Source organism: Diadema setosum, chromosome 14 (assembly GCF_964275005.1).
Source record: "Diadema setosum chromosome 14, eeDiaSeto1, whole genome shotgun sequence".
Taxonomy (NCBI): Eukaryota; Metazoa; Echinodermata; class Echinoidea; order Diadematoida; family Diadematidae; genus Diadema; species Diadema setosum.
In genome coordinates, this window is record NC_092698.1 from 24,026,200 (window position 1) to 24,277,432 (window position 251,233).

Consider the following 251,233-nt stretch of genomic DNA (forward strand, 5'->3'; position numbering starts at 1 on the left):
ATCGAAGAAATATTCGCTAGACCAAGATTGGCAATTATGAGAAAGAAATTAGGTTCTCATTTTAGCGAAGAGTGTGTGAAAGATTTTTAAGTAATGAAAGGGGGTCTTTAAGACATTGGTACCTTATGGCACTATTCCCCGAAGTAAGTGTTCTAGACAAACTGCTAAAATGCAATGTCCAAACAGTTTGAATTTGTTGATATTTTATTTGATTAGTTTGATTTTTTTTTTATTATTCCCAAATTTTTAATAATGTAAAAGAAGAATTTATTGCTCTCTCAGAAAAGATGAAAAATTCAAGATTGACTACGTTGATCCCTCTTCACCTATTTTGAGTCGTCAGGGCGTGCGGCTTTTTGTTGGTTTTGTGATGCATGGTCACATTTTTGTATTTTTCTTTTCTTGTTTGCCTACTCCAGTACTGCTAACGCCTATGATTTATGACCGCATTTATTAGTATAGGGCAGGAATATACAATGGAAATTTATGATTAAATGATCAATGAATTTTGACTAAAATGGGCCTGTAGGTTCTTTGAAAAGTTATGAATTATTAAAGTTGTGGTGCCGCATTTCATCGCTGTATGAGAAGACCAAATATTTTGTGACGTTGCATAGATACAAAGAAACCTTGCCTCCCTATTCATCCTTATCCTTCACAGGTTGCCCCCATGGTCCGTGGGATCATCACTGACCCTCCCCTGCCTTTTGTCTGTCCACCCTCCTGCTTTAATCCCCCTCTCTTTACCTGTTGGGCTCCTTGCCCATGACCTCCAACCCTCCCATTTATTTTATTTGTTCTGTGTCCCTAGCCCTCCCCCGACTGTTCTTATTGCATGTAGTCCTTAATAACATGTGATTGCTTTCCCTGCCTGTTTGTCATTTTGCCTCTGACAAAAATTCTGCTAGGACCGAAAGCTCAGGTCCCTTTTGACTCCACGATACAAAGAAAATACAAAGAGAATTTCACGACATTCAATTTACTTTAATGAAAAGTACACATTCCCTCGACTTGTAACTGATATGTTAAGGTAATGTTATCCCCTTGTTTTCTGAAAGAGGTATATCAAGTGCTTATTTATTATGTTAGAAAATTGAAATGAGAATGAGAAGGCCGTTCAATTGTCTCGAACACTATCGGTTTAGTGGCAACTTAAAGCCCCTATCATTCTCACCCGACGATATATGTTAAATTTTCTTTTTATAGTTTTCAATATTTTACATCACAAAAAACTGTAATCTTCTTATCCAGCAATAACTATTGTGACACGAACACTTTATTAAAGATTTGTAACTTTTCATTTTCGATGATTCTCTTGGGAATTTTGGGGTCATTGGATCAAAAGTCAAGGGCCAAAGGTCCGGTTAAAATGCTAAAATTCTATACTATTCAGTGCTGAAATTACACTATTTTCTCCATGCCTTCGTAATGACACAATACACTTAAACTAGGCACATGATACATGTGATACATGTGATACTGCACAATAGGGAAAGATTTGGGTCATGGGGTCAAAGGTCAAGTGAAAATACAGTATTAATCTTAGCATCGCTCGTATATTTTCCCATACTTTGAAAATAGCTGAAAGTATTGCCAGTTGTGATTATTTGAAGAAAGTTGTGGAAAGTTGTGGACATGGGGTGAAAGGGCAAGGGTCTAATGTGTAGATATGAACATGCTCTAATTCTCAAATACTTGCTCTCTGAAACAACTTTGCCATGCAAATGAAACCTTGTTCAAGGAATATTATTATGCTCTTAAACACTCAGCACATGTGGGGTTGTGCTGTCAAACTTTCAAACAAGTCATTTCAATTTTGTTTTTTGTTTTTATTTAATTTTTTTTTGCCAGCCATGTGAAATGGACATGTTATCTTACATTGTCATAATCTAGGGCCTACTACAGACCTTGCAACTGATTGACAAATTGCCCTACATCGACGTAAATAAGCACTGAATTGATCAGTGTTTTAGTAGTAGCCATGATAAAAAATCATGGGCGTACATACTCGAGCAGGATTCGAACCTACGACCTCCTGATGATGTTTTCATTGCAACAATCAGTTGCAATGAAAACATCTCGACGGAAGAATTTCATAAATTTGAATACTACAGACCTATTGGGAAATTAATGTGAGATGGTGGAGCCATAGCGACATTTGTATTTGTGTTTTTTGCAAGCACATTACATTGATTTTTCTATTCAAAGTAGTGACTTTGACAAACTGAACTTGTTTGATTTGATGCAACCAATATTTTCTGATCACGCTAATTTCCAGTCACTTCCACAAAATAAACATGAATAATATAACACACTGAGAAAAAGAGGATTTCATCCTTGTGATCATTTATTTACATTTCCAGTTTGTGTTCAACTCTCATGTATACATTTACAATACTCTACTAATCCTATCTGCCTATAGTCATGCTGCTTTGTTTCCTTTCTATACGAGCTAAAACAAAACATAATATGCTGTTGGTTTACTGTTTACTAACAAAAGTGGCATTATGAAATTAAAGATATGAAAGATGAACAATCAAAGATTACAACAGATCTATGCAAAGGATCAAGTCTAATCCCATGTTGTTCTACCATCACCACCAAAAACATACCTATCAAAACAACAAATGAACGAAAGAATAAGATGAAAACAGTACTGGGAAGATATTTCATGTGAATGGTGCTAATAATCATATCGCTTCGTAGTACCTTAATTGCACACTGATTTTGCGTCAACTAGAGCTCTTAATCAAGTTTATTGTTATCTTCATCACTTCTCTCCCTTATCCCCATGATTTTCGAACTTTCTCCTTACCCCCCGTCCCCCGTTCCTTTCTGGTTCATCTTTCTCCTCCTATGGACTTCCAACTCCTTTTAACTGATTCTCACTCTATTCTTCCTCACAATGAACTGTCCCTGTCTCCTATCCTTTCGCCTCCCTTGAAGCAACCTCGACTTCCAGCTCATCGCTGCCCTTTGACAGTCACTATTTGCCTTCCTAACACTCTCCTCTTTCAGAAGTCTTCTTTTCACCCCTGAACAAGTCCTTTCAAGGACGACATATGCATGGTGTTGATACTGCAAACCTCTCTTCCTCAGGTTTACTGTTGTGGTTATACTCTAAATGATATTCAACATCTAAACTCTGTTTCCTGTCTCACATAAGCAAGCACTTTAGGGGAGGTGCAACAGATGCTGCAGTTACAAGAAGATGTGAAGGGCTTTGTAAAAATGGGCTGATATCAGCATTTGCCTTGAGCCCCACTCTGGAATGGAAGGGGAATGCCGTCCAAATCATGAATACACAACCCTCTAGCACAAAATGTTAGGGAGAATGGTTAGATGTGGCAGCTTGCAGTACAGTTACGTACGTTCAAACTGTTCTTTACTGGGAAAGGTAAGTCAGTATACGGTCAATGTGTGAACCTGAAGAATAGATGGTCCCCCCCCCCCCCCTGCCAAATACTGGTTAGTGATAAGGTTAGAGTAAAGATTAGAGTTAGGTTTAGGATTAGAATCAGGATTAGGGTTAGGGTCAGGGGAAGGGTCTTGGGTAACTGCCCAGGGAGTAATTGTCCTAGACACCTTGGCAGCTTGAATTATATCATACCCACATTCTTGGCTTTCTCTTCAGTACAGATGCATAGGAAGCAGCAGAAATATTTACTTCTCATACCTGAGCAGTCCTCTGTTTAGCTGTTTCAATAAGAGGGAAAATCATTTAAAAAAAGTGAAAATAAAACAAGACAAACTGATAAGCAATTTGTGAATTCAGTTAATTAACTCATGGTCTCTGATTGCATTTTGCAAGGTCATTTGTATCACATATTTCTGTAGTATAAAGAAAAGAAGAAGAAGAAGAAATGGTGGCTGTATGGAAGAAAGGAAGCTGGCTATTGAAACATTTGAAGTGTAGCTGTACCTGGCAAAACTATCTAAACTCATTAAAGTATTAACTCAAACATTACCGTATTACATACAGTACTCTTTACGTGCCAAGCTTGGCTGATTGAGTCATCTGACAATGTGGCAGACTGACATACGCGTAACAATAATTCTCTGCCCAAGTTTGCATAACCTTGTCCAAACCAACATGCACACACAATGGTCCTTAAAACCATTAAATCGTTGGAACAAAGAGGACATAGTGTATATGCTGTATAAGTGTGATGCAAGGCCAATCATATCACAATATATATGAATGTGCAGTTGCAATTGATAGTGAAAAGAAATACAGTATGGCGGCTACCTTTCATTTACATGAGGAATAGGTACATGGTGACAGTTACATGAGAAGGCAACATTCCACAATAAGAAAAAAAAATGAATACTACATGTACGAAAAAAAAGAGCAAGAGAGCTTGTTTTTCACTTCCTTTTTGAGAAGATATATTGTTTTGTTCTTTACAGAGATCTCCTCTAATGACATTCAAAAGCTATTGATTGAATTTAATAAGTAAAATAAAAGGTAAACATAAGCATGGCTAGAAAGTGAGCTGCTGGATATAAACGTGACATACATTGTACAACATTGTAACTGATCTGATAACCTTTATTGAATATTCCTTCATAATTCATATGTTTTACTGACAACTACACACAAGCTGCCAACAAGTGCAATAAGCCTAGTACACTGTTGTGGGGTAGCTCAGCAAAATTCCTATGACATTTATGCATGTATGCCAATGGCAATGCTTTGCCATTGAAGGGATCCACACACAATGCACCTCCACATTGATATATTCTCAATCATAAACATGAAGACTTTATGAAAGAAGTATGAATTTTGGATGAAGCAGATCATCAATTATATAAAATTGCAACTCATTCAATCTGTGATGCAAAAACAAACGCCAAGAAATGAAAATATTTCTGAAGTTGAAAAAAAAAATAAAAGAGATGGATTCTATGATATTCATAAACCCTGTCTTTCTGACTGGTTGCTTTAAACTGTGACCTTGCTACTGACCATTCTGTTTTCTCAGATGATGTTACAGTCTCCTTTCTGAATTCAAACATGCAGTATTTGGGGTTAGACCCCACATGAAATACACACAATGGGACACACAGTAGAGCAGCACTGTGATGAAAATTTTTTCAAAGGCAGTGGAAATCACATCCAGCTCAGCCTTCTACAGTAGGCCTGTGCATGATGAAAATACAATTAAAATAAATCAAAAGAAAACTGACAACGACGAAGCAATTGGTAAAAGAAAATTTAGCTTCATTTCCCGGGCATTTGAATCAAAGATAATAATTAACCGACAATTAATCACTGCTGCATCTTGAACCCATCATATTGGTCAGTCAATATTGCATGTGATGTCAAAGTGACAGGCCCTTGTTACCGAATTCCCTTCACCTTGATTCCTGTGTGAAGTGAACAGCAAAATATGATCTCATCTAGACTGTTTTCACTTCATCCAAGAAACGGATGCCTTGCGATGATAAGATCTTGTCCACTTGTGTATGTTTGCATGTACAGTAGGCCTAATGATATCGCGAGGGGAGTCCTCAACCATCACTGAATACAGGCAAACATACAGAAATACAGACAAACCAAAATGCAAAGACAGGAATCAACATACGCCCCCACCCCCCTAAAAAAAATACATGTATCTATTCATTTATTTTTTCCATTTATTTATTCATGTATTTATTTATCTATTGATTAATTTATTTATTCATTCATTTATTTACCTATTTAATTATTCATTTATTCATCTATTCATTCATTCATTTATTTATAGCCAAAGTATTCTTTTTGTTGCAGGACAGGTTCGACCACGATGCACATTTAAAAATACAGACCTTCCTGTCCACAAAAAAAGTATTCCCTAATGAATTAAATACTTTGATCAGCATACATGACAAAATGCCTGTCCTAATGAATCACATGGTTTGACAAGCTACATCCAATGATATTCTATAAAGTATTACAAGAAAAAAAACCAGCAAATGATAATATCTGCAGAGTTTGAGTTTTGTAAGGTTATTAACCTGTTGAGGACGAGTCCCAAGTATACTTGGGAGCCAGGTCTTGAGAGACAGGTCATGGTTATAGGTTGAAGTACTGAGGGACATTGATCTCTCCAGTTGGGATGGCAGCCCACTTCTTCCATGCTCTCAAGATAATCTTTGGAGCAGACTGTTACAGCGCCATCTACTGGCCAATTCTTTATTTTCCATCGGCTGCATGGCACTACTCTCTGTTAACGTTGCACTTTTTTTTACACTAATGCTGCATTTACACCATGTTCCCAGCAACCACCGGCACCCACGTTTCAGTCCACCGTGGACGAAACAGGATGGACGTAAAACAATGCAGTGAGATGGGATAGGCAAATGTGACAGGCCATGATTGCCCTGAATGCTGCGTCAGATTTTTAAACTGTCAAAAAACTTGCCACGGCAGTCCTCGTGCTAATGACGGAACATAATAGGCCGTAACAAAACTTGGAGGCAGTCCGTAGTGGGACTCGACGGAAAATGTTGATGGTCTAGCCTGACCAGATGCTGTGAGAACAGCATCTGATAGCTATAATAATGTTCACCGCAGCATGGACTGGAACAAACAATGCCGGAATGCAAAGTGGAGAAAACAGCAAAATGTTTCATCTGCCTATGGCACACTCCGTTTTGGACAAATGGGGCTGTCGTGGCCGCCGGGAACATAGTGTAAACGCAGCTTTTAATAACAAAGGCAAAGTACTACACGTGTTGGAAACCTATCATTCGATCCGAAAGTGACCACACAAAGAAAAAAAAAAACTAGAAAAGCACTCTGAGAGCGCAGACCTCCGCCAAGCATGCAGCTCATTTCCACCACTGATCTTGTTCTTCCCTAGAGATATCAGTGATTTCCATCCATACGTACTTATAGCATTGCGTGCTGAAAAGTCGCCCAATTTCCCAATATAGAAGCCTTTGTTACGTCATAAACCTTCAGCTGCACGGTGCGCCTCGCCCTAGCAGAAACTAGGGCACGCACTTTAGTGCGCGCATGCAAACCTCAAATACGCGCAGCCTGAACTCCCAAGTTCATTGACCCTACCTGTCAAAATATTGAAAATCTTTCATAAATTCCCCCAAAATTCTCAGATCACTACCAAAATCTAATCATCTGTTACTTGTATCATTCTAAACCTTTCTTGCAAGTTTCATCCAAATCAGTAAACTACTTTTTTAGTTATTTTGCACACGGACAAACTAACTAACTAACAAACAAACCAACGGTAACGAAAACATAACCTCCTCCCTTGGCGGAGGTAAAACAAGAATCAAAAGAAGCCTTCCTTTTACACTGCACACATCTACATCACACACAGTGTAGAGCAAGATTTCAGAGACACAGTGCAGCATTTCAGGACCGAGTCTCTCTTAGGACATGAAAGTAACATCTCAGTGCAATGCCCCAGACATGGGTGTATCCCGCTGCTGTGCTTTGAATGTATTATTGATGATGGCATTCAGAAAGGTATGTTATATTTCTACCTGCAATTTCCTGTCCAAAAGTGCAAAATAAAATGCTGATTTTGTATGTCTGCTATGTCGGTGTATGAAGAAAATTCAAGAGAATTCTCCATCAGGCATAAAACTGCTTCCCTCTCCCGCCCCCTCCACGCCTAATCCTTGATGATGTTTTTCGTTTTTGTTTTTTTCACTTCAACTGCACGATACAGTCCGAGCCCGGATATTCCGGTAGCGACAGTTCGAGTCTGGCGATCATGTCTGGCGGGATGAAGCGTCCGCCGAGAAAGTGGTATTTTCCCTGGAAGAATTTGGCGCACTTCTTGGGGGCTGTCAGCGAGATGAGAAACTCCGGCTTGATGCCATCTGGATTACCATTTTCAACATCCCAACCTGTCCAGTTAGAAAGAAAAAAGACAAAACAAAGAAAAGGAATGTTTTGGGAAGACCAATCACATACCTGGTAAACAATTAGACTTTAATCCATCTACTATGTCTTGGCATTTATTGTTTTTACAGGTAATTTCTTTTCTGTATTCAAAATGTCAATGTTCAGTTAATATCATCATCATTTGAAAAAAAATAGATGCAAGTTCATATCTAGACAACTCAAGGATAATATGGTTATGGCCACATATTGTCCCTGCCTATTGCTTCACATTGATCTTTTTCAAATCAAACCCTACTCTGAAATTACTATTTCTGCCTACTCTAGATACTGGGACACCCACAGCAGATTACTACAACCAGGATTAAGTTCAGTCAAGTCAAAAGAATTTCTGCCAGGAAGACATCACACGCAGATTAGTGGAGATTATTGTTTTATATTTGACTGCCTGGCTCAAAACCCACACACACACACACACACACACACACACACACACACACACACACACACACACACAAATCACAGGTTAGGATTCTCTGTCATGGATCAAAATAGTCATTTGGGTTGATCGATTCAAATTTTTAAAGTAAGTCTTACCGGGGACAGTATAATCTCTTCTCTACCTACTGTCAAAACTTGGCAGCTTAAAATCGAAATATATTTTATCGGAATCTAATCTAATCTAATCTTTATATACTCGTTTCTCCTTTTTCTATGAAACTGCACCTCCTAACTCTCTATTCTAAAGCTGAGAGATTACTCTTTCAAAGTATGTAGAGAGAGGATAATTCATTTTGGCTTATGTTTTGTGAGTTTTGAGCTAGATGGTCACATATGTTCTAATCAGACAATAATGACTTACTGCCACTCTGAATTAAGTTTTCCCTCTTAACAAAATAACACTGTTACCACAGATGAATTACAAATGAGATTTATGCTACTTTTAACTGATGTAATCTATCAAGGCAGATACCTGATGGCACGTCGATGCTGCACAGCGGGACGCTGATGCTCTTCAGGGTCTCGAGAACCTCTCCGAAGGGCGCCCTCACCTCCCCCTTGAAGCTGAAGCCGAAGAGGGCATCGACCACAAAGTTGTAGGAAGAGTTGATGAGGGAGGAGGAGGGGAGGTAGGAGAGAAAGGGGATGTCCAGGGTGGCGCACTGGGTGGTCAAGTTGTTGAAGAGCTTCTTGTCGGGGCGCTTCGGGTAGAAGATGGTCGGGAGGTAACCCTGCATTGGAGGTCAAGATGACGTGGAAAAAAGAGAGAAAGATACATAGCAGTATTACAACAGGTGAGAGAAAAAAAAAGACAGTAGGCCTTAAATGTACACATTTTGAGTTAACTGAGTTATTTGGGAGTTTTCTGTTTTTGTTTTTGTTTCTCTGGTAGTTACCATCTTTCCATCTATTCTAAGAAGGTGTGAAAGCATTGAACAAAATTTACATACCAGTAGTATTTTAAACAGTTATAGGGAAGTCAGTTTTTATCAAATTTAATTGCTTATTTTGGTTGGTTGAGAACATTCAATGTTGAAGAGTTGTTGATAAAACTTTAAGTCTAGAAATGAATCCCTTTTCTTAGAATTTGACTGTAACTTCAAAACCTCATCTGGCAACCTCTTGTTTGTTCTGTAATGCAAAGGCATAAATCATCAACTTGCAATTTTCTTATAGGTTTGATTTTCATATTTGCCAAAAATTAGCTCTAAAGCCAGTCCATTTTCATGTTCTTATTGTTCATCTGGTCATTGTTCACATCCCATGGCCAGCATTTAACCCATTGAGGACTGACTGATTTTGCTACAACATGCATTTACCATAGACACCTGCCCGGGTACACTCGGGACTCGTCCTCATCAGAAGTTGAGGAAATAGATGTGCAATATACATTGTATACCCCCTTGGCACTGTTGAAGTTAAAGGGACTGTACAGTACTGGTTGAGGTAGGGATTCATGTTTTGAACATTCGTAAGTGAGATAATGAAAAGCCTCTTATGAAATATGAAAGAGCATGTAATTTTAAGAAGGATTCAACGTTTATTTGATGAAAATTGGTTTTCAAATGGCCGAGATATCCAAAAAAGTGCTAATAATAAAAGGCGACATGCCCCAACTTTATTAGTATCTCTTTGTTTTACCTTGTTTTTGGATATCTCAGCCATTTCAAAACCGATTTTCATCGAATAAACTTTTGATACCCCTTAGAACCGCATGCTCTTTGACATCTCATAGAGTGGTTTTTGAATATCTCATAAAACGTTAAAAGCTAAATCTTCACCTCGACCAGAACTGTACACACCCTTTAAAACATGGGAAGAACTGCTGACCACTTGATGTGATGACCACTTTTGACCCTTTCTCTTCCATTCCTTCTTCAGTTTGCACATTACAATGTGATTTTCACACAGAAGTTACCAAAAGGATTTTTTTTTTTTTTTTGGTCTGGTTTCCTTATTTTTTTCTGCCTGATAAAACTCACAACCTGGTTTGATCTCTCTTCTTAGTTTTCCTCACAACAGTTTTTATGAGGACAAAAAAGAAAAAAAAATCTTAAAGAAGAGTCTCTTAAAGGGAGTGTACCGTTCTGGTCGAGGTGAGGATTTAGCTTTTGACGTTTTGCGAGATATTCAGAAACCGCTCTATGAGATGTCAAAGAGCATGCAGTTCTAAGGGGTATCAAAAGTTTATTCAATGAAAATCGGTTTTGAAATGGCTGAGATATCCAAAAACACAGGTGAAACAAAGAGATCCTAATAAAGTTGTGGCAGGTTGCCTTTTATTATTAGCACTTTTTGGGATATCTCAGCCATTTGAAAAACAAATTTCATCAAATAAACGTTGAATCCTTCTTAGAATTACATGGTCTTTCATATTTCATAAGAGGCTTTTCATTATCTCACTTAGGAATGTTCAAAACATGAATCCCCACCTCAACCAGTACTGTACAGTCCCTTTAACCCTTACTATGGTAAGTATTCAGTTGTGCTGATTGCCTCTAAAGTTGCAGGTTTAAAGTCGGGCACAGCTGGAGTTAAACAACTAGTCCACTTCATATTCGATGTAACTTTAATTCATGACTTCCACATTTTTCTGAAACAGTGGTGATGATAAATCATTAAAATGTTCTACAGATAAATGATGCTATATGAATGTTGTTCATCATCATCATCATCATCATCATCATCATCGTAATCATCGTCGTCATCATTATCATCATCATCATCATCATCATCGTAATCATCGTCATCATCATCTTCATCATCATCATCGTCATCATTATCATCATCATCATCATTATCTCATATCAAATCTGTCAGTGACCTCAATACAAATCTTTGTCAAATCCACTTCTTGTTTTGGCATACGATCAGAAAGATGAATATTCACCCACTGCACCTAACTTGCAGTGATAACTTGACAATGATGCCTTTCAGAGGGAAATGGGGGTGGCAGTTTGTTTTGTTTTGTTTATCAGAATTTCTCATCTGACAAGATGGCTAGATAGATAGCCCATATTCAACTTCATTAGCTGGTCTTCTATGAGGTCCAGTTGTGAGTCCTTGGGGTAGACAATTTCATGAGGTTGTGCACCCTGCAGTGCAGCTGTTATAGTTGCCTATATGTCACCAACCACAAACACATTTTTGTAAACAAACATTTTGACAACCACAACAACAACAACAAAATGCACTCATGGTCGTGACTAGAATCACTGAGTGTAAGAACACATCAAACTTCATCACTCCAAAGCTTTGTTGCTTTATGTCTGATTTTGATCAAACGTTAAACTATTCTATCTGTTGGAGTTTACTCTTTTCCTCTAGTTCAGCTGGGACTCAGAGTGGACCTGCACTTAAAGTGATGCTTAATGGTCCTTGAGTCATTCCTTCACGTGAACTCATGGGGATAACATATAATCGATGACTGATGCAATGAACTGGGAAGTACTTGTGCAGAAAACAGGAAGAAAACAGAATAAAAAACACGAAGAAACACACAAGTTACAATGAAGAATAAGACAGAAAAAAAAAAGGTTTAACACACAATCAAGCATCCATGTGTAAGCAGAAGTGTTAAGAAATAAAATGGTCTAGGCAGAACAGAAAGAGTGGCAAAAGGTAAAAAACAACAACAAAACAAAACAGAGAAACAGGTAAACAAAGCTCCATATCTTTTTATGTGTGTGTTTGATTTTTTCCCACATTTTCACTGCTCTATAATTATAGTTCTCTGATTTTTCTGGGTTTTTTTTTCATACAAAGCAACATATTAGGATGAAATTTCCCTTTAATGAACAGATATTAACAATGTCCTCACAGAATCCATTAAGCTCTATGTGCTTTATACATCATTATAATCTTTGAGTAATCTAATAGCATTAAGTGTGATTGCAAAAGGCACACATTTCTTTCATTTACAGCGCTTTGCTCAAGTAAATCTGTGGTGTATGAGCAACATCAGGATATCAGGCATCCTTCACATGGCCCTTGGATGGCTGGATGGCCATCACAGAATGACGCCAACATTTCTTTGCCCTATTTTTCAATAATAATGAGAGAGTTAATGATATCATGATCACAATCATCATCAAGCTTAATAGTGACACTTATAACAGAAGCAAGATAAAATCCTTCAGTATATGCCTGGTATAAGATAGGGGCAGAAAATTATACTTGCCTTGCCTTGAAATGCACTGTATGTTTCTAAATGCATGCATAAATTGTATCATGTGCAAAGTCTTGTAATCCACTTGGTAAACTGCACAGTATCTTTCATCAAACAATGTGATAATATGGTGATGTTTGCTCATCAGTACGTTCATGTACAACAAGCAGCGGTTTCCTGGAAAATGAACCTCGTATAGTGCATAAATCCTGCATTAACCTCACCCTGCCCTCCTCCCTCTCCCCCCCCCCCCCCCCCATCTGTCTCTCACTGTCGTATACCAGGGGCTTGCATCTAAGACAGCTAGTGCCTGGGACTTGTTTAACCTTTGACCCGCAGCTCTTCTCCAGGACAGCGTTCATTAAAGATGTCATCAAAAGCATACGGAAGCTCTGAGTATCGCTGAGTAAAGGAGCCTAGCCTGGAAGTCGCATAGAATCAGATGATGCGCCCGGCAAAATTACCTCTGGGCCCACCAACCCCCTCTTGAGATGGGTAAGCTGATTTGCTACATCAACATTTTGACAGCAATACAATAACCCCTTTCGTCTAGGAAGTGGTAATGCCATGGATGATACATTGTATGTGTGGGATATCATCATTTCTTGGTTTCAAGGGGGTTAACTTTGTACAGAAGGAGAAATTTCAGATATGTGTACATTCGACACACAGCTACCAAGCACATCATTTCACATGGCTCACAAAAATATACACTATGAGATTCCTGCATTTAAAGGGAATGTCACAGCAGTCATTGTATTGCATCGTGGCTAATCTCAGGAATTAATAATGTATACGCTATACATGTAGCAAGTCTATTTTTTTTTTGCGAATCAGGACTTCCCAACAATTTTTGAGTGGTTAAATTTGCGATCATGGAGTACATTAATGAATGGAGACATGTACACTGTATGCATGCACATTTCATTCATGTCAACGACAGAGTTACTGTACCATATTACCATACCGGTATTTTGTGAGTTGTTGAAATTGCGAAAAAATTTTGACACACAAAAATTGCAAAATAAAGAGCTTGTGACATATATGGTGTATACAGTTACAGTATTCATCTGGCCTTGCTCCCAGGGCAAATGCGACTTAATTTCTTCACACACATACACACAAACAAACACACACATACACACACACACACACACACAAACAAACACACACAATCATTGTATGTGTATAGTTGCTTTGCAAGGACCAGTTAATGGGCAAGATTTCCAATTACTAGGTGAGAGGACGGCCTCCTCAAAAGGTGATGCTGGATTCAAAATAGCAGTCAATCAGTGGGACCTGATGAGAATTCTCGTAGGACATAATATACCAAGAAACTACGTGTACCATGTTGTCTGCAGTGCCGGCACACATCATCTCCATCATTTCTGCCCACAACACTGTATCTCAATAGCACAAATTCTTTATCACCTGGACACTTTTCATTTCCGATTTGTATACCTTCTGAAATCTGAATTTCATATGGCACTTCACAGTCATAAAAATGTTTCCTGTCCCGAGTAGATGGGTGGGGGTGAGTGGTGGGTCTGTATGGGGGATGGGGTTGGGGCATTTCTCTTTTGCATTTAAGGGTTGTTTTTATTTTTTTAATTACTGGTAATGAGCCATATCTGCAGCAGCTCAATGACAGAAATAAACTTGTGAGTATACAGATCTTGAGGGACTGACTGAAAGAGCTAAGAATATGTACAATATTCACATAGAAGAAAAACACTTCGTCTCAAGGATTCATCAATTTTAGTGACTATGCATGTGTATGCATGTGTCAAGGATTCATCAATTTTAGTGACTATGCATGTGTATGTGTGTGTGTGTGTGTGTGTGTGTGTATGTGCATGTAACGGCAAACTGATGGGCAGAGTCAGTGACAGGGAGCAAAAGAGCAGATAATTACACATATGCAATGATAAGCCATTCCACCATTAGACAACGTTGATAATGAGAGACGCCATTGATATGACAACCTCAGTTACTGTGACAACAGCACAATGTAGGAAGGATCATCTTCAGCCGCATGATATTTCGGTAAAAATTGGCTGATGCCAGCTAGTGTTGCAAGCTCCATTACTCACATTGCTTTAGTTGCCTCACCAAATGAACTGACCAATCCATCTGGATTTGTCCTGTGTTCTCCATGAGCATCCCGCATTCGATATTGGTTCCACCCCACTTCCACGTCGACCCCATAAACTTGACCCTGCCGTATGAGCGGCACACATTTGCATTCGCCTTGCATATTGTACACGGCTCATTAATTCCTTGCATACTAGAGCTCAATCTAAATTACTCCAAGAGGAATGAGATTAGTCTGAAAAGCAGAGTTACTCTATCAAACATTGACATTTTGTGGCATGATGCAAAACAGTAAATTCTAAAAAGCAAAGCAGAGCAAAACAAAACAAAGAAATTTGTTAGATTCAAAGCTCACCAAAGTCTTGCTGTAAGAATAAACTAGCTTTACTCTGTTCATGAAAAGATAGTTTGCAAATGACACATGAAGGAATATAGGGAACTTACTGATTGTAATGATACAGCTCAGTTATGTCCATTTACGAATAGATCAATCAACTACGTATGCACTTCTCAAATACTTTTTAAATGTCTGCCAATCCTACAAAGCTTTAATGCTTCAATTACTTTGTACAACACAAATGAATTTGGAGCTTTTATGATTGCAAATTTCTAATAGCTGATACTGACAGAATAAATGATGCAAATATACACTACAGAAAGTTTTCGAGGTTGTTTGGTACGGTACCCAAAGACAATTTGATTTTACATCTCTGTCTGACTAGTGGTATACGCAGAATGTGCATATGATTTGGCAAGCTACAACCCAGTGCAACATCATACCCCAAATTATGCTGTTGTACGTACAGCCCCATCTCATGTTCTCAAATGTACAGTTACACACTGCTATCGTAAGACTGTTATTTTGTCATTTACTTTGCTGTATATATCTCGTTTGTCTACTCTCCTTCTGTTGTCTGTCTAGACTTGTATTAACCCGTTGAGGACAAGTCCCGAGTCTACTCAGGTAGGGGTCTATGGGAAGTACGTGTTGTAGCAAAATAAACCTGTCCTCAACGGATTAATTCACACTTTAGGCTGCTTTTCAGCACTGCCTTAATTCAGTTAAGTTAATGATATTCAGTTGTCACCTCCATCACCATTGCTTCAGATAACTTTCCTCTTGTTCAGTTATGTCACCTTCATTCTTTCTCTATTCAGGCGTGTTCACTCGTTCCATCCCACACCTGATTCTTTAATTAAGCCAAGACAGCTCCCATTCTAATGTGATCACCCCCTCCCACTTCTATCATCTCATGCCCTTCTTTACCCATTGGTTGATTTATTGAATTAGACTGCTCCATTTCATTGGAGTCTTCCATTCCTTTCTATTTCTATTGGTTCTTGTAGATAATTTGAATGTATGTAAACATTAGTTATGTAAATTATGTTTCTTTGGAAGTTCCACTAAGGGTGACTAGCCTCAGAATAAAATCAGAGTACTACCAGACTTCTTCCAGATCAGTCATTTTTATTTGCAACTCCTCTAAGTTTTCACTATATTAAGTTATTTTCCTTTTTGAAATACATGTACACTTCAGTTCGAAGATGGGAGTACACATTTCTTAATTTCTCAACATTAATTTTGACATCCTACACTATTATGGCAACCAAATTTTTACATTTGGTGATATCTTAATCAGAGACAAAGGAAGAAAAATGATAAATTATGGGATTTAATTTTTATATGTGGCATTTATCTTTTGTGTTAAAATCACAAATACAACAAAATGTTCTTGCAACAAAAACAAACAAAATACTAAATACTGCATCATTTTGTAGCTCTGTTTGAGTGACAGCTGCTCTGTTGCAAGAAAATACAAACAGGAGTGACATCACGGAGGCAGTGATTACTTGGGGTCATCTTCAATATCAAGCTCTGCTTTCAAACATGAAGACAGTCCCAAGCATTTGCTTTATTTTCTTGAAATCTTATTTGAAGTATTTTCTGTGCTACTGTACATTCAATACAATATTGCTTTGTCATCCTTACTTTGTTTTTCTTACGATCATATTATGTATAATGTTACATTGATGCATGCAATTCATATAATTCTGCCAAAACTTTGTATGATTTAATTATTCTGTATTGAAAAATGAAATGAAGATGTAGCGCCCGCCCGGGGAGGGGGGCGTGTCTGAATAGACAAGAGAAGATAAGACACTGTGTCAAGCTTGGATGCGTGGTACAACAGAGTGATTTTATTCTATATCTCTACTTCAACAACTAATAATCATATATCGAAATGGAAAATGTATATTTACAAATGAATATTTACATAACAAACACTATAAAATGTACTGATGAACGTCTCATCATAACTTGTAACGCTTCATGATACGAATTGTATCGATTATACCATAATAACGACAACAGTAACAATAACCACTCCTTATAACCCGAAACACTTCATTCTTTAAAACACTATTAACATATCTAACAATCCTCCGATATATCAGTCTATCATTCCTTGGAATGAACTTTTCATAATTCTTGAAACTAATCAACCAAAACTCATTCTTAACTCTCAGATTACCTTTGTAATCCTTTTGCCTTTAAAAACAAACATAACCAAATTAATATTAAATTCACAAAATACAAATGTAAAGTCTGTAGCTAATCAGCCATCATATTCATGCCTTCAAAATAACCTTGTTATCTTGCATGAGTAAACCTGACATCTAACATGTATTTCACCATGACTAAATTGTCATGAAATAATATACTAAAATATATTCTTCTTTCAATCTTTAACTCTCTTTTTACTTTCAGCAACTCAATGAATATAACTACAAGAATGTTAGCATTATCATCCCTATAATTTCTACTCAATGATTTACTATCTTTAATCTCTAAGACTGCAGGTCATTCGTGCGCACAAGACCCTTGAAATAATAATATTTCACTCTCAGTCTTCACTATTAACACATAATCATTTGCTCTGCAAATGCATTTCTTCATGTATTCTAGAAGCTATCATAACTTCGCATAACATGACTAAACGCTGAAGGTATAAGCTGTACCTTGCCATTACTTCTAACTCTCATAACTTTACATAAAATCTATATTAACCTTGCCCTTCTGAGGCCAGACGCACGCTATTCACTAGCATTTATATATACAAGCACTACCAGGTGACAATAAACTAGACATACACAATGTAACCAACTACAACACTACAGCATTCCCACACTCTGGTAGGGGCTTAATCCTAGAACTAAACAAATCACAGACTGCCCAAACTTCCTGCCTCAGCACTGAACACAGCATCTCAAACAGCTACTTTTATTCAAGGCTGGTAATACACTACATCATGCAGTCTCTTCTCTTTCAGGTGAGGAGAAGAGTGAGGAAATCTCCTCATAAAGCTCAAACTAAAACAAAGAGACCGGCTGACTGTTCAGCACCAACGTTTTCTCAATGAATGGAGTAGAGGGACAGAGAGAGAGAGAGAGAGAGAGAGAGAGAGAGACAAAGAAAAAGAGGGGAGAGAGAACTAAAGCAGGCAGTTACACTAGTCTATGTTCAGACCCTTTTTGCTGAAAATTCACTAGCCATTGGGTTCACCCTGTAATACACTATATTTACATATCTAATAATTTAAAGATGAACAGGTAACATACTGTAACTCCAAATGCATCCTCAAAGCAGTAAGTCACATCAATGTTATATCACCATACCTTTTGCACATGTAGAAATACTCCAAGTAGGTCTAGATTGTGAGACTAATCTCTTACTTGGAGAAGTTCTCATAAAGTTTCTTATCAGCATTGTTTCTCACCCCTGCAGCTTTCTGGTCAGTTCTTTGTTCTAGTGTGAATCATGGGGGTGCGTTGGCACTCTTTTCATTACACTCCTTCAATACCCTATGTACTACCCTGTGCTGGGTGTGTTCATACTCAAGGAAGGTATATACAATTCTAGTGCTGCATGCGTAACAGCACTGCTTCTGACCCAACGTGTATCCAGCTATTTTCGATCACACACTATATACATAGTACATTGCCTTTATACATTCTCAACTCATTCATCAACTCCCATGTGTCTGACATCATACAATATTATCTATCATGTCACACCTACACAACCAATAAGTAGATATTTAAGGTATATATTATAAAACATTAAGTCTCATCATAGTTTTCTTGCCAGAGGAATATTATGACATATATTCTTGGTTGAGATGGAACATTCTTGTTTTACCAAATTCTCGAAAACTTAGATAGAGAGTGACATGGAGCTTTCATTCACTCAAGTTTCTTACAAAACATATAATAATTACATTTCTGTTCACAAAAGCATCTCGTACAGGGATAGCTCTCATTGTATTTCTCAAAACATGTTTGATTCAATAATCATTCTGAGAGAATAACTATTAAAAGTATGAAAAAGGTATTTCTTACCTGAATAGACAAGAGAAGATAAGACACTGTGTCAAGCTTGGATGCGTGGTACAACAGAGTGAAGAACCAAGCCAACATCCAAGCTGGTTGGGCTTTTCTTATCTCTCTTCCAAGAAAGGGGCTGGGCCACTCTCCAAATGGGGAGGGGCAGCATCTCACTTTGAGGGACAAATATCTATTTACCTTCATGGTCAATTGCCATTAGGGTAGAGAGGTACAATACAGTAACACAAAAAATAGGGGGGGGGGGGCAATTCTGTGGGGCTCCACACCTTCCCCTCCAAAAACAAAATGTCCCCTGGACATTTTAAACGTTTCTTGTAATCATCTAAACAATTTGTGCATTCGCGAAGAGATGCGTGTGTGAACGTCATTGCACTCAGTCTGATCAACACATATTATCATCGTTCCTATCTTTATAACATATCAGCATTACACTCGACAGCATCATGATAATTGTATCATTACTGAATAACTGACGCAATATGCTGAATATCAGTGTCTTCATATTTAACTGTTCAAGAACGCTGTTTGCAAAAAAAAAAAAATTCTTTAGTTGTGCTCCTCGACACTAACTTTCAGAGGATATCATGTTATTTTCTTCCTCACAGTGTGCCAAAATTATATACACAAAGCACCATTAATTTGATCTTTGGTGCATTTTGCTGCTTTACATCAAATTCAATATCCTACCAATTTCAAACTATCATTTCTTTCATGTTGAATCTATCCCTTGAAATATAAATCTTAATGGTTTCTCCAGCCCTAAACTCAATTTGATCACGCTTGTAATGGCATGGCAGGTCCTGACATCTCCAAGGGGAAGTGACGTGACCGGAAGTTCTGCAGATCTCCTGGTCCCAGCGGTGGCAATTGGTAGTGAGGTCTGGAGTACGCCGGTAAGCCTTGCGTCCAGGGCTGGGGTACATGTGACGTCTGCCGCTGCTCATGTGGAGCCGGTGGTCGTGGCCCGGGTTGTAGCGACGGTTGAAGATGTAGTTGCGTTGGTGGTTGCGGTGGTGTTTGCAGTGACTGATGGATGGGGATTTGCGGAGGTGGGTATGGAGTGGGTGGAAATGGAGGCGGCGCTGAATGGTAGTGTTGAACCGGCGGCCGAAGTGGTGGGAAGAAGTGTTTACCGTTTGTAGGATATGAAGTATCTGACGTCATGTTCTTCTCTTGGTGACCAGTTACCATGGCTACATTCTGATTTTCTGTGTCAGGATGTATGACCGGCTGACCTAGAGTATCGTAGGTGAAGGTTGTTGGTGTTCTCCTTCGTCTTGAACTCCTTCGTCAAATCATGATACAGTTCTGTTGCTTCTTTTTCCCTGTAGTGGCTGCGAAGCAGTCGCCTCAGAACTGGTAAATCAAGATCTGGTTTGGACTCCAGGTAGGCGCGAAGAGGTAAACCAGGAACCATGGATCCTATGATTGCGTCTACAATCTCTTCTTCCCCATACCCCCGAGTCAGTCCGCGGTCTATTTGGTGGACGAGGCTGGAAAACGACAGCTTTGATCCTTCTGCCCAGCCTCACCGATCTGCCCTTTGATCTTAAACTCTCGTCGGTACTGGTCATGGATCACTGATGCTTTCTTGGTCGGGATGGTGAGCTCCACCTCAGGCAGGGTCTTGACCTTTTCCTCCTCAGGTAAGGTCTTGACCGTCTCCATCTCAGGTGGTGCTTCAGCTTTTCCTCCAGTCATCTTCCTGATGCTCATCCCGATGCTCTGGAGCAACTCCATCCCACCATCCGTCCTCCCCTCCACCTCATCACTGCAAAGAAAAGAAGTGACCACACGCAACACACCCAATTTTCCTTTCTTAGCAACTACCGTTACCTTCTCTTCTGGGATGCCGCACACGGTTGCAACTTGCTTCAGCTGCTCTTCTGTCAGTGTAGGCAGAGTGGCGAGGATTTCCGTCGAGAGTTCATCCATCCTGGGTCCAGATTCGTGTAGGTTAAGGACGACAAATTAGCATCACGAGCTCCTTTTCTGCGTTTGCCGTCCTGGCAGGGTTGCCAGATTTGTAGCGCCCGCCCGGGGAGGGGGGCGTGTCTGAATAGACAAGAGAAGATAAGACACTGTGTCAAGCTTGGATGCGTGGTACAACAGAGTGATTTTATTCTATATCTCTACTTCAACAACTAATAATCATATATCGAAATGGAAAATGTATATTTACAAATGAATATTTACATAACAAACACTATAAAATGTACTGATGAACGTCTCATCATAACTTGTAACGCTTCATGATACGAATTGTATCGATTATACCATAATAACGACAACAGTAACAATAACCACTCCTTATAACCCGAAACACTTCATTCTTTAAAACACTATTAACATATCTAACAATCCTCCGATATATCAGTCTATCATTCCTTGGAATGAACTTTTCATAATTCTTGAAACTAATCAACCAAAACTCATTCTTAACTCTCAGATTACCTTTGTAATCCTTTTGCCTTTAAAAACAAACATAACCAAATTAATATTAAATTCACAAAATACAAATGTAAAGTCTGTAGCTAATCAGCCATCATATTCATGCCTTCAAAATAACCTTGTTATCTTGCATGAGTAAACCTGACATCTAACATGTATTTCACCATGACTAAATTGTCATGAAATAATATACTAAAATATATTCTTCTTTCAATCTTTAACTCTCTTTTTACTTTCAGCAACTCAATGAATATAACTACAAGAATGTTAGCATTATCATCCCTATAATTTCTACTCAATGATTTACTATCTTTAATCTCTAAGACTGCAGGTCATTCGTGCGCACAAGACCCTTGAAATAATAATATTTCACTCTCAGTCTTCACTATTAACACATAATCATTTGCTCTGCAAATGCATTTCTTCATGTATTCTAGAAGCTATCATAACTTCGCATAACATGACTAAACGCTGAAGGTATAAGCTGTACCTTGCCATTACTTCTAACTCTCATAACTTTACATAAAATCTATATTAACCTTGCCCTTCTGAGGCCAGACGCACGCTATTCACTAGCATTTATATATACAAGCACTACCAGGTGACAATAAACTAGACATACACAATGTAACCAACTACAACACTACAGCATTCCCACACTCTGGTAGGGGCTTAATCCTAGAACTAAACAAATCACAGACTGCCCAAACTTCCTGCCTCAGCACTGAACACAGCATCTCAAACAGCTACTTTTATTCAAGGCTGGTAATACACTACATCATGCAGTCTCTTCTCTTTCAGGTGAGGAGAAGAGTGAGGAAATCTCCTCATAAAGCTCAAACTAAAACAAAGAGACCGGCTGACTGTTCAGCACCAACGTTTTCTCAATGAATGGAGTAGAGGGACAGAGAGAGAGAGAGAGAGAGAGAGAGAGAGAGAGACAAAGAAAAAGAGGGGAGAGAGAACTAAAGCAGGCAGTTACACTAGTCTATGTTCAGACCCTTTTTGCTGAAAATTCACTAGCCATTGGGTTCACCCTGTAATACACTATATTTACATATCTAATAATTTAAAGATGAACAGGTAACATACTGTAACTCCAAATGCATCCTCAAAGCAGTAAGTCACATCAATGTTATATCACCATACCTTTTGCACATGTAGAAATACTCCAAGTAGGTCTAGATTGTGAGACTAATCTCTTACTTGGAGAAGTTCTCATAAAGTTTCTTATCAGCATTGTTTCTCACCCCTGCAGCTTTCTGGTCAGTTCTTTGTTCTAGTGTGAATCATGGGGGTGCGTTGGCACTCTTTTCATTACACTCCTTCAATACCCTATGTACTACCCTGTGCTGGGTGTGTTCATACTCAAGGAAGGTATATACAATTCTAGTGCTGCATGCGTAACAGCACTGCTTCTGACCCAACGTGTATCCAGCTATTTTCGATCACACACTATATACATAGTACATTGCCTTTATACATTCTCAACTCATTCATCAACTCCCATGTGTCTGACATCATACAATATTATCTATCATGTCACACCTACACAACCAATAAGTAGATATTTAAGGTATATATTATAAAACATTAAGTCTCATCATAGTTTTCTTGCCAGAGGAATATTATGACATATATTCTTGGTTGAGATGGAACATTCTTGTTTTACCAAATTCTCGAAAACTTAGATAGAGAGTGACATGGAGCTTTCATTCACTCAAGTTTCTTACAAAACATATAATAATTACATTTCTGTTCACAAAAGCATCTCGTACAGGGATAGCTCTCATTGTATTTCTCAAAACATGTTTGATTCAATAATCATTCTGAGAGAATAACTATTAAAAGTATGAAAAAGGTATTTCTTACCTGAATAGACAAGAGAAGATAAGACACTGTGTCAAGCTTGGATGCGTGGTACAACAGAGTGAAGAACCAAGCCAACATCCAAGCTGGTTGGGCTTTTCTTATCTCTCTTCCAAGAAAGGGGCTGGGCCACTCTCCAAATGGGGAGGGGCAGCATCTCACTTTGAGGGACAAATATCTATTTACCTTCATGGTCAATTGCCATTAGGGTAGAGAGGTACAATACAGTAACACAAAAAATAGGGGGGGGGGGGGCAATTCTGTGGGGCTCCACAAAGAAATAAAACCAAACCAAACTGAACTGAACTTTTCTCTTTAAATCAATTGTAGCTTACAATTACATGCTATCTTAAAGGGAAGATAAACCCCAAGAGCAATGTGGATTGAGTGAAAGCAGCAACATTAGTAGAACACATCAGTGAAAGTTAGAAGAAAATCGGACAATCGATGCAAAAGTTATGAATTTTTAAAGTTTTGGTGTTGGAACCGCTGGACGAGGAGACTGCTAGAGGTTATGACGTATGAGTGGACAACAATACCAAGAAAATATAAAGAAAATTCTACAAAAATCCATTTTTCATGAAAATTACAAATTCTATCAACTTGATATTGACATATGTTAGGGGTAGCAATTATTCCCCCTGCTTTCTGAAAGAGGTTGGTCCATTGCTCTTTCATAATTCTAGAAAAGTGAATTTTTGTTGAATTTCCTTTATATTTTCTTTGTATTGTTGTCCACTCATACATCATATCCTCTAGTAGTCTCCTCATCCAGCGGTTTCAACACCAAAACTTTAAAAATTCATAACTTTTGCATCGATTGTCCGATTTTCCTCAAACTTTCACTGATGTGTTCTACTAATGTTGCTGCTTTCACTCAATCCACATTGCTTTTGGGGTTTACCTTCCCTTTAAAGGTAGGGGATACCTTTTACAGACCTCCCAAAATGCAGCAAAACATTAGACATGAACCTCAGGGGACTTGTTTAGGCCACTGCTGAGAAATTTGGAAGTCAACATTTATCTACAATTTGAATAATGCACAAAACTCAACTACTCAGTAGTTCTGTGTGTCAGCCACACTTCAGCCTTTTTGTTGCAGTCTTCTGTATCTTTTATCTATAAACACAAATCTAAAAGTATAAGAGCTGATATAATAACATATAGAGTGTGTGGCAAGAATGTATATAGAAATGTTTGTAAGTTTGGATGAACTTTCTTCACAAAACATACATGATGGACACACATGCAGTGCATGGGTCTGCAAAGGTAGCCTAGTAATGTACTGGAATTTACGGTGAGCCCCGAAAAAAATTCAATTCAAAATCTAACGGTCAATAAAAATGTACTAAATGTTACCTTCCACATTCAATACTTTATGGGAGTTTCTAAAATGATACTCTCTTCAACATACCACTGTATTTATACAACTCTTCATTTAAGGCATGCAAATGGGATTCCATACCTTTAAAGACATAGAAAAGAATAACAGAATATTCCTTATGTTACAATTAAAAGATACCCCATATTTTCTGAGTATTTTCTTTGTTTTTGCAGCTTTAATCACAAATATACCAACTCAAGGTAACTCATTTTGCACTCAAACTCTTCATTTGCTGGGGAGGGAGGGAGGGAGGGGAGAGAGAGAAAGGGGGAGGAAGTGGAGATACATAATGCAGGACCACCAAAAATTTTTGTAAGATTTGATTTTAAAGCTGACAAAATTTGATCAAGAAGTATGTTTCCGGGAATTTCGTCCCTGTCTTGTAATACATAATATCTGTGAGACCATTCCCAAATTATGACAGAGAGTGAGAGAGATTGTAACGTACAAGTATATATCAAGAGTTCTGTAGTATTGGTGACAGGTTTTATGAAAAGTGGGGGGGGGGGGGCAGCAGAGAGGAAGAGGTGTCAGAGAGAGGCATAATGCAGAGTCAGTGACATGTGTTAGCTGCTAGAATGACAAAATTAGATTATATGGTAAGCTCCTTTGGTAAATCTACTTATTTGACTTTTTCTGCAAGAAAAAGAGAAAGAGGGAGAGCAAGTTAGAGAGACAAAAATGAAGAGAGAGAGAGAGGGAGGGAGAGTGAACAAAAAGGTGTGACACAGCATGAATGACAGGTTTCGCCCAAGAAAAGAATGCTACAATTAGATTTACTGGCATAGCCAGTCTCTTTGGCATAGTCCATTATTCTCCTGAAATGTCTGCAATTAGGTGCATTTTTTCACGGCCGACTTGACTATATGCCCTCCCATACCCATTAAAAGAAGCTTTAGCTTCAGAAAGAGTGATACCTAATGTTGTCTTCCCATGCTTACAAAGAGAATGTGTTTCAAAATTGACACACGTTACTCAATTTATTGGAAACTACTATTAAATTGTTTTATTTTGTTGGCGTATCACTATGTGAAGATATAAATTGACATCTAACTCTGCCTCACATCACAGAGCTCATCTTCAACTTGCACAGAAATGTGTTCATGTGTTCAGCAGAGGAAAAACTATGTCATAAAGTGATTATAGGAAACAGACTTCATACATTCATGCAAAGTTGAATATAAAATCACAAGAACAAAGTGTCTATAATGCCCAACCCCAATGAGCAAACAACCTTTCTGTATTAAACATAGCTAGCCCATCATCACTCTTTGGTTCTGTCAATGAGGGCAACACACAACACAGTTCAGATTCACTTGAGTGAGGGTAAAATAAAGCTCATCCAAGGCATCCAATGAGACTGTGATCAAGGTATTCCTGGATAGCTTACATACCATCTGAACAATGACTCATAATAGGCATGCCTCACTCAAAACTTCTGAATGGTAGCTTAAATGGTACTCTCCTATTTTTTTAATTTTTTTTTTTTTAATTCCAGGGGGTTTTGTGGACATTTTGTTTCCGCATGCCTTTGAGTGTTCCCCAGATTTAACGGTGTTATACATAGCAAATGGCATTCCTCCTCCTCCTCCTCCTCATCATCATCATCATCATCATCATCATCATCATCATCATCATCATCATCATCATCATCATCATCATCAACTGCCTTAAAGGGATCATACAGTTTTTGTTGAGACCTAATTTCAGGTTTCTAACATTTTTTTTTTTTGTGAGATAATGAGAAACTTCTTATGAAATATATTGTATGAAAGAGCTTGTTATTCTATGAGGAATTCAACATTTAATTGATGAAAATTGGTTTTGAAATGGCTGAGATATCCAAAAAAGAGCGATTCTAATAAAGTGTGAGACCCACACTTTATTACGATCGCTTTGTTTTACTTTGTTTTTGGATGTTTCAGTCATTCCAAACCCGATTTTCATCAAATAAACTTTGAATTCCTCTTAAAATGGTATGCTCTGTACCATATCATAAGTGTTTTCTTGGTATCTCACAAAAAGTTAAAAGCCCAATTCTCATCTCCACCAATACTGTACCATCCCTTTAAATCTACTCAAGTCAGTGGCCTATTGACACACAGTAAGAGTGCATCAATTCAAAATCCAAAATACCCATGTTATCAGTACTATACTAAAACATTCCATTCCCGTCACATCAGAAGCAGCATCTGTGATAATCATCAACAAAATTCTAATGAATTCAAAGACTGCTTTGAACTGAAACATTCATCACATCTGAATTAGAAGATTCCATCCTAACCTATATGTTACAATCATTATGCCAGTGACCTCTATTGACCTTGCAAGGTGGCAGCAAAGTGTTGTGTGTACGTGAACACCGGGGTCGATGACCATGGTGTGGCGCTCTGGGAGATATGGCGCATCGGTGGTGGACCATTTCTCATCTAAGCAGTGTCACTTAGCTTTGGCTCCAGTGGAGGAGGACAAAAATCAATAAGAACTTGCCATCCATTTTCTTAAGTGGATGAGAGAGTGTACAAATCCCTTATCTCGGCTGGGACAAATGAGAGTATTTCCATACAGTATGATCTGCTGTGCATTTTTTGTTACTTTTCCACCTCCCCCCCCCCCTCCAAACTTGATAAGGACCAGAGGGTACATGTTAGAGATGTAGCTGTCTATTTCTTTACTCACCAAAAACTTAACTCTTTATGTGCCACGTTTGCATGCCTGACTCGATCAACGGTGTGCCAAGTTTGAATATTCTCCTCAAATGCACAAACCCATCCAAACCGATTGCTAAATCGTCAAATGCTACAGTACAATGGAAGAGTACAGCGTACAGTGTACTAGCTTACATTTTATGTGGTGATTGACTATCAAACGTTGTTCCCTACCGGGTTTGTGAGTGAATTCTAAGTTTATGTCACTGTTTTGGGTACAAAGGTCATGCCTCTACTATGATGTAGCTACTGATCATTTGAAAGAAAAACAATCAGAAATTTGTCATACAATTTATACCAAAGCAAAGCCTGGCATTTTCTCTACAACTTTGCTCACTACATGTCCATGGGAGCAGGAATCTACTAAAGTTACATAGATTTGAAAAACAGAATGTTCTCCCAAAGCAAGGACAATGTTTATCTCAAAATAATGTGGCACACAGGGGGTTTCCACCATGGCACATAAAAAGTTCATAGAAGTCTTGTGGTCTCTTGGATCAGGCACTGAGCTTTTGAATAGAAGAGCCTACAGGACTGAAGCCCTGTCATGGCATGTTTTTATTGTCCGTGAACAAGGCACGGCACCTATAAAACTTCTCTTTACCAGGGTATATAATGTGAGCGCCTGGCAGGCAGCTGAATACAAAAATGGTTATATATTTCGCATGAGTGTATACTAGAAGATGCCAGACTGGCTAGTGTGCTCTATCTGGGGAGGGAATGGATATGGGGGGGGGGGGGGGGGAGAATGAATGCACTGAATGTGCTGGTGGAATATTGCAAGCAACAGCAGTAATGATATATTTCGCTGAGTGCTCTAAGCATTAAAATCTGGAGCAAAGTTGCTGTATGCAAAACATCTTCTGTAGCTCCTCCTGCTATGGATATAAGCAGTTGGGATGATGGTGAGATCAGATTTGAGATAGCTGACAGATCATTAGGCACTTTCACATTTACAGTTAAATGCTGTGGTATTTCACATGGTCATTCCTATGTTTTAAGTGTACATACACCATGGAATACACCATGGAATACACTGCAAAATACCATGGCATTTAGGGTGGTATTTCAAACTGTGTACGATGTACGCATTATTATGTGCGAGATCTGAGCGTGAATCTGGGCATGAAATACCAGAAATCATATGGGGGTGTATTTCTTGTGTGACCTGACACACTTTCCTTGTCTCATCTCTGTAGGAGATATGCATGTGTGCAGTGCTTACCTCATGGAGGTACAAGTTGTATATTATCGGGTAAGAAATACAATGGTAATTTGTGAATGAGAATGTTACCAAGGAAATTACTGCCGTATCTTCTCCCATAGTAATCCATTATTCTTGAGAATGGTGCCAACAAGTAAATTTCCATGGTATTTTGATAATACCACAGTAATTTAAATGCCAATGCACCTAAATGTATTCACATTATATCACATCATACTGTATTAATGTAGTCTGTTAATGATACAAATATGGCAGGCACTGCCATCCACATAAATTTAAGTTATGCAAGAAATCAATATCTTGCTTACAAGCAATACATACATGTAGGCAGCCTACATATCTACAAAATTCTTAAACAACATTTGGAAAATTAGTCTTAACCCATTGAGGACGGGCTGATTTTGCTGCAAAACGCATTTCCCATAGACACGAGCCCGAGTATACTCCGGACTCTTCCTCAATGGGTTAAAGTAAACACATCCTGACTTGCAGTAACACGGAATTACATTTGTAAAACATAATGCCCCTATGAAGTACTGATGTTAAATGTTTAGTAAAGTTTATACAGAGTTAGAGAAACGCATTTGGGATACCACGGTATCTTCTTCAAGGTATGAACATTACTCTTGGAAGAAAATGGCCACTACAAAAATATCCAGGAAATGAAATATGAAATAACTTTTGAACAGATTGTCCAAGTTTCCTTAAAATTTCATTGATACGCTCCACTATTGCTGCACAAACACTCAATCCACACATACATTTTCAATTCAATTCAATTCAATTCAGTAGTTTATTTATTTCCATCAACAAAAAAATACATGATACAAAGTGGTGCATGTATCAATTTGACTTTCATCCATGCACAAATGGTGTTACAACATAAAAAAGGAACAATGCACACTTTGTCATGGTAACAAAAAGGAAGTAATCATAATCAAGGAAAAGAGAGTTTCACTAAAGAGCTAAGCTTATAGGACGTGGAACACTGAAAAGAAAACAACAGCAACACAAATATACCAATAAGATGTATTTATAAATGTTAAATTCATCTATGTACCAATGTAGATTTGGTCATTGATATATATATGCCGCTGATAATACAAGCATACTATCAACAATACTTGTTTTAGAATGCAAATAGAATATATTGTAACATAGCAACATTATATTTGGGTGAACTTGCCCCTTATCAGTCAGGACTTTCAAGTGCTAACACGTCATGCAGGACAAGACACCGCCAACATTACTTACAAAATATTTGAGGTGCCTGGCACATACGAGCCCGTCCCCACCGTTGTTACCCGGACCGCAGCAGACAAGGACCGTTGGCTCCCCACCCATGCTTCCCAGGGGGTAGGCCTTGGTCAGGGCAGTGGCGCAACTGAGACCTGCTAACTCCATCAGCTGGTCCACACTGAAGCCGTAGTCATCGAACAGTTCCTTGTCGATGTTGACGGCCTCTTCTTGACTGCAACAACATGAACAGAAATAAAAAATGACAGCATTATTTTCAATATAATCATATTTTTCAAAAACATGTAAATGTACTGTAGTACTTCTTTCTCTTGTGAAGGAAGATCATAACACTAGAATCCTCATATATTCCAACATTAACCTGTTGAGGACAATTTGATTTGCTGCTACATGCATTTCCCAAGGACACCTGCCAGAGTATACTCGGGACTAGTCTTCAACGGGTTAAGATGTGCGCTATACAATTTGAATTGGATTTTGTCGTATCAACTGTTGCATCACACGTGTAATGCCCCAGTTGAATATAAATGATGATACTGTACAGATTGAACAACAATAGAACTGACATGATAAGCACCAAAGGCAACTATAATGGCAAAAACAAACCTGACAAAATAGAAATCTTGAGCATTACCATGGGGGGGGGGGGGATCCATTTTGGAGGAAATGGGAATACACTGAAAAGTACTGTCGGCACATCGGAATCCTATACCACAAGTATTCAATAGTTATATATGGAGTGTCAATCTTCAGTGAAGATGTAGATTGTTCAGTATGGAATATTTTGTCTACAAGTGAGTTTTGATTTTACCTATATCCATTTTGAATTCTGATTTGGCATCAGATTGGCAAGTGTTAAATGGAAAGGTGAGCAAAAGTGAGATGAAGTTGATCAGAAAACTAAGAAAGTGAAGAGAACTGGGCCTCATTCCTCTTTGAAATGACGGCACAGTCAAGGCATATGTGCATCAAATTGTATGCCTTGTGTCGTATCAGTATAATTCTCTAAACATGACAGTTGCTGTCTTGTGGGAGAATCACCATATTCACTAAGAGCGTATTTCTACTGAGAGTACCTCGCATCACCTCGCACCATCTCGCATCACCGCGAATTTTGTCCCCCGCATCACCTCGTATTTTACGACCTCTCGAGCTGTTTCTACTGAGCGATAAAATGCGCGCTGATGCGAGGTGACGAGCTAAATGCGGTGAATCCGGAAGTTGCGTATTTTCAGGTCACAGATCAGGTGGCGCTGCCTCTGCCATTTTGTGGTAGGCCATTGAATTTCGTTTAGTCTTTCCATTCAAAATGCCCCTCACCAACATTTCCTGCCACTTGGTTATTAGGAATCGTTGCAGATCTAGGGTCCAGTTAATGATTTCCCGGGGCTCTGACATACTAACGTTAGTATTCCAGCAAAAACAAATTAGGGAATCTACAACTATGAGACGATACGATATTATGGGAAAATGAACGCAGTGTAAAAATCAGAGTATATAGTATACTAGTACTAGTAATAGGCCGTTGGGCACGCAAACAATAGATGATGAATGCACGCAATTCACTGTACCACCTCATGTATTTAGTAGGAGTTGGTACAAGGCATGATGTGTGTGAAATTACAGTCGCTGTGTGCGATGAACCGTTTTGAAAAGTGCGGGGCGAAAGCTCCCAATAATTCAAGACTTCCGGTACATCGCGAATTTCGCTACCCGGTGTGTTTCTACTGAAAATCATCCCTCGCATCACCACGCATTGACCACCTCAAAAGATGGACGACGGAGCACCTCGCATCACTGCGCATCGGCCACTACCTGATCTGTTTCTACTGAGTAAAAATTTGAGGTGTCACCGCGCATCGCCGCGTATCATCTCGCATCGCCTCGCATCACCTCGAATTTTCATCGCTCAGTAGAAACACGCTCTAAGAGGCATAAGAGGCATGTTATATTTCACAAGTCAAAAATAGGACATGTGTTTGACATTTGAATGGGACACAAGTCGTATGGTTGATCGGCAAGTTGGTATCTTTATGTGCTGATATCAACAGCTGCAACTCCATATGAGAGAAGTATAAGAAGCTAGATGAGTGATTAGCCCACATGGAATAACAGACTACTAATGGCAATTTTCACTTATTTCATTTATTTCCACATCTGATAAAAAGCATTTCCAAAGAAAACAAGAACTCTACATAGAACATTGGAACAATACAGCAAAAATGTACTTCTTGTATAACGTTTTAAAAAGAGAAAAACATAACATGAAAACAGTTATTTCAGTATGTGGGAGGATCAACATAGGGCTTTCTGCGGCTAATCCAAAGATTTATAGTTAAGAATGGTTACATTAATGCAATTCAAAACACTAGAAAACTATACTACCGAAAGAACAAAACCCATATATGACGGCAAGAGTCGTTAAAGCGAGGTACATATACATTAAATAAAGCTGAAAATTTATAGCATATCTTTATGAACAAGAAAGGATTTATAATTTCTTTTAGATATTGAAAGTCTACTAGTCAACTGTATTATTTTCAGCATATTCCATAATACAGGTCCCATATATTTAAATGTGTATCTTGAAATGCAGTATTTAAAAATTGGGGGTATAAAACTTATTCATCTGTCTGGTATCATAATTGCTCTTGTTTTGGATGAAGGAAATATCAAAAACTCAAATTGGCAAAATATTGTTCATAAATGTGTACATAAAAATAGCAAGAAAGAATTTGGTCATATAAAAAAAAAATAAGTGTTGTTGTCCTTTTTACATATGTGACCGTGCACCTCAAAACGAACATAAAGTCGCACACATTGATTTTGCGTGAGGACTGAACATAAGTGAAATGGGTCAACCTAGCCGAACTTGACTTTTTCATATTTTCTGAAAGAGCGGGTCTTCTTTTACATTATGCTAAAATTTGGTATCATAAAACGGGCAGGAAAGTGTCTTTTTTTAGCAGTTCATCTCGAACATTTTTGGTATAATAGTGTGATTAGGTGTGTCTTTAAAATCCCTTTTTCATTTCTAAAAAACCTTGTCCACACTCTTCACTTTCAACTCTAATAACTTTTGAAAGGATAGTGCTACTGCATTGAAAGTAGGCATTAATTATGGACAGAATGTGTTAATGAGGCATGCTTAATTTCAGTTTAATCTGATAATCCCTTCATTGTTGTTACTCTGGTGGTTTACTTCCTGTTTTTTGTCCCATTCATCGCACAGCCAGCACGGTTTGGTAAAGATTAAGCGCTTGAATAGACACTGTACTTCAGAGCCTCTTTTCTCAGTTCACACTTTTCCTGAGTTTGTGCTTTCTTTCAAATATTTGGATAGGTTAGGAGAGTCCATTTGATTTGAGTTATACATCATTTTAAAGCTTAAAGTCTGCTCTTTCAGAATATGGTCTTAACTAAAAATTCATGTCTGGCGACTTTTTGTTTGTTTTGAGGTGCAGAGTCACATATTAAGCTGTTAGAAGCATGTCTCCAAGGAGAAGAATGCTGCAGAGACATACAAAGCTGCTTGTCTTTTTTCCCTATGATGAAGAGGACTTGAGCGGAACTTGGATTACACCCCGTGCACTGAAGATGCACCCTCGCTGCTTCTGGGTAGCACGTGTTTGTACATGTCGCGACATATGCAGCATCGCGCGGGCTCGCTCAACACTCGGGGCGGTAATTGCGAACAAATACTTGACCGGCACTTAGTGGTAAAAATCTAATAAATGGACAGGAAAGGGAGGAAGGAGCTGGGAGTGGGGTGGGGTGGGGGGCTTGCCATTGGAGTAGGCCGTCGTCCATGTGTCACACATCTTCCCTTCAGTTTTACGGGCATGTCCCCGCTATGCATTCATGCGGACAGGCTGCAGCCTGGTCAAAGCGGAGTTCACGCCCAGCCCGCCTCTGGCCGCAGCGTTTAGAGGAAACGGTGAGCAAACACCAGCGACTATCGATGACGGTAATATACCGCGATAACTTTCACCTCTTGAAGTCCAATTATCGCCAGCAGTCAGTTAGCCAACGATAGGGTGACCCCATTATCGCCCCTCCAGGCTATGCGGTATTCATCTCCTTTTTTTTTTTCCTCCTCATCAGAAATTTTTGTCTCTCGCATGTATGCCCATGCAAATATATATCATGTATATTATGTACATAATTATATACAATATATCTTGCGGTTCATCATTCTGCAAATCTCACATACCGCATCTAGATCAATACTAACCGCGGAGTATGGCCAACCTCCAAGTGTGCCCAGGGGACCGAGGCAGGAAGAAGGACTAGAATAGCAAATTAATGGCCGATATATGGCCGCGAAGAATCGCCCGCACTCGATTTTCCCACTGCAACAACAGTTATTACTGTAGAACACTTCTGATGTTCACTCTCAAGTGGAATTCTAAACATTGCATTTTCATCGTACATCCTTTGGGCACAGGCATATCACATACGGTCACCAATTCTGCAAACATTGTACCCATTTACAAAATTGTGATATTTACTTTTACATTATCATTCCAGGAATGAGGACATACAACATTTTCAGGAAAAAATATGCTATATCAGAGGGCTAAGACAAAGTTATGAAAAATTATCATACAAAATTTTGAACACATAATAATCTAAAAGTCAAGGCCTTCCATGGTAGTTAGCATCTGTATTGTAATAAAGTTTCCAGTTAATAAGATTGCTATTCTCAGTTATATTCTACAGTATAAAATAAAAATATAAATGAGGCTTTTGATCATGAAAAGGCAGTTATTGGTGCAAATGCCACAACAACCTTTTAGAATACAGAATTACTTTCAATGAGCATGCCGAAATTTGGTATCAGATAGTGCCATATACAAAACACGCCATAAAAAACCCCATGCAGTTAAAATGCTGAACACTCAGTTTCCTGAGACGGATTTACTGAAGCAGGCAATCACACACTCATACCAGTGCAGTGCAAAATGAGAGGGGAAAAAAAACTCATACTAATGAGCCATAATCATAGCACTAATTAACATTAATTCAAATGCCACTGATGAGGAACTGCAGGCCTAGAATACTCTGCTGTATTCTCCTTCAAGGATGCTGTGTAAAGATAGTGCAATATCTTGGGTCAAATAGGGACAGTCCATACGGAAGTAAGAAATGCACACGGTGCATATGTGATGTAACTTGCATCATGAAACGAACAAAGAATCTCAGGAGGATTTTTCACTTTAGGTAAGATACTCACATTCTGCTTTTGAGTATCTTGTATATGAAGAGTTTGTTTGCAAAAACCGATAAGTCCATTTTTGAAGATTTTGAGTACGGTCTCTGTCAGAAAGTACAAAATAATATCTTTTAAATGATATATTGGTCACTACATATAAAGGTACATTTTTGAAGTTATGGTCAAAAGAAGCAGAAAGTTTTTCTTATTATTCTCTTTATTTTCTTGACCTTTAATCGCAAATATCTCCATTTGGCAAATATGGACTTATCGGTTTTTGCGAACAAACTCTTCATATATAAAACTCAGTATTAGATATTATATATTATGATATATAACTCAGCAAAAGTCTGATGCTTCCAAATCCCATCGAAAAAAGTGATAGAAAATCCAACTACTAGAAGATTGCAACTGTTTGTCAAATTGCACTACATCAACGTAAATAAGCACTGAATTGATCAGTGTTTTAGTAGTACACCTGTATCCATGATAAAAGAAATCATGGGCGTACGTACTTGAGCAGGATCCGAACCTACAACCTCCTGATCTCTGGACAGGCATCATCTCCATTAGACCATCAAGCTTCTGCCAGACAGGTACTGGTTCTAATCTATGTACACTGTAACATGCATCCGGTACTGCGCAATTATTCAAATTCATGAAATTCTTCTGTCGAGATGTTTTCATTGCAACTGATTGGCAAATTGCAGTTTGTCAGTCAGTTGCAATAAAAACATCTTGACAGAAGAATTTCATGAATTTGAATACTAGAAAAGTTTCTTTTGAATATCAAAAACAACTTATAGTTTCATAGGGTCTATGAAGATGCACTGACACGTAGTTTGCAGTGCACAAGACAAAAACAAAACAAAACAATTTAAGACTCTATTGCAACTACTTAAAAGGGCCTTCATGATTATTCTGGGACTTTTGGGATATTCATTAGGACATTCTATACTTATGATTTCTTTCAAAGTACAGACAGTGCTCACCATTTTGAAACAGTTCTTATATGTCTCAAGAAACACCCTTGAGCTTCTCATACATGGTTGAAAAAAAAAAACAGAGGAAACCAAAGTCGGACAAAACATATTGTTCTGCAAGAAAGTTTACACATGTCAGCTGTAGATAAAATAAAGGTTATTCTCTTGGAATGTACCCCAATCACCAAAGTATCGTGACTGATCTATTCACATATTGTTTGTTTATTTGTTTTTTCAGGTCTTCTGGAAAGCAGCCCATGATTTTTTTTAATGTGTGTAGTTGTGTGGGAGTTGTCATGCAGGGTCATTAAAATCCATGAGTCTTAGATACTAGCTGAATGCATATGGGCAAATCCCTTGCATCATCACTGTTTCCTGTGCAATCTTGTATCTCGTTTGTGTATGTGCCCCGCTTGTTTTGTCTGTTGTCACTGTTGTTGTCTTTTTAAGTGTGTGGACACTTTTCAGCACAGAAGATTAAGCTTGCCACATCAATGTATGTAGCATGCCAATCCACTTTGCATATTTGCTGAATAAAATCCTATAAAGCTTGTACTGGTACTGGATACAGGTTGAATAAAAGGAAAATAGGCAGGTATTATTCAGGAAAACAATCCTATCAATCCCAGATCTATCATTTCTTGCATTCATCCTCTTGAGGGTGAATATCATTAAACACACTGTGTGTGTATGTGCCATTATATAAGATTATTACATAACAGATATAGAAGTTGGAGGATAATAAATGCCGATGACTCATTGGGAGCAATGTCACCATAGCCATCAGGGAAATAGATCCTTCTTACAATGATGAGTGTTTCGACTTCAGAGTCTCCATAACCCGTTGAAGATTAGTCCCAAGAATACTCGGCCAGGTATCTATGGGAAATGCGTGTTAAAGCAAAATCAGTCCGTCCTCAATGGGTTAAATTATGCTATCTTCTTTTGTAGGTGATGAATTCAAACAAACATGAAATAATCAGAGCTTTTATAACTCTGTCACTGCAATCAGCAATTATACTGTGTACGGAGCTTCGGAGTAGTGGTTCCAATGGGGTCATTGTCAATAACAGAGGAATGAAACCAAAATATACACCATATGTGGACTGAGTAAATGGCAGCAATATTTATCTAGCAGAACACATTAATAGCAAAGTTTGGGGAGAATGGGACAATCCACTGAAAAGCTATAACTTAAGTTTTGGTGCCACTGTCACTGGATGAGAAGACTACTCCAGTTTGTGATGTCAATATCAAAGAAAATGAAACAAGAATAAAAAAAAATTAATGAAAATTACAGTGTTCTCATTCACTTATAGGTCCTGTTTCTACCTTTGGGAGCAGTGATTTAAAACTTTTCAAGATATTGCCTTTCATGCATATGTATAGGTCTGTTGTACCACAAAACATCCTACCATATAAAATTTTTGCAATAAAGGCTAAAATACAAGGAGATATCAGTATTTTTCTCAATAAACCTGAACTATAGACAGTTTAGTCTGGAAACATTTTTATTATAACTATTGTTCACATTTTGTACATTTAACAATACTTGACATTGGTTTTACTGATTCAAATTTTCACAACGGTTGTTCCAATCCCTAACTTACATAGCAATACTGAAACTCAGAAAATTCATAACTTTTCAATGAATTGTCAGATTTTGCTCAAACTTCCCTGATGTGTTCTACTGATATCACTGCATTCCCTCAGTCCACATATATGTATTTGGATTTCATTTTCTGTTTAAAGCGGCAGTCCATTATAGCAAGAATACATATCATTCATCATGAAATTCAAGTCTCCAATTTACAAGTAAGTGTTACTTGGTTGGAAGACTTTTCCTATGGGAAAACAAGATGACACCAGGTCCTCCGGCATTCAAAGACAATGATATGAGTTTCCAGTGATAATTTTGTTTCCTGCTTCTTAAAATGCATTGAATTTCTGCTGGTGTCCAACAGCTGATTTTTTGCTGTCTTCACAGGAATAGTTCGGTGGAATTTTGGAGGGTTTATGAATGAGTGACCAGTGTCAAAGATGAAGCAATTGCCTAATATTCTGATAGCAACATTTGCCCACAGGAGTTACTAGTTTTTGCATCGTGATGCAAAAATCAAGTTTTTTCGCCACTGTTCACACACTTTGCACGGGACAAATAATCGCAAGATATTAAAAAAAAAAAAGAATCACAGTGACCAGGACATGACAGCTGGCATACTAGTACGTGGACAAACAGTTGCATTATGGGATTAGAAAAACTTGATGAAGTTTCTGCATGCCGTTTGCACACACCATAGGTGGAAAATTATCACAAGGGTCTTTGATTAAAACAAAAGAAAAATCAAGCAGGATTGATTTACGCATCACTTTGCAGATCCGGAGAGTTTACCATTTTTTTTTTTGTGTGTGTCCACACACACAAATTATTTACGGTTTTTTGCATCGTGTTGCGAAAATCGATCTTTAAAAACAGTTAATTTTCAAAGTGCGTGAATGTGGCTAGTGTTTGTGGGTTTTAGTGTGTGTAAATGTGTTCGGCTGTATTTGCACATGATATATGTGCTTGTACATTTGTATGTGTCTGCCTGTGGGTGGGTAGGTGGATGAACGGGGGAGGGGGTGGTCGGGTTGCGGCTGACAATGTGGTCTGTGCAGCACCCAGAGAAGCAAAGCGGTGAGGTAGGATGATCCAGCTGGTTGAACTGAAACCAAAGTGAGAGCAGGCACATCGAATAAAAGTAGCACATCGAATAAAACTAGCACCTCGAGAAATTCGCCCCCACCTCTGTAGCTGTTCAGATGGTGTGGTTTCCTGTTTGTGCATGGGGAACGTTACTCCCAAGGTACAATCTCAAGGCTGCTGCTAGGGTGTATATAATTATGAGCTTGCTCTCTTTCTCTTGGCGTACCAAGAGCTACATATAAACGAACAAACAAACAAACAAACATATGCACGAAGAGACCACTGCGCTACGCAGGGCATCCCAGCTCCCACTTTCTTGTCTGGGCATGCACCGGACTGCATGCCACTGTTGTTGTGGAATAAATTGGCATTTATTCATTTATATATTATACTGATGAATTTTGCTCCCCCACCCCCTTCCTTCATCAGAATGAATGACTGAAGAAATGCAATATAAAATTCTCTCCGCAGAAGTCCAGGCAACATCAAGCGCGCATGCTTGGCCAGGAGGCTCAGGGAAAGTGGATATCTGACATGACGTATGCACGACATAAATAAACTGAGCATGCCTGAGAAAAAGACACCCGGAGAACACAACATCCTTGTCAAGTGGATTGGCACTTTTGTATATCATGCTGTATATTTCGGCAGTGTTTTTTATTTTTGCAAATTTCATGAGTCAACTAGCCTATTCACAAATTAGCTATTAACGCAAATATCACCTCCAACTGTATAGAGAAATGCACTGTTTGTCCCCAAGGTGCCAAATCACTACCGGTACGTCTTTCCCTGAAAAAGGGTTACAGTTTTTTTTTTTCTCATCACCGTGGTAAGCGATCACGGATTTGACCACAAGTGAAATTGTCTCATTTGTTCTAATTCACATAATACTGTATACACCATACATTTAGTCAGTGAGTCTAATTTTTTGACAATCGGGACTTCCCGATATTTTAGCAAGTGCATAAATTTGTGACTGTGGAGCTACAGCTGTGTGTATGTGTGCAAGTTGCATTCATGTTGGGATTGGAGTTAATATTTCTGTGTTATTGAATTTGCACATAGCACCCGACTCCCAAAATTCATGAAAATAAAAACCCTGCGAAATATATGACATACAGTCTTATATGAAAACTCTGTAGAAGCGTAGCAGATATTTGAGAGATATGGCATCAGTTTCCTACACAACAATATACATGTATTTCATACAATCTATTCTTACATCAACATCTTGAAACAATTAACTGCTGGACCACCTACTGCTTGAAAGTATTGTTGGGGTTTTTTTAAAGCTTATAAAAAAATATAATTTCTATGTTTATCGTGATAGTCAATTTGCACATTTCAGGTATCAAATACTCTCATACATCGATAACATAATCATGCATGTATGCGCAACTACACAATGCTCCCTGAGAATGACCATCACAAAGCTCACGCAAGAGTCAGTGATTGCTTATTACATCCGCCAAGGGAGGAGGTACATTTTCAGTGGCGATGGTTTGTTAATTTGTTTGTTTATTTTAATAGTTAGTTTGTTTGTTTGTTTGTTTGTTTGTCCGTGTGCAAATAACTCAAAAAGTTTTGGATTTGGATGAAACTTGCAGGAAAGGTTGAGAATGACACAAGAAAGAGACAATTAAATTTTGGTAGTGATCCGGAAATTTTTGTGGATTTTAAAGGGATTTTCAATATTTTGGCATGTAGGGTCAATGAACTTGGAATTTTTTAGGTTTTCATACACGCACTAAAGTGCGTGCTCTATAGTTTCTGCTAGGGCGAGGCGTGCGCGCAGCTGAGGGTTTATGACCTAACAAAGGCTTCTATATTGGGAAATCGGGCGATTTTTCAGCATGCATATGTATGGGTGGAAATCACTGATCTCTATGGAAGAGCAAGATCATCGGTGGAAAGTAGCTGCTTGGCGGAGGTCTGCACTCTCAGAGTGCTTTTCTAGTTTAATTGTAATTCAATCAAATTTATATGCACAGAATTGCACCCATAGCATGGATGAAACTGCATATCCCAACTCAACAGAGATTACAACTAAGTGAAAACCAAAAGAAAAGTTTAAACCTGCAATACTGTACTCTCACTATACCTTTTGCAGAATCTAATGCAAATTTAACTATTAAACAAAGGGTAATACATGCACCCCCCCCCCCCCCCCCCCCCCCCGGCAAAAAAAGGGGGAGGGGGTAAAACCAGCAGGTACTATGAGGGCTTTTGAAAAAAAAAAAAAATCTCCCTATGCATATTTGACACATTTTCTTCGATTTGTCATGTAAAATCATACATATGGTCAAATTACATTCCAATACGAAAAGAGAAGGGGACAAAATGACTGGAGGCTTCTGGGCATATTTCACATACGTATAAATTTCTGGTGGCTGGATTAAAATTGGGTGTCTGTATCAGCTCTGATGTCAAGTGGTGATCAGGAAAAAACCAGATGTGGGCTCTGCATCATGCAGGTATGTCTCTGCCAAAAGCATGCATAGCAACATGCATCATGCCTGCATCATACAAATTTCAGATTATGATTTGTGGCATGTCTGTTGTACACACCACTGATTGGAGCTCCGCCTAACCTTACCTAACTGCATCTTCACCACTGTTGATTGCTAAACCATGTTGCTCCATCCAGCATTGCCTTTCACCATTCACCATCTTTGAGGCCATCACCCTGAAAATGCCATTGACATTGTGTCGAAACAGGTTGCCACGGTGATTGATGAATTAGTAATCAGGAGTAGTGTACCTGTTGCATGTGGCAGGGTGGAAAACCTGATGGTAAAGTGGTCTCCCTTGACACATCAACTGAATACCAAGGAAGACCAGCAAGTGCTGCTGAATATGGGCTATCCAGCCATCTTCTCAGACGGAAAATTGATACAAACAAACAAGCAAACAAACACACACACAAAGAAACAAATAATTAATCAAACAAACAAACACACACACACACACACACACACACACATGCAACCTGCACACATTTGAGGCATATTCTTGATGCATCCAAGGGATCTAGTAACCCATATCACTAGCATTTTTTTTTTGTCAGCATTTTTCGCTACCTGAGTAAAATGCCTATGGGTGACTTGAGGGAAATGAAGTTTTGCAACAATAACCTCAGTCTTTCACTTTTATTTCATGTTTGCAAACTTACACCCTGGAATCCTTCTTGTGCTGGGTACATTCCACACACATCTGCAAACTTTCTACTCAGGTGCAAACTTAAAAGGAATGTGATAAAGAAACCAATTGGAGAAACATGTCAGCACCCTTTGGCTCACAACCTATCACATATCCCAAGTCTGCAAACAATATCCCAAATTATCTTCATATTGTACTGAAAACAAGTATCAACACCACACACTATTTTCATCTGAAGTTCATCACCGTAGGTTGTTGTGTTTTCCTTACGAGCTGCCTACGGACATACGTTACACTTAACAATTTCTAACTTTGGCCAACGCCCCTCGCGTCCCACTGCCCACCTTGCTCGTCGATCCACTGCAGAAGATCTAATATGGCCACCACGAGGGGCAATTTGACCACGGTTATTGCTAAATCGCTTCCTTGCCCCGCTGGCCGAGGCATTTCCGCTTTTATTCTTCCCAGAGTAAGTGAAAATCGATGTCAAATTTGCCCATTTGCGGAAAGCCTAATGGCGGAAAAATCCATGGCCGGTTGCTCACCCCGGCAGCACGAAGAGATGTGACGCAACTTCATTTTGTAGACATTTGAGAGATAAAAATGAGCCATCAAAACTCCTTGACTTTCTTTTAAATGAATTTACATTGAGTTTCTGTCTTTCTTTCTTTCATTTCTAGGTTAACCCTATATAACTGTCACTTCACGAATGCATGCTAGCGACAAAGTGCACGCAATATATGAATCACATGTATCAACAAGGGACCTCACACTTGCAAAAAACGTACTGTATATGTTGGTTTTTGTGCATTTATTTGATATTTCACTTAGTTTGACATACCCAGGGGTTAAATCAGAATGTTTGTGGCTTGAACTGGAGGACTGTTAAGGTGAAATAAAAAATCAATAGATACTTCAAATATCATCACCCCACAAAATTTCATCTTGTGTCTTGTGAAGGTACCTGTTTACTCAATCGATGTCACCAGAATTGCTTTTTGCTGTGGTGTTGTTTGTTGTTGTTGTTTGTGGGGGGGGGGTGGTAATGAGGAAAAAAGTATTAGCAAATAGAGACTTAATTGGACCTGAATGTCATATATTGGGTATTGACCTTTTTTTTTCCAGGTTTAAGATAAGTTGTCACTTTAACTTCTCAAGAAGTCACTTTGCTTGCAATATCAAACAGCACTGCAAATGAGTCTCCATATTAGGTGCAAAACTATACATACTCTTGAGTATATCAAGTTTTAGGAATATGAAATCCATTTGTAAAACTACAGTAGGATGCCTTCACCAAGGGCATAGGGTGACTAACACCATAGAATCATGAGAACATGATCTGGATCAACACCAAAAATTATTTGCCCTTTCCTTTCGATACCACAATGAAATTAAAGTCAAGACATTCTAGATCGAGCACCATGAGCACCCTTCAAAGGCGGATACCGGTGCTATATAAGAAGCCATCATCATCATCGTTATCATCACTATAGTCCCATCCTGGAAAGTTCATCAAAATCTGTTGGTAACATTTCAAGTGACAATATCAACAGACAAACAAACAAACACACGAATGCCATTCAAACACAACCTCTTTGGTTGAGGTACCAACAAATAACATTATTTCAAATGGATAGGGTTACTCACTAGATACCATGATCAGCTATAATCCAAGACAATTGTGTCTCTTGAAATGTGCTTTTAGTTTGCCTGTTGGACTATACAGCTACAGATAAACTAACGCTTAAATAGCTCTGGTAATATTTGAAAAGCTATGGTGCAGCCTAGAGCCACTGCTTCCATGCATGAATCTTTCCCCTAAAAAGCTGTTGACAGATATTAGGATGCAATGAGATGTTGGATAATGAGTTATCACCAGAATCACCAAATTTCCAAAGAATCTAAAAAAAAGGGGGGGGGAGGGAGGGGAAAATACTAGTTCCTGTAAACATTTGATTCCCTGTACAAAGCAACTATGAAATAAATGAACAATAACTGAATTTCCACCCCAAGTATAACAGGTTAGATCCAAGAAAAGGTAATTCAACACACAATCAACATTTTTCTTATGATGATCCTTGTATCTCTATAGACTTTATACAGGCTCTATGAGATTACTGTGAGCAATGGGTTAGCCACTCGCATTCTCTAAATCCTAGATTTACTCCATACTTTGCCCCAGATGTTTTCTCTGACTTAACCCGTTGAGGACGGTTTGATTTTGCTACAACACGCATTTCCCATAGACACCTGCCCGAGTATACTCGGGACTCGTCCTCAACGGGTTAACAAATACCATACAGTTATAATGGATTCGGATGAGAGTTACACCACTAAAAAGTAAAAGTCTACTCTTTTCATTTTCATTTTTTTTTTTTTGCTTTTGCTTTTGTTTTCATTATGGAACATGTCAGTATCAAAAGAAGCTAGGGTGACTTGTGACCATGTTGCTTGGGGAGTCATAAATGCTCAATCACTTCACTTCCCTGCATCTGCAGCTGGTGAATGGGGAAATTGAACAACCTTCATGGAGGAGGGGGAAAAAAGAATCCAACATAGTACAGAAAATGTTTCCGAGTCCGGTGAGGTTGTTTGGTTAATGCCATTGAGCCACTCGATGATGCAGCACAAAAGACAGCATCTTGGGCCATTATTAAAGCCATGGTCCGTATCGCATCGGTTTGATTGGCCATAATGGCATCGACGCCCACTTGTGGCATCGTCAAGGGTTCCGTCAATAATCCCCGGACACTCATTATTGGATGTTCCTCTTCACCCCGTTGCCTAGCAACCCCTGGCTCCATCAGGGGAGAAGGCAAAACAAGAAGGGGGCTTTGGAAATAATACCAGTACAATTTGTGTAATACCCACGTTTTGTTTGCTGGGCTCTCATCTGTGGCTATAAAATCATCAATTTTCACTTGCAAATATCCTGGCTCATCTATTGACATTGCAGAATTTAAGATTGTTTAGATACAAACAATGAAATCGAGATGGGGCATGAAATAACGGCCAAGCGCAATGCATTTACAACTCAATTTCGTCCTGTTAATTACTCACTGCATTGAGTGCTTGTTACCACTGCGCGCACATGGATTTATGGTCAGTAATATAAACCTGCCAAGATTGAGGGCGTGGCATATCAAGAGGAAATGACACCATGTTTGCTGTGGTAAATTGCTCCTCTCTCTATGTCGGCACATCCCTGGGTCAAATATGACACAGGTTGCTTGTACAAGAGATGTACTCTTAATTGATAGAACCAATAAAATAAGCAATTTAATCTGCATCAATATTGACATCACCTGCATCCACGCTACCCCCACCCCATGGGAAAAAAAAGAAGATAGACTAACATCAATTTGTTTTTGAGTGTTGCAAAATGAATACTTTGCCAGCTTAATAAAGACTTGCTTTATAGCCTTGATTTCTGCTATTTCACACTAAAAAGAAGAAGAAAAAAAGATGCTGCTATTAAAATTTCCATACTTTTTTTTTTTCATGAGAAGGTTTCTAGTATTCTATTGCACAGAACACACAGTTTTACAGAGATGTAGCTCATATGAGGAGAGAACTATCTTCATTTGCATTTGGTCCACAACTGGCTGGTGACCTTATATCAAACTGCAAATGTCAATGAAAAATAAAACTCTCACATCCAATCAGAGGAAACAGATGATTTCTGCATCTAATTGGTTGCCTTGAGCTTGAGATGTTCTTTGTTATTGCCAATAAAGACTCAATAAATGTTTGTGGGGGGTGGAACATTTGATCTACAACTTTAGTTACAGGTTTTATGGTCTTTAATCTGCTGGTAGTGTTGATATCTTTAAAAAATGAGAGAGAATATATCTGTCAAAACTGTCACAATATCTTTTGCAGAGTGATAGGCATTCATAAGTCCCTTGTTTACTGATGTAATCAATACACACATTTGCACAATTTCTAATCTCTACTGGAAATCAGCCCTCTCTCTTTTAGTCTCAATCTCGCTCTATTTCTCTCTCTTATTTGTGTTTTTTCCTTCTCACATTAATCATTAAACTGGCCTGTTGGTGTGCAAAAAGGCATTTCATGCAGAAACTTATTCATTAATCTCCTAGATGTGACACTAACGAGCACGCTGCTGCAAAATTACCCAGAAATCAGCTGAAAAGTTCTCTTTCCTACCATCAATACTGTTTGAGCAGCAAAGATGGAGGGAGAGGGGAAAAAAGCATAAAGCAAAAGTTAAAAGACACTGCGCTCAATAAAAACTCACAGTATGTGAAGCTGGCTTTTAAAGAATACTGGGGCAGACAGAAAGCTTGTCTATCGAGCAAGAGTTTTGACATTGGCAAGCAATATAAACTTTCGTTCTTTCTGCATCCCCCAACTGACTGATTGACTACGAATGGAGAGTAATTAGGATGTCACTCCCATTGCTGGAATAACATCATCCACTCACTCGCCAATTCCAACTGCGATAGAGAGGAGAGCTCGAGCGTTTGTCCCTCGATTTGCTGAGCATACTTTCATCACTTTTATGTATCGCATGCAGGAATCATGATTGAGACATAATAAAAGATGGCAGATGTTTGCATCCCACCTCCTGTGCACCCCTCCTCCCCTCCCCCCCCCCCCCCGAAAAAGAAATAAATACAAAAAAGAACCTCCGTCCCCTTTCTGTCAATCTCTCATGCAAATTTGTGTTTGCCGAGTTCCTCCTGATGTTACAGACAGGGCTATATCATGATGAGACTCTTGTATCCATTTGCTGCCCAAGTTCTTCCAAAAATCAGCTGCCCCTTTCCTGATCATATGCAACTATGACATGCTCCGTATGCGACATGTTGTAGACCATGAATTATTCGTCATTTTGAAATTTACCGGTGAACGCTCATACGGCAATGGAGAGAGAGGACATTTTTTTTTTCTTTATGAACTACAAACCCAAATAAAGATGCCACAGAAAAATCTGGTTTCCTACTGTAATGAATGCTCTTTAACATATATGTCGTAGTGTACAATGTGCCATATTGTGATAATTTATTTGAATTTATGGATATAATGTACTCCACTGGGCAAGATGATAAGTCAACAGATTCACCTGCTCCCAGTGCATGAGTGCATTAACATACATTCTGGAAATCCAGTTTATAGGCACTGATGGTTGCTATGTTAGGCAAGCTCTGTTTAATCTCTGTTTAGTGAGGAGATATGCATACAGTACCTCTAAAGAAATTGAGTGAAAATGTTCACTCTTAAAGGAGTGAATAACAGAAAAGAAAGAGTTTAGAGTGAAATTGGAGTGAATTTTGAGTGAAATAATGTTCATTTGACTAAGTTTGGAGTGACCTCAGGGATCACTCAGAGATTTTGGAGTGATTCCTGAGGTAACTCCAAGATGAGTGAAAATAATGCACTTCAAAAATTTGTCATCATTTTCATCATTACATTTTATTCTAACCTTTCCCTTCGCAAAAGATCACATTGACCATTCTTTTCACTCAACCGAGTTGTGGCATTGTGGTGCCCTTGTCTGATTTTACATAGAGTTGGTTTGTTTCCAGCCCCTTAGAACAAATGTACAGCTGTAATACCAAAACATTCCCATGTACAATAGAATCAGTAGATTAACCAAAGAAGAAATATGAAGTATGAAACTTGCTAAAATTTGAGCTTCTGGCATCATGCGGGTGAATAATGCAGCTATATTGTGAAGAATATTAGCTTTAAATACTGTCTTTAAAAAAAAGTCAGGTACACATTTGTAGGCCTGAGATTCAAAGCCAGTTACAACTCTGGTTTTCGTGAATGTACTTGCATAATGTCTCTGTGTAATATGAGTGAAAGTTTCACCTCCGAACTACTTGCAAAATTGTTTCCTGAAACTGGCCTCATACATGATGCTAATGATACCTTCAGGATAACGCTACATCAAATTGTAAGTCAACCCATAAGTTTAACAACTCACAACACCTGAACAGTTGCCCCTCTTCCCCCTAAATAAAAGTCACAGTGTAGAGCTTTCTTAAAAGATTTATTGCGGGAGGGGGATCTTGGCTGAGTGCAACCATATAGTTTCCTGGCAAACGCAATCAAAAACTTAGTTCCATCCCATTGCCATGGCAACAAAACATTTCATCTTTATCGCTCAGTTATTGCTGCACTCGATCTGAACCTTCATCCATCTCCGTCGCCATGGCGGCACACATCCCATCTTCATCTTTGGAGCTCGTGGAGAAGAGCACCCACTCTCTTCAACCAGTATTTGACTGCAATGTGAGGTCTAGCCAAAACTCATCTCTGTAGATTGGCACTCCATGTCACTGTACAACAAAATCTCATGGCAGGATTTCTAACTCCACAAATTACCCCTTATGGTGGGAGATGGCGGGTAAATTATCTCTGCGGGAATAAGAGATACCAATAAATCAACACAGATTTAACAGACACACATAAAATGCATCTCTGCATGGCGTGTTTTGTTAAGGTTGAACTGAAATGATGCCTGCCGTAATGAGCATCAAGCACATTTTTCCTATTCAGAAGACAAAATACAAGTTGCATTAAATGCTCACTCTTTTTTCTCTATCTATACTGACAGAAAAGTATTCAGTTGACTTCTCTATCCTAGGTCTCTAGAGGACACTCATGCAAATATGATTTCCTCTGAGCAAATGCATTACGACCATATGGAGCCACTGTTACATATTCACCCTCCTTTTATTTTTTGGGGGAGGTGGTCCTTTCTTATTTTCTCTTTTTTCCATTTTTCTTTCTCTGCATAGCCAAGGATACGGAACAGACTGGAGAGTGATATACCGTGAAGACATTAAGTGAACGAGTTCATAATTTTATCGGGATGGCGAGGGGTGGGGGGATGGGGGAGGAGGTTGGGGACAAGTGAGCCAAGAAGATATTCACTGCCGAGCCAAAGTTAAGCATTGTGAATACAAAACATGGGGGCATAAACATATCGTCTAGTTAGCCGCGGCAGCAAAGCATCCCAGCGTTCATTAGACGGGGGTCCCCTACTCGATCCACGACGGGAGACAGATGCCTGTGTCATGCCGTGCAGCCAGCGCACCCAACTCATTTGCAATTCATAGCAAATGGAGAATGGAGAAATCACTTCGGCCTCCTTGGGAGTACACTAGATCACGTATCATACACCTGCATGTAAAGCGAGCTGCACTGCCAGTGAACTTGATTACATGTCTTATGGCCTGTGGGAGGAAAATTTAATTTACTTGTGAACAAAAGAGAGAAAACAACATTTGAAAAAAAAGAAAAAAAGATAGGAGTTGAGATCAAACATCTTGCAGATGTCAGAAATATAGGGGATGGCCGGTTCACTTTTTGATGCCAGTACATTGAGATTCTTTTTCTTCTTCCTTTTTTTTTCCATAAGGACTGTATCTGAAACAGCCTGTTCTGTCAAAGTTCATGGCTTACAGCTGGATATTTAAAGGGATCATCACCAAAATGGGGCAAGATATTGCCACAGAGTGACAGACTGGTAAATGATTCTAGTATTTGAGTAGTAAAAGCTGACCAATAATGAAGCAAAAGATCTGTGACTACCTCTATGCAGTTCTAAAACGGCATCAAGTAGCAGATTGGAGAGAAGAGAGTTACATTTACAGCAGTATCGCTTCTACTGTCTTTTTTTTAAGGCACTCAAAGAATGTCTCTGAAATTACTAAATTTCCAACAAGAAACTGATTGATCTTGATTCCAATAAGCAAAAAAACAAAAAAGAAATCAAGAATATGTTTTTCAGTCACCTATTAAGAAAGCTAAAGCATATACAATCTTGATCTATTCTGAAAAAGAAACTTAAAAGTGTGTGCTAGATGGTGTCATAGCCACATCAGAGTCACATATTAATTTGGCAGCCTTAAAAGACTGCCAGACGCCAACATTTAAGATGATTTATTGACTATAACCCATTCACTTCTCAGATCTTATTCAATTGCCACATCTCGCTGAAAAGGTGAACTGATTTGTTGCATTCACTTCACCACTTCCACTCAGAAGATCGTGCAGGTATATGAGAGCACTCCCTCCTTCAAGAAGAAGAAGAAGAAGAAGAAAAAAAAAAAGAACCATGCCGAGTTCAGGGAATGGGTGTCGAATAAAGTTAGATTAAACATCTCCACTTCTGCACGTCACGGCTCATTTACGGCCGCTGTTTCTGCCTGCTGTCAGTCAAGGGTTTGTACTTTATTACATGGAACACAGAGACACACACATACTTGTGAGATGCTTTCAACATGTATACTTCATTGAACAAATGTTTCTCCTATCTGCGTGCTCTTGTTATTGTTTCTTTGTAATGGTTACAGAAATATATATTTGAGGGACTAAGAGAGAAAGATCACCTGATGAGAGAGGTAAAATTTGAGTCTCTGATGTCAGCTCCCAGGATGTTAACTCCCAGGAGTTAACTCCCATCCCCCATCTCTCATCCATACCAGCATTACCACCATCGCCAACGAGGCATCACTCACTTTGCTCCTGCATTGATCAGCATCAATCCACGGGGTATCAGTAGCTTTGCTCCTTGGGATTCCATAGGCTGACAACTAAAGGAAGATCTGATAAGACGCATCCCTCCACCCTCCTCTTCCCCCACCTCCCCCCCCCCCCTTCCATCCCCCATACCAATCAGGAAATGCGGTGAGCGCACTTTAAACGATGTGGCCCCTGTGCTGACATCCACCAACCTCTCTGCCTCACACTTCCTCCTGACACATCCAAATGATCTTTCCTTTTTTTTCTCTCTCTCTCTTTATCTCTCTTTCAATTTCTATGTCTCCATCTCTCTTTTTATCTTTCTCTCTCTATACCTCTTTCTATATTTCATCTTGTTTCTCTTTCTCCACCCCTGTTTTTTATGTCTCTCTCTCTACTCCTATCTCCCTCTCTCTCTTTTCAATCTCTCTTCTATCACAATTCCTTCTTATACTCATCCTCCCTCTCTTGCTTACTCTGTCCTCTTTCCTACTTTCTCAAACTTGTTTTCTCTCTTTTCTTTCTATGCTCTCCATCTCTCTGTCTTTGTCTCTCCCATCCCTTTTTCTATCTTTTATGTGACTCCTTCTTCCGGTTTTTAACAAAAACATTTACCATGATGCCTACCATGCCTGTAATGTCTTCATGCCTCCGCGCCTTTCCGTCAATAACTCACACACTCTTTCCCATGCCAGAGGAGGTTCGCATCAATGGACCAGAATGAAAAAAAACAACAACAACAACAACACAAATATATAAATACAAATAAAAGATACAACACATTCTCTCACACAATAAATTCCCACTGATGAACAGTGTGTTCAAAGATAACTCCTTACTAATAGCTTATCAATTATCGGACAGAGAGATAATTTCCCATTCTGAGGAAATTTACATAACAGGCTTCAAACCTTAAAGTCATTTCCTATTCTCACTTTATTTGTTGCTTTTCTCCCAATTGTTTGAACATGCACAGTGGTTCAAGATCAGTACAAAGTTAAAACAGACCAGTGCAAAGATCTATAAAAGAAAAACCACTCAAATCTTATACTAAGTTTTTGATACTTCCATCTCAGAGTAACCAACACTGAGAAATTTGTACTAGAAAATCTAGCGGACCACTTCTTCCCATATTTTTTCATTAGGCATCCAGAAACCTGATGGTATGAGATGTTTGCTTTCTCAACTGTAAAATGTACAAAGTAGCATGAATCCACTATCCTTTACTTCTATCTATCAGTAATTTGAAATTTCAACAGAAATGATATTTGTATTCTATACTTTACACCTCACAAACTCCAAAGGTGATTGCAACTGGTTGCAAATTAGCGGCTGATCGAATTCTAGATCAACTCAACATATGAAAATATCAGCAAAAAAAAAAGGGGGGGGGGAGAAAATTCTTGAAAATATACGGTGGGCCTTGCATTGCTGTGGTTTTGGCAGCTGCATCCCAGTCCTCAAAGGAATTTCCCCTATTGAGACTTGGGTTTTTTTCTTCCCATCAAGAATAGCAGGTAGCGGACGGAAAGCAAGATCCAACCTAGTCTCTGCTTCTCCTTATTCATTGTAATTGATATAAATTTGGAAAACATTCTTATTCCTTATCCCAATTACTATAAATTCAGAAACTCTGTACCTAGTATAACCAATTCATAGTTGTTCATATGTAAAAATCTGAAAAATCATCCAGTTCTCCTGTAAGGGTAATTTATTTCATCTGCCTTCTGAATGAGGCTAGTCAGCTTCAAGTGCTCTTTTATCATGTGAGAAAAATGAAAATATGTTGAATTTTCTTCATCATTTTCTTTATATCGTTGTATGCATGTGACATCACAAACTGTAGTAGTCTTATGGTGGTAACCTTCAAAACTCATAACTTTTGAATAGATTGTCCAATTTTCCTAAAACTTTCACTGATGTGTTCTATGTAGGCTCCTAATATTGCTGAGTGGCCAATTTTCCTAAAACTTTCACTGATGTGTTCTATGTAGGCTACTAATATTGCTGAGTGGCCAATTTTCCTAAAACTTTCACTGATGTGTTCTATGTAGGCTACTAATATTGCTGAATTCACTCAATCCACATGTATATCAAAAGGTGAGCTTGTCCTTTGAACTTCACCACTCCATCCCCAAAAAGAGACGAACTTAAAATAATCTTTCTTGCTATTTTTGACATGCCAGTCAGACTGTAACTCCAACAGTCATTGATTTTGTCCATTCAAGTTTGTAAAGCAATCCTTCCTCGGTCATCATTATGTTTATTCTTATCTTTCTGACATTAAATCAGTCTTTAATAAAATATGATTACAATTTGATATTTCTTCTTTCCTTTACAAACATCACTCCTCAATGTGTGCCTTTTTTTCTACATTGCCATAAATTTACCACCAAAAGTGAGGTTTATCTTCTTTAACAATAAATGCAAATCATTCCATAATTTTCTTAAGGATGAAAAGAAAAAAAAAATCTATCTCTGCTTTCCATTGATCAGCATGAACTGACACTGCATACTACATGTATAAGCATGGACATACACACACACATACATACGCACACACACACACACACACACACACACACACACACATGAAAACACCTCTTCTTTCCAACCGATTGTGTCTGATAGAAAAAAAGGAGGAACAAACCCTCAAGCGGCTTAAACAAACAAAATTCTCAAATTCCACAGAACATTAGACGTCTCCACTCCTCTTTCCTCCACAGAACACCACCAAGCATCTTTTATCTACTGCGTCAAAAGTGATGGCTGACAGAAATATTCATGATTACTAAGTTATCAGACACAAACTGAATCATATTATTGATTGGGAAGCGTGTAATCTTTTTAGTTGGTATTGATGTATAGAAGAATGCAAAGAACAAACAGGAGAAAATAATGGGGGAAGCACGTTCGAGATCCGTCCTACAAAACTACGGGACCTTGAAACAGTATTGTCACCAGAATTTAGATGTTGTTTAATACCCTCACACTGCATGGCCAGCTAAGCCTTATATACCCAGATTGTCCTCCCCCCCACTCCCTGTACTTTCTCAGTAAGTTCAAATAGAAACAAGCGGCAAGGCTCAAACTGTGTAATGCCCTGCACAGGCCAAGGGGGGGGGGGGGGGCAATATTAGCATCTCGTAAATTAAAATTCCCGCAATCTCTCTCAATTTCGGGGTGAGCGCCAACAAAATCGGCTACGCATTCTGAATGAAACAAGAGCGGTGGACTCTACTCGGGCAATCAAAGGATTTGTCTCATATATTTTGGCATCTGGGTTGCACATATGGTGATGACCACCCCTAGCTCATATGTTCAATGTGTACCTGGCTAAGGTAATTTGACAATTTTATTAAATGCTGCTCTAGAAATATACACAGTGTACATCATGTGCAATATTCAGTGCATAGGGGAAGTGTGGGAGAGTTGAGCCACTGGGAGAGTTGATCCAGGCCACCTCACATCTTCATAGTGACTGACAGCAGTCAGCTGCTGCCATTTCTTGTTCATGCCTATGATTAACTATATACCAGTGTATGAGGCAGCGACGTTGGACGAAGCATGACAAATAGTCAAAGAAAAACCATTTTTGGTCACCAAAAGTGAATGTCCACTTGTCAGATATGTGGTTTTCTCTCACACCTATGGTAGAGGATAAGTGCGAATCAGTTGGAGTAGCAGATAGTCTGTATATCATTTGTTTCTTTCAGCAAATTTCAACATGTTTGGTGTGGTCACTTTCATAGGTTTTGAGGGTTAGTTTAAATAGCGACTGTGGGGAGAGTTGTGCCAACGTGTCGAGGGAGAGTTGTGCCATGGCTAAACCCTGTATTCCAATGGCTCAGCCCTCAGGTGGCTCAACCCTCCCTTCAAGTGTTTCAATGGGTGTCATTTTTTGGTCAAAGAAACGGGTCTGCAATTGGATGAGGTGAGGAATATTGGAAAGGTATGTGGTGTTCTCGCCAGTGGTGATGCCCTACAGGCGGTTTCTTCTTCCTAACACCAACAGTTGACTTATTACGTAAATCCGATCAGGGTGCATCTAGAAATCCTGATCATGTGATCGTAGGTGGACCCCAACAACATCCACATTATCCATCTGATGACCCGTAAGTCAAACAGATGCCCCGCCCCCTCTATTACCATTACACCATCTTTCCTTAGATAGGTTTCCATAGTCATTTTCTTTTATAAGCCTGAACTTCTTAATATGATAGTAGGGCCTATAGCATAGTGGCTCAACTCTCCCAACCCCGTGGCTCAACTCTCACCACATCAAGGGAGACTTGAGCCATTTTGCAAAATATTTTTGTTGAAGTGTCACCCCCAAGTTGTTTGTGCTAGGTGTCTTATTGGGCTATCATATTATGCCTGAATAGTTGTAGTATATACCAGCGAACGAATAATCCATAAATTGTGTATAGTTATTGAACAATATCACTAAATGTAAAAAGTGGCTCAACTCTCCCACACTTCCCCTACAAATTGCTATAACGCACAAATGTTGTCAGTTCTTTCCACTTTCTAGCAACACTACACTACTTGTGATTGCATACTGTCAAATAAAGTTTTCATACTATGTATAATCTCATTTTCTACTTCATTGATTGTTTTCCATTTCAAGAAATTTTCCCTGCTTTCATGAATGGTATCACATCATATTGTGCTTGTGTTTTTCACACACAACAAGTATACCATTAATTGCCATTTTGTAATGGCTTTGGGAGCACATTATATCAAATGATTCAGAAAAACTTGATTTAGTGAACTGAATTTATTCATACTACATTTCCATTCTCACCTTTTTTGGTATCTATCATTCATCTCTCTCTCTCTTCTTCCTAAATACCCTTACAGTCGTTTTTGTTTTTTTCATGTCAAGGGGATGGTACACAGTTACCCTTTCAATGGGGCTTATGGTTTCTGATGTATTTTTTTTTTTTTTTTGATGATGACTTTGAGATAATGAGAAATTTTTATGTAATATGATGAGAGTGTATAATTTTATAGAGGAATCCAATTTATTCTATGAAAATACGTATATTTGTAACTCTGTTTATTGTACTATTTTTTTTTTTTACAATTGATAATCTCATCATGTATATCTTCTAACTTTATTATGGTATAATTCAATTTATGGAATTATCACATTTTTGGATGCTCCAGCTGTTTGAAGTAACGAACAATTGTATATATATGATGTTTATGATTTTTTTTTCTTCTTACGCGGACTCCCGCTCTCCCTTTCTTTGTCTTTCTCTCCTCTGTCTTTCTTCCCTTCCTCATATCCTCTTGAGTCCATATCCTGGTTAGATATGATGTGTTCATAATGGAAATGCTTTTTGTAATTTTATAATTCTTTTATCCGTATCGTGTATGTATCATATTTTACAGTAACATCGTGCAATTCAGTCTCTGACTGCAATGCAATTGAAATAAAACTACAATTGAACCTCTCGTATCCGGACAAGTCGGGACCGGGGCTCATACGGATAAGGGATTTGGCCGGATACGGGAGACTCAATGCTTTATACATGTACATTTACATAGGTACTGAATATGTAGCCCATTGCAGTACCACATGTAGTAATGTGTATACTGCGACCTTTTCATTGTTACACTCAGTAACAGACCCCAAAATAGAGGTTCGTGTTTGCAAGCGGAAATCATTTTCTTTTATAAATTCTTGGGATGATTTACCTAAATAATTATCAAGAAATGTATCAAGTATATGTAATTCATGTGTGTTTGTGTAGGAGTTCTCAAGGAGTTGGGAATCCCCCTTTCCTCCCGTAATTATTAAAAAAAGATAAAAAAAAATCACAGCGAGATTGCGTCCGGATAACAGAGAGATCCGGATAAAGGGAGGCCGGATAATAGAGGTTCAACTGTATTGTTGAATTTTGAATTGAACTGAATTGAGTGATTGCCATAGAGTCTGACATCTTACGCTTTTGTCCCATTCATTGCATCTACTGCTGGGTGAGATGAAGCACTTGAATAGATCTAAACTTCAAAGCTGCATTTCTCAGTAACACTTTTTCAGAGGGTGCACTTTCCTTTCTACATTTAGATGGGTTAAGAAAGTCCATTGAATCAAGCTACATGCCATTTTAAAGCTTTGAGGCTTGTCTTTCAGAATCTGCTCTTAACTAAAAATCCATGCGCTGTGATTTTGGTGGTTCTGTGATGCAGCAGTTGCATATATACTGGACCAGAAAATGTGATGAATTGCCTGACATCTTTCAAAGAGAATAAACAATAGGGCTTGTTGTACAAAACACAAAAATTATGAGTAATTTTAGGGTTAAATTGAGATATATGTCTAAAAAATTAAAGAACTTGTCACAAAGGATTTTTTATTGTAATTTTGGATAATTGCTGGTAGACCCCTAAACTCTCTTGAAAACAGCAATATCTTATTTTATAAAAACAGTATTTGGCTCGATGCAAAAGATATGATTGAAAGAATGCTAACAGTATGTATTTTCACAGCGGCCTGATTAAAATCCAAGCTTGATATTTTTTGCGATCACAAATTAGTTTACCATTTCATTTCCTATTCACATCAACCTGAAGAGAATTAGCCTGACATTTTTGAGCTAATTTAATAGCTGAGCATGCACAAACAGCGTCAGTAGAGCACACACCTTCAAAAAATTACCTGTGATTTGTACACAGGTTGCCTTGATCGATCAGTAACACAGCTAGGCATGATGGGATGCATCAATTCTCATTTCTTGAGGCAAATTCACATTTTCGAATGGTGTACCAGTTCGCAAATCATCCTGTTATTTCGGAAATTTCCCCGAGTTTGGGTCGAGAAATTTTCTCAAGCTTAGCTTTCAGAGGGAATCACATTATCAAATAGCACGCTATTTCATCATCGGGTTGTGAAAAACCAAGCTCGAGATTCTGAAAATAGCGCACTATTTCAAAACATCGCGCTGATGTGAAAATGCCTATTGAAATGCCTAACAAAAATTAGCACGCATGCTCTTCATTCATTCATTCATTCGAGAAGGATACTATCTACATGTACTTACAGCTGTAGACATTCCATTTCACTACAAATTGTACCATAAATTAACAAACTGTTTTACGGGGTAACGCATGCCAGCTCACAGATGCGCACAACAAGACTTTCAATACAGGCAGACAGACAGGCAGAAAGACAAAGACACATATTATGTACTTTCGCTAATTGCTGCAAGTTCATACAGCCCATTCGTCAACTTTGCATTGCCCCATCAAGGCAGGAAAAAGAGAAGTCATAAAAATCAGTGCCCAACTTGGAACGAACAGACTGCCAACCACTGTTGCACTTGGGTTCTGATCTGTGCCGAACAGTGTCAGATTTCAACCAAAGCCCCTACTTCCCATGTCTCTACCCCCTCCCTCTCTCCCTCCTCCTCCTCCTCCCCCTCCACTCACCTTTCAGCACAGCACATAAGAAAAAAAAAGGCAGAAGGAAACAAATACGAGGCCCCTCGAAAGGAACCTCTCTATCGATGGCTCTGCAAATATCTGGATCACGAATCTGCACTCGCCACCGCGAGGAGGGATGCTACTTTCTCGCGAAAAGGAGAACGAGAGCAAACTCGGAGATACCGGCGCAGGAGCAATTGCACAAGCACCGCGGCAATGGCCCTCGAACCCGCTCTTGATGTTTGGTCCCGAAAAAGCTGCCTCGGTCATTTCCCAACACCGAATGATTTACCCTCTCCTCTGCAGCAACACGGTGTTTACTCAACTGTGTCTCAAGTGTACCGAGAGCTGTTTTGTACTGATGCCGAGAATTTACAATCCCAAAGTACTAATGGGCCCATTTGCCGGTCTGTGGCAGTATGTTAACAGTCTTTAGCATTCATGACACCTAGGAAAAGGAAGCAATATGCTGTAATGAAGCTAAAAGAGACAGCTTTCAGGGAGTAAAAAAAATGCATTGTTCTCAAGACCAATCCAGAGCAATATCCCTAAATTCCAAAAATACCGCAGTCACGTATACCTACAGTAGCTGATCAAGAGTCAAGGCCATGTGCGTTTGAAATTATTACACAATATGCCTGTTCATTGTCACATTCAAATTGCATGCATACATGTATCTTCACAGTAACTGTTGTTCCTAGTGGTCAAAAAGCATGCCTGCAGCTTGACTGATATAACAATAAATCTTTAGCACACAATTACAAACTGGTTCAGTAGTAATGAAATGTATTTAGTAAGGAAAGGTGGTCCGGGTCCTTTGAATAAGAGGTCTGTACATTTAAATGCATCAATGTACCAGCCACTTAGCTGGATGTCTTATCTGTGAAGAGTGTAACGAAAGAGGGTTTTAACCCATTGAGGACGAGTCCCAAGTACACTCGGGCAAGCGTCTATGGGAAAAGCGCGTTGTAGCAAAATCAACCCATCCTCCATGGGTTAAGGAATGGAGTCACAACCATTTTAATATTTCCTTTGCTAGATGTTTGATGCTGCCTCTTGAAAATATCTGAAGTATGTGCCAAACTGGATCTGCCATGTCTTATTATATAATCACCAGCCACTTTCTAGGCAAGATATTTCTTTGTAATTGTAATTACTTTTCGCCACCTTACTTCAGACAGTTAATTTCACCACCATACTTAAGATAGGTGATATATAATGGTTCTAATGCGGGGATGTGCGAATAGAAATTGTGCACAAAAATGATGAAATAAAAATGAAATTACTCGTCTGGCATGCCCGGGCACTAATCTGATATATCTATCATTAAAAAATTATACGTGAAGATTATTCCATATCAGTTTTATTTGTGGGGATTAGGATGAAAAGTGAAAAAACTGGCTTTCCAGGATCATGCAGTTTTAAACACTTATATATTCAAAACAGCTCTGATTTATACTTTCGCACAAATTTCTGTATGGGATTGACTTTTGTTTCATACGCTTTATCATTAATCGAGATTTCATTTTATTCAATTAATAAGCAAGCAAAATATAGCCAACATTATGTTAACGTGCAAAATGAATCAACAGATTTTAGTGAGATGGCGGCATTGAACATTGATCATCAAAGGCACTAAATTAATGCACCAGTGGGATTCTTTTGTATATCAACAGAAAACTGACAACTGTTTGAATAATTACAGCCAGTTGGAACTCCAACTCTTCAGTGTAACCCACTCATGATGAGCACACTGACAAATGGCAATCTTTCTCTCTCCCTTTCTCTCCATCTCCCCCCCCCCCCCCCTCTTCTCTCTCCCCCTCTCATGCACGCTCTCTCACTCCCTCTCTGGCCCTTGATTTGATAAGTGTATCTTTCTCCTGTTTTTTTTTTTTCTTAATTTCTCACTTAATCCAACACCCGAAGGGGACCATCGTGGTTCTTTCAGAATTAAAACTTTACAAGCAAACAATTAAAAATGAAATTCACCTATATTCCGGCAATGAATTTGTGAAATTCATTGCGTGTTTCCTACTTCTTAAAAACACGCCAATCAGGTTTTCATTTCAAAACCATATAATGTGCTTTTTTGTGTGTGTATTTTTTTACCCCTTCCCAAACTTTGATTTATTTTCACACCCTAATAACTTCATCCCCTTTCAAGCAGCATATATCCAAAAGAAAAAGAAAGAAAAGAAAAAGAAAATGCCAACTGGCTACAGAGAAAGGACAAGTGATCCACTATAAATATGACGTCATTTCTGCCTCCCATTCTGTAAACTAACTAGCGGTATGCATCATAAGCCCGGGGCTTGTAAGGAGCAACTGCTACGTCAGCAGTGGTCAGCCCGGATGCGAGTGAAGAATTGCGTACGCACACAGCTATTAATGCCCGGAATACTTCTCGATATGACGTCAATTTCTGTTTCCCTTGAAAAAGGACACACAGATGTGGAACAATCGTATGACTTAAAAGATGAAAGGTAAAAAAGAAGGAACGAACAATAATATGTGCCTTTTCCAACTAGATATAGAAATTTAATTTCAAGCACCATCTATGCTGCAGAAAGAGCATGTTGCATTTATGAATAATCACTTTGGGTTTGCTTTGACAGTGATGCTTTCCCTTATATATTCTGGCTGGAAAAATGTTTAGAACTATCCTTTGAGGCCACCTCTGATGAAAACAAAACTTTGTATGCCGGTACACATACCTATACACAGATCTATAGAAAAACAGACTATAGTACAGTTGGCAAGATATAATAGTTTAGCAATAATATAATCACTCCAATATATGTGCAGCTATGAGAGAATTATAGGCCAGCAAGTAAATATCAAGTGACACATTCTACCCATTGCTCCTCATTTGTAACGATATATATCATTTCGTTTGTTGTTCATTTAAAATTAATACATTTCCTACATTTTCCAATCAAGGATCTCCACAGTATATGTAGACTTAGACCTTTAAGTTTGATGTTACATCTACTGTAAAACCAGAAATATTCGCAGCATGAAATTTTCACGAATTGGAACCAATGGCTTTTTTGGTGGCATGAAATTTTCATGAATTGCCACTGGCATTTAATGCATATATAGGGTAGACAAGAACTTTTGCTTGCATTTAAATCATGTGAATCGTTGCTCTCCCATAATTTGTGATTCTTGGCTCTTGTGAAATTTGCGAAATTAAAATGCATGCTAAAATTTCTGGTTTTATAGCACACATGCTAATATAAAGAGAAAAACCTCTCTGAATTATACTGAATCTGAAAATGTAACTGGATGAATAGAATATAATAAAGTCTCAAAGACAGTGCTTACTACCCTTACTTATCCTATGCGCTAAAATCAAACCAAAATTGCATAGCATTAAGGGCTGAAAAAGAAGAAATTGCTATTTACTTTTAATTGACTATTGTTAAATACATGCACACCACCGCCTCCTCCCCTCCCCCACCCCGTGGCTCAAGGTTGTGTTATAGATATAGATGATAAATGAATGATATTTGTTGTTGTAGTTGCTGTGTTTACCCTTCAAATGGTCCATCTCATCTCCCTAAGCCCAGATGAAACCTTACTCCTTATTTAGACACGTTTTCCCCACCTACGTGTACAACATACACTTCACCTGCATCCGCACTCACTAGAGCGCCTAAAATCCACACGCCCACATTCACCACTTACTCGTTGATCGTTGGTCCCATTTGACACACCCACATACACACAAACACACCCACACACACACAGACACAGACACAGACAGAGACACACACATGCAGAAAAAGAATTGAATCATTAATCTATTCGACCCAACACACACACACACAAAAAAAAAAAAGACTGATTTTGCAAAGAACAAATGGAAAAGAATGATGGCCAAAAATGAAATGCCTAAATGATCTAGGAGTCATTTTAAGAATTATTCTATATCATGTTACCTGATATTTATAATAGGAGGGAGAAGAAAGGACTTACAAATTAAAATACATAAATTATAGATTACACTTTCTCTGTTAACATAAATGCAAACATAATTTGGCTGCGTTTTAACCTTGAGACAAGCCTGAAAATTTGGTATTTAAAAATTCTGAGATGAATAGCCTCGGTGCTCTTGTGGTCATTAACTTCCACTAAAACTCACCATGCACTATGGTAGATCTAAAATGTGACCTGTCACTTGAAGGAAAAAAAAAAAAGAGAGAAAAAGAATACAAGTGCTTCTCCAAATTGCTTATCACATTGGTAATGGCAATTTAATGGCCATATATATGGCGATAACACGGTTTGACTATTGAGAAAGCGATGCGGTTCACTAGAAGGAACATATGCCCCATCCATTACCCAGCTTGGGTGGCTGAAACTCGGCAAAGCGTAGAGGTTCTTCAGCGTATCAATCATTGAGGACTACTCAACCCCCCCTTGATGGCTTAAAGCCCCACTTTACTTTTTGCAGTCAAAGGGCTGTGAAATCGCATAAAAAAAATTCATCCCAAGTGAACTGACTGATGCAGCAAACATAGCTTCCCATGGGATCTTGCAGATTTTTTATACAAATAAATACCTAAAATATTTACTCTAAGCTTAGAATGTAATATATGCTACTGAAACAGATCTAAGTACCAAGATGTGGTCCAACATATTTTTGTTTCCACTTGAAAATGACACAATAGTTTGTAGTGATCAGTAGAGTTAGTGCATACAATATTTGTCCAGGCCTGATTTCATTTAAAATGAATGTGGTGTCTGTTTTGTGCCTTAATAATCTTAAAGGAAAGCAGCAACCTACATACTTTTTTTTTTTTTTTTTTTTTTTTTTTGGGGGGGGGGGGGGGAATAGCTGGTAAGGGAAGGGTGTGGTTCCTTCCCCCCCCCCCACCCTCCAAAGAAACCAACAACCATACAACAAAATACAAACAATACTGTAAAAGTGAAAAATTTTGCAGCATTGATTTTTTTTTTTTTTTTGTGCATTTTGCACAGCCAGAAATACTTTTGCTTGCTATATGTTCCTGTAGTTCATGTCTTGATTCCACAGAATTAAAAAACATAAAACTCATCTTACTTGGCCGAGCGCATAAAATTATTCACATGAAAATATCCACTTTTACACTATGTACATGGGGCTTTAATCTTGAGTCTTATATCTACGCCAGCCAGCTTGCTATAAGGACATGCATGGTTCTTGACGAGTGAGCACAAGTCAATGTGATCCACTGTAAATATTAAGCTTTATGTTCATAGCATTGCCCTGGGTGAGGTCTTTTGATTTGGAGCTCATTACAGACATTTTTTTCCCCAACCGCACTCATTTTGGTGCTGTCTGCTTTGACATGCACTGTTGTTCTTCAGAGCCTGCACATGGAATATAGGAAGTGATTTAAGATATCAATGGGAAGTTTGTCAGTCTGATGGGTTCATGTGAGGAAAAACATTAGACATGATAAGAGCATGATGTAGATGGCAAAATGTCTTGAAATGTCAAATTTCTGTCAAAGATGTATCATCTAGTAACTTTGAAAATGTAAACACAAAATTAATAGCTGTATCAATTCTTGTACAACCATATCTACAGCACACATTGTGTACAAATATTTGTAAGAATACCTGAGCTTTCTTTCAAAAGACTGTGCAATTTAGTGCGACAAGAATATCATGAAACTTTCTCTTATCAAGATAGACAAAGAAAATTTGTTGAGTTTTTGTCACAAAGGTATATAGAGGCTATGATGAGAGTGATGTTGATGATGATAAGAATGACAACCATGAAAGCAACAATATAATGACAAAAACCTTACATTCTGCTAACTTCATTAGTTGGCACTGATGTATTATCTGTGAATAAAGAGATCAAACTGCAAAATAATGCACATTATCAATCCCTATTGTACCTTTGAGGGCCTTTGTGTGTGAGACTGCCACATTAGTTTATTTCAGTGGGTTTGCTTTACTTATGGAAGGCTTAATAGTAAAACATAGTTTCCCGAGGCCTGCAGAAACTGGTGATTTTTTCTCTAATCACATACACACATGAAATGTGTGAGATAATGCTGTAATAGCACAGTTTCACTTGGGTAATGACAAAAATGTGAAATATCAGCCAACAGGAACACCGCCAGCATGACAATCTGAGATCTTAGGATTTGATCATGGTCGCTATGTAATGTTTTATAATTGATCATTGATAATCAACAAATTTGGCTATGGCAGTATCAACTGATCTTCTATTTTAGAGTGAATCGCAAGTATAGCTTGTTGGGAAAGATAGCTGGTAGGGCACAATCGATCATCAGGTAGCATTCAGCCTAACCACTACTGTACAGGAAAGGCTCTCCAGGAAAAAAAGTTGCGTGTATATAATGTAAATTAGTATACAAATAATGAATGTTTATGAGTGCAATGGACAGAATATTTCATGAGGTGGAAGATGAAATGATCCACTTAACGAGGCATAGCCGAGTTGAATGGGTCAAACATTTAATCTTTCACCGAATGAGATATTCTGTCCATTGCACGAATGAAAAACATTTATTATTTGTTTTATATAACGCCTAAAATAGATCCTTGTCATTTGATGTTTATTAATTTAGAAACAAGAGAAAATCTGAGATTTCGAGAGTGCTCACTGAGCGCTTTACGCTAGCGCGCTGTGTGTCACATACACACATTGCAAACGCAAGAGCGTATCAGTGTGCCGGGCTCTCAGTGAGCGTGCAATGGACCAAATCGTATGGATCCAAAATTGCATGGAAAATGGAGCCACAATTACACGGATGATGACGTCATAATGAATGGGCAAAATGATCAAAGTCAAACAACCAATCAAATGACAAGGATCTCTTCAGGCATTATATAATTTGCTCTTTTGATCTAGAAATACTCCAAAACATCTCATTATCCTGGCAAATCATGTCAGCCATACAAGTTTTGCTATTTTGACCCGTTTGATGTATTGCAGGCAAATTCCAAATGGTAGGAGATGAATTTTGATCTCTTCTTCTGAAAATTATATGTTTTGTCTTCATATCCAAGGAATAAGGAATCAGAATGCTAATAAATGTAGGTTTGTTTACAGATGCCTTTAATCCTTGCTGTGCATTGTTTGCTGCTTTACACAGGATTGCTTTCTTTGCTGATTGAGACAGATGTCTAAAATCTAATTACCTCTGCCAAGGGAGGAGGTTATGTTTTCATTACCGTTTGTTTGTTTGTCCGTGTGCAAAATAACTCAACAAGTACTAAACAGATTTGGATGAAACTTACAGGGAAGGTTGAGAATGGTACAAGTACCATGAGAAGATTAAATTTTGGTAGTGATCCAGGAATTTTTGTGGATTCTATGAAGGATTTTCAATATTTTGGCAGGTAGGGTCAATGAACTTGGGAGTTCAAGCCGCAAATTTTTGAGGTTTTCATACGCGCACTAAAAGTGTGTGCTCTAGTTTCTGCTAGGGCGAGGTGCGCTGCGCAGCTGATGACGTAACAAAAGGCTTCTACATGTATATTGGGAAATCGGGCGACTTTCAGCATGCATTCATACAAGTGGAAATCATGCACTGATCTCTATGGAAAAACAGTGGTGGAAATGAGCTGCTTGGCGGAGGTCTGCACTCTCAGAGTGCTTCTCTAGTTGTCAGTGAATTTAGATTGCCTAATCTTTCTAATGACTATTGTGTGAACATGGCCTTCTTGTTGCACTGATACATATTGCTACATCTGTGTGGGCTTCCTCACTTTAAAGGGAAGATAAACCCCAAGATTAATGTGGATTGAGTGAAAGCAGCAACATTAGTAGAACACATCACTGAAAGTTTGAAGAAAATCGGACAATCGATGCAAAAGTTATGAATTTTTAAAGTTTTGGTGTTGGAACCGCTGGATGAGGAGAGTACTAGCGGTTATGACGTATGAGTGGACTACAATATCAAGACTAGACTCGGAATTTGTCAAGACTGACAAATTAGGTGATCCGATTTTTTTTTTTTTAAAATCAATGATTCGAGTCCTGATCGCAATAGGCGTGACCATATAGGTTTCATCCTTGTTTAGAGACATTGGCCATGTGATATTTGGATTCTCATTTAGAAAAGACAGTCAGGTCTGCCATCTTTGGTACCAAATTCGGTATACACTATAACGAAGATACAGAATGAAGTATATCTGACCATTGATCCAACTTTGCACAGCCAAGATGGCATCTGAGCAAAAAGTGGTTATTTTGTGAAATGATTCTTGTAACATGGTCTTTGCGTGTGCGAAATATGGGAAAGATAGGACATGTATTCACCAAGATACAGGGTGAAACATTTATGACCTTTGACCCTAATTTACCTACCCAAGATGGTGTCTGATTAAGTAGTTGTTAGTAATGTATGTGATATGAACTAAACATGTGCAAAATATGGGGATGATAGGGGCTGTTTTTTCTGAGTTATTGCAGAGAAAGTTGCAGAAAGAAAGAAATATCTCAATACATCGAAGATAAGTTTGATTTCAACCAAGTTTTTTGACGTGATGTCGGCGTCGAATGAAAAGATTGAGCGAATATTAACAATAGCCCAAAGTCTCAGCTACAACATATTAAAATCTGGGAGAAATTCACCGAAGAGTAAGTGAGCTAGTGCTCGATAAAGACCGTCATGTCAATTTTTGTTTCCAGAAAAATTCCCTCCCATAGAAATAACACGTAAACTGTTAAATTTGACAAGGTTAAATTATATCCATTTTCACGAGGTGAAGACATCATCCGATTAAATCTTTGATGAACAAAACTTAAAGAGTATTAAATTGGCTACAACATACTAAAATCTGGAAGAAATTCAAGGGTAAGTGAGCTAGTCGTCGATAAAGACAATCATGTCAATTTTCACATCTAGAAAAATTCCCTCCCATAGAGATAACACGTCATAACGAAGATACAGGAAGAAGTACATATGACCTTTGACCCCACTTTGCACAGACAAGATGGCATCTGAGCAAAAAGTTGTTATTTTGTGAAATGATCCTTGTAACATGGTCTTTACGTGTGCAAAATATGGTAAAGATAGGACATGTATTTATTAAAGATACAGGATAAAACATTTATGACCTTTGACCCTAATTTACATACCCAAGATGGTGTCTGATCAAGTAGTTGTTATTTTGTGAAATAATGTACGTGACATGAACTAAACATGTGCAAAATATGGTGGTGATAGGGTATGTTTTTCTTGAGTTATTGCAAAGAAAGTTGCAGAAACAGAGACATATTTCAATACATTGAAGATAAGCTTTAATTTCAACCAAGTTTTTGGACGTGATGCCGACTCCGTATGAAAAAACAAAGGGCACATTCACGATAGCCCAAAGTCTCAGCTACAACATACTAAAATCTGGGAGAAATTCACCGAAGCATAAGTGAGCTAGTGCTCGATAAAGATAGTCATGTCAGTTTTCATTTCCAGAAAAACTGCACTCCCATAGAGATAACACGTAAACTGGTCAAATTTGACAATGTTACTTTTAATCTCTTTTTACGAGGTGATGCCGTCATCCAATCAAAATGTTGTTACTATATGACTGAAAGACCATTTAATAAGCTACAACATATTGAAATTTGGATGAAAATCAACAAAAGAATAAGTGAGATATGCTTGAGTGAACTTAAAATTCGATGACGTCATTTTGAAAATTTACATTTTTTATTTTATTAAGAAATTTGATATCTTTTCATCATTTTTCCAGCATCGCCAACCCATGAAATGACATGTACAACTCATCAGCTTTCAGAATATGTAAAAAAAATGGGGGGTCACCGTCCATCCTGACGAGTAAAATCGGATTAAAAATTGGCGGTTTTTTTGCATTGTTGCACTGTATATCGCCATTGACGCGCGCGCGGAATTTCAACTTTGACGGGCCCGTGTGACGTCATATTGAGTCGGATTGACTTGAAACTTGGTAGAAATATTCCTTGACATTTCAGGCATCCGATAAGTGTGAAAAAATGGGAAATTTCTATTGCATAAGAGCTGTGCTAGCGTATATGTGCGCGCGCGTACGCGTCCGCCCAATTTTTTCAATTTTTCAAAAAATGCTCCGATTGGTCTGAAACGTGTGCAAAAAAAATTTGAGCTCGATTTGAGCATACAACTATTTCAACGCGCGCGTACGCGCACGTTTTTAGAGAAAATATGAATTTTGATTATATGAGTAGAATGCGCTTGACTTGAACTATATGTGACGTAAATTTCATTGAAAAATTCCATTCCATTAATGAGATAGGAGTGAAAATGTGTTTTCATATAATGACGTCATAGTGACGTCACGGTCGACTGATCACTATGATTTTATAAAATTTGTCGTCTTTGGGACATGTTACATATATGGTATGAGTTTGAAGTTGATACTCTGAGTACTTTCTGAGTAAGTAGATACACAACTTTTGTCCAGAAATAAAGAAAGAAGAAGAAGAAGAAGAACAAAGAATCCGTACAGATACAGAAGGTGATCCGAGAGGATACTCGGATCACCTAACTAGACTTGGAATTTGTCAACACTGACAAATTAGGTGATCCGATCTATTTGGAAATCAACGATTCAAATCCTGATCCCAATAGGCATGGCCATAAATGTTTCATCTGCGTTTAGGGGATATTTGCCGTGTGATGTTTGGATTCTCATTTAGAAAAGGGAGTCAGACCTGCCATCTTTGGTACCGAATTCCGTATACACTAACGAAGATACAGAATGAAGTATATTTGACCTTTGACCCCACTTTCCACAGCCAAGATGGTATCTGAGCAAAAAGTGGTGATTTTGTGAAATGATCCTTGTAACATGGTCTTTGCGTGTGCAAAATGTGGGAAAGATAGGACATGTATTCACCAAGATACAGGATGAAACATTTATGACTTTTGACCCTAATTTACATACCCAAGATGGTGTCCGATCAAGTAGTTGTTATTTTATGAAATAATGTACGTGACATGAACTAAACATGTGCAAAATATGGGGTGATAGGGGCTGTTTTTCTTGAGTTATTGCAAAGAAAGTTGCAGAAAGAAAGAAAATCTCAATACATCGAAGATAAGCTTTAATTGCAACCAAGTTTTTTTAACGTGATCCCGACATAGTATGAAAAAACAGTGTGTAAGTAATGATAGTGCAAAGTCTCAGCTACAACATATTAAAATCAGGGAGAAATTCAGTGAGCTAGTGCTCGAAAAAGATAGTCATGTCAATTTTCATTTGCAGAAAAAACTGCACTCCCATAGAGATAACACGTCATAACAAAGATAGAGAAAGAAGTACATATGACATTTGACCCCACTTTGCACAGACAAGATGGCATCTGAGCACAAAGTAGTTATTTTGTGAAATGATTCTTGTAACATGGTCTTTACGTGTGCAAAATATGGGAGAGATAGAACATGTATTCACCAAGATACAGGATGAAACATTTATGACCTTTGACCCTAATTTACATACCGAAGATGGTGTCTGATCAAGAAGTTGTTATTTTATGAAATAATGTACATGACATGAACTAAACATGTGCAAAATTTGGGGGTGATAGGGGCTGTTTTTCTTGACTTATTGGAAAGAAAGTTGCAGAAAGAAAGAAACATCTCAATACATCGAAGATAAGCTTTAATTTCAACCAAGTTTTTTAATGTGATCACGACATCGTATGAAAAAATGGAGGACACACTTGCGATAGCCCAAAGTCTCAGCTACAACATATTAAAATCTGGGAGAAATTCACCGTAGTGTAAGTGAGCTAGTGCTCGATAAAGGTAGTCATGTCAATTTTCATTCCAAGAAAAACTGCACTCCCATAGAGATAACACGTAAACTGGTGAAATTTGACAACATTACTTTCAATCCGTTTTTACGAGGTGATAACGTCATCCAGTCAAAATTTTGTAAGACACTTTTAAAAGAACATTAAATAAGCTACAACATACTGAAATCTGGGTGAAAATTAACGAAGGATAAGTGAGATACGCTCGAGTGAACTTGAAATTTGGTGACGTCATTTTGAAAATTTACTTTTTTTATTTTATTAAGAAATCTGATATCTTTTAGTCATTTTTTCAGCATCGCCAACCCATGAATTGACATGTACAACTCATCAGCTTTCAGAATATGTAAAGAAAATGGGGGGTCACCGTCCATCCTGACGAGTAAAATCGGATTTAAAATTGGCCTTTTTTTTGCATAGTTGCACTGTATATCGCCATTGACGCGCGCGCGGAATTTCAACTTTGACGGGCCCGTATGACGTCATATTGAGTCGGATCGACTTGAAACTTGGTAGAAATATTCCTTGACATTTCAGACATCCGATCAAAGTGAAAAAACGGGAAATTTCTATTGTATATGACCTGTGCGTGCGTATATGTGCGCGCGCGTACGCGTCCGTCCGATTTTTTCAATTTTTCAAAAAATGCTCCAAATGGTCTGAAACGTATGCAAAAAAAATTTGAGCGCGATTGGAGCATACAAATATTTCAACGCGCGCGTACGCGCACGTTTTAACGATGCGATGAATTTTGAAAACATGAGTAGAATTCCCTTGAATTGAAATTTACGTGACGTAAATTTCATTGAAAAATTCCATTCCATTAATGAGATATGATTGAAAATGTGTTTTCATATAATGACGTCATAGTGACGTCACGGTCGACTGATCACTACGATTTTACTTGACCCGTCGTCTTTGGGACATGATACATATATGGTATAATTTTGACATTGATAGGAAGAGGACTTTTTGAGCTAATCTCTACACAAATTTTGTCCAGAAATAAAGAAGGAAAAAGAATCCGTACAGATACAGAAGGTGATCCGAAGGATACTCGGATCACCTAAAAATATCAAGAAAATACTACAAAAATCCATTTTTCATGAAAATTACAAATTCCATCAACTTGATATTGACATATGTTAAGGGTAGCAATTATTCCCCCTGCTTTCTGAAAGCGGTTGGTCCACTGCTCTTTCATAATTCCAGAAAAGTGAATTTTTGTTGAATATCGTTTAAATTTTCTTTGTATTGTCCACTCATACGTCATATCCTCTAGTAGTCTCCTCATCCAGCGGTTCCAACACCAAAACTTTAAAAATTCATAACTTTTGCATCGATTGTCCAATTTTCTTCAAACTTTCACTGATGTGTTCTACTAATGTTGCTGCTTTCACTCAATCCACATTGCTCTTTGGGTTTACCTTCCCTTTAACCCGTTGAGGAGGGGCTGATTTTGCTACAAAACACCTGCCTGAGTATACTCGGGACTAGTCTACAATGGGTTAACAACTAGGTCAAGTTTGAAGTGATTACTGAATGAATGGTGATAAAAAAAAAAAAAAAAAAAAAAAAAAAAAACTGGGCAAGTTAAGGTGTCTGGGCGCATTAAGGTTTAAGTAAGGCAGATGTTTAAGTTTTTTGTGCTTTGAATTCATGTGAGACAGAGATACATCAATTCTGACAAGCACCAAGCAGATGGACATATATATGGGGGGTCCTTTGCACACTCTACCACTTTAACCAATAAGATGGATAGAAAACAAGCTTTGCGCAATTTGCATTTGCGTCACATTTCTCTACTTTGTAATACGATAACACCACCAAAATGCTCATTTCTGCGACTATTGCAGTTTAAGCCGCAGAGCATGTAGTGGCACCTCCCAGCGGACGATGCTTGGGGCTGCAGAATGGAGCTGGAGGAGTTAAGGCAATTCTGATGCTACAAGAAACTCCGCTAAATGAATCCTCCGGTATACAGGAGGGCCCCGGCATGCATAATGGACGATTTGATCCATGCCTGTGGAGCTGTCTTATAATATTGCTGTATACTACAGTAGGAGCCTCTCTTTCTCTCTCTCTCTATCTCTAATTTTTTTTCTTCATGACTATCATTTTTTTTCTTCTTCTTCTTTGGTGGTATATATATATATATATATATATATATATATATATATATATATATATATATATATATATATATAATGTATGTATTATATATATATATATATATATATATATATATATACAGTATATATGCATTTATATGTGTATATGTGTGTATGTGTGTGAGTCCATATCTATGCATTTATATATATTTTTCAACATATGGAAAATGACATACATACATACATACAAACATACATACTTACAGACATACAATACATACGATACATACATGTATGAAATCATTTAACCACTTGGTTAGATATTAAACCCGCACGAAATTTGGAATGGTTTTAATCTTTTTGTGCTCTGGTCCCAAATTGACACGCATGCTGGAGTGTTTTTTTTTTAATTGATTGGTACATTTGACAAGAAACTAAATTGTCAATGAATAGAGATTACTTAATCCCCGGCCTTAATCCCTATAGTGTCACCGTGGCCTTCCTGTTGGACTTGGCCACACTGCTACAATCTGAGTGGGCTTGCCAACTTTACAACTAGGTCATTTTTGGATGAGTGACTGAACACTAATGCAAAAAAAAGCTTGGCAAGTTAAGAATGCCAAAGCAAATAACAGGTTGACAATACAAGCTTGTGGTGTAAAGACAGTCATCTTCAGTAGATGTGAAATGTAGAAAATGGTTATACTCACTCTTGTTGTGTTTTCATTTTTTGTGTGTGTCATTGTCTCTTTTAGAATATTGTCAACTCATATTTGATGAGACACAATCCTCACAGAGAAAAGAACTACCACTGAAAAGCCAAAAATCTGGAGAAATTAGAAAATCATTCTTAGTTAGACTTTTGCAGTGACAAGTGAGAGTGACAAACCATTACAGTGGTAAGAGATCTATTGCTTCTGAAAAGAAAGGAATAATAATCATCGAGATGTAACTTGCTTTGCTTGTTGAAAAATTTCAGCTACCATGTGTTCAAATATTCTGTACACAGAATCAAAGTAGAAAAATAATTTCATTTCATGCACACTGCCTGGTTTTTTAAACATGAGGATACCAAATGCTGCACTTCCAGTACAATCCACTAACATGTCATGCCATGGCAAATGAAAATGTTTAATAACTTTCCTGCAAAGCTTTTCAAATATTTCAGGTATCGGAAAACCAGAAATTTAAACATGCATGAAACTTTTGTGAATTTTGTGAGGAGCCAAGATTTGCAAAAGTGAATGCACACAAAAGGATTGTATACCCTATGCATTGAATGCCAGGGGCAATAGGCAAAAGTAAAATTCACACAAAAAAATTTAATGCTACGAAAAAGGTCTTCTGTTCCAATTTGAAAAAATTTCAAGCTGCAGATGTTTCTGGTTTTACAAAAGCTTCTTTACACTTTGCCACAAATAAAAAGAATAATGTCATAGTGCTAATCATAATGCACTTATTTGTGGTTCACAGTTCTCAAAATGAGCTACATGTATAACCATTTTCACTGAGGTAAAGGACAGGGAAAAATTTATCGTAGGTGCTACACTTCCACTCACGGCTACAAAAATTTCAAATTTAAAGACATTTAAGATTGCAACCTGCAATTAAATCAATCAATTGGCTGTGCTGCTGTATAAAATGGCAAGATTTAATACTAAGCGATATTGGTGATTGGGCTGTGCATTCCAAAAAAAAATTGTATCAGGATTTGCTTTATAGTCAAATTAAACCTTTATGTGCTCAGGCATTTAGGTTGCCAAGCTTTTTCATCAGCATCTACAGTACAGTTATCACCCATACATAAACTCGTTGCAAAGTTAGCAAGCCCATTCAGGTATGTAATGCACCTTAGTCAAACACAAAGGCCACGGTCACACAATAGGAATCAGGTAGTCTCTTTTCATTGGCAATGGGATTCCAGACATCCTTGTCAATCGGCAAAAAAAAAAAGAAGAAAAAAAAAAGCGCTGCAGCATGTGCACAAATTGGCAACAAAAGCACAGTAAGGGTTTAAGATGTTTCAGAGAAATATCAGAGAGATCTGAGATCCTTGCAGCTGACGCCGCCAAGCTAACCGGAGGTCGTAGAGGCATTTGATTTCATTTCCCACATACCTTGAACCATATTACTGTGGCAAGATTGCTCTGTATTTTGTGGGAGCGTGAGCTTGCATTCATTATTATATTGGGGGGGGGGGGAGGAGGTGGGGGAGGGTTATCGCAAGAGATGAGTGGTGGGGATGCTACGGGTCTGTGTGATGGAAGTCAAGCTCTCCTACGATCTCCTCCTGCACCTCAATGGATGACACCTAGCATCCTTATCTCGGGAAACCCAAGAAACAAACTGCCAATGATGAAGTCAGGTGGAGGGTAAAAAAAAGTATGTTGTTTTATTTGATTCAGCCACATAACTTCTTGAAAATCATTTTAATTGTAACTTTCCTATTTTGTACCAATGAGAAACTGAAAGTGTGGATGACAGTGCTATGTTCTGAAAGAGGAGAGTTCTGTACTCCCAAGCAATACTCTGAGAATTTTGTACAAGATTCTAGCACGTGCCTTACTCAAGTAGTCGAGTGTACCTTGCATATCTTTTTTTTTCTTCATTCTTCTTCTTCTTTTCTTTTTTTATGGGTTCTGAAGAGCTTGGCGTTAGCATTCCAGTCACGGAGGGAGAAACGACGAAGAGTTTAAATGTGAAAACACTGTCTCAGCTTTGCGCGCTGCGCGTCACAGCGGCGGCAGCAGCCACGAGGAAATGCTGAGCAGTGGTTATCGCAGACTGCAGGAAGGAGAGGATGGTTGCACAGCTATCAAGTGACAACCACTCGAAGCACATTCTTTTTTTTCTTCTTCTTTTTTTTTTTTTGCCACAGTATGCGGAGTACCCCGCCGCACAGTTGGGTGTGGGAGCAAATAAAACACATAATATTGTTAGGGAGAGTTTGCCCGGGGTCCAGTAGCACTTAAAACGGCGGGCTAAGCCATGACTCAATCGATTCCCAAACTCAATATGATACCTAACACTGTGAAAGTCTGTCTAACATGACTATACTGCTCTGAATCACATGGAGACGCCACCCAGTGGGGAGGATGGGGGGGGGGGGGAGGGGAATAAGGAGGCCCTTTTCTGAAAGTTGTAAAAGTGTAGTCCTCCAAGGACTATACAGAAATTTACATCATAAGTACAAGTAATGACATTGATTAGAATGACAATGACACTTAGAATCTCTATAATTCATGCATTTCCATTACTTCGAAAATGTACAGATAATGATATGAAATAATTCTACAGTCACAATAGCTAAAATGGAATATAATCAAATTATTTTGATCATAAGATGTAACTGCAGTGAAAACATCACGATGAGAAATTCATACTGAGCTTTCATCATTAATGAATTTTATTATGATAATGATATGAAATAATTATAGAGTCACTATAGTTACAAGGACAGTTAATCAAATCATTTGATCATGAGATGTACTGCAGTGAAAACATGATGACTAGAAATTCGTACTGAACTTTCATCATTAAGGAATTTCATTTGTGGGTGACATCAATACCACCAGTTGTCTCCATGAGAAACTGATCTAATAAAAGCAGCACATAATATACAGAAACAAAAAAGAAAAACAGAAAAAAAAGAAATAGCAATTCACTATTGTGCAGCCCACTTTAATGCTTCCAACTTGATAACACACCATCTCTCCCAGTGAAATGAACATGGCCCCACATTTCAACTTTTATGATGTTCATCAATATCTGACCTGTCACATCTATAATTTCATTTACAAAGAAAAAATATATATACTGTCTATTCATTTCTACTCTTCCTAACAAATGCTTCTACCACAGCACATTCCCGGATGAAATTAAAGGCTGCTGAAAATAAGATCTGTAGCCAAAGTTCACCGACCTCAGACCTTTGACCTTGAAGGATTTTGTATTGGAACTATGAGTTCACAATTAGAAAACATGAGAAAACAAACAAACAAACAAACAAACAAACAATTCTGTAGGTTTTTGTTATTGTTTTTCGCAAGAAAATGATCTGGAGCACTTGAAGAGGTAATCAATTGGAAACACGCACTATTCTACCCTGGCAATCATATCCACCACCACAGCCACTACTACTATGTGTACTAGTAGCAACAACAATAACAACAACAACAATGAAAATCAAAACCACACAGCTCTCTCACATCTTATGCACCTTGGCTTTCAAGCGCTGCATGCAGCAATACGACAAAATTCATGGAGAATTCCTCCATTCCAACAATCTAATGGAGAGGGAGAGAGATGGAGAGAGATGGAGAGAGAGGGAGAGAGAATCAGTCCCACATGACGAAGTCCCACTGCAAGAATGCTGGCTTTCAGAGTGCACATAAACAAGATGGCAACTGGCCATGGGAAAAGGGGGGAAGAAAGAGATAGATAGAGACAGACAGACAGACAGAGAGGGAGAGAGAGAAAGAAAGAGAAGAGAGTGAGAGAGAAAGAGCAGAGAGTGAGAGGGAAAGAGAAAAGGGGAGAGAGAGACAGAGACAGAGGAAGACAGAGAGAGAAAAACAAAACAGTAACAGTCACATGACATTTACAGATCCCCGAGATGACATTTCCTGTGTTTTATGGATCAGCGCATCCCTGCTCTTCTCCGTGGGGTTTGCGGCCAATATATATACGGTTAGCGGACCCTTAGAAAGCCCCCCAAAATGCGGAGGCATATATTGGAAGGGTACAGCCAGCACAACGCTCATTTTCCCCGGCTACTCGTTTTCCATACTGAATCCGACGAACCAAAATTGATTGCTTTTTGGCCTAAATCAAAGCTGTGTGACTCAGTGTAATTTACAAAATGTTTGTGAGTGAATAAGTCTTCTTCCTTACTTTTTCCCAAAAATGATATATATCTATTAATTTATGAAGCTGTTATTCATTTCTGCCATTTGCACAGGGTACCCTGTTTACTGAAATAAAGGTTTTCTCACCTGGCCAAAAAAAAGAAAAAAAATACTCACACAAAAATATCCACTAATACAGTATTAAAGGTAGGGGATACCTTTTACAGAACTCCCAAAATGCAGCAAAACATTGAATATGAACCTCGGGGGACTTGTTTAGGCCACTGCTTAGAAATTTGGAAGTCAATAGTTATCTACAATTGAATGATGCACAAAACTCAACTACTCAGTAGTTCTGTGTGTCAGCCACACTTAAGCCTTTTTGTTGCAGTCTTCTGTATTTTTATCTATAAACACAAATCTAAAAGTATAAGAGCTGATGTAATAACACATAGAGTGTGTGGCAAGAATGTATATAGAAATGTTTGTAAGTTTTGATGAACTTTATTCACAAAGTATATATGATGGACACACATGCAGTGCATGGGTCTGCAAAGGTAGCCTAGTAATGTACTGGAATTTACGGTGAGCCCCGAAAAGAATTCAATTCAAAATCTAACGGTCAATAAAAATGTACTAAATGTTACCTTCTACTTTCAATACTTTATGGGAGTTTCTAAAATGATACTCTCTTCAACATACCACTGTGTTTATACAACTCTTCATTTAAGACATGCAAATGGGATTCCCTACCTTTAAAAAATATATATATTACTGCAGGAAATATATCAATATGTAGAGTAAAAGGCTCCCATATATACTGGACAAGTATCATACAAATGTAAAAGATAGTATATAGACTACTGATGATAAGGAGGAGATTTACAAGACGAAAATTATATGAGTAGTTCTCATTGTATATTTAATAATATCCTGTGCATATATATATAAAGTACCTGTTACACTCAGTCTAAAATTTTGATATACGCAGGATAAAAAAAAAAAAAAACAACAACTTTATGATTATCACTGTCATATTTTGATATCTTGTGTTGGGTTGTGAATATCACTTGGGTGAGCTAACCAAACTGATATGCAGACCAGCAATACAATCACTTCCCAACACTACCCATGCATGAACACATATATTACTAATCAGTTTTAGTAAAGAAAGTCAAGAATGAAATTGTAGTCAATAATACTGTAGCAGTCTGTAGCACAGGAAAGAAAGCATACTAAAGTTACAGATTCCCTCCATTCACGATGGAAACAGAGTACATCAGTGAAACCTTTCAAAACCAAAAACTTTGCACAATCGAGCCGCTCCTCACTAATGATATGGTTTCATCCCATATCCCTGCATGAGAAAGAAAGTGCTAAACCATCTCTATGTCAATAAATCAAATGTGCACAAATTTCACACACAAACCTATCGAGAGGCAATTGATGTAGCATGCACAAGGTTAAAGAAAGATCCCTAAAGAGTAATCTATTCATTGTGTAATATACAAAATGTTGCACTGCTGGTTTATATACCCCTCATTATATGCCACTCTTGTTTGCTGCAAGTCTTTTCAAATCCCCCTCCCCCCCCCCCCCCCGAAAAAAAAGAAAAAAAAAAGGTGAACAGAAAATAATGCCCATTCCACCTCGCTAAGTAGTATGCATTAGCAATCTCTTTCCTCATTCTCTTTAATTTTCTCAATGCCCTTCGATTAAAAGAGTATATTCCCTTTACAGTGTACAATAATTCCAGGGGGGTCATTTTTTTTTTTCAACTCTTCCAGGAAATTCAGTCAGCAGCGGGACTAAAATTCAAACCTTAAACGTTCAATGCAAATTAGTCCCATTAATCTCCTCATCTCACAAACGATGAAACATACAAAATAGTAACGCTCTACTCGGCAATGTTCCATTAACTCATCTACACCCCTAATGGGGCACAATTTACTTGTCTGCCGTGGCAATTATCTCGCCACCAAATATGCACATGCATGCAAGCGCCATGTCACCAAATCACTGAAATTTACACCCATCCTTTCACACACTTTGCTCAGTTTCACAATCCATGAAATTAACTGTTTTATCTCTTCTCTTGACTCCATTAAATTGCTGATTCATCGTGCCGGGAATATTATGTCGTAAAGTCCTTCCTGTCTGCAGTTGCCGTGAAAAGAAATATTCACGTGTAATGGATATTCATGATTTATGTGGCTAGTCGCCACAAAACCCTACTTAGTTGTTGTCATTGTTTTTAATTTTTGGTAAAATAGAATCTTTCAAACTTCCATCATAGAAGATTTGTCTCACATTATTTGGGAAAAACGAACAATGGCAAAATAGTATTAAAACAAACATTTTTTTTTAGAGCCTGTGGAGTTGCTGTAAAAAGAAATATTAACCTGTAATAGATATTCATCATATATTTGGCCAGTCACCACAAAAGCTTAATGAGTTGTTGTTTTTTATTTGGTATATTACAATTTTCTTACAATTTCATCATAAATAATTCGCCTTACATTATCTAAAAAAAACCCAACAAATTATTGCAAAATAGTAGATAAACACACTTTTGAGAGATGTCAGCTTTGAATGTTAAGTATAGAACATATAAGAATAGGTATTTTAATAAATGCAGTAGGTCCATTCCAAATACCACAGTAACCAGCTTAATATTTGAAAAGAAAAATCAACTTGCAATACAACTTTAGACATTGAAAATAAAACAGGAGGTGCACACGATGAAAATTATTGAATTCTTTCAATTTTTTAAAAAAATGTCAAATTTTTTTATTTTGTCATCAAAACATCATCAAGCGATTTTCTCCAGGCTTGGATGAATATGACTTTGTCAGGACTATGTGGAGACTTGGGAAGATTATTTTTCCCCCAAATGACAGAAATATGATTTGTCTTGATTTCATGTGGGCAATGGCTTTATTGCATCAAAATTTCATGTGTATGTGTCTTGAACAGATTCAGGTAATAACTATTTTACAAATGAGATCTGTCACATACAAATGAATTATCATTAAGATACAATTAGTCATATGACCATGGGGGCATTTTCAAAGCTGTGCTGAACATCAGGGGCCCGTTTCATAAAACTTGTCATCAGTGACAAGTTGTCATAGATGTGACAAGCTACTGAAATCCTTGCATCTGATTGGCTGAGAGCAAATTTGTCATAGAAATTTGGCAGTTGTCACTGATGACAAGTTTTATGAAACGGGCCCCAGGTTGGCTGATTGACTAATATTCAAAAGGTCATACCTTTCTCATTATTTGTTTGAATTTTGCATTGAAATTCTATCAGTTTTTGCTTTAGTTTTATTGCTTTCAGTGAATGGCCTTTTTCAGTTTCGTTTACCAACTCTACTTGGGAATTGAATGCAAAGCCTATTACACACGCAGAAAAAAAATATAAGTCATACATAAATATGCATCATTTCAAGATTTCTCATTTTTGTTTGTTTGTTTGTTTTTCTTTTTGTTAACAGCAATAGTACTAGAACTGCAGAGGGAAGGGATGAATATGAGAAGAAAATGGCAGAAAACGAGGAGGCAATTACAGAAGAAACGGAGTGATAGATCAGACAAGGAAGAAGAGATGAATAAGGAGGCAAGAAAGGAAGAGGTAGGTAAGAACACACACACACACACACACACACACAAAAGAGGAGGTTGAGATCAGGAACAGGAGAAATAAAGCAGCTTTAGAATAGGACAAGGTGAAAGGAATGGATAAAAAAAAGAAAAGTTGGGGGAAAAAAAAGGTGAATGAAGAGAAGGAACTGAGGAAGAAGTGAAACAGGATGATCTGATGGCAGAAGATGAACTTGAAGGGGAAAAAAGAGGAAAAGGTGGCAGATAGGGTGAGGAAAATGGGAGAACAGAAAATTGAAGAAAAAAAGAGGATGAAGTGGCACATTGCGGAAAAGCGAGAACAGGTAGATAAAGAAGAGAAGGAAGAAACTGTTGACATAAGGAGGAAATGATAAAGTGGTGGAAGAAGAGGAGTAAAGGGAGGAAGGGATAGATAGGGATAGGAAGGAAGAAAATAATGTACAGTGGCACACCCCCCCCCCCTTAACCCGTTGAGGACAGACTGATTTTGCTATAACACGCATTTCCCATAGACACCTGCCTGAGTATACTCGGGACTCGTCCTCAACGGGTTAATTTTGTAAAGGCTCCCCCTCTTTGCGGAATTCCTGGATCCGCCCCTGAAGTAGAACAAGGAGGATCAATGCACCATGTTTGCATAAAGTGTGTGTGAGCATGTCTGTGCATGATATCACACATTTTTAAGCTGCACTGGAACAGACATTTCAACATTAGTGTACATTGACGACATTTCTTCACGCATTTATCTTGGTACACTCCCCAATCAAATTGCACAAGACATCACAAATCCTTGCAAAGCTAGTGTCATAATTCACAACATGTCTATTCATCTGAAGAGAATGTAAAGGTGCTTCAATCCTTAGAAAGCCCAAGAGAGTATCTGTAGGATTGTTTATGCTATAAATGTAAATGATACACATGGTTTATTGTTTTTCAGGTATGTGTATTATACTTATTGCAGCTGATTGACATATTGTCCTTCACGGATGCAAATAAGCACTTATTATTCAGTGTTTAGACCATAGCCACGATAAAAATCATGGGTGTATGTATTATATTGGGGCTTGAATCCACAACCTCCTGATTACTAGACTGACATCATATCCACTAGACTATGCCGAGCTTTGTTACAGTTCTACAGTGTGTTACACTTGCTCCTACAGTAGCTGCTCCCAGCTGACCCCAGTTGTCAATCCCTTGGGGGGAGGGGGGGTAAAAGGAATTTGTTTCCATTAATCTTAATGGCATTGCCTGCAAACCTTCTATCCATTAAAGGGATTGTATAGTTTTGGTTGAGACCTAATTTCAGGTTTCTAACATTTTTGGTGAGATAATGAGAAACCTCTTATGAAATATGAAAGCTCATGTAATTCCATGAGGAATTCAATGTTTATTTGATGAAAACTGGTTTTGAAATGGCTGAGATATCCAAAACAGAGCAATTCTAATAAAGTGTGGGACCCACCTTTTATTACGATCGCTTTGTTTTACTTTGTTTTTGGACGTCTCAGTCATTCCAAATCTGATTTTCATCAAATAAACTTTGAATTCCTCTTAAAATGGTGTGCACTGTACTATTTCATAAGTGTTTTCTTTTATCTCGCAAAAAAGTTAATAGCCCAATTCTCATCTCCACCAATACTGTACCATCCCTTTAACATGAAAGCGACGGGGTTCTGGATGCACCTTAGCAAAATCCGTCCCTCCAGTCTTCCATGTCATCCAGCCCCCCTGTTGGGGTGGCAACTGTTTTGGGGCTGCCATCAGCTCTTCAGATGATCCAATCATGACCACTTTGCACCCACTGAAGACCAGATTACGAATACTCCACACATCTTTGCCATAGTTTGGAAAGGAAAGAGGCAGGAGTCGTGGGGATAAGCCCATGCACAGGAATATGAGTGTTCATCACCCCTTTTAAGGAAAGTCTCAAGGGGACATTTGATGTGGCACGCTGTAACCCGGGGTACTGTCACACCTCAGGTTACGGCATTGTGCAGTGCCATCTCGCATTTAGAAGATGTTCAGTTTACACATTGCTATGATATGGTGACCAGATTTTAGCAATCGAAAATGATGATCGTGATGCCAATTCAGCACTTATATCAGGGCCGGCACTGCCTTTTTAAAAGTGGGGGGGGGGGGGGGGGGGAGGTGGGCCATGTTTATATTTCTGGTGCCACTTCCGAGGTTAATCAGCTGACGAGCAAGCTTTTGGTGGTGCTCATTCCAGGGTAAAAAAAAAAATGGAGGGGGGGGGGCCTCAAGTAGTTAGACCCTATGAATTCCTATGTATTATGCAAAAAAAAAAAGTGGGGGAGGGGGTGAGTTCCCCCCCCCCAGCCCAGTTATGACATGTTAACTTAATGTACATAACAGCACAGATCAGTAATAATAACCCTTCTTTGATATTATCACTGTGAGAATAACTGGGAAAAACGTTTAACTGTACTCATTTCATCTGTGCAAGAAGTGGTACTTCATAGACCATGTAATTCCTAATCTTTTCCTACAATATCTCTGATTGTAATGGCAAAAAAAAGTTTGCCAAGATTACAGGGTTTTGAGAGAATGCAAAGGGAGTGCACATACTTTTATCTATAGCTTTACTTTCTTAAATGAAAGAAACTGACACTTTGAATTCTGTTTTTGACAAAGAACAGAGTTTCATTTCCACCAATTTATACCGGGAGACCCATGATAAATGATTACAAAAGGAGTTCATAAAGGCATTTTGTACATAAAAGTTACAAAACTTTCCCGCACAAAAAAATTGTTTTCACCCATTTTTGGTTACACATGGTCCTCCAGCACTAAAAAAACCCCAACAACAACAACCAACTAAATAATGCAACAAAATGGTGGATTCTATTTGGTACCCCAGGGTTCCAAAACCCACATCACATATTCCTCAACCGATATCTTGCCCCAACCTCCCTCCTTCTCCTCCTTTTCATCAATCCACAACCCCCCTCTTCCCCTTCCAAGCATGCACTTTTCCGCTACAAGTGACTGACCAGAGAAAGGAAGCAAAGAGTTTAATGTCCTTTCAACTTTACGCTCATCCTACGTGTCATGTATTCAAAATGGCAACCATACGCATGTATTAAGAAAAAAAAAGGAATTAAAAGATACTGCATCAACACGACATAAACGAGGGGGCTTTTCTGGATAATTTCATTAGAGGTGGATGCCATGTTGACGAGGCAGTCCTAATCAAAATTTACAAAAAGGCCACTTACTGGTTGGGCTTGGTCAGGCAGTACGGTGTGCATCCTCACTACACAGTACGAGCTTTTTCCTCAAAGAACGAACACAGCAACAACAAACTGGCGAATATTAAGATGGATTATGACTGTGGCTTGAATGAAACTGGAGAGTGAGTGTATCTAGCCCTTAATGTAATAAATGTGTGATCAGAATTTATTAAAGAGGCGACTTGGACAGTGTATCATCTCAGATGATGAGGCATAACCTCCCACATTATTAGTACATTTTTATTTCATTTCATTTCAGTCTTACTGCTAATAAATACCACATACAGGTAAAATGACACAGGGTGTACTTCAAACAGGCATACTGTAGTTGTGCCCTGTGCCAATGAGTGGTGAATAGGTTCACACATAACATACACGTGAAAAAAAAAAAATTACATTTAAATACTATTAAAAACAATCATGCATGCCTTTCATCTCGAGAAGGGAGATACACCACTTAAGAATAGCAACAACAGCAAAAAAGAAAGAGAAAAAAAAGAAAGAGATAGGTACAAAAATTACTGGAATCATCTTCCTGGCCTTTGGTTTTCCTTCCCAAAGTATGGCAAGCCATCTAAGCACTAGAAGAAAATTGATCTGGGCCCTGCTTTATGAAGAGTTCAAATTGTTTATATACAATGTAGTTGATTTCAACTGTAAGTCTATGGCAGCCTGTGTGGTAAAGAAATTTAAAATCAATTTTATCTTTTGATAAAACGGGGCCCTGACCTATAAGAGAATGATTAATCACAGGAGTATACAATATACAATATACAGTATACAATATGGAATTACACTTGAAGATGTGTAACAACAGTACTTTTCACAGATTCAGCATATACTAATGAATGCTAGAGAAGCATCATGAAGAGCAAATCAAAATATCATATTAATGACAGTTCTAAGAAAAAGAATGTTTAATGTATCTAGGTAACTTTAAAATATATGCAAGTGTGTTGGATGTCAATATTTTTTTTTTTTACACATCTAAACCACTTTATACATGTAGCTTGCCTGTAGGACTGAGAACTTTCTCAAGAACACATCTATAAGGAACGCTTTATGTTAAGATGGCTGCGATCTTGTGGGGAAAAAAATTTCTTACATGGTATCTTAAGGGAATAAACATACTTCCACAAAGCTTAATAAATCCTATTTAGAGAACTAGAGAAAAATGCAATTGTAAAACACAAATAATTGTTGTCTACATGCACCAGTGTCGCACAGTTTGCGATGTCTCCGAAAGAAAGCTGAAACACTTGTAAAGTCACGAGGGAGAATCATGGGTTTTGAGAAGTGGCCTGCAAGACAACACCAATCAGGATCCACGCTCACAAAATAATAGATCACAGACTAGCAACAACACGGAGTTAATCTCCATCACAAAGTAGAAAGCGAAGACCTAAGTTTCACATGTGAAAAACACTGCAATCTGGACGCAGGAGAAAATGTCAAGGATGTTTCCCTGTGTATTGCCTATCATTTGCCATAATTCTCTTTCCCTTCCAAAAGATAATTACCATATCATACTCATTACCAGAAACATAGGAGCCTCAAAGGAGATTCAAGTAGAGAATGGGAATGAATACCTCTGAAGAAAACAGGACTGCTCCCTCAAAATCACATACCGGGCACACTTGTGTGACCTTCTGGAATGTTCCACACAATGTCACTTTGAAAGCAAAGGAATCGTGTTCTTCAAATAAACATGCTGCTCATACATGTACCTGTTCAGATACTTGTTGCATATATAACATGTATGCTTGAGGGTTGAGAAACAAAATGCTCAGTTTTCATAGTGGATGACAAGAAGAAAAATGAAACGATTTCCGCAATTCCTGGCACAGCTTTGATGTTCATTATGTTAAATAGCAACACCAACAGTGATCACTTTCCCTCTAAAAATTGTTAAATTTTTGCTATTATGATCTTGTGTGTCACTGAGGCTGGCAAAAATGGATGTCTGCACCACCGGAATGAGAGCGACGACGGTTGACGGTATATCGGCGGCGTATAGATTCATCGCTCGCCGAGATTGTGCCCTGGGCGCGAGAGACAAGGTGGAAGGGGTTGAGGGAGAAATGGAGGGAAGAGAAGGCCTCAACTAGGCAGGCAGCGCTGGCTGATTGGAATAAACTTTCTGAACTGAGAGCATTAGGGGGGTACTACCATTACCTCAACGTGCATGGCATCGTAATTCACAACCACCGGGCCTGATGCCTCCATCCGAGAAGAAAACACAATATCCCCACATGCTGGCAACTCAGGAGATCTACTGTATGCAGAATTTATGCTCCACACACAGTATGGCTGCATGCTGTGATGTTCGGTAACATTTACAGCTTGATCTTTGGCAAACCGTGAGGTAAACATACCTATCATTCCATTGAACTTGTGGTGAATATAATGGAGCACATACCTAATTAGTTTAGAATTTCATGAATTTGTATACCTAATTAGGTGGACCAATTGACCTTCATCGTAAAATCATTGAGTGCCCTCATAAAAGCTCCACTGAACACAGCAAGCCTGGAATACAACGTGCAACCATATATTCTAACAATAAAGAACAAGAGAATGGGAGTTACAGATAATGACCTTGTTTTTTGCTGGGTCTCTACTGATGAAATTCACATAGACCTAGGCATTTACAGCTTGATCAAGACAATCCATGCCTAGGTCATCTGAATTATTGGGTATAGATGGCTTAGATCTTTACCCTAATTGTATTTTGATGATATCAATATGTCTGATGCAATGTTCAATAATTCAATATCTGTGGTTCATCACAAGTAGAGGGTGTAGAATCATGAGGCAAATGCATCATTTGTGATAGCAAGAAATTAAAAACAACAGTTTATGCACAATACCACAAGAGACATACAACACCACAAGAGGAGCAACCTAGCATTTATGTAATCAAGAAAATTAGCTCCTTTCTAATATAGGCACCCTTTAATACCTGACTTAATGACATACCGAAGGTCACAACTTTCATAACATATGTTGTATGTCTCAGTCATTAAGAAACAATGCACCATTAATTTCTCCTTGAGGAAGTTTTCTCTTCTATACTCTTTGCATAGAGGTAATTGGAACATGCTACCTGTGAAAGATGTACACCATGTGTCATTTAAGATAGGCGGATCTTCTGAATAAGAATGCACCTACAAATAAAAGCAATGAAAAAAATAAGGAAAACGAAACTAAAAATTAAGTAACAAATGAATCTTGTAAATTCTGTGTAATATGTGAAAGTCATGCATGCTTCACATGAAATACGCATTTAATTAGGATATCAACAATTAAGTTTCCTCGATATTCTTATCAAACCATCATTGGATTAACCCATATATAGGGCCTACGCGATCAATTCAATTCAATTCAATTCAATTCAATTCAATTCAATTCAATTCAATTCAATCATAGTTTATTTCCAATCAACGAAAATCAAAAACATAGTGCAATGTATACATGTCATTAAGTGATATTGTTCAAACGCTTGCAAAAGATTCATTCTATACGAGACAAATTATAGAACAACATATATGTACAATAATAAAGAGGAACACTGTACAAGTACTACGTGGGCGAGCGGAAAATAAATTCGATCATGGAAAATAGTGATCCACTAAAAAGCAAAGCTTGTCGGACGTGGATCGCTAGATAAATAATGAGTGAATGATATACTATTCTATAACAATATACATGTAGTTATTTTGAGATACACAGGTCGGGAAAAAAATATAGAATACCAATGCTATAGTGCCCGGACACTGTTCATTGAACCACGTGTACCGGGAAAATATGACAAGGACAATACATTCGTACACACATTCAATTACCCACATGCATATACACTGTTGGACAAATTCTGACATTCCTACAAACTTGGCATACAATCCATTAGGATCCAGTAAGCTATGGATTGACCCTGAAAAGCTTGTAATCTGTTTGAGGATATTGATTTCTCTATCCCACCGCATGCTGCACAACCTGATTCTATCTGGTTTTTATTTTCTCAGTTAAACACCTCGCCTCCTTTCTGTTGCACCATCACATTTTTGCTTAATAGCTCAGTTTCTTTTCTTCTCATATTCTGTACTGGGAGGCCAACTAGGTGGGGGTGAATTCAATTAACCCTTTCTGTACAAGGGACTTTGGACAGTGTGTACAATGCAATGGGGTTTTCTGTGTCCAGTTGGCATTCAACGCACACACAGGGTTAACAAGAAAAGCTTCACTGAAAAACCCAAATTTCTGGGTCAAAATCCAGCCGGTTCTCGATGAGATTCAACAAGCCCTTGGAGAGCAACGCCAGAGAGCCAGCCACAGTTTGCAGGAAATCCCAATTTTGAGTAAAAGTTGGGGCCCCCTCACCCTCTCAATAGCTTCTGGCCCTGTGGCAGCACAACCATTTTGTTTTTCCATTATGGAACCCCTATTTTCAGCAAATTCTGGGAGTGCTTCATACTTGAGAAGCTCCCACTATATATATTCTCTTCGTCTATTTGTCTCTTGCGCTGCAGCTGCAACAACAGATATAGAATTAGAATTATCTCTCTCTTTTTCTTCTTCTTCTTCTGTCATCTTGAAATTTCAGGGCATGAAATAAAATTTCCCTGAACATGACGTAAACGCCTTTGTGTATTTATGTCTTTGGGATCAATATACGACTGTTTTCACATTTAAAGAAGAAAAAAAATGTGTTTATATTTCCAACAGAGACAGAAATGATTATGTAATAGGACAAAGCACATTTTTCTTCCATGGAAAGATCTAGATATACAATGTTAATTCTCCCACTTCAAAGCCATGGTTGGCACATTTTGAACTGGTCCAGTGTGTACTTCAGAGGAAGGTCTGAGATAGATAAAACTCTTGGATCATGATTCAGTTTTTTTAACTGTGTTACTCTGACTAAAACAGTATAACAATCAATATCCAAACTTTTATTTTTTTCATGGAACAATGTATGTTGCAAGTAAGTAAATTTACAACAAAACAAAACAGCTATTTTCAGCATTCTATGACTGGTCTAAAACCTATTCTTACTGTTAAAGGTTTAAGGACTTTTTTTTTAATGCTGGTGATGAATATTTCTGAGTGTCTCTAAAAAGCATTGACAAAATGTGGGGCACATCATCACCACGGTGCACCAAAGATTAAAAGTCCAAAGATCCTCTAGATACTAACTGGCAGTGGATACGTGTGACAAGAAAGATCTTATGAAATCGTGTTCCACAAAACAAATGAGTACACACATACACACACACACACAAAATCTCAAACGCAGCAAAAACTGGTTCTCTGCGTTCAGATGCTTCTGTCATTGGAATTTTGTCCTCCAGATCTCAAAAAAAGGGAAGGAAAATCAGTCCTTTCCAAGTGAGTCAGGTTTGATAAGTAACAAATTAACCTCATGGAGGAAGAGGATTGATGTATACCAGAGATAGACACGCCCCTATAAAGAGGAGCTTCCCTCACATGCCTCTCCTAATGGTGCGCAAATGATACTCTGTCAGGTGACATTAGCTCTTCTGGCCACTTGACCGTGTATCAGTGACTCACTTTGGATGATCGGAGGGAGGTGGTGTGGGAGGGGAGGTGGGGGGGGGGAGGCTGGTTGGAGAGGTGGCTTCAAGACAAGCAAGAAAATTTGTACTGTGGCTGGTTGTAAGTGACTGATACGGCCACTCAGCAACTCCTCCTTGAAAATTTAGCTCGTAAGAAGCAGCGACAGAGGAGTCAAGCAAAAAGTTCTACTCAGGAGGTCCGCACGCCACCCCTCCCACGAAGAGAAGATCATCCAACTGCAACATCATCCATTTGTTTCCACATAAATTCTAAGAAAGAGTCTCCCGTCCCAATAACTGATAAAGCGACTTGCGCTGCCCTGGGAAGAAGACATGATAGCTCAAGCTGAGTACCGGTACCCTGCTCTCGATACAATAAATTCATGTCTGATGCATACATGGAAACGGTTATAAGAATGCAGGATGAATACAAATGACCACTGGCAAATTTCGGGAGATAATGGTGCTACATGGCTCCGTGCGAAGCCCTCCGGATCAAGCTTCTCCATGGCAGCGTACAGTGAATGATATACCGCATAGCATCATATGCAGACAGCTTTCACAATAGAGTTTGGTAATATCACTTGGAAAACGAGGATTGCACTGCCACATAAGTACCATTTGCATTTCATATTATGATCAATGGATTGAAACTAATGCTGAATTATTCCCATTTCATGGAACTTGCTGTCAATAGGGCTCACAGAATCTTGCAGGGATTTTTTTTTTTCTGGGACCACACTATCACACTAGGGTTAAGCACTACCACACTAGGGTTAAGAGGTCAAAGGTTTTAATCAGTGAAAAAGAATCAGTGAAAAAGAAAATATTTATGCATGTACTGTTTGTTGATAATTTCCATGGGAATTTTAGGGTCTTGGTTCAAAATTCAGGGATTTGAGACCGGGTCGAAACATCAATGTTTTATCTGTTTGTACAGTGTTTCTGTCATATCGTTTGTACAGTGTTTCCGTCATTTCGATACATATCGATAGACAATTTCACAAATACATATATTTATTTTGTACAATGTTGTATTTCTGTTTTAATTGTAAAATGAACAATTTCAGCTAATGAGCTGCATGTTCTTTTTTATTGTCAATAAACCTTCATTGAATTGAATTGAATTGAAAAAAAAATCCATACCAAGGCAGATTACACAGCTTTCAGCAAACCATGAAATGGCAGATATGTGACCTGACAGTCATTTTGGGTTTTTTTTTTAGTAGCAAGACCTGGACACACACACACACACACACACACACACACACACACACACACGCACACACACACACACATACACACACACACACACATACACACAAATGTAAACAGTTCCAACTTATTTACAACCTTGAAAAAATGACATGAAAACTTTGAGCCAGTCTGTCTGACCATATTGTATGTATGATGACTTTGAAATAAGCATTTTTTTTTTCATGACAACAAAATATCCTTATCACAAATTGAAGAGAAGAGAAAAGAAAAGAAAGAAAAGGACATCTGGGTCCCATATCATAAAGAGCTGCAACTTAGTTAGTGACATGATAAGGAACCTGTTTTGATTGAATATTATCTACAATGTGTGTATAGTCATCTTTGTAATACAATTTCCACTGAATACTAATGCTACTTCAAAAAAGAAAAATGTAACTCATAGTAGTGCATTATTGCTCAATGAGCATATTTTTGATGAATTGCTAAATGAGCATATTTTTGATAAATTGCTCAGGTCTTTTTCTTTGTGCATCAATAAAATGGCATGAAATGATTTATTCATGCAAAACAGGACTGTTAAACGCTTGACATAAAAGGAAGAGTATTTATCTCTTGCGATATATTGAACTTGTCATATCAATTATTTCAAACCCTCTGCTTCAATCAGTGAACTTCACATGTGGATGTGATATGGAATCACAATCACACACATATTACCCCATTAGAGAAGGAAAAAAAAAATCTTACTCATCCTTTTTGTTATGCTATTAGGGAGTTTTAGATTTTAGACGCGCGTACGTTCAGAAGGAAAAAACATGCTCTGAGCGTGCGCAGAAGCGCGCGTCAAGTCGATCTATTTTTAGCTTGCGTCACCTGAGTTTTTCACTACGCGTACTGGGCTATTTTTACGTCCGCACAGTTTGCAACGTAGAGAACTACTTCATGCATCGATCATATGGGGGCGCGATTATATTTTTTACACGTTGCGTCCCAGTGTAATCTAAAGCTACTTTTCAGCACGACGCAGGGGAGAGGAGAACGTCCAGCGCACTCGTCGTCTCAAACGTCCACGCGTCAAAATCTAAAGCTCCCTATTCACAGCCACTCTAGTTTGAGGATGTATGCAACATGTAAAAACTGCTGCAATATTCACACACTTCCCATACTAATTCACTGTAAAAAATTCAAGTTAAATGGTTCAAGTAGGAAATTTACAACCAAAAAATTTTGAAATCGTCTAAACAAAGGAGCTACAGTATTGCAGAATATCAAGCCGCCTGGCTTTGCTTTTCTTCGATGTTCGAGAAATACACTTGCCACAGGCGTGCACTGTTCAGAGTTATGTCCATATTTTCTTTATACACTCCTTGGATAGAAAACCGAGTTTTGAAACAATTTCAAGGTATGAATCTCTCATATGCTACTAATTATAACCAAACTGTATGGCAAAGCAAGATATTTTTGCAGAATGAAATGTTTGCAAATTGGAACCAATGATCTTTTTTTTTTTGTGGCATAAAATTTTTGCAAATTGCCACTGGCATTCAACAAACATATTGTAGACAAGAACTTTTGCACCTATTTTGATTTTGTGAATCTTGGTTCTCGCAAAATTCACAAAATCAAAATGCACACAAACATTTTTGGTTTTACAGTAATCATCATCTCAAAAACACAAAATATCAGCCATACAAGGATGTGCTCTTCTCTCCACTCCCAGCTATAAATTGTGCAAGATAGCACTATTTGTTCAAAAGATATAAGATGCATGTACAGACTCCACAGGGAATACTTGAGAGTATACATCAAAACAAATACCCTTTGGTTTATAATTTGCATAATCATTTGCATATACTGTATAAGGCATTATTTTTCTAAGGGCTTTATTTTTGTGAATCACTGTTGGACAGCAAATTTAACAACACGGGGAAAATGTTGCCCATGCCCTGGTGTAATTGTGCACTTATGGCAGCTTCTATGTCAATTCGCGAAAACAACAACTCATGAAAATGTCTATGACCTCCTCATTCACAAAAATATCTGTATGTGGAAATAACAGCTCACACAGTACATCAACTCCTGTACTTATCTAATCTACTTATGACTGTAATGGAAGATTGAGAGATAATACAGCAGTATATCATATAGTAGAATGCATTACTGTATCTCAAGAATTTGAAGATGAATTTTACATACTGTACCGGTATCACTCTGCTGCAAGATGAACACTAATGATACCCTTTGTGAAAATACAATATTGACTTGGTGACTCTGAGATAAAGAATATACAATTTGAAGGCGGGAGGTGTTTTGGAAAGCAAGCTATTACATATGGCACAATGGTACAAATATGTATGATGAATTCTGAGCATTAGGGATACTAATTGATCCATTTCCACCGACAGGTTATTAAGGGATTACAAAATCTTGTCAGAATAACATCTGAGAAGTTTGTCAATTTTACATTCATGGAAAATGAATAACATACATTACAAAAGATGACACCACTGCCATCAGATTCACTCATTACATCCATTGTCCGTATCAGGGCAATCCCCCCCCCCCCCCCCCCCAAGGTAGATATTGGGTAGTGATATGATTAGAGTAAAGATTAGGGTTAGGGTTGGTTAGGGTCAGTGGAAGGGTCAAGGGTAATTGTCCAGGAGGTAATTGCCCGAGAACTTCATTGTCAATGTTGCCCTTAATTTTTAATCTCAAGTTACATACAAGTCCTATCTATCTTGTATTGTAGTCCTATATGTGACCGTACACCATAAAACAAACAAAAAGTTGCACCCCTTGACTTGATTTTAAGTGAAGACTCAAAGAAGGTGAAATAGTTCAACCAAGTCAGTCTTGAGTTTTTCATATTTTCTGAAAGAGCTAACCTTCTTCTACATTATTCTTCAGTTTGGTATTTTAACATAAATGGGAAAGTGTGTTTTTAGCAGTTTTTCTACAACCCTATTTTAGGGGAAGAGTAGAATGATCAGGTATGACTTACAGGCCGCTTTTCATGTCTTGAAATCTTTTGCACACTCTTCACTTTCAAGTCTAATAAGTTTTGAAAGGATGACACTACTGCATTGAAATTTAGCATTAATCATGTGCAGAATGTGTTAATAGAACATGCTTAATTTCAGCTTAATCTGATAATTCCTTCATTGTTGTTGCTCCGGTGGTTTACATCCTGTGTTTTGTCCCTTTCATAGCACAGCTTGCACGGCTTGGTAAAGATTAAGTGCTTGAATAGACTGTGTACTCCAGAGCCTCTTTTCTCAGTTCACACTTTTCCAGAGTGTGTGCTTTCTTTCCAGTATTTAAGTAGGTTAGGGGAGTCCATTTAAATTAAGTATTACATCATTTTAAAGCTTAGAGTCTGCTCTTTCAGAACCTGCCCTTAACTGAAAATCCATGTCTGGCTACTTTTTGTTGGTTTTGTGGTGAAGGGTCACATATTGTCTTGTAGTTCTATCTAGCTATATTTCTTCCTTCCTGTCTATCTTCTTAATTGGTTTTATGACTTTTCGTCTTTCAATCACTGTCTATTATACTGCCTACAGCTAAAAAGCAAACAAACAAACCAAAAATCAACACAAAAATGAAAGGGACGAATGGCTTAAGACCTTCTTGCCCTCACTAAAGGGTACTGATCTAGTAATGTGAACATCCACAAGAGCTGTTATGTGTCAAAGACCTGTAGCATCAATTTTGATTGACATTTACAATCCTCCCTTCTCTGAGTGTTACCCATGATTCGCTACACCGTGCCAATAGCGTGAAGCTGACTTCATTTCCTCAGACAATGGTAAATTAGTTTCCGAATGAACTTCATTTTAATGCTGAGTCTATATTACATTACCTGATGTATGTAAACTCCACCTCATTTGTTGGATGGCTTATCTTCGAGTGATTGCACGACACATCTGCAAAGTCCACATTGTTGTCGCCGCAGTGGGACCTACCACCGCCCCCTTTCCGGCGGAACGAAAATCGCAGTTTCTTTTCCGACATCATGTCACCGAGAGACATACAAATTGCTGTGTAATCCTCAAATGGAATAAATCCCCAGATCGAGTCGCCTGGATGCAAACAAAATTTTCTCGGAGGGTGACGCGGGAGGCAAACGTAGATTTCGGGAAGGAGACCAGTGCCGCCTCGTAAAAAAAAAAGAAGAATTGAATTCCCGTCAAACGATCACACCTTTGGGGTGATTGTATCAGTCATGTTGTTTTCTTTTCGAGCAGTAGTCGTACTCATGCTGTCAAAGAAAGACACAGAAGTCGTAAGGGAAATCAAATCTTTTCTTTTTTGTTGTTGAAAGAATGCAGAACGAGAAGGATGGAGCTCTCCCAATGGCACAGGCTGGTATCAGGAAAATGAGATGTTCAGCAACAATCCACTTTGAGATAGCGTCCCTAGCGTCTACAGTGACTCTGTAAACACAGCGATGAAATTCAACCTCGATTGGGCTATAATGACCACTTTGCACAAGTCCCATATAAAGCCGAACTTGCCGAAGATGGAGTCTCGCACTCCGGGTAGTTACTGGCACAAATCCAACACCTCATTACCCCTCTCTTTGGTTTGTGCTTGTCTAATGTTGCTCTTTCCTGCAGGTGGCTACAAGTTTACTCTCCAAGGATAGTAGTGAAGTTGTATGCCGATGCCATTTTTTGACAACAAACTGGACACACTTGCAAAGATGAATCCACGAGAAGATCGGAAAGAACGATGGGAATCGAACCGGAACGGTGTAAAAACTTGGGGAGGTAAACATCCACATATGTAGTTTTGACGTAACGATGTGATTATCCACCATGAGAAAAGGGAGAGATAGAGAGAGAGAGATGGAGAGGGGGGAAGAGAGGGATTCTTGCCTCTCTCGTCTATTCTCCCCACAAAATTCAGGTCAGCTACAACGCGAAGGCCACATCCTATGCCGTTCCGATCCTTCGCTCCCGCTCTTCCCTATGATCAATAGATAATCCTAAATTGCTTGTGAAAAATCCCTCAAACACAGCGCACGGGTGCCGTACAGGTAGCAGAAATGCTGCGCAGCAAGTGCAAGAGGCAGGCGAGAGGGGGGGGGGGGGAGGAGCCCGAAGAAGAGACAGCTAGAGGGAGAAGAACAGAGCTGGAGAGAGACTGAGAGAGGAGAGGAAGAGGGGGGAAAGAGAAGACTTGTGTGGAGGCACTAGGCTTGTGCGTTTGTGTGTGTCTGTGTGTGTGTTTTTCTGTGCGTGCTTGCATGTGTGTGTGTATTTGTGTGTCTGAGTGTATACTCACCAAATTATGGGGCACACACAAATGCGCAAACTTGCCCCGGCTATAGTTTCCTCCTCTTCCCCGAGACAGAAAGTGGGGGTGGACTGGTCTATTATCGAAATCAAACGAGGGGGTAATATACCGGTGCCATCTATTTCACAGATTGACGACTATGCCAACAGGAGAGATAAATTTCCGAGAAATCTGATTCAATATCTTTTTTTATTTGGTAAGATGCATTTAGGTACATGTAGATGCCTTTTGTGATTTTACTTTGAAACCCTTCCCAAAAAGGAGGCAAAGACATGTATACATACATGTAGATGCATACTAACGCATATTAATATTATTTGTATATACATACATACATACATACAAATATATGTACATACATACATACATACATACATACATACATTACATACATTCATACATGCATATGTACATGATGCATAAATATACACACATAAATGTAGTTGATGTTCATACAGTTATCAGTAATGGGCAGAGCCTGATCACCTCTATATTCATTTTGCTTGCTTATAATATATCATTCCTTGCTTTCTTTAAAGAAAAAATCCACTCTAAATTGTATAATTTCACAAAAAAGAAAAAAAAAATCCCTGCCGAACAGTGCAAAAATGATCGAAGTCGGATAAGATACAAGAAAGTTATGACATTTTGACAAAATGTTTCAAAAAACACTTCTTGACCAGTCTTCATGAATATTCAAATCAGCAAGTTGATGATGTCATGCTCTCTTAATCTTTTATTCATTTTATATACAGAAATGACAACATCTTATATTTCAGCTGTATAGATATAAAACTTGCCTTAAAGCCACCCAACATAATAAAAAAAGAACAAATGTTATGGGAATATGCTTTTACCTGTACTACCTAAAAATATAATCTTTTCAAAATTTCATAATAAAGTAACATCCATGAAAAATTTTGAGGGCATGATATCATCAGTTTGCTCATTTGAATATTCAAAAGGACTCATCAAGATATGTTTTCTGAATGTATCTGAAATTTTAAAATGTCATATCTTCCTCATTTCTTCTCATATTTTTGTCATTTTTTAACTTTCTGTACAGAATTTTTTTTCTCACTTTCTTTTAGATTTTATCTATTTTTGGGGTGGTCCCATCACAACGTTAGTTGAAATCAATCAAATCAAATCAATGAAGACAATGAGAATTCATGTGGGGCAGAGGAAATAAAAGCACGATCCAGGACAGAAAAGGTTATCATCTCAGAAATTCATCTCGGATTCGATCATGACAGAAGAGGAGACTTGCGTGAATATCTGTGTTACGTCAGGAACCACAGGAACCTCCTACCTGAGGAGGGAAAACATTTTTCCTTTCTCGTGAACCTGCTCATAATGAATCAATTTCTGGGTGTGCTTTATTAGTACTCCGGGACCAAATGTATTGATTTTGAAAGACCGGCTCAAGGCTGAAGGTGTCGATGTGTTATTGCTGGAAAGTAATTACATCTCAATTGTAGCTGGAAGCTGGAATGCAAACGACAACTATCTGAACATGGCTGATCATATAGGCAGGGGTGTCTTTTCCGAATCTGTGTATGTAATTTCTTCTGACATGGCATTACGCATTCTTAAAATATGTGCATAGGTATACCACATTGTGGCTTTAGATTTTCTTCCATTTCCACAGTTACATACGCTTTATATCCAACCAAATGTTATATTTGTCTCAATTGCAGTCTGTTGCCACAGAAACATTATCACTATATTATCTGGATCAACCTGACCTAGTTGCCATAGAAACTGAAAAAAAAAAGTGATTTGGATGAAAAAGTATACAACCTGATATTATTCAAACATACAAACTCCAGTGTCACAACCAACAGCCAATTGGAATGGGTAGAGATTTCAGAAACTTGCAGAAATTTCAATTTCCTCCTGCCGAAATTTCAAAGTCAAAGCATGTTTTGAATTTCATAACTTCTTGCCTTACATAAAGCATGAGACTGTTTTTTTTTTCTTTAATTGAACTTTTTCTCCTGCTTCAATTATTTTCTCAAAATTGCATTTATCGGGTGGCTGGCTGGCTCTCTTATCCATCCTGCAGTTTGCTGTTTGTGGATAAAATATAACAAATCATACTTCATTTAAAAGCTTAATGTCTAGAGAGTCTCAAGATATCCAAGTCGAGAAATAAGTGCTCAGTGATTTTCGTCAGATTTTCATGATGGCAGGTCACAATTACTGATTCCTTGGGAATTGAGGTTGTTGCCAATTTATGGTCACTTCAAACTTTTGAGCTAGACAGGTGCATTAAAGCAGGGCTGCACACTGGCGCCGGTCCGACGGTCAAAGACCGGTAAAAGTCACTGTCGGACCGGTAACTTTTCAGGAAATCCACAAGTTACCGGTCCGACATGACCAGTTAAAAAAAAAAAAAAAAAAAAAAAAAAAAGCATTGGTGGGGTCAGTAGAAAGAAAAAGAGCAGCCCCGATCAGGGAGAAACAGAATGCAAGATATCGCACTGTTCAACAAGTTTTACGCAAGTTTTCGTTTATGTCTACTGGTGCACTTTGTACAGTAAACATTCATTAGTTTTGAGCACTAGCAGTCGACCAGTTATTCGCCCTCGCTTGCGCATTTGGCGCTGCTCACGCACTGCCATGCAATGCAATACATGCTTTTCGTTTGCTTGCGATCGGCGGTCATGCAAGACAAGAAGCATTGATATAGAAGCGCACGCATTTCTGGGTCATTTTACTCATGATTTTTTAACGCAAGATCGATCCGATCCCAGCTTCGCAGCAGCGTGGCAGTTATGTTAGAACTAATTTACTTGTGTCGATTTTCAGAAAAAGTAAAAACACATTCGATATTCAGCGATACAGTAAATGGATCTGATTGCGTTCATTTTCATTTGACACAGTCATTTCACAAATTAATATTTTCATTCACTCAGAATGGTCTCATGATGAAGATAGGCGCAAAAAGGATCACGAAATCGGCTCTTCCGTGTACTTTTTAAGAACGCATGCACAAAATGTGAAGAGATTAGACTAGGGAGAAAAAAAATCATGAAATCATGGCAGTCCCGCTTACATATTTGAGGTAGAAATCGTCCCAAAAAGGATCATGAATTCGACCGGCCGCGTCGTATCTTTCAAAAGCTTATGTACGAAATGCGAAGAGATTATAGAGGAGACAAAAAAATAAAAATAAATAAAAGACACATTTTGGTGAGTGCATCATAAAAGATTACAGCCGAATAACAATTCATGAAATCAACGCAATCCCGTTGAAATTTGAGGAAATAATAGGCGCAAAAAGAATCTTGAATTCAGTCCTGCATGCCGTGTTGGTTATCAAAAACGCATGCACAAATGCGACGAGATTATCGGGAGAAAAATAAAAAACACATTTTACCCTTCTGGTGCGTGCATCATGAAAGATTACATCTGAAGTAATTCATGGAATCGCCACAATCCCGCTGATATTTGAGGTAGAAATAGGAGCAAAAAGGATCGTGTATGCGGCCGTGTCATATACCTTTTAAGAACGCATGTACGAAATGGGAAAAGATTAGCGGGAGAAAAATAAAGGACACATTTTCACCCCTTTTGGCGCTCGCATCATATAGATTACAGCCGAATAGTAATTCACGAAAATTTCGCAACCCCTTTGGAATTTGAGTGAACAATAATAGGCGCAAAAAAAAATATTGAATTCGGCCCTGCATGCAATGTATAATTTTGAAAACGCATGCACAAATGCGAAGAAATTATCGGGATAAAAATAAAGAACGCATTTTCAACCCTTCTGGTCAATGTATCACAAAAGATTACAGCCGAAATAATTAATGACATATCGCAATCCCGCTGATATTTGATGTAGAAATAGGCGCTAAAAGGATCGTGAATTCGGCCGTGACGTATAGGCATGTACGCAATGCGAAATGATTATTGGGTGAAAAATACAGGACACATTTTCAAACCCTTTTGGCCCGTGCATCTTAAAGATTAGAGCCGAATAATAATTCATAAAATCATCGCAATCCCGTTGAAGTTTGAGGAAACGATAGGCGCAAAAGAGTCATGACTTTTGGCCATGTCGTGTATCTTTTAAGAACGCATTTACGAAATGTGAAGAGTTTATCGGGGAAAAATAAAGGACACATTTTCAACCCCTTTTGTCGCGTGTATCATAAAAGATTGCATCCGAAGTCATACATGAAATCATCGCAATCCCGCTGATATTTGAGGTAGAAATAGACGCAAAAAGGATCGTGAATTCGGCCGTGTCGTATACCTTTCAAGAACGCATGTACGGAATGCGAAGAGATTATGGGGAGAAAAATAAAGAACGCATTTTCAACCATTCTAGCTTGTGCGTGCATCACAAAAGATTACATCTGAAGTAGTTCATGAAATTGCCACAATTCGGCTGATATTTAATGTAGAAATAGGCGATAAAAGGATCGTGAATTCAGCCGTGTCGTATACGCATGTACGAAATACGAAGAGATTATTGGGAGAAAAATACAGGACACATTTTCAACCCCTTTTGGCCCGTGCATCATAAAGATTACAGCCGAATAATAATTCATGAAATCATCGCAATCCCGTTGAAGTTTGAGGAAACAATAGGCGCAAAAAGAATCATGATTTTGGGCCGTGTTGTATATCTTTTAAGCACGCATTTACGAAATGCGAAGAGTTTATCCGGGAAAAATAAAGGACACATTTCCAACCGATTTTGGCACGTTATCATAAAAGATTACAGCCGAAGTTATTCATAAAATCATCGCAATCCCGCTGATATCTTAGGTAGAAATAGGCGCAAAAAGGATCGTGAATTCGGCAGTGTCGTATACCTAAGAGATTATGGGGAGAAAAATAAAGAACGCATTTTCAACCATTCTCGCCGGTGCGTGCATCACAAAAAGTTACATCCGAAGTAATTCATGAAATCGCCACAATTCCGCTGATATTTGAGGTAGAAATAGGCGCAAAAAGTATCATGAATTCGGCCATGAGGTGCATTTTTTCGAAGAGTTTATCGGGAAAAATAAAGGACACATTTTCAACCTCTTTTGGCGCTTGCATCATAAAAGATTACAGCCGAAGTAATTTATGAAATCGTCACAATCCCGCTGATATTTGAGGTGGAAATGGGCGCAAAAAGGATTGCGAATTCGGCCCTGCATGTCGTGTACCTTTCAAGAACGCATGCACAAATGCGAATAGATTATCGGGAGAAAAATAAAGAACCCCTTGTAGCACGTGCATCAGAAAATATCACAGCTAAAATAATTCATTAAATCGTCGCAATCCAACTGACCACCAAGAGCAGGTTACGCAGCAAGTTCGTGCGTCGATGTTTAGAAAAAGTCACAAACGCATTTGATACAATCTGATTTTGTTCATTATCATTTTACACTGTAAGTCACAAACAAACATTCTATTTTTTTGGTTATTTCTTGTGCAATAAATAATGCAATAAATAATGCAAAAAAATATGAATCTGTAAAATGTACATGGGTAAGGGGGTACGTCCATAAAAAACAAGGAAATAGTTTGCAAGTCATTTAATGTTTTTTTAGGTTGTCGTTGCTGACCGGTAAATTTTCTGTTCGGACCGGTAAAAAATGGTAAAACGGGGCATTTACCGGTCCGACAGAGACAGGTTGGACCGGCAGAAAAAATGGGTTAGTGTGCAGCCCTGATTAAAGCTATTCTCATTGTATATGTATGGCAAATAATAATTCAGATACTGACACATCCAAAGGTAAAACAACCCAGATGTCTCATATTTCTCACATAATTCCACTAAAGATAACTGCCCTTGTATGTAAGGCACACAGGCATAAATACATTCACATACACTTTAATGCATGCACTTATCAAAATTAATACATTCAAATTTTTTTTTATATTTTCAATTCAATTCAATTCGTTTATTTCCATTTCAATCACAATAAAAACAACATGAAGCATTCGGTGTTACAGATGAACATAAACAACAATGACATGTAAAAGAAACCACAACAACAACATCAGAATTACAGTCATGAATTGTTCCAGAATACAAAAGGCAACAAGTAAAATGGAAAATGGTGTACACATAAAAAGCCAATAAGGCCTGTAGGCGCGCATACACCGTTGTTACAAATCGTGTAGAATTGGAATCAAAGTTGTTTTCAAAAATCATAAATCAGTTTTATACAGAAGATACACAAAAGAACATCAGACACACACAAAAAAAAAAACGATATGAACATAGAAAGAATTATTAGATACATCAATGCAATCTTAATAAAAAGATTTTATACTGCTTCTTAAATAAATCATTATGTTGCTTATTATAATTATGTGGGTTAATAATTGCATTCCAAAAAACTGGTCCTGTATGACGAAGAGTTTGTTTTAATTTCGTACTGGGACATTTCCATTGATGAATTTTATTGCAGCTCCGTGTGTTATGAGTGTGTATATTTGAATTTAATGTGAACATATTCATGATGTAAAAAAATTAGTGAAAATAATTTTAGATTCCTTAATGAATTTTACTTGTACATTTTTATGATCTTTCTTATTACAATGATATCTTTTTCTCAGCTAAATGTTTCAAGCCAAATGGCTAAATCAAACATTTTGAAAAAAGTCCGCTTTCTGAATTTTTAGAATAAATTGTTTTTCAATGCTGTTGGGATTCATGTTCTCTGCCTGTTATGTCTCATTGCTATTACTTTTACTGGCCTCTCTCTCTCCCTCTCTCTTTCTCTCTCTTCCTCTCTGACTACAGGAAACATGGAAACATGAAATATGGAAAATGTGATCAAGTAACCAAATGTCTATGTACACTATATGCACTGAATGCCAGTGGCAATTCACGAAAATTTCATGCTGTGAAAATTTCTTGCTTTACAGTACACATCTTTAATACTGCAGCATTTTCATATCTACCAAAGATGAGGACTTGTTGAAAACTGACTGGTATGTAATACATCTCACTGAATATATCTGAATATATGTCACTGGCTAACTGGTAAAGGGTCTGACACATATGTGTATTATACATTTATATATATATATATATATATATATGTTGCGAATTCACGTATTGGCTCCAATATAGCGAAGAATCAAGAAATAAACTAGTAATGCATTATTTCGCCAATAAGAATGAGTTTATTGAACAACTCAAATTTTCGGTGGCCTCCACCTTCTTCAGGAGTCTCGACGCGGAATGTCAATACCAAAACATAAATTGAACATGAAGAGCGCGCACCCATATACACAGAATTGGTTGCTATGAGAGTGCGTACCCTTTACAATGATGTTGCCATGTAGACGCAATGTAGTCAAGGTACCCCACGCATAAGGAGGAGGACATTGACATGTTTATTACGTAACAATGGTGTTCAATTACTTTGTATTATCAAATGTTAAGATATCAACATATGTACTCATCAACGTACCATAAGTTACAAAATTAGGTTAAAGAGCGCTCCAACAATCAAATTGTTTCATGACTTAAAATACCAAAATCATCGTTAGGAAGAAGTCGGTATAATAATTCCTGTTAAGAAACTGATGAAATCGTCAATTACAAAAGCCACAGTTCGGTGTCTCGCTGAAAGCTAAACAGATTTGAACATGCAAGTGTGAAATTGATTGACTCATACAACTGAGTGATAGGATGACAGTGTCTACATGGCAACATCATTGTAAAGGGTACGCACTCTCATAGCAACCAATTCTGTGTATATGGGTGCGCGCTCTTCATGTTCAATTTATGTTTTGGTATTGACATTCCGCGTCGAGACTCCTGAAGAAGGTGGAGGCCACCGAAAATTTGAGTTGTTCAATAAACTCATTCTTATTGGCGAAATAATGCATTACTAGTTTATTTCTTGATTCTTCGCTATATATATATATATATATATGTGTGTGTGTGTGTGTGTGTGTATTATACAGATATTGCTTTTTTTAGAGGTGTAATATAGCATTTGTCATCCCCCAGGGAGATTTATTTCCCCCACAAGATTATATTTTGCCAAACTGTGCAGTGTTGGGGGGGGGGAACTTCCCAGGGAGTGTTATATTGCAACGTTAGTCTGTGAGTCAATATTTGTTTTATGTGACCCTGCACCACAAAACCAACAAAAAGTTGCCAGACATGGATTTTTAGTTAGGGACAGATTCTGAAAGAGCAGACTCTGAGCTTTAAAATGATGTATAACTGAATTCAAATGGATTCTCCTAACCTATATAGATATTGGAAAGAAAGCGCACAATCTGGAAAGTTTGAACTGAGAAAAGAGGCTATGAAGTACAGGGTCTATTCAAATGCCTAATCTTTACTAAGCTGTGCTACCTGTGCCGTGAATGGGACCAAAAAACTTGATGTAAACCATTGTAGTCACAACAATGAAGGGATTATCAGATTAAGCTGAAATTAAGCATGTTTGATTAACACATTCTGTTTATAATAAATGTCAACTTTCAAAGCAGTAGCTTTATCCTTTTACAAGTTATTAGACTTGAAAGTAAAGAGTGAGCAAAGGATTTTAAGAAATGAAAAGGGGCCTCTAAGACATACGTGATCATTCTACTCTCCCCCCAAAAAAGGGGTGTAGAAAAACTGCTGAAAACACACTTTCCCATTCATGTTATGATTCCAAACTAAAGAATAGTGTAGAAGAAGGATAGCTCTTTCAGAAAATATGAAAAACTCAAGATTGACTTGGTTGACCCATTTGACTTTTTTTTTTAGTTCTCACGTAAAATCAAGGGGTGCGACTTTTTGTTCGTTTTGTGATGCACGGTCACATATCATATGGTCTACATAAAGACAAATCGTTTCCTTTCCCCATTGGGAGCCAGTCAAATTCTGGAATTATATCACCTGCCATGACACCACTAATCGCAATATAAAGACTTCGGTCCTCACTGCATTAATCAAATGATTGCACTATGATCAATCATCAAACAGCATTTATGTAGAACTTTTGGAATACACATTTATATATATAAATATATATATATATATATATATATATATATATATATATATATATGTCTGAATATGTATATTCACAACACATCTTGTGTTCCACATACAACATACAGTTACGGAGTACAATACCATTCTCTGCGTACTTTCTTCTTGTCACACAGTGTACCAACCTGGGAGCTAGACACAGCTGGGAATGAGATAGCCTTTTCAACAACACCTACAAGCTTTTCACCTAGCACATAGTATGTAACATGTCTGAATCAGCATCAGTGTTTCATCTATCATAAATATTGTGAGATTCATGTTCTCTTATTACACATCACTTTGTCTAACTAAGTACCCCTACCCCCCCCCCTTCCCCTCTCTGGTTTCTAGGCAAGGGTACAAATCTTCCAAAATAGTCACAGTAATTAATATCAAGGATCTGTCAAACACAATCAAGCACTTTTCCAAGCTTGGAGCATTTCCACTTGAATGATGAAATAACATTCTCACCTTTCTTAGGAACATATTTGCACAATCCTGTGAGTCATTTCCTTTGGCCCTTACTGATCTGTATTTACATTGGTGTATCTACTGAATTACTCTGTTTGCCAGTTGGTACAGATACTTTATATGGAGACTGATAAAATCACCATGATGTTATGGTGATAGGCTTCATGAAGACAAAAAGTTTCAAACCCAAAAGTTTCAAAAGCTCTCTTTAATAGACTTTGAAATTCATACAAGTTGCGGAAGAAAAAAAAAATATACAGCAATTTATTTCTGAACATTTTTTTAAACAATATTGCCTTCATTTGCAAGGTTTGGGGTGTGGTTGTTTTTGTTTGTTTGTTTGTTTGTTTGTTTGTTTGTTTGGGGGTTACTTTTGATATCTGAAACTTTTGTCTGGCACCTTCATGGAAATGAGTCACATAATGTTGACAAAGACTGCATTCTGTCCTAATTTTGAAAGTATAAAAGACCAGCCCTTAGCAACCAAGAGTGTGCGTTGAGATGGGACTGACCACTCTCAAAGCAGACCATTCCAGAGCAAATCATGCCTGGAAACATGCCTCAGTGTGGTCTGGTCCACAGCATGCCACAGTGAACCATAGAGCAAAAAAAGAAAAAAAAGAAAAGAAAAAAAAATGGGCCTGGACACAACCATGCCGGAGCAAACTGTGGCGTACCGTGTGAACATTCTATTTAGGCCCTACATTGATATTCAGTCAACCTTGCCAAAGTCGAATCTATTTGGACTGAAGAAATAGCTTCGACTTTGAGAAAATTTGACTTATGAGAGATTAAAATCAATAAAATATAAAGGGAAGAGGACTTGAAAGACCTTCGACTCAGGCGATTATTCGACTTATGCGAGGTCGACTTAAGCAAGGTTGACTGTACCAGTAAAGTTATAGCATAAGGTTAGAAGGATAAATGCACAGATTTACAAAGGGAATTAACATAACTTCTGCGTTTATTCGTATGATCTATAACAAAAACAATCATTAAATGACCATCTAATGAAATATACTGTTATATCCTTGTGGCACGAATCAGAAATTGTGACTGGACACTCCCTGAATCATGCAAAACATAGCCAGTATGGAAGGTTCTAGACTGTTCCGGCTTGCACTGGTATAGGATTCTTTGACACAGTTCACTTTATTTGAGATGGAATGCACCTTGAATTGTCTGCAAGCCACTTGCAAGCAACCATACAGCACATCAAATTCTCTTTCTGCCAAGATATTTTTTTTTCTTCAAAATATTGCTGCTTTGTGATACAATGAATGCCACACTCTTGATCTCACACATGCATAATGAATGCTTCAGATGTTCTAGAACATTATATCGCCAAAGAAAGAAATGGAAGAAGAACGATCAATGAGACAGATTTGAATTTTCTCCCTCATTTAGTCCTTGGCTAACAGACACTGCCAAGTTCAAGGTCTGCGTGTATGGGGGAAAGAGCAGGAAGTTTAACGATACGGGCGGCACTTGTCTCTGTGTCCGAAGAATTGATCGGTACAGTGAAAAATCAATCCAAAACCACGGGTAACCTTGCACGGGAGAAGTAACATGTAGGTCTCCCATACTGCGATATTCTGGTGCTCATTACAATTTGGATTTTCTTCTCCCTTTGATATCCAAAATCTCCCAATCTTCCTCAGTGCCCCCCACGCTACTGACACAAACAACTCAAATGGCAAATAATTGCCAAATGATAGAATGAAATTTCAGGCACAGTGGTTGAAACAGAATTTTATTGGAGTTTGTAATGTCTTCTTCGTAAATCGCCTACAAAAATGTGAAGCCACATAATAGAACTGCGCACTGCACAGGGGCACAAGCTCCACCGTGCAGTTAGTGGTGCCCTGACAATGACTACCACAGAAGATTTAGGTCAAGGGTATGCATTATCTTGGTAGCTTTCCTCAACCATAATTCTGCGATACATAACAATGATGAATTTTCATGTTTGGAGATTACCGTAGCCTTTGGATTTATGAAAAAATACCTTGACAAGGTTACAAGTCCCTGTACACCCTCTCAAGACTTATGATTTCCTAAAAATTGCCTTTCTTACCCTTCTAATAAATCAGACAAGCTGATGAAGCATCCAGGATCAGACATGAAACCATTCTTGGAATAAAAATAATAAGTCCAGATGCAATGATCTAATCTTGTACCTTACCCTTCTGATAAAACATTCTCTCTGTTCCCTCTGTCGTATTTCCAAGATAAAGGGGTACATTTCAGGGATGTCAGGTTATTTTCAGTTTGCAGTGTGCCATTACCCCCCCCCCCCCCCTGTAAAATATGATCCTTTAGAACACTTTAATGAGAGATAACTTTGTCCCCAATTTGCTTCAAAGCAAGGAATATATTACAACTTACGTGTATGCCAAAATGAAAATTTTGGCGCAAACATTCATTATGCTGGACTGACATCTATGCACCATAAACACAAGAAGGTCAAATAAGAAATGCTCAATGAAAATTTGTTCTTTTTCAATTGAATGGCCTGATATTGATTAGAAAAGAAAACAACAGTCCTTGAATTCTATTGAACACTGTGTTTTATGCAATTTTCTAGACTTGGTGGTGAACATACGTTACTTGGTCTGACAAAACTGCATCCCATTTTGTGTATCATATTGATGTTGCTACCGTATCAGTGCATTTGTAGCCCAACCCCAACAACTTCTCAGCAACTTTCAACATAACGATTTCGATTGAGATGCCTCTGAAAATACATACCTATTATCAAAGAACTCCACTGTCTCACTGTATGGTTGTGGGCATTGCGATGAAGAGTTTCCTATTATCACAGGATAAACAGAGAATTTCACAATCGAACCCTAAGTGTTGACCTCTTTGATTTGACCATTGTCTGACCAAAATTTAATAAATGTGAATGTCCTTCTGTATTCCATCTATAGGAGCAAATGAGTTCATTATTGGTACATACTTACACCAAACGTGTGATGGAAATTCTGTGTATTTCATTCTGCTAATAAGCATTCTTGTAATCATTTTGACATTCTAGATTTGACCTTCCTTCTCATCCCTTGATGAACTTGCTGACAACAACCCTACCCCCTTCTGCTGCCACATTTTATTTCCATGCTTAATTTGAAAAATAAATTACGAAATACGAGGTCACAACAGAGACAAACAGACATACACAATAGTTACGACATAAGAACTCTGTCAGCCTCTGTTATTGTAGCAATACTGAACAAAAAATAAAAAACAGGTTGACACAAAAGGTCTTAAGTGTAATTTCAAAGGTATTTGCCATCAATTAGGTCACATCAGGCTTGGCAATCAGAAGCCTATTGACTGATTGTACTGATTGTGAGAACACGTGCCGTCCTGTCGAGCCTCTTTAGCTAAAAGAACCGATCGTATTGGCTCAATACCGCTATCTGTTATATATGTCATAGATCCAGATGTCGTACGATGAGGCTCGTTTATTATCAGAGTGGGGAAAGCGGGCATTGTCATCATTGGCAAAGGTTAAAATTTGATGTGCACAGTAAGTGAGACATTGACCAAGTTGGGTCATCAGTCTTACCTGTGATTGGTGTAGCTGGTGACTGACGAAAATCGATCATTCAAGATATGATTTCCCTTGAATATTCTGCTAAATTCAGCACATTTCCCAGAGATTCCCATGGGATATTTTCAGGGAAGGAAATTCTACAACAGCATTGTTCTTAAGTCTCTGTACCAGAAAATAACTTCCGACACACAGAAATACACTATTCTTTACATCATGTTATGTCTTTCAAAATCGACAACTGCGAGAAAGCCAGCATCCAAAAGCCTTGGAAGAAGGCTAAGGCAGGTGGGTAAGATGCAGATGATGAATAGTAGATTGCCAATTAGGATGCAGCTCTACAAAATATAACACAGAAGGTATAGCCATTTCTTGTTGTGGAGTCATGCCGACCAAAACACCACGAAAGGATGAAGCCTAACCTCTACCTCCTTTTAAACCTAGGAGCATGCCAGTGGAATAGAATGTTTAGTAGACTATATTTAGCTTGTTGGGTCTGGAATCCATTAAAGGTATGGGAGCATTTTTGTACAAATTTATATGTGACCGGCGACAACGGTTTCAGGCAAAAGTCAGGAATTTTGAAAATGCATTTTTTCATTGAATCATATTGCCCATTTCTTAAGCTTTTCATTGATATAAAACTTGTATTCTGTGGCACCATAAGTGGTCATATAAAGTGAAATATAATGCACTTTTTGATTTGTTAGAATGACAAAATTGCGAGAAAACGGGCTTTGAAGATACACCTCTTATTCGAAGACAATGCTGAGCGGCGATGCGAGTTGAGAATCACCCATCCATGCAATGGTGCCAATCGAGATTAAGCTCCGCCTCTAGCAACCACAGCAGCTTCTGATTGGTTCACTGAGAGAGTCAAATTTCCCGGGCACCTTCCTCGGAACTCAGTGTATGCAGCCAAATACACAATGCGTTTCGCTCGGGTTTGTTTACCAGTACGTCTTTCAAGATGGTGGATACGATAATTGCAAGCTTGCTAGTTACGTGTGTACAGTGCACGTATTACCCTATGGCATTCACACGCTATTATGCCTGTGTGTACACGTCACAGGAGCGGGTGGCGCATTCATATCCACATCTTTACAAATCATGTTTTCATTGCATTGTCTTGTAACTTTCATCATTTGGGACCCTTTCGAAGGCAGAAAGATGGCAAGGGTCACGCTTCCTGTTTTGTTTTGTTTTCAAGCCGTGCATGTGTTGCATTGTGCGGTAAACAAACAAACAAATAAACAAACAAATACAACTTTAGTTTGGTGTAATTTTGTCGTTCAGTACAGTGTATCATTTGAGTATTGGTCGTTTATGACCGTCATTTATGACCGCTCTTTTCTCTCTTCTGCTGTCTTTGAGTAAAGCTGCGGTCATATTTACTACATACACAATTGAAAAGTGAGTTTCCGATTGCATATTGCACGATTTGTGTGGCGATTTGCGACTCTGCCACGTTCAAACCATGTTCCCTATCATATCTATTTTCACATTGAAAGTTAGTGCTGCCTAGTGTTGCTGTTCACTTTTTGTTTCACTTCCATTGTCCAACATTGCAGTAGAAAAGCTCGGATAGAAAGCCAAACGAAGAGCGCACACTACAGAGCGAGCGTACTGGTATCTATTGTAGCAACAACAATGGACCATGCACGCATGGACAAAACATTTCCGACACGCTACGAGACGTGTCTCTGAAAGCCGAACTATGTAAATGTGTGCGACGCACTAGCCAATCGCACGCGAGATGCTGCGCCGTAGCAACACTGGGCATATTGGCGCAGCATTCGAAAAAAGATCGAAACTGACGCGTGCGATCCAACATAGGGTGTTTAAAATTCCATTTTCAATAGGAAAAACATAGTCTTATGCTGTGAAATTTAGTGTAGATGTAGAAAACATATCAAAGATTCAATTTCTGCAAAAACCCCAAATCGACAAAAATAATGGTCAAAATCTTTGTACCCCGCCTAGAAGGGAATTTCGCTCTTGCGACTTTTGCCTGAAACCGTTGTCGCGGGTCACATATATTGATTTAGAGGAACATGTTTTCATCAAATTGTAAGTCAGGTTTTACAAATTTTTTATCAATACCCTACTCTAAAAACCAAACCTGGATAAGGAGGCAGAAAGAATTCCTAAAGGAACAAAAATGAAGACGCAAACTAAACCAAACATTTTACGGCAAAGATCTATACAGGCCTTGAAGATGTGAATTCTCAGTATGAATATTGAAATATGGATCATATACTGTAAAAGTGGAAATTTTTGCGGTGTTAAAATTTTCGCGCATTTCACGCGATCCGAAATCAGCACGAAAATAAAAGCACGCAAATATTTTTGCTTGCCATATGTTACAGTAGTTGATGTCTGGATTCCACGGAATTAAATACATGCAAAACTCCTCTTTCCCATCCGAGCACGAAAAATTAGTCACGCGAAAATATCCACTGTTACAGTACAGTACAATATCATGTAATGAAGAAGAAAATGGGAGAAAGATGATGCAATGTATTCATCCATTTAGCGAATGAATAAATCTTTTCCCGCCTAACCTAATATAAATACCTGGAACAGGACTTTTGACCTCTGTCCTCCCCCCCCCCCCTTTTTAACCTTAACTTTGTCCCTCTTTAGCTATGTGTATAAGTGGGTATTGTTGGTGTTATGATAGAAGCAGAACCCTCTGGAAGCACAGTGTTTGCTCCTAAGCAGCCACACCCTGGGGGTAACCATTACAAAATGAAGACATCAAGTTAATTCTAACTGCACTTGGAAAAGGTGCTATACAAAAATTGACTATTAATCACTATTACTGCATGACATCATTGCTCCCACAGAGATAATGAATAACATCGCTCAGTTATATGCAAGTGTAATTCAACACTCCTGACAATAAAATGGCTCTTCCTATTTAAGTTGACTTCAACTGAGTAAATCAAATACATAAAATAGTATAAATTTCCCTATAAATTTTCCTGAAAAGTGGCATAGAATATGAAAAGAAGCTATGGAATCTTTGAAGAGTCTAATATTATCCACCTATCATCTCATAAAATCTGCATATTGTGGGCTGCAAATCGAAACCTCAGTCTTGTGAAAACAGGTGAAATTTTCAAAAATATATCACAACTTTCTCATTTTAATATGTATAAATTCACTTTTAATGGTGCTTTTATGAAACCCTTCTCTATGTTTGACTTCACTCTTTCTCATAAAGTCATGCCTAAACATGTGTGCACAGGAAGCTTGCCTACTGATCAATAAGATCAGTAAATGCAAATAGCCACATAGACAATATCACAACCACGACCATACAAACACAAAATCATTTTGACTTACTGGCATGTGTACACAGTGCATTTGTGGTTCATTAGTTTGAATAGTTCATGCTCCCGGCAAACGCAGGTATTAATACTAATGTCTCCCATCAGACAAGAAAAAATAATGAATAAATGATAATCCTCCATTACCTAATTTGCCAACATTCAGAAGATGTTATACAGTATGGATAATTAAACAGACCTTGAAAAACTATTTTGTGCAATCACCACAATCTTGAATTCCATCACCGATGCAATTTGCAGAGCTGTGCACGCGATTGCACTATCTTCCCTATCCCATTCTCTCTCTCTCTCTCTCTCTCTCTTTCTCTCTCTCCTCTTTCATTAAAAATGAGTAAAGGGTACATAATTGAAAACGACTTTCATCACACGTGAGCGAGAATGCAAATGGCTGCGATGGCGGATTGAGAAATCACTAATTGCAGCGCCAACACCAGCCGTGTAATTAACTTTAAACGGTGCACATCTGACAAAACTCATTACAATTGTTCTCCGCTGTTAGTGCTGCTATTTGAATTTAATTGCATTACCTCACAAGTTCAAAGAGGGGGGAGAGGTAGGATTTTATGCAAAGATGTATCACAGAGCAGACAATGATTATTAAAAAGGAAGCACAAACATAGCAGATGAGCAGGAAGACTTTAGGAAAAATACAATCCCTACAAAGTAGTCTGGCAATGCTATGTGTATAATATTCAGTCACAAACTCAAGTTTACATCCTTCTCCCCAACTAGAAATACATACCATGTCATCAAGTTGTGCATATCATTTATTGATACAAATAAGACACACAGACATATATTGGGTACATCTACATACACAGTACGAATACATAATGTGTATGCATGATGTAAGTATGTAGGTCTGCGTGTGCGCATTATTGTGTATACATGTATAATAAAGTAGACACTAAAGAAATGTCAGAATTGGCAAAAAGAAAAGCTCGATATTGATTCTAAAGTTAGCACTCCAAAAACTTTATTGAGAAATAAGTAGCAAGGTCTATGCAGTGAGATATAGGCCAACTGCAGAGAGATGTAAACTAGACAAAAGAGAAATTAATGTTTGTAAGTTAAATTTTTTTTTTTTTTTTTTAAGTGTGTATGGACCACTTTTGAGGATATTCCCTTCCATGTTGTGCAAGTAGAGCAATGTGAAGCTTCATGTTTTATTTCAGTTCATACTGTTTCTACTATCATAATAGTATGTTAACAATTGCAACCAGGCGTGAGTCACAATCTTGACATTGTTCTTGGTTTATTTCTTTGTTCTTGGTTTATTTCTTGTGAGATTTGGGAAATGTGCTTTCATATCACATTTTTTTCATGCACAAAACTCTCCTTAATGATAAGATTCAGTTGCACACAAGATGGCATCAGACATTCCGATGTGGGACAGTGATTTGTGTATAGCCCGCCCGCTATAGTTCACCATTATAATTATCATACCTCAGCAGGCTACACCTCCACCTGGCTGGATGGCTCAAAGATGAAGACTGCTGAAGTCATATCCAGTCACTCCTAACTCAAGAGGGCGCCCTGTCATGTTCATGCAGCCACCAAGATTGATGGCTGAGGCAGCTGCACATTACATCCGTGGATACTCCCTTTTAGAACACATAATATGTCCGTGCCTTATAAATTCTTGATGACACATGAATGAACTATCATCCTAGGCTTAAAATAATGTGATGATGGTAAAACAGTCATGTAGACTTATTCTGTTTTCTTTTTTAATGTTTACTAATACTTATGATATTGGTATTTATAATACAATGTAGTATGGCATGGGATATATACCAAGTAGTTCCACAAAAAGTCAAAATTGAGAGTACTTTGTTTGCAAAACATTTACTTCCCCTTATTGCATGAGACAGAGAAGGTCCTTGTGACAAAAAAAAACAAACAAACAAACAAACAAACAAAGAAAAAATGAAAAACACACTGATCCTCATGCTTATATGCAACATAATTCAACACTGATGATTGGTGTAGTCTACATTCAAGAAGTCAGAAATCAAGATTAACCTTTGATAATAGAGCACTCATAAGCTTGTCATGAAAGGGAAAAGTGTCTGATCGACAGACTATGGGATTAAAATTCCAGCACTTCCCCGAGATGCTTCGAAAGTTTATCACTGCTAGCATGTGGGTATTTCCCCATTAGGGATCTGTCGAGATGGATTTCACAGAAGCCATGGTGTACTTCTCCTGTCTCTTACTTTGAGGGCGCAGACATGGCCCAGTTTCACTAATTCGCAAATTACATTCAAATTATACTTGTCAAGACATTAATACAAAATGCCCTAGTCTTAACCCCTCTGCACCTGAACAACCCACAGTCAAGCTTACATACTAGTATATTATAGTATGTGTGTGTGTTCGTGTTTTAAGATGAAGGAAATTCTTCTTTTTTTCCCCCGCCATCTTTTTTATTCATATTAGAGAGTTAATCATTGTTATTTTATTGCTGTTTTTTTTTCCAGTTTTTTTTTTCTTCACTTCTTTATCATTACTAGGATACAGGCCTTTTATATAAGAAAAACAAATAGCAATAGCATTGTACATGTAGGCCAGATTTATTCAAGTGTAATCCATAACAAAATGAAACCTGCGGCTGAAAGCATGCACAGGCAGGTTGGCTGTGAGTGTGTATGTGTGTGTGTGTGTGGGTGTGCATGTGTGCGCGTGTGAAAAAAAAAAATTATTTTGATCCATTTAATCATGACATAAGATTGACATACCTTTGTGAAATATTGTTAGTCTACAATGTCGTTTTTTGTATGATGTTATTTTGTTTCTGTGAATGTGATTTTTGTGGCATTGAATAAATTTTGAATAAAGAATCATTAAAAAAATGTATAAATGCGTATGTCATACACATGTTTCTTAACTTGGTGCACATTATTCCTTGATAAAAACAACAAAAGTACAAGGAGAACCATACATATTATTCATTTTCTTTTTGAATTTTACATATTGTTTACTTTCCTTTGATCCTTTGATCACTTCAGTTTTATGACAACGTATAATTTTCGTAAGGTGTTACAATCATTGTATACTCTGTTCATCTCACATAAAAAAGTGATGTCTCTATATGTGTGTGTCGAAATTGAAAATTGAAATTGAACTGAAATTATATATATATATATATATATAATATATATATATATATATATATATATATATATATATTTTTTTTTTTTTTTTTTTTTTTTAGTATAATGAAGAGCACTTGACTTACAGGTGTAATTCCTTCACAAAGTTTCAGGGAGAATGATATCCTTCCGTAATGTACATGTATCTCAGTCAAAGGATGAGGGAACATGTAGTTTTCATACTTACAAACTGTTATTTGCGGAATTCTCTTTATTCCTCATCAAGTATACATGGAATTCTTGTAGTATTAGAGAAATATGTTCTGGCATTTGTACAACTATATTTGTTAATTACCTCTGCCAAGGGAGGAGGTTATGTTTTCATTACCATACTGTTGGTTTGTGTGTTTGTTTGTTTGTCCGTTTGTTTGTCCGTGTGTAAAATAGCTCAAAAAGTTTTACACAGATTTGGATGAAACTTGCAGGAAAGGTTGAGAATGACACAAGATGACAACAGATGATTAAATTTTGGTAGTAATCCGGAAATTTTTACAGGTTTTATGGAGGATTTTCGACATTTTGCCACGTAGGGTCAATGAATTTGGGAGTTCAAGCTGCGCATATTTGAAGTTTTCATGCATGCACTAAAGTGCGTGCTCTAGTTTCTGCTGGGGCGAGGTGCGCCGCGCATCTGAGGGTTTATGACATAACAAAGGCTTCTGTATTGGGAAATCGGGCGATTTTTCAGTGGATGGAAATCACTGATCTCTGTGGAAGAGCAAGATCATCGGTGGAAAGTAACTGCTGGGCAGAGGTCTGCGCTCTCGGAGTGCTTTTCTAGTCTGACAATGTTTTACCCTGTTTTTTTTTTTCTGTGTGTGTGTTGCATAACTCAAATAAACTTTAAATGCATATGAATCCAAAGTATAATTGAGTAAACAGCCTATGTTAGTATTGATGATTTTGTTGCACGCACGGATGCAATGCACAACATGGGCTAGCCAACTTCATGGATATTCAGAGATTTTCTCATAGCACTTTTTACAGTCTGGAGAAAAATCGTGTACAGTACAGTATGTCCAAAAAAAAATTACAACGGGGCCCTCCGCAATGATATATTTAAAAATAGTGAATCAATCAAAATACAAATTCAGGGTATGAAACTATAACTCATTGCCCACATCTTACAGAAAACCCCATTCGATTTGCTTCAGTGGTCAAAGAGAAATACAGAATTTTGTAGAGGATGTTGGGAATCTCTTCTGTCCAAGTTCTGTCTATTGTTCACACACAAGATCATCAAAATGCTAAACTCGGAAGAATCTGATTCATGACATGCTTTACAACAATCCACATTTCTCTGTGACCGCTTAACCAAATCGAATGGGGATTTCTGCAAAATATAGGGTTTTCTGTAAGATGTTGGCAATGAGTTATAGTCTCATTCCCTGAATTTTTATTAAGATTCATTCACTATTTTTAAAGATATCATTGCGGAATGCCGCATTGTAATTTTTTTCGGGACATACTGTACTGTAGGATTTTAACCTACGGGGGTATCCACATGCATCTCAGACATGTTTTTCAAAGAGTAAAGAAATACTAACAGAATAGCTTGATAGCAAATCACGGATAAAGTTGTGCTGAGCACTGAGGGTTGACAAAAAATTTTTGCCACAAAAGAGTAATATAACTCCCAGTCAATACCAACATAAATACTAATATGCACACACACACACACGCGAACACACACACACGAACACACACAACACATGCACACACACAGTGGCGGATCCAGAGGGGGGCGCAAGGGGTGCATGCACCCCCTTTATTTATCGTTAAAAACAATAGAAAAAAAAAGAAAAAAATGAAATGAAACCCGGAAGTGGCACCAGAAATATCAGTTGCGCCCCCCCCCCCTTTACAGAATTCATGGATCTGCCCCTGCACACATTCACACAAAATCTCAAGGAAGCTAAATTTGATGGCAATAAAGCCAGAATGCCTTTAACATAAGGCTGACAAACATCCCTTGCTCTTTTGTTGAGGGAGATTTTCTTTAAAAAAAAAACAAACAAACAAAAAAACATCCAATCAGTTAATTCTGGGTGTCAGCACTCTGTATATAGCCTACCCTTTTTTTTCATTTTTGTTTTTCTTTCTCAAACCCAACAAAAGACTGCAATGCACTTTGGTTATGTACAGTTCTGTAGGCTCTTGGTCCATAACACCGCATGAATAAAACAATGACCGCTAATGCACTCGCTCCATTATGCACCAGGAGCCATCGCATCTCACCCGGGCACGACGATGCCAGAATTTTTTTAGGGCATCCCAATCTCCTTCTCTTCTCCAACATCACAAAACCAAATGTTTTTTTTTTTTTTTCTTTACCCCGTTGAAGACGGACTGATTTTGCTACAATACTCATTTCCCATAGACACCTGCCCGAGTATACTTGGGACTCGTCCTCAACGGGTTAACGCTTTACGCGCCAAAGTACTTTATAAGAAGCAAAACATTTTCATCAGCAACCAGTAATCTATCCAAACATTACCTTCATGTCATAGCATGCACATTCAGGTCTAACAACAATGTACCTCGATTAAACAGGAAGGCCATTTGGAAACAATCAGGATTAGTGGGATTAAGTAATCTCTTTTCATTCACGATTCACTTTCAGACATCAGCACCAAATCAATAAACACAGCACATTAAGGGTTAAACAAATTGTATGCATACAGCACATGAAATCAGAACATCAATTATTTCATCGCTACTCTTTTGTTGATGCTGCTTTTAGCTTGAGCTTCTTCTCATATATGCAATGACATAGAGCAGATCAGAACCAACTTGATTAATTCCAACTATTACAAAGAGGACTGCAGATCTTGTGACCACATTCATGCCTATTCCTGACAGAAGGGAAAATCACATTAGATGTACATGTGTAGGTGCAGATATGTGACCACCGCAGCTTCAAGCCTAATTCAATTTCTAGAGAATTTGCATTCACAAAACGAACAATGAAACATTCCAAGAGTTCACAGTACATTCGATCCTGATAATGCGCTTTATGTCAGAGCAGATACACTTAAACTGGATTCTTGCTTTACGAACAAACTTTGACAACCTCAATCACTGACAAAAATATCATACAGTCCTCACAGATATCTCCAAGCACACTCTTTAGCTCAAGCCAGTTTAAAACTACATAAATGTCAATTAAATCTATCAAACTGATATGTATTTTTCTTTTGTCACTAAAACATACATGTATATTGGTATTTTGATGTGATCAGTGGTCTGTATAGTGGGTCTGCAAGGTATAGAGTGTAAAGGAGGGAACAAAACAAGGTTTGAATTTCTCCAGAACAAATAAACCAAATGACAGGGAAAGTTGTGGAACCCCTGTGATCACTTGAACCAAAAATATGTTTTCTTGGGTTTTTGAAGACAGAGTGGAGAAAGAAGTTGAATGAAAAGAAAAAAAAAAATAGTTCTACAATTTGTAGAAATACGTCTTCCCATTCACACATAACTTCTTTTTGAGATGGGGAAGGGGATTTTGAGACAAGGGGACTCCTTCAGCTGCCTTTTAGTCCAACAATAAGTTTCTTTTGATAGGTTAGTATATTTATGACTTTTCAAATGTTATAAAGAATAATGTTCTGATCGACAAGGTTGTGCATATCGCAGTGCTGCTTTCTTCATATGAAGATTTGCAAAATCAAGAGGCATTCATCTTTCTTCTCATGCATTCAGTACAAAAAAAAAAAAAAAGATTTGAGGATGAGGACAATTTTTTATCTTTTTGTAGAGATCATCCGGTCACCACTTTACAAACTCATCCATAAGTCTTTCCTTTCTGCAAAATTTAATTAGCAATATCTGTTCCAAGACAGATGTGAAGTCAAAAAGGACTTCTTACCAATAATTTGGCAGCAGTTTCTCAACAAATCTATTAATGATGAACAACCGACTTCAAAAGGGGTGAAAGGGCTGATTATGACCGAGACTTGGAGGGGGGGGGGGGGGAGGAATAACCATTATATGTGACCATGCATCACATAACGAACAAAAAGTCGCACCCCTTTATTTTACATGAGGACTCAAAAAAGGTGAAATGGGTCAACCGAGTCAATCTTGATTTTTTCATATTTTCTGAAAGAGCTATCCTTCTTCTCAATATTTTTTTTTAGTGTGGGATCATAACATGAATGGGAAAGTGTGTTTTCAGCAGTTTTCTACAACCCCTTTTTGGGGAGAATATAATGATTAGGTATGTCTCAGAGTCCCCTTTTCATTTCTTAAAATCCTTTTACACACTCTTCACTTTCAAGTCTAATAACTTTTGAAAGGATAAATCTACTGCTCTGAAAGTTGGCATTAATCATGCACAGAATGTGTTGATAGAACATGCTCAATTTCAGCTTAATCTGATTATCCCTTCATTCTTGTTGCTCCGGTGGTTTACATCATGTGTTTTGTCCCTTTGATTTGCACGGCTAGCACAGCTTGGTAAAGATCAGGGAGGTGAGAGGAAAGATTAAGCACTTGAATAGACCCTGTACTACCTCTTTCCTCTGTTCACACTTTTCCAGAGTGTGTGCTTTCTTTCTAGTATTTAGGTAGGTTAGGGGAGTCCATTTAAATTGAGTAATACATCATTTTAAAGCTTAGAGACTGCTCTTTAAGAATCTGCCCTTAACTGAAAATACATGTCTGGCAACTTTTTGTTGGTTTTGTAATGCAGGGTCACATATGTAAAACAAATAATTTAGAGTATCATGAGCTCAAAATATGTGATGGTTTTTAAAAAAGCTCCTTTCCTTATTGAAATCTACTGGAGATGACAATAAAAGCTAAACGAAAAAAAAAATGACAAAACTGAATGATACCTACCCTAGGTACTTGATAGAACTCTTGTTACCATCCATGGCCACTGCCTCGTGTTTCCTGAATAGATGCTGCGATGCGGAGTGGAGGGGTCGACGTGATAGGTGCTTGGCTAGTAACAAGACTCTGTGCTCTGCCGCGCCGGCGGAGGATTTCCAGGGTCCCTGACGGAGGTGCGTGGATGCCAGCAATGCCGAGCGGAGCATCAAATGCGATGCAGTGAAGCGCTGACACAGGTGATGCGGAAAATCTATTAGTGGCACATTTTTTGGACCACAGGGAAATGAAAGGGATTGAACCCCTGTGAATTCATGACATGCTTACTGATTCTTAATCATCCTATGGCTACCAAAAAAAAAAAAAATATATAGTCTTTCTTTATCATGCCATTATGTAAGAATGAGTAGAGATTTCTTTAAAGAAAAAAAAAACTACCAAAAAAAATATTAAAGCACTGTTGCCAAAGTCAACCCAAGACAGGTGTATGATGCCCTGTCTCTGTTTTACTTTCATAGTCAAAGCCAAAAAGCCATTCTGTGTTAATACTAAACAATGTCTTGGCCTTCACTTTAACTGCTGCTGGCTGAATTCTCTAGATTTCTCCCAATATGTTTACATGGTATGATATGTGAAGGAAACTAAACATAAACATTATTAGTCTACAAAAAGATGATTAAAATCCTTAACTTTATCTGCAAAAGGTAAGTTGAAACAATTCCACACACAACATTCAACAGAGCACAGTTCTGGTAATGAATATATCTGTCAAAAGACTCTTTTTCACAGCTATTATGAAATACTATTTTTGTAGGAATATTCAAATGCCACCCAAGCTTTTAAATTCAGGGGAAAAATTAGATTTACTTCAATGATTAACAACATTGATAACATCTCAAATAAAATGGTCTACAATAGCCCTTGAAAAAATGGCCATTGGTACTTCAAAATGCTTTCTGCCTAGTATGTCTACATTGGACATTGCTTTTCTTTGCAACAGATTAAATTTGTAATGTATTACTAATTAATAATTTCATCAATCACAGATGAAATGAGTCTACTACCAAGCACATTCTCATTTGTACATTCACCTTTAGTTACAAACAGATCTGATATGTATCTTGTTTTATGACTAGATGCCCATTATGACATTATGAACAATGCAGGTGGAATATGGCTTTGTGTATCCTCTACCCTTAACCACTTAAATCTTTAAAATAAAAATATATGCACTAAAAAAATGCATACATTTCTTTTATCTGTACTTATGAATTACACAAAATTGTATATTTTTCAACTTATACAGTAGCTCCTACTTATCACCAAAAATGGATGTAACTGTTCAGCATTGAGAGGAAAGCATTGCTCTGCAGTGTATGTACACTCATTGTGCTTTTCTCTTAGGAGTTCAGCGCATGTGGGGGAAAATAAAACAAGTCATGTCAAGTCCTCATGCACTATCAGTCCTACGCTCCAGCCACTGCAGCACACTCATAGCCTGATGTTACAAACTTTGCAATCAGCATCCTCCCCCCCCCCCACCTTCCCACACCCCTCCTTCATTTGCCATTAGCACTATAGCAGTTCATTGGTGCCACTGTATACTACTATTTCCCCTATTCAACCGCACATGTTTACATGACGAAGTTGGCTCCCTAGAATTCACAAGTACATATGGTAGCAGGTTGCTTATGACCTCATGGTCAACCAAGAGTGAACTGCGGAGAGCAGTGAGGGTCCCTCACGGGGGGAAGAGTACACCTAATGACGAGAGTGCAACGTATTCATCAACTGTCCCAACTCCTCGTCGGAAACAACGTTCACACACAAATCTTCATCCCGTTTTGCCGTGCTTGAAATGGCTGGTTTGAACTTCCAGTGGGAACTAAGCAGGTATGGCTCATACAAGGAAGAAAGGGTAAGAGAGCAAGAGCGAGAGACAGAGAGCAAGAATAGAAGTGCCATTTGCCATTCTATACCACCAACGCTCTCATGTGACGGGACGGCCCAGTGTTCTAAAGGCTCTGGGCTCCCCCGCGTGTGCCTTCACCGACGGTTTCGGTCGAAAGACGAGAGTGAATGACTGGGAGCACTTCGAAGAAGGCTTGAAAGGCTAGCAGAGAAATGGGATCTCTTCCACTCAAGACATGCTACAACAGCTTTTAAAAGGAATGAATGCACACACTCACACACAGGCACACACCCACACACATCCAATAACATATATACAGTTACACACACAGACAAACTCACAAACCTATTGAAAAAAAAAAACTCTAAAAGCACAGAGTCTCTAAAAGGGCACCACTGCCAAATCTTCACAGGTATATGAGCTGTTTTTGTTGTATAAATTTTACACCCAGTTGGAGGGCTGTGGCCTTATCAAAGCTACTTACAATATGCACATGCAGAATGAATATCCTCAATATTTCCAGCTTTTCTGCATTTTCCTGCACAAACAAAAAATCAGTGGAAAGTCAGTACAGAGAGAAACCGTCACGATAAAACAGACTGCCTGACATGACGGACTGTTTTCTCCAGCACAAATTAAGCAAAGTCCTCCATTTTCTGCATTTTTTTTCATATGTTGATAATAAAACAGTGTGAACAGAATATCTTGCTCCCGAGGACTTCATAAAACTTTATCTCAAATGTAACCCTGCTCCTTAAAACTTACCAAGAGTGGCATGGAAATATTTCCTGTCACATCTGAAAGTAAACATTTTGTGTCAACTCAGCTAAAATTGGGGTTTTAGTGTTTTTGGACAGAGTTTCTCATCTTCTTTCTTTTTTTTCATTCTGCATTTTAAATTAGGAAGCATGAAATTAAAGTTCTCAGTGACTCTTTTTTACATTGCAGCTAATGTTGATTTTTCTTGTCTTTTGTTGCTTTTCTTCTTTTTCCACACATAAATTTTGTGACAGTGTCAATGAAAATCCTTTAAAACCTTTAAAAAACAGTCAGCAGAAGCTGATATTTTGACAAAATCATTCAAATAGAATGGTATCAATAAGTGTACCATGTTTAGGTTATTTAATAATCCCTTTCATGTGATGACCACTGAATTTTTCATCCTTATTCATTCTGCACACAATAGAGGATAAGTCAGTGAATTGGAAAAGACCCTTAAAGGGGAAGGCTAGTAACTGATCAGTGGGAATCAGTGGAAATGCTGGGAGATGATTGTTCCAATCCTTATGGGATTCATTCAAGAGTTCATTGTAGATCTATTGTTGTGTGAAAATGATTTGCTTCAGAACGGTCTCATATTCAAGTAATGTGCAGATTAATGCTCCGTCACTGACCAGGGACGCTAACCTGGAAGCATTAAACTGCACATTACTTGAATATGAGACCATTCTGAAGCAAATCATTTTCACACAACAATAGATATACAATGAACTCTTGAATGAATCCCATAAGGATTGGAACAATCAACTCCCAGCATTTCCACTGATTCCCACTGATCAGTTACTAGCCTTCCCCTTTAAAAGAAAACTGTACTGACATTTTCTAATTGTCTGATAATTCTAATCTACATTTTTTGATGCCTACTACTGGAAAGAGAGGATTGTAAAACCCAGGATAAGCCTGTAATGATTGTTTGAAAAAAATGAAAACGAGCAAGCCATGGAACGATCCACACAATTTGGCCTACGTCACAGGTGCTCTTGGTGCACAACTCCGACATTAGCAAGACGAACTACATAATGCCAATTTACTGATGAAATCTCACACGAAATACTGCAAAAGCTGTTCTTTAGTATAATTGCAATATGGAGCTATAATAAACATGTTAAACAATATCTATTAATCTTTAAAAGCAATTTCTTCAACAGCTCTTCATTTAGATAAAACTTGTGGGGAAATTCCAGATATGCAAAATGAAATTGGCATCGTTATCCGAACGTGCTGCCCATAGAAGACTGTGTGTAAGTAACGTTACGCATTGATGATCATGATCGAGCGATGGTTCGCCAGTTCAAACTATCTAACGTAGATGAGGGCTGAGTGAATCTAAATCCAAATGTAGATAGACTCTCTTCAACGGCACGCACAATTTACACTTAGTGAGATGAAAACGGTACCCAGTACACATAGACTCTGAAATACTGGAACTAGGACTAGGACTACTGAGCAGTCAAGGAGTAGGTTCTACGTGGCAGTCCAAGTTTTGATGAGTAGGCCCTACACTCACTCACCGTCGACATTGCAGCTGTAGGCCCTATGTGCACAGCGCTAATAAGGCAGAGCGTAACGTTACATACCCCTCCTGCTACCAGAACTTGAAGAAAGTCCAGACGAAAGTCCAGACTCCAGATCTAGATCTGGACCCTTGTCCTGCAGGCACTGTTGTTCCTGTGCTGGATTTTTCAGGTAAGGTATCTGCTTTATGGATTTCCGATGTTTTGTAGTCGAGATAAATCTCATAGTGGTGTTATTTACGCCAAGGACTAATGTTAGATCTAACAGTTTGTTTCAGTAGGCCTACGTACTAGGACCCATATCTCGGAAGAGTGGCGTGACCACGTAGATTCTAACACAGTGTCGCCACTTCGCGATCCCAGCGCTGGTGTAGGTATAGTGCTAGCGTACTTCCGTATCCATGTAGATATCTCAAAATTCACCTTGCCAAATGGCACCAAACTCACAGGAAATACTTTATGATTCATATCCAACAGCTCACGTTAATTGGAAACAAATCACTTGTCGGGAAGCGTAAGTGTAGATGTCGACTTTCCTGTCGGCGTCGCTAAAAATAATCTGCTCTACGAATAACACGAGTGATTGCGGCCAGGCCCTACCTACCTGCTGCGCACGCACAGACTGAAGTTAGCCATTTAATATCATGAGACAAATCTTTCAAGTAATCGGGGGCAATAAATAAATTTACAAATTATTTGTGGTAAGTTGAATGAAAAATGTAGTTCCTATATCACACAAGTCGCAAAAATCATTACACTTTTGAGTTTAGTTCTCGCGTAAATTCCCCGTTCGCACAGTACTAGTCGGCTAACTTCAGTTCTAGATTGTGCATCTTGCGTTCGCCAAGATCTCTCGCGAAGAGTGAGATTTTTTTGAGTGACGACTTGAAAGTCGACGTCAATATTGATACTTCTCGATTACTGATTTCGTTCAAATATAAGAGAATACTTTGAAATATGCTATGAAGTATATCCTGTAATTTTGGTGCGATTTGGTTTAGTGAAATTTGAGATATCTACATGGATAGAACAGTACACAAGCGCCGCCTGCTAGCTAAATTAAACCTAAGCGTCGTCTGCTACTCGATACGAATTGACGCACGCGTATGCGAGCACTTGTAATCAGTAATAGTGAGAGCACCTGTGACATCATAACATCCGGGCTCGTCAGCTCATTAGCATAATTCTCACCTAAAAAGTTCCATTTTTAACATTAAGTTACGGACTTAATCGTTATGAAATTTTGATTCTGTTTGCACCGCTGGGTCTTTTAGAATTAAAAGAGCAACATATAAAAAAATAAAAAACCGGTAAAATGCCCTTTTAACTGGAAAACTCATCTTTTCTCTAATGCAGGATTCCTCCATACTTGAATTCCCCGTCATGTTTTCAGTTGGGTGACAAGTGCCCTCTTTGAATTAGTTCTATACCATTTCAGAGCCAGGATTCTCTTCTTTCTGGGGGGCATTTCGTGAAGCGTTTTGGTCGGATATTTTTCTGACAAACTGTTACAAGCTACTGAAATCTTTGTATCTGATTGACTGAGAGCAAATTTGTCCGACAACTTTGTCAGACAAAATGCTTCATGAAATGCCCCCCAGAATTGTCCACCACTACAAAGTCTTATCTTGTTTCTCTGTGTTGGTTTTTAGTTATAAGGTTACACAAGGACAGATTGTCTAATATCAAGGTACTTTAAAATCTTTACAAAATCACATCTTCACAAAACATCATGTAATTGAAGCTCTTTTAAAAATTTTCCAGCATGATGCATCAAGAAACTGAGTGTCTCGACAGCATTTCTGTTGTAAACTTCTAACTTGGGGGCATTGAGGCTAATGTTTTTCCTGAGCCTATAATATAGATTAGACATGCAGTCTTGCACAGGTTCTCCATACCAACCTTGAAAGCATATTACACCTGCAGAATATTGAGCGAGTGTCATTGTCCAGCAAATGTGTGAAGTACTCGGAAAAATAATTTAGTATACGTGCATGACATGAGAAGGTTCGCTTCTTTGTTGCTACGGTAACCCTGAACATTGAAGAAGACTTTGCAGGATGCCCACCGCAACTTCAACTAATGGAATTGGTGGGGGCGGGGCAGGTGGGATAATAGAGGACAGAGGAATTTGAATTCTGCAAGGAGACAAGCCTGGACGTGCGTCATATTGTCTGGATACAAAACAGTCAAATAGTCACAAAATATGGCTCTTGGATGATAAAAAAAAAGAGAATTATAAAAACACATCAGCATACCCAGTACTTCTACTTACTTTTCATTTGCTCATGCTTGGATGCAAAACGGGCAATTTACTCACAAAACATGGCCCGTGGGCTGCTACAAAAAAGCATTACAGAAATACAGTGGGATGTATCTTTTCTATTTTTTCATTATGTTTGGATGCAAGACAATTAAATATTCACAAAATATGGTGCACAAAATAGTACAAAAAAGTATCATGTAAACTCAGTGGGCTGCTCTTTCACTTCCTCTTTTTTATTCCTTTTTTTTTTTTTTTTTTTTTTTGCTGTTACTGTTTACATTTGAAGTTCAATTCATTCCACTGTAATTTCACTTCCATGAATACCTTTAGGGGAGGAAGGCTACAAGAAGATGCCATCACAAAGTAACCATTTTTCCCTTGATGCATTATGTAACAGGATGGGATGTAAGTCCTGTTTCTTAAATTCACAGTTCACTTTCAGACTGCTCAAAAAAAAAGATTAAGAAGAAACCAAACCATTTGTCCTTTGAAATGTTTCAGATATATGTGTTTTTCATCTTGTGCAGAGTTGCGGAATGTTCACACACTGAAATGAATCTCCTGCTAATAAACCACAAACTGCAGCAGCTGTATCAGAAATGCTGTGGTCGGTCGATCGAACAATTAAAGCGATTCCCTGTACCTGTGCATGCATTATAACTCTTTGTGTGCCACGTTCACGTGCCCGGCTCAGTCGACAGCTTGCCAACATCACATATTTTGCTCAAACGCACATCTGCACACAGACTAATTGATAGATCACAGTATGTCACAGTAGATGGAGCTTCCGTTGCATGGTAACTGAATAGCAGTATTTCACAGGGATTAATCGATAAAACTCTCATTTCTTTTGAGGTTGTATCTTCAAAAAATAATGCCTCCCAGACTTACGTTTGTAATCACAACTAAGAATACAATTTTGCAGTCTGTTTTTAGATTTTGAATACTGGCCATTTGCGTGAAAAATGGCCATAGCTTTGTCAAGAAATTTACATCAAAGGAAAGCTTGCCAATTACTGTAAAAGTGGAAATTTTCGCGGTGTTGAAATTTTCGCGCATTTCGCGCAACCAGAAACTAGCGCGAAAATAAAAACACGCGAATATTTTTGCTTGCCATACGTTCCTGTGCGTGATGTCTTGATTCCGCGGAATTAAAAACACGCGAAACTCTTCTGACCCGGCCTAGCGCGAAAAATTAGTCACGCGAAAATATCCACTTCTACAGTATCCCTACAATTATGCTCTGCTGTATTTATTACATAAATGCTCTATAAAAAGTTATCTGTCTTTGAAAAACAGAAATTTTTCCAAAAGTGCTTGTGCATTGCACTCTCAGAATAATGGGGTACACAAAGGATTTTAACACTGTGGCACATTAACCTGTTGAGGTCGGGCTAATTTTGCTACAACAGGCATTTCCCATAGACACTTGCCCGAGTATACTCGGGACTCGTCCTTAATGGGTTAAAGAAAATAAGAGTACTGAAATATGAGCATCAGATACATATCCCTAAAGAGTGTTCAGTTTTTGTGAGAAGAAGCTGACAAAGGTAGAGCCAAGCTAAGCATCCTCAAAAGTGTGGAAGAGGTCAAAAATCATCCAGACATACACAAGCATATACCAAGAATCATACAAACCTTGATTGGAAGCACATCCAGACCATTGTACTGGCCAAACCTAATTTCAGAAATATGTAGGGGGGGGGGGGGAGGTTGGGAATGTGATTCAATTTTGTTTTCACACTTACACACACAAACACACACAAAACCAACCCTCAAAACACTTCACGATATCTCCAAGTGCATGGACAAACAAGCCATAGGCTCTTTTTGGCCAAGTGAAAAAGGCTCACATATTGTAGATAATCCATGCCCATGCACTGGCTTAGTTGCATGTGTTACTTTATGGAGTGAGCAAATACATCTCCTTATGTCAATGGGGATGACATGGGCATACCAATCAGCATGTGGGTAATGTACTGATGTTAGAATTCCTTGAGGGGGACTGCCAGAATATATTTCATGCGCTGGAAACATATACCAATATCTATTGCACATGTTATTCTAATGAGCGCTGCGTGGTTCTAGGGAGGGCATTGTATTCTGATGTCTCATTGAAAATAGTGACTGGTGAATATTACGACATTTGATCACATGCATCTTTATCTGACTTGGCAGCATACGACACAAAAAAGAGTGTCTGGACAAGATAATGCTATGTTAGACCCATTCCCACTACATGGTTTGGTGTCTGACATGGATGCTATGGTTCTGATCCCACAATCGGGAACCCATTTAGCAGGAACACCACTTTTACAGAAGTGCAACGAAATTTAGTGTAACAAAATTTTGAACACTATTTTCTCCACTTAATTCATGGGGATATATTTTGGCTAAAATACTTCCATTGTCCTAATCTCAAGAATAAGGAAGACTTTTGCTCATCTTTTCTTCTTTTTTTTTTGCATCTAAAACACATGCGATAAACTTTTTACAGCATGACTATGATTTCTCTGCACAACAAACACAAGAAAAAATTGTTTGTGTTCGTGAAATTTATCAGGTATTTACTGGTACGGGTAAGTTCTGTGCACAAAATCAATCTGTTTATGCTTTTTAATGATACACATTTGTTCAATGCTGGTTGCTTTCAATCTTATTAGCTATATAGCACAGTAATCATGCTAGGATAGAAGTACTGCAAGATAGAATCACTGCAAGATAGTAGCACCGCAGGATAGAGAGCTTAGCTGCCCTGCTTGTACAAGCTAGCTTTCTCATCTCTTAGCACTTTTGCATTGAAAAACAGAGGCATGATATACCGGGAGTGAAAAACTGTTCAGGCCTATTCCACTCATTTGTCCTGTCTCAGAATTTAGGCTGTGCATATTATGTGTAAATATGAATTCATACAGGTGTGCCATGCAGGCAAGACCATGTAAAGTGTTGATTTCGTTGATGACTTAGCAACCGCAAGAGTTCAAACAAACAGACACCAAAAACAATGTGTGGGACTGCTACCACAATATTCACATTCTTTGTCTTCATTTTTCAAGTCAGGCAAATCTAATGTGTTATATTGAATTGTTGGTAATCCTCTGGTTAAAAAAAAAAAGAGAAAAAGAAGAACATGAGACCCTATGAAAAAACATGGAAACTGCCTTTAAAAAGTACTTGCATTACAGCAATAGAGATCTAATACAGATGTAGACTCACAATTGGTACAAACATCAAAATATTCACATTGTGCCCTTGTAGTATTGATCCAACATTCATCTCATCATTAGAAAATATTTCACCCTACAGTGACTGTCGGATACTTGTATACAGACACAAGAGACAAATATATGGAAACCAAAAGAGAAACAGCAGTCAATCCTCATCCGTAAAGGGGAAGGCTAGTAACTGATCAGTGGGAATCAGTGGAAATGCTGGGGGATGATTGTTCCAATCCTTATGGGATTCATTCAAGAGTTCATTGTATATCTATTGTTGTGTGAAAATGATTTGCTTCAGAATGGTCTCATATTCAGGTTAGCGTCCCTGGTCAGCGACGGAGCATTAATCTGCACATTACTTGAATATGAGACCGTTCTGAAGCAAATCATTTTCACACAACAATAGATATACAATGAACTCTTGAATGAATCCCATAAGGATTGGAACAATCATCCCCCAGCATTTCCACTGATTCCCACTGATCAGTTACTAGCCTTCCCCTTTAAGTACTGCATATGCCATATATTTTGCATTTCGCAAGTCAGGTGCTATTTGTAAAGTTGACAACACACAAAATTATTAACTCTGATCTCGACATGAATATAGTGCACATAGACATTTCTCCATTCATTATTGTCACAAAGTGCTCCACGATCATGAATTCAACCACTTGCAAAACTGTTGTAAAGTCCAGATTTGCAAATGAAAAAAATAATTAAATAGATAAACAAAACAGACTTACTATTAAAATGCATGTAATGTATGGCTGATACAAAACATGGATTGTTCGCACAGGATACAAAACATGGATTGTTCGCACTGGATACATAACATGGATTGTTCGCACTGAAATTTTACATCTGTCATATGGCAGACAAAGTAATTGGGAAGATGCGAGGGTGTCAACCCTTCTCAGCGGCTTTAAAGAATCAAATGTGGACACCTGCTCTCATGTCTGGGACAATGACCTGCCAATAACAGGATAGGGGTGATTTCCCTAAAGTGTAATCTCAAACGGCTCAGCAAACCCATCAAAAAAAAAGGGGAAAATAAAAGGGGAATGGGCATGGGATCAATGTCTCCCACGAGGCACAAACCAGAGTATTGGCGGAGATCCGCTTTCCCTTCGGGGTATCGATCGTCAAAAGATACAAAAAACGCATTTGGTTGCAGACAAGACAAATGGAGCTAACACACTGTGTGTACATCCTCCTCGCACCTTTCCAGGCAAACATAGTTATCCAGCCGTCAAGATGCAGCAACGAAAAGTGGGCACATGACACATACACATATTTGCACACAAACAAAGAACCTGGGATTATCAATGATTTATAACTCATCAATGTGCTCAAGTTTCTCCTCGGGCAAGTCTCTAAGAAGAATGGGTACCATAAGGAGAATGGGTACCATAATTTTTTGTCCTGAACACCGCTCGTAATTTGCTGTATTGCTCCCTCAGTCTTCAAGATTCAGAGACTCTGTAAATCACGCCAATGTTTGCCACCATGATGACAAAGATTTATTGTACGATCATGGTGCATTTTACATAAATAAAACATTTTTGTTTCTAATTTGCTTGTGCATGTTTCCTTTTTTCTTAAAATCCTTCAATTTCTGCTACACTCACTCACCTCCCCCCCCCCCCTTCAAGAAAGGGAAAAAAATCCACATTTTTGGCCTGACAGTTAATGAAAGAATTGCTTTCATGAGTACAACAAAATGGAGGACAAAACATAAAGTACAAAATTGTATACATCCTGAAAGCATCCTGTTTCACTGAAAGCTGTTGCACCTCTGATATCAAGTTACATTTACATGACACATCAAAAGCTCACAATTCTGTGAAATAGGAAACATGCTACTAACACCCCTTAGCTTTCACATTGTCATTGAGCAACTTTCTCTCTGAGACTTCCTGGGAACTCCCTAGTGATGCAGCAGTATGAAAGGCATGGCGGGCAAAATCCTGGGTAAAATACCGGGTAACTCTGCACAAATCCCACCCTCAAACCATCCCTGGTAAACTTCTGAGAGTGTCCCTGGGAATTCTCAGGTGATGCTGTAGTGTGAGAGGCATCATACCGATTCTCCTAATGAGCCGAATATAAATTGCTCCTCAATACGATAATGCACTAATCAAGCCTTCACACGCTTCCATTAACATGCATCTTTTACCATGAGGCCATGACATTGAAAGAGCATATCTTTCAGGCACGTTATTTATTAGATTTTAATCATTATCAGAAGAAGAAAAACCTACTTGCTTCTCCAAACAAATTACACACACAAAAAAAATCATTTTGGAAACAGCAGTGCATTTAACCAAGCATCTGAAAATTTCCTCCTTCACACCAGGATTGGCTGGACACAAAAATCTCATTTTCAGAAAAGCATTTCAATGAGCAATATCTGTATGCTTTCATGAAACTGTGAAAATGTGCAATGTCGGCTTTTCGCAGCATATCGTCGGCTGAGAACCAGAAGGGCTTTATCATAATGGAGGGGAGGGGGGGCGGGGCTGTGTATCGAGTTATTGGTATCATGCTGTAGTGCTCAATCTTTTTGGTGTAAATTTTGAATCATTTGAATTTTCTGTAAAATGTTGAAAATTGAAACCACAAGGATTCTACTTTACCCTATATTTGGAACAATGCTTATAAATCTACCCAGTTTTGATTAAAAAAACATTAAATTTCCTGAATTTTTTTTTGTTTTTTGTTTTTACCTACACTCAAATCCTACAATATAATACTAGTAGTGCCCTTTTAGTTCTTAGCTAACCATACTTCAATCTCTTGAGAATGACACTTAAATAACATGGGTACATTTATATACATGTAGATCTATCAAAATCTCAATAACAAGGAACCTGCCTCATCCCTTTAGTCTGAAACTGGCAATTATGAGGCAAATAGCCCCTGAAAGCTAGCCAAGAATGCCTGCCTGTCATTGTTTTTTTCCACTCACATTTTAAGGTGGCACAAAATATTCATACTTGAATTCCATTTTTACCCACCTGGGATGGTAAAATTGTACCCTCACTTGTCTGTGCCAGCCCATTTTGATCAGACACCAAGCACTTTAGTCACTGCCATCAAATGATCTATCTCCTCATGATTACCCCACCCCATCCCCAAGAAAAAACCCTCCTCCATTGCCACCAGTGGCACAAATGATGCAGTATTTGGTATCCTGGGGTACCAACTAAAAACTTGCCAATTTGTTAAATTTTGTTTCTTTGAGCTCTGTACCCTATTTTACCAAACATGGGGGAAAGTAATTTTAAGTGGCTTATGCAAGAAGATTTTGTTGTGATCCTGACACAACAATGAATGCTAATACAAGTACACAGACAGTACCTCAAATAAATCCCGGAATTTAATCATTTTTTTTTTCTCTCTGAATATGGTACTAAACAGTAAAATACTAATGCCCATTCACTACAGCAGTGTTATAGGCAGTACATGCATGTGAAACTCAGCAGCAGCAACACTATTTTGTTCCTGTGCACTAGATGCATAGTCCGTCCACTGATGAAAATAAACAACCATTGGCCAAGTCTGTGGATCAAAATGATTTCTATTCAAATTATCATCCACAACTATAATAACAATTTTTTAGAAAAATAACATCACAAAACTACCATAATTACTTTTGTTTAATATAACTACATTAAGGATGGTTGAGGACGGGCTGACTTTGCCTCATCTACGACATGCATTTCCCATAGTCCCCTGCCTGAGTATACTCGGGACTCATCCTCAATGGGTCAAACAATCTGCAATGCGTAATTGTACATCGTAAGGATCCAAGATGCTGTAACCTGGGGTATGATGGTACACCACAGATTACTGAATGCCAAATCACATGCTCACCCACAGTGTACTTTCAACATCCCACACTCTCTCCCTTCCCAATTAGCACCCCACCCCCATTAAAATGGCATTTCCCAATTGGCACCAACACACTGATAAAGTGCCATCAATCCATCTCAAAAGCAGAAGGGCATCAATCATTCGGGGGATTCCTCTACACTATGTGTGTGTATGTGTGTGTGAATGTTTTTCTTTTTTTCTCAAACCTACTTAGTTTCATGCATTAGGCATGAGACTCATACCTCAGGGTTCTCTCTCATGCTCAAGCTTTTACTTAAACCTTGACCCCCCCCCCCTCCAAAAAAAAAAAGAAAGAAAAGAAAAGAAAACCCCCACACACACACAAAACAAACAAATATAGGTTTCCAGCTCTCAAAAAAGCCACATTTTGAGGAAACATATTTAAAAAAAAACCAGAATATGGCAAAATATTACATTTCATGCACCAGCCTGAACAATTTACTATTTAGAAACACTATTAAAAGCTTTTAACCATAGAAGGGGGCCCACCCCATCTAATATCCCCATTATATATCCCATTATGTGTTTAATGGTATTCGGCCTAAATTGCATTTCTGGGTTGCAGCTTGTCAACAACCATGCGACAAACAAAAGGTGTTTTTTCTCTCTCTCTCTTGAGGAAAGAGATATGGCTACACAGGAACAAAAAAACAGACATATGCACATGCAACGATGCAAGTTCAATGCCCAGTAAACATGTCGAGATAACTGCATCGGACAGTCAGAGCTCACTTTGTGGGGCTCCTTAAATGTGTGTCAAAAACCTTACATCTATGGGAGAACTGCTGCTGAGTAAATTTATTCAAAATGACAGTATAGTGCGGATGAGAGTGCACATTACTCTTAAGTAGGTGACAAATACAGCAGCAGCATTGAGTGCACCGTGTTGAAACAACAGGGAGGAGCCGATATGCATAAATTTATTCTCTGTGTGCCGTCTTCATTTTCCAACCCCACCCACCCTTCCCCCTCCCCCTTCAGCCCCCAACACCTGCCTCACCAGTCTGCCAAAGTACAATGCAGCATGAGTGTCTTGGAAATCACAAGTTGATCAAGATGTCTCTCCACTTTAAATGCACACTCATACCACAAGCTGGAAGTGTTGTACATACATAGGGATCAGCCTTACACATCATACTCGCACAGCTTCTGCTTTCTGTATTTTCACGGATTGCTTCGGTATCGTGATGTTTGAGTTACTGTAAAACCAGAAATTTTTGCAAGCATTTCAATTTTGCTAATTTTGCGCAAGCAAAGATTCGCAAAATCAAAATGCACAGGAAAATTTTTTGCCTCCACTATATGCATTGAATGCCAGTGGCCATTTGTGAAAATTTCATGCAGTGTAAAGGGCCTTTGGCTCCGATTCACAAAAATTTCATGCCACATATGTAAACATATCTCATTTCAGATTAAAAAAAAAGAAGAAGAGGAAGACGGAAGTGTCTTCTCACTTTGCATGATGAATTGGCTCTTTCGTACCTCTAGGCGAATCGAAGACACTAAAAACATTCTGAGAAAGAAAAGTAAATTCAGAGAAATATCCCAGTATTTCGTGACACCCATACCACTTTTTGCTGGTCGCTTCCTTTGCACTCTTTTACTTTCACATTTTTACTTCAAATTGGCAAACCTAATACAATTTTCCACTGCTACCACCTGTAGTGGTACTGGATGAACTCATATATATTCAGCCAGGGTCACTTCATCCTAAAAGCCTGTGGCATCGTCTGAGGAGGTATAGTCCTCGAGAGTTCCCTTAAGAGTGGGAGGATGGGGAATAAAGTGTCAAACTTTGGAATGTCCTTCAAAGTTAATATTCAATGAATATGCATTCTGGGGTTCAATATATACATGTATGCAAGCATACAACTAAAATTGTAAAATGTATCTTGCACAGCATTATATTGAGCTCAACATGCATGCCAAATTTCTTTTAATCATATATTTGGAAACTGGAGTAGTTTGATCCACAACATCTGCTACTGACAGATCAAAATTAATGCCCGCCTTTGAGTGCTGATTCCTATATGATACCTTCTTTGAAGTATCTCAAGTGAAGTTGACAATGCAGTAATATCAAACTTCAATGACCCATAGTACATGATGTAACAGCTACACACACACACACACACACACACACACACACACAAACACAAATTGAAACAAGGAAAAGTAGAAATTACGCGGTGCGTAACATATGTCCCCGCCGGAAGTAGCATTTTGTAACAAAATGTGCAATATAGGTCAAAAAATCAAGGTCAAAGGTCAAAGAAGTCAAAGGTCAAAATTCTGTGTAGAAGTTTTGAAGCCCTCACCTAGTGCCATCACATAAAGCAAACGGAATCGAAATCGGGTTAGAAATGGCGAAGGAGTAGCATTTTGTAGCCAATGTACAATATAGGTCAAAAATCAAGGTCAAAGGTCAAAGAAGACAAAGGTCAAAATTCTGTGTAGAAGTTTTGAAGCCCTCACCTAGTGCTATCACATAAAGCAAATGGAATCGAAATTGGGTTAGAAATGGCGAAGGAGTAGCATTCTGTAGCAAAATGCACAATATAGGTCAAAAATCAAGGTCAAAGGTCATAGAAGTCAAAGGTCAAAATTCTGTGTAGAAGTTTTGAAGCCCTCAACTAGTGCCATCATATAAAGCAAACGGAATTGAAATCGGGTTAAAAATGGCGAAGGAGTAGCATTTCGTAGCAAAATGTACAATATAGGTCAAAAATCAAGGTCAAAGGTCAAAGAAGTCAAAGGTCAAAATTCTATGTAGAAGTTTTGAAGCCCTCACCTAGTGCCATCACATAAAGCAAACGGAATCGAAATCGGGTTAGAAATGGCGAAGGAGTAGCATTTTGTAGCAAAATGTACAATATAGGTCAAAAAATCAAGGTCAAAGGTCAAAGAAGTCAAAGGTCAAAATTCTGTGTAGAAGTTTTGAAGCCCTCACCTAGTGCCATCACATAAAGCAAACGGAATCGAAATCGGGTTAGAAATGGCGAAGGAGTAGCATTTTGTAGCAAAATGTACAATATAGGTCAAAGGTCAAGGTCAAAGGTCACGACTGAAATTCTGTGTAGAAGTTTCAAAGCTCCCATGTAGTGCTATCATATAAAGCAAACAGAATCAAAATTGGCTCATAAATGACAGAGAAGTAGCAAATTGAAGATTTTGATCACACACGGACGCACACACGGACACACGGACGGACGGACGGACGGACACACGGACGGACGGACGGACGGACGGACACACGGACACACACACGTACGGAGCCCGTTTCATAGTCCCCTGCTCGAACTCGTTCGGCGGGGACAATAAAGTAGGGCCTACATTTTCTTGTATGTGCTTATAAAGCCTACATGCATTTACACCTAGACAGATCAAGACCAGGGTTTACAATCTCATGCAGTTCAATGCATGTGAAATGGAAATCCTCCACAAACAAATGCTGAGCAACTTCAAACGTGTGACATTCGTTTTTTGGGTTGTTGTTTGTTTTTTTTTGTAAAACCCTCCCTGGAGGAAACGATATTCATGTGGAAACGTGCAGAGTTCCAAACACCTTCACAGCTAGCAACACCACCCTGGTACACATTGTACACCTCAATTTAATGAATTAATAATGAGAATGGTATAGGGGAAAACATCAGGGCCGATGCTCATCAATTATTGATGGAAAGTACCAAAATTGTCCCTGTTTCTTCAATTGCTCTGGGGTGAGAAAAAGGGAAAGAGGAAAGATTGAGAGGGTGAGAAAGAGTGTGAGAGAGAAAGATAGAGGGTGGAGCAAAGGAATGAAAAAGTAATCATAATAGCAAGGGAAAATCATAAAACAATACAGCAGAGGATAGTAGAAACATGGAGGGTTAAAGGAGCAGGACAGATAGATAGAGAGAAATCTTTCAAAACAGACAATTGGAGAAAAATATTGCCGACTAATACAGCTGATTACAGCTGCAGGATTTGGGGAATTACCACATACATGTACAAGTGTAGACTTCAAATAGACCAGCCATTTTATTAAAAAATAACAAGGATCCTCTGGCAATTAGTTGCAATAAAAAATACAAAACCTTTAGATGCAAGAGGAATAATGTGTATCAATCCTGACATTTTTGTGAACAAAATCTCTAATTTTCTGACAGTGACTACCACATACACCACACTGTTCACCCCAATATCCCAACCACACGCTGCCACAATTTTGCAGCAAATCTCTGAGAATTCCATCCACACATGCAATATTCCAGCTATCTTTGGGTACATGCATACTTTAGTCAAGGTCTATGAAAATGGCAGAGGGGGAGGGGAAGTGGTTAGTGCTGAAAAACTGGAGTGTGTCTACACACATCATTTGCCCTGCCCACTTTGGCAGAGTGGTTGCGACAAATGAGGGTGATCAGATTAATGGCTCGGTGGCACCCATCACATCATCCAACCTAAGCCAGCTGATTACGGCTGGAGTGTTCGCATGGCCACTGCGGCGAGTGGTCACTTAAAGGGTAGAAGTCCCCTTCATGACCAAGCAATCCCATTTTCAACCATTATTTCCTCTTTATACTAGCAAAAGACATGAAAAAAAACCCAAAATACTGAACTGCAACTACAACATAACCTCTGAAACTTATCTACATATAATAAGCAGTTCTACAACCACGTTTTTGCCAAGCACTAAAATTTGAAGGCACCTTTAAAGGTATCCCTAAGGTACAACTTTCTCCAAACAATGTCTACAAACATAGTGCTTTCTTGATTCCTGATGTGTCCAGTTTGTCTTAAGCCAATCACAAGGTTTTTATCTTTCAAACAAGTATCAACTGTTGGTTGTTGCTGTTTTTATTTTATTTTTGATATATGGTAAAAGATAAAAGTTGACTCCGGCCTGCAGTTTTTAAAGAGTTGTACAACTGAGACCAGGATGCTGGGGATTATCCATGGACAACACAATCAGTCATATATACAGTGCTGTAGGACATAGATCAAGATCCACAGGCACACATATTGGCTGTAAGCCAATAACAGAAAAATGAAATGTGCATGGCCTCTTGCTTTATTATACAAAGGTCATATTTGACACATCCAATTTCCCTAGGCGAGGTGTTAAATTTGATATCAACAAATGTATTACTAATAATTGGTAATTAGAAGCCACGTCCTGAGCAGGATTAAACTCAGACATTTACATCACATTGCAAAACAAAAAAGATCAATGGCCAATCAGTTTTAGATCTGTCAAGTCTCATTTGCTTGCCCCATCAAACTCGGTCAACTTTAAGTTTGTGTAATTCACTGAAAATAGGTGCAGAAGGTCACAGTACCTGTTACATGTAGCTACAGACCAGTGCTCAGCTTTTAAGGTTTTAAGGTGTTAGTGCCCCCCCCCCCCCCAAAAAAAAAAAAAAAAAAAAAAAAAAAAAAAAAAAAACTAGGTTAATCAGCGTACAATGGGCTTGTGATGCAGGGGAAACAATTCTATGACATGATGTGGGGAGGCATTTTGTAAATGATTCGCAATTTGTTGGTTGTATTTCTCTTCATCTAATGCATCCGCTGATTAATTCTGGAGACAGGAATTTCTCTACTAACTTGACATAACAACAACACCAGAAATACAAGCAGTAAGTGCTTTTGAGTTTTTCCGCTCTGGACATTTTGAGAATTTTGCATTTCATAGATCCTCCCTTTAATAGGCTAGATGGAGACGATCTCATTAGGAATTATTCAGTGCAAGGGAAACTTTGCGCGGGGGGATTGGGTGTGGGTGGTAGCAAATTACCAATTTGCCATTCTGTTGCAAAGCACGGTCAAATGGCTTGCTTACAAGAAACAGCAAATATCTGAAGGAATGAATAAATAGTGTTGACTTCCCAGGCTTACGTTAAATTTCGAAGGATTCACATCAAAGTATTTGGTAACTAATCTTTTAACACCTGCAACATTGCAATATATATCTAACCATCTAAGCTCCTACTCATTGAAGAAACTGTCACTTTCACACAGGTGTGCATGATTTTAAAGGAAACCTAAACCCAAATATAAATGTGAATTGAGTAAAAGCAGCTATGTGTAGTAGAACACATCACTGTAAGTTTGAGGAAAATTGGGCAATTGATTCAAAAGTCATATTGCATTTACAAAATTTCGGTGCTGTTATTGCTGGATATGAGGACTACTACAGTACATGATGTCAACATTATAAAGAAAATATATAAGAATTCCCCATAATTTCATTTATCATGAAAAGTATACATTCCATCAACTTATTACTGACATATGTCATTATTCTCCCTGCTTTCTGAAAGCAATAAGTTAAGTGATCTTTCATTATGAAAGCAATGGGGTGCCGCCATTGCTGGATAAGAGGACTACTACAGTACATGATATCAACATTTTAAAGAAAATATAAGGATAATTCCACAAAATATTGATTATTCCCCCTGCTTTCTGAAAGCAGTAAGTCAAATGTATTTTTCGTTATGAAAGCAATGTGCTTTCTGACACTTGATTGGTTAGAGCACATTCTTATGAAATGACACCTGTCTCTCACATAAGATAAATAAAAAAATTGATGATAGTAACAGCAGTGAAAACAGACAAGTTTCATTGTCCAAAGGCTGGCATTACTTTACTGTATACATTGTGTATGTAAAGCAAGATATTTTCGCGGCATAAAATTTTCACGAATTGGAACCGACAGCCCCTTTTGCAGCATGAAATTTTTGTGAATTGCCTCTGGCATTTAATGCATATAGTGTAGACAGGAAATTTTGCATGCATTTTAAATTCATGAATCTTGGCATTCACAAAATTTGCAAAATTAAAATGCACACTAACATTCCTTGCTTTACAGTACCTAGATTTAGTGAGTCTAATTTTCTGTGAATGGGGACTCTCGGACAATTTCGCACGGTGTTATTTTGCAATTGTGGAATACAGTAATGAACTAATATTGGGATCAGAGTCAATATTTTCATGTGTTGATAAATTCACTAATAGCACCTGACTTGCGAAAATGTATGAAAATAAAAAACAAACCAACTGTGAAATATATAATGTATATGATGCATCAGGCGTTACCCAGGGGCACTACGGTACCCCGGGGTACCACGTTGTGTAGCGCCACTTCACGTCCACTCAAGGACAGCCCCAGAGAAATGCATGCACTGTGTGTGCGTGTACATCATCATTCCCATGCTACTGCATGTTATACTTGCTTGTACTATGCATGCATGGCACACTGTGCTAGCAATAGCATGTGCTTCAGTACAGTGCAATGCAGTGCAGTGTAGTGGTTAGCGCACGCTAGCTCCAGCACCAAAATAATTTCCATTTTTTGGCAACCCAGGGTACAACCTTTAAAAAAAAATAATAATTCAACAAAATAGCTGATTTTTATTTGGTGCCCCGGGATACCATTTATGTCATCATATGTTGCCACTATATTTGCAAAGAAGAAAGTATGTTATCAGGAGTAGATATGAGACTATAATTTGTTAAATCCTTTGTGTGCTTTGACTGCAGCTGTCAATGCAAAACTCATAGTGTTGCATACACTGTCTGAAGTTGCTCGCACAAAGAGTGTCAATATAATATTCAACCTTCGTATCACGACTATGTCTTGCAAACCATGTACTAAATCCATGAATGTAAAAGTGTGCACCATAAAATAACATAAATGCATCATTCGATATAAGGTAACATACACCAAATCTCGCAATTATTTCCCTTTTTGAAATATTTCATGTATTGAATTGTACAATAATAATAATAATAGAAATAATAATATCTCTTATTTTGATGTAATAAAAGGAGCAAATGATAACACAAGTATGCAGCCTTCAGCAGCCAGAGTCATACAACAGTTGTATTCATGCATTCAACTTTGATTTCTCCAGGAGTCTATTCAGTGGCAGTCTCCATCACTTGGGAATGAATTATGCAAGAAGTTGTCAATATATATCTTGTAATAAGCAACCAAGAGCAAGACCCTCGCTTCTACGTACCTCCACTCCCCACCCCCCTCCCCCCGCATTGTTGTGTTTTCTTCCACCGTACTATATCTCCTTCTTTTTGCTCATCAAGTCTTCAAGCATTGAAATAGATGTCTATTCTGAGGGGTTATTTTTCTTTCCCAAACACTGTTGGATGACTAAAAAAAAGTCAATGTAAGTTCAAATGAATATCAAGATAATAAAATCTAGCAAAAAAAAAAATGCCCCACCTAAATTACAGAGAACCTGGCCTTTGAATAAGCACCTGTTGCATCAAGCCTTGCCGGTTTCAAATCAAACCTTTCAATACTGAAGTCTGAGGTGGAATTCTCCAGCCTCCATTTTTAGGAGAGATATGATTTTATTTTTTTATGCCATTCACCACAGAATTTCCCCACTTAGTTCTCTCTCATTTCCTTGCTGTGTATTTGGACAGTTGATTGAAGTTCCTGTTAGACTACAAGCCAGCAGGAAAAAGGAAACTGCGTGTTGACTCTTAATTTTGGTCGTCATATTCCATCCCAACAGGGGGACCACAAAAAAAGAAGAAGCAACAGACAGGCAAATTGCCTGTTTTCATCTTATTTAGATAGCAATGACTCACAATCTACGAGACTGCTACTTCCTGGCAGATTTTAAACTCAAGCTTTTGATGCACACAAAGATTGACACCATCTTGCACAGCACAATATTCCAGCCAGTGTATCACCTGGGGATACAGTAAGAAAACAATATAGAGTGTTTTTGTCTCTATGCAGTTGCCCTGCATGCACCTCCTAAACTGAAAAACTAAGACCATTAAATTACACAAGAAAACATTCACTTTAACTGGTGTCAACAGACACACAAGCCATGTGGTTTTCGCAGACATCGAGAAGTATCTGGATAAAAGCTAAAGCATGCCCCAGAATGAAGAGTACACACTTTCATCTCCTGTCCAACTTTTTGTCATTCTCCTGCGTTTCAATGTTGCGGTAAAGAGATAATGCTCTTCCTCTCATCCACTCAAGATAAAAGGTTGTACATCTGGCGATAATGAAATCGCCACGGCAATGTCCCACCACCACAGCACTAGAGAATGGAAAGAGGAGGAGCGGGGGGGGGGGGGGGGGGGGGGGCGTGGGATGGACAGATGGGAGGACAAAATCGATCATGGCAGAGAGTGAGGGTGGTATCGGCACGGACAGAAGGGGGACGGGCAGAATGAAGAGTGAAGAAGTGAAAGTGACAGATGGTAACATACGAGATGGAAAAAATTCAGAGTGAGAGATATCGAAACACAGGAGGAATGAGTGAAAAGTCAGAGAAATGGACAAAAATGAGATATTAAGAGATTTTGGAGAGATGAAACTTGAGGACAATAAATAGGAAGAGAAATGGTGGAAAAAAGAGATAGACAGAGAGAAAAAAAAAACAAAGGAAAGAAAGAAATACCATTAGAGGAAGCAAACACAAATAAGAAAAAAAAAGAAGAGAAAATAGAGATATGAGGAGGACTGGAAATGAGAAAGTCTGGAATGAAATATAACGAGAGTCATTATGAGACAGCAACAGTGTGGAGGATAAGTGGGGAAAGTGAAAAAAAAAAGATGTAAGAGATGCATCTTGTACTCTGTCTTCTGTCTCCATGATCGAATGTTTTAATCTCGCAGTAAATTGCTGTCATTTGCTGTAATACAATCACTCTATACCTACAGCATGTTCAACCATATAGCGATCCGAAACTCTAGTTTGAGCAGTTCTACAAATCACATTCACTCTTCATAACCGTGCGTAACAACTTGGTTGCAGGACAGTTACAACTAGAGAAGCACTCTCAGAGTGCAGACCGCAGCCTAGCAGTTCATTTACACCACTGATCTTGTTCTTCCACAGAGATCAATGATTTCCACCTATACGTATGCATGCTAAAAGTCACCTGATTTCCCAGTATAGAAGCCTTTTGTTATGTCATCAACCTCCAGTTGTGCAGCGCACCTTGCCCTAGCAGAAACTAGAGCACGCACTTTAGTGGGCGTATGAAAACCTCAAAGATCCGCAGCTTGAACTCCGAAGTTCAGTGACCCTACATGCCAAAATATCAAAATCCTTCATAAAATCCACAAAAATTCCCAGATCACTACCAAAATTTAATCATCTCTTACTTGTGTTATTCTCAGTCTTTCCTGTAAGTTTCATCCAAATCCATTCACGACTTTTGGATAGTTTGCACACAGATGAAAACAAACCAACCAACAAATGCCAAAGAAAACATAACCTCCTCCCTCGGCGGAGGTAATGAACAAATCTGACATGGTCTGCATTACAAAGAAAAACATCAAAGAGGAATGTCAGTCACTCAGAGAGGGAGGCAAATCTAGGTCATATGAATACAAGGGATCACTTCTGGTAAAATAGATTGACCTTACTGAGGAGATTAGCCTTACTTAAAGCTTTGCATATTCATGAGAATACTAGATGCATCAGACACACACATTATGAACCTCTCTGAAAGTGACACGCTGCTCAGACCTGAGCCCCTTTAGGCTATTTTTACACTCGGAAACTCTCCATGCTACAATAGTTCATCTGGGCATGTGCCTTCCACTGAAAGAGGATATCTCAGATTGCTAGAGACTTTGCTGAGGTGAGGACTGCCACTTTGTCTGTTTACTTGTGCCAGATTAGACAATCTGTATGCGTGACAGCCTGGTGATCTGCACATAAAATGTGTTACCTTCCACATACAACACATCACTGTATCTATACACACTGGTAGGTGTGGCAGTTTTGCCAAAAATTATAATCATAGAAGGTTGACATGCTGCTGCACAGCCTCAGAATCCAAATATAGAAATGAAAGAGATCGATGGTGCTTTTCACTAATTCTGTACTGAGGCAACAGAATTCTAGGAAACACTTTGTGACACTGGAGCTCACCTTGCATTTTATGCTTCTATTTTAGCCCTCATCCAATATCACCTCATTGGCAGAAACTGGTGCAAAAGCTGAAGGTATGCATAACAATCATTGTACGCAGAAAAGCAAAATGTTAACAACCTTCTAAAAAGAGGGGTGATCTAGCAGACATCATTCTCCGTATGACTTGCTGTACATCAGAGTCTAAAAGAAAGTATCATAAAGGGTCTGTTTTAGAAATATGGTGTTGTCAATGGTTTTCTTTTAAAAGTTTTTTTTTTTCTTCTTCTTTCTAATGCCTTTCTGAGGTTGTATTTCACAAAATGGGTTTCCAACACACAGGGAGGTAAGTTTAAAGGAGAAATGTAATGATCACCACTGAGCATTGTGGATTAAAAACTATGATAAATGACAGCTGTTTGACTGAATTTCTTATTGTATTTCAGGAAAGTATTACTTTGTTGTTATTTTCCATTTGGTGTAAGAAGCATTTATTCAAAACTCCATTTAGGTACTGTGTCACCAAAAAAAAAATAAATAAATAAAAAAACCCAGCATTTAGGGTATGTGATGCCCGTGGTGAAATATTTAGGGTAAGTTTTACAGGTGTGGTGCCATTTAGAGGTGCAAATTAGATGTGCTGTAATATGATACGTAGGGTCCATTTCTGAGATGTTTGGAGGCAGGTGGGTAGCACATTTATCTGAGAGTGACCCTTGAGTTCCCTCCATCCTGCCTCTTATAATATCAGCTTGGAAAAAAAAAATATACTACTCACTTGGACCAAATTTTCAGTATCATCTATACTATCCCAATCACTTGTTTCAAAGCGATCTTATCTTTTTCTGTGAGTCCATTTCTGCACATATTCCTCTGACAGCATTATGTAAACTGAATCTCAGAAGCAAGGAATCAACACACTTAAAGATCTGCACAAATATTTGACACTTTGTGTCTCTTTTCTTCTTTCATTCTCTCTCCCTCTGTTTTCCCACACAATTTCAAATGGAAAATTATACAGTGCACTCCCGTTGAAAGTCCGGTTACAAAACGGAATAAAAATCCAGGTTGCAAAATTATCGGCTCTATGTTTTTTATTGTTTATTTGATTCCTTATAATGAAATTTCGATATAACGAAAGAAAATTGCTGGTCCAGAGGACTTCATCGTAACGGGAGTCTACTGTAATGTGAAATTGCTATTAAGCAGTGTTGTCTATTCATGACACAATAAGCAGTATAAAAGTTAAAGGTATTTTTGACATTTTGGATCTTTTTTTAATCAAAAATTAATTTAATAATGGGAGGAGGATATTAACTCTTGTCATTCAAAAGAGGATTTTTCTTACTCTCTTTCTCAGTGTGATGCTGATAGTGAGTTATCTTGTGGCATGAAATATGTAAATGTAAAGGAAAATGACAATGACAATGAAGTGCAGAAAAGTGAAATTAAATAAAATCATAGTATATCAAACCACATCAAAGTATCTCTCAGCTGTATAATTTGTAGCATACATTGTTCAGTTTTCTAGTATGTATATCTTGAAGTCAGTTTTTTTGTTGTTTCTCAATCTAAACATGATTTTTAAGACAGTGTAACTTCCACACTTGGCACCGGAATCTCACAATGTCAAAAACTTTCTCGATCACTTCACATGCTTTTTCATCACTGCACTCTTACTGATTTTGTGTGGACTCACGCAAAGGGAAAAGAAATTGACTACGATTGCATGAAAATGTCATTCTTGATTAACATTTCACCGCATGATGGTGACTGTGCCTATTCAGCCATATATGATGAATTTTTTCTCTCCCCCTGTGATTCTTTTTCCTAGTGTCTCTCCTGCTTCCATATCTCTCCTTTAAAAATGTCTTTCCTATGTCATTTTGCTCCATCTTTCTTTCTCTCTTCCTCCCTCTCCATCTCTTTCTGCCTTCATGGCTTTTCCTTCTCCTCACCTCTCCCCGTCATTTCTTTGTTATGTCTCTATCTCTCTATCTCTAGCTCCAATCTCCCTCTCTATCTCTATCTATCTCTGTCTCTATCTCTATCTCTCTCTATCTCTATCTCTATCTATCTCTTTATCTCCCTCTCTATCTATCTCTTTCTCTCTGTACATCTCTATTTCTCTCTATCTCTAACTATCTCTATCTCTACCTCTATCTCTATCTCCCTCTCTATCTCCATCTATCTCTGTCTCTATCTCTATCTCTCTCTATCTCTATCTATCTCTCTATCTCCCTCTCTATCTCCATCTCTATCTATCTCTTTTTCTCTATCTATCTCTATCTCTCTCTATCTCTAACTATCTCTATCTCTACCTCTACCTCTATCTCTATCTTCATCTATCCCTATCTCTATCTACCTCGATCTCCATCTCTACCTCTCTCTCTATCTTCCCCCCCCCCCCATCTCTCTCTCTCTCTCCCTCTATATCTCTATCTCTGCTTGTTTCTGTCTCTATCTCTATCTCTATCTCTCTCTCTCTCTCTACCTCTACATCTCTATCTCTATCTCTATCTCTATCTCTATCTCTATCTCTATCTCTATCTCTATCTCTATCTCTATCTCTATCTCTATCTCTATCTCTATCTCTATCTCTATCTCTATCTCTATCTCTATCTCTATCTCTATCTCTGTCTCTATCTCTTTGTCTCTTTCTGTATTTCTCTTGGTATGGGATGAGTGGGACAGCAGTTGGATATATTTCAAAAGGAGACTCTTGCCGCAGATATGATTTCCCACGACTGGGGTGATGATTGCGTATGTCAAAGAAAATGTGCATCACTTGATTGACATTCACAAGTTTACACACTCTTCTGCGCTGGTATTCGGATGCAATTCCATTTAGCTGTCATCTGCATTCCAAGCGTAAACAGGATTTATCGAGTGACAGCAACACCTCCATTCATATCAGATTACTCCTTAAGTGGCAATATAAGCATAGTTTAACAGTTAACAAAACTTTCAGGAACTTTCAGCACACTTTGTCCATACGACAACTGATGATAGTCAAACAACTCAACTGCTGCATGATAGAGACACCATTAATGTAAACATCTTCATAAGTAACATCATGAGCAAACAAGACACACAAAAAAACATGAAAGACATGGAGAGCATTTTACATTGTCCACCCCATTCACACACAAAATATTTTCCCAAACTTACCCAGCATAGATACAAGAACAGGTTGCCCTAAAACCTTGCATGCATGCCATCTTGTCTTAACCCATTGAGAATGAGCTGATATTGCTATAACATACATTTTCCATAAACACCTGCAAGAGTATACTCGGGACCAGTCTTCAATGGATTAATGTAAAATTTCTACTACATCTCAATCATTCTTATGTCAAGATCAGATGCACACTGCTTACACATCAGCTTAGTGTACTTCCTGTATGAAATCTCACCTAACATTATGACAACTCATTGTAGTAAAACTGTAATCTTCAAATACGAGTAGTCATAATATTGTTCGGAAGTGTCAATTCTCATAATCCTCAATACGATCTGAGGACAAGTATGCTGACTTATGATTACAGACGATGGCATCTATTGATATAAGATGCAATACAAATTCATATTCACATCTGAATTGGGGATGAGCCTTGCAATATTTTCTTTCCTATGGTAGTTTCCAAAATATACATAACATATAGCCTTCAAAACTGATCTAACTTGAAGCAACCATCTCAATTTCCTTCCCCACCTCACATCCTTAGCCTCCAGCTTTTCCCTCTCCTTTCTTCTTCTCTTTTTATCATGTTATCCAAATCCTTCCCTCTGCCCTTTCCCCAGATTCTTTGGACCATTCCCTTCTGCCTCCTCCCTTCCTCTCGCCCCTCTAACTTTCCTCCTTCCTTTTCCTTTCCCTCTTCCCTTTCCCCTTCTCCTTCCTCTTATAAATCTTTCCCTGATTTAATTTTCCTTTCCATTTCAAATTTTCCCCTTCCTGCTTTCTACTCCCCTATACACTCTAAGAAAAAAAGGTTCTTTTGAGCACCATTAAATGGTTCTCAGCACTGTCACAATAGCGACACCCTTTTAGGTGCTCGTGAGAACCTTTTCTAAATGGTGCTTGTCGGCACCTTTTGCAAAAGGTGCCCATTAGAACCCTTTTCCCGATGAAATGGTGCTCGTGAGTACCATTTAAAAGGTGCCCATGGGCACCTTTTTGACTAAAGATGGGCACCTTTTTGACTCTTTTTCAAAAGGTGCTCATGAGAACCATTTCATTGGAAAAGGTTCTAATGGGCACCATTGTTAAAAGGTGCTGACAGGCACCATTTAAAAAAGGTTCTCACAGGCTCCAAAAAAGGTGTCGCTATTGTGACAGTGCTGAGAACCATTTAATGGTGCTCAAAAGAACCTTCTTTTTTTTCTTAGAATGTAGTATGTGAATTGATGTCTGTGTATTTTTTGTGTGTTTCACATGCAGTGCTGGTAAGGTGCTTCACTGGCACCATTCTTAAAGGTACATTACCTATCTGCATTGAAAATGTGCATCACAAACTCATTTGAAATGAAATGAATTCATCTGAATTTCATCTCATCAGTCAAACATACCTTCAAAACATGTAAGTATTAGCAATACATCAGCATATCATACATTATCATTGACACTGGAAGAAAAAAAGAGCAAGGATAACACACCCATGCACACACAGTTTCACAAGCATAAATACATGTACATGACATTCACCAATATTTTTTTCATGAAACATTACTCAATAACTGAAAACCATAGAAATGTGTTCTTTCACAAATTCGCAGAAATGTATTTATTCACCTTCACTTTTACAATCTAAAGGTGAGGTTTGTATTTGTCATGTTATAATCTGTCAAATATTCTTGACAAAATATTTTCATTTGTTCACTGATTTTTTTCCACAATATTTGTCATTTGTGTACCGAGCAGTTCTTGAAACACCATCACACATCTCTGTACAGATCATGAAATAGCAAGAGGTGCATCAGGCTTTTGAAATACATAACAAAATTTCTAATTCTCTGTGAAATAATTCCTGCATGGATGAGATACAGTAATCGTGTAAGTCATAAGATAGGCAGAAGGCAAGTACATTACCTGCTTAAGTAGTATGAGGAACTTTTTCCACATATTTGCTAGTTTGTTCGGTGTTGTTGTTTTTTTTTCCTTTTAACGCATATTTGTCCTAAAAGCAACTACAAATGGCAGGAAATCAATTCCATTAAACAGGACCTTTGGTATTGTCACAGAAAACATACATTATATTGCTGGTATTGTATGATACTTCGGATAGGATAAGCTTTACACTTCTTCACTTCACTTCACTTCACATTCATAACGTCGAGTACTTGAATTAACTTATCTTTGTACATATATACGAGTGACCTTTTTTGTTGTTGTTGTTGTTCTGCAATTTGAAAGCACCATAGACATATCTATACAACTGCAAATACAAGAAGAGTATCAATTCAGGTTAACGAAATCATGACTTCTGACAATTTACAGCATGTCCTACGAAAACACACACAAAAAAGAAAAGAAAAGAAAAGAAAAGAACACATTGTTTTATAATGAGACGGATAATAAGAATCCCAAGGGGAAAAGAGCTAGGATACCACACCCACACAGTTTCACAAGCATGAATGAACAAAATTCCTCAACCATGATCTAAAATATATAACATTGGGAATCGATAAAAATTTGAAGAGTTTGATAGCAAAAACCGATAAGTCCATTTTTGAAGATTTTGAAGTACGGTCTCTGTCATAAAGTACAAAATAATACCTTTTAAATTATATATTGGTTACTACATATAAAGGTACATTTTTGAAGTTATGGTCAAAAGAAGCAAAAATTTTCTTATTGTTCTCTTTATTTTTCTTGACCTTTAATCGCAAATATCTCCATTTGGCAAATATGGACTTATCGGTTTTTGCGAACAAACTCTTCATTTACACTTTTTTTAAAAAGCAGAGCAACAAATTCATTAGAGTAAACTATATGCAGGCCTAAAGCTGAGGTTTGAATCTGCTGTCCTATAACCTGCCTATGACAATAATATGTTGTTAGCGTTTGTCATTTTGTTCACCAAATTTGCCAACAGTCCTTTAAACACCACACATGTACATTTTGTATTTCTGCAAAAGCAATATAAACTGGTGACAAGAGGTGCATCAGTGCTTTGAAATAAATTACATAATCTTCAATTCTCTACACAATACGTAATTCCTGCGTGGGTATAAATGCAATTCAAAGTTTTACCAGTCTAGGTGCAAACTTTAAAAGTGTGCAGAAATCGACCACACAATGACTGGAGAATCATTAAGAGCATTTTCCTTTTGTGCTTTTAAAGTTTAGAACTATGAATGACTCCACTTCTCAGATTGGCATCTGGTCTGATCTCATTACGTCTACCCCCCCCCCCCCAATACAGTTGATTCAAAGCTGTTAAATGCAAATTATAGTGAAACATTATTACTGGTACATTGTAAGTTGCAAATACTGTATTGGGATCATAACAAAACATGTGACCCTCCATCACACAAACCAACAAAAAGTCGCCTGACATGAATATTTGGTTGACGGCAGATTCTGAAAGAGCAGCTATAAAATACACTATATTAAGTCAATGCAAACGAACTTACCTATCCTATCTACATATTTCTCAAAGGTTTTCTCTGGCAGCATCAGTGTGTTTTCTTTGACTCAGCTCATTCTTGGCTAGCGTAGGTTTCTGGTCGATGCTGTCAACGGGCTATCGGGCTAAAACTGTCATTCTGATCGATGTATTCTTTTGGTCACCCAGCTCATTCTTGACTAGCCCATCGGTTCTGTTTGATGCTGTCAACGGGCTATCACAGGCTGTCATTCTGGTCGATGTATCGTCTTAGCCACACAGCTCATTCTCGACTAGCCCAGGGTTCTGGCTGATGCTGCAAATGGGCTATCCCGGGCTCTTATTCTGATCGATGAATTCTTGTGGCCGCCCAGCTCATTCTTGGCTAGTGGTAAGCCTACGGTTCTGGCCGATGTTGTCAACGGTCTGTCACGGGCTGTCTCTCTGATCAATGTAGAGTCTACCTTTTTCCCTAACCGCACCAGCGACCCAAACACGTACGTACTGCTTCATCGTCCCGGCCAGAGTTACTTGTTCCCTGGTTTCTGTGCATGTTGGTGTGTCCACTTCCCTGATATATGAATTGAAAGATACAATAGACCTACACCGCGTTAATAAAACAATGTCATTGCTATAATTCGATAAACAGATCTAGAACACGGCATTACACGGCGTGACTCCTCACTAAGAACAAGCCTGAAAACATACTGAAGAGATTTTGACCTAACAGTTAGGCCTACTGGGCTGTAGACAGACCTCTAATTGGCTCTAACGTTAGCACAGTTATACATTGTAACTTATAAGCTTCTAACATTAGATAACAAATTTCCTTATTGCATGTAGACGGTATAGACCTTACCCCGGGGCACTCCTTGTACACAGTTATCTTTGCGTTCGGCGTTTGGGCTATGTTTCGGAGTTAGTAGACTCTATTTTTGATAGGCAAAGAAATGTCTAAACGTTACATGCATGTAGTTAAGTAACTTAGCCCGGCCCGGTCACTGTAAAAACGTGACAGCCATGCTCTGGCCCCGCACGGCGTCTGTTCGGGCTAGCCCAGAGACTCCAACTCTCCCGTTTTCGACGGGAGATCTCCCGCCGAAAACCCATTTTTGCAAAATCTGCCGTTCTCCCGTTCGTGACTTCGAGATTTAATTTCTCCCGCCCTGGCTCAATGTCTCTCGTTGGAAAGGATTTCTTACTTATTGCTATCGTATGTTGCAAAAATAAGCCTTAGATAGCACCAAAGAGCATCTACAACCCTAGGAACTTCGCGCTTCGCACACATAAACTTGGGTCTCCCGTTTGCTAGGAGTTTCAGGCGGGAGAATCTCCAGATCAGAAGGTGCTTGGGGTTGGAGTCTCTGCTAGCCCATGAGCCGTATTGCTATGCCAAATTTCTAATTGTAAAGTGTCAGCTCAGCCTAACATGTTATTGATAGATCTGGATCTACTGTACCTGGTAAACATTACACAAGATAGCAGCTTCGATCAAATTAGATCTAACATTAGGATCTAGCTAACCGTTAACTGTTAAAGGTTAATCACTGACTGAAAACAAAAACTGAGTGATGAATCTAACACGTAACATTCTAACTTGATTTTGTACCAACGTCGAACGAATGTCATCTAAAAATGAGATAAAACCACATTAAAACTAAAAATCTTACCTCTTCTCCTAAATTGTGATGACTGCCATGGCGAAAATGAAATTGACAGTGACACGTTTCCAGTCCACTTTGTCAAAAGTAATCGTTACCGGGTGCCGTTCGTTATGGGTGTGATGTGTTTGTGTAAGTGTCTACACTATAGCCGGCTGCCGCTGCATGTATGTAGGTATTGCATTGGCACTCTGCCGCTATGTACATATGTGGTGGTAGGTTTGCGATAGGCGCAGGCAGGCAGCACAGGGCTACATAGCCGCGGCGCGTGCCGCCGCGGTTACATACTAGTAGTCCTACAGTGCAGTACTAGTATGTGTACGTTTACGCGTACGCATATCTGATCGAGCGCTAAAATTGGATGGTGGCAGCTGTCAGTTGGCACGCAGCCAAGAGAAGTCATTAGTCTACGATAAAAACAATATGTACTTTTTATTATCACAGCAGTAGAAACACATACAATATCTTTGTACCAATACCACAGTTTTGGTGATTCTTACATCTGACATTCGAATATACAGCAAGGGGAAAAATGAAAGTGGACCTAAAGATATTGTTTGACCTGCAGGAGTACCACAAATAACACTCGGGGACTGGGTCGCATACTAGCAAATGGTGACGAACGGAACCATTTCGATTGGGAACCATTTATAGGTGCTCATCGGAACCATTTTGCGAGAACCATCTGATGAGAACCATTTTGGAGCCGACGAGAACCATTTGAGAACCTTTTTTTCTTAGAGTGTACCATTCCCCCTCCCTCTCCTCCTTTTCACCCCCTCCTCTCCCTTTCCCCTTCCTTTCCCTTCCATTTTTGAATATCCTTTTCCCTTATTCTCTTTTATTCCCTAATATTTTTGAATATCCTATTCCCTTATTCTCTTTTCCCATATTCCTCTCCCCCTTCCAAATCTTCCACATTTTCCCTTCCATTACCCCCTCCCCCTCCTTTTCCTTCACTCTCTCCCCTAACCATTCCCCCCTCACTCCTTTCCCTGTCTTTACCGTCCCTTTACCCCATCCTACTCCCCAGTCCACAAGGCAAGACTGACTCCGTAAAAAGTCGGAGAGGCCGAGTACAGCATCCATGGGGGTAAATCTTGAGATCGCACAATCCAATAATATGTCCATAAAAATTGATTCAATTACACATCTCTGTGACTTTTCAGGTGACAAAACAAATTTACACGTGGTCTTCTTCACTCGGGGGGCAAATTCAAACTTGCGCACAAGAGAGATGGAGAAGACTTTGACAAACAGGAGAGTTGACAACATCACGAAGATTATATTAACCCTTTGAGGATGGGCTGATTTTGTTATAACACACATTTCCCACAGACACCAGCCTGAGTATACAGTACTCCGGTCTAGTCTTCAACGGGTTAAGTATGCACTGATTGAATGGGCAAGCAAACTAGTATGGTATGTCAGAGCTGACTTTTATAATATTAGGTTTAAGGAGAAAGTGAGATCAGTTTGACCAAATAAGAAAAAAAAAAAGTTCACACAGAAGCATTATGGCTTTGGACATCTTGTCAGGAGAAAAGTCCAAATCTCCCTTTAAAGGGTGTGTACAGTTCTGGTCGAGGTGAGGATTTAGCTTTTAATGTTTTGCGAGATATTCAGAAATCACTCTATGAGATGTCAAAGAGCATGCAGTTCTAAGGGGTATCAAAAGTTTATTCGATGAAAATCGGTTTTGAAATGGCTGAGATATCCAAAAACAAGGTGAAACAAAGAGATCCTAATAAAGTTGTGGCATGTCGCCTTTTATTATTAGCACTTTTTTTGGATATATCTCAGCCATTTGAAAACCAATTTTCATAAAATAAACGTTGAATCCTTCTTAAAATTACATGCTCTTTCATATTTCATAAGAGGCTTTTTATTATCTCACTTAGGAATGTTCAAAACATGAATCCCCACCTCAACCAGTACTGTACAGTCCCTTTAAAGGGCATGCTGCTAAAATTTTTAGTTGCTTTCATCGGATGAAGTACAACAAAACAAGGAGAATGTCATTGACAAATTCTCATAAAAGAGTGGATTTGACCATAACCACATGTAAATAACAGGAGGTGATGAAGTCAATAAAGTCTTCCATTGGCCTAGACAACAAGAATTTGAACTTAACAATTTCCCTTGTTCTACAACTAAAACGTACATGTCAATCTCAGAAGAGCTCAAAATTCATCTTTCATCATTTGGAATTTACTTGCAATATATTGAAAGGCTCTGATACAAACTTGTCTGGCTGATGTGATTTGCCAGTTTAAGTTGTGTTTTAGTATTTTGAGATCAAAAAGTATGCAATAATGAAAGTCAGTGTATGCGACTTCTATTCCTTACATACCTGCCCATTGCAGCAGTATGTACAAGTGTAGGTAGGAAATCACTTGTACGTGATGATCAAAATGTGCCCTAACATTAGTATTGAATCACATGCAGCTTGTTAGCTCCATGTGATTCACTCTCGCACATTGGATACTTCTATGACAAGATGCAGTTGATGTAATCTATTTCAAAACATCATGTAGCAACTGTGATCAGGAATGCTCTGAGATTGCATTACCTCTAGCATACCTTTTTGCACAATATTTCACATTTTTGTCATTACCCAACTGAAATTATCTTATCAAAACATCATTTCAAACATTTCTTCTGCATATGTCTCAATTTAAGAGCACAAATCGACAATTTCTTTATTCATGTGGAAACTACATAAATTATACCTGTAGTCTAAGTAAAATCAAAAAGAAAAAGTTACAACTTTTCAATCAAGTTACTATGATGATGAAATAACCAGGCAATGATGATTGTAAATAGAGAAGGTGCTGGAGCTACCAAACCAGGCACATGCTTTTCACAATATCTTGGTTTACAAACCAATAAAAGAGTTGTTTGAGGTGTCCATCATCATCACCTCTCCTTAAATGTGGATTGATAAGCACATGGTTGCCACAAATATTGTGGTTTTGTGAAAACATGCGAAATTCTTCTAAAATACTGATTCTCTTATTTCATGTCCACTTTCAAGAGTGTGCCTCTATCATTTGGGGTGTTTTTGTTGCACTTTAATTTTTTTTTCATCCTATGAAGATGACTTGATCATATAAAGAGTACTATTGCACCTAAATGCAGATGACTATCGTCCTCATCTCAAAAATATGGGCATGGGAGCAGTGGAAAGACAGAAGGACTTTGAAAACCAATAAGCCATGTCTACCTAGGAAATTTTAATCTTGCTCTAGACTCTGTCCACTGCTGCAAAATTGGGGCATTTTTTATTAGACTAGGGCACACAGCGTGATGCCACTCGGAGACACTTTTCAAGGAAAAATAATGGACTTTATGAAATAGAAGGGACTACACCATATCTACAACTTTTCTCATCTACTTGAAGAGTACTCACTTTGCAGCGACAAGAAGCATGTTATCTTGTGACAAATATGGGGCAGTTTAATTTTGATAATGACAGATCATACTTTGCTGCTTTAAGATATAGTTGTTGTCATCACAACTGAAGAGACTCTAAGATGAGAAGAATAATATAGCGCATAATATATGTAGCTTACCATATAAATCTGTCAGATTAACTGTCTTTATTTAATTAAAAAACTGTGATTTGACAAATGGAATAAGGGCAAATCCAAATAAAATGTCAACATCACATCACAAAAATGTGGTTTCACTGAAAGCTTGATACATTGGCCTTTACAGCAAATAATGCAAGAAACTGTGAAAACTCAGTGAATTCTTTGGAGAAGACTGATATATTGTCATAGCTGAATGCTTGCAATATCTTGCATTATCAAATGTTTAATATTCAAATATCAAGAGTCTCATATATCTACAGAAATTGACCGAATGGAACAAAATCAACACGACACATCAACATGGACTGTATGCATCATCAGACACCATATCATTTTGTTTAAAAACACTTGCAGTGAATGCCATATTATCGAAGTGAAAGAATCAGTAATGAACATGTATACTCAAAAGCAATTGCTTTAGATTTACATTCTCTTGTGAATTTCTTTTTCCACATACTACAGGAAAGTGCTTCCATGGTAACGATCGCACTGGAGAGAAGATCGTGACATTTTCACAGTTTAAAACTGGAGAGACACTAAAAAATGAAAATTCCATTTTCTTTTACATGTAATCATAAATATTTGTATTATATTAATTGCACAGTGGTATACCTTCAGAATTTATTGACATTTGCTCCCTCCCACTGCAAATGTCACAGACAAGGTGTAAAAGAGAGCAAAGGTGTAACAGAGCTATAAGTGGTACGGATAACTGTAGACAACACAGCTCAAAGAATGACTGTTCTTTCAGTGCACGTTGAATGAGTAGACTGGAAGTGTGCAGTTCTTCTAGAAGTTTCAGGAGGGTTTTTTTTTTTTTAGCAGTGCGGACACACAGTGTAAAATTTTGTGGTTTTCACGACACAGTTTGGTGTAGTAAGAATGGCTCCATTGAGGATAAAGTGCCTTGACTAGGGTCACAACTCCTACAGCCACAGGATTTGAACCAAGAACTTCATTGGTGAAGGTCCATGGTCTCATCGTATCTTAAGCCAAAACAGTTCCTTGGATATGATTTATGAACCAACAAAAAGTCATGTGACCAGATTTTATATATTTTGAGTACTAGAAACAGGTGAAAAGTGCCAACTCAGTAATTTTTATCTTATCATATTTTCTGAAGGAGCAATTGTTTTACATAATTTGTAGGTTTGGGATCATAAAACAAGTGGGAATTTGCCTTTTTGGCAGTTTTTCTAGAACCACTTCTTTTCAGTCTGATAAGAACTTTCTCAAATTTATAGATTTGACCTCAAGAAACCCTTTAAACACTCACTTTAAACTGTAATAATTTTTGAAAGGATGATGCAATTGCATTGAAAGTTATTACGAGATATGAATAGAGCTAATGACAGTGCAAAAAAAAAATCTGATGATCCTTCATAGTGGTTGTCATAAAATTTTACATACTGTTCTTTGTTCTATTCATTGCTAAGAGCATCACTCAGTGAGATTGTGTCCTTGAAAAGACCCTGAACTTCAAAGCCTCTTTTCTCAGAACATGTTTTTTTCCAGAGCATGTACAATGCACTTTCTTTCCATTATCGAAATGAGTTAGGGAAGTCCATTTGTAGGGAACTACATGTATATATACTGTATATGGCAGTTTCAAGCTTACTGTCTAATTTTTCCAGAATATTTCCCTAACTACAAGCAATGTCTGCAACTTTTTGGCGGTTTTGTGACACAGGATCACACATGCATATGGATAAGTATTCTTCTCTCACTATTTCAGCCAGAAAGGAGGTATTGAAGAAGTACAGGGAAATGCTAAACAGAGAAGCAAATCTCAGACATGAAAAATACACTTTCATTCAGCTAATAACAAGAATGTCAAAGCCAAATCTTGCCGGCTTCATGAATTTTTCAACAACTTTTCAATAGCTTATACCAAGTGACAGGTACTTTGAGATGAAGAGTATAAAAAGAGGACCATGCTTTGACATATATAAAAGCAAAGAGGAAATCAGAAAAAGACTTTTGTAGTTCTCAATTGATACTACACACCCATCATCACAGATGAGATGTATAATACAGACCTGAAAACAACTAATGATTCGATCACCATAATGCTTTTTACATTTATAGACACAACAAGAGACAAAACAATACACTCTCTAACACAGACATTAAGTACATTCACACATGGTGGGAAAGCATGATTTGAATTGTGATTCAATCTCACTTCTTTGCGCTCCTGCTCCCACAAGCATAGGCAAAAAAATATTGTGACCCAAATCGCACTGGTCCACAAGGGAGAAGTTGCGACTCAAATCACACCTGTTCAAGCGAGGCCAAACTGTGCATGCATTAGTCTTAGAGTTTTTACCCCGACTTTGACCTGACTGTCTCGCACGCGCCTTGCATTGTGGGATAAGAAAAACTGGTGCAATATCTTACAGCCTTCTCACATCTTTTGCAACATTATTACTGGTCTGTTGAGAATGAGAAGGGCGTTAAGTGGTCGTGAACACTATGGGTTTAGTGGCAACTTAACGCCCTTATCATTCTCAACCGAAGATACATTGCGACTATTCTGAAAAATCATGCCTATTTCGGAAACAGTGCAATTTAGTGATCAGGATTTGGTTTTTGTGTTGCGATTCAGATCATGCGCAAATAATCGTGACTATGAGTGGCTGTGTGAATATAGACATGCATGGCCGGCGGAACCGTGGGGGCCGTGGGGCTCGGGCCCCCACACTCTTTGTGCACCATACAAAGGAATACATAAGGTGTCATCACTTCGGGCCCCCACACTTTTTTTCAACCCGGAAGTACGTAAGTGGCACTAAATAGAAATAGAAAGAGATCTTGAAGTGTGAGCATGGTAAGGTTATGTTTTTTTTTTTTTTTTTTGCTTGTTAGCTCATGAAACCCGGAAGTGGGCCCCCACACTTTTTAAAACGCTCTGCCGGCCATGTACACACACACACAAACACACACATAAACTTACCACTGCACACAGACAGTCATGGAACTTGCGAGTTGACTCTTGATACCTTGGTTTACTATGTACTGGCGTTAATCATCAACCCTTTGTGTGCCCATGCACTTAGTTCAATTAAAACTTTCCAAGGTTTTTCATCAGTATTCAGTAATTTAATCCATCCAAACTTGCCCCAGTTGTCGATTTAGCAATCCCAACTTTAGGTGTAGCACTGTTCTTCATTTTAACAGGTACACCGTAGACCATGGTGACACAATGGGGATTAAGGGAGATAATGAAATCTCTATTCATTTGCAATTAGTTCCAGACATCTGTGCTAATCAGCAAAGAAAAACGTCGCACCATGCACAAGATTGGTGGAGCGTAGCGGTATGTAGAAAGGGTGAATCCCGCAGACGGGCCTCCGCAGAGTGTAAATGCATGGATAAAAGTGTGCCACAAGGTGAGAGAAACCTGCGTCCGTCCGTCTCGAGAGCTCGAAACAACCTGTATCGGCGTACATCATGTTTATTTTATATCTCATCCCTGAGCTGCTGTACTCCCCAGAGGGAAGAATACAATGTGGCTCCCATTACAGCCTTGGCAAACTTTTTACATTTAAATATCCATCCTTGCCGTGCTTCTTTGTAAATTGCTGTCTGTTAGGTAACTGATATTTTCCCTTCTTCTCCTTCTCCTATTGCATCATCCTCCTCTTCTTCTTCTTCTTCATTTTCTCCTCCTTTATATTGATGGACCATGTCTCAAAATGTTGCCCAAGTTTCTTTTCCCCATACCATGGTATTTCTTGAAATTCTATTTAAAAATTTCTGTCTTTTGATCTGTTTTGATTTCTGTTTTCTTCCATCTCTTCTTATACAACCGTTTCTCGCACTTTATGCCTGAAGCATACAATCTGTATATTTCTCTGGCCTATGTTGTTGAGACTTGCACTTTTGCTATTAGGACAAAAGTAAACATTCCATTGTTTCCTTTATATGTGTGGGTGTTTGTAATCCTGTTTTGATAATCGTACAATGTACACCATATGACAATAATTTCAATAGTTCTTCACACGGGATTGGGTGGTGTAAACACCAAGACTTAAACTCTTTATGTGCCATGCTTGCACGTCCGACTCAGTCGACGGCGTGCCAACTTCGCATATTCTGCTCAAACGCACAAACCCGCCCAAATCAATTGATAAATCGCCAAATGCCACAGTACAATGAAAGCGTATCTCGTGATTTTGTTCCTCTCGTCTACCATATAGCTTGCATTTTATGTGGTGATTGACTAACAAGCAGTGTTTCCTACTGGATTTGCATGCAAATTTTAAGTTTCTGTCACTGCTTTGTGTACAAAAGTAATATTAGTAGAACATATCAGTGAAAGTTTGAGGAAAATCAGATAATCTGTTCATAAGTTGTCAATTTGTGAAGTTTTACTACTGTCATCGCTGGATGAGAAAACTACTACAGCTTGTGATGTCACATGTACAATGATATAAAGAAAATATGAAGAAAATTCAACATATTTTCACTTTTCTTGCATAACAGAAGACCCCTTGACTTGCATCTTTCAGAAGACAGGGGGAATAACATTACCCTCATTGCCCATTGAGGATAGACTGATTTTGCTACAACATTCATTTCCAATACACACCTGCCTGAATATACTTCGGACTTGTCCTCAACGGGTTAACATACAATACAGCTGTATGTCAGTAACAAGTCAAGGTAATGTGTACTTTTTTTCTTTATTCAAAATGAAATTTTGTAGAATTCTCTTAACAATTCAAAACTTTTGAAAGGATTGTCCGATTTTCCTCAAACTTTCACTGATGTGTCCTACTGACATTGCTTCATTCACTCAATTCACATGTATATCAAGGTAAACTTGTCCTTTAATTCATATGCTTTTTTGTTCTTGTTTTGTTTTGTTCTGGTTTTTTTTTTTGACTGAAACAATCTTTATAGTCAATATACCAAGCCTCCTGTTCAGTCACAAAAACTTGAAGTCATTGTACTCTGTGATCAATAAACAAATGCAGCAACCATGGCTACAAATTTTCCAAATACAGGGCAGACTGGTTGTGGCCCAGTTTTCACTATAATAGCTGCAGTCATTATATTGCACATTGTAAGTTATTTATGAGCATGAGCCAGGGAAGGGGGGGGGGGGTCTACTCATTACACTCAATACAGTTCTCACAGTTTCCACACAACATCTTTCCTCATCAATCTCTCTCTCACACACACCCACTCTATCATTTTCCTCTTTTTCTCTTGCTTCCACATGCATAAAATGCACATGGTGAGTAGAAAGTAATGTCTTTCGCTCGTGCCGCTTTCTCATTTTCCATGTGGCTGTTTGATTACAGCGACCTCTTCTCCCACATCCATCCATAAATTGTCCATACCATGTATCCCATTTCATTTCTCATCCGATCTCCCCAACACCACTTGTCTCTCTGCAGCGTTACATCTTTCCTGACTTAAAAAACATCTCTTCTATCTTGCCATTTCTCTCAAGATCACACACACACACTAAAGAAAAACCTTTCATGTTTTCATGCTTCCAGTATTCTATTCCTATCCAGTCATCTCCTCAAAGGTCCTGTTTACCTTTGGGAGCAGCGATTAAAAAAAAAAAATGTTCAAGATAGTACATTTTATGCATATATATGCGTTGGTCTGTTGTACCACAAAACATCCTACCATATATTTTTTTTTCTTTGCAATAAAGCCTAAAATATAAGGAGATATCAGTATTTTTCTCAATGGACCGTAACTGTAGACAGTTTAGTCTGGAGGCATTTTTATTATAACTATTGTTCCCATTATGTTTATTTATCAATACTTAGCATCGATTTTATTGATTCAAATTTTTACAGTGGTTGTTTCTATCCCTAACTTATATTTTAGAACTATTTTAAAGGACTAATGCTTGGTTTTTATTTCACCTGCAAGTGGTAAATTATGCCTTTAAATATAATTCTCATCTGTCATCTGTTCCAATCTCTCTCTCCTGTTAATGCACGCAACACTAAAGTAATATTTTGTCAACCCTCAACATCCACAACAATTCCTTTAAAAATACATGCCCTTTGAATTAACATGTTGGCATCATTCAAAAACACACAAGAAGTAACATAGTACTTGTATATTTGCAGGCCAAAATAGTGTATTTCATGATTTGATATTCTGGTAAATAGTCTGTGTTGAATAAACTTATTAATACCATTAAAGAGGTACTGTATGCAACCAACATATATACACATGGCTTGAGTGAATGCAGCAATATCAGTAGAGCACTTACATGTAAGTGAAGTTTAAGGAAGATTGGACAATCTGTTAGAAAGTTATGAATATTTATAGTTTTGGTGCAGCCTAATGAGAGGACTACAACACATTTTGATGTCACATACAGAAAACCATTTTTAGAAAATATGGAGAGAATTACACAAAAAAAAATCATTTTTTATGAAAAGTATACACATCCTCGACTTGTTACTGACATTATGTTATTTAAGGGTAATATCATTCCCCCTGCTTTCTGAAAGAGATAAGTCAAGTTCTCTTTCATTATGCTAAAAAAGTGAAAATATTTTGAATTCTCTTTATAATTTCTTCATATTGTTGTCCATGCTTGACATCTCAGTGCATTGTACTCTTCTTATCCAGCAGTGACTGCATCAAAACTTTATCCATAACCTTGCAACAGATGGTATTATTTTCCTCAAACTTTGCTTGCACATTCTACAAAAAAAATGCTGCATCCCCTCAATTCACTGATATTTTGGTTTCATTGCCCCTTCCAATCATTTAACTGCTGCCATTCGAGGTGTCATAACCAAATACCATCCAAGACACAACCCCAAACCACACCATCAGATATAAGGACAGTCACCTTCCAACAATAACAAATGTTTTACCTATTGCAAACACGATGTAAAGGGGAAACACAACAGAGAGGTGAGAAACATTACATCATAATGGAAAGCACAACTTAATGTATAAACATATATGTATAAAGAGTATATGTGTGTATGTTTGCTTGTGTATATTGTACTAGTAAATGAACATCTTGTCGGGCTGTTTCTTCAAATAATCATGCAATTCCTTTCACACCCCGCACAATCAAACCCCGAAACCAAAGCCGGGAGTCCTAACAAGGGAGATTGCATGTTTGTGGGGTTTTTTTTTCCCTTCTAGCCACTTTTTGCCACTTTCACCCTTTGTAAAAGCCGACAACGGCATCTCAGCTTCGGCAATGAATCAAGTCTAATCTAGTGCGACCTCATTGCGAGGAGCTTCTCTTGATGCATCCATAATCCGCATGATGGGATGAGATTGTGTTTAATGGCATGAGTCTGGTTATGCCATTAGATGTACGCACCTTGCAGGCCTTTGACAGTGATACGGTGTACATGTATATTCAAACACATATACAATGCAGGCAGAAAGTGCCAGTTTCCCAAATGCAAAATGAACAAAGAATTGCCAAAAAATGTATAAACAGAGAGAAATTGTTACAGCAAGGACGACAATTTATACTAATTCTAGATAAGTTATGCCTTTCCAAATAAACAGTGCATAAATCAATGCACTCACAAGGATTTAGAGTGCATGATGAATTGACAATTTTTTTTCACTAATGCTGACAAAAAAAAAAAATGTATCTTGTATTATACATCTGTTTCCCCCCCCCCCCCATTCCTATCTTTTTCACCATTTATATGCTCTCATGAAATGTGTTACTGTCAATATCGGTACTTAAAATTATGCGAACATCTAGTTGTAACAAACACACTGTTTGATAGACCAAATTATCATAAGCTTCTTCCTGGACTACAATCTAATTCTACATCCAGTATATCTCAACAAAACTTAAAGACATAATGATGCTCTTAGGGGGAAAATGAATTTCAAGAACACTATAGTCCATGATTCCTTCTGAAAGCATGACCATAGACAAGTTATAAATCCTTCAAATTCACTATTTCACTTTTTTTTTTGAAAATCATAAGAGAGTGCTGGAATGATTTGTATACTTTGAAGTGAATTCCAAATGATTTTATGCAAACAGAGAAAGTTGCCTTTAAACGAATGCCTTCTGATATACCAATAAAAGATCAATAATCCACTCAAATATCCAATTCATCCTTCCACTACACCTCAAAGGAAGCCCGTGAAATTGTAGATGACAGAGGTAGTTGCGGAAGAATCCGTACAATAAATCTGCGCATGGCATTGTTCAGGGAAGACTTCCAGTTACCATGGTAACCACCACACACTGTGATCAATATCGACTGTTAACCAAGTCAATAACACCAGCTGAGTGCTAACCTCTCTATCACCCCCCCCCCCCCCCCCCCACGACAGAAAGTCTTTCCCCTTCTAGCTATCACATCACCTGTACACAAGTTCACACTCCTAATCACATAATCACATGATCCTATCACTGAAAATTTACTTAACAGGTATGATAGAAAAAACTAGGGCTTTCCTAGCTATGAATGAAATAAAAAAGAATAGAAAAATAAAAAGATTGTTAGAGTGTAAAGAACAAAGTTTGACAGGGTTGTCACAAAGATCAGAATTATGGCAAATAGTAGGGTAGAAGGTCATTTTGAATACGCTTACAGAAATATACAAATGTATGTAAATGGGCAAGAAGGTCACACGTACGCACTACAGCAAAATACACAACAACAAACAAGTACATGTCTTGCACTTAACTGGATTTCATGTTCACAGCGTCACCACTATGCAGTGCTGTAATGCAATTGAAGGCATTAAAAATAAAAAATCTTGTTCGTGCCCTTCAAATAGCTTTATCACATATTGCCATTAACCCGTTAAAGACGGGCTGATTTTGCTCCAACACATATGAGTATACTCGGACTCGTCCTAAGTGGGTTAAAACTCAAGGGAAATAACATACAACCTGTAGTAATGTTATACAATGTATGCAGCGACTGTCATTGGCTGACTCTCCAGTATCTTTACTTATAAATTCATTACCAGGCTCAAAATATCACAAGGTTTTTGCATTGCTTTGATGTTATTGTGAAGGCTCGGGGAAAAAACAAAGCAGTGACTCCATTACCAATGCATGTACACTTACACACACACACACACACACACACACACACAGACACACACACGCACACACACACACACACGCACACACACATTCACCATTATACACAAACTCCCGCATGCACTCATGAAAAGTCTAGATTGTTTTTTCTTCTATGTCCCTGCATAGCCATGCCCCATATCATGAGCTGCTTGCTTATGAAGATATGAAGTTTGTTGACCACCCGATCTCTCCTCAAGACACTACAATTTTTTTTTTTGGGGGGGGGATCTTTTCTTTTTCAGCCATGGCACTAAAAAATGACTGGCTTCCCGATGAGCAATATTGATGGAATAATGCTCAACAAATTCTCAACCCGTTGAGGATGGGCTGATACTGCTACAACACGCATTTCCCATAGACACCTGCCCGAGTATACTCGGGACTCGTCCTCAACGGGTTAAGAGTTCCTTTTTTTGTTCAATGGCATGATAGTCTCAAATCTGGTACAATGGAATCCACTATCTTAAAGGTGCATAGTCCCCGTAGTGTAGAAGGTGCTGTTGATGATACTGTCGATCACCATTAGCATTGATACGAAGATTACCGAAGTTGAACTGTCATCACGAGTAAAGTGTGTAGGTGTTGCTAAGTAACGTTGCCTTTGTTGTCTTCTCTGCGCATCGCGCAGTCTGTAGTAATGCCAGGGTGCGTGCATATGCACTTGTTATTATGACATCACAAGAGAAGTTTGCTAAAGCTGTCATCTCGCTCAACCGAATCATGAGCCGAACTGTGATCCGACCACTGACTACAGTGAATCGGACTTCTTCGGACTCGGGGAAGTTGGCCAAAGCGTAAGCGCTAATGAGGAGTTGATAGCGTAGGTCTCTATAGGAAACTTGCGCCGTGCGCCCGCGTACGCATTTGACTAAAACACCGGGACCACGCACCTTTAAGACTGATAGTTGAGCTGTGTACACTATGATTATAACTTTCCCATGGAACCAGTATCACACAGCCTATGATCTCATTGTGCCCAAAATACATTGGCTTCCTGCACAAACGTGGCCACAAACTTAAAAATAAAGCTACTAACTCCAGTAGGAAAGGCTGAAAAAAGAGCATACACACTATAAAAAAAAATGGCATGTCAGTTCAGAGAGTAACTGAGGAATTCATGGAAAAATGCAAGCCACATTTTGCAGCAGACAAGGCCGTCACAGCCGCAACTGCTACACGACCGAATCTGCCACTCGCTCAAATGGACGTGTAATCATTATCCATGGTCACGTAACATGCATGAAACAATACTCAGTGTTGACATAAGATCAGGTGATTAGTTTAACCCACGAGGTCTATGTTTACATGCTCGAAAGTGTACAACCCCTCCCCCCCCCCCAAAAAAAAATGATGATTGCCAGGGCCAAATGGCTTGTAATCTAGTTGTGAGGTCACTGAGGCGGTTGCAATGTGTGGTGAAAGGATGTCAATCCCTCGACCTCTCATCACCCACGCACATGGGCATGTCATCTCTTGGGGCACATTGTTGATTTTCCTTGCTACATAGCATGGCCAAGCAATTCTCTGCATTTCCTCCCTTCAGGCAATTAATCCATCGCCTTCCACGAAACATGAATGGTAATTTCCAATACAGGTGATACATGGCACAATCAGTTCCACTGAGCAATGGTTTCTAAGCCTTTCTGGCAGTGCAACACACAAATATGTGCTACAATTTTACATGACTGTAAACTGCATGGACAAAGAAAATGAAAACTTGCTCAGAATTTAAAAAAAGAAAGAAAAAAAAAGGATTATCCTGGAACATGGTGTTTAAAGCGAAATGCACTCCATTGCTTAAAAGTACCTCCTTGTACAGATCATGTGCAAAGTTGATAGATAGAGATGTAAAAATCAACTGTTGATTCAGTGCTGCAGCATTACACACACGATGATATACAGCTCATTTAAGAAAAAAAAAATCAATGCTAGGTATTACAGACAACACAGTAAGCTGTATATGGGACACTAGAATTGCATGAAACACAGTAATTGTAGTTCACAAGACAGCAGACTACAACATTTTTACAGATATACATCTAAACTGCATCTGTAGAGTTCTTGCATCAACATATAGTGTAAAGAAAACTATTTACAGTGAAAAAAAAAACAACAAAAAAACTACCAGTACTCTGTCTGGATATATTAAGAGTACCTCCTTCAGTCCAGCAGAGTCCAATATGTTTTTTTTTTAACAATGTTTGGCAAGATTTTTTTTTTCAAATCTGTTTGAAATACATGCATACAGTATATCCATTAAAAACATTTGAATGATGATTTCACATATAATAGCAATCTTAAAAGGGAGGCACATTTATCTGGAGATGAAAGATATTTGACATTATGTGCGAGGCACACAATTTTTACTAACTTAATCATATTGCACCTGATTCTATTCTTTGTTAGACCTTGCACAAGAAATGCCAATATGATTTATATACACACACACAAAAAAAAATCAAATGCTTCATTCCTTCACTACCTTCAACTCCATCCAAGAAAACCTTCTATAAATGACACAAGAATGATCAAGTTTAATATGGAGAGAAAATCAATGTCCGCCACGCGGAAATGGCGTCAACTCTCAGTAGTCTTTCTCTCACCATTCCCACCTGCCGAAGGGTATTAAGGTGAAAGGAAGAGCACGAAATAGGGGCGGGACCCCGACGTGCAAATTCGTTGGGAGCCTTCTCGTCACATCTTGGCAGCACACATACCCCGAGATGCCACCTGAATAACATCTAATTGAATTTGGACGGTGAGACGGTGGCAACATATATTAAATATAAGAGTATGAAGTCGGGGGAAATGAATCTTCGGCACAAAGTCACAGAGCCACCAGAAATGCCGAGGGCAAGCAATAAGGAGCTCATACTTCAATAATCCACCATTATATAATTGTCTGGGACTTTGAGAGCCATTTTACCTCATTGAAGGGTTGCATGGGTTTCACATCTGCCAGATTGTCTGGGATCATAAGAGCCCTTTAATCTTGTTTACTGGATTGTACATATTTTGCAGGCTAACACAGTTTCATAGCAAACTTTTCACAAGTGTGAGGGATGTCATATTCTTGAGCGATCAAAGAAAAAAAAAAAGGAAGCAGGGATCAACTATGTTCAGCTCAGTGGAATCAACCTACGTTATATCTCACGTTTTTCTGCCAGAACCATAAACAGTTTTTACCTATGGTGCGTCATTACAGTAATTACACATTTAATTCACATGTTTTGTTTTGTTTTTCTTTCTTCGTCTTCGTCTATGCCGATGTCAGTATATGTCAGTCTCGTATCTTTTTAAGCGTGCATTGTTTTGTGTATGTGTGTTATACTTGTATGTGATTTTTATGAAGTCTATTGAAATCCAGTGTTTTATCATGTATTTGTACAAAGGGCTCCCCTGGAAAGCAGTTGAGAAACTGAGGGGACTACCCTGCTTAGATATGACAAAATAAATACGGAATAAATAAATACATAAATAAAGAAACAAACAAACAAAGAAAAAAAAGAAACAAACAAGTAAACAAACAAAGAAATAAAGAAACAGTATTAACACATCTACTGGAGATCACCCCTTTTGATACCTAGCACAAGTGCTAATAATTGCAGTTTTCAAAATCACAAGAGATTGCTGAAACTATTTGCATACCCGTATATTCTAAAGTGAATATTAAATGATTTTATGCAAACAAAGAATGCTGCCTATAAATGAATGTCTTGTGACATAGAGGATCAATAATCCACTGCAATATCCACTTCTCTCTTCCACTAAACCTCAAAGGAAGTCCATTAAATCATACACGACAAAGGTAGTTGTGGAAGAATTACTAACATAAATCTGCGAATGGTGTTGTTCAGTGAAGACTTCCAGTTACCATGATAACCACCACACACTGTGATCGATATCAACTATAAACTAAGTCCATAACACCAGCTGAGTGCTAACCTCTCTATCACCCCCCCCCCCCTTCACGACAAAAAGTTTTTCCCTTTCCAGCTGTCACTTGTGATTTTTTTTTTCTATGTAGATCACAGTATGCACAGTGATTCTTAGCACAAGTTCTAACAACTGCAGTTAGCCCAGCTCACTTCACTAGGAAAATTCTGCCGATTGTCAATCATCAAATTAATGCAGAAATGAAATGCTGGAAATACCTGTAACGAGTCAGCAAAGGCACATGAATTTTTCACACAGAAAACCAACTCTTTACTCACTTGCACTAGGTGAGTCATGCATGAAGACCTGGGAGAACCGCCCTGTCTTAGAGGCGATTTAAAGGTACAACTGTACCACAGTTATAAAAGTTAGCCACTGTAATCACACCAAATGATGCATTAGGACATTTCATAAACATCTGAGCATAAAACTGAAATAATGATGATTTATCAGTTATACAGATGTAGCTGATATTGATTTTTGTATTGAGAAACTACACATGAATACATACAGTGTACATTTAGTATTTAAAAAAAAACACTAAATTACTAAAGATGATCAAATACTGAAATGTAAAGATAGACCTCATGGATTTGTAGTTCTACTCAAAATACTGTATGTGACTAGATACATCAGTATGCCAACAAATATTTTTCTCCAGTCACTGCTGGAAGAAGCTCTATGGCAGATGTGCTCCATATCATTACATCATCACAGAATGTGAGGTATACAAGGGGCAATGCATTTAACCCTTAAGAAGCCACAGCGATATTTACTAAATTTCTACCAACAGCGGAGTGTTAAAGCATGTCATGCTTTCTTGTCTTTCCACAGAGAGTCATTGTCTTCACATGCTTGTAGACTGATCTTGGTAGACATTTGGTATGAATGACTGATTCCATCGTTTAAGGTGCAGTCCTCTGACATACCCACTTCTACCCCTTGACCTGTTGAGAAGCCTGATTGCTGCGGTCAACTCCCGTCAGGTAGTTACAATGTAGGTTAAGTCTCCGCACATATCTGGCAACAGAGGATTTTCACCACAGCACAAGCTGAACACTCAATAGGCACACTATTAAAGGGTTAAAGTGTTGCGTACATGTGTACCTCTCACTGACCCATCCCACCCCCCACAACTCCCCCCCCCCCCCCCCCCGCCCCTCCCCAGCAATAGCAGATCTATAGATAGACATTGTTACATCACTAAATGAGATTGAAAATTGAAATAAAAAATACATCAAAGCATGGAGATATCAATCTGACATTCCCATGGAAACAAGCAAAGATTTGCAGTGGCAGCAATTTTCCGAACGCATCAATCTGAAAAGGCCTCTCCCACCAGAGATGAGAGAAGTGGGGCAGGCAAAAAAAAGGGGGGGGGGAAGGGAAAAAATTGCAAAATTAATGTGGCTTCTTGTCAAAGATCATACACTCAATATCTCACCAGCAGCACACAATGACAGGTATACAAAGAGACAAAGAGCTAGAAAGAAGCGAAAGAGGGAGCGAGAGAGAAAAACGAAAGAGAGACGGGTAGAAGCGGGAGATGAAGCACTCACCTTCCTTCCTCCGAGACCTCGCTATCGTCGACTGACAGCGGTGCGGAAGGGAGTCGCCGCCGCAACCGCCGACTTGGTGGAGCAATTACACGCCATGAAAGTGTAATGAAACCCCAACCCAAACAGTAGCTTTCACATCCATACAAAGTGTACCACAGAATTGCGCCTCTTTTTGCCGTTCTTCACATATTCTCCAAATGATTGTGCACTTTAATCCTTACATTACAGTATCTGTCATTACATCTTCGTTTGACAGCCTCTTTCTTTATCATAAAAGAATTCTTTTTCTTTAACAATCTTTATTATCTGTTGTTTTCATTCATATAAAGTCCTTAACAATCTCCTACCTGATTTTCTGACTTATCAAGTTAACATAAAAGTATCTAATTACAGTCTCAGGAATCTGGCACTTTAAGTATTGTTACCAAAACTTAAAACCAATTTCTGTAAAAGTAGCACAATTTATATAGAAGCTCATTTATTTCATCAATTACCAGAAACCAGGGGGACATTTCATGAAGCATTTTGTCCAACAAATAGTCAGACAATATTGCTCTCAGCCAATCAGATGCAAGGATTTCACTAGCTTTTATCAGTTTGTCAGAAAAAAAATATCTGAGAAAACATTTCAAGAAATACCCCCACAATGTCGTGTATCAGCCTAGCACAATTTCTGAAGGATATTGCTTTTGTTTTCTTACATTAACTATGAGTTTCTTCTATTGTTAAGAAATAACTTCTGTCTTTATCTAATCTTTCTCCAAGATATTTCTCTCTGCGATTTACTGCTTTTGTATTTGTTTCTGCCGAAGAGTGTTGTGCAATTCTTTATGGTTTTTTTATTTTTATTGTAATGATGTATTGTGTACATGTACTACCTTACACATTGATTGTATCACTGTTTTCTGTATATGTTAATACGGATTGGCTGAAAAAGAGCCTAATGGCTGAACGAAAGTATTTTAAGCTGTGTATAAAATAAACAAACAATCTTTAAGGGAGTTTTTACATCTGTTTCTTTCTCTGTCCTTTTTTTTTCTCTCTCTCTCTCTCTGTCCAGTTCTCAGATTTTTTACATACATTTTTTGCAAGTTTTATGTATATTTTCTTTTCCTGGGCCTCTATTTTCTCCCTCTCTTTCTTCTACTTTCACATTTTCTTTTTTTTTTTTCTTTACAGTTCAAACTCATGTTTGAACTGTACTTTATCTAAGAAACTGTAATAAATATTTCTGTTTCCATCTACAATTTTTCTTTACAGTGGTAACACACAGAATTTCTTACTGGTATTTACATATTTTAACTACATTGGCACTGCAACTGATTGACAAATTGCTGTACACCGATGTCAATGTAGGGCAATTTGTCGATAAGTTGCAATGAAAACATCTCGACGGAAGTATTTTATGAATTTGAATGTATATTGGCACTTTAGGCTAATGTAATATTCTTTGTTTGTTTTGAAACAATCATGAATCAACATCCCTTTATGGCTGTACTGATAGAGATTTTGTCTCTCTAGCTTGTCTTTCAGCATTTGTACTCATCATCCGTCAAATAGTCATTGGACACCATCAAGACGATTATAGCAAAGTTTTCCCTTGAGTTTTGATAATCACCATGGCAAACCCATCATAGAGACTCATGCAGAGCCATAATCTCAGGGATTAGAATAAGTTCAAAGACCTGGGCTGACTTTTAGAAACACATTATTTACAACAGGAAAAAAATACAGGACACTTTGTAGTGTAGGTAGTGCCAGACTTTTGTATTCATACAGAAGATTTAATGGCATACTGTCATATGGACTAAATTTCTCTGGTTGCCTTTTGCTGCTTGTTTTTTTTTTTTCAGTAGCGGTCTATCAAAACCATAACATGAAGGAATTTATTTGAATACTACACACTATGGTATTCCTATATACATGCCCTGCATTTACCTTTTTTTTTCAAGTTATATTTTGGGCTCTTCCTCTATGCTTCTTGTAATTTTTTATTCCTTTGTTTGATTTTAATATCAATAAAGTGATGATATGAATAAATAGAATATCGCTCATTACCCATAATAATGATGGTCTTTAAGATCTTGTTTCCTTCCAATCTTTTTTATGTCTTATTTGGTTTAAGTTTTTCATCCTTGTATCATACATTTCCTTCTTTTATTTTATGAATTCTGTTCAACTAAGCTTCCCCTAGCTCTAATTGTCCTTCCCAGTCTAGCTCTAGCTCTATCCCTGTCCCCCCCCCCCCCCTCCTCGCTCTCTTCAATTTGTTTCATTGTCCTTCTGTATCTACAGTAATAACAGTGAGTTTTTGTTTGGTTCTGTTTTCTCTGCCCTAAATTACTGCCCTTGTGTCTCCGTTCTGTCTCGCTCCTTTTCTTTCTTCGGCCGGCTGCGATGCGTGTCCTCGGGGGAGAGTCAATATACCGTGGCATCGTGGTCCGTCGCGCTAATAGTAATACTCTCAGCTTTGCTGCTGAAATATTGATGCCGTACGGGGGGTGGTTATAATTGGCAGGGGACATTTAACCCGATGTCCACATTCGCCGGCCGATTCTTGGCGATGAATGGTTATGCTTTCCAATCCTGCTTGCCATCACCTTTGCTCTCCAAAAGAAATTTGATTAGAGAGAGCGCGAGAGGAGCTATCCATTCTCCTTAAACCCGGTGGAACGCAACGGGGATGGCACAAATTGACCTCCTTACACAAAAAGTGCTGATCCCACGCGAATTCAATTAGTCGCCACATGATGCTACGAGAACGAAGGTGTTAAACTCTCTCGGGGCAACCGCATTCGCCGAAAATGTCTCGCAGATATTGATTCTGACTGACTCTGGGAGCGCGCACATACCCTCTTTTTCTACGCCACATGTCGTGTGAGAAGCTGATAATAATGACGATGATAATCATCAATGAGGCATACGTTTTCTTGAGAACATTCCTGATAATCTCAATGATGGTGAATGTCATAATGATAGGACTACAACAAGAAACACATATTTAGAAAATTAATAATGGTAATAGTCCGGCCTATCAATGAAAAACGGCTGAAGAACTCATACTAATAATGCTGATAATAATTATGAAATCAATGATAACAATACATAGAACAATAATAATAATAATGAGGAGGCAAAAGGGAAAGAAAATGACAAAGAATAAGATAGATTAAAAAGGAATACGAATTACTGGTTTTTACTTTTATATTTAAAAAAAAAAATCTTCCTCTCACTCTTAAAGTCTTCCAGTTCTTGACTGATGATGTTAAAGGGATCGTATAGTTCTTGTTGAGATCTAACTTCAGGTTTCTAACATTTTTTGGTGAGATAATAAGAAACCCCTCACAAAATATAAAAGAGCATGTAATTCCAAGAGGGATTCCACATCAATTTGATGAAAATTGGATTTGAAATTTTTTAGATATCCAAAACAGAACAATCCTAATAAAAGGTGGGTCTCACCTTTTGATTACGATCGCTTTGTTTTACTTTGTTTTTGGATGTCTCAGCCATTCCAAAGCCAATTCGCATCTAATAAACTTTGAATTCCTCTTAGAATGGTACGCTCTGTATCATTTCATAAGTGGTTTCTTGGTATCTCGCAAAAAGTTTAAAGCCCATTCCTCATCTCTACCAATACTATACCATCCCTTTAATCTCCACCCAGTAGTAGTGAACAAAGTGTAAGACGGGTACTTTCATCCCCCCCCCCCCCTTCCACCTTTACCTGAGTGTCAAGCAGACCAGGTGATCAGTTTTATTTTGGGATGATCAATTTTGCTAGGATACCCCCAGGACACTCTGGGGATAGCATTCATCAAATCCAATGAGATTATGGCATGTTCTCACAGAGCTACGGTTTGTTTGAACATAGCCATCTTTAACAGCAACAAAGAGAAAAATATCATTCATTGAGTCTTAGAGGATAGCACATTTACATAGAGCTAGGGATTGTTTGAGAACAGTCTGGACTGTTATATCAGCAATCATAATGAAAGAGAAAAGGCCCAATAGGACAGCATGTTGCATACAAAGCTAGAGACTGTTCAAGAACATTCCTATTTCACAACAGCTACCATGCAGAAAAAAAGACCACAAAATATTCACTGAACACAATCATGACGATAGCATCCTCACATAGAGCTAAGGAGTGCTCAAAGACAGTCATGTCTAACAAGAGCAATTAAAATATATATATATAAAAAGCATCAAGCCCAATGGAATGAGTGGGTATCATGTTCACACAAAGCTACGGATGGTTCAAGAATAGTTTTGTCTCACCAGTAGCCATCTCAACCACCAAAAAGACAGAAAATAACAAAAATAGGAGCAGAAGTCAATACCTCTGAGATGGTGCACTGAGTGCATGCAAATAATGTTCTGCAAATATTTAAACACATTCCCTAGAGGGAACACAAATATCACTCAGCAGAATTTCTGCATAGCAAGACACTGGCCTGACAGATTGAAAATGTTTCTCCATTAAAATATAAAAAGGAGAATTTGACATGAGCTGAGAAATTGAGAGCCTGGATAGATTCAGTATGTCAGAAAACAATTTTTTTATCTTTAATAGTTGATACTCTCTGGTTGTTTATTTCTCAGTCATTCAAAACAAAATGACAAAATGAATGAGAGAAAGGTATTGGTGTACAAAGTGAAAACGAAAACTCTTAATCGTGTTAACAGTTATCTGTTTGGGTCTTCTTTTACAGAAAATGAACATCACATAGAGACAAAACTTGACAGAAAATGGAAAGTTATATGCAAAGACACACAGCTTCATGTAAAGAAGGGCTGGGGATAGAGGATAAAGAATAGCATCACAAAAATGCTTGCCACGGTAGCTTCACACAAGCCTCATAAACTGCAAACATTGCAAGTCATAGGGGCATCAGCGCAGCTGCATGCAGCGATTAATGGTCCCTTATGTCAATCTCCCATTGAGAATGATGGATCGCGAAAAACAAGGTGCTAACCATCAGAATCTATGGGCCGACTTGTGTTTGCACCATCTTAAAGAAAGAGCGGTGAGAATGTGGAGGTAAGACATACCATGACTTAAGCAGGTTGAAGAAAATTGATCAGGACAGTTTAGAGGAAAAAAAAGAGGGAAGATGAAGCAGTAAGACTGTATGTAATGACGCAAGAATAGATTATGCTCTCTTTTCGTACCCTGCAGACTGTCACGTTTGCTCTAATTTCCATCCACAACAGCAACTAACAGAATATATATCTAGATAGGCTTTCATGTCCCCGGATCACAAGTTTGTTTTTAAACAGCAAAAAACACAGGCAGCCATTAGTCACTAAATGACAGACATGTTACATCAGTAATTGTTTTGTTAATTGCTGAAATACATGGGCACTGCACATGAAAAGTCCACATTTTATCAAATATTTAAACATCTGCTTTCTACACAGAGCACTAAATTATAGAATTGTTCATGTTTCCCCCTCTGTACTTGCACCTGTTCTGGCAATGGCATGGTGTGTTCACATACTGTATACGCCATACATTTCGCGAGTCTAAATTTTCGCGAATTGGGAATTCCCAACGATTTCGCGAGTGGTTAAATTCCTGATTGTGGAGTCCTGCACCGAACAGAGAAACGCACACGCGCACGTCACATTCACATTGGGATCAGGGTCAATATTTTCGTGTGTCTTTAATTTCGCAAATAGCACCTGATTCTTGAAATTCGCGAAAATAAAAACCTCGTGAAATATTCGTTGTATACAGTACAAGTATCTCTCTTCCTTGCTTTTCTGGCTGTCCTCATTTCTCTTCAACCTTCATTGTGCTGTAATGTCTGTGTTCCTTCTTTCTTTCTTTCTTTCTTCCTTTTCTTCAAGTGTCTGATCAACTGTGTGCATGTTTGTTTTGCTGTTTTTTGTCATCGCATAATTTTTGTACACAATGTGCAGTAAATAGTGTCTGTGCTGCAACATTCATTTCATTTTAAGTTTGTATGTTCTCTAGATTTTAAAGTATTTTATATACTTTTTTTTTTGGTAATTACCCACATCATACATCTGTCATAAAATGCTCTAAATGTAAATAGATGGATTTGGATATACAACATGATTCAAATGGCATTTTGTTTTTCAAGTGACATAGTTTTACAAGCTCAAATTGTTGTAGCAGATCACTCTTTTCCATTGATATGTTCACTTTTGTCACCAACACAAAGTATAAATTGTATGCAATGTTTCTATTCATTCATTCATAGAATATATTGAATAAAACCTTGTTGATCTGCATTACTTACAAACTGTAAACAATATATGATTTATTAACCCGTTGAGGACGGACTGATTTTGCTACAACAGGCATTTCCCATAGACACCTGCCCGAGTATACTCGGGACTCGTCCTCAACGGGTTAATGTATACTTCGTATTAAATTTGTATAAAGTATGTTTTTTGCTGGACTGTTCTAAATAAAAGCACAATTCTATTGAATTGAACTGAATTTCTGAGACCACAAAAAAGAAGAAGTCACAAACATCTTGATTCTTTATAAGCTTGGAACAAGTATTTACAAACATACAATATTTAAAAGCAGACTCTTCTGAAAGTCTGAAAGTCCTACAATTATGTGATACATCTGAGTTATCAAATGAGTTTACAGAAAGTAAGATTTTTTTTTATGATGGCACAGTCTGAGCTGTCACCGCTGTCTTACCTACTACTGTACTAGACTATCAATAGTGAGTTGTACATAATTTACATAAATAGTTGCAACTGACAGTGAGACACAATCTGTATGAATAATTTTAGATTATGTACAAACATTTGGATGACTTTATGTAATGCTTCCAAACATGATTTCAACCTCTACTTTAACCTGTTGCGAACAAGTCCTGAAATATACTCAGGAAGGTGTATTGTAGATATGGGAAATGCATGTTGCAGCAAAATCAGCCCGTCCTCAATGACTTAAATGCAAAATCCAAATGTTCATCAAAACATCTATGTAAGATAAAGTATTAAAGAAATTTTGTGTAATGCTTTTTTTTTTTTACTTTCAAACAATAAAGCAAATACTGCAGTTTGGCGTACATGCATGCATGTATATTTGAGAACTACAGAAAGGTAGTTTAATAGTCCTATAATATTGTCATAAGCAGACAGTGATCAACGATGAATCCTTTTCATTGACCTCAAGTTTCTCGGCACTTGATGGAACGAGCATGAACAGCAGAGAAGCATGTGCGGAGATGTTTGAGTAGCGACTATCACAATAATGTCCACATGCTTTGCTGGGTATTAGGGTGTTTTGACAACAGCAGCGAGGAATGTTAGCCCAAATTACTTCCCCAGAAAGCCTCTGGGAAATCCCTGGGTCTGTCCTGCTGAAATGAAGCTTAATCGATGTCAGGCTAATTGTAATTGACTTGAGCACTTGGAAGCTGAGGGGGAAACAAATTGATGAGCAATTTCTCTGCATACACAGCACTGGTAATCAGTAATCTGCTTTCAGTGCCACTTGTTTTGAATTAAAGCAACTTCAACTAATCAGGAGGGGATAGGGAGCTTTCTTTGTTTTTTATCAACTAGATCCTTTCTTCCTTTCCACATATCACTTGAAACATTTGTAACTGATCAGTCTATGATCCACAATTTCTGGCAGATTGAACATAGAATTTCCTTTAAAGTGGATCACCATAGGGTTGAGTTGACCTTGTCATTGATGGGAAGACAGCTAATGATTAGGGGGAAGAGATCTGCAGATATGTATTCCAAAATCACACAACTGGGTTCAGATTACACTCCATGATGTCAGCTGACATCTTTTTCATAATTAGATACAAAGCAAGTGTATAACATCAAAACAAAACAAAAGACAAAATGAAGAGGTTGTGTTGTGATCACTGTGATTGAGAGAACAGCACACTTTGCCTTCGGTGGGAAGGTCTAGGATTGAAGCTTAGCCACAACCCCTTTGACCCTCATCAAAATATTCTGTCCTTTACACTCTTCTCTCCACCAAGGTGTATTATCGATGATACTTAAATATAAACCTGAATGCAAATGAAACCAGACTACAGCACGAGTTCATCGTAAAGTGGCCGCCTGGCTTGAATGCTTTGTCAGGAATTGAATTAGTGCAATGTAAATTTCTTCATTTCACACACCAGATTATGTGTTTTAAAATATTCTAAGCATTTGAACATGGTAGAAAGCATTACTTAACAAGCAAATCTAATTAGGCATTTCTACTTTACAAAGAGCAATTACAGTGCCCGCTATCTACTCAAATAGATTGGAAAGCATTATGAATGAGACAATATCGCAGCAAATTTCATTCCCACGCACATAATTACTCTCTTGCTTAAAACATAAAAAGACAAAGTTTCAGCAGAACATATTGTTCATCAGATGGCACTTTGACAAAATTAAAAATTGTGTGATATTCATCTCACCCTGGGAAGAGAACTTCATGAATGTGAATGTGAAATGTAGCCAGAGGTATGAGAATCCTTCTACTGGCCATGGAAACTACATATCAATTAACGTCAAAGTGAGAATGCATCTAAAAGACACCTGTGGAAATGTTGTCAGCATTTTTGCATGAAAAAAAAGAAAGATGATACTTGAATAGAGCCTTGCACATGCCTGTATCTACATTATATTGCAGCAAAATAAAACCTTGAAACTTTTTCTTTCAAATCTGAATAGAGCCTAAAACTATTGCTCAATACAGTTAATATGTTAATAAAGACCTAAAATGAAATGTAGGGCCTGCTATTTGGCAAATCCATTTCTAAACTTGTCAAGCAGAATATTTTAATTATTCATATTTTAAGCTCTACTAAAGATGGGTAAATGGCTTATCTGACCTGCATAATACTGCTACTGTGCCGTAATACTCGACTATTAGACATTACTCTTGTCACAGGGATGAACCATTTCAACCTTGGATGTCTCTAATCAAGTATATCACCTTTCCGCAAATTGCTAGCATACATTTCCAGTCACTGGGGTGGCCCGAAGGAATGAATCTCATATTGGAATTTCGTGCAATAACCACAATGGAAGAGACAGGTATCACGGACCACTCCTCGGCGTGGGAGGAGATCTGTTTATTACATGCAACGATGCCCAAACACAGCCAACCTGCGATCCCTGCACAGTGCAGATGGATGGTTTGCATGGAGCAATTTATAATGACAACAAAACCTTGCCTCAAGACATTCTCTGAGAGTCTCAGAGGGATTTCAGACTACGACAATTTCTCGTTTGTAATCGCATTTCTAAAATGCATTTTCTTATAGTATCCAAGGATACGAGCCATTCTTGACACTGAAATGAGACGCCTCGCCTGTGGCTGGCAGCAAGCATTATTCTATCGATACATTCAACTGTGTCACAAACTCCCAGCGTGTCAATCAAACACTCCCAACTCTTGATAGGCTTACATGGATCGAAGAGCATAAAATATGAAATACGTGTGTATGCACCCATCATGTTTTAGAGGAAATAGAATTCAGACTGAACAAGAAATGTGACTATGGCGACTGATATGCCTCCGCCATAATGCATGATTCTCCTAAAAGCTCTACTACAGAGCTGTGATCACAGTTTCACATAATTGACAAAATATTAAAATGACATGTCTGTCACAAATGTGTTGAATGTTTAATTTCCTTGAACTAGGTATAAGTGGATGAATTGCTATATTTTCAATGAGAGCATGTATTTGGGGATTTGAGGATTTTTACTCGACTTTGGACCCTTTCATAAGTTTATGCATTGACTAATTTTCAAGGTGTGGAGAAAAAAAAAATGTAATTTCAGTATCAAATAGTAAATTGTTAGCATTTTAACTTGGCCTCTGACCCTTAACCTTTGAACTTATGACCCTAAAATTCCCAAGAGAATCACTGTCAGGCAGAACATGCACAAATATGTACTAAGTTTCATGATGATATCTTGAGCCACTTCAGAGATATGGAGGAAGACCTTTGACCTTTTGACCTTTGACCTTTTTGGCAAAAAAACTTCCCAGAGAATCTCTACTGGATAATACATAGTTATATTAATACACTAAGTTTCAAGAAAAATCTTACAGGCATTGCATAAATATAAGGGCAAAGTGAAATTTTGAGGAGTTGACCTTGAGCTTTGACCCATGACCCCCAAATTCCCTAGATAATCATTGCCAATCAGTACATGCACTGTACAAAGTTCCATGAAGTGAACCATTTCTGAGATATGGAGAGAAAAAAAAAGTAAAAATTTATCATTTTCACTTGACCTTTGACCTTGACCTCATGACCCCAAAAAACTCTCTCAAGAGAATCTTTATTGGGCAGTACATGTATACACTAAGTTTCAAGAAAATACCTTCAGGCATTGCATAGATACAGGGGAAATAGTGAAATTTTGAGCATTTGACCTTGACTTTTGACCTTTGACCTTGAGCATCTGCACCCAAAAGTTGATAGGCACAACTTTACTTACTCATACATATGCATGCCAAATTTCATTAGGATACCTCAAATGGTTTTTTAGTTATGCTGTCCACAAAATTGATTATGGATGGACGGAAGGATGGACAGAAGGATGGACAGAAGGACGGACAACCCGAAAACATAATGCCTCTGGTGACACTTCGTGGCAGAGGCACAAAAAACAACATCAACCACAATTGGCCAATCATGTAAGAGAAACATGTTTATTGGAAAGATGCCTTTCAAGCTGACTTTCAGACCAAATAGAAAAAAAAAAATGGATTAGCATGAAATTGCGTCTAAACACATCTACAACAAAATAATCTTGTAAGTCTGAAATCCTTCTCAGAAGTGCTGTAATAAGCCTCCTATGCATCTGATTCCAATATCCACCAATATTTTCCACCAGGTCTGTGTGCATGGCTGTCCAATGTGGTATTCTTCAATGATTACGTAATATGATGTAAGATTTTGTATTCTCAACATACTGATATAGTAAAAGGATAGCTCTAGTTTTTTGAAAGGGGATTCCACATAGAGTTGAACCTCTCGTACCCGGACAAGTCGGGACCGGGGCTCATCCGGATAAGGGATTTGGCCGGATACGGGAGACTCAATGCTTTATACATGTACATATATCACACATGTACTGATGTAGCCCATTGTAGTACCACATGTAGTAATGTGTATACTGCAACCTTTTCATTGTTACACTCAGTAACAGACCCCAAAATAGAGGTGTATGTTAATGTTGGAAGTAATATGTAATTCATGTGTGTTTGTGTAGGAGTTCTCAAGGAGTTGGGAATCCCCCTTTCCTCCCGTAATTATTTTTTTAAAAAAATCACGGCAAGATTGCGTCCGTATAATAGAGAGATCCGGATAAAGGGAGGCCAGATAAGAGAGGTTCAACTGTAGTAATAATTTTGATATAAAACGGTTCGGGGGAAAAAAGAACTTCTTGTAGACACTCTTACAATAGGCCTATAGTGATTTGGCAGTCTTGTCAATAACCTATATCCAATTCTTTTTGCAAGTTTAAACTCCAGCTTAAGAATGGAACAAAAATGCAGTAGAAATCTACAAGAGACAAACATACATGTACTTCCAAATCTTGTTTTGTTTCATGGTAACTGTACCGACCACAGAGACTTTAATGTCTTGTCATTGTTTTAACACATACGAATATAACATTTGATGTGACTTGCTGTCTGAGTTACTCTGTACATCAGTGTGCATCTGTTGCATCAATACCCCTATTAATTGTTTTTATGCCTCCGCCACGAAGTGGTGCCGGAGGCATTATGTTTTCGGGTTGTCCGTCCGTCCGTCCGTCCGTCCGTCCGTCCTTCCGTCCGTCCGTCCGTCCGTCCGTCCGTCCGTCCTTCCGTCCGTCCGTAATGAATTTTGTGGACAAGGTAACTATCAAAACCTGTTGAGGTATCCTAATGAAACTTGGCATGTATGTGTATTAGGAGGTGAAGTTGTGCCTATCAACTTTTGGGTGCACATGCTCAAGGTCAAAGGTCAAAAGGTCAAGGTCAAATACATAAAATTTCACTATTTCCACCATATCTATTGAATGCCTGAAGATATTTTCTTGAAACTTAGTGTATACATGTATTACCCAATTAAGATTCTCTGGTGAAAGTTTGGGTCATGAGGTCAAAGGTCAAAGGTCAAAAGGTCAAGTAAAAATATCAAAACTTCTTTTTTTTCTCCGTGCCTTGGAAAATTGTTCAAGTTATCTTCATGGAACATAGTATATACATGTACTGACTGGAAGTGATTATCTAGAGAATGTAGGGTTCACGGGGTTAAAGGTCAGGGATCAAAGGTCAAGTGCAACACTTCAAAATTTTACTATTTCCCTCATATTTATGCAATGCCAGCAGGGTTATTATTTTTTTACACTTGGTGTATGCATGTGTAACCTAATAGAAATTCTCTGGAAAGTTTTTTTTTTTTCTTCTTTTTTTGCCTCAAAGGTCAAAAGGTCAAAGATCAAGTGAAAGTGCTGAACTAACTTTTTCCTCCATATCTCGAAGTGGCTCAAGTTATCTTGAAACTTAGTACATATATTATGCATGTTCTGCCTGAAAGTGATTATCTTATGAATTTTAGGGTCAAGGGCCAGATGAAAATGGTAACAATTTACTATTCAATTCAGAAATTGCACTTTTTCTCCACACCTGTACCTTGAAAATTACTCAATGCCTAAATGTATGAATGGGTCAAAGTCGAGTTAAAGTCCTTAAATCCCTGGATACATGCTCTCCTATTCATCCAATTAAACCTAGGTCAAGGAAGGTGAACATTCAACACATTTGTGACAAACTTGTCATTTCAATATTTTGCCAATTTTGTGAAAATGTAATCACACATTGTCCACATGTACTATCTAGACCTATTGGGAAAATCATGCATTATGGCGGAGGCATACCAGTCGCCAAAGCGACATTTCTAGTTAAAACATGTTTCCTGTACCTGTACTTGTCACAAAGGCCTAAAATCATCAATGCATTTGATAACAACTGTGACATGCCAAGAGTGGATTTTTTAATGCCTTGATTGGGAATTGAAGAAATCTGATGTTCTGAATAATTCTTATTACCAGTATTGATTTTATCTAATGTAGGTCCTATGACAACCATATTGTAAGTTTACATTCATTATACCCCCTTTCAGACAGTAAACAAAAATTCTCTTATAATCATGATTGCACTATGACTCTATAAGAAGTTCCTTGATTGAGATGTTTCTAGCATCTGAAAGCAAATAATAGTAATCTCAATTCTAGAATCTTGATTTGCAAATCAAGATTCGATAATTGAGATTACTATTATTTGCTTTCCAAAATATGATTGTGGAAGAAGAGCTTAGCTCAATTGTACATTTGTACTCACAAAGATTATGATCATGATTCACAAACATGATTACATTCAAGCGTCTGAATGTTCCATAACTAATATCAAGATTACAATCATGATTCAAAAACATGATTAAAGGAGAGACTTTTCTATGATCTGAAAGAGCTCATATACAGTATGTCCTAGATGTGCACGTATTCAGACAATTATTATGGGAAACAATGAAAAAGGAATTCTGTAATCCCACTAAGTTCCATTGTATCACCAAGGCCTTTTCTGAAGACTCATTTCAATTGAGTGGTTTGTCTTCAAAAGCTCACTTCATGAGGCAAGCTTCAGGGACATACAATGAATGCCAACAAAAATTACTTGGCAAGTTAGAGTTACAATGTGTCCACAGGCATACTGTAGGACTGAGTGTATTTAAATGAAAACAGCATCAATGTTTCTGTCTTAATTAAGGGCTCTGATACTAAAACTCTGCTTATGAAATCATTTTAACTGGGATTAAAGTGCCTGATAAAAACTTCCAGATTAAGGGAAAACTTTCTAAATTACACAGTAATTATGAAATATTTCTTGGATGCATCTGAATTTGGTGGAACAGCAATTAGCACAAAATTTTACAACTATCTAATATTGTGCACATAGTTTAACAATACACAATCTTCCTGATGTTAAAATTGCCCACATGACAATTCTAACAACCTCGACAAGTTTAAGAATGTAAGTGCAGAATATTCAGGGTTCTTTTATGTTGTTGTTGTTTTTTCTAAGCCTTATCACTACTAATAAGAAGTTTGTTTCCTAAAAAGTGACATTCAAAGGAGAAAGAAACCCAAATACTGTGTGACCTTGCATCACAAAACCAATAAAAAGTCACCAGACATGGATTTTTAGTTACAATTGGGCAGATTCTGAAAGCTTTTAAATGATGTACTGTATGAGCTGAAATTTTCGCGTACAGATATTTTCGCGAATTGCTACTTGGAGGACATTTTTGCGTGTTGTTAATTTCGCGGTTGCGAGGGTCTAACTGAACTTACTTGAACTCTCACGAAAAAACTATAGTTGTCTAAACTAAAAGTACCTTACACGTGTAAGTACTAGTACTTTCTCAATTTGAAAGTAAAACAGATATCAAAAAGAAATACTTTACATGGACTTTTGAAATTCGTGCCGGACATCGACAGGCGAACACCAAGAATGCAGCTGCAAGAGTAGACTGAACGCACTTTAAACAGCTATAGCTAGCTGTACTGTGCGACGTGCATGCACAGTCGATAAGTTGAAGGCTAGCTAGGCGCAGCGCAGGACAGGATATATTACATGTTTTGTTTTCACGCGTTGTTACTTTTGCGTGTTGTTATTTTCGCGGTTCAAAGGCGATTCGCGAAATTTGCGAAAATAAAACCACCGCGAAAATTTCAGCTTGTAAAGTATTGTTACAACTCAATGAAAATAGACTATCCTAACCTATCTATATAGTGGAAAGAAAGCACTCACCCTGGAAAAGTGTGATGTCACATATGGACAGCCAGATAAAGGAAATATAAATAAACTTCAACATATTTTCACTTTCCTAGCATTTTAATGACAACACACCTGACCTTCCTCTTTCAGAAAGCCGGAGAAATAATATAAGCCTTTAAAACACTATGTCAGTAACAAGTCGAGGAAGTGTCATACTTTTCGTTAAAAAATTATATTTTGTGGGATTTTCTTTTGCATATTATTCTACATAGCATGTCATCATAAACTTTAGTCTTCTCATCCAGCAATGGCTGCACTAAAACTTAAAAAAAAAAAGTTTTGCAGCATTCACTCAGTTAACAAGGTATATTTGAGTTTCATTCTCCTTTAAGGACTTACAAAGATGAAAGCTCTTCTCATTTCCCACCTTAAGTAACAATATTTTGACACAGCAAATACATTGAAGCCAAACAATTTGACACAATGGGTGTTAGCTACCATGTGATTGAAATTTGAAATGTTGGTGTTTCTAACTTTGTTTGTCTGGTAGCAGAGTTTCTTGCTACTTTTGTGGTAGGTTTTGTGAAATAAAGTGGGGCAGATTTTTATGTCCCTGGAAATTCAATCTAAAGAGTCTGAAAATCAAAATGGAACACAATGAAAAATCTTATGTTTTCTGACTTTACAGTCTGCAATCAGCATTGACCCCCATGATCGACATTGCATCAACCGTGACTGAAAGTATGTTTATCAATTAACCCGTTCTTTATGGGCGTCAACTGATATACTGGAACCTGGTATACCAGGTTCCCAAAATGCAGTCTACAAGAGTGCCTGCAATCGTGATATTCGTAGCCTTAATTCATGTAAATTTGTGCTGTGTTGCCCACAAAAATGGCTGTAACAGTTTTGCTGTAAAACTTGTAAGTTGTACAAAGATGTACATAGCGAACAGGGTTGAGCTCAGCAATTTTGCTGACCCCATTTAGGGGAGTGGGTAAAGTCTCTTGAGACTGAGAAATATGTTCAATGCACAGATCATTCATAGAATAGAGTCGGATTGTCCAGTGAAGATGCAACTCCAGAAAAACAAAACAAAAAACAACAAAGAAAAAACAAAAAACACAGCACTGGCACTCACTGGCTGGCATAGCAAACTCATTGGCTTCACTGATCAGTGACTCTGACCGAATTAAAAGCCATACAATTCTTTCCCTCACGGATTTTTTTTCTTTTTTTCACACACCTTTTACCAATCGGCCAACTGTCTGACTGTAAACTACTTTAATTGCTGCCGAAAATGAGGAATAATAAATGTATATTCTGTAAACATACACGAAGAGCGACGTATGGGACTACACAACAACGATGTTTCCGTGAACCGACAAAAATGCTAGTTGCTAGTGAAAGGATCACAAATCACGAGTGCATATGATTTGGTATGCACCGAATCATTCCCACAGTCATTCAGATTTTGGCCTGGGTAAATAAAAAGACAATGTTATGCAGAGATAGTAAAATAAACTATAGAATAAAAGTAAACAATCACTTACGCAATCCCAGGGCAGCCGACAGTGGAGACATGCTGTGATGTTGCGATAAAAACCGAAGAACTACCAGTGCGCCACCTATTGGTTTCCTGACCTTCACGATAATCTTTGATTCTCATTGAAGCTGCTTATAAAAAGAGAGGGGGGGGGGGGGGAACAAACAAACAAGCAATAACAACAACAAAAGGCTCTTGATGATGAATTGAAAAAAAAAAAAAGTCAGTTACAAAAATTATCACTTATCATTCTTGAGAGCAATGTTCTGTTCCCGTTGTGGACTAAAGGTAAAATAAACCATGTCATGTAATTGTTATCACGGATTATGATAAATAAGCTACTATTTTCCTGAATGAAAATTAAATGGATACAACACAGTAATCAAATAATGACTGTATCCAGTGCCTTAAATCAAAAGAGTCACCAAACATATGAAATGAAAGTCAAGGGATTGTACAGGAAATCACTCTAGTATAGTCGTCCTAATGGTTCAATCACCACCGACTTTCACAGTCATGAAAGATGCCCGGTCTACTACTCTGCTGTATATTCATGATAGTAATTGGTATTTGTTTGTTGTCTAAGCTTTGTCATGCTCTATGACAGCTTTCTATAACTTCTATCATGTTTCTTATAGCTCTTTTAAGCTAGATCCCACTATTTTTATCATCATTATCCACTTGAACTATTACACTACCTATACACGACCTATCAGTAGGCCCTATATATTTATGTCATTTTCACTTCATGAGAAAACTGTACGTTATAGGTCCTAATTTGTTTGTCTTTTTGTATTAAATTATTTTGTTATGCATATATGCATATAAAAATGGATTTTCTTGATGGAAATAAATTAACTTGAATCATTTCAATTCAATTCGGTCAACATGCAGAAAAATTAGAACTCTTTACTTGAAGGAGTTTGAGGAAAATCTTAGGCCTACACTCTGTGCACATGCATGACCTTTTTGATTTTGTATGGATTTTTGGTAAAATCCATTTGCTATTATCTTGGGTACTTAGTAAGGAGGCAACAGCAATTCGTATAACAGTTGGTCTATTATAGTACGTAAAACGATAGGACTAATAGCCCTGGAGATGAAGAAACTCAGTAGAAATCCAAAATTTGGTGTTTGTCATGTCTGTCTGTCTGTCTGTCTGTCTGTTTGTTTGTTTGTTTGTTTGTTTGTTTGTTTGTTTGTTTGTTTGAGTTTTAAGCTTCTGAAGAAGGTAAATGAATTGCCCTATCACTAACCTAACTTTTATACATTATGATTCGTTTTGTTGTTGTTGTTGTTTTTTTAATTAGGCTCCTTATTATTCTGAAGGTTTGTTCGCTAGGATTCAGTGGGTTTTCCTAATGTTCCTGCACTTTAAATCAACATATTTCATATGAAATGTATGTCATAACGTTTTTTTTTTTGTTGTTTTTTTTTTTTGAGGGTTTCGTGATTCTGTGAATCCTACAAGCACGGCTAACCACAAACTAAACCAATTTATCTTCTGCACACCGTAGGATATTAGTACAGTATTAGAACAAAATTGTCTCTCGATCGTGCCGAGCTTCACACTGGGCTGGGCCGAGCTTGTAACCTATTCTCACCTAGTACAACTGTGCCTCCTGGGGTCGACTTGTCTTGTCCTGCTAATGGATCGGAATGTGGCGTCTCTCAGCTCTAAGGCAACGGTAAAATTATGCTCGCACTCATTTCAAATGTTCTAGAGTTGTATGGAATGCGTAACTTATATATTTGGTTAGGTACACAAATATGTCTATCTTAATGATATTAGGGATGGATAACTAATCACAAGCGCATAATAATTACTAGTACAACGACACTACATGATCAGAATTGTCTAAAAAAAGGAAACGATAAACGTCGTTGTAGTCCGACATGTTCAAATCTGTGTAGGGTCTATGTGGGTATGAAGGTGCAATCATGCATCATTCTTCATGACATCTGTAGTGTGTGGCAGCATGCATGCTGTGTTGCCCTAAATTTCTCTTCTGAAATGAAAACTAGATCAACGAATGTGCCAGTCTATTTAAATTTGTACAATACTTGAAATGTAATTATGGCTTTGCACATAATTGCACTGATCTGATGAGTGATGTTGACAGTTGTTAACCGCAATTAACAGCGACCTGGCCCAACGACAACGTAACACTGCCACTGGCAACAGTAAGTAACAGTACTCACAGCGCCCTGCAACAGGGTTACACTCGTAAACTAACATTCTTTATTGTTAGATCTAGTTTACATAGGGTCTACACGTAGATATCTATTTGTACTTTTGAGTTTTAGTGAGTCATATCTTATGTTATAGATTGATTCTACCTTGTTTCCCTTAAAACTTAAGACCTTTACGCAAGCCGCCTCTAGGCTCTAATTTGTGTGTGTTTGCTGGTACAACTAAAACATGTCAAATGGATCTGGAAATCTGAAATTCCTAAGTAAGATAAGAGAGCTAATTTAGTCGAAATATTTTTTGAGTGTTTACTGTATTTTTGCCAGGAAGAAGAGAGCTACATTGTATCTCTCACTTGACAAAGATGTCTGGGCACACTGACTGATTTCACCATCGCATCATGGAAAACTTTATCCTGTACGATGAAATCAGACAGACAGAGAAAGCCATCATATATAAGGGCCGAAGGAAGGGATCCGTTAACTTTGTGGCCATTCACTGCGTGGAGAAGGCCAAGAGACCAGAAGTGACCAATCGTGTGCGTCTGACCCATGAACTAGACCATCCCAATGTTGTGGAATTTTTCGAGTGGTATGAGACCACAAATCATCTTTGGCTTATTGTGGAGCTCTGTACTGGTGAGGTCATGTTTAATATGACTTTTTTCTGTTAATCAGTTATTTTTTTCTCCTCTTTAGTAGGTCTATACAAATGCGATGGTCTGCTCCTTTTTCTTTCTTTCTTTGTTTTTTCTTGAAATACTACTTTTGTAATGTGTTGTGATGCTTGAAACATTTTACAAGTTAAGTTTACCCCAATTGATCAAAGACGTGTATGTGCCATTAGCTCACGTAACTTCTCATTCTGGAATTCTGATGTTAACATTCTCTAAATAGTCTACAATTACTTTCCTACAAAACTTCCAACTTTGACACTTACACTGTTTATTCATTGGTTTGTTTTGAAAAAGGTGAAATACTTATCATCTGCTGGATCTATTTCCTTTCAACTCATTTGAAAATGAAATGTACACCTGTTTTAGGACTTTCTGCATGAACCCCCCCCCCCCTGCTGTTTTTATTTCACCCATTTTCTTAACTTTGTTTTGTTCCTGATCTTGTTTGATGTCACCTCCCTATCAAGTTTATCTATCCTTTACAGGTTGCCCTCGATGATCCTTGGGATCTCCACTGGCCTTACCTCTCCCTTTGTTTGCTCACCCCTTTGCTTTTATCATCCTTCCTTTATACCTGTTTGATTCCCTGCCTATAGACACTTTACCTACCCCTTTGTCTCCTTTGTTCTGTGTTCTTAGCCCCTCCAAGACAGTGCATTTTGCATGTAGTCCACAATGTGTCTGCTTACCCTTTATGTTTGTCATTAATCAGATTACAAAGATTCAGCTAGGATCAAAAGTTCAGGCCCCTTTTGACTCCACTTTTCAGGCTTGCCACTGTTGAGAAAGCTGTTTTCAGCAGCTTTTTTTTTTCCTTTTTTTTTTTTTTTACTACATTGTACATTTATTTGAAGATCATTCAATCCCAGTAGTTTTGATAATAACAATTCACTTATTTGCCAAGGGTGCAGGAGATATAATTCATTTTAATCATGATGGAATGTTTAGCAGTGAATAAGTGATCATGTTACATAAATTGGACCACATGCATATTTTCATTTATGCAGGTGGGAGTTTGGAGCTAATTCTGTCCCAGGATGGCCACTTCCCTGAAACAGCTGTTCGTGAGTTTGGCCTGGACCTTGTCAGGGGACTCCATTATATCCACTCTGTTGGAATGCTCTTTTCTGACTTCAAGCCAAGCAAAGTAAAGAACACATTATGATATCCTAATGCATTCCATTAAATATGAAACACATTTTATATTCTGATTAATGCATTCTTTGAATACTTAAAATTGTTGTCAGAGTTAGCATGTAGTGTGTGCATTGATAGGGGGCCTTATGGTTGTATTGTATGTGTTTGTCAGGTTGACTGCATTCATAAAAGTTTGATATCAGGCTTATTTCCAGTGAATTTTTCAGTTCTGCCAACTCAGAAATGGAGCAAGATGTGATACATGAACATGTATACACGTAATTAGTTGTCTCCTGTATCATCATTGGAATCAAACATATCATCAAACTACAAGTACATAAATAATATGTTTAAATGTAGATTTCTTTTTGATAGGTTTGTATTGTCCCATTTTCTAGTTCAACTGATTGAAAATCAGTTGTGAATTGATATTGAAGATAAAACAAAAGGATAAATGATAGTAGATGTGCTGTGTAGATGCATTGGTAGGATTCTAATTTCTCTCACCATGTATAATGTGACCATTAGTGGTCTATGAGGAATGACACGCTACCATTGTGCAGGGAGTGATCTCTCATGGACGGCTTCTAACTCTGTAAGTGTTTGGTTTCTAGATCCTGGTTGATAGCTCGGGGACCCTGAAGTACGATGACTTCAGCCTGGCGCGCCTGGAAGGGGAGAACCTCGAAGAGCTGTTCGAGATGACCCTGGCAGATGGTGCCCAGCCCTCGGAACAGGCCAAGCAGACGGACAATAGTATCAACAAAGCCACCCATGGTAAGCCATGCGGAATGTTATTGGGAACTAGCTACCCCCTTCTTGATGCTACTGTGCCCCTATACCTCAGACTTTGCTATGCCGTATTTCCGAGCCTCTGTGTGAACTTTGATGAAGTACTGCTGAACTGCACATGTACCAATCTCTCAATTGCATGAGATTATTTGTGGAATTCAAAGGTTAATGACTTTGCCGGGAATGTCAAGTGTCATGGTAATATCGAATCCCTTTTAGGCATGATCATGTCAAAATGGGCTCAGAAAGAAAATTTTCAGAAGCTGTTTTTTTTTTTTTTTTTTTGTCTCTCTCTCTCTCTCCTTTCAATTCATAATTTGACACAGTTTATGTGTAGTATGTTTGCCCTTACCTTCTTCCTAGTATCAAAAAGACAAAAAAGAAAATGGGTGGGGATAAGTTTGTTGATCTATGCCTTTTAGATCTATAGGATAGAAGGAGTTAAACTTCCACACTTCAAACTTCAGCCCCTCAGGCTGACAGGGAATGACATCTTTGCATAAATGATACTCTGATCGCAAGTGTGTAAAATAAGTGGAGAATACACTAATGCAATGGAGGGCTTTGCTTGAGAAATGCAGCAGGTATTATCATGGCATATTTCTATGTAAACCCTCATTTTCACATAGAAAACACTTTGAATGTTTTCCCATGTCTTTAGGCTGCCCAAACTACCTTGCCCCTGAAGTACTCCAAGGTGAACCTCACAGTATTGCTTCAGATCTCTGGGCCTTTGGCTGTCTTCTCTATGAAATGTACACAGGTATAATGTTACACATGATTTCATACTTAATTTGAATTTTTTTTGATTACTTTCAAACATTTCCTACTTTGTTGCCATTTTCTTCTTGCAGTGTTCATTTTCTATAGCAGCGTTCATCGCAGCAATGCAGTCATAAATAATCATGTTGCTCAAATTTGGACATAGGTTATGAACTTCCAGATTAATATTATGTCAAATGCACCAAATGTAAATGTGACAAATCTGGGAATCTTGCAGTGAATATTATGTCTTGCAGTAGTCTGTCTATCTATACATCTGTCTGTTTACTTTGATATCTTGAGAATAATTTGATTAGCATCATGGAACATAGATGGACATAGCAAAGTGATTGGATGTAGGTTTGTAAAATCTTCAGTAATAAAACGCAACACACACACACACACACACAAAATGAGCAATACAGGTCAAGTAATGTTGGAATTTATGCTTTTGAAGAAATAGTATATGATTGACTTTGATAGGGATTTAATAAAATTGCAACTACGACAAAGCAGTTATTCATCAAATCTTGAGTTTGATGCATTTGAACTTCGGGGTAAGTGGTCCGGGCCAATTTCTTATAAGTATATCTTTTTAGATATTTCAACATCACTGAAAGAATGTTCATTTGGCTAGGAACAAGTGCATACAGTAACAGCAAGAGACAAGGTTATTGGTGCATCTAAGAAAAGGTGCATATAATGCATGTGTCAATATCTCTTCATTCTACTTTTGTGCAAACTGTAGAGTGGACTTGCTGGAAGACATTTTCATTTCTTTCTTTTTTAATCTAAAGCCAGCAAGTAGCTTTTCTTCCAGCACAATGACGGTGAATACAGCATAGTGTTTCAAGACATCACTGAAAACATCTTGATGTTAAAAACTCTTGTTTGTTGTCATTTTCTCTCTTTTTACGTGTAAACATGTCTCCAATTGCCTGTAGTGAATGGATGTTCACCGTGGCATAGAATGAGATACTAAAAAACTTAAATTTATGTTTTTATGTATTCATACAATCATGCCATTCAAATAATGTCATATTTTGACAGACAGTTATTTTTCCCTTTTTCCCCCCAATTCCTGTCAATCACCCCCTCAGGGCAACCCCCTTTTCACGATGATGACTTTTCCAAGCTTGTCGAGCAGATCATCACCAAAGACTACCCGGTGCCAAAGGTCAAAGGTTTGTATGTATTTGATCTAAAAACAGTGATACAATTTTGGAAGGTGTCCATTTTATTGACCTATTCTTTGTAAATAAAATCATATAGCAAATACATTGTGACAAATTATAGGTCTGTCACATTTCAGCAAACTTGTCATCTTTTAATGAAAGGACCCTAAGGTTCTTGAAAATCTGTTACTTTTTAGATTTAGGACATGATCCATAAAGAGTCTTATTTCATATTCGTGATATGATGTTCATTTATTTTTAGTTATTTATCCATTTGTTTGTTTGTTTGTTTGTGTTTCATCCTAGCATGTGCTTCACAAAGCTATTTGCTTTGCAGCAATATGGTTGGGACAATATTTTGTGAGTGAAGTCTGAGTATAGTTTTGGCACAGCAATAGAAAACAACAAGTATGAAGAAGCGTCACTCTTATTCAATTACAGTGTATGTGCACTTATCATGTATACGGAAATATTGTGGTTATATACTGTGCATTAAAAGAAGGGTTCAGATAAGAATTCATCTTAGGAGCTTGTGAATTCTAAATGTACTGTTGGCAAAGCTTTTGAAAAAGTCATCTTGAGTGTGATAATCAATTCTCCATAATGATATTGAAGAATTCACCTTCTGTGTCTAAAGTTCATAATTTAAGCTGTAGTCCAATATCTTAGCAGGCGCGGTGGAGCACCCCAATTATCTCGCAGAAATCCATCGGCAGCCGAGCCTCATTTGCATAAAGTAAACAACATGTACTCGCGTAGTTGAGAAAAAGTAAACAACTTCTCAAGCTAATAACAATTTCAGGAAACCTATTTTCGGATTAAAATTGAGTTAGTTTGAATTTGAAAACATGTCCGAATATGCACATATAACATATTAAAGGATTTGACAATGATAAAATGTGAAATTTTAGCGAAAACCTGGCGAGCAAAATTACCAAAAATATGCCTCGAAAATCATCCTAAAATTCACGAAGTGTGATTGCGGAACAAAAGCGCCATTCAAACAAAGTACACCGAAATCTATTTATCTGCTTGCATTTTAAATTTCATAACATAATATTCCCGGCCATGGTTGTGTCGGAAAAAAAAACAGAAGGTGATGTCAAAAATGACACGAACGCAAAGCGTACAGGTCGGTCCCATGTATAATTAATCGCGTCACTGTGGCGTTGCATGTCACAGCACACACAACGCATTGCTGCATGCAGCGTGCGCGGCAGCAGCTCAGCAATCACCGCCGTGCGACACTCAGCAAAATTGACTGCGTCACATGCAAACCAACAATGAGCACGAAATCCTGAATCTCACGTACCACGCATGCCCAATATTACGGGAAAAGAAATGACGTCATTTTCAATTGTTTCGCCGACTACAATTTTCTATTCCAAACCCTGTAGAAACAAGTTGATTTCTCAAAAAGTACAGGTGGTACAAAGCGAAAACTTTCACCATATATGGATTGAGGCCTGATGAACTTATGTTGCCAGTTTCGGACACATTGGAGCCCGGCCATAGTCCAGTCGGAAAAAAACAGAGAGCATGTTTTGCGAGAGGTGATTTTCAAAACGCTTTAATATCTCAAGTTCTAGTGCAGCAAATTTCATAATTTTTTCATCAAAAGGAAGGTTTTTAAAAACTTAGATAGTGTGGGAAGTTTGAGTTTACTAGCGGCACGCATAGCGACACAAGGAGAAGGTAAAAATTTGACTTTTTCATGCACACAGTTTCGGGCAGCCGTGGATGCCCGTTGGAAATTCAAATAGAACGGGGCGATAATGAGATGCAAATTGGGGTGCTCCACCGCGCCTGTTAGAGATCCAGCATATATATTACTTTATGATGTCATTTATATATAAAAAAAAAGAAGAAAAAGAAATCGACAGTGATTTACATAATATCTGTATATATTTTTACATGTCTATGCATTTGTTGTAGGTCCAAGATTAGCTACCAAGCCAACACCAGACTTTTGCAGTCTCATTCAAATTCTCTTACGGAAGGATCCATCCAAGAGGTATGTTTACCCCAGGAAGATATCTTTACACTCAACATCAATACATATCTTTAGAAATATCTCACTTGCATGATGGAAAGGGACGTACATGTTTGTGTTCTCTTTACAAATGCCCATGCGTACACTTTAAAATCCAGTGTTACCAGTTAATGTCTGCATGCAATGCTTCTCAATGTAAATCTGAAGACATCAAATTCATTTCAGGCAGCAATTTAACAATACACGAACCTTACACAAGAGCAAGTTTTGTTTGAAAAATCAAGCACTTGCCTGACTCATGCTGCATCATTTCTACCCAAATACTTGACTACTATTTTACTTGTTTAACAAGTTACTGTTCCAAATGCAAATGATAATAAAAATGATGATGATAATGATAACAATTAATAATCATCATCAACATCGTCATCATCATCATCATCATTAGCATCAGCATCATCATCTTCATCATCATCTCGAAGAAGAAATGCTTGTTCAACAGACTGTATGATGTCTCCTTCATCTTATCAGACTCACCAAAAATACATTTTCCTCTTCCTTCTTCTCCTTCTTCATCATCACCACCATCTTCATCTTTTTTTTTTTCTTCTTCTTCCTTTTCTTTGTCTTCTTTTTCTGCCACTTCTTTTGTTTCTTCTTCTCTTTTTGGTTTATTGTTAAAGGGCAACATGGCATGACCTTGTAGCCCACCCGTTCTGGCAGGGGAAGCTTCAAGTGAGCGATGATCAGAAGAAATCGCTGAGTGCCACCGACGGGGACGTGGACAAGAGCAGTATGAGTCTCAGTGCCAAGACTCCGGAGGAAATGAAGGTCAGGCTTGTGGACAGTCCTGAGGGAGTCTTGTAGAAGTTTTCACAATTCTGATGTATTAAGCTGTCATCCTTAATTTACAATATATTGATATAAAATGGACTGGTCTTGAGGGCAATTAATGTCATATCCCCCGAAAGTAGAGAGTCCATTACAATGTAAACTTTTTACAACTTCCCAATGCACAGTAACAATTTTCCACTTGGCGCCAGCTCTAGCTGCACACCACACTGCACGCTATATCCCTATACACATCTCAGGTACACGGCACGTGTATAACAGCCACAGCCAACTCACACATGCACATGCACAGCGATTGTACTCTATTTTTACGTGTTAACCTATGGAAATTTGCCCTCTGTCACGAAACTCGGGTATGCAGCACGCGTAGAAACAGCCAGTTCACGCAGTAACAGCGATCATCCTTTAGTTTTATGTGTTAACCTACGGGAATTTGCCCTTCGTTGTGAAACCACTCTGCGAGAAAATGTCATCAACAGCAAATTTTCCTCACTGGAAGCTCAAGTGCCCGGATGCTATATTCTCCCTGTTTTTAACACACAAATCCCATGGGCGTTTGCCAAAGAGGGGAATACAGTTTCGCAGAACCACAGCTCAGATGTATGGTGCGGGTAATAATGTGATATATGAACCTGCACGTCCATTCTTTACAACTCTGATGTATCAACCTTCACATACATATTTTACAATTTTACTTGGTTGGATGAAGCTAATCATATAATACACCTGTATTGGGTTACACACAGAATGTGACCCTGGTGACGTTGTCCATGGAGGGAAGACCGGTGTCATCTGCCCCGATTCCAGACCACCTTATGAGGACTTCGCTCCACTCGAACAGGCCGGAGTCGAGGCCTCAGAGCTCGCCGGATGCAGCTAGAAAAGAGCCGCAGTTCTTATTAAGGTACGGATCAAGTTTCCCACTGGTCTGACACAGGAAGAGATAGAGGAGAATGTAATGTCTTGCATCAAGCCGAGAAGCAGAAAGGCAATAATGTCATAGACTGTTCAGTATTAGCACCCTTCTTGTCCTTATCACATTGTGATGAGATAGATATATACACACTGACTGAATGAGCCGGTAGATTAATGTGTCCGATTTCACTAAGCTTATTCTTTTATTCTTTTTTGATTAGGAGCTAGTTACAAGTTTTTCAGTTCACCTGTTTATTCTAACTTTTTTGCAGTATTTGGAATCTAGATCGACCACTATGTTCAATATGTTTGTAATATTCTCCTCCTAGCTGGGTATCATGTATCATTTACAATGTAATTTTGTTATATTTGATGTATCTTTAATCAAGAAATATGAAAATAAATTGAAATTGAAATTTTCAGCTCCCGTCCAAGAACGTCTCCAGCGGTACCCCCAGAGGACCCCATTGAGGAGCTGCCGCCGTCCTCCATGAAGAAGAAGACGGCGGGGAAGCGGAAGAAGAGCGATGGCGGCGGGCGTGGCACTGGTGGTGGGATCCGGAGCCAGACCCGCTACCAGCAGGAGAGGAAGATCTCCCATGAGGACTCGCTGGATGTTGACGTGACCATCTTCACCCAGTGGGACCTCGGAGTCAGTCCCATAGTCGACAACCCAAAGGTGGGTGTCCTTCCTGGACCATGGACAGAGATGCCAGCGGTTACTTTTTTGTAATATTTTGTTCTGGTCTTTTGCCAAAAATACTACAGGTTTCATGGAAAATACTGTTTTTTCCCAGAATATATTATTACATATATAAATGTATATTGCAGCAAAGGTAGAAATACTTACCGGTACCTATGATATGCATTTCAAGCCCTAAGAATACTACTGTGTTGTTTATGAAGGTGGCATTCTGCTCCCTGCATAGAGGTAATAAGAAGAGTTTTGTGATCATGGAGTCAATATTTTAAAGAAAGGAATGATGATTTTGAGTCAGAATGACAAAATAGATGATTTGTGTTATTTCTCTCCACAGTACAAACTAATATCTGACCTTACCCTTAGAGACCAGGTGATAGAGGTGAGAGCAAGGCTGGGATAGAATCCTCTAATCCTCATAGTCCTGATTGTATCTCAAGGGCCTTTGTTGCAGACGGTTGGATTATTGCACCAGAGTGACAATGAGCAACTTGTGTAGTGGTCAAATTTAGCTGGATATCAACCAAATACCAGTGAGAGCAATACATTGTAATTTGGCCTCATATGGAGGTACACCTCAGCTGATTGGATATTTGATTTTTGAATATCTTTTTTTTTTGATAGAGGTTGATTATACCATTCCCATTATGTTCCGTCTCTGTGTTATTGCTTGCTATTCCCATTATGTTCCGTCTCTGTGTTATTGCTTGTGAATACTTAAGTATCAATTGATTTCATTTCAAGAGTCAGATGTTTTTTTTTTTCTTTTCTTTTTTAAGTGATTTTATTTCTGGTAACAACATTTTTGCTTGGTATGGCTCACTCTTCTAGTCAAACAGACATAGAATCTCAGACATAGAATCTCTCATTGGTTCTTCCTGCATATCAGTCGTGAAATATAATTATGTGTCTTTTTTCCACCATTGGGTAGTTTATGTCATAAGCTAAAAGAAATGATGACCCTGGATATAAATGTGAAAGAGCTACCACATTTTAAAGATGCTTTCACCCTTATACCGGCTGGTAGATCCAGAAGCCAGCCTCACTCAAGTTTGACACCCGAACCCTGGGCATCCCGGTGCACAGTTTGGAGAAGCTGCACAAGATGAGTGAATCTGCCATCCAGATCTTTTTCGGCAATGTGGCCGACTCTCTCGGCAGCAAGGGCGGGGACAAGTCGGCCGGCGCCCAGCGCACCAAGCTGCAGCTGCTGAACTACGTGGGCACGATCTGCAGCAACGGCGCCCTCGCACGGGCTGTGGCAACTTCCAAGCTGGTAGGTGTAGTGGGGATTTGTCATGCTTCTTTATTGATATTGATCATGCATGATAAGTAATTTCCTTTTGCCATCTTTCCATGCCATGCAATTGCAATGGTTAAATAATTTGGAAGGTGGCTGTCTTCTTTTCTTCCTCCTCCTCTTCTTTTTTTCTCTTCTTCTCCTTCCTTTTCTTCATCTTCCTCTCTCTCTTCTTCTCCTTCTTCCTCTTCTTCTTCTTCTCTTTGCTTGTCTTCACCATCATCATCATCTTCTTCATCTTTTTATTTGTCATTTCCTTCTTCATCTGCCTCTTTCCATGCAAAAGATTCTTGCAAATAATGTTTGTGTGTGCAAAGCATTAGGAGCTTGTAGGTATGCGAGTGCCATGATGCAGGGTACTTGGTATTCGTGCTTCACTGATTGGCTGATCATTGTCATGGGACTTTAACCCGTTGCAGACGAGTCCCGAGAATACTCGGACAGGTGTCTATGGGAAATGTGTGTTATAGCAAAATCAGTCCGTCCTCAACAGGTTAATCTTTTAGATGTTACCGCTAGGATTGTTTATGTTGACCTTTGGCAAGGTGAGACCATTATGGAAGTGACTTTTGCAGGAACACACACTGATATCAGGGTTGTTGGAGCATTTGACGTACATATGTTAATATAAAAGCTGCAAGGGTTTCTCTATGTGCCATGATGGATATTGTGTTGTGTTTCGTTTTCACTCATAGTTTTAAGTCAGATTTTAACTACACTTGTGTGGTGAACATATGCTACATTAAGATACACAACCCTTATGTCACCAATCACTAAACCCATTGCTGCAATGTATAAGAATTAGTTATTTTTTTTAGTACACTTTCTTTTATAAAATCTTATGGTTGATTCAGTCTGATAATCAATTTCAAGTGATATTTTCAATTGATATTGAATACATGTTAACTGTATTGTGAGTTTTAGATGAATAAGGGTATTCCTTAAAATTTGTGATGAGGTAACACTGTGTTACTTGTTACACTTGTTAATCCATGTTACATTTTCTTCTCTTTGGTAGATACCATGCCTGCTACAGCTCCTGAAACCATCTCAGCCACTTGAAATGTGAGTATTGTTGAGATGTAATATGGCACACTCTAGGATTTTAGGCTTTTTTATTTTTATTACATTTTAAGTATTAATTTCTTCATATGAACTGGTGTATCTTGCCATGTGCCTGTTTTCATACTCAGGTGGTGTGCCTCCAATCCTGGGCTATTTTCATGTAGCCATGGAAGAGAGGAATATAGTAGATTTAAAAGAGAAGAAGTGAAAGTGGAAGGAAAATAAAGATTGATGGAAAGACAAAGAATTTATACCACATTGGAAAGTTGTTTAATTCTGTCTCCCTTCCCTCCGCCCCAAAGTTTCTGCAAACAAGCTCTCATGCTGTCTCCTAGTTGCCTCAGCCCTGCTCACAATTGGCTTGCCCAATTAAAGTCTCAGAGCTTTCTGATAGTATACAAATATACTTTGCCTTGAGAGTTTCTTGTTAAAACTATGGGCAGAGGCGACTCCAAAAGAACTATAGTTCTTTTGGAGGCACCGAGGCCTATGTTTTTAACAAGAAACTCGAAATTTGGCAAAGTATATTTGTTTTATATTTTGGATCAAAAATTTAAACAAAAGAAGGGGAAATGGGGGGAAATGCATAAGGTAGAAGTCATATGATGGATGCAATGTTGTGAAGGGATGCTACATTGATCCTACATTAAGAAGCATGTCGCTGCGCACGATGTCGGACCTGCTTTGTGATGTTTGTTAAAAATGTTACATTTTCAAGCGCGACGTGCGGTTTTAAGGTGCGAAGCAATGCGCAATGTCAGAATTGTTTTTATGATGTCACAATTGTTTTGTTAGAAATTGATACATTTCACAGAGTTAAGGTACAAGCAGTGCGCAATGTCAAAATTGCTTTGTGGCGTCACAAGCCATGGATGTAAAAATGAGCAGAGTTTTTCAAACCACACAGCTTAAATTCTGGCTTTATACATCTGTGTGCTCCGTATGCCAAATATATGTGACCCGCTACAACAAAAGGATCCTGAAGTCGCTGACGGGCGAGCCGAGAAAATCGAGTTTGAAGTCAGATCATCAAAATCCGTCAAAACATTCGGATTTCTATTTTTGACATAATTTTGTAGTCTGATGTATCTTCTATCATCTGCCAAAATTTTGAAGCTAAATGATTAAAGTAAAGGCAAGAAAATAGCATTTTTCTGGGCCATGATTTTCTGACTTTCAACGGAACAGAAACGTATCCGAAGATTTTGATTTAGTGCCGCAGCTAGACTCCGCCCCTAGCAACGAGAGAGTGATCTCATTGGTCAGTGTGTGGCATCCTGGTTACTGATTGGTCGTGCGTAGACTGCTGGCGCTGAGCTTGAATGAACACGGCAGAGGTTGCTAGGAGCGTACCTTCTTTTGTCAAATGGTGAAAACTGTCTTGCTTCCCCTTGATCATGATAGCATCGGAATGAAAACTTTGAAGGCGGTTTTCTCGATATGCTGATTTCCTAAACCACTCTACATGCTCTAATAAAATCATCCATATCTCCGCAGCCGAGTACTTTTATGAGACATGTTATGTATGGCATTAAACTGGAAGAGTAAGGTAATAATGTCATGTCATTTTCAGAAAATTGTCCTCCCCCGACTTTCGGATCCTTTTGTTCCAGTGGGTCACATGTGTTCTAAGGCCTCACACTCATTCACATATTGGCACAGTGGAAACCATAGAGTAGTGCATTTTCTCACCTTTGCTTTGCAAGGTTTCTGTGCATTGGCACATAAAGAGTTAAATAATCGTGAAGTAAGCAAACATCATGCTCGGCAAACTAGATGTGGATCGTTTATACTTACAGATGTGAAAATATTGGATTGGTAATTTCAGCAATGTTCGTCAAAGTCTTTGTAGGTTACCACATACAGGAAGTAACTTTTTGAGTGTCTGTTTGCAGCCGATGCCGCTCTGCCAGAGTATTGGGACTGATGGCGCAGTGCCTGGACGAACTTCCTCAAGAACTGCCATTTACTGAGGTAAGAAATGTGTTGGTTTTTCCTCAAATTTGGGCTATTTTCATTTGTTGTTTGTGTGTTGTTTATCTCAGGAATACACATACTGTAAGTTGTGAAATTACATGCATCTGACAAAGAAAAACCAGCAAACCTGGGTGTGCCTGCTCATAAATCATAGTGTCATATTGTCAGGATGCTTTCTTTCTTATTTTTCAAGCACTTAGATATGGGAATTCATGTACAAACAAATGCTTACAGATTGTATCAGTCTTCATGTTTTCATGTGAGTAAAGTTCTTTCAAGGATTTTTTTAATGAAAAATAATGGGTTTTGTCACTGGTGTTTGATGAATAGACCATGGAATAGTTAGTCGCTGATTTCAGTAGATGTTAGTATCATATGAGTGACACCTTTCTAACACAAATATCCACACTAACAGACAGACATTTTCAAATAGTACACTATTTGTGAAAAGATGTCATAAAGCAGTTCTGGCATCACATGCTGCTTTATACCATCCACTTTGTTAAATGTCACAAGCAATTGTGGCATCGCTCCTTGCTTCGTACCATCACTGTAGGATCCCTCCCTTACACTGCATTTGCCATGTGACTTCTTACCTCATCCTTTTCCTTCTTTTGTTGATTTTTCTTAAATCCAAAATATAAAGCAAATATACAGTGTACTCTGCCTAATTGCGAGTTTCTTGTTAACTCTTTGGTCCTCAGTGCTCATAGTTTTAACCAGAAACTCTCAAGGCAAAGTACATTCATATATATTATAGTCAGTTATGATGATTCTGTGTGCATGTATGTAAGGGTGTATGGTTTTTCTTTTTCTACCATAGGTGATCACAGCTCTAACAGAGGTCCTCAGGGACAACAACCGCAACTCCAAGCTAAAGCAGAGCGTTGTCCCCGCAGTCGGTGAACTGCTGTTCCTGGCGGCCACCCACGACCAGGACGGAACATCAGAGCCGACCGTGGTGCCCACCCTCACCTACACCATGATATCACGCTGTCTGCGAGAAGGGGTGAGCAAATTATCATTTTCATTTGTGTGTACCCAACCTGATAGTAAAGAACAACCATGCTAAAGCAGGTGTTTGTTGAATCCAAAAGCAGTTTGGTCAGTTTATCCAATATATGTATATGAAAGCATTCAAAGCAGCTGATATTTTTGCAGTTTAATACAAGAAGTATTATCGACTGTTGGGGCTTTTTATGCAAAGTGCAAATGCACAAGTTAGTGAGCAATAAGTACTTAATGAGCATATTTAAATGGGCAAAGGTATTGTGCAAAGTGAAAGTGCGTGATTTATTGAACTGAGTCATCACTGATGAGTACAAGTTGAAGTATATGATATGTAGGAAGAATCTCATGTAGAATCTACTAAGCAGCATTTGTGGAGAAATGTTCTTCTTATTGTTATTTTTTTTCCCTAGGAGGATGCCTTTGTTCAGCACTTTGCCGCCAAGGTGGTGGAGAATGTGGCAGCCACAAACAGTGGCCACGGTGAGAAGCTAGCCACTGGGGAGGTCGGACACCTGCTCTGGCATCTCTTCACTCACTCCATGGCAGACACGCCCAAGATCTGCTCCATCTCGGTGAGTGGTTTCCTGCCTCTTAAGTTACGCACAGAGTGACAATTTATCGATCTATTGTGTCTTTGGAGAAGTTCAGAAAGTCAATGTGATCTTATTTGAATCTTCATGACGTGAAAGATTATGAATCTTTTGTGTAATTAGAGCATTTTTCATACTTTGTTGAGAGGGGTGTACTTTTATAATGTGCGATAATTATGTTTGCACTGTACAAATATTTACTTTTTCTAGTGGAGTAGGTTGCCCAGAGGACAACTACAGGTACTACAACCGCATATGTAGTGTTACCACACTTTTTTCTTTGCTAAGCTATAACTGTAAACAACATAGTATGCAAAGGAAATTTTTGAGAAGCAGAATATATGAGTAGAATATTTGAGAATGGGTATATGTAGGTGTTGCTCATACAAGAGAAATCATGAAATTATGCCGCCACAAGAAGTAAGATGTTAACACCTAGTTGAAGACAAATGAAGGCTTGGATTTATATCTAGTTCACACTGAAGATAAAACTAAACTGAGACTCTACGGACATTGAGACACCAACTGTTCTCTCTTTTGTTTAAAACTTGACAGGCCCTGTCGAGAATCTGCCGGCATTCAGTCACCATCTTTCAGAGCATCATCGACAAGGTGGGCCTGCCCAAGGTCCTGGAGGGGCTGGCGGTCAACATCAGCCGTGTCCAGCAGGCCCTGGTCACCATGTTTGCCCACCTCTTGACCGAGGGCTCGCACATTCAGCGCATCACTCAGGACAGGGTAAAATGAATAACTTATGTCCGCAATGGTTTAACCTTGTCTGTGCCTGGCACTTTGGACGTTGTGTCCAAGGCTGTGGGGTCCCCTGTGCCAATCAGTGCTCAAGAGCACACAAGGTGTTAAGCTACAGAAAAATGCATTCATGGTCACATGCACAGAAATAGAGAGGAGACAGTGTAACATTGCACCATGTCCTTGCGAGACGCTCAGAGCTGACTTTGTGTCTTGGTCTTAATGTTGAGTCCACAAGTGGTACTGCATAATTCAAGCCCCATCTTTGGATAAACCTTCCTTTCAGTGTCTGAACTCACTGTTTATTCTTTGTGATGACCAAGGTGTGGAGTTTTCGCCAAGGGCTACTCTATGTTGTGTGCTTTGAGAGTCAAGATTGGGCCACACTTACAGTGGGGAGAACAAACAATGCATGTATGAGAATCAACATTAAAGACGATTACTCATATACATGAATAAATTTTTGAAATGCTTAATTATGAGACCTTTGTGGAAAACAAATGCCAAATTGTTCTTCCGTCGTATAACTTTGTGTGTTTGGTCGAATTTGATGTAACCATTGTGACACATCAGTTTATTAATCAAATTGACACACACATGCAAATTCAATAGAGTTCTTGCCACACTTTTCAGTAAAGATTATGTGATCCCTTTGAGGTTTGTGTCAACTTTTTTTTTTTTTTTTTGGGGGGGGGTGCAATTTGAGTTTATTTTTAATACCTAATTGAGGTTTCCTGTGCACGTTGTACAGAAGAGCATAATACCCTTTACAAAATTTAACCAAAGTTTGCACAGTAAAGTGAAGACTCTCTAACTGCAGTTAGTTCACATGAGTTCTCAAGACACCAGGAATACCATGTCTCCCTGTCCTACCCAGGAGTTCTGTCTCCACATCATGAAGCTGGTGGAGAGCCCGTCTGTCCTGATCCGTGCCAAGGCACTCCTGGTCGTCCTTGAGATCATCAAGAGCAGCCCCGAGATGATCATGACCTGCTGTCAGGCCAGGTAAGACAAAAGTATTTTATTTTTTTAATCATTATTACTATTTAGTAATTTCCATTTTCCATAAATGGAAAGCAGAGTAATACAAAGAATAGTGTAAAAAACAAACAAACAAACGAACAAACAAACAATCCTGAAATAGAATATGTGCAAAGACAGTGTATGAAAAGATAACAAATATACATGTGAGGAATTGCCCATGCAGCTGCATCAACAAGGATACTGCTGTTTTTTCATGGGGTCCTGAGAAAATGGACACTGCTAAACGTATTCATATGAATGATTAAGTCAAAGAAAAAATACATACGCAAAAGTGGAGTCTCTTCAGCCCTTCCTCTCTTTCACTTTCCTCTCTCAGTTTCTTTCCCTCTCTGTCCTTCTCTTGCTTTCTTTCTCTCTCCTTCAACTTTTGTGGAATAACTGACTCTGAGCTGAAATGAGCCGCTTGCCGGGAGAAGTGAAACTTCCTTCCTTGAGCTAACATTATTGCAGCACCACTGCATTAAATATATATTCAATAAGTTCTGAAAGGTAATCTTTTGATGCAAAATTATATATATATTTTTTTAGATGCTATTGTACATTCAGTCATGTAGAAAGGAGACAATTTTTACTCAATTGTCAAGAATAGGCATACAAAACAGTATTTTATGACTGTTGTTACGACCAAAATCACTCTGAGAATGATCGCACAAAAGAAACAATCAACTAATGTTCAGGCGGTTTATTAACAGTGATATCGTGGGTACAGACTCGTAATCGGTTTTCACATCAGTACAATAATGATCAATAAAACAAGTATAAATCAGTAGTGGAATCACTTACACGTAGCTGATATCAGGTAATCCTTTAATTGAAAAGGTCCAAATGCAATGTTCGATGCACAAATGAATAATCCTTGACGTGCCGATGAATGATTCCTCCGACGTATCTCCAGAGGCACAGGCTGCATTAATCCACAGTATAAATCCGGGGTAAAATCCACGATATATGTTCACGGCGAAATGCGCAGAATCCAAACATTGTGACGACCACGTCCAGTTGATGCGTTGAATGATGATTCACTTTATAATGTCCAGCAAAGAATCCAGCCCGTCACAGCTTTGCCGTAACAATGTCCGTTGACACTAAAACATGGAGTCTATCTCCAATGTAGGCAAATTAATTCTCTGCAGGCAAAATGTCTCCCAGGCCTTATCTCCACAAACACAGTTTGTATAGCAGGTCAGCAGGTAACACAGGACTGACTATAACAAGTCGCTTCAGAGCCAGAAGTGACGTAACTCTCAGAGCAGAGGTGTTGGGTACTCTGCCTACCTCAGAATTTCTCCAGCTTATATACTATCCATTCACCCCTTTCTAGTACATTCTATAATTTTCTCCAACCTGGGGCCACATACCTGAACATACTAGCAAGTCCAAATTCCAGGAATCCTGGATGACTCACTGCCTAACTATGTGCATTAAAATCATTGCCAAAATTAACTACCAATCACACTGGGCTACAGGGACAGTGCCTCACTCATCCAAATATGTAAGCACTTCCCAGAATTTTCTGGAATGGGTTAAATCATTCTAGATTGAGTGAGCTATAATGTATTTCCTGTCACATGCATACATGTACTGTAGCTACATTGTATACCACATAGAAAATTCTCCACTGATCTGGTCAGCCTGTATGTACTATATAATAATAATAATAATAATACATTTATATAGCGCATTTTCCATAGACATACATGTTCAAATGCGCTTTACCAGTGGATTATTGATATTAACGGAACAAGTGGGTTTTTAGATGTTTTTTGAAGGTGACGAGAGATTGCTGGCTGCGGAGAGTTTTGGGAAGTTGATTCCACAGTTTGGGAGCAGCAGATGAAAATGCTTTATCACCAAGTGTGGCCAGCATCTTGGAAGTTGGGTGATTCAGTGTGATACCTTGTGAGGAGCGGAGGGTGTACCGGGATGGGTGACGGATGGTTATGAGATCAGATAAGTAAGGAGGGGCAAGACCATGGATACATTTGAAAGTGAGCAGAAGTATCTTGTAGTGGATCCTGGACCTGATGGGAAGCCAGTTCAGTTGACGGAGGACAGGTTGCATGTGGGAAAATTTGGATGTGCCTGTGGCAAGTCTGGCAGCTGCATTCTGAACCCGCTGTAATTTCTCAATCTGGGTAGCAGTGGCACCGTAGAGCAGGCCATTACAGTAGTCGAGGCGGCTGGTGATGAAGGCATGAATGATGGTGAGTAATGATCTCTGGTCCAGATATTTGTGAATTCGACGGATGTTGTGCAGATGGTAAAAGGCTGCCTTACATGTCATTAGGACATGCTGATCCATGTTCAAGGTTGAATCGAAGATGCAACCCAAATTCTTGACATGAGATGCAGGAACAATATTAGCGTTGCCAATCGTGATGTTGGGAATGTTGATCTTTTGGAGTTGTCGCCGTGTGCCAATGATGACGAACTCGGTCTTATCATCGTTGATTAACAATCTGTTTGTTGCCATCCAAGTTCGAATATCCCTGAGACAGCACTCCATCACTTCTACAGCTTCTCTTTCACTAACATTGCCATCAGGCCTGAATGAAAAGTAAACTTGAGTATCATCAGCGTAGCAGTGGGCGCGCGGGAGATGTTTTTCTAGGACATCAAACAGGTCAGATGTATAGATGGAGAACAAGAGGGGACCCAAACAGGATCCTTGTGGGACACCACAGTGCAGATCAAACCTCTCAGACTGAGAGCCACAGATGGTTACTCGTTGACTCCTACCAAGCAGGTATGACTGAAACCATTCCAGTGTATGTCTGGAAAGCCCTATCTTGGTGTGCAAACGTCTGAGAAGAGTTTTGTGGTCGACGGTGTCAAAAGCGGAGCTCAGGTCCAACAACACAAGTAGAGTGACTTGTTGCGAGTTCATGTTGAGGAGAATGTCATTCTTGATTTTCAACAAAGCAGTTTCAGTGCTATGATTTTTTCTGTACGCAGACTGGAAGAGAGGAAACAGAGAATGCTTGCCCATGTGATGCTGAAGCTGGTCACAAACAGCACTCTCGACCAGTTTGGACAGGAAGCTCAGATTGCTAATCGGACGGTAGTTCTTGAAGTCACACTCCAATCCATGTCTCTTTAACAGGGGTGTAATGAAGGCCTCTTTCCAGTCTTCAGTGAATGTTCCAGACTGTAGGGATAAGTTAATGACATCTCTCAAGACTGGAAGAAGTGGGTCCAGACAACTCACAACAAGTTGAGAAGGCATTGGATCACACTGGCAAGACTTTTTTCCGCACCTCACAACAAGGGCCTTGACATCTGTGACCGATAAGGTGGAGAAGTGGTCAAGCACAATGTCATCAGGAGGACATGAGGACACAGAGCTGGACATGGAGGGAGGTGTAGTGGGACATCCATCTGGAGTGAGTTCATCAATTTTCAGGCGAATTGATTCAATTTTCTGCATGAAGAAACTCCCAAAGTCGTTTGCTAGAGCTACAGTGTCAGGATTGGGAGGAAGAGGAACATCTTGTTTACGTCCAAGTAGCTTATTTGTGCACTGGAACAGTTCACGTGGGTTGGACTTGTGCTTGTCAATGAATGATGTGTAGAAGTCGTGCCGTGCAGCGCTCATCACATTATTCGCGCATGTTCTCTTCTCCTTATATTCAGCAAGATCAGTGTCAGAACGTGTGCGCCTCCATTTACGCTCAGCTCGTCTCTTGAGCCTTTTAGCTGTCTTCACATCATTGTTGTACCAAGGAACAAGACTGTGTGATGAGATCTTCTTTGTCAAGAGAGGAGCGTGATCATCCAGGGCTTGTGACAAGGTTGCGTTATAGCAGTCAACAAGTTCATGTAGATCCTTCGGAGTGTCAGTGCAAAGTCTGGATGAACGTAGGTCATCTTTCAATGAATCCAGGTCTATAGACTTTAATTTCCGATATGAAATCTCCTTCACAGGCACAGCAGGCTTCTCAGCATTCAGATGACAAATCACAGAAGAATGATCTGAGAGAAAGTGATGTGGCATTGGCTGGCAAGAAACAATGTTTTCTGCTTGACGAGAAATAACAAGATCCAAGATATGGCCTGATTCATGTGTGGACTCGACGACATGCTGCTGTAAGCCTAAAGACTCCAAAAGATCAACAAACTGGGAAGATGATGGATCATTTGGTAAGTCAACATGAATGTTAAAGTCACCAGTAAGCAGAAGCGGATCTGTAGACAAGACAAGAGACTCGAGGTATTCACCAAATTCTCTGACGAAAGTGTTTATTGAGACTGGATGGTTAGCTGAATATGGTGGCCTATAAATGACTGCCAAACACAAGCGGAAAGATTTATACTTGATGTTCCATTCTGAATATTCAAAGGATTGGTAAGGTTTCAGTTCACGCTTCATCACTTGTATTCCATCTCTAGCCAAGAGGGCTATGCCACCACCAGGTCGGGATAGCCGAGGATGATCGAGAAGCTTATAGCCTGGTGGGGTCACTTCAGCCCTGTGGGCATCATCAATATCTTTCAACCATGTCTCGGTTATAACAAAAAGATCGAATTTCTCGTTCGTGACATAGTCAACAAGGGAGCAGGTTTTGTTCCGAACTGACCTTGCATTGACCATGCCAAATTTCACATTTGACTTCTCTCCATCTTGGCATTGACATATAAAATGTCCCCTTTGAGCACTGGGATTTGAAACAGGATTCCTAATGAAGCGCTTATTCTGGCCACTGCGACAACCTCTCTGAGTACTGGGAATAACATTCACTCCACAGCTGCGGATTCTACACATAACACTTGGGTCAATGATTGGAAAGACAGGGCAGCCACTCCCGATTGTCAATAGTTCTTCTCTGCTGTAGGTAATCATAGTCCTGCGGTAATCAGGCCTATTGTTGCATGAGATAGCGAACAAAGGACTGTCTGACAGAGGTGTGCAAGCCACCAGGCATACCATCCAAGCTTGAATGAGGATTAGTCCAGAGAACAAAGAGGCAACACTTCCTTTCAGGCGAGGTCTTCTTGCTCCAAAGAACATTGTGAGAGGTTCATGTGTTGCCAGCAGCAAGTCCCAAAGCTAAATTCACCTCAGCAAACGTTGTGTATGGGACTGATGACTTCAGTCAGTACATATCAGGTAACTGGAAGCTGATTTCCCAAGTACAAGAAACAAGAAAATGACATCACATCAAAGATCCTTTCGGTGTTTGAGTGGTTCTGTACTCCTCAGGGTACCACACAGGACAGAAAATATCATCCAATACCTTCCAGTGAAGATGACTGGAGTAATGAAAGTGGAGGGTGATGCTGATGCATGCTGCCACACGGGCGCCATCATGAGTAAATGATATCTATATCATATAGAATGTTCTCCATTATTCTGGTCCACCTGTGTACATACACATTAAAACAACCATGCATACAGCCTTGATACATGTACATAACTACTTGTGTGTACATTTGTGACACTGTGTAGTAGTAGAAGTAGAAGTAGTGGTACTGATGATGGTTGTAGAAGTAATAAGAGTAGAAGCAGTAGTTTCGATGATGGTGTCGATGTTAGTAGTAGTTGTAGTAGTAGTAGTAGTAGTAGTAGTAGTAGTAGTAGTAGTAGCAATTAAATAGTATAAGTAGCAGTAGTACAACTAGTAGTGGTAGTAGTGATGGTTGTAGTAGAAGTAGGAGGAGTAGAAGTAGTAGTGATATTGATTATAGTAGTAGTTGTAGCAGTTATCATTAGTAGTAGTTGTTGCTGTTGGCATTGTTGTAGTGGAGGAAGTAGCGGCAATAAAAGCATAAGAAGTATCGATAGTGGTGGTGGTGGTGGTAGTGGTAATAGCTATTTCAGTGAATGGATTGTAAGCCATCTACATTGCACCCTCACCTCCCATGGCAGACTCATCACGTACATGGAGCGTGACATCCGGCAGCAGATCTCCCAGGGCAAAGGGGAGGGTCGCGCCCAGTGGAAGTACATGGACCAGTGCTTGACCGTCCTCTCTGACCACCTGGTCAACTTGCTGCCACAAATCCTAGGTATGCAATCACTCTCTTTGCTTACTCTGTTAGTTTTGCTGATCTGTGCAAGGGTTATGCATTCAAAACAGCGATATAAAACACCTGCTGATTTTGAAATATCTTGTTGTAGACTCTCATTATAGGGATGGAGGGGATAGTTTTCCCAATAAACAAAATGAATGTGTGGATAAGTTTTTCTTGATGTCCAGTCACTTGAAATATAAATGAACACCAGCTAGAGACACTGGTGATGGAGAGGGAAAAAATGACATGCAGCCAGGTAGGAATGAATCCTGAACAGCAATAATCGAAAGAGTGAAGGTAAAACACCTTTTGATCATCTTATACTGTAAAATGAGGAATGTTCTTGTGCATTTTAATTTCGTGAATTTTGCGAGAGGCCAGATTCCCGAAATCAAAATTGCACGCAAAAGTTCTTGTCTACACTATATGCATTGCATGTTAGAGGCAACTCGCGAAAATTTCGTGCCACATAAAAGGCTGTCTGCTCCAATTCGCGAAAATATTGTGTTCGACAGTAATCGCAGGCCTTTACAGACAGTGTTTTCCCTATTCATTGCAGGTGATGCAGAGAGCAGCCTGGCAGCCGTCTCCGGCCGTAAACATCCCTCCACTGTGCAGGCCAAGCAGCTGAAAAGCAGCCTGCCTCTCGTGTCTCTGGCTCTTCATCTCATCACCAGTCAGGTATGTAGTGGGTGTGGCGGGGGAGGTAGGAAGGTGTTAGTAGTGATGGTGGAAGGATGATAGTAGTGGTAGTCGTGTTGGTAGAGGTAGTGGTTGATATGATGATAATGGTGGTAATGATATGTAGCCTGAGCCGTGCAATGTCACAAAAACTTCAAGTTAATCGTGATTTAAGCACATCAGTCAATAGAAACGAGATGAGACGTGGCCTGCTCCTTCTACCTCTTGCTGTCCATCTGATCACCAATCAGGTATGTGGTAGGTGGGGCAGGAGTGGTAGGAGAATCATGGTGGGTTTGGTAGTGGCAGTGGTTCCATTAGTGGTAATGATAATAGTGGTTTTATTCTGACCGTAGCTGTGCATTACAAGGCGTGAGTATTCATCGTGAGTGTACACAACTATACCGGTACTCTGCACATGAGATCAGAATTTCAGTGGAATTGCCCGCTTTTGAACTAACACTCATGCATGATTCTGACCACAGGCATGTAAAACAAGCCAGAAATATGAATGAATGTACACCACAATGCAGATGCAGTACACATTCATTTAAATATCCATTAGCCTAACACATACGAACAGAGGATACCTCATGATTTAAATTCACAGCATATTTTTGTTTTTGTTTTCTCTCAGGTGTTCCGACCCAGGGTGGTTGGGGAGAGGTTCCTAGCAAACATTGGAGCCCTTCTCAAACACGTCCAGTCCATGGACAGTGGCGAGACCAATATTGAGCCTGCTGTGGGTGAGTCAAACTTTAGGAGCACATCATATTTCAATTTATTTACCTATTTAAAAAAAAAACAACAACAATTACATTTCTGTAGTTTTGTGCTGTATCTGTTTAACATTAATTCTATCAGTCATTTTAGTGTTTCACGTTTCAGAAGTGAGTGTTGAAAAAAGAAAATTGCTTTAGGATTTGTATGAGCCTTTTTTTGTTGATACATTGATTACTGTATACGCTATATATTTCGCGTGGGTTTTATTTTCGCGAATTTCGCGAGTCGGGAGCTATTCGCGAAATTAACAACACGCGAAAATATTACCTTCCAACATGAATCCCTTGCCTTGATGATACGAACATTTCAGTACTAGTATACCATGTCACGGCTTACCGAACAGACCATATAAACTGGCTAAGCTTGTTTACGTACATATAGCACGTCCACGTCGAACTACTAGTATACACAGCCCAGTCGCTGTAAGTAGCATTCGCACAGCACAGGTAGACGGCGCAATACTATTTCTGCGAGAAATTCCACTTTCTGTTGTTTTTGGTGTTTTTTTTTTCATTGCGCCACAACGTTACAAACGCGCGGCGTGTCACCCTTGATTACATGTGCGCTATAGCTCTTGCGTTTGCATGCCGCTACGTCTTTACAAGTACTGTATGTCAACTTTAGGGGCCGGAGCTTCGTATGCTCCACTTCACATTGCCACTTCACATTTTCTCTGGTCCCCCAATCGCGAATTTAACCACTCGCGAAAATGTGTGACAGCGGCAATTCGCGAAAATTTATGTACGCGAAAATTACAGCGTATACAGTACTTGCTTCACTTGGGAATATTTTCAAAACCCTCTCAATTCCAAAATGTTTAGATTATTCTTAAATTGGAAACACATTAAGAAATGTTGAAGTTCCTGTTTTTGCCTCAAATTGGCAAATTCTTGTCAACCTCTTTATGGACTTGTGCCAATTTTACAAATTTAGTGAGTAACCTCTAATCTGCCTTCAATGTAAGATGTGCAGTAAAGTTTAGAAATACCAGTTTAATGATGACTGAAAAATATAATTTCTGCGGTAAAAATCTCCCTGAAGTCTCCAGAACATGTATTCATTGAAACTTGGGATCGGAAAGGCGACATGAGCCATGTCTTTCAATCAGAGGCTTTACATTTTATACCTGAAGATATCTGCAGAAATGCATTACTTTCTGCTTGATATCAGTGGTCAAAGAGAAAGAGTACACTGATGATAGAAATGCTGGTGAACTGAACATTTACCCCTCTCCATGTTTATTATGATGATAATAATGATGATAATAGATAACATTGTATAGCACTTCATGCAGGTATTTCTAAGTGCATTGATACAAAACAGAAAAAAACAAAATGAATCAAAATACAGAATATGATTAAGAAAATGTAATATATGTAATGTACATGTACAGTATATAGCAAAAAAGATGATAATATTATGATTGATTAAATAAGTGAGCTTTGAACATTGATTTAAAGGGGATGGCTAGTAACCGATCAGTGGGAATCAAAGGGAATGCTGAGGGATGATTGTTCCAATCCTTGTGGGATTCATTTAAGAGTACATTATGTATCTACTGTTGTGTGAAAATTATTTGCTTCAGAATGGTCTCATATTCAAGTAATGTACAGATTAATGCCCCGTCACTGACCAGGGGCGCTTACCTGGAAACATTAAACTGCAAATTACTTGAATATGAGACCATTCTGAGGCAAATAATTTTCACACAAGAATAGATATATAATGTACTCTTAAATGAATCCCACAAGGATTGGAACAGTCATCCTCCACGGGCATTCCCACTGATTCCCACTGATCAGTTACTAGCCACCCCCTTTAAAGTTGTGTACACTTTAAGAATTTTAAATGTGAAAGGGGAATTTGTGATATTCAATAAGTGAGGCAAGTGTGACCATGAATGAGTTGGGCAGGAGGTCTGCCTGTAATATGACGTGTGGTAGCTTGCCTTGAGTCGTAACCAGCCTTACAACGTGCCTTGCATGTCATTGACCATGCCCATCCATTCACCCACAGGCATGCTGGCCATTGTGGAGTTCAACAACGTCATCCTGTCCATCCTAGAGGCAGTGGCCCAGCACCCTGCCCTTCTCATGGAGCATCATGTGGAGGTCATTGACAGCATCCTTAACCCCCTGGCTGCACTGGTGGCCAGCAGGAATGGTGGGTAGCAAACCATCCCCTCTTTTAGGCCTATCTTCTTCAATGGGGTCTATAATATATCATCTTTAACCCCCTGGCTGCACTGGTGGCCAGCAGGAATGGTGGGTAGCAAGTCATCCCCTCTTTAATAGGCCTATCTTCTTCAATGGGGTCTATAATATATCATCTTTAACCCCCTGGCTGCTCTGGTGGCTAGCAGGAATGGTCGGTAGCAAGTCATCCCCTTCTAAATAGGCCTATTTCTTCTTCAATGGGGTCTATAGTACATTGTATATCATCCTGGCTGCACTGGTGGCCAGCAGGAATGGTGGGTAACAAGTCACATTTTTAACCAGTTCCATATGGGAACCTAGTGGCCTGTGTATTAAGTATATCCGGATTTCAGAATTTAGTATGGAATGGATTAATAAGGCCTATTTCTTCTTCAGTAGGGTCTTTGGTATATCATCCTCAACCCCCTTGCTGCACTGGTGGCCAGCAGGAATAATGGGTAGCAAGTCAGTGGTAAAACTGAGTGAAATCAAAAACATTTCATGAATACTCTATTCAGAAAGCGCTTTCCCAGATTGCAGTTCAAATCTGTGATGTCGTACAAAAAGAATATAGAATATCTACAATTCCCATTGCACACTTGAACATGTTTAGCTCATACTATACACTTTTTGGGGAAAAAAAGGAGGATTGTGGGTCAGTTTAATAGAGCAAAAAGCTTTGATGTACATTTCTCTGATGAGTACTTACAAAACTTGCCACTTTGGTGTACTGTTTGAAATATGTTTACGGTTCGTAGGAACTCACAATCTGAATTCACACATACTGATAAAGGATTAGCAACAAACATGTATTTATTTGCCAAGAGATTTGGGATACAAGGAGTTAATATGTCTTAGGCTGCTCAGACTTTTCTTCATTTTCATTCCCCCCTCTTCTGTCACGCTCTCCCTCTCACGGGTGCATAGACGAGACCCGCATGTTCTGCGTGCGCCTGTTCGCCGAGATCATGTGCCTGTTCCTGAACCACGACAACCTGACGGAGGACGGGGCCGTCACCAACCCCCAGCTGCTGGCCGAGGTGACGGCACAGACCCTGCCCCACCTGGGTCAGCTGCTGCTGGACGCCGACCCGCTGCCGCTCTACGGCCTCAAGCTCATGCTGGCCCTCATCGAGACCAGTCCAGCCTTCATCAGGTGAGGGGAGGTCGGGGCAGAGCAGACAGTCACTCATCATGAGTGCTTGCCTAGGAACTTGATAGAATGTTTGCCATTAAACCATTGCACAAGCCATTTGGAAATTGTGATACTGTACCTATGATACCAGTGCACCAAATCTGATAGACCTTACTTCAGTACTGTTTTTGATAGTGAAATGACAAAAACAAACAATAGACAACAACTGCACATCCCAGTGAATGGGAGTTAGTGACCTTTCATATGAGTTCTGGTTTCATAGAAACAAAGCATTTTTGCATTGTAACATTATATTAACCTGTTGAGGACTGACTGAGTTTGCTATAACATGCATTTCCCATAGACACTTGCCCAAGTACTCTCGAGACTCATCTTCAACTGGTTAAGTTCAGATTTTTATATTGTTGAAAACAGGATGTCATTATCTTTGTTGTCTATTTATTTCTTCCATAGTGAAGCCCTTTTGTATGTCTGATGGTATTTTTGTCTTTCACGCTGAAGAAAACTTGAAGAGCTGGAGCTGGTTGCAGTGCTGTTCCAGGTGCTGATTGACCATCGCAACAGTCCCACATGTAGCACTGTGCGTTATGTCATCTCCATTCTCAACTGCCTCATAGCGGATGCCGACACTGATTTGCAGGAGTTGTATAACCAAGGTAAGACCCACATGTCTGCAGTTTCTATTGGCAAACTTACAAATTATTATGATACACAGCCACCGTTCTTGGAATGCCTCTTTTGATACAATGATAACAATACTTTCAAGACACCTTACTGTTACTGATAAAACAGGACACAACATTGGTCAAGCAAAACTCATTTTAGTCAATTATCAGTACAAGATAAAACTCTTTATCCAATTCTACTTACTGGAAGATGAAAATTCAATAAATGTAAATGAAAAAAAAAATAGCAATTTGTCGTGCTTTGTAAAGAAATAACAGTGATGTATATTCCATATAGAAAACCTTTTTATTGGAATTTCTTAATTTTGTTGGATGATCATGCATCACTGCACAGGCATCCAGGACCACGTGATCATCCTATTTGAAGACATCCAGCGGATGTACCCTGGTGCCGAGGAGGGCAAGGTGGACTCCAAGGCGCTGAACCTCCTCATCACCGGACTCTTGGACCTCCTCCACTGCCTCCTCAAGCACCTTGCCAGTATCGTCAGGAACGTGCTTCATGTAAGACTTAATTTAGTTTTTTGTCCCCGCCGAACGAGTTCGAGCAGGGGACTATGAAACGGGCTCCGTACGTGTGTGTGTCCGTGTGTCCGTCCGTCCGTGTGTCCGTCCGTCCGTGTGTCCGTCCGTGTGTCCGTCCGTGTGTCCGTCCGTGTGTCCGTGTGTGCGTCCGTGTGTGATCAAAATCTTCAATTTGCTACTTCTCTGTCATTTATGAGCCAATTTTGATTCTGTTTGCTTTATATGATAGCACTACATAGGAGCTTTGAAACTTGTACACAGAATTTCAGTCGTGACCTTTGACCTTGACCTTTGACCTATATTGTACATTTTGCTACAAAATGCTACTCCTTCGCCATTTCTAACCCGATTTCGATTCCGTTTGCTTTATGTGATGGCACTAGGTGAGGGCTTCAAAACTTCGACACAGAATTTTGACCTTTGACTTCTTTGACCTTTGACCTTGATTTTTTGACCTATATTGTACATTTTGCTACAAAATGCTACTCCTTCGCCATTTCTAACCCGATTTCGATTCCGTTTGCTTTATGTGATAGCACTAGGTGAGGGCTTCAAAACTTCTACACAGAATTTTGACCTTTGACTTCTTTGACCTTTGACCTTGATTTTTGACCTATATTGTACATGTTGCTACGAAATGCTACTCCTTCGCCATTTTTAACCCGATTTCGATTCCGTTTGCTTTATATGATGGCACTAGTTGAGGGCTTCAAAACTTCTACACAGAATTTTGACCTTTGACTTCTTTGACCTTTGACCTTGATTTTTGACCTATATTGTGCATTTTGCTACAGAATGCTACTCCTTCGCCATTTCTAACCCGATTTCGATTCCGTTTGCTTTATGTGATAGCACTAGGTGAGGGCTTCAAAACTTCTACACAGAATTTTGACCTTTGTCTTCTTTGACCTTTGACCTTGATTTTTGACCTATTTTGTACATTGGCTACAAAATGCTACTCCTTCGCCATTTCTAACCCAATTTCGATTCCGTTTGCTTTATGTGATAGCACTAGGTGAGGGCTTCAAAACTTCTACACAGAATTTTGACCTTTGACTTCTTTGACCTTTGACCTTGATTTTTTACCTATATTGCACATTTTGTTACAAAATGCTACTTCCGGCGGGGACATATGTTACGCACCGCGTAATTTCTACTTTTCCTTGTTTTTTTTTTTGAGGGTGGGGGGATTTGGAGGATCAGTGAAAAGAAGATGGATGGGGAAGGCGTGAGGTGGTTTGTCTTGGAGAAGATTAAGGACAATTTGTTTGACTTTTAACCAGTTGCTTTTCCATTGCTTTAAAGATGATGATAAAGTGTAAAATATACTCATGCTTATCTAAAGCTTGTTCTGGGAAATTATGGAAAATTTCACGAGAGTTAGCAGAAATTTTTGTGTATGATGCAGTGATAAGTCTTTTTTTTTTTGGATAAGTTTTTCTTTCACATCATGTTCTTCACAGGGCTGTGCATAATTTGAATGTTTTAAACTTTTAATTTGAATCAGCATTTACCACATGATTGAGGATGATAACACATGTCTATTGATCATTTTCATTCCCCCCTTGTAAAGTTCGTGTTTCAATTATAGAATTTTGATCAGTTTCAAGAAAATTGCATCGAGGTGATGACCTGATTAAGATTTAGAAATAAAATATCAGGATATGATTTTTGGGTACAGCCTATCCCCTTTAGCTTTTGAGGACGTTTCATTTTTTTCATCTCATGTCTAAAATTTCAACCTGAAACTTCACACATCATCATCTAATGATGAAAGACAGTTGGTAAATTAAATGAGTACTTTTCAGTTTTTGGTAAGTACATGTAGTCAGTGATTAACCATTTACAAGCTTACATTTGCCCATAAACCATTTCCATCATGCTGCATTACTGCACATGTGACTTTTTTATGATGTTTCCTTCATGGCGTGTAGACAAATATTCCCCCGATATTTCTTACCTTCAGGCCAAAAAGTCAGGGGGAAGTGCAGACACTCAGGGTGCTGAGAAGATGCTGATGATGAACAAAACTCTGGTGAACAATACGTCCATCATCATCCGTCTGGTAGGTGAAGAAAACAGCACTTGTATAGAAAAATAGATATTGTTATTTTTTGCAATTTCGCAAAATTGCTGTTTGACCGTGAATATAACACATAAAAATGTAGCCATGCACTAGGGTAATAGTGCACTTACTATAGCCGCAGTGTCAATTTGCGTAAATAACATCTAGCGAAAATGTCCATGACCTCCTAATTTCCAAAAATATCTTTATGCGAAATTAATAGCTCATGCAATATGCTTTCATTGCCAATCAGCATGAATGCAATTAAACTATTCATAAATAGGAATTACTGAAGTCTATCATATCCCCTAACCCCTCTGTATCACAATGTTATTGAATCCTAATGGAATCCCATTTTCTTTGCTCAATTTTCCACCAATAAATAATATTCATTTCTGGTCAGTTTTTTCTGTTTGCGTTTGTTACATACTCAAAAAGCTGCTTCACTTCGGTGAAGTTGAATTATCCTTTGGGTTTATGCCAGGTTCAAGTGTGGACATGTGTGTCACACACAAACACACTGCTATAGCTTCTGACCATTCGAGCATTGAGAATATAGGGTTTCTGGGACGAACACTGCATAGGGCTTTCTATAGCTCAGTCGGTAGAGCACCGGGCTAGCATCCGGAAGTCTCGGGTTCGAATCCCGATGGAATCCCATTTTCTTTGCTCAATTTTCCACTAATAAACTTTCATGATGTTACACAATAGTTAGCCTGTCTCGTTTACATGTATATCATGGCCATGTCAATGAACAATGTACAAATGCTGACAAAAGATAGAAGAGCTTTGCAAGTTACAACAACATGCATCAAAATGCAAATGGTTAAAGAAGAAGTATACATCCTGATGAATAAACAGCAACTCAATAAGACATTGAGTTACTAATAATGGAATGAGACTTAAGATACCTTCTGACAAGGTGTGCAGTCAACTTTGCCTAAAGTCAAGTCCAAAAGGACTAGGGGTTAAAATCTGTCAACTTACACAACAGACTTAACACATTAATATCCATCTGAGCTACAATCTTATCTCAACTTCACCAATTTTTTGACTTGTATGAGGTAGACATAAGCCTGCCGCACACTATAAGACTCGTGACTATGCGACTGGCAGACTTTGGATCTGAAATAAATCACAATATCCTCAGAATAAACATGCTTGTTTATTTCAGATCGAAAGTCTGTCAGTCATATAGTTGTGAGTTGTAGAGTGTGTGCCAGGCTTTAGATGATGTTGACTGTACTTAGTCTGTCATGCTTCCTTTGGTTTTCTTCCCACCTAGCTGTGTCACCGAGACCGGGACATACACACGTCTGCCTGTGAGTGCCTGTCCCTCATTGGCCAGCTGTACGGAGGGGAATACCCCAACTCCTTCTCCTCCTCCAATAGTGCCTCCCTGGCCCACGCCCTGAAGACCTTCGAGGCCAAGCGGCAGAAACTCATCCTGAGATACATCAAGAGAGTGGCAAGTGATGACCATTCCGACACCGTGAATGCAGTGCTGAGTGCAGTGTGTACAATATGCAGTTTGTGTGTAGTGTGTGTGTATGGCCAAGTATGTTATGCATTTGTTTGTGTGTGCATATACAGTAGATGTGTGTGGTGTAGTGTGTTTGTGTATGTCTGTGTGTGTATGGATATGTGTGTGGTGTAAAGTGGTTGTGTGTATGTTTGTGTATGGATATATGTTTTGTGTAATGCATTTGTTCTTGTGAATTAGTGTAGAGTTTGAGCATGTACATATGTACTTGTACTGTGCAAAAATATTACACACTAAAAAAAGGACATTTTCTGGTTGCTGGGACTCATTGTGAATATTTGTTACATTGTACAGTAATACCAGATTGAATTGCTCTCTTTGGTATCATTTGATTGAAGTGAATGAATATCATTGAAAAAGAAAATGTACTTAGGCCTACTGATAGCAAATATTGGAAAAACACAGTTGATACTAGTGAGCCATCTGCACTCACTAAGTTACGAAGGTAATGGTTAATTTCCCTGTTTCAAGATACATACTGATTACTTGAATTTCATATTCAACGTATTTCCTGTTTCTCAGTGAAGAATGCATACACTTGTAAAATGTGAACAAAGTAGAATAAAGTATGATAGCCAACTTGAATATGCAAATAGAATACAATTAAATACACACACACACACACACACACACACAAAAACAAAAAACCAGTGATCAATTTATGGAAGATGGAATCTACGTATGCGCGGTAAATGGAGATTATGCGACTGATGGCGTAAACACTTTGTCCACTTTTTATGCATGCAGGTGTCCACAGAGGTCCATCACACAGAGAGACTGACTGCAGAGGGCGCTGTTCTAGTTGACACGTTGCGGGTCATGATGCAGACGGCAAGCTCACACGCCGATGTCGCCGTCTCCTCACTCGCTGCAGACATCTTGCGCATCGTTGATGGTTGAGAGAACTGTCATTCCTCCTGATATTATGTGATCCCGCACATGTAAAATTTGCAGTTGTTCGGCATTTCAGGTACCTTTCAACTGCACTGTGACAGATCCCCATAGTAACTTGCACAGTAGCCTTCTGGACTTATTCAACTGTGGACTTGTGGCAGTACTCCTAGGCCCCGTTGCTAGAAACTTTGCGTTTAAACGCAACTTGCAACTGATTGTCACTGGCCAATCAAAATCATTGTTCCATGCATGTCTTCTTAATAGGGCAGACCCTGAGCCAATCAGAATGGTTGTTTCAAAATTAGCAATTATTTGCAATTGATTGCAACTTTCTTGCAACGGGGCCCTAGACAGATGAGAATTGCTTTGTTTAATCCTTACTGTTCTTTCCTAGCAGATTGGCACATCGGTCTTGAAACTAGTTGTCAATGAATTGAGATTGTCTGATCCCCTTAATCTGTTTTGTGTCAACATGGTCTTCCTGTTTAACTCACAGGGACATTGCTACGCTTGAGTTAGCCTTTTGACAAGACTTTGTGGCTGAGGAATGAAAATAACTCGCCACACTGAGCAGTGCGAGTAACAGGTGAAAGGGAGATCAAGTGGCGCAGCCGGGAGGCCTTTTGAAACCTTTTTTTTTTTCCTGCGTCTTCACGACGCATACAAACATGAGTTATTCATGTATTCGTGAGTTAACCTGCAGTTGGTATGCTAATGAATCACGGTTCAGCGCTGGCGAAGCAGGCTGCGACCACAGGCAGCGCAAGTGGGATGTGAATGAGCAAGCCGCTGACATGCAAATTTATGTGTATTCATTATATGCAATGTCACTGTGAGCAATGCGATTGCTGATTGACCACTACCTTTTTGGTAGTACAATCGACGAGAAACAGGGCTCAAGATAAGAAATTCATATCTGGTTTAAAAAGGCCTCCTGACTGTGCCACTGGGCCTCGCGTTCACTCATTCCCTCGCAGTTAGACTCTTTTTCAGCCACGGGGTCTTGTCAAAAGGCTATGCCTGAGTAGCCTAGCTAACTTTAATTACAACCAGGTCAAGTTTGGATGGATTAATGGACTGTGTTGAAAAAACTTGGCAAGATCAAGATAACTGCCTTGGCATATAAGGAATTAACCTAAATATTGCTTTGTCAAGTTGGGTACGGGGGAGGGTGTTATGCTACAAGGAAATGTACCTTGGGAGCCCAGTTTTTACGATCTCATAGTAATCATAAGTGTCTTAATCAACCCTTCTCCGAAGTATGTGACCAGTCATCACATAAGCTCTCCAAAAATTATGATTTGCTTTGCTTTGTATTCAAAAACGTGTCACAGGAAAGGTAAGAAAGGTGATCACCAGATAAGATTTCAAACTTTGAAACTAATTGCAAATATAAAATTTGTCATTGTGTGAAATATTGTTGGATCCTGTCCCGACATATGTATTCCTGCAATAATAATGCTTAGTTTTGTTTTGTATATTTTTTCTTCATTCTTTATTGGCCTCAAGCAACAGATAAATAAGTGCGATGATCTCTACTCATTGACTGTAAGTTTCCAGGCACCTGTGCCAAATATTGAAGAAAGGACTCCAGCACCTGTGCCACATGGCGAACAAAACACTGTTAAGATTTAAAAACACAAAGTATGAATACTCATATATGATATTGGTCAGCAATGAATGGGATAAGAGGGAATATTGGCCCTAACGAGTGAAACTTCCCGTGGTATTCCATGAAATAAAGCCATTCAGTATAATTATGTACCTATAAACGATATCTAGAACCTACGTATATAAAGCATAAATTGTGAAAACCAGTTACTCTGCAGATTTAACATGAGAGCTTATTGGATTTCTGCAGGAGTGCTAATCCCACTCAGAGCTTGAAACAGATGTTACCAGGGCACTGTTTCATAAAAGTTGTCAGTCTCTGATAATTACCATTTTAGTGACAGTCAATGACCAGAGCTTCTCAGCCAATCGAAACCAATGATTTTACTGAAATTATCAGAGACCGACAACTTGTCAGACTGACAACATTACTGAAATGGTGCCCAGCTGTATGCTTTGTGCATGTGCAACAGTAGATGTCATGAAATGACCTTTCTATATTTTTTGTTACAAATGAAGCGGCTGGTGTAGAGACTAACCAGCAAAAGAACGTGTTCGGGAAGTTTGACATCTTCTGCTGGACTGGCTTTCCTCTGTGTTTCCTGCAGACAACACATTCTTGAACAACATGTTTTGAGATGCTCGTATCTCCAACAATCCAGTACTTCTTCCGAACTTCTGTTGCTGTTCGGAGATGAACCCCATGGAGAGCGTGAATGTGCCTGTCACGTATAATCAGCAGACTGATACGATTCATCCAAGGGAGAAGGTACAGGTGACGAACATCAAAGGACAGTGGTGCACGATCAGTATGCCCTCCAACACGGTACACCTGGTCATCCTCATCATAGAACGGGTCCAACTTCATGATGTTTGGATCGCGAAAGTCATTGTCTCTTTGCGCTTCTCGGATCCAGTACAGCTCCGCTTCCTTGATGTGTTTCAAAGAAGGCCACTGAGGGATCTGGTGAGTAAGCTACTTCAACCATAGCTTCTTGGGAACGTCCTTCATGGAGAGGACTCTGGCTGTAGTCATCAATAACTTTGGCCACCTGGAGTACTTAGTGGCATCAATCATTGGAGGAGGCCTGGATGCAGTGTTGATTGTGACTGCTAAGGTCTTAGCATTCCTGGCATGAAATTTCTTCTGTTCTGGATCCTTAGCGTTTACAGGAACGTTCTCCGGTGTCTTGGGCCAAGATACAGGAGACAACTTCAAATACTCCGGCCCCTCGATGACTCTCTTCATCTCTGCTGCAGTGGCTCCCCTGGAAACCAGGTTGATGACGTTCTGGTCTGTAGGAACATACTCAATATCCCTGTAGGGGTCAAACTCAGAGGTAATCTCACCAACACGGTGGGCAACATATGAGCGAAAGGACTTGGACTGTCCCTGGAGCCAGCTGATAGCAGTCATACTATCAGTCCAGATCCTGGAGTACGCAATGTTGAAGCGCAGCACATTCTTCAGGGTGACCATCAGTCTCAACAGCAACAGGAGTGCTTGTAGTTCTTTTCGTGGAATACTGGACTGCTTGTGTGGAGTGAGGCAGGCTCTTGCTGCAACAAATGACAGCTACGCTTCACAGTCCGCGGAGTGTGACCATCTCAACCACACGCCGATGCCCATCGCATCCTCTGAGGCATCACTCGCGCCGTGCATGGACACTTCTGGTAGAGGCCGCCTCCCTCTGTACATCTCGGGAATTGTAAAGCACCGTGGGATTTAAATGGTGGCTGCTTCCTGTAGATCGCTGTTGATGGCACTCAGGAGTGAGCACAGTTCAGATCTGTCATTCAAGGGGGTATCCCAATCAACACCCAATTGCCAAAGCTTCTGCATCAGAATCTTGGGGCGAACGAGGAGTCCAGACAACATACCAAAAACGTCGTAGTATGATGCTGTTTGAGCTAGGATCTTGCGTTTAGTTGGTATCGCATTGTCAGATGTCTTCACTTCCTTAACACTCAAGGTGTCTGTTGCGAGATTCCAGCGAGTACCCAGAACAGTTGCGAAACTGGTGTCTTCAGTCTGATCACACACTTCTTTGACAATTGACTGCCACTTTCTTATGGAAAAGTTTCCCTTTTTCAACGTCTCCGTCAGCTTTGACTTTAGTTCAAGTGCCTCTGCAGGGTTGATGACAGACTCATTGAGGTCATCCATGTAGAACTGTTCTGCAGCCACCCGCTTCAATCTCTCATCATTAGATGCATGCTCATGGATTATGTGTCTCAGGGTGACGATGGCGGCGGTGGGGGAGGGCTTGTCCCCAAATGTGACTGTTGTGAGTTTGTAGATTTGGATAGGGTGATTTGGGTTTTCCTAAACACAAATCTGTGGAACCGCGCATCCTCTGGCTGTATTTTGATGGCCTGAAACATTTTGCTGATGTCTGCAATGACGCCGACTTCGTTCTCAAGGAATCGTAGCGCTACGTCAAAGTGGTTGGAATTGACATCTGGGGATCTTTTCCAAGGAAGTCCGACCTCATACGAACCATCAGAAAGACGAGTGACACTCTCTTCCATTTTGACTGTTCCACTCTTTTCTTCAAAGTCGGCAGTGCAACGACATCTCCTTGTTCAAATTCATGAAATTCTTCCGTCGAGATGTTTTCATTGCAACTGATTGACAAATTGCCCTACATCGACGTAAATAAGCACTGAATTGATCAGTGTTTTAGTAGTAGCCATGATAAAAAAATCATGGGCGTACATACTCGAGCAGGATTCGAACCCACGACCTCCTGATCACCGGACAGGCGTCATCTCCACTAGACCACCGAGCTTTCGCCCGACAGCAAGTGTAGGTTCTAATCCTTATAGCATGCAGCGGGTACTGCTTTGTTATTCAAATTCATGAAATTCTTCCGTCGAGATGTTTTCATTGCAACTGATTGACAAATTGCCCTACATCGACGTAAATAAGCACTGAATTGATCAGTGTTTTAGTAGTAGCCATGATAAAAAAATCATGGGCGTACATACTCGAGCAGGATTCGAACCCACGACCTCCTGATCACCGGACAGGCGTCATCTCCACTAGACCACCGAGCTTTCGCCCGACAGCAAGTGTAGGTTCTAATCCTTATAGCATGCAGCGGGTACTGCTTTGTTATTCAAATTCATGAAATTCTTCCGTCGAGATGTTTTCATTGCAACTGATTGACAAATTGCCCTACATCGACGTAAATAAGCACTGAATTGATCAGTGTTTTAGTAGTAGCCATGATAAAAAAATCATGGGCGTACATACTCGAGCAGGATTCGAACCCACGACCTCCTGATCACCGGACAGGCGTCATCTCCACTAGACCACCGAGCTTTCGCCCGACAGCAAGTGTAGGTTCTAATCCTTATAGCATGCAGCGGGTACTGCTTTGTTATTCAAATTCATGAAATTCTTCCGTCGAGATGTTTTCATTGCAACTGATTGACAAATTGCCCTACATCGACGTAAATAAGCACTGAATTGATCAGTGTTTTAGTAGTAGCCATGATAAAAAAATCATGGGCGTACATACTCGAGCAGGATTCGAACCCACGACCTCCTGATCACCGGACAGGCGTCATCTCCACTAGACCACCGAGCTTTCGCCCGACAGCAAGTGTAGGTTCTAATCCTTATAGCATGCAGCGGGTACTGCTTTGTTATTCAAATTCATGAAATTCTTCCGTCGAGATGTTTTCATTGCAACTGATTGACAAATTGCCCTACATCGACGTAAATAAGCACTGAATTGATCAGTGTTTTAGTAGTAGCCATGATAAAAAAATCATGGGCGTACATACTCGAGCAGGATTCGAACCCACGACCTCCTGATCACCGGACAGGCGTCATCTCCACTAGACCACCGAGCTTTCGCCCGACAGCAAGTGTAGGTTCTAATCCTTATAGCATGCAGCGGGTACTGCTTTGTTATTCAAATTCATGAAATTCTTCCGTCGAGATGTTTTCATTGCAACTGATTGACAAATTGCCCTACATCGACGTAAATAAGCACTGAATTGATCAGTGTTTTAGTAGTAGCCATGATAAAAAATCATGGGCGTACATACTCGAGCAGGATTCGAACCCACGACCTCCTGATCACCGGACAGGCGTCATCTCCACTAGACCACCGAGCTTTCGCCCGACAGCAAGTGTAGGTTCTAATCCTTATAGCATGCAGCGGGTACTGCTTTGTTATTCAAATTCATGAAATTCTTCCGTCGAGATGTTTTCATTGCAACTGATTGACAAATTGCCCTACATCGACGTAAATAAGCACTGAATTGATCAGTGTTTTAGTAGTAGCCATGATAAAAAAATCATGGGCGTACATACTCGAGCAGGATTCGAACCCACGACCTCCTGATCACCGGACAGGCGTCATCTCCACTAGACCACCGAGCTTTCGCCCGACAGCAAGTGTAGGTTCTAATCCTTATAGCATGCAGCGGGTACTGCTTTGTTATTCAAATTCATGAAATTCTTCCGTCGAGATGTTTTCATTGCAACTGATTGACAAATTGCCCTACATCGACGTAAATAAGCACTGAATTGATCAGTGTTTTAGTAGTAGCCATGATAAAAAAATCATGGGCGTACATACTCGAGCAGGATTCGAACCCACGACCTCCTGATCACCGGACAGGCGTCATCTCCACTAGACCACCGAGCTTTCGCCCGACAGCAAGTGTACAGTGTAGGTTCTAATCCTTATAGCATGCAGCGGGTACTGCTTTGTTATTCAAATTCATGAAATTCTTCCGTCGAGATGTTTTCATTGCAACTGATTGACAAATTGCCCTACATCGACGTAAATAAGCACTGAATTGATCAGTGTTTTAGTAGTAGCCATGATAAAAAAATCATGGGCGTACATACTCGAGCAGGATTCGAACCCACGACCTCCTGATCACCGGACAGGCGTCATCTCCACTAGACCACCGAGCTTTCGCCCGACAGCAAGTGTAGGTTCTAATCCTTATAGCATGCAGCGGGTACTGCTTTGTTATTCAAATTCATGAAATTCTTCCGTCGAGATGTTTTCATTGCAACTGATTGACAAATTGCCCTACATCGACGTAAATAAGCACTGAATTGATCAGTGTTTTAGTAGTAGCCATGATAAAAAAATCATGGGCGTACATACTCGAGCAGGATTCGAACCCACGACCTCCTGATCACCGGACAGGCGTCATCTCCACTAGACCACCGAGCTTTCGCCCGACAGCAAGTGTAGGTTCTAATCCTTATAGCATGCAGCGGGTACTGCTTTGTTATTCAAATTCATGAAATTCTTCCGTCGAGATGTTTTCATTGCAACTGATTGACAAATTGCCCTACATCGACGTAAATAAGCACTGAATTGATCAGTGTTTTAGTAGTAGCCATGATAAAAAAATCATGGGCGTACATACTCGAGCAGGATTCGAACCCACGACCTCCTGATCACCGGACAGGCGTCATCTCCACTAGACCACCGAGCTTTCGCCCGACAGCAAGTGTAGGTTCTAATCCTTATAGCATGCAGCGGGTACTGCTTTGTTATTCAAATTCATGAAATTCTTCCGTCGAGATGTTTTCATTGCAACTGATTGACAAATTGCCCTACATCGACGTAAATAAGCACTGAATTGATCAGTGTTTTAGTAGTAGCCATGATAAAAAAATCATGGGCGTACATACTCGAGCAGGATTCGAACCCACGACCTCCTGATCACCGGACAGGCGTCATCTCCACTAGACCACCGAGCTTTCGCCCGACAGCAAGTGTAGGTTCTAATCCTTATAGCATGCAGCGGGTACTGCTTTGTTATTCAAATTCATGAAATTCTTCCGTCGAGATGTTTTCATTGCAACTGATTGACAAATTGCCCTACATCGACGTAAATAAGCACTGAATTGATCAGTGTTTTAGTAGTAGCCATGATAAAAAAATCATGGGCGTACATACTCGAGCAGGATTCGAACCCACGACCTCCTGATCACCGGACAGGCGTCATCTCCACTAGACCACCGAGCTTTCGCCCGACAGCAAGTGTAGGTTCTAATCCTTATAGCATGCAGCGGGTACTGCTTTGTTATTCAAATTCATGAAATTCTTCCGTCGAGATGTTTTCATTGCAACTGATTGACAAATTGCCCTACATCGACGTAAATAAGCACTGAATTGATCAGTGTTTTAGTAGTAGCCATGATAAAAAAATCATGGGCGTACATACTCGAGCAGGATTCGAACCCACGACCTCCTGATCACCGGACAGGCGTCATCTCCACTAGACCACCGAGCTTTCGCCCGACAGCAAGTGTAGGTTCTAATCCTTATAGCATGCAGCGGGTACTGCTTTGTTATTCAAATTCATGAAATTCTTCCGTCGAGATGTTTTCATTGCAACTGATTGACAAATTGCCCTACATCGACGTAAATAAGCACTGAATTGATCAGTGTTTTAGTAGTAGCCATGATAAAAAAATCATGGGCGTACATACTCGAGCAGGATTCGAACCCACGACCTCCTGATCACCGGACAGGCGTCATCTCCACTAGACCACCGAGCTTTCGCCCGACAGCAAGTGTAGGTTCTAATCCTTATAGCATGCAGCGGGTACTGCTTTGTTATTCAAATTCATGAAATTCTTCCGTCGAGATGTTTTCATTGCAACTGATTGACAAATTGCCCTACATCGACGTAAATAAGCACTGAATTGATCAGTGTTTTAGTAGTAGCCATGATAAAAAAATCATGGGCGTACATACTCGAGCAGGATTCGAACCCACGACCTCCTGATCACCGGACAGGCGTCATCTCCACTAGACCACCGAGCTTTCGCCCGACAGCAAGTGTAGGTTCTAATCCTTATAGCATGCAGCGGGTACTGCTTTGTTATTCAAATTCATGAAATTCTTCCGTCGAGATGTTTTCATTGCAACTGATTGACAAATTGCCCTACATCGACGTAAATAAGCACTGAATTGATCAGTGTTTTAGTAGTAGCCATGATAAAAAAATCATGGGCGTACATACTCGAGCAGGATTCGAACCCACGACCTCCTGATCACCGGACAGGCGTCATCTCCACTAGACCACCGAGCTTTCGCCCGACAGCAAGTGTAGGTTCTAATCCTTATAGCATGCAGCGGGTACTGCTTTGTTATTCAAATTCATGAAATTCTTCCGTCGAGATGTTTTCATTGCAACTGATTGACAAATTGCCCTACATCGACGTAAATAAGCACTGAATTGATCAGTGTTTTAGTAGTAGCCATGATAAAAAAATCATGGGCGTACATACTCGAGCAGGATTCGAACCCACGACCTCCTGATCACCGGACAGGCGTCATCTCCACTAGACCACCGAGCTTTCGCCCGACAGCAAGTGTAGGTTCTAATCCTTATAGCATGCAGCGGGTACTGCTTTGTTATTCAAATTCATGAAATTCTTCCGTCGAGATGTTTTCATTGCAACTGATTGACAAATTGCCCTACATCGACGTAAATAAGCACTGAATTGATCAGTGTTTTAGTAGTAGCCATGATAAAAAAATCATGGGCGTACATACTCGAGCAGGATTCGAACCCACGACCTCCTGATCACCGGACAGGCGTCATCTCCACTAGACCACCGAGCTTTCGCCCGACAGCAAGTGTAGGTTCTAATCCTTATAGCATGCAGCGGGTACTGCTTTGTTATTCAAATTCATGAAATTCTTCCGTCGAGATGTTTTCATTGCAACTGATTGACAAATTGCCCTACATCGACGTAAATAAGCACTGAATTGATCAGTGTTTTAGTAGTAGCCATGATAAAAAAATCATGGGCGTACATACTCGAGCAGGATTCGAACCCACGACCTCCTGATCACCGGACAGGCGTCATCTCCACTAGACCACCGAGCTTTCGCCCGACAGCAAGTGTAGGTTCTAATCCTTATAGCATGCAGCGGGTACTGCTTTGTTATTCAAATTCATGAAATTCTTCCGTCGAGATGTTTTCATTGCAACTGATTGACAAATTGCCCTACATCGACGTAAATAAGCACTGAATTGATCAGTGTTTTAGTAGTAGCCATGATAAAAAAATCATGGGCGTACATACTCGAGCAGGATTCGAACCCACGACCTCCTGATCACCGGACAGGCGTCATCTCCACTAGACCACCGAGCTTTCGCCCGACAGCAAGTGTAGGTTCTAATCCTTATAGCATGCAGCGGGTACTGCTTTGTTATTCAAATTCATGAAATTCTTCCGTCGAGATGTTTTCATTGCAACTGATTGACAAATTGCCCTACATCGACGTAAATAAGCACTGAATTGATCAGTGTTTTAGTAGTAGCCATGATAAAAAAATCATGGGCGTACATACTCGAGCAGGATTCGAACCCACGACCTCCTGATCACCGGACAGGCGTCATCTCCACTAGACCACCGAGCTTTCGCCCGACAGCAAGTGTAGGTTCTAATCCTTATAGCATGCAGCGGGTACTGCTTTGTTATTCAAATTCATGAAATTCTTCCGTCGAGATGTTTTCATTGCAACTGATTGACAAATTGCCCTACATCGACGTAAATAAGCACTGAATTGATCAGTGTTTTAGTAGTAGCCATGATAAAAAAATCATGGGCGTACATACTCGAGCAGGATTCGAACCCACGACCTCCTGATCACCGGACAGGCGTCATCTCCACTAGACCACCGAGCTTTCGCCCGACAGCAAGTGTAGGTTCTAATCCTTATAGCATGCAGCGGGTACTGCTTTGTTATTCAAATTCATGAAATTCTTCCGTCGAGATGTTTTCATTGCAACTGATTGACAAATTGCCCTACATCGACGTAAATAAGCACTGAATTGATCAGTGTTTTAGTAGTAGCCATGATAAAAAAATCATGGGCGTACATACTCGAGCAGGATTCGAACCCACGACCTCCTGATCACCGGACAGGCGTCATCTCCACTAGACCACCGAGCTTTCGCCCGACAGCAAGTGTAGGTTCTAATCCTTATAGCATGCAGCGGGTACTGCTTTGTTATTCAAATTCATGAAATTCTTCCGTCGAGATGTTTTCATTGCAACTGATTGACAAATTGCCCTACATCGACGTAAATAAGCACTGAATTGATCAGTGTTTTAGTAGTAGCCATGATAAAAAAATCATGGGCGTACATACTCGAGCAGGATTCGAACCCACGACCTCCTGATCACCGGACAGGCGTCATCTCCACTAGACCACCGAGCTTTCGCCCGACAGCAAGTGTAGGTTCTAATCCTTATAGCATGCAGCGGGTACTGCTTTGTTATTCAAATTCATGAAATTCTTCCGTCGAGATGTTTTCATTGCAACTGATTGACAAATTGCCCTACATCGACGTAAATAAGCACTGAATTGATCAGTGTTTTAGTAGTAGCCATGATAAAAAAATCATGGGCGTACATACTCGAGCAGGATTCGAACCCACGACCTCCTGATCACCGGACAGGCGTCATCTCCACTAGACCACCGAGCTTTCGCCCGACAGCAAGTGTAGGTTCTAATCCTTATAGCATGCAGCGGGTACTGCTTTGTTATTCAAATTCATGAAATTCTTCCGTCGAGATGTTTTCATTGCAACTGATTGACAAATTGCCCTACATCGACGTAAATAAGCACTGAATTGATCAGTGTTTTAGTAGTAGCCATGATAAAAAAATCATGGGCGTACATACTCGAGCAGGATTCGAACCCACGACCTCCTGATCACCGGACAGGCGTCATCTCCACTAGACCACCGAGCTTTCGCCCGACAGCAAGTGTAGGTTCTAATCCTTATAGCATGCAGCGGGTACTGCTTTGTTATTCAAATTCATGAAATTCTTCCGTCGAGATGTTTTCATTGCAACTGATTGACAAATTGCCCTACATCGACGTAAATAAGCACTGAATTGATCAGTGTTTTAGTAGTAGCCATGATAAAAAAATCATGGGCGTACATACTCGAGCAGGATTCGAACCCACGACCTCCTGATCACCGGACAGGCGTCATCTCCACTAGACCACCGAGCTTTCGCCCGACAGCAAGTGTAGGTTCTAATCCTTATAGCATGCAGCGGGTACTGCTTTGTTATTCAAATTCATGAAATTCTTCCGTCGAGATGTTTTCATTGCAACTGATTGACAAATTGCCCTACATCGACGTAAATAAGCACTGAATTGATCAGTGTTTTAGTAGTAGCCATGATAAAAAAATCATGGGCGTACATACTCGAGCAGGATTCGAACCCACGACCTCCTGATCACCGGACAGGCGTCATCTCCACTAGACCACCGAGCTTTCGCCCGACAGCAAGTGTAGGTTCTAATCCTTATAGCATGCAGCGGGTACTGCTTTGTTATTCAAATTCATGAAATTCTTCCGTCGAGATGTTTTCATTGCAACTGATTGACAAATTGCCCTACATCGACGTAAATAAGCACTGAATTGATCAGTGTTTTAGTAGTAGCCATGATAAAAAAATCATGGGCGTACATACTCGAGCAGGATTCGAACCCACGACCTCCTGATCACCGGACAGGCGTCATCTCCACTAGACCACCGAGCTTTCGCCCGACAGCAAGTGTAGGTTCTAATCCTTATAGCATGCAGCGGGTACTGCTTTGTTATTCAAATTCATGAAATTCTTCCGTCGAGATGTTTTCATTGCAACTGATTGACAAATTGCCCTACATCGACGTAAATAAGCACTGAATTGATCAGTGTTTTAGTAGTAGCCATGATAAAAAAATCATGGGCGTACATACTCGAGCAGGATTCGAACCCACGACCTCCTGATCACCGGACAGGCGTCATCTCCACTAGACCACCGAGCTTTCGCCCGACAGCAAGTGTAGGTTCTAATCCTTATAGCATGCAGCGGGTACTGCTTTGTTATTCAAATTCATGAAATTCTTCCGTCGAGATGTTTTCATTGCAACTGATTGACAAATTGCCCTACATCGACGTAAATAAGCACTGAATTGATCAGTGTTTTAGTAGTAGCCATGATAAAAAAATCATGGGCGTACATACTCGAGCAGGATTCGAACCCACGACCTCCTGATCACCGGACAGGCGTCATCTCCACTAGACCACCGAGCTTTCGCCCGACAGCAAGTGTAGGTTCTAATCCTTATAGCATGCAGCGGGTACTGCTTTGTTATTCAAATTCATGAAATTCTTCCGTCGAGATGTTTTCATTGCAACTGATTGACAAATTGCCCTACATCGACGTAAATAAGCACTGAATTGATCAGTGTTTTAGTAGTAGCCATGATAAAAAAATCATGGGCGTACATACTCGAGCAGGATTCGAACCCACGACCTCCTGATCACCGGACAGGCGTCATCTCCACTAGACCACCGAGCTTTCGCCCGACAGCAAGTGTAGGTTCTAATCCTTATAGCATGCAGCGGGTACTGCTTTGTTATTCAAATTCATGAAATTCTTCCGTCGAGATGTTTTCATTGCAACTGATTGACAAATTGCCCTACATCGACGTAAATAAGCACTGAATTGATCAGTGTTTTAGTAGTAGCCATGATAAAAAAAATCATGGGCGTACATACTCGAGCAGGATTCGAACCCACGACCTCCTGATCACCGGACAGGCGTCATCTCCACTAGACCACCGAGCTTTCGCCCGACAGCAAGTGTAGGTTCTAATCCTTATAGCATGCAGCGGGTACTGCTTTGTTATTCAAATTCATGAAATTCTTCCGTCGAGATGTTTTCATTGCAACTGATTGACAAATTGCCCTACATCGACGTAAATAAGCACTGAATTGATCAGTGTTTTAGTAGTAGCCATGATAAAAAAATCATGGGCGTACATACTCGAGCAGGATTCGAACCCACGACCTCCTGATCACCGGACAGGCGTCATCTCCACTAGACCACCGAGCTTTCGCCCGACAGCAAGTGTAGGTTCTAATCCTTATAGCATGCAGCGGGTACTGCTTTGTTATTCAAATTCATGAAATTCTTCCGTCGAGATGTTTTCATTGCAACTGATTGACAAATTGCCCTACATCGACGTAAATAAGCACTGAATTGATCAGTGTTTTAGTAGTAGCCATGATAAAAAAATCATGGGCGTACATACTCGAGCAGGATTCGAACCCACGACCTCCTGATCACCGGACAGGCGTCATCTCCACTAGACCACCGAGCTTTCGCCCGACAGCAAGTGTAGGTTCTAATCCTTATAGCATGCAGCGGGTACTGCTTTGTTATTCAAATTCATGAAATTCTTCCGTCGAGATGTTTTCATTGCAACTGATTGACAAATTGCCCTACATCGACGTAAATAAGCACTGAATTGATCAGTGTTTTAATAGTAGCCATGATAAAAAAATCATGGGCGTACATACTCGAGCAGGATTCGAACCCACGAATCCTGCTCGAGTATGTACGCCCATGATTTTTTTATCATGGCTACTACTAAAACACTGATCAATTCAGTGCTTATTTACGTCGATGTAGGGCAATTTGTCAATCAGTTGCAATGAAAACATCTCGACGGAAGAATTTCATGAATTTGAATAACAAAGCAGTACCCGCTGCATGCTATAAGGATTAGAACCTACACTTGCTGTCGGGCGAAAGCTCGGTGGTCTAGTGGAGATGACGCCTGTCCGGTGATCAGGAGGTCGTGGGTTCGAATCCTGCTCGAGTATGTACGCCCATGATTTTTTTATCATGGCTACTACTAAAACACTGATCAATTCAGTGCTTATTTACGTCGATGTAGGGCAATTTGTCAATCAGTTGCAATGAAAACATCTCGACGGAAGAATTTCATGAATTTGAATAACAAAGCAGTACCCGCTGCATGCTATAAGGATTAGAACCTACACTTGCTGTCGGGCGAAAGCTCGGTGGTCTAGTGGAGATGACGCCTGTCCGGTGATCAGGAGGTCGTGGGTTCGAATCCTGCTCGAGTATGTACGCCCATGATTTTTTTATCATGGCTACTACTAAAACACTGATCAATTCAGTGCTTATTTACGTCGATGTAGGGCAATTTGTCAATCAGTTGCAATGAAAACATCTCGACGGAAGAATTTCATGAATTTGAATAACAAAGCAGTACCCGCTGCATGCTATAAGGATTAGAACCTACACTTGCTGTCGGGCGAAAGCTCGGTGGTCTAGTGGAGATGACGCCTGTCCGGTGATCAGGAGGTCGTGGGTTCGAATCCTGCTCGAGTATGTACGCCCATGATTTTTTTATCATGGCTACTACTAAAACACTGATCAATTCAGTGCTTATTTACGTCGATGTAGGGCAATTTGTCAATCAGTTGCAATGAAAACATCTCGACGGAAGAATTTCATGAATTTGAATAACAAAGCAGTACCCGCTGCATGCTATAAGGATTAGAACCTACACTTGCTGTCGGGCGAAAGCTCGGTGGTCTAGTGGAGATGACGCCTGTCCGGTGATCAGGAGGTCGTGGGTTCGAATCCTGCTCGAGTATGTACGCCCATGATTTTTTTATCATGGCTACTACTAAAACACTGATCAATTCAGTGCTTATTTACGTCGATGTAGGGCAATTTGTCAATCAGTTGCAATGAAAACATCTCGACGGAAGAATTTCATGAATTTGAATAACAAAGCAGTACCCGCTGCATGCTATAAGGATTAGAACCTACACTTGCTGTCGGGCGAAAGCTCGGTGGTCTAGTGGAGATGACGCCTGTCCGGTGATCAGGAGGTCGTGGGTTCGAATCCTGCTCGAGTATGTACGCCCATGATTTTTTTTATCATGGCTACTACTAAAACACTGATCAATTCAGTGCTTATTTACGTCGATGTAGGGCAATTTGTCAATCAGTTGCAATGAAAACATCTCGACGGAAGAATTTCATGAATTTGAATAACAAAGCAGTACCCGCTGCATGCTATAAGGATTAGAACCTACACTTGCTGTCGGGCGAAAGCTCGGTGGTCTAGTGGAGATGACGCCTGTCCGGTGATCAGGAGGTCGTGGGTTCGAATCCTGCTCGAGTATGTACGCCCATGATTTTTTTATCATGGCTACTACTAAAACACTGATCAATTCAGTGCTTATTTACGTCGATGTAGGGCAATTTGTCAATCAGTTGCAATGAAAACATCTCGACGGAAGAATTTCATGAATTTGAATAACAAAGCAGTACCCGCTGCATGCTATAAGGATTAGAACCTACACTTGCTGTCGGGCGAAAGCTCGGTGGTCTAGTGGAGATGACGCCTGTCCGGTGATCAGGAGGTCGTGGGTTCGAATCCTGCTCGAGTATGTACGCCCATGATTTTTTTATCATGGCTACTACTAAAACACTGATCAATTCAGTGCTTATTTACGTCGATGTAGGGCAATTTGTCAATCAGTTGCAATGAAAACATCTCGACGGAAGAATTTCATGAATTTGAATAACAAAGCAGTACCCGCTGCATGCTATAAGGATTAGAACCTACACTTGCTGTCGGGCGAAAGCTCGGTGGTCTAGTGGAGATGACGCCTGTCCGGTGATCAGGAGGTCGTGGGTTCGAATCCTGCTCGAGTATGTACGCCCATGATTTTTTTATCATGGCTACTACTAAAACACTGATCAATTCAGTGCTTATTTACGTCGATGTAGGGCAATTTGTCAATCAGTTGCAATGAAAACATCTCGACGGAAGAATTTCATGAATTTGAATAACAAAGCAGTACCCGCTGCATGCTATAAGGATTAGAACCTACACTTGCTGTCGGGCGAAAGCTCGGTGGTCTAGTGGAGATGACGCCTGTCCGGTGATCAGGAGGTCGTGGGTTCGAATCCTGCTCGAGTATGTACGCCCATGATTTTTTTATCATGGCTACTACTAAAACACTGATCAATTCAGTGCTTATTTACGTCGATGTAGGGCAATTTGTCAATCAGTTGCAATGAAAACATCTCGACGGAAGAATTTCATGAATTTGAATAACAAAGCAGTACCCGCTGCATGCTATAAGGATTAGAACCTACACTTGCTGTCGGGCGAAAGCTCGGTGGTCTAGTGGAGATGACGCCTGTCCGGTGATCAGGAGGTCGTGGGTTCGAATCCTGCTCGAGTATGTACGCCCATGATTTTTTTATCATGGCTACTACTAAAACACTGATCAATTCAGTGCTTATTTACGTCGATGTAGGGCAATTTGTCAATCAGTTGCAATGAAAACATCTCGACGGAAGAATTTCATGAATTTGAATAACAAAGCAGTACCCGCTGCATGCTATAAGGATTAGAACCTACACTTGCTGTCGGGCGAAAGCTCGGTGGTCTAGTGGAGATGACGCCTGTCCGGTGATCAGGAGGTCGTGGGTTCGAATCCTGCTCGAGTATGTACGCCCATGATTTTTTTATCATGGCTACTACTAAAACACTGATCAATTCAGTGCTTATTTACGTCGATGTAGGGCAATTTGTCAATCAGTTGCAATGAAAACATCTCGACGGAAGAATTTCATGAATTTGAATAACAAAGCAGTACCCGCTGCATGCTATAAGGATTAGAACCTACACTTGCTGTCGGGCGAAAGCTCGGTGGTCTAGTGGAGATGACGCCTGTCCGGTGATCAGGAGGTCGTGGGTTCGAATCCTGCTCGAGTATGTACGCCCATGATTTTTTTATCATGGCTACTACTAAAACACTGATCAATTCAGTGCTTATTTACGTCGATGTAGGGCAATTTGTCAATCAGTTGCAATGAAAACATCTCGACGGAAGAATTTCATGAATTTGAATAACAAAGCAGTACCCGCTGCATGCTATAAGGATTAGAACCTACACTTGCTGTCGGGCGAAAGCTCGGTGGTCTAGTGGAGATGACGCCTGTCCGGTGATCAGGAGGTCGTGGGTTCGAATCCTGCTCGAGTATGTACGCCCATGATTTTTTTTATCATGGCTACTACTAAAACACTGATCAATTCAGTGCTTATTTACGTCGATGTAGGGCAATTTGTCAATCAGTTGCAATGAAAACATCTCGACGGAAGAATTTCATGAATTTGAATAACAAAGCAGTACCCGCTGCATGCTATAAGGATTAGAACCTACACTTGCTGTCGGGCGAAAGCTCGGTGGTCTAGTGGAGATGACGCCTGTCCGGTGATCAGGAGGTCGTGGGTTCGAATCCTGCTCGAGTATGTACGCCCATGATTTTTTTATCATGGCTACTACTAAAACACTGATCAATTCAGTGCTTATTTACGTCGATGTAGGGCAATTTGTCAATCAGTTGCAATGAAAACATCTCGACGGAAGAATTTCATGAATTTGAATAACAAAGCAGTACCCGCTGCATGCTATAAGGATTAGAACCTACACTTGCTGTCGGGCGAAAGCTCGGTGGTCTAGTGGAGATGACGCCTGTCCGGTGATCAGGAGGTCGTGGGTTCGAATCCTGCTCGAGTATGTACGCCCATGATTTTTTTATCATGGCTACTACTAAAACACTGATCAATTCAGTGCTTATTTACGTCGATGTAGGGCAATTTGTCAATCAGTTGCAATGAAAACATCTCGACGGAAGAATTTCATGAATTTGAATAACAAAGCAGTACCCGCTGCATGCTATAAGGATTAGAACCTACACTTGCTGTCGGGCGAAAGCTCGGTGGTCTAGTGGAGATGACGCCTGTCCGGTGATCAGGAGGTCGTGGGTTCGAATCCTGCTCGAGTATGTACGCCCATGATTTTTTTATCATGGCTACTACTAAAACACTGATCAATTCAGTGCTTATTTACGTCGATGTAGGGCAATTTGTCAATCAGTTGCAATGAAAACATCTCGACGGAAGAATTTCATGAATTTGAATAACAAAGCAGTACCCGCTGCATGCTATAAGGATTAGAACCTACACTTGCTGTCGGGCGAAAGCTCGGTGGTCTAGTGGAGATGACGCCTGTCCGGTGATCAGGAGGTCGTGGGTTCGAATCCTGCTCGAGTATGTACGCCCATGATTTTTTTATCATGGCTACTACTAAAACACTGATCAATTCAGTGCTTATTTACGTCGATGTAGGGCAATTTGTCAATCAGTTGCAATGAAAACATCTCGACGGAAGAATTTCATGAATTTGAATAACAAAGCAGTACCCGCTGCATGCTATAAGGATTAGAACCTACACTTGCTGTCGGGCGAAAGCTCGGTGGTCTAGTGGAGATGACGCCTGTCCGGTGATCAGGAGGTCGTGGGTTCGAATCCTGCTCGAGTATGTACGCCCATGATTTTTTTATCATGGCTACTACTAAAACACTGATCAATTCAGTGCTTATTTACGTCGATGTAGGGCAATTTGTCAATCAGTTGCAATGAAAACATCTCGACGGAAGAATTTCATGAATTTGAATAACAAAGCAGTACCCGCTGCATGCTATAAGGATTAGAACCTACACTTGCTGTCGGGCGAAAGCTCGGTGGTCTAGTGGAGATGACGCCTGTCCGGTGATCAGGAGGTCGTGGGTTCGAATCCTGCTCGAGTATGTACGCCCATGATTTTTTTATCATGGCTACTACTAAAACACTGATCAATTCAGTGCTTATTTACGTCGATGTAGGGCAATTTGTCAATCAGTTGCAATGAAAACATCTCGACGGAAGAATTTCATGAATTTGAATAACAAAGCAGTACCCGCTGCATGCTATAAGGATTAGAACCTACACTTGCTGTCGGGCGAAAGCTCGGTGGTCTAGTGGAGATGACGCCTGTCCGGTGATCAGGAGGTCGTGGGTTCGAATCCTGCTCGAGTATGTACGCCCATGATTTTTTTATCATGGCTACTACTAAAACACTGATCAATTCAGTGCTTATTTACGTCGATGTAGGGCAATTTGTCAATCAGTTGCAATGAAAACATCTCGACGGAAGAATTTCATGAATTTGAATAACAAAGCAGTACCCGCTGCATGCTATAAGGATTAGAACCTACACTTGCTGTCGGGCGAAAGCTCGGTGGTCTAGTGGAGATGACGCCTGTCCGGTGATCAGGAGGTCGTGGGTTCGAATCCTGCTCGAGTATGTACGCCCATGATTTTTTTATCATGGCTACTACTAAAACACTGATCAATTCAGTGCTTATTTACGTCGATGTAGGGCAATTTGTCAATCAGTTGCAATGAAAACATCTCGACGGAAGAATTTCATGAATTTGAATAACAAAGCAGTACCCGCTGCATGCTATAAGGATTAGAACCTACACTTGCTGTCGGGCGAAAGCTCGGTGGTCTAGTGGAGATGACGCCTGTCCGGTGATCAGGAGGTCGTGGGTTCGAATCCTGCTCGAGTATGTACGCCCATGATTTTTTTATCATGGCTACTACTAAAACACTGATCAATTCAGTGCTTATTTACGTCGATGTAGGGCAATTTGTCAATCAGTTGCAATGAAAACATCTCGACGGAAGAATTTCATGAATTTGAATAACAAAGCAGTACCCGCTGCATGCTATAAGGATTAGAACCTACACTTGCTGTCGGGCGAAAGCTCGGTGGTCTAGTGGAGATGACGCCTGTCCGGTGATCAGGAGGTCGTGGGTTCGAATCCTGCTCGAGTATGTACGCCCATGATTTTTTTATCATGGCTACTACTAAAACACTGATCAATTCAGTGCTTATTTACGTCGATGTAGGGCAATTTGTCAATCAGTTGCAATGAAAACATCTCGACGGAAGAATTTCATGAATTTGAATAACAAAGCAGTACCCGCTGCATGCTATAAGGATTAGAACCTACACTTGCTGTCGGGCGAAAGCTCGGTGGTCTAGTGGAGATGACGCCTGTCCGGTGATCAGGAGGTCGTGGGTTCGAATCCTGCTCGAGTATGTACGCCCATGATTTTTTATCATGGCTACTACTAAAACACTGATCAATTCAGTGCTTATTTACGTCGATGTAGGGCAATTTGTCAATCAGTTGCAATGAAAACATCTCGACGGAAGAATTTCATGAATTTGAATAACAAAGCAGTACCCGCTGCATGCTATAAGGATTAGAACCTACACTTGCTGTCGGGCGAAAGCTCGGTGGTCTAGTGGAGATGACGCCTGTCCGGTGATCAGGAGGTCGTGGGTTCGAATCCTGCTCGAGTATGTACGCCCATGATTTTTTTTATCATGGCTACTACTAAAACACTGATCAATTCAGTGCTTATTTACGTCGATGTAGGGCAATTTGTCAATCAGTTGCGACATCTCCTTGGTTCTAGACCAGCTGTTTCCAATCCAATGTACTCTTCGAGAGACCCTACAGCTGAAACATTTACATAGTTCAATAACGATGTTGATCCTGCTGATTTCCCCCTTGGATGAACTATCCAAGCGGGCATCTGACAGCTACCGGTTCGTCCGATCTCTCACCTCGGATGTACTCCTCCCAGATCATGAGATGAGTATTGTCGACGCCGAGGAGGACGTCGATCATCTCTGAATGGGCAATATGACCATTGACATCTTTCAGATAGTCATATTGCTGTAATTGGTCTGGTTGTATGACGGGGGCATCACTGCAAGGTTTATCAATCTCTGTGGCGTTGATAGGGCAAGACCATTTGCCCTCTAGGTCCTCGATATGGCAGTCTAGGACTCTTAGCTTCTTGCTGATTTTGCTGCCGCCAACAAGGATCAAATCATGGTCTTGAAATGAGTCATTAGCTGTCTTGAGGAAAACACCTTCCCTCAGAAGTGTGGCCTGACTTCCCCCGTCCAGTAGTATGCGCACCATACATTTCTGGTTACCGTAACGCAGGTAATCCATGACCGTTGGCAGGGTATTCTGAAGGAGCTCGTTGGAGGTCACTGTCGACACCTTTGTTGTGCTGCTGGTCGGGCGACTCTCTGGGTTCCCTTGCTGGCTCTTTGCATTACCTCCGTAAACCACAGGGCAAATGGAGGCAAAGTGCTGGTCACTGCCGCAAGTCGGTATATGGCATGGAGCGATGTACTGGCAAACGGCTGTGATCATATGGGGGCTTGCCAGCAACACAGTTATTATGCCCACATCGAGAACAGAATCCATTCCCCTTCAAGATCTCATGTTTCTCTTCCAGTGTTAAAGTCCGAAACTTGTTGCAGTTCTTGAGGAAATGTGACGTTGTCTTAGCATGAAGAGGGCACTTGAGAGTCGGCACTTTTCTGTCTGTGTGGTGCTGCCCACCGTCCACGCCACGTTTGATGATTTGGTCATCCTCTGCGATGACCCAGTATTTTCGGTGTCCGCCGGCGTAGCTTTCTGAATGATGATGTGTTCTCTAAAAAGCCATTTGGTGAGTCCAGACAGTGAATCAGCAGTACCGTCATCTCTGACACTCTTGTAGAACCCCATGTGATGTTCCTCTGGTAACTTACACTTTATGGAACAAAGCATCATCTTGCTGTTCATTTCGCCTGACAGTCCGACTGATTCAGCTTGGGTTTCGAAATTCTGCAGTGTTTGGATAAATCGGCCCATAGCAGGAATGTCGATTTTGCCTCTCCTCTGATACGTCTTAAGGTTCTCCAGGTCCTTCATCAGACTGTCAACTATACGGTCTCTGTCCCCAAAGAACTCGTAGAGGATCTCCCATGCCCGCTCGACGTTAATGCAGCCTCTGATCATATTGCGTTCCTTTGGGTTCACCATGGCTTCGGTCAGCTGGTAGAAGCATTCAATCTCAGTGAGCCCCGCAGCGCAGTGATTGAACAGAGCTTTGAATCTCTCGTAATCTCTGACGTTTCCATTAATGAAAGTTGGGTATTTCATCCTCGCCATTTTTGGCATACTCTTGGTTCCGGAAGTAGAATGACGCGATGTGAGGAGTGGTGTTGCAGGAGAGGCATTTGAAGGCGGACTTTGCTGAGGGTCAGGTGCAGCTGTGGCTGTGTGTGGCCGTGGGTGTCAAGGGCATAGACGCTCCATGCATATCTGACGCAGAAGACTGAGTACAGTAGTCAACGGTCCGTCTTGCTTGTACCAATGTCTGAATGAATCTGGATTCACAGTCACTCATCCATTTTTCCTCTGTCTCAAACTCTGCGTCATCCTCAATGACTTACGTCAGCTCGTCATGTTTCTTTTCAATGCCTTCAAACTGTTCCTCTGCTTTGCTGATGTACTTCTGCAGCATGCTGACATCATGTCTGTCAGCCTTTTTGAGACCATCTAAAATTGTAAGCGTTCTGGTAAGCTGTCCCTTCAGATTTCGTCTTGACAACCTCGGGCCTTTTGGAATGTCAACCATGGTAAATTCTGCAGGTCAGCCAGATTGTTGTTGAAGATGTTAAACTTTCCGAACACATTCTTTTGCTGGTTAGTCTCTGCACCAGCCACTTCATTTGTAACAAAAAATATAGAAAGGTCATTTTATGACAGTAAAGACAAAACACAGTGTTTTATTACATGGCCACTTTAGTACAGTAGCCTGTGGGGAAGTTTATGTTGCATTGAGCATGCTCTGAAGCCTCTGATATTGTACATGTGTATGCAAATGAAGCAGACAAAAATACACTGATGTATACGTTTTTAAAGGGGAAATCCAGTCCAAATGTAAGTTAGTCTGATAAGAAAGAGTTAAATATTACCAGTTCAATGGTATAATTTTGATTGAAATCAGATAAAGAATAGGAAGGTAATACATTTTGAAGTTTCGCTATTTTGGGGGTAAACAGTTCTGGAACAGTTAATATGAATGTGCAAATGGCAAAGTGAGCATGTCATTCCCTCACAACTTGCTATGTATTTTGTACAAAAAATGTTGAAATTTTCAGTTTTTCATTCAAATGCAAGTGTGCCCGAGGCTCATATCCTGGCATATCTAACTGACCACTACAACAATGTATTCTGAAGTTATTCAACCAGGAATAACATCATGTTTCAGACTTCAATGACAGAAACATTTAATTTTTGCCATATTTTGTACATTATCAGTGGAAAATTGTGAGGGTATGACATGGTTAGCTCACTCATTTGCATATTCATATCCATTGTACAAGAACTGTTTTGCAGAAATTTGCTAAACTTCAAATGTCATAACTTCTTATTTTTTATCTTATTTCAAATTTTTACCATTGAACTCGTAAGATTTTACTCTTTTTTAATCAGACTAATTTATATTTGGACTGGATTTCCCCTTTAATGCATCGCTAGAGTACCTTACGTAGATAATACAGTAAACCTCGCCTGAGTCGAAGCTCTCGGGACTGACAAAAATGCGTCGACTTAGGTGAACTTCGACTCTCGCGAGAGTCGATTTTTTTTCGACTCACAGTTATGTACATGTATTATAGTACATTTGTGTGTGTGTGTGTGTGTGTGCGTGTGTGTGTTTGCATTCAAATCTGTCTGTTCTTGAAGATAATGTTCTTATTTTGTTCTAAATTGAACATGGAATTTGTATAAATACTAGTAGTTTAACGTAGTTCTGAGAATGTCTGCGCTGATGTGGCAATGTGCATGACATTGTGCTACAGTATGTCTATGGTGCAACATAGGTAGCCATCTCTGTCAACCTACCCTGAGCTGAGACAAACACTCTCCCAGGCCCACTAACCCACCTCCATTGAACAAAACTACTTGAGTATACAGCCAGCCGGGCACGCACAAACAAGCTCCGCCCACTTGGCCTGTCACTAAAATATTAAAGCAGCGATTGGTTGACCAAGGAGTTCTGGTTTGACATAGATAAAGTATGGATGTGCTGTGTGTATGGATAAAGTATGGATCGATGTGCTGTGTGTATACATGTATCTGATACATGTGTATGTATTCGACATGCGTGCGGAGCGGTTATACGGTGAGTGTGCATGCTTACCTGCAGCAGCAGGTCAGGGACGGGGTTCTGCGACATGCCGATTTTTTTGTTCTCCTCTAAATGTAATGAGAATGACAGAGAAATCTTCTTCGGCTCAAGTGATGTAAACTACGTGTATTTCGTACAAAAGGGGCTGAAAGTTTTACTTCGACACAGCCGAAATTCGACTCTCGTACTTCGGCTTATCCAAATATCTCTTAGAGAAAATACATAGGGAAAAATCGGGACTTTTTATTTTGCTTCGAGTTAAGTGATTTTCGACTCACTCGACGTCGACTTATCCGAGGTTTACTGTAATTCATTCTACGTCCTTAAAAGGTTTCTTTTTTTTTTCAAGTTCTAAAACACGATAGATCTCTCTCTCTCTCTCTCTCTCTCTGGTATTCACCAATGCCCAGTACAGTAATGTGATGGTAACATAAACCCTTGTTGCAGATACAAGTTTTAAAGTGCAATTATCCATGCTCTAGAAGAAAAAGGAATTAGTTTTACTATTCATTCCCCCACATAGTGTCATGATCAATTGTCACAGTGCATGGTACATGGGTGTCTGTCCATAATATTACTGAAAGGTAAATTTTCTTGAATAACTTACCCTTTATTGTGGAAATCGAGTTTTAAATGCCCATCATATGACCTACATTATATACATGTATTATAGTTGGACTTCAATGTAGAATTGTATGCCTGGTTTCTATTTATTGCTGTATTGATTGTGTATACATGTATGTTGTGGAAAGTGTGATTTTCAGTACTTGTGGACAAAGTACGCTGTACAATAAAAACAGATCTTTACTATCACTAAACTTGCACTACAAGAGTTTTCTCTCTGTGCGTTGTGTTAACCCTATTCCCACCGGAGGGGGTATTTTGCCCCCCCCCCCCCCCCCCGACGTTTCGCGTGATTATTCCACAATGCATGATGCTCTCGCCGCGACATTTTATTACTTTTTTCTTTCAAGTATCGCGCAACTTTTGAGACCAAATTTGTTGCTCCCGGGCATACCGTTTTGAAGCCATGCCCCTTTGGAAAAAATTTGTCGACCGAAAAAATTGCTCAAAAACATGATTTTGTGTACAAATCCAATGTAAATTGGGTTTTTGCAATTACTTTGTAATTCATATAAATATAAATATTTTTACTTTCAATGGCTGATAGTGATTTATTTTAGCCTGATTATGCTTTGAAAATTTCTGCGACAAATTTTGACAAAAAACAAAAACAAAAAAGTAAAAAAACAAAGAAATACATAAGAAATTCAATAAACAATAAAATAAATAAGAAATAATTATGAAGCCGAATTTTTGCTTCAATATTATTGTTGAGGATATTGAAAAGAATATGTTCACCAAAAATTAGAAGTCTTGGAGCTTTGTTTTTTGATTTATAGGCAAAAACAATATTTTTGCTTAAATTAGCATAATATAAAATACATAAATTAACATTTGAAAAATATAACTATACAATCTTGTAGATTATATTGGCCTCTACCTTAGTGCAAATTTTCACGAGGATCGCGCAATCAACGACCGAGATCTGAAGGGGGGGCCAAACCAACACCCCCCCTGTGGTTTCAAGTCCCTCAAAAAACGCGGTGGGATTAGGGTTAAAAAGTGGACTCCTGATATGACAGTCATCGGGACTGGCAGTTCTCTTTCATTATATCAAAATGTTATAACCAAACAAATAAATAAGTTGTAATAAAAAAAATACAAAGAGTGGATAATGTTGCAGCCTGAATTTTCATTTCGTTGTAACCAGAATTTCGTTATAACCGTGATTGTTATAACAGGAGTGCATTGTACAACTACATTGTACATGTAAAACAAAATAAATGTCAAAAGGTTCCAAATCGACCAAATCAAGTTACAGAAACAGAAGATATGTATTTGATACATGTACATTTGTATATGTATTCTACTAACACATGACAATGTGCACAAAGTACAGCTGATTAACACATACAGACAAGAAAAATAAAGAAAGGCAAGAGTAGAAGGACCAGTGAAATAAGTTAAACATGGTATTTTTTTATTTACAGACGCAAAACTGACATCGCTTCTTCTTCCATCTCTAAATCTACATCACAATGACACACAGTCCAAAATATATAGAAGGTGAGTTGATGACCAAGTCCATTTCTCTAAATTTTCTCAATTTGCAAATTGCATGATTACCATACGGCTGCAGGTATAACATTTTTACTGCCCTTTTTGCACACAAATCAAGATTTAAAAAAAAAAAAAAGTGATGGGGGACAATTCAAACATGTACTTCATTTTCAACTTCTAACGCAGGAAAACGACAACAAAAAGTAAACAGTTTATAAATTGGCAAGGCAAATGACTTAACACGAGTCACAATTCAGAACAAAAATTGCAACATTGTTTTTCAGTTGTAAACATTTCTCAACTCCTGCTTTACAGTTTAATAATTACAATATTTCCTTCACACTACTGCTTGGGATACACAGACACGAGACAAGGATGTGTGTATACAAATGTATACACCTATCACAAACCTCACAGGCATCATGCCAATCACAAATTTACAATTAAAAAATCACATTGTATCACTTTAAATATATATTGGTGAGATGATAAACTCAAAATTCTGTTTAAAAAAAAAAATCACAATTTGTTTGCACATTCAGCATTTCATAAGCATAACGCTAACATAAAAAAAAAAAAAAAAAAAAAAAAAAAACCAGAGAGAAATTGTAATAAATCTCTTCTTCACTGCTTTGGTGACTGGAGGATAAATTCTGTTCTCATTCAGATGCCAATACAAAAAAAGTACAAATGCTAGCATCTCTTGCAAACACATACATGAATATATAAGATGTTTCCTCCAAATCTAGGAATCCGTGCAAAGCACATCTATCCAGGGGGGACAGTGTGAGCGGCTGCAAAAGAGATTTAAAGGGACACTTCATACTCTTTCATTTGTTGTAAACCTCAGATATGTTGCACCTTGGATGAAAAAAAAAAAGTCCCTTCTTCCACTTTCCACTCTTGCATTAGTCAAATGCAATGTACTGCTTTCCTTACAAAAAAACAAACAAACAAGGAAAAAAGAAATGTCATAATACTTATTGAGAGGGTCGACTCAGGCAAGTTTTCTAATACATGTAAAGCAAAGATGTGGGGATAATTGTATGCACAGCTGATATTTTGTCACACTTACATATATATATATATTTTCCTTTTTTTCACTCAGAAGTGACATCACAATCCCTTTTTCTTTATCCCCTCACTTGTTTTAGTGCCTGTTTTTTGACACTCATATTCATATAACGTTCATTCATGTTGATGCATTAATTACTCGCCTCCAAATGCTTCAAAAGAGCACTCAAAATAAACCGCCTTGCTATAGTAATTAATAAATTTCCCCTTTGCTGCCAGCAATTGGCATTCAAAGAAAAAAAAATAATGGGCATTCATTTCAATTGGCAGATCACAGGCTGTATGCAATATGGCCTGCACTTTGCCTGATGCAGCAATGGCTTTGGAAGTGGCCAATCAAGGCAAGTCAAAGTTTCTCTATGTGCAATCATAATTCTGTGTGTTTCGTACTTACAGCAGAGATGCCAATTACATTGTACAATGAAAGAGAGAGCCTGAAATGCATCTACATGAAACTCATTTGTGCATCAAAACGCCTGAACTGTCAGGGCCTGAATTCAGGCCCTGACATTGTTACAGTTCCTACAAACACTGGAAAATTTACCAATATCTAATTCTACCCTCTAAGAGTGACTCCATACTTGATAAAAAAAAAAAAAAACCCATATGATTCAGAGATATCATAAGTATTACAAGTGCAGTATATATAATACTGTATAGCCGTGTCTGGGCAAATACCCCCCCCCCCCCCCCCCCCCGAGGGCAATTACCCCCGGCTTAATACTGGCTAGTAATATTAAACGTCAGAGTAAAGATTAGGGCTAGGTTTAGGTTTAGGGTATAGAGTTTGGGTTAGGGTTAGGATTAGGTTCAGGATTAGGATTAGAGTTACGGTCAGGGGAAAGGTCCGGGGAAATTGCCCAGGGCATAGTTGCCCT

At 39.0% G+C, this 251,233-nt stretch overlaps 3 protein-coding genes across 3 annotated transcripts; 1 reads left to right on the forward strand and 2 right to left on the reverse strand.

The window, feature by feature from the left end:
• Positions 1–7,232: 7,232 nt before the first annotated feature.
• On the reverse strand, positions 7,233–187,323 carry LOC140237722 (NAD(P)H-hydrate epimerase-like). The gene is made up of 5 exons (XM_072317649.1): positions 187,285–187,323; positions 120,017–120,260; positions 29,920–30,136; positions 8,832–9,090; positions 7,233–7,863 (listed from the first exon to the last, which is right to left on the reverse strand). The coding sequence occupies exons 1-5, from the start codon at positions 187,313–187,315 to the stop codon at positions 7,661–7,663; spliced, it is 954 nt and encodes a 317-aa protein (XP_072173750.1). The 5' UTR covers positions 187,316–187,323; the 3' UTR covers positions 7,233–7,660.
• A 2,545-nt stretch (positions 187,324–189,868) lies between these two features.
• LOC140238232 (serine/threonine-protein kinase ULK4-like) lies at positions 189,869–222,753 on the forward strand. The gene is made up of 26 exons (XM_072318167.1): positions 189,869–190,106; positions 191,152–191,291; positions 191,896–192,058; positions 192,735–192,836; positions 193,936–194,019; positions 195,946–196,024; positions 196,687–196,834; positions 197,602–197,759; positions 198,194–198,449; positions 199,498–199,746; positions 200,789–200,835; positions 202,731–202,809; positions 203,636–203,821; positions 204,234–204,395; positions 204,969–205,151; positions 206,041–206,168; positions 212,074–212,213; positions 212,779–212,900; positions 213,538–213,646; positions 215,700–215,846; positions 216,806–217,034; positions 217,536–217,690; positions 218,055–218,224; positions 220,212–220,310; positions 221,596–221,778; positions 222,601–222,753. The coding sequence occupies exons 1-26, from the start codon at positions 189,869–189,871 to the stop codon at positions 222,751–222,753; spliced, it is 3,909 nt and encodes a 1,302-aa protein (XP_072174268.1).
• Positions 222,754–225,334: 2,581 nt separating this feature from the next.
• Positions 225,335–225,775, reverse strand: LOC140238233 (uncharacterized). Its single transcript, XM_072318169.1, has one exon. It carries the CDS (start codon positions 225,773–225,775, stop codon positions 225,335–225,337), a length of 441 nt encoding a protein of 146 aa, XP_072174270.1.
• Positions 225,776–251,233: the final 25,458 nt, after the last annotated feature.

What these genes read in the sequence shown, in the direction of transcription:
- LOC140237722 (XM_072317649.1), bottom strand. Translation starts at nt 187,315, where the DNA reads ATGTCTCCACTGTCGGCTGCCCTGGGATTGC. An exon ending in GTCGGCTGCCCTGGGATTGC is followed by an intron (nt 120,261 to 187,284) that starts GTAAGTGATTGT and finishes TGCCACTAATAG; the next exon opens with ATTTTCCGCATCACCTGTGT. An exon ending in CAGCATCGACGTGCCATCAG is followed by an intron (nt 7,864 to 8,831) that starts GTATCTGCCTTG and finishes CTAACTGGACAG; the next exon opens with GTTGGGATGTTGAAAATGGT.
- LOC140238232 (XM_072318167.1), top strand. Translation starts at nt 189,869, where the DNA reads ATGGAAAACTTTATCCTGTACGATGAAATCAGACAGACAGAGAAAGCC. An exon ending in CTTGCTGCCACAAATCCTAG is followed by an intron (nt 212,214 to 212,778) that starts GTATGCAATCAC and finishes TATTCATTGCAG; the next exon opens with GTGATGCAGAGAGCAGCCTG. An exon ending in TTCATCTCATCACCAGTCAG is followed by an intron (nt 212,901 to 213,537) that starts GTATGTAGTGGG and finishes GTTTTCTCTCAG; the next exon opens with GTGTTCCGACCCAGGGTGGT.
- LOC140238233 (XM_072318169.1), bottom strand. Translation starts at nt 225,775, where the DNA reads ATGACTGCTATCAGCTGGCTCCAGGGACAGTCCAAGTCCTTTCGCTCA.